Genomic DNA, 243,793 nt, shown 5'->3' with positions numbered 1-243,793 from the left:
ACTGTTAGCTTATGATGTTGATTTTAGTGAGATGTTGGTTTTTAGTTTATTTTTCTTAGTTTATATTAATTGAATCTATATTGTTTTCTGTTGTTACAGCCCTGGACCTCTTAGGGAGTGAGACCACCTTTCTCTTCAAGCAAATCCAAGAGTGCCAGGACTCACCGATGATTGGCTAGCTGGAGACCCGTGCCAGCCCTCCTATATGCAGATTGCAGTGTGTCAACCCTCATAGACAATTGGCTACCTGGATCCTGTAGTGCTCTAGGAAGCAATGAGTGGTTGATTGTACTTGCCTTTGGCTACAAAAGGCTCGAGATCCTTCACTCAGTTGCTGATGCTGAACATGTAGTTTGCCCTTCGTGCAATTGAAAAATGTAAGGCCTTCCCAGAAAGGGACATTTTCTACATGTCTACAGGCTATTCTGCTCTAAAACCTGTATGTACTTTTCAACATTAATGGTGCTTTTTCAGATATTCAGCCTGTGACTCCAAAGGTATATATGGCTTCTCCTTTGTATGAGAGAGCTTTAATCTACATCTGTGGAAGTTTTTTCTGAAAATGTTCCTGAGCCCATGCAGTGATTTCTTTAACAGAATCATCCCAGTTTTCAATACAGCATTGCCTGAGGGCCTAAAGATCATAAGCCTCCAACTGTGATCTTTGGTCCCTTGTGCACAGAGCTTTGTCAGATTACTAGAATCTTTACTAGAACTTCTACCCATCCCTACTTCTGAGAAGCTTTGCAGCTTCTCTGAGGAGGAAACCACTAAAAAATGCAGCTAGTCAGTCCTTCTTCCTTTCTTGTCACACATGCGAACGCAGCTAAGATCTTATAGCATCATCAATCAGCATGATGGAGGGAACGTATCTGCTGTGGCTGCTCTGTGAGTTGTCTTTATTTTTATATCCAGACTCAGATTTGAATAAAGCCTTTTAAATTACACTAGATTTAAACTACATTACTACATTAGGAAATAAAGCTGTAGTTGGTTAGTTATTGGGCATATTTAGTGCTTCAGTAGGGGATCACAGAACGACTCTAAATGGTCATGTGACAATAAGAAACATAAGAAAGAAGATGCAAATAACACACTCTTAGAATATTTTTTAATGCTGGTAATATAATTTCTTTAGGTTTCACACAAGCCTTTTGATTTGATAAGTTACAACTCAAACACATGTTTTGATGATGGTGATTTTTTGAGGAGTGGCAAGCCATAAGATGTGGAAAGAAGAAGAATTCTAAGAGGTTTACACAGTTCCTAAGACACTTTCCATTATTCTTTTATTCAAAATATATATACAATATTGAGAGATTTTGATTTGTGCTCAAAACCACAGTGTTTTGTTTTGGGGTTTTTTATGTTAGATTATGTGCAAGGCCAGGAAAACACTAACAGAAATTCATTGCACACTTCAAGATGAAATGGAACAACAAAAATATCCAGTCTACTGTCTCGTGTTCTCAGTTTGGCCAGTAAAAGAAAAACAGGTTGATATAAACTGTTTAAATGTGAAGAAGCCTTTCTGCCTACTTGTTTTTTTGTAATTGCAAACATCCGGCCTGCTCTACAGAGGATGTTTCCTGCTTCTTGTCAATCGCCTTAACCTCAACTAACGAAACGCACGCATGTTATTCACACCTGTTTGTTGATCTTTCTTTCTGTGAAAATTCACCTGACTATCTTTCTTCTATCTTTCTTTGCAGTTCTGAACTCAGTGCTGACTTGTTCAACAAAGCACGGTGAATAAACTTCTTCAATCACAGTTTCAAGTTTTCCTTTAAATATTTTTATCCTTGGACTCTAATCGAGTAGCTTTGCGAAATTCATATCCCAAAATAGTTCTTATTTATCTTATACTGGGCTCAGGACTAGAAAGAAAGTTCAACATATCCAGGATGTTTTTATATGGTTTTACTTAGCCTAATTATCAATGTTAAGGATAAGTAGTTACATGATGATGAGAAACTTTATAAGTTAGCTCAGAATTTGTCATTGTGTTAGAGCTACAGTCCTCCAGGCAGGTTTGCTCTGTGCGTGTGTGTATGTGTGTTTGGTGCTGCAGTAGTTTCCAAAATAGAGATTCAGGAGATGGCTGAAACTGCAGAAAACATGGCTGGTGTTCTGAGAGGCTATTTAAAACTCAGAGAAGAGCTCACTTCTTGAGCTCTTCTCTGAGGCCTTGATACTTCTCCAGCTTCTCGCATTCCTTCTTCCTCATGTTGCTCTCATTTGGGATCGTTACATCTATCACTACGGCCGTCTTCTTCTGCTTATTGTATTGTATTGTATTGTATCTTTATTTATTTCAGACATATACAGAAAAAAAAACAATATATACACAAGTACACATACTTGCATTTACAAATATGAATATATATGTAAATACACACAGGTATGTGCTCAGATAAAACAAAAAAAAGAAAATAAATAAAATAAAATAAAACAGAGTCTAAATTACATGAAATGACAATTATTAGGTCTGAAATGGAGTAGGAAGAAGTATAACATACTTATTAATCCCTACCCCATGCTCAACATTCTATTGAATCCCACTATTCACCTAATTCCCATCATCACTTACCCCACACATTAAACAAGGAGAACATGTATAAACATAGCTACAGTGATAGATATAATTTAGATACAATTTAGCATAGTTATATATACAATGGGTGATCTACCACCATTAAAACTGTTGCTGGGCAGGGAGGGCTCCCACTATCTTTGGTCCAGGAAGCACCTGGCACAGGCCTCCCTGGGAATCCTCACAGTCACTATCTCCCTCTTCTCTGTCTGAGTCTAAAATTTGCAAAATATGCAAAATATTAGTAATGACACAATGGAAAAACTTCCAAGAATTTCAGATTACACATGGGAATATGTAGCATGTAAAAATATAATATAAGCTCTGGCGGACTTGGTTCTATGGTACGTCTTAAAGGGTTAAGAGATTATGCATAGTTCAAAGGTTACGTGTCTCAAAGGGTAGAGTAGCTGTCGCTTGGAACATGTGGGAACGATGGGCTTTACGTCTACCAACAACTGCTCACACTGTCAAACCAATACACCGGACAATTATATCCATGCTCTTTGGTGTCCACCAGCACCAAAGTTTTGGCGCAAGATATGTGAAGACTTATCAAAGTGTCTGAAATGTAACATTACAACTTCCCCTTTAGTGTGTTTGTTGGGCAGCTTAGATAATGTCACTACAGATAAAAATATAGCCCATATGGTTTTCACTGCCCTATGCATAGCCAAGAAAACAGTCCTCATGAACTGGAAAAATAAAAATAATCTTAATTCTAACCAATATAGAAATTATCTATTAGATTACATTAGTCTCGATACAGCCTCTGCCACCGCATCAGATCAATTGCTCTGGGCTCCTTTGATTAGCTCCATCACCTAGTGGGGGTGGGGGGTCATAGTTTGGTCCCACCTTCGCTGTTGTGATTGGTGTGGGGGTAGGGAAGGGCTTAGGGTGTCGGGGGGTTCCCCAGGAGCATCTTCCTTGGGGGGCTCAACCCGGGGTAGCGGTCATGGCCTATTAGGGGCTCTGTTGGCTCTTAGGTGACAGTTTCCTCGTGGCTGCGTGCAGCGGGGCTAGGGGAGGGTCTGTGCTGACGGACGTGGGTTACTGACCTGGTAGCCTGGCTGCCCCTGGGTGGGTCCGGGACAGGTGTGAGGTTCTGGGGGCGCTCCGTCTCTGGGCTGGGGTCCTGGCTGGGCCTCGGGGGCTTGGGTCCTGGTTGGTATGTTGCTGGGGTTGTGGGCGGGTGGGTGTATGGGGGCCCGGCCCTGGCGCAGGGTGCCGCCAGTGCATCGAGCCACCTGGGGGGCTCTTCAACTGGTGGGGGTGGTTGTTACACCTTGCAGGAGCTCTCCTCTCTTCAGGAACTCACTCTGCAGGAGGGGGAGATACAGTAGAGGTGGAGGAAGATCTCAGCCTGGGCGTCTATTGTCTTGTGTAGTCTGGAAGATGAGTGGATGATGGGGTGGGTGCAGTTTTCTCTGTGGTGGGGTCAGGTGGGCTGTCCTGGGCTCTGTGGGGCCGGGCGGCGCTGCTGTTCTGGGCCCCAGTCCGGATGGGCCTGGGCCCCCTTTCCCTGGCGGGTTGCGGAGTATGGGGGTGCCTACTGGGGTCAGCGGGGGAGCTGGCCCCAGGGAGGGGTCATTTGCCCCTCCCTTCCTTCCCTCCCCATCCCCAGCTGCCTCCCTCTTCCCGCTCCACCACAATTACCCACACATGCAGGGCCTTGGGGTAAAGGTGTGTCACCAGGGTGCAGGGGAGGCATCCCCCCCTCTGTCCTCTTCTGGCTTCTTGTGCCTCAATTTTATCTCACAAGTTAGACATTCACATTACTCACACTCTCATAACACATACATATAGGGTCTTGGGGCTGGGCACACTACACGGACTCCAAAAGACCATCAGGGTGTACACCTCACCCCTGGCATCGTTGCCCACCTCTCAATTTTAAATACACGTAGACACTGAGGGCTAGCAGGAGGGGCTATACGCTTACCTGCTGCTCTCTGGCAGGTAGCTCCATGCCCTCCTGGGTTTTAAAGGCACCTTAGAGCACACATACATCAACACTACATATGAGCGGGCAGAGGGAGGTTTTGGAGTCTTCTCACACCCCCGTTCTCTGCAACCTGCTGGAGCGGGGGGGCCAGGAGGAGGAGTTGGCCGTCCGACTGGGGTCTGGAATGTGGGGCCTCCCTGCTGCTGCAGAGTCGGGGCAGTCTGCTTCTCCCCACCGCAGGGAAAAAAGGGTAACACCACCTGGGTCTGGGTGCAGTTTCCCCCTCCAGGGGCAAGGGTACATAGACCCGGTTCGTAGAGTACGCTTGGGGAGTGTGATTGTGTGTACAGCGTCTCTTTATGTCTGTCTCCACGTTGGTTAAGTGTTGAGTAATTGCATATGAGAGCATGAGGGTGGGAATGGATGTTTGTATCTGTGTGTGCCTGTATGTCTGTGTCTGTATGTCAGGTTGGGTATCAGAAGCCACCTCTCTGAGGACATCTCAGGCCCTCTAAGGTATGGAGGCCTATCTCCCCCCATCACTTCCCCTGCCGGTGGCAGACGCCCTCAGACATCAGTGTGTTGGTGGTTCTTTGTGTCCGGGGATGGGCGCCCAGGCACACACCGGCTCACTCCTTGGTGGCTGCTTATCGGGGCCTGGAGCCTGGGGCTCGCTCGGGCCACTTCGGTGGTGGGGTGCCCTAGGCCTCTTGGCCTGGGGCTCGGTCACTCTGGCGCAGCTGGCTGCCGGCGGAGCTCACGGGCACGTCACTGCAACCCCCCCTGGCTTCTGCTCCGCGGCTGCTGGGTGACCCCTCATCTGGGACTCTCCTCAGCTCCTTCTGGGACAGTGGCGCGGCTGCCCCTCTGTTGGTCTTCCTTGGTCTCTTGTGTTCTGAGGGCATCTGGATGTCTGGAGTCTTGATCTCCTCCATACCTGCTTGATGCCCTGGAGGACGGGGCTGTGGCCCCCCACACCCTCTAGCAGATCATTACATGAAGGAACCTTTTAAAAACAAACGCGTCCATGCTCACAGGTGTACACACGGGTGCTCACACACACAAACGACACCCTTTTTGGCTCCTACCTCAAAGCACACTGTGCGCTGTCAATCTTATGTGCTGCACAATAATGTTTAATGTTTAGTATTTACTGTTGTATTCCCATATATCATTGTGATGTTGTTTATTGTATTGCTCTCATTTTTTTCTGCTTGTTTTCTTTTTTCTTTCTCAACAGGTGATCCAGGTGATTGATATATGTATTTTTTTTGTCTGCTTATTTAGTTGGTTTTTGCTTTTTAGGCCTGGGATGGTCAGTTTGGTAAAGTAAATCCGTTGGGCATCTTTCCTCGCCTTTAGACAATAATTCTGATGGCAAAAGAGCCAAATGGGACAGGCAAAAAAAATAAAAAATAAAAAAAAATAACATGTGGGAGCGAGGAAAAAGTTTTGAAGGAAAAGAGTGATGTGATTGAGTTTTTCAATAGGCAGGGAGGCCTGGAAACGCTTGGTGTCAAGAGTTATGCCAAGGAACTCCAGGGATGTTAAAGGGCCCTCAGTTTTCTCTTCTGACAATGGAACACCAAGTTCGGAGAAGGCTAACCATCAAGGTGGATAACCCATGAGCTGGCGGTGACATGGGAGGGGATATGACTAGGAAATTGTCGAGAAGATGAACTAAGAATGGCAGCTTATGGTTGTTGGAGAGGATCCAACATAGAGTTTCGGAGAGTGAGTCAAACAACTTGGGGCTGCTTTTGAAACCAAAGGTCAGCCTGACTGCGAAATATTGTGCTGGAGAGAGAAGAAGAGGCAGCAAATATGTGACAGTAGAGTTCCTGATTGAGATTGCCCCAAAAAGTGTCTTGATTAAACTGTTGTAGGCGAGCAGCTGCCTGAGAAGAGAAGTGGATGTGGTACTAGTAAAATCTGGTGACGACGAATCTTAGGGCGAGATCAAGTATTATAGTCAAGAAGGAATCGAGGAATCGGAAAGATGATGTAGAGAACATATCTGTATGATTAAAATGTGAAAGCAAACAAGAGCAAAGTGAGCTCTTTTGCCCGAGTTGGGGCCGTACTACGTATGATGATGGAACTGTTGATCACACTGGGTGGAGCTTGAGTTTGAGTGGAGTTTGAGTGGAGGAAGAATGAGCTCTGCTAGATCTTTATATTTACCAGCAATGATTTCTTGGGGAAGTTGGTACTGTAAGCTATTTATAAAAAAGATGTATCTTCTTTTAAATCTCTAAGTCTGCCTGCAGTTTTGCTTCATTTCCAGCCTCTTTGGGACTGTTCTTAACATACAAGGGTCAGATATAATTATTTGTCTTTCTCTGCATTTGACCCATTCACTCAGTGAAACAGTGGGCAGCCACTAAGCAGGCGCCCAGGGAGCAGTGTGTAGGGACGGTACCTTGCTTAGGGTTACCTCAGGATAGCCGTTCAGTGGATTTGAACCCCCCCACCTTGCAATCATGGGGCAACCACTCTACCTACTGAGCTATCCCTGCCCCAAGTAATAGAGACAGATGATGGTCATGGCAAAGTACCAAACATGCTCGCAGGTTGATGGCATTAAAAACACAGAAACAAAAGAAATACAAATGAAATCATAATAGAACAGCATAGAACAACATAAAAGCAGTTAGCCAAGGATATGAGTCTTTGGCAGTTATTGAGGTCTCTGGTATTGGCAGCTTGTTTTAGTTCCTAGGCACCCCTTTCTTCATCACAGCTTTCTGTAGTTCTGATAGTTGGCTAACTTCCCTCCGTGCTGCCTTGACCTTAGGCTGTAGTCATCTTGTAGCTCAGTTCATCTTGTAGCCAAACATCTCAAAGATCACTGTTGCAGTGGTATAGATGAGTTGGTTGGTTTCAGTGATGGTCACAGTAGAGACTGATAATGCTGCATTTGCATGTTCTAGTAGACATGTTGTTGTTGTTGTTATTATTATTATTATTATTATTATTATTATTATTATTATTATTATTAGTAGTAGTAGTAGTAGTAGTATTAGTATTATTATTATTATTATTATTATTATTGATCCAGCACAGTCCTACAGCTTATAGTGTGTACTCTAAATAGGTAAAAGTAATCCTATGGAACAGCCCAAAACTGGTAATTCGAAACATTCACAAAATGATGCATTTGGGAATATTAGGGATAGTCAGAAATGTAATTGCTAGTGCTAATGTATTGGACTGAATTAAATATGAAATGCTTACTTTAAAAAAGTGGCTGTAGAGTGTGTTTTGTGTGAACCATTTTTTTTCTTAATAATTTGCATAATCCGCTCTCCCTCACAGCTCGTTTGACTGTGAGTCCTAGCAGCTCTCAGCTGTTTAAAGATGAGTTTGTGTCTCTGAGCTGTGAGGAGGACGACAGCTCTGCTGGATGGACTCTGAGGAGAAACACAAGCAGACAGCAGAACAAGCATTGTGGAGATGGGTGGGGGAAACTAGCTGGTTCTAAGTGTAACATCAGTTACATTGACCCACTTGAAAGTGGAGTTTACTGGTGTGAGTCCAGAGAGGGTCCCATCAGTAACATGGTTAACCTCACAGTCACTGGTAAGCTGAGTGTGTGGAGTTAGTGTTGATGAAGCTGTGTGTAAATGGATGAAATGCTGTAGTTTGTCTCTGTGTTGAGGTGGATCAGTGATCCTGCAGAGTCCTGTCCTCCCTGTGATGGAGGGAGATGACGTCACTCTGCTCTGTAAAACAAAGACCACTCCCTCCAACTTCCCAGCTGCTTTCTTTAAAAATGGCATCTTCATTGGAAACAAGCCTACAGGTCACATGACCATCCAGCATGTTTCCAGGTCTGATGAAGGCCTCTACAAGTGTGACATCAGCGGTCATGGAGAGTCTCCATCCAGCTGGATCACTGTCACAGGTGAGGAGCTTCACTCTGATTTCACCTCTTATTTCATCCACATATTAACCTGAACAGGTGGGATTCTCTCCACAGAAAAACCTCAAATTATATCTGGAGCTCCGACCCCCGCAATATCTCTCCTGCATTTTGAGTTTACTCTGATGGGCTACCTGGTGTTTGTTGTTCTGTCCATAGTACATCTCCACTCTCCTCAAGGTGAATCTCTAACATCACACAGCCATGGGCAACACACAGACCTGTCAATCAGTTATCAACAACCCGATGATTATGAGCTGTCTCTAACTGAAACCATGATAAAGTTAAATCCTTTCTATTCCAACTTTAGGTAACTGAGCTGCCTGCCCCCAGATGATAACCAGATCCACCAATGGTGAGCAGGATTTGGGCAAGGAGGTTGATGATGTCACCTTATGGCTTGTGCTAATCTATTTCTGTGTTTTTATCAACAGTTTCCACTTTGCTTTTGTTCTCTGATCCAGTTCATAAACTTTTGACTGCAACTCTGTTCCATATTTATTTACGTTTGGCTCTTCTGATTAGATTGTATATGGGTGTTAATGCACCCATTGTTGCTGTTCATTGTTAGGTGAAAGGATTTTGAAAAAGTCTTTGTAAATCATGAATTGTAAATGTTTAACCAAATTCTGGGTACTTTGCAATAGGGGTGGGGTTTCAATTATCAATTTTCCCATTAAAATTGAGTCTAGCTTGAATAACTTGTTATCGATTCATTAAAATCCTGAATCGATTTTTAAATATAAATGTATTTTGCCAGAATCTCAGGTTAAAGCTGTCATTCCAAAAACACCAAACAGCAAAAACAGTAAATCAGATAAATGGATTTCACACAAAGACGTAAACACAAAGCTGTTTTTTTTCCTTCTCCTTCATGTTTTTCTGTGTTTTATCCTCAGTTACTTTGACACAAAGACATCTGCTGTGATGCTTACACCTCTGATAAAGTGTCAGCTTTGATTTTATAGATATAAAAATATGGATATGTACTTACTCATAGGTGATCAGAAATATAATATTTCTGACTGTGTGAGGCAAAAATTTCCCAGATTCAAATAGAATCAAATTGAGTTGAAATCAGGGATTAAAATCAATTTGGGACCTTGTGAATCGGAATCGAATCAATTATTATGATACTTTTGTATAGTAGCTTTTTTTTTTTTATTTTGACTTCCAGTCGTTGCAATCCACTAGTACCACCTGTGGCAACATTTCACAGTCTACGACGGGATTAACTCGTGACACACCGGCACCTGGCTCTATGCTCATATTTTAACACTTCCTTCATGCACAATAATGTTCTTCTGTTCTTGCTTCTTGCAAATAAACTGTTACCTAAATAAAATGTCCCTGTGTATTTATTTTCAGCTTGATGAAATGTCCAATTATGAAAATTAAACTTTAAAAATCACCACTACTTTTGTTCAGGATGATTTTCAAATTAAATAGATTCAATAACAAGAAATTATGTATTCATGAAAAGTTTATACACTAATGTTTGGCATTCAGCACAATGTCTGTTTTTGCTTATTAAATAAATTTGAAAATCACCTGAAATGATTGAGTAGTGCCTTTTAATATTTCATTGGTGTAATTTCAGTCATGTGAGACAATCATAAAGTGTGTGTCAGGAACACTTGGGGCAAATACACATAATTAATCAGCACACTTGGAGTGGATTGGTAGTTACATACTGGCTCAGGTAATGTAAACATTTTGGATTTAGTGAGGAGACAGCAGTCAAGCAGTGATTACAGAGCAATTAGAGACATCGTGAATGACTATTGATTGTGTGTGTGACATGAGTGACGGAGGTGTGCTGAATGGTTAGTACTGTGTTTTTATTTTTGAGTCTGTTGTGCAGTGGAGTATAAGCTATTTTAGATAATCGATAATGAATGGATGCCAAATTTTTGAAAGAGCTTCTGAAATTTAAACTCCAGAAGTTAAAAGGTCACCCAGAAGGGAGAGATTTACAGATTTACATGAGCCCTGAGGAGCTCCTGTGCTCACCCTGATGGTGCTGGAGATGTTGTCGCCGATTCTGATGGACTGAGGACACCTTGACAGAAAATCTAGTATCTAGTTGCATAGAGAGGTGCTCAGTTCCAACTTGCTGAGTTTGTAAAACTGTTTTTGGGGGATAATGGTGTTGAATGCTAAAGTCTATGAACAGCATTCTGACATAACTGTTTTTTTAACTGTTTTTCTTGTCCAGGTGGGAGAGAGAGAAGTGAAGTGCAGTGGATCAGTAGCAGTAGCAGTAGCATCCTCGGTCGACCTGTTCGGCCGGTATGCAAACTGCAGCGGATCCAGTGAGCGGGGGAGGTTGCTTTTCACGTGTGCCATGACAAGTCTCTCGAAGCACTTCATGATGATGTCAGGGCTATGAGATGGTAGTCATTCAGGCAGGATGATGGTGATGGACTTGAACACGCTGGGACGATCATTCGGCTCAGCAATGAGTTGAAAATGTCTGACATCAGACTAGAGGTGAAAAGATCAAAAGAAATTACAATTTACAATTTTCAGTTTAATGATTTAAGGTGACCTTCAAGTGATTTAAAGTGACCAGTGTAGCAGCTTGTAAGCATGAACGGAATTCTTGAGAGTAAGATTTGTTTGTAGAGCAGCAGCTGCATTACAAAGGCAGGGGTGTGTAAAGTGCAATTGTGTGTGTGTGTGTGTGTGTGTGTGTGTGTGTGTGTGTGTGTGTGTGTGTGTGTGTGTGTGTGAAAAACAGAAGCAGTTGCATGTCAAAAATTAATTCAATAATTACCGATTACAAAAAATGATCCTGCCGCCTCACAATGATGAATCACACTAAATCCAGCATGTATGTTTAGTCGTGTTCACGTGGTGAGTTGTGGGCATTTCAAACCAGGCTTCGGAGCAGTGTTTTGGAGGCTCGACACACCGTCAAAACATCATAAACATATCAAACTTCCCATTCTCGTAAGAAGAAATGAGAAGAAGAAGGAAGTAGAGAGTTGAGTCGATCGTGTTTCTCGTGAGCCTGGATGACCAGCGCCCGATGAAATTTCTGCTTCTTTCTTTCAGGTAACCGCATTAGTGAAGCCCGCTTGTCACCTGCCATATTGATTTGTCAGCGACGTGTAACATCAGTAATGCTCACTACAAACATTACTGATGAGTCAAGATCTGCACAAATTGACAGAAACACTGAAGCAGCTACACATTTTATTCTTATTGTCATGTTTGTCCTATTTGTCAGGTGACAGAAGAACCAACCCAAAGCTCAGAGAGTAATGGTGACACAAGATCACAGGTGAAGTTGGATGATGACTTGTTGGTTCATGACTGTATTTGAAGCACATGTGTGACTGCATGTATTTGAATGTCTCACTGTTATTTATCAGGTGGCAGAGGCAGCTCTGCCATGTTGTAGCTCAGAGGTGAAGTCACAGGTGACTGACTGATGATTTGGTGCTATAGATTAACGAGAGGAGCAGGCATGCGTTTGGCTCCTTCACATAGTGGACATTGAGTTGTTGTGTGGGACACCAGTAGTGCATGTGTGTTGCTGTAACAGTAGTTCATGTTTAGAATAAAACATCCCAGCTCACTGATCTGATCGGGGCAATAGTGCCTAAAATGCTGCATAATTTTGCTGAGAGATCTTTTACTTTGTGGTAATCTTAGACGAGTAGTTTTATGGACAGAAACCACCAGGTCATTCAGTGTTCCCTTAGTGCTAATGTGTAAGAGATGTTGGTGTAACTGAAGTAATGTTGTTAAGTTTTTAAAGTCATATTCTTTTATTGTCATGACTGTATTTGAAGCTATTTTTATTTTTGTATGATACCTGATTTATATGGAATATGGCTGAAGTAAACTAAAGCCTAAAATATTTAGTCAGTCATTTGTTTAATAGTAATTTAACATTATATAATTCACATATAAAACTATGAATTGTAGTTTTAAATGGTTTAAAAGCATGTAGAATAGCATATGTAGGCAAGTATATTTCTCCTCTTTTTCAATCAAGAAGCAAAGACAAAAAGGAAAAAAAAAAAAACGGGGCAGGGTTCGGTGGTTGAATCATCATCCGTCCCCACCAATGCAAAAACCACGCCCTTGATTTCAGGTAGCCGCGTTAGGGAAGCCCGCTTATCACCTGGCGTATTGATTTGTCAGCGACGTGTAGCATCGGTAATGCTCAGTTGTAAATATCAAAACAAACACGTTGACTTTCGGTAACATTTGTTATAGAGTCCCTTTCGACTGTAATGACGGCGTTACCACCATGGACTGTCCTGACGGGAGTATTTATCTTCTATCTGCTGGGACATCTTGACTGTGAAGGTAACCAGCGTTTAACCATCTGCTATTCTTGTAATGTGCGGAGTTTGGAGGTTTATATAATTACTGTAACAGTTCGTGATCGATGTTAGCCTGTAATGGTGAAAGTTACAACTTCTGAGTCAAAGTCTAATTCAAGTCCCAAGCCGCAGTTTCGCTTTCACTTCACGTAATGGCGCAGCTGCTGAATAAAAAAGTTAACTTTTAACTTTTAAACTTAACAGTAGATTAGTTACTGAGCTGAGTGACGACATTATGAAGACAATTACCGTGAAACATAGTTTTTGGCTATAGAAATATGAGACATGATCAATATAAAATCAAAGGCCAATGCTCCATCCAAGAGGAAAGTCCCCACATGGTTTATGTAAAATTCAACCGTTTCCCGTAAGCCGTCAGCGGACAGTTATAATATGTGGGTATAGGCAGACAGAGTAATAAATGCATTTGCCCACAATAGTTTTTATTTTATACCACAGTGAAGTGTGTCTAGTTAAACCTTTTTATTTAGTCTGTTTTTCTCAGGAAAGTCTTGACACCTGTCCTGCTCCTGTAGGTGAAACAAGTAGCAAACTGGCATGTAATGTCACTAGTGATGTGCGATACCACTGATTTCCTTTCCGATCCAATACCAAGTAATATTCAGGGTGGTGATACTGATCCGATACCAATACTTTGTACAAAAACTTATTTTATTTATTGTATCTCAAATTATAACATCATAATGATTACAGGACATCAGAGTACTTGTTTCCAACAATGACGGCAGCTACTTAGTTTTAATATTAGGCTACTCTTATTTCTCTTTCTGGGTCGCAAAAAGACTTTTAACATATTTTCAGGTGAGAATGTAGCTGTGTAAACTTCAAATATCTGAGCCGACCGACACATCGTCTTCAAACCCCCGAGGTCTTTCACTACTCGGGTTAAACATGATATATAAGTCACTTAGATAACTTAAAAATGTCATTGTTTGGCTTTTTTATTATTATTATTATTATTATTTATTTGTTCGTGAGTAAATCAGTTTGGCTGAGATTAAAGTTATTAGATTAGATTAAATTAAATGTAACTTTATTAATCCCTCGGGAGGGTTCCTCCGGGGTTTTCACACAGCTGAATAAACGTCAAACAGAAAACTGATTAAACAGAAGTGTGAGACGGTCGAGAGTTTACGACAGCGCCCGGTTATATTTTAGATATCAAGGAGCAGACGGCAGAGTTTCACTCCACCGAGGGAGCTCGTGACGTACTACCCGGCTTTCTCGACCACGAAGGCCGGGTCCTCAGGTGGAAGCAGCCTCTGAATTTGGACACCCCCGCTGTTTCCGGACATTTAACGTATTTCATCCGATAAATAAACACTATAAAATGTATTTATCCCCCCCAACAGCCTTTTTGAATGTCTCCCTAGTGTGGCCACAGCACATGACTCCAATTACGCTCAGCCATTGCTGTGAGTGCGCACGCCACTCACAGTGGCGTGCGCACTCACAGCCAATTACTAAAATATCGATATTTTAATGTGTGAATCGATTCTAGAACATAAATGATTAGTATCAGAGGAATCGATATTTCAGGATCGATCCGCACATCACTACATGTCACATGTTCCACCAGCTACATATTTATGGAACGCCAGGACTGCCATAATGAATTAATTAAATACACCATTAAATAATTAATTAAATGTGGCAATAATTAATTAAAATTGGAATTAATTAATTAATTAAATAAATAGTTATGACACATGTAATAAATTAATTATTGACACATTTAATTAATTATTTATGTATTTCACATTTTAATTAATTATTGACACATTTAATTAATTATTTAATGATATATTTATTTATTTCATTTTGGCAGTCCTGGCGCCTGGCTCTCACCATGAAATAATTTTATCTGTCAACCTCACCCATCAAACGCAGGGGGCGGGGTTAACGCTGCCCATGCAGCTTCTCTAACATTTGATTGGTTGCCGTGCAAAGTAAGTCAAAACAGGTCGATCCTAGATAATCGATTGCTTGTGTAGTCTTGGGTCAGCCAGGTATCCCAGAATGCATTTCAAATCACAGGCAGTAATGGTGGTGGTGTAGTTTTAAAATAGCCCGTTTTTCTGTCACCAACTACACTTTTAACAGTGTTTTAGCTGCGAATGTCGCGCTGTAATCTTCTCATGTCGGGTCAGGTTGTCAACATAGAACATGTTTGCAAAAGTGCTCAGATGTTTTCAGAGATGTCACTTGCTCTGCTAACAGTCAGCATGCAGAGTGCACCGAGGGCGTTACGTTAACCGGTTTGTTTACATATTCCACTCTCCGTGTTCCACATGTTGCATTCGCAGATTCTCATTTTCACCAAACGATCGTCTCTTTCCACCTGGTCTTGTGTCTCTGTGCTTCTGTAACATAAAGAACGAGCTGACATTTTTCTCACGAAACCAGCGATCATCTCAACTCAACAGACCCTCAGTTTACCTGCATGCATCCTCCTCCTCACCTGTCAGCTGTTTAACACCTGCTGCTAATTCAAGAAACACGCCCACGTTACCTGGTGATAGTCACAGTTTAACTGGGCAGCCGGTGCTCGATATTACGCAATGTCAGCACATTTTTCTGCACAAGATAAGTAAATATAGTTTTTCCCAAGCGCAGAGCTGCTGGAGCTCGTTTTCCAACAGAGCACTTTATAGGCGAACCCACTTTATCAGCGGCTGATGTCCAATCACCGGCACAGCTTTGAAACCTCACCTGAGTTTTAGCTCTCAGTGGTTAAACGCTGGACTTAATTCACTCAGGTTTTGTCTGTTGGTCACGTTTACTCGCTGTTTTATTTACAACTGAGCAAATCGGTTTGGCTGAGGTTAAAGTTACGTTTCAGAACTGCACAGTTTTACAGACGTTTAATGGTTCACTGGCACATGTGTTAGACTGAACTATTTATCTGGTGTGTTTTGGATTTAACAGTGAAGTTTGAGATTAAACTGACTTTTAAAGTGTTTTTATACAAAGAGGAAAGAGAAGGCGCATTTCCACCGAGAGGAGCAGAGTTTCCAACACATTTTCATAATGCAGACTGCAACCTGGACAGAAATATTATATCATCTGTTTTTTAATAGTTATTCAACTGTATTCTAAGCACCAGCGATCTGTTAGAATTTTTAGAGTTTACTTAACTAAAAATAAATGAAGTTAACATATAATTTATATGATTTCTTTTCTCTCTCTCTCTCTATTTATTTTTTTGCTTTTTCGGTCATGTTATGTTTAACTGTCAAAGGTTTGTTACAAACTATGAAACACATGGTGCAGACTTCTGGATGTTAGAAGAAAACTAATACTGCTCATGAATGAGACGAAAGGCAGGAAGGTGTCCTTTAAAACTAAACATGTTAATAGGACCTCCCTATTTATATCATAGTTTATGAAATAGCACGTGTATTTCATTAATAGCCTACTGATTTCCGTGTAGTGGTGAACAGTCACACAGCTCACGTGGGTGTTATCTGTGATACTCCTTAACTATAATTTATCCAAGTTAACTTCAGTTAACTCTGAGCGGCTGGATCGACGGAGGTCAGACAACAATTTTACATGTATGATCTTAAAACAGGACACAGCCATTATCCGTCCTGGCCTCATATCAAATGTGAACGCAGACTGAGCTTTATATCTAATCTTCCTCTCAAACATTTAAACAGTCTGCAGCTGAGGGAACACAAACTCAAATTGTCGGAACCGGTTTGCTCGTTTCTTGCGTTCATTTGGTAATTTATTAAATGTATAACTGTTATAACTGCAGAGTCTCTTACGCTGATGAAAATGCAGAAAACACAGATCACACCTGTTCAACCAATCGCTTTCATTCCACTTTGATCTGCGACAAACTGACGGTTCATCTCTGTTACAGTGTTGCGTTAGACTGCTATATTTTTTTGTTCTTTATGCTGTAGATTTTCACGTCTCTGGAATAGTTGGCAGTATTAAGGATGCTTTTCTGTAAAATCATATTGATATGACCCGTGAATTATTCGTAGATGACCGTTAGATTAGTCAGCTGGGAAACTCTGTGTTACCTCAGAGAGCTGAAGATATCGTGGATATGCTGACCTCGCTCCGTGGTGTACAGGTCCGTTTACCCTCATGATTAATATTCACAATAAAAATATTAGCCGAACATCATAAAGTCTGTATGTGTGTCATAGTGTCGAACAACCTTTGTACAGTTAAAGCCAGCAGTTACTACATGAGGAAACACCAACGTTATCTCTTTTATGTGTTTATACACAGGTCACGCTGATTACTGAACAAAAACCCAAAGATCAGCTGTTAATCGAATTTATTTGCTCTCTCTCCTCCTTAAACATGTTTTTAATGTTAGTTATAATTCAGAATTGGCGACTGAAACACGTTGACACATAAGAACATCAGGAAATAAATCCCCGATAAATATAACCTCAGTAAAAGAAGTCAGTGTCAGCGGGGATTATTACAGCTGTGTACCGGGGCTTGCGCTTTGTCGGCGGTAATAACAGCTCGATTGCTTGCGAGGCGAGCGGGTCTATCCACGCTTTGCCGTGAGACTGGGCAGACATCTCCGAAATCATTGAAGCACTTTTGCAAAGAGGCTCTATCTTGACAAACCGACCAGACACATGAGGATTAAACCACTACATTCTCGGCTAAAAAAATATTAAAACTGTATTTGGTGACACACACAAACAGGGTTTTTCAAAGTTCAGTTCTGTTAGTTTCCACATGCTGGTTGTTGCGTGCTAAAAACAATGGCCACCAGGCCAAAGCAATGGTTTTGAGTCGATCAGCGTTAACCCCGCCCCCTTAGTTTGATGGGTGAGGTTGACAGATAAAATTATTTCATGGTGAGAGCCAGGCGCCAGGACTGCCAAAATGAAATAAATAAATATATCATTAAATAATTAATTAAATGTGTCAATAATTAATTAAAATGTGAAATACATAAATAATTAATTAAATGTGTCAATAATTAATTAATTAAATGTGTCAATAATTAATTAAAATGTGAAATACATAAATAATTAATTAAATGTGTCAATAATTAATTAATTAAATGTGTCAATAATTAATTAAAATGTGAAATACATAAATAATTAATTAAATGTGTCAATAATTAATTAATTAAATGTGTCATAACTATTTATTTAATTAATTATTTCCCATTTTAATTAATTATTGACACATTTAATTAATTATTTAATGGTGTATTTAATTAATTCATTATGGCAGTCCTGGCGTTCCATACATATTGAGACATCTCTTATCTTGTATTATTAGAGCGGGAACATGTGAACATGCGAACTTCCCAATATCTTTTCCCAAATATCCCTGCTATCCATTTCTCTTAAAGAAGAGTTGACCAGTGTACACCACAGTGAAACCCAGAAACAAAACAACCAAATAAGAGTTAAGGAAGTAAGGAGAAATAAACAGAAGTGTCCTGGTCCTGCAGCTGAAACAAGTTGCAAACTGACTACCATACAGTTAGACCCACAATTATTTGGACAACTTGTTTCTAATTTTGGTTCTGTACATTCCAACAATGAATTTTAAATGACATGACTCAGGTGCAGTTGAAGTGAAGACCAGGCACGTGCGGGGGGGGGGCTAGAGGGGCTTGAGCACCCGCCCCTTTCCTGATGGGTGCCCAAAGTGCCCTTTTGTTGAGGCAACTTTTAAAAAAAAATATATATATATATATATTTTTTAATGTGTGTGTGCGTGCGGAGTCCTGTCTGTGCCCCTCAACAATAATATTTAACTATTAATCACAGTTTTGCTAAATAAAAGGATCTGGCTTGCATCAGTCACATGATCACATTCAACCAATGATCGCCCTTGACAGCAGAACGCGCTGGTTACGAGCCGGGAACGAGCTCACAAAGAGCACGCGCATTTTTAGCGGTCTGGAGCTGTAGGAGAAACACAAATTAACTCAGAGACACAGACTGATCAGAGGCGGAGCCAGACATTTGAAACACCCGGGGCTTAGCCCTAAAGGGTAGTATGCATGTGGGTTTTTTTTTTTTTCTTTTTTTTTTTGGGGGGGGGGGGCAGAAATGACTGAAAGATTAATAGGCTCTGTTTTGAGTTTTGTTCAAAAAAGAATGACTTCATATAGGAAAAAAATATATCACATCACAGGACACCTTAAACTAGTTTTTTAATTAAGCAGCGAGGCAGAACAAAATCAGGGCTGTATCAAGACACAGGGACTAAACCCCAATTCAACCAGACCCAGAACTGATCTGGAATTAAAACAGGACTACAAGAGTTCAAAATCAGGACTACTGAGGACTTAACCAAGACAGAACCAGAATCAGAACTAGATGACAGTAGCACTAAAAATCATCATAGACCTGCACTACACTTATTTTTTTATTCTACCAAAGTCCACTATTTAGATTGAGAAAAGTTTCTATAATTATTTAGCCTTGTTGTGCAAACAAGCCTGCATAACTTAATAAATATAGAATTTGAAAAATAACAAACCTAAAAAGAAACACTAGGTACGACACATATGGAAAAGATATATATAAATCTTATAAAGTTTGTATCTGTTTTGTATGAAACTTGTATGAAAAGCATACAAGAGTGAAAACAGATATAAGATCCCTTGAAGAATTATATAATGAAACTTGTATGTTTTGGATTCTTACTAAAACAATATATGAAAGTAATGAGAAAGTGGCCACTTTCATGAGTAAATCATATAAGTTTTTACTATTTCTTTTCCATATGGGGAGATACATGAGTACCTATGATACGGTGATACTTTTGGTAAACAACCATTTGACTAACATGTGTTTCTCACCTGCTCTTGTTCCATCTGTTCTGTCCTCATTCTCCTCTCTGTTCCTCTCTCTCCCTCTCTGTTCCTCTCTCTCCCTCTTTGTGCTGACAATCATCAAATATACAGTTGAAACAAGATATTTACAAACTCTTCAGATCAAAACACTTTAATTGTAATATCAAATCAGACTAAATGTTTATTTTTTTAGATTTATAAATATAAAAAACATATTTGTTAACTTTAAGAGTAAAGAGAAAAATTGTCTGTATTTCTTAATTGCAAATGGCACCAAATTGTATTCAAATTGAGCCACACTTATGGAGCTCCACAATTCTTTTCCTGGTGTTTTGGTTGACATCTCTTGATTTTCCCATTTTAAAGAAACAGGCTCTGTGTTTTGTCTTATATGCATCCACAGGTGTGCCACCAATTTACTCACATGGACTCTACTAACCAATCAGAAGCTTCTTCAGCTCAGAATGGAATCGTCTGGAGTTTTCTTATTAATTAACAATAAACTTAGTGTACATGTACTCCTAAATTTGATGAAAGTGATAAAATATAGACAGCTCTGTCTCTCTTTATTCTGACATGTAACTCATTCAAAATATATTTCAATATTTATTTAACCAAAACAAAACAAGTTTACTCTAAATTGATGTTGTACAGTAAAAAAAATGTTCTTGTATTTTCCATAAAGTGTATATAAATATCTGGTTTCAACTGTGAATATACTGCTGTGTATTGAAGTTCCTCTTGTTTTGCACAGAAATATACTGAACAACATACAAAGCATAATATATAAAATACTTCCAGAGTTTTTCTTTGAAAGAAGCTCCTCATGTCCATTCTTGTATATCAGTGCATTACTGAAACCGATTTATTTAGCCGTGGAGGGAAACAACTGAAAATATGAAATAAACACACGTAAGCTAAGACTCTCTAAAGAAACAGCATTGTTGTTGTTCGGCTTTTCATTTCGCCATTTGCTGATTCACTCGAAGAGCAAGTAACGTAATATGGGTCAAGTGATCAGTTTGATATCAATCTTTCGTGATTCACCGTCATATTTACATTATTTGTACAGTACGAATGATTTGCTTTGGTACCTGGTCGAACTTCAGTTCTCCTCTGTTTGCCTCGCTGCGTTTCTCCAACAGGCAGCAGCTGTCCCCGCCCCGCTTAGTGCCTGAGCTCGGATCATACCAATATTAGGGGGGGGGGGGGGGGGGTTTATGCACAGTCGTAAATTCCCACAGTGTGCACTATGTGCTTCGAGTACTGTGTGTAGTTTTTGTTTTATACAGTTGTCAGCAAGGCATCTAACTATGAAAAAATTACACTCCAAAAGACCCCGGGCTTCTGAAAAAACAACCCGGGCTTAAGCCCAGTAAGCCACCCCCCCGCTCCGCCACTGAGACTGATGCGACAAAACCAGTAAGTAGGTGTACAGCGTACACTGTAGTGTAGAGCACATAGGAGTATTAGCTTATTACGTACACGTTGGTAAGCTGTCTTGTGGCAACTGACGAACTGAAACAAACGAGCGTGCTGTGTTTGCAACAGCGCGACAAACATTACCTGTCCTTTTATTAACTGCACAAGTAGTGCTGGTCATAGCTGCTAGCTACCTGTTTAAGGCTGTCATGGGTCTGTAGCTCTGTCACCGTTTTAGGGAACATATTTAGTTTTAAAGTATTTAGAACATATTTAGTTTTAAAGTAAGTTTCCGGGCTTTTCCTGCCTTTCTGGAGGGATTATATTTCACTAAAAAATGATCTAATATGCATGTCCACATAATTATGCATTATTATAATATATTAAAAAACACACGCTGTGTTTTAAAGAACATACATTAAGAAGCAGATTATATTCGATTTATATTTTAAATAAGACAAAATTTGGATTTCACAGCAGTAAAATTATTGTATCTCTACAGTTTAAAATGTAATAAGCTTTGCCCTGCACAGAGTGGATAGTGAAACAAATGGAATCATCATAAATACATTATTTCACATTTATTACTTCCCCCTCCTCATTGCTTTATTATTGTAGCTCTAGTAATAAATAATAATGTAAGGATTCTGGATCAGCACAGTGATGCCCATAGTATATACAGTATTCTGAAGAAGGTCTAAAATGTCACTGTGTGTGCATGTGTGTGTTTTATGTATATGGATTATTTTAAAAATATTACTCATGATATAACATTGTCCAGACATGCCTGGTAAGGACATGAGGAGGAAACAGTAGGAGCTGTGTGAGGCTACTAAAGGCAGTGCTATAACATTTTTCTGTCATCATTTTATTATAGATTAAGTGTTAGGTGTGGATAATTAGATTATAGTTTATTGCAACAGCAAGTTGTGCCTTGTTTTCACATAGACAGCAAGTGGAGAGTGAAATATGAAATGATGGGATGGAAGGAAGAAGAGAAACAAAGAGTGATTCACAGGCAGAGCCTAAATTATTTCTCACAGTTTTTTGTTGCCTTATGGTTCCAAGTGCTGTCACCAATCTTTGCATTTTGTTATTATCTCATGACACTTGTTTAATCAGCTACCATCTCTCCTATGGACTTTTTAATGTCTACAGTCTCAGATCAACACAGCCCTGCCCTTTTCATATTAGATTCTTAATGAATGTGTGTTGTTGTTATTCAGCCTGGTTCAATGTGCCCTTTTTAACTTTGAGCACCCGCCCCTTTAAACCTCTCTGCACGGCCCTGGTGAAGACTTTGAGCTTTAATTCAGGTGGTTGAACAGAAAGGTACATAAGAGATGCATAAACATATGAGGAACTAAAGCATATTTCAACATGTTCCTTTTTTCAGGGGCTCAAAGGTAATTGGAAAAATTAAATAACTGAAAATAAAATGGCGATTTTAAATACTTGGTTGAAAACACTTTGCTGGCAATGGCAGCCTGAAGTCTTAAATCCATGGACATCACCACATACTGGGTTTCCTCTTTTGAATTGCTCCTCCAGGCCTATGCTGCAGCTGCTTTCAGTTGGTCTTTCCAAGTATTCAATTCCCAATATTGTTCCTATCTATTTCTCTTCTAAGAGATAAGACTACACCACAATGAATTCTAGAAACAACCTTCAAGCAAGGATTTAGAAACATGCAGAAATAACAGACAGTGTGGTGATTTATGCTGTGGGGACACCCTCTTACCCATCAATGTCACCCGGATTAAAAGTGTCAAAACAGAATGGTGACGAGAACCCACATGAGACCAGAAATCCAAACTGACTGTAGGTGTTGTGGGCTGCGATGTTGGTCACATCGTGGGTGTGACTCCAGACAATAATGTTCATTGCTGTTTCTGCTCAGCACGCTGGTGTCTACTGCAGTGAATATAATGGGACCTTAAGAGAGACGACTTCTTGGCTGTTTGGTCTTTACTGCCCATGTCCACAAAGGACAGATTAAAGCTTATACTTGTGCTATGATATTGCAGATGCGTCTGTCTTGTAGGAAAGGCATTTGCTAACAGAGAGGGGTGTTTCAGAGGGATTTTCAACCTTTTAGTCAGTAGGACAAAGGCTCTCGAGCACTTTACCGCTCCAGCTCCATTTAGCTGACTTTGTGGAATCTTTTAAAAAAGAGCTAAAAACATTTATGTTTAATCAGGCCTTCTGCTGACATTTTGTTATTTATGTTTTAATTTTACTCCATTGTTCTCTATTGATGTTGTGTTTTTGTTGTTGTATAGTGCTTTGTGACTTGTGCTTGTGAACATAAATACATTTTATAAACTTCCTTTCATTATTGAGCTGTTCGATATTCATCCTGTCAGGAATCTGTACAGACATTATTTATTAGTTCTTCCTGGATTTTCAATTATCAGTAAAAAGGGGGAAAAAAACCAAGATAAAACCAAACGGGTGCATCATAGTAGCTACATCTACATTTATTAAATGCTGTCTATAAATAGAAGAGGTTACATCGACCACCACATGGACTCAGTCAAACATATAGACTTTGTACGTGAGGGCAGCTTCTGTTTAAAACTGTGTCCAAACTGAGAGTAGATGGTACTGTTGAATTTACACTGAATCAGTCTTTTAACTAAACATTGAGAATCGCTGCTGTAATGATTTGTCATTTGTGAGACATGAGATGATTTATTTACATAGAGAAAATATTCGTTCATATTTGTTTGATTTTTGTCAAACTGAAACAAATGTTCATTATAGTTCATAAATCACACGGTTCAGTTTAGGCGAGCACTGTTTAACAAACTGAAATTTAACTCGATCTCATGGCTCCATCCTGTATCTGTGAAAACACCTGAAACCACTTTGTAGGACTGTGTTAAAAGGTACATTTTAAGTGTAGACCATTTTTAATATGCATTTTATATTTATTTCAATCAGCAACAACATGTTGAAAGTCAATTTTCAGAAATAGTTTCAATTATTGACTTGAATTAGCACACTGGCTTTACTGATGGTGTTTTTCTGTAGATTTAAAGCAAATTATCAGTTTTCAAAGCTTAGACATTTTTGCCATCGTCTACAGACAGAAACATATATCATCACTGCTTTAAAAACATAAAACCATATATAAACACACATATAAGCATGGATGTGAATATGTCACCAGTAAAGCTTCTTTATTCACTCTCATACACATTTTTCTTTCTGCTTCATCTTATCATCTGTTTTGTGGTACGTTCAGTTTAAAGTGAGAAGACTGTTTGAATTATTGCATTGGAATTAAATAGTTTGTTAGAACTGTGTTACTGATTTTTCTCCCTTTTTTTTCTCATCTTTTTCTTCTGTAGGCCAAAAAGAGGTCAAAGTAACACGAGGAGAAGATGCCACTCTGGAGTGTTACGGCCCCAGTGGTGCTACTGACATACTGTTGAGGTGGACCAAACCTGATCAGCAGATACAGGGTTATGTCTTTTACTTAAAGGACGGTCATTTTCAGAAAGACCTCCAGGATCCCTCTTTTAAAGGTCGGGTGAAGCTGAAGGACTCAAAAGGGATGAACAATGGAAATTTCTCAGTGATTCTCCAGAATGTCACCATGAACGATTCTGGAACATATGAATGTTATGCAGCATACAACAATCAGCAAGTTCAAATATTGAACAACATCACCATGACAGTTGATCCTCCAGGTGAGTGAGTAGAGTTGAGTGTGTGTGTGATCAGAGGTGAAGCTGCTTCCTGGTTGTTGATGTTTGTTTCTAAAGATGTTGTTGATGAGACTTTGTAGAAAGCAGCTGGTCTGAGTGATGTGATCAGAGTGCAGTAGATAATGTCTGACAGCAGTTTGAAGAGGAAATGGATTCTGTTCTGTTCTTCACTCATCACCTACCTGACAGCTGACACCTCACACCTGTTTCTCACCTGCAGGTCAGTCAGGAGGACAGAGTGGAGATGGAGGGAAGAAGGGTGGAGGAGAGAAGAGTGGATCTGTTGGACTGATCGTTGGTCTGATAGTTCTTCTTGTGCTTCTTGTTGCTGCTGGTGTTGGTTTTGTGATCTACAGAAAACGTAGGAATTCAAATTATCAGTCTCCTTCTGAACAGGGACAGCAGATGGAAATGTCTTGATAGCTGACCTGTGAGTCCTGCTACTGTTCAAGGTTTTTAGCAACACCCAGAGTGACTGATGTTCTGAGGACAGGTACAGGTAACCATGCAAAAGTAAACTGTGTATAATGGAGTTAGAGTGGAGGATGAGGGAGAGAATAGTGGATCTGTTGGACTCATAGTTAGTCTTTCAGTTTTTGCTGTTGCTCTTAGTGGTGATGTTGTTTTATAAATCAACAAAACATTCAGTCTGTGTCTATACCAGCGTGCACTGCCTTATTATTTCTCTGTAATTCAATTTAATTGTACATTCAGAAGACAAGGAGACTTTGTTGTGGAATGACTTTGCAAACACTCTGATCTGTAGTGAGAGGGAGTTACGCACTGGTGAGAAGAGGAATGAAAGTCAGTAGAAACAAGACAGAATACATGTGAGTGAATGAGGGAAAGATACAAGGAGAAGTAATGACTGTTTGCCTGAAATCAAAAGTGCTGGTAATAGTCAAAATCATTTCTTAATTTTTGTTTGTTTGTTTGGAAACATGTTTTTATAAATAAAGTTTTAAGATGTATCAGTATTGTTTGTGTATTTCTTTTTCAGTCCTTACCAGAAAGACAATAAGACTAACTTTATTGATCACAGACTGAAAAGAGCAGTCAGGAGAGGAAAGAAAACTCTGACCTCTCAAATCAGTCACTGCAGCTTCACTCTGATCTGGAATCAATCCAAAGAAAATAAAATGCCAGTGTGTGAGAAGTCAATGTGTGAATGAACCCTCTGCATTTACAAACAGATGTAACATGAATACCAGAAAACCCATGTAAACCTATGTTCCTGTGTGCTGGAATTTTATTTCAAGCCTGGCAGCTTCAGCAGTGCTGGGAACAGTGGGTGTGTTAGTGGGAGGTGTGTGTTAGTGAAAAGGCCATCAAATTATTCTAATTTGAAGTTGGATTTGATAAAGGCTGTACTTGAGGGTTTTTTGTATGTTTGATCAATGATGATCAATGAAGTTAAATTACTGTGGTGGGGTGTGATTTGTGGCTCAGCTGCAGGAGAGGGTGACCAACACAGGTGATGTAATCATCCCTGCTATATTTGAGTAGGACACTGAGGCTGTGTCCCAATTCAGGGTCTGCACGCTTGAAGTACGCGCACTACGCGTACTACGTACGGTGCGTACTATAAGTACGAGAAGTGCGGAAGTGAGAGGCTTGTGAAATGGGACGGTCTAGCCTTCGTCGCGCTGTTCAGGTTGCCTAGCAACCATGATACTAACCGCGAGAAACGTTACATACAGCTTTGTGTGACAGAAATGAAGGAGAAAAATGTTTTGTTGGTCATTCATTTTTGTCATGACATCACTTTGATTAGTTGAGTATCTGAGGCTGAGACCACGGGACTGTAAAACATGATTGTTGGGCTTCATTTCTGTACTGAACAGTCATTTAAGATTAGTTAGTAAATAACAATTAGCTAATGTTGGTCATGAGACTAAAATCATCTCACTGTGGTAATGTAAATATAATATGGCCAATATTATAGTATTGTCCACATTGACCACATCAGCTAATATGGACATTTCAGGCAGAGAAACTCCATCCACCTGCTGTTCAAACCTTCTGTTTTTGAGGAGCAGCCTTTAGTGAAAGTTGCCTTAAATGTGAAGGAGCTAAAAAAAAAAAAAAAAAACTTGTTTCAAAAGGGGTAAACTAAGGGGCTGCTCCAAGGCAGATAATGAAGGGTTATTTTGAACTGTGATTCATGCAAAGCTACTCAAGTAGCCTCCAAGAATAAAAATGAACACTTTGAACTATGACCGAAGAAATTTGCTGACCTTGGTTTGTTGTGCAACTCAACAGTGAGATCAGAACTACAAAGAAAGGCATATGTGTTAGTTTGATGTTTCACAGCTGAGGGAAAAAAGAGACACCAGATGTGCAGTGATGTTTTGGTGATTTGGTGCAGGCTGAGCAGATGAAGCAGCAAGCTAATCTGTGTTACAGCAGACTGGATGTATGGAATGGAAAGAGACAAAACCTCATTTTTTACGTCTTAACACTTTACATCTACCAGTTTTTCTTTTACAAACATCTGAATTACAAACACATTTTTTACCAGTCTTTTATGCTCTTGACATTTTGCTCTTCCACCTTTGCATGAATAATTATAATGAACAACTGAGTTGTGCTGAAACTAAAACAGAGAAGAAAGAAACAGTGTGTTTTTAAGCACAGATAAAACAATAACACGTTTTTGTTATGTATTCATAGTTTTAAGCAACCTTAATGTTTTCCCTTTCCGCTCTCTCTTGTGGCTTGTCAGGCCTTTTGAGCTCCAAAGAAAAAAAGCTTGGCAAAACAAGCAATAAAAAAGAGTATTTGACAGCTGAGGTGTTGTATCAACATGTATGAAAAATATTAATAATATTTGTAACAAATATTTTCTTAAACACAAAGCGTGGAGTTACAGATCACCCACAGTAGAGACATCCTATCCATTTTACTGCTTTGAACAGTTTTCTTTGATCACTTCACTTTTTGTATGAAAAAAGTGAAGTGATCAAAGAAAAAACCCTCCCAGCAAGTGCAGTGCGGGGTTTTTTTTGTTTTGTTTAGTTTTTTTTCGTTTTTTTTTTGCAGCATGCAGCTTTCATCTGATCTGTAACAGATGCAGAAAAAATAAAACTAGCTAAGAGAAAAATGACCTTTTAACAGGAAGAAACCTCCAGCAGAACCAGGGAGGGGCGGCCATCTGCTGCGACCGGTTGGGTTGAGAGAAGGAAGACAGGATAAAGACATGCTGTGGAAGAGAGACAGAGGTTAATAACAAGTGTGATTCAATGCAGAGAGGTCTATTAACACATAGTGAGTGAGAAAGGTGACTGAAGAAGAAATAATGCATCATGGGAATCCCCCGGCAGCCTATTGCAGCATCACTAAGGGAGAATTCAGGGTCACCTGGTCCAGCCCTAACTATATGCTTTAGCAAAAAGGAAAGTTTGAAGCCTAATCTTAAAAGTAGAGATAGTGTCTGTCTCCTGAATCCAAACTGGAAGCTGGTTCCACAGAAGAGGGGCCTGAAAACTGAAGGCTCTGCTTACGATTGAGTCGCTATATAATTTGGAGCTCCCTTTCATTTGGGCTGGTCATTTTTTTAAGTTATGATATTTTTTTAAAGAATTTTTTTAAATAGAATTCTGTTTATTTCACCTCTTTTATGGGCCCACTGAATTCTTAGTGGGAGTCAAAGAGGAGGTACTGACCCGTGTGTGTGGGCATACGGTAAACTTCAGTGTTGAGGTTTCCATTCTCTTCAGTGTGCACGGCACAGTCCAGGAAAGGCAAACAGTTATCCTTTGTGTCTTCCCTGGTGAATTTTAGGTTTTTATCCACAGCGTTAATAATAATAATGTGTATGCGTTTGTCCCCGTAGGGAAATTACTCCTCTGCATTAAACCCATTCACCCAGTGAAGCAGTGGGCAGCCACCAATGCAGAGCCCGGGGAGCAGTGTGTAGGGACGGTACCTTGCTCAGGGGTACCTCAGAGTAGCCATTCAGAGTCAAACCCCCGACCTTCCGATAATGGGGCAACCATTTTACCTACTGAGCTATCCCTGCCCCAATTTGAGCAGTGAAGGATTCCACTACTTGGGTTTTGATTTTGACCCAGGTTTCCTCCTCATATCTGTACTAGTGGCTGGGTACTCTACCTTTAAATGAGCCAAGAGCCTTTCTTTCCACTTCCTCCATGTAAAGGTTGGTTACAATAGGTGACACTGGGGAGCCCATGGCAAATCCACATCACATACACAGAAGTGGCTTAAATTTGTATTTCCATCTAAATGTATGGTTCAACTTTTTTTGTAAAGTTACTTTTGAAGACAAACTCATATAAGAAGACAGTGGATCCGTGGAAATAACATTTTCTTCTACTATTTGTTTTTGTGTATCTGCAGTGTTGTAAAGACCCACCTTTTAGCACATCCCAGCACACCCACTCACTTCACCAGATGCACCTTGTTTAGTTCTCTCACCTTTGATTGGGTGTGGTGCTGGTCCTTAATTGCACTCACCTGTCACACATTATATAAGGACTGCATTTACTTTTGGCTCACTCTTTCTTCACTCCCACACGGGGCGGCAGCAGAGGTGAGGTTCTGTTTAGGTTTTGTATTTTATGTATTGTTTAAGGTAATTAGTAACTTAAATCTCTGTTTTCTTTCAGCATTGGCAGTCCATGTGTGTCTTTCCTTCCTTCCTTCTTTTGCTTTATTGATTCGAGAATTATTGATTTGAGAATAAAATGAGAACCCCGTGATTAGATGACTGCTTATTCTTATTCTCATCGGATGAGCCCATGATGCTAACTACTCAACCCTGAGCCTTCCCTTCCTCCATAACATGGTCCTCCGAGCCGGAGTAGTGTTAGCGTCATGGATTCAAAGCAGCCATTGACTGAAGGTTTGAGAAGATCCAGTCGTGATAGTCGACCTCCCGCCCACCTGCAGCAGTATGATGTTCAGTATCCTGGAAGTAGAAGAGCTACATGTGATACAGAGAGTCAAACCGAATGCCAGCACAGTGACAAAGACACACATGGGCTGCAGGATCCTGTCAGAGAGTCAGAAAGTCAACCAGAGACATCCCCTGCTCCTTTACCCACCAACCAAGATGAGGTCATGAGGGAACTCCTGACAACGATGAAGGAGATTAAGCAATTTATGATTCAATCATCTCCTTCCCATTCTCGTAGCTCCAGATCTTCGATTCGCACTGTCTCATCTGATAGAATCAAATCTTCTGTATGCAGTTTACGAGCCAGTCCTCAAACACATCAACAACATGAGCAGCTCCCAGTGATTGATACAGCAACCTGTCAATCACCCTTCCAGCCCCCACAGATTAGCTGTCAGTCTGTCTTAGTTCCGGCTGCCAGCCCTCCTTTACCTAATTCAACCATATTAGATGCTGCAGTCCCTTCAACTGGTTTGCCTAGACCAGTCCTTGCTACAGAAGATGAGACTCCCTTTGATTTCCTGGCCTTATCACGGCAGGATCCCCACCAGATCTCATGTGTTCAACCTGCTGTTCCTTTAGCTGAAGACCCTGTTCAACCTCTCATTTGCATATCTGACCACAAGCATTGCCCTCCTCTAACGCAGCAACCAGCTACATCCAATGCCTCACATGAACAGAAACCTTTGATACCTGTTACTGCTAGCTCGGGTCACTCCTCTAGCACGAGAACACATGTATATAAGCTTGAAGGTCCTTCGTTTCCAGACCTTAGTAGAGAAGACGAAATGCAATACAGGATGTTACGGATGGCCCTTACAAACCTTCTTGATCCTCATGAGACAGAGCACTTCAAATATCATGTCCTTCTTGATCACCTCAAAGTAGACCAAGCTAAACGATTAGCTCTTGCCTTTTCCTACGCTCCTGACCCATACACTCAAGCCATCAAAGCCCTTGATGAGCGTTATGGGCAACCAAGACAGCTGGCATTGAGAGAGCTAAAGAATATACTGGAACTGCCTCCTATCAGAGCAGGTGATGGTCAGAGTCTTGATAATTTTGCTCTTCGTGTACAGGCTTTAGTTGGGTTGCTTAGTACTATGGGAGAACAAGGACGTGCAGAACTAGACTGTGGCTCCCATGTTGATCGCTTGTTAGCGAAGTTGCCTGCAGAGCATTTCAGTCACTTCAAACGGCACGTTTACAGGGAACAGGGAGAAATGACATATACCTTGGCTTTATTCTCATCCTGGTTGCAAATGGAATGCAAGTGTCAACCCAGAAAGGCCAGTCCTGTTTCATCCTTCAACCAGCCACGACCTGCCCGTAAGTACACCTCTCCACTTACAACAATATTACATGGGGCAAATACATCTGATGATCTTGTACAGGCAGCACAACCGATCATAACAACTAAGGCAACATGTGCATATTGCCGCTCACCTGAACACCACATTAGTAAGTGTCCCGATTTCATTCAGAAGACAAAGGATGAGAAAATAAACTGGATAAAAGCAAACAAACGGTGTTGGCGTTGTGCTAGGACTCATCAGGCCGCAAAGTGTGACCTGAGGAAAGCATGTGCCACCTGCATGGGACGACATCTACAGATCCTATGTGATGTAAATAAGAGATCGACAACTGAAACTAATCCTGTAGTGAGGATACTGTACTTTGATAGACCTAGTGATTGTCCTAGTGTCCTTTTAAAGGTTGTGAAAGTGCTCCTGCGAAATGGAAAAAGAACTCTTGAAACATATGCAGTACTTGACGATGGCTCCCAGCGTACCATTCTTCTAACATCAGCTGCGCAGCATCTCAACCTGACTGGGGAAGCAGAGGGATTATCACTTAGAACTGTCCGTCAAGAAGTTGAAACTATTCAAGGTTCTTCCGTAAGTTTCAAAATCTCACCCATCGCACACCCAGAGAAAACCTACACAATTAATAATGCCTTCACTGCAAGTCACCTAGCACTTTCAGAACACACCTACCCTGTATCATCTCTCCAACGGAGATACAAGCATCTTCAAGGTATCCCATTACCCATTATTAATAAAGCAGCGCCACTCCTGCTCATAGGCTCAGATCATACTCACCTCATCACGCCTACTGCTCCATTGAGACAGGGACCATATGGGTCTCCTGCAGGAGTTAAAACCCAATTAGGATGGACACTTCAAGGTCCGATCACAGATTTCCAGCCCCAGAGCAGAACAGAGCATGTGCAGTGTTTGTTCACATCTCTCAGTTCATCTGCAGACGTACTGCGTTATCATGTTGAGAAGCTATGGCAACTAGACACTTTACCTGAATACAGTGAGAAATCTGTGATCCGATCAAAGCAAGATCAACTGGCACTGGAACTCCTTGAACAGGCCACAAAAAGGGTTGAGATCAATGGTGTTAATCGCTACGCCACTCCTCTTCTTCGGATGGCAAACTTTCCTCCTTTGAATGTCCCTCCGACTGTAGTCATGTCTAGACTCCGCAACACTGAGGCTCGGTTAGCTAAAGATCCTGACAAAGCCATGTCTTACAAGGATCAGATTTTGAAATTGGAGCAAGCAGGCTATGTAGTTAAACTTAGCCCAGAGGAGATGCACAATAGCAAAGAAGCCTGGTATATTCCTCATCATATGACAAGTCACAACAATAAAGATCGCATAGTCTTTGACTGCTCTTTCACATTTCAAGGTCAGTGTCTCAATAAGTACCTATTGCCAGGACCAATCCTTGGGCCAACACTTCTCGGTGTTTTGTTGCGTTTTAGGCAACATTCAGTGGCAATAAGTGGCGACATCAAAGGCATGTTTCACCAAGTCCATCTTCTGCCTCCTGATAAACCACTCCTCCGATTCTTGTGGCGTGACATGAACAAAGCAGCTCCCCCTTCAGTGTATGAGTGGCAGGTACTCCCCTTCGGTACGACCTGCAGCCCTTGTTGTGCAATCTATGCACTGCAGAAACATGTGAAGGAATATCAATCTGACAAAGATGTGCAGTCTTCAGTAATGCAGTGTTTCTATGTTGATAACTGTTTGCAGAGTTTTCCATCAGCAGAGTTGGCTCGAACACTCCTAGACAAATTAAGAAACCATCTATCAGAAGGAGGCTTCGACCTTCGCCAGTGGGCCAGCAATAATCCTGTTGTGATTAGCCATCTACCATCTGAGGTAAGAACGGCAAGTAATGAACTTTGCCTGACTGAAGACAAGCCATCTGGCCCACGTGAACGCACACTAGGATTATTGTGGAATTGTGAGACTGACTTGTTTGCCTATAAATACAGAACTCTAGCCTCACACCCCACCACAATGCGTCGTATCTATGCAGTACTTGCTCGTCTGTATGACCCATTAGGCTACTTACTCCCATTCACAACACGCGCCAAAACCTTGGTGCAAGAGCTATGGAGAAAAGAGAGAGATTGGGACGACCCTTCCCTTCCACCCAACCTCTTAGAGGCATGGAAGTCCTGGGAAGAAGAACTTTGTTATCTTCCTCAAATTGCCATCCCACGTTGCTATACTTCTAAGGAAATGGATGTTTCTACCACAGTTCGAGACATTCATATCTTCTGTGACGCTTCGGAGCGAGCATATGGTGCTGTCGCATATTTGAGATCAGATGATCTTGAAGGTCATGTGGAACTGAGTTTCTTGTTAGCTCGCTCACGTGTTGCTCCTAAACGGAATTTAACAATTCCCAGACTGGAGCTATGCGCAGCCCTACTAGGCGCACGCCTCTGTGAGCTCATACAAACAGAACTCACCTTACCAGTCAGGACTACCACCCTTTGGACTGACTCGACAACTGTACTTCACTGGCTTCAGTCAGATTCCTGCCGTTTCAAGGTATTCGTAGGAGCCAGAGTCTCAGAAATTCAAAACCTCACAAACAGTCAAGATTGGAGATACATCAATTCAGCCACGAATCCTGCTGATGATGTTACGAGAGGTAAATCTCTGAAAGAGTTCCTTAGCCCAAACAGGTGGACCGAGGGTCCCTCGTTTCTGCATGAACCTCCGAATAACTGGCCCACAGTTACAGATCTCCATCCTGATGATGATCAGACTGAGTTGAAGAAATCCTACTTTTTTGGTATTGTCAGTACCCCCTCCCATACATACACACCCAGCTTCAGAACCTATCAAGAGCTATTGGATTTCACGGCTCGTTCACTCTCCAACCACAAGGGTAACATTCCTTCTGCAGCTGATTATCTAACAGCAGAACAAGAAATCCTTCGTCAGGCACAACTGGACAGTTTCGGTGAAGATTTAGCCCGCTTACAGTCAGACAAACCCCTCTCATCTGACAGCCGTCTATTGTGTTTGTCGCCAGTGTTGTGCAGGAATTCTGGACTTATCCATGTAGGAGGCCAACTACGACAAAGCCCAGACTTGGAATTGAATGTCATTCACCCAATAGTACTTGATCCTGCTCATCCAGTGACCAAACTGATCATACAAAATTATGATGACAAACTGCATCATGCTGGTTCAGAAAGACTTTTTGCTGAAATACGTCGGAAATTTTGGATTCTCAGAGGAAGGGAAGCAGTACGCAGGCATCAGCATAGCTGCGCTGCATGTCAGAAATGGAGAGCACAGCCCATCATTCCAAAAATGTCAGACTTGCCTGCTGCTCGTCTTAGGTTATTCAAACCACCCTTCTACTCCACAGGAATAGACTGCTTTGGACCATACATGGTCAAGATCGGCCGCAGATCGGAGAAAAGGTGGGGAATAATATTCAAATGTGTCACGACTCGGTGTGTACATCTTGACCTCCTAAACAGCATGGATACCGACTCCTTCCTCATGGCCCTCCAACGATTAATTTCTCGACGAGGAACACCCCTGGAAATTATATGTGATCAAGGAACTAACTTCAAAGGAGGAGAGAAGGAACTACGGGCAGCTTTTAACAACCTTGCTCCGACTCTACAGCCGATCCTGATGACTAAAAGAATCCATTTCAAATTCAATCCCCCGCATGCACCCCATTTCGGTGGAGCCTGGGAGAGAGAGATACGTTCTGTGAAGAATGCTCTGAAGAGAACCATTGGTGCACAAATGGTCACTGAAGAGGTCTTAAGAACAGTCCTAATTGAGATTGAAGGCATTCTTAACTCAAAACCCCTAGGCTATGTATCCTCAGACATTGCAGATATTGATCCCATAACCCCAAACCTTCTCATCATGGGCCGACATGATTCGTCACTTCCCTTGGTGTCCTATTCTGATTCTGACCTCCTAGGTCGACGACGATGGCGACATGCACAAATATTGGCAGATCACTTCTGGCGGCACTTCATAAAAGACTATCTACCATCCCTCCAAAGAAGACACAAATGGCAGAAGGAAAACCCAGATCTCACATTGAACTCTGTCGTAATGATCATGGATTCACACCTTCCACGTGCCCTTTGGCCCGTAGGAAGAGTGACACGCCTCCTGAAAAGCCCAGATGACCACATCAGAACCGTGGAAGTCTTAGCACAGGATAAAACCTATATCCGCCCTGTTTCCTGTCTGATCCCACTGCCCCCGCTTCCAGACAAAGACTGATTCTGATCATATCAACATATTTCTCACTAGAAATATAGGGGCGGCTGTTGTAAAGACCCACCTTTTAGCACATCCCAGCACACCCACTCACTTCACCAGATGCACCTTGTTTAGTTCTCTCACCTTTGATTGGGTGTGGTGCTGGTCCTTAATTGCACTCACCTGTCACACATTATATAAGGACTGCATTTACTTTTGGCTCACTCTTTCTTCACTCCCACACGGGGCGGCAGCAGAAGTGAGGTTCTGTTTAGGTTTTGTATTTTATGTATTGTTTAAGGTAATTAGTAACTTAAATCTCTGTTTTCTTTCAGCATTGGCAGTCCATGTGTGTCTTTCCTTCCTTCCTTCTTTTGCTTTATTGATTCGAGAATTATTGATTTGAGAATAAAATGAGAACCCCGTGATTAGATGACTGCTTATTCTTATTCTCATCGGATGAGCCCATGATGCTAACTACTCAACCCTGAGCCTTCCCTTCCTCCATAACATGCAGCATTGCAGACGTTTACATGTCATGCATTTTGCCTTGGTACTGTAAGCTGATTTCTTTTAAATCAATAAGTCTGTAAATTAACAACATTCTGTTCACGTGAGTAGTTCTTGAATATGGCCTGCTTGCATTACAAAGGTATAGTCTGCTGTCCTATGTAAAATTGTATTGAACTTATGACTGATGTAGGTTTGCATGAAACAGACCTGATCATGCTGACATTTTCAGTTGCAGGAGAAGGGAGAATTAAAATATATGGAACAGATAATTAATAATTAAGCCAATAATTATAATAATTCATATTTTATATTCAAATTATATTGAAATTCAATTAATTATAAGATAAGATAAGATAAGATAAGATAAGATAAGAATCTCTAACATCACAGAGCCACAGGTAACACACAGACCTGTTAATCACTTATTAAGATCTTGAAGATTAACAGCTTTATCTAACTAAAACCACGATACAGTTAAGTCCTTTCTTTTCCAACTTCAGGTAACTGATCTGCCTGTCCCCAGATGATAACCAGATCCACCAATGGTGAGCAGGGATTGGTCAAGGAGGTTAATGTTGCCACCCTATGGCTTATGAATTTAATCAGTGCCATATGTTTATCCACTGTTTCCACTTTACTTATGTTTTCTTATACTGTTCATAAACTTTTGACTGCAAGACTGATCATGTTCCATATTTATTTACATGTTTGGCTCTTCTGATTAGGTTGTATATGGGTGTTTATGCACTATCTTTGCTGTTTGTTGTTGGATGATATGATTTTGAAAAGTCTTTGTGAATCATGAATTGTAAATACTTAACCAAATTCTGGGTACTTTGCAGCAGTTCATTAGGAGTAGCTTTTCTTCTTCTTTTTTTTGTTTTTTTAGCTTTTTTTATTTTAATTTCCAATCCACTAGCACCACCTGTGGCAAAGTTTTACAGTCTATGACCAGATTAACCCGTGACACACCTGCACCTGGCTCTATCACATTGTAAGACCCATGTCATGCACAATACTGTTCTTCTGTTCTTGCTTTTTACAAATAAACTGTTAACTAAATAAAATGGCACTTTGTATTTATTTTCAATTTACACCAGTAGGAAGAAATGTCCAATTACGCACATGAATCTTTAAAAATCACCACTACTTTTTTTCAGGATGATTTTCAAATTAAATTGCTTCAATAACAAATAATTACATATTCATAAAATGTTTTTACAGTAATGCCTAGCATTCTGTCAGCACAGTCTGTTTTTTTCTTAGGAAATAAATTTGAAACTCATCTGAAATGATGGGCTAGTGCATTTTAATATTTCACTGGTGTAACTTCAGTCACCTGAGACAATCATCAAGTGATTGTCAGGAACACTTGGGGCAAATACACAAAATTAATCAGCACACTTGGAGTGGATTGGTAGTTACATACTGGCTCAGGTAATGTAAACATTTGTGGTTTTAGTGAGGAGAGAGCAGTCAAACAGTGATTGCAGAACAATTAGAGACATTATGAATGAGTAGTGATTGTGTGTGTGAGACATGAGTGACGGAGGTGTTCCAATTGGTTTGTACTGTGTTTTTATTTGTGAGTCTGTTGTGCAGTGGAGTATAAGCTATTTTAGATAATCGATAATGAATGGATGCCAAATTTTTGAAAGAGCTTCTGAAATTTAAACTTCAGAAGTTGAGAAGTCAACCAGAAGAGAGAGATTTACAGATTTACATCAGGATCAATTCAGGATACAAGGTTAGTACAGCCTAATAAATAATACATATAGTTCATATAGACTGTTTCAGTGAAATGTTGTCTTTTATGGTGAAGAGGCCAGTTAAATTTTTCAGGAGTTTTGTGGTGGCCACTCTGGTGAACACTGTAGATGGGAGAAGACCACACAGGGAATTTTGTGGTGCTAATTAATGTAACACAAACTATCTGCAGCTATGAAACATTGTCCTTATCATTCTCAAAATCTTAAAACATTTTTCTTGCAAATTATTTAATGTAGAAGTGGTAGAAGGCCAACAGCAGCTTCAGGAAGAATAACCTGGAACAGAAGCTGCTGCTAGCTTTCTACCTTCTCAAAGGAGAGCGTGATCTCCTCCTGTCTGGGTGTTTTGTACGCAGGGGCCACAACAGATAACAGGAAGCTGTTTTGTGCTGTGTTTTACAGGCCCACAGAGGAGGACATCTCCGAGGCGGACGAGGGACGGGTCCCAGGACAGTCCATCGGCGGTGGAGTTGGCCATCCTGGAGTCCCTGAAGAGGCCATGCCAGTCTCCAACGGAGCATTCCCTCCTCAGCCTTGTTCCTGCTCTGGCGAGCACGCCGCCTCAGATGAGAGAATTTCGAAATTTCAAATTTATCAATTGGTTTTTGAAAATAGCACAGCTGTGTTAAATTTGGAAACATTGGACTCGAGCAATCAGTAGTTTTCTGATGAGGCAGCAGCTCTCCAGGGCAGAAACAATGCTCTTATTTTTCTCCTCCTTCTCCCTGAGGCTCTTCCACTTTAAGCTGGGTCCCTTTTATTCCTGTCTCTCTGTAAATAGTTAAATTTTATATATTTATGTTTAATGTTTTTGTTAGTGAATTTATATATTTTTTCCAATAAGCATTTGTAATGACTAATGTCTCAGTTCTACTACACAGCAAATATTGGCACCCGACTTGACACATGTAGAATTTATTTCATTTTATACAAATGAAATATATACTATAGGAACATAGTGAAGAGCAATTATTTTACGAGAATAAAGAGAGGTTAGTTTATTTTGGAGGCAAGCTCTATTTATTAAGAACATTTTAAAATGGCAGGAACACTCTTTAGAGGTTTGTGGGTGGCTCAGAGCCGTTGTGGGGAAGTCACTGGGACTTCAAATGGGCTATTCTTTTGGCTGCCAAGACGCTGCTCCCTCCGCCGAGAAGTAGGCCATGAACTTCTCCCTCAACAGGACAGCCTCTCTGGAGGAGTTGTTGGCTGCTACACGACCCAGGCCTTGAAACGGCCAGAATTAAACCAGGTCTAAATAAAACAAAATAAGGACTTTATAAAATAGACCTTCTGAGTATCACTACCGTATTAAACACTTTTACTAACCACAGGCAGATAGACAGGTGGGACTGAGCGCCTGTATTTGGTGTCTAGGTGGGCGATGCTTGAACCGACGCGGGACAGCAGCTCCTCAAACTGGGCGAGGGAAAGACGGTGGTACTGCTGAAAGCGGCCGTCATCCAGACGCAGCTCCTGGAGCAAATGGTGAAACTCACAAAACTGCTCAAGCTTCTGGAGGACCTGATGGACCCAGGTACTCTCTCTTCAAAATGCTAGATTGACAGCTGCCATCTTTCAAACATACCGTCTGGCACTACTTGCTCCCACATTTCGGCTTCATGTGCGTGAAATTTTTTTATTTTGAAGCACGACCAATTCGCGTTGGATGCGCGTCGAGGTGCGAATGTGCACGTGACCAGCTAGGGCGTGTGGCGATTTTTGGTGGTGTTCTGTGTGAACACACCGTTATATCAAATATATTTAAGCCCAACAATAGTACTGCTCACTATTGCCAACATTAACAAAACTAAAAAGGGTAGGCCAAATTAAAAAAAAGGCAACTCACCAAGTCTTGAACAAAAAAAAAAAAACCAGAAAAAATTTAGTAAAAAAAATTAAATAAAATAAAGAATAAAATAACATATTCATTCAGATCTTTACAACCAACTACATAAAATCGATCTTAATTGAATGGTCTAATTCTCCAATAATTATTAAAAATAAAATAAGAATAAAATAAGCCTGCCTACTGAGAAACCTGACACCGGGTCATTTACATACTAACAGTGATTGGATTCTTAGGTGGGGCAAGGGTGAGTGCTGTGTGACTTCTTTTCTAAAAAGCGACCAGCGACAAATCTGCCGACTTTTTCTGGTGTTATTAGAAACTTATTTATGACGACTTTTTGACGTGAAAGCGTGTATCGCTCCTACTCTCAACAAGCACCGGCGCTGCCGTGGGCACCTCGCCTGTGCCAAAGCGTTCACGGGCGGAGGATAGTCCTCCCCCAGCTGCTATCAGGACAGGAGACGTTCACACCTACGAGTCCAAACTGCAAATGAATCGTGCATGAGCGAAGCCGCTGCTCCCGCACTGACTGTAACGCAGTCAGTTCTTCTTTTACTGTTATGCTGTTTTGTGGATCACAAGGTTTAAAACTACTTATAAACACACACACAGCTAAAAGCAGACTGACAATTGTCATGATAATAAATACTAGTTAATCTATAGCACCGAATCATCAGTCAGTCACCTGTGACCTCGCCTCTTCACCTCTGTCCGAGCTACAACATGGCAGAGCTGCCTCTGTCACCTGATGAATAACAGTGAGACATTCCACATACATGCAGTCACACATGTGCTTCAAATACAGTCATGAACCAACAAGTCATCATCCAATTTCACCTGTGATCTTGTGTCACCATTACTCTGTCACCTGACAAATAGGACAAACATGACAATAAGAATAAAATGTGGAGCTGCTTTAGTGTTTCTGTCACTTTGTGCAGATCTTGACTCATCAGTAATGTTTGTAGGGTGAGTGCATTTTTAAAACAATTTGTGCCAACTGCACTACAAGGTGGAATATTTGCAAAATCGTGACTACCTCATGATATTTTGTCTCAAAAATGAACCCTATGAATATGTCAGTGCCATTAGGAGGAAATTATTGTCACCAACATTTAACGTTAGACATATAATTTTAACAGCCTCTGTAAACTAATATCCTGGCTTGCTCGAGGCTGCCGTTTTCTCTGACAGTTTCAATCAAAATTAGAAATGCTACTCTGAGACTGAGAGAACTAATAGTGCTGCATGTTGTGCAGTTAGTTTCGAAAACTCCCTGAAAAGCACAGCCAATCACATTGGCCATATTTGTCACATGACGTAGGACTCCAGTAGAGAACCAATTTAACTCTTTCTGCACTGCTGGCTGAATGAGACATTGACAGATCGTTTTTTTTTTCTTCTTATCGGGTTTGTTTTTCTTTACTCGAAGAGATCAAATTACTGGTGGGGACAATTCAATAATCGCTGGATATTGGTGGGGACATGTCCCCTCCGTCCATGCCAAATCTACGCCCTTGTACATTCACATGACCTATTATGCAAATTATGCGATGACGTCATTTAGCGGCTTCTAGCGACTTTTAGGACAGCCAATAGCGATTTTCCTTACTGAGGAATTCAGTTGGCAACACTGTGTGAGTCTGCGCGCAGAGCACGAGGGAAAGAGCGAACACGTGGAACTTTTCCAGCAGATTTTTCAGCTATTGTAGTAAATCTCGTCCATATTCAGTCTGTGGATAATCTATTATTTTCTTTCTCAACTTCTAAAAGCTTGATTTAAGGGGGCAGGACGTTTGTTTAAGGGGGGCATTGCCCCCTTTTGCCCCAGCGGATAGCCGGCCCCGCTTCCGACTGTAATGGCTTGGCGACCATGGACTGTCCTGACGGAAGTATTTATCTTCTATCTGCTGGGACATGTCTGTAAAGGTAACCAGCGCTTAACCAGTCTGATGGGTAGTAAAAGGTCACAGGAAAAGGGAGAGGGATGGCTCTATGTAACCACTGTACGCGAGTCCGTACTACCGTAGACTTGAGAAAGGGCCATCGTTTACGTTTAGTTTCATTTTCACTTCACGTAATGGCGGACCTGTTGAGTAAAATTAAAGTGAACTTTAAAAAAACTTCTGGATTTAACAGTAGATTGTTTTTAGAGCTGAGTGACGACATTATGAAGACATTTACAGCGAAACAACTTTTTCGCTATTGAAATATTAGACATGGTCATTATAAGATCAGAAGGCCCCTGCTCCATTCCAGAGCGGTTTATAGCAAAGTCCCTTTTGCGCCATTATCATGTGGTTTATGTACACGCCAGCTATTTCCCGTAAGATGTCAGCGGGCAGTTACAGCATGTGGATAGAGGGAGACAGAGCTCCGTTTATTATTAATAACAATAATAATAAAATAAAACTAAAATGCATTTATCCACAATAGTTTTTATACCAAACTGAAGTGTATGTAGATAAAATTACCTATATTTACAAGTCACAAATTCAAACATCAGCAGCCTTACCTTTTTTTGCTGACATATTTAAGTTTGTATTATCACAGATGGAGATGCTGCTGCCTTAAAAAAAAAGTACATTCTAACCAGCGTTCACAGCTTAATACTTATTATTTTATTTTGATACAATATAGCTAATATTAATATACTACTATAAATCTATCAAATTATTTTCTACCTGACAGTTTTTCTTCACTATGCTTTGAGTAATGCCATAATAACACAAACTGTAAATGATCTTTATAACTAAAACATTTTAAGTCACAGACTGAGTGCATGTCTCCAGGTCCTGCTGTTAAAATATGGATCATCTGTCAGATCAAAACAGTCCTGTTGCTGGAGGAGAGCATCATCAGGCCACGTTTTAATGACCCGGGTGCTTGGAGGGGTTTGTTTCCTGACAGGGATGTAGGCAGGAATGAGGAGCAGAGAATAAAATAGAGTAAACCTTTATTATCCCACGAATGAGAAATGTGGGTCTTACACAGCTCTTATAGCAAGAGGAGTATAAAAAAAGACACAAAGTAGTTTATATATAAACAACAGAAATTTGAATGGGGAAAAAACATATACAGTGATATGTATAAATTGTACAGGGATATGTACGCAAGTGTGATAAGATAAGATAACCTTTATTAGTCCCACGCGTGGGAAATTTGTTTTGTCACAGCAGGAAGTGGACAGTGCAAAAGTTATTTAGCAAAAATTTGAATACAATAAGAATAAATACAGTACACAACTGTACATAATAGAATAAAATAAATACTATATACAGTAGAATAAAATAGAATAAGATATACAATAAGATAAAAATCGAATACAAATGCTTTATACAACTGAGTAAAAATATAACGATGCCAGAAAAGATTATTGCACATTAGTGTTATTGCACATTTGTGGATGTGTGTGTTTGATTAGATAAAGTCTTTGTTGTGGAGTCTGACAGCAGTGGGGAGGAAAGACCTGCAAAATCTCTCCGTCCCACATCGTGGGTGCCGCAGTCTCCCACTGAAGGAGCTGCTCAGTGCTGTCAGAGTCTCCTGCATGGGGTGGGAGATGTTGTCCAACAGTGATGACAGTGGCGAGTGTGAATGATCCTTATGAAATACACAGTGTACAAACAAATCACTAGCAGTATTTGATGAGTAAGATAACCAAGAGTCTGACAGCTGCTGGTCAGAATGACCTGTGGGTGTAAAAGTCTACTGCTGATCGAGCTGCTCAGTGCTTGTACAGTCTCATGCAGTGAGTGGGAGGTGTTGCCCATGATGGATGTTAGCTTAGACAACATCCTCTCCTCCCCAACCTGCTCGATGGACTTCAGCAAACAGTCCAGCACAGAGCTGGCCCTCCAGACCAGTTTGAGTTTCTCCCTGTCCCTCTCTGCCATTCCACCACTCTTTCTCTCTTCAAAAAGTGTTGATGAGAGTACACCACAGTGAAACCCAGAAACCAAACAGGAATTAAGGAAGTAAGCAGAAATAAACAGGAGTGTTCTGTTCTTGTAGCTGAAACTGTTTGAAAACTGACTGCAATACAGTTAGATCCATGATTATTTGGACAGAGACAACTTGTTTCTAATTTTGGTTCTGTACATTCTCACAATGAATTTTGAATGACATGACTCAGGTGCCGTTGAAGTGCAGACTTTCAGCTTTAATTCACTGTGCTGAACAAAAAGTATTGCATTAAAGTGTGAGGAACTAAAGTATTTTTAACACAATCCCTTCATTTCAGGGGCTTAAAAGTAATTGGACAAATTAAATAACTGGAAATAAAATGTTCATTTCTAATACTTGGTTGAAACCCCTTTGCTAGCAATGACAGCCTGAAGTCTTGAACCCATGGACATCACCACATGCTGGGTTTGCTCCTTTTTTAATGCCCTGCCAGACCTTTACTGCAGCTGCTTTCAGTTAGTCTTTCCAAGTATTCGACACCCTCTTACCCATCAATGTCACCCGGATTAAAAGAATCAAAACAGAATGGTGACGAGAACCCACATGAGACCAGAAATCCAAACTGACTGTAGGTGTTGAGGGCTGAGATGTTGGTCACATCGTGGGTGTGACTCCAGACAATAATGTTCATTGATGTTTTTGCTCAGCACACTGGTGTCTACTGCAGTGAATATAATAGGACCTTAAGAGAAATGACTACTTGGCTGTTGGTTCTCCACTGTACACAAAGGTGTAACTAAAGCTTATGCTTGTTCTATGGTATTGCAGATGTCTCTGTTTCCATAGGATGTGGTTGGTTAAAAACATTTTATAAATTTCCTTTTATTATTGAGCTGTTTGATATTCATCCTGTCAGGGATCTGTGCAGACATTAGCTGGAATTTCAGGAAAGAGGAAATGTGTTTTTAATACAATTATCAGTAAAAACAAACAAACAAAAAAACAAGTTAAAGACAAATGGGTGCATCACGGTGGCTACATGTACATGACATTTATTCACGTAGAGCAAAAAGTCAAACTCAAAAAAATGTTTAGCTGATTATGGTTCATAAATCACACAGTTTAGGCGAGCACTGTTTAACAAACCGAACTTTAAAGCCTCCAGGCTCCATCCTGTGTCTGTGAGAACACCTGAAAGCACTTTGTAGGACTCACTTAAAAGGTACATTTTAAGTGTAGACCATTTTGATATATATTTTATCTTTATCTAAGTCAACAACAACATGTTTAAAGTTAATTTTAAAAAATACTTTCAATTATTGACTTTAATATGCACACCAGCTTTATTATTGGGGTTTTTCACTAGATTAAAAGCTAAGCACACAGGTTGGACATTTGTTTGATTTTTTTAATGCATTTTTATGCAAGAAATGTACTCAGGATAGAAATCTTCTACACCTTCTACAAAAACAAACAAAAACTAAAAAAAAGAAAATTAAATTAAATTAAAATTAATGAATAAAACAGTAGTAATTGGTATGACTTTACATTTACTTTTGTATAGGCTCTGGTGTTTTCCAAAAGTAAAATCAACATATTTTAATCAGTTCCTCTACAGACAAAAACCTATCATCAACATAAAAAGATCTATAAACACATGTGAATATGTCACCAGTAAAGCTTTGTTATTCACTTATCAACTCTCATACATATTTTTCTATTTCCATCATCTTATCATCCTTTTTGTGGCACGTTCAGTTTAAAGTGAGAAGACTGTTTGAATTATTGCATTGAAATTAAATAGTTTGTTAGAACTGTGTTACTGATTTTTCTCCCTTTTTATTCTCATCTTTTTCTTCTGTAGGCCAAAAAGAGGTCAAAGTCACACTAAGAGAAGATGCCACTCTGGAGTGTTACGGCCCCAGTGGTGCTACTGACATACTGTTGAGGTGGACCAAACCTGACCAGCAGATACAGGGTTATGTCTTATACTTAAAGGACGGTCATTTTCAGGGACACCTCCTGGATCCCTCTTTTAAAGGTCGGGTGAAGCTGAAGGATTCAAAATGGATGAACAATGGAAATTTCTCAGTGATTCTCCAGAATGTCACCATGAACGATTCTGGAACATATGAATGTGAAGCAGCATACAACAATCAGCCAGTTCAAATATTGAACAGCACCAGCCTGACAGTTGTTCCTCCAGGTGAGTGAGTAGAGTTGAGTGTGTGTGTGATCAGAGGTGAAGCTGCTTCCTGGTTGTTGATGTTTGTTTCTAAAGATGTTGTTGATGAGACTTTGTAGAAAGCAGCTGGTCTGAGTGATGTGATCAGAATGCAGTAGATAATGTCTGACAGCAGTTTGAAGAGGAAATGGATTCTGTTCTGTTCTTCACTCATCACCTACCTGACAGCTGACACCTCACACCTGTTTCTCACCTGCAGGTCAGTCAGGAGGACAAACAGAGGATGGAGGGAAGAAGGGTGAAGGAGAGAAGAGTGGATCTGTTGGACTGATCGTTGGTCTGTCAGTTTCTGCTGTGCTTCTTGTTGCTGCTGTTGTTGGTTTTATGATCCACAGAAAATGTAGGAATTCAAAGTACAAGTCTCCTTCTGAACAAGGAAATCGAAATGTCTTCATAGCTGACCCGTGAGTCCTGCTGCTGTTCCAGGTTTTTATCATTACATTTAACACTCAGAGTGACTGATGTTCTGAGGATAGGTACAGGTAACAATGCAAAAGTAAACTGTGTATAAAAGAGTTAAAGTGGAGGATGGGGGAGAGAACAGTATTAGGGTTGGGTGATATGTAAAAATTTTCCAACCGGCAATCGTAAGTCCAGTAATTGACTATGAATGATACATTCGCGCATGCGCAGACTTTTTGATGGGCGTGGCCCACCATATCCCAGAATTCATAGCACGGCCCAGTTTCCAACAATGGCGGCAGCTACTTAGTTTTAATATTGCTCTTATTACTCTTTCTGGGTCACAAACTAAACTTTTAAGATATTTTCAGGCAAGAATGTAGCTGTGTAAATATCTGCTTGGTTTATCAAGACATCACACATTAAATGTCTGTTACCCAACAGCCTGATAGCTCGCCGGGGTTAAAGGGTCACTAGAGCTGGCGAGAACAGCAAACTCCCGACGCATCGTTTTCAAACCCAGCCTATTAATTTGGATACGGCTGTAGTCATGCACAGTCTGATTTGCGCATTTACAACACAGAAAAAGTCCAAACACGAACTAATTGCCAAAAAAAGTAGCCAGTTTGGGATTTGGGCTTTAAACCAGATGATAGCGGTAAACCAAAGGATGTAACTAAAGTGGTTTGCCGCTTGTGCAGACGTATAGTGCGAGCAAAGGACTCAAACATGACTAACTTGTACATGTCCACCATCCAACTGTTTTTTTTCTGAGGCTACTGCCTTTCTGTTATGAGTTTGAGTAAATGACTCGCTGCATTTGGGCGCACTCTGAGCATTTGCTTGCAGATGAAAGAGGGTCCTGTTAAAACAGCGCTTTGATTCTATTTTTCTGTTGACTGCTTCTGTTAGCTCCATCATTATTAGCAAACGTACTCATGGGCAAATAAATAAATAAATCGCCCTTGTAAAAACTATCGACGATGGGATAGTCGATATATTCGTCCAATCGCCCAACCCTAAACGGTAGATCTCTTGGACTCATAGTTGGTCTTTCAGTTTTTGCTGTTAGTGGTGTTGTTGGTTTTTGGATCAACAAAACATTCTGTCGGTGTCTTTACCAGCGTGCACTGCCTTATTATTAAATTAAATTAAATTAAATTCAGAAGACTGCTGTGAAATGACTTTGCAAACACTGTGATCTGTAATGAGAGCAGGGAGCAAGTGGAGTTATGCACTGGTGAGAAGACGAATGAAAGTCAGTATAAACAACACAGAATACATGTGAGTGAATGACAGAGAGACATACAAGGAGTAGAAGTAGTGACTGTTTGCCCCAAATCAAAAGTGTTGGTGACTGTCAAAAACATTTCTTTTTGTTTGTTTAGAAACATGTTTTTATAAATAAAGTTTTAAGATGTATCAGTGTTTTGTATTTCTTTTTCAGTCCTTAGCAGAAAGACAATAAGAACAACTTTATTGATCGCAGAGTGAAATGAGTCTTGAGAGGAAAAGAAAACTCTGACCTCTCAAATCAGTGTGTGCAGCTTTAGTCTGATCTGGAATCAATCCAAAGAAAATTGCAATGTTTAGGAAGTAGATGTGTGAATGAACCCTCTGCATCTACAAACAGTTATTACATGAATAACAGAAAACCCATGTAAACCTATGTTCCTGTGTGCTGAAGTTTTGTTTCAAGCCTGGTGGCTTCAGCAGTGCTGGGAACAGTGGGTGTGTTAGTGGGAGGTGCTTAAATGAAAAGGCCATCAAATTTTTGTAATTTGAAGTAAGATTTGATAAAAGTAGTATTTGAGATTTTTGTTTTGGTATGTTTTATCAATTAAGTTAATTTACTGTGGTGGTTTGTGGCTCAGCTGCAGGGTGACCCACACAGGTGACCTCCATCATGTAATCATGCCGCCCTATTTGAGCAGGACGCTGAGCTGTGCTGCACTGGAGGCTGCTGGAAAGCTGTACCTGCAGTATTATGTTCCTCAGGTCCTTTCTGTCACAAATGCAGATTAGAGTAAACTAATAAAGAGTACAATAAAAACACAATGGCTAACACACAGATAATTTTATTATGAAAATCCCAAATGAATTTATGTGTGTAGGTGTGAAACAGATTAAACAGCTGATTGCCAAAATGTTAAAACTGACCTCACAGCTGGATACCAAAACAGGAACATTGAATTGTGTGACTGTTAAGCAGAGGCGTTATGGAGCCGTATTCCTGGTCTACAGAGGTTAGTTGTTAGTTACCTGATTGCTGACCTGCCTGAGTAGGTATGATTTTATTCCTTGTGTTGGAGTGCCATCTTGTGGAGTTTTTTAGAATTTGTTTGGTACAGCACAATTTGTAGTGCTGTACCAACAATTGTAGTTTGAGGCCTGTTTCAATGATCTTTATTCCTTATTTATTTTGTAATGAACCTTTTGCGAGATCTCGGAATAGTTCGCCTTCATTTTTTTTTTCTCCAATGTTCCTTGTGATTCTCTGTAAAAGTCAGGCTTTGGAACTCAAAAATATGTTTGGAGCCATGTTTCCCTCCCTTTAATGTGGCAATGAGAAGCATTCGATAATTTATTAACTTTTACTTTCAAAAAGATCCAGACTCAGTGTGTTTGTTACTTCAGTTTAAACTTGATTACAAGAGCTGTTTCCCCACCTGGAAGCTAAATTATGTGAGGACCTTCATTGTGATCACACAAATTGAGAAAAGACAAAAATCAAAGTTGGCATACGTCAGTCATTCATGTTCTTCTATCCAGTCACAGTCTTTACTTAATCATCTATATTTGCCAGTGTTCCAGGTGACTATAGTTACACAAAAACAAAAAAAATTCAGTACCCCATCATTTTAGAGGCATTTAAAATTAAATTGATTTCTCAAGCAAAAACAGAAGCAGTCTATGCCAACAGAACATGATAACATAAGCAAAATATTACTCTCTAAAATGTCATGTGTGTGACTTGATGTGTTCTTTCCTATAGCTTTAAGCTAAAGATGAATAAACAGCCTTGCTTGGCCCACTGCTACTCCTAAACAATGAAAAAGGGGGGAAATTTTTTTTAATTAAAACAAATTAAAAAAATATATATAGCTATCTTCTGACTCCTACTTGAACTTATGCAAAACACTCAGAATGTACAATGGTTAAGTGTTTTATTTACAAAAACTATTGACTTAATTTAAGAACAAACAGCAAAGAGCGGTGCACACACAACCAGACACACTAATGGGAGGAGCTAAAGATTTAAACAAATTTGGGACATGATCATGGAACATGACAAAGTCTTCCTGAGAACAGATGATACATGTAAGTCAAAAGTTTATGAACTGGTTCAGAAAACATGTAAACAAAAGCAAAGTGGAAACAGCTGATAAACACACAGCGCTGGGTTCAGTTCATAACTGCTCTGTGATGCTCTGGGGTGACATCATCAACCTCCTTGTCCAATCCCTGCTCACCACTGGTGGATGTGTTTATCACTGGAGGCAGATATTGATTACTGATTAATAGGTCAGTATAGACAGAACAACACCAGTTAGCCCATTGTTGTAAAGTCAAAATGCAGGAGAGATACTGGGGCGGAGCTCAGTGAATAATTGGAGTTTTACCTGCAGAGAGAATCGCTCCTGTTCAGGTGAATATGTGGATGAAATAAGAGGTGAAATCAGAGTGAAGCTCCTCACCTGTGACAGTGATCCAGCTGGATGGAGACTCTCCATGACCGCTGATGTCACACTTGTAGAGGCCTTCATCAGACCTGGAAACATGCTGGATGGTCATGTGACCTGTAGACTGCTTCCTGATGAGGGAGCCATCTTTATAGAAAGCAGCTGGGAGGTTGGAGGGAGTGGTCTTTGTTTTACAGAGCAGAGTGACGTCATCTCCCTCCATCACAGGGAGGACAGGACTCTGCAGGATCACTGATCCACCTCAACACAGAGACAAACTACAGCATTTCATCCATTTACACACAGCTTCATCAACACTAACTCCACACACTCAGCTTACCAGTGACTGTCAGGTTAACCATGTTACTGATGGGACCCTCTCTGGACTCACACCAGTAAACTCCACTGTCCAGTGGGTCAATGTAGCTGATGTTACAGGAAGAACCAGATGGTTTTCCAAATCCAGATCCACACTTTGCTCTGGAGTCGGTGCTTGTGTTTCTCTGCAGAGTCTATCCAGCAGAGCTGTCGTCCTCCTCACAGCTCAGAGACACAAATGTATCTTTAAACAGCTGAGAACTGCTGGGACTCACAGTCAGACGAGCTGTGAAGGAGAGGGTATGATGTGAATCAACTTTCACTAAAACTAAATCAAAATGAACTCTGCAGCCTTGTTTTGGGGTAAAAATCTCACATCCATTCCAACACAGCAACTCTGCCAGTTACACTTAAAAGTATTTGTAATATTTTGACCTCCCTTTGAAAATACATGATATTGCATATGTTTTCAGTGACCAGCTTTGAGTGCTTCTCAGTTTTCATATGTTTGCTGTCTGTCTATTCTATCATAATCAACAATTTTACTTTTATCTATTTAGTAAATACTGTCAGTTGTAGGTTTGTCTTGTATGGGTCTTTCTTTTTGAATTTTTCTTTTTCCATAATGTTGGCTCTAAGAAAATGGTCACTGTAGCTTATTTCCAATATTTTCCAACACTGACTATTTTATAAATATGCCATTTTTTTTTACAATTATTGCATTTTTTAAATTTTTTTAAAAAATTTTTCAGAGGCAAGCATATTTGCCCCTTAAGGTTTTACATTTAGTTTCAGTAATCTCCAGGAATTGAACTGAACTGAAAAAGAACTGAACATGCCAATCACAATATCGGACTTTGTCAGTAGGACTTTTCTAAAGTCTACAGCCACAACATGCTGTTTAAACCTTCTGTTTTTGTCAGGAGCAGCCATTTAGTGACAGTTGGCTTAAATGGGAAGGAGTCAAAAAAAAAAAAAAGCTTGTTTCAGAGAGAGAATAAACTAAAGGGCTGCTCCAAGGCAAATAAAGAAGGATTAATTTTGAACTGTGATTAATGCAAAGTTACTCTAGTAGAGTTCAAGAAGAAAAATAAATACTTTGAACAATAAGACGAGAAATTTGCTGACCTTGGTTTGTTGTGCAGCTCAACAGTGAGATCAGAACTACAAAGAAAGGCAGAGGCGTTAGTTTGATGTTTCACAGCTGAGACCAAAAAAAGACTCCAGATGTGCAGTGATGTTTTCATGATTAGCTTTTAGCAGGCTGAGCAGATGAAGCAGCAAACTAATGTGTGTGCTACAGCAGACTAGATGTGTACAATGGAAAGAGAACAGACAGAAAACCTTCCTTTTCACACCTTAACACTTTTCTTTTACAAACATCTGAATTACAAACATTTTTTTCCCAATCTTTAATATTCTTGTCATTTTTCTCTTCCACCTTTAGATGAACATATAATGAACAACTGAGTTGCGCTGAAACTAAAACAAAAAGAAACAGGCACAGATAAAACTGTTTTAACAAGTTTTTTTAGTTATGTATTCATAGCTTTAAGTAACCTGAATAACTAAATAAATAAATAAAAGTGTTGTAGGAATTGTGAAAAACACCCTTAATGTTTTCTCTTTTTGCACTGTCTTGTTGCTTGTCATGCCTTTTGAGCTCCAAAAGCTTGGCAAAACAAACACTAAAATGAGTATTTGAGAACTAAACATGTTATATCAGCATGTATAAAATATATACAAATATTTTCTAATCCTATAAACAAAGTGTGGACTTACAGATCAGCGACAGTAGACACGTGCTATCCATTGTACTGCTTTGAACAGTTTTCTTTGATCACTTAAATTTGTATGACCCCTCCCAACAGATGCAGTGGGGGTTTTGCAACACGTTAGCTTTTATTTATTTATTTATTTTTGCAGCATGCAGCTTTAATCTGATCTGAAACAGATGCAGAAAAAATAAAACACTAATGTGTGGCACATAAATGTGTGTGTGATCCCGCCGCATGTATAAACACATTCCACACTGTCACTGAGGCAGTGAAGTGAAAACCTGTCTTAGCCTGTTCGTGTGTGATGGCTGCATGTAACCACACAATTCAAATAGAGTCATTGATGTGATCTAGCACAAAGGTTTAATTTGGTTAATTTGTTTTTATAGTTGACAGCAGTATGCCACATTTTAAATGATAGCATAAAATTTGGTTCGTAGTGTTTGTCATGGTACTATGGGTATATGTTGTTATAATTACTTTATTCTGTCTGAGTTACCTGGGTGCTGCTCCGGTCCTTCCTGGTTGGGGCAAAAGAAGAGGCTAGAATGGAGCTGGTTTAAGTGGACTGAACCATCTATTGTGACCAATGGGGGGGGGGGGGGGGGGGGGGGGGGGGTTCTTGTATTATGTTTAGCTATTGTCTTTGTGGTTTTCACCACTGATGTATGAAATTGATCATTCAATTCAATTCAATTTTATTTATACATCACCAAATCGCAACATCAGTCGCCTCAAGGCACTTTACATTCAAAGGTAGACCTTAAAATAATAAAGAAAAAACAATCATATGACCCCATATGAATTAGACAGTGGGAAGGGAAAGCTCCCTTTTACAGTTTTTCTCCATTGGTTTGGCTCATTTCTTGAAACAGAAATTACATTCTCAAAACTCTAAGATCATTTGGCAAAACACTCTTACAGTTTAGCACAACACTATAGCTCACCTGCAAAAGCTCATATCTCTTCCAAAACTGTTCACTCAGGCTTCAATCTAAATCCCTTTCTCATTTACAGTTTTTCTCCATTGGTTTGGCTCATTTCTTTAAACAGAAATTACATTCTCAAAACTCTAAGATCATTTGGCAAAACACTCTTACAGTTTACCACAACACTATAGCTCACCTGCAAAAGCTCATCTCTTCCAAAACTGTTCACTCAGGCTTCAATCTAAATCCCTTTCTCATTTAAACAGTCAGTGTCTCCAAAATGCCAAAGATCCTTCTCAATAGCTTTGGCTCATTTCTCGACACAGATCGGACATTCTCATCATTCTTGGTGCTTTTGTCAAAATAAACCTGGATGGTTGATCACAACAACATGGTCCACCTGCAAAAGCTCATATCTCCCCTAAAACAGTTCACTCATGTGTCAAAACTACATTTCTTTCTAATCTGAACAGTCAGTGCCCCCAAAACGCATCGTCCCTTTGGCATTGTGTGAGTACTGCCATACAAAATGTTTAGATGTTTTGTCACTATGGCAGAGGACCAACAATATACCACAGAAAAGAGTAGCCTCCAAGGTTTGACATCACAGATTGCACTCACACTACCAAGGAAATGATAACCATTTTTTATTCACACGCAAAGAAAGTTTCATACATATGTAAAAAGAAAATGTACATTACAGTAGTAAATTGTATGAACACAAAATCAAAAAACAAGGACTTATTCAGTGGTTGCTGTACTCATTCTCCCGCTGCACAGTGACTGGAATACTTCTCTAAACTGTATGAATTATGTAATTCCATAGTTTACAGTAATTTGTTCAATATACTTCTTGTCATATTTAGTATCAAAACATTCCACTAGTCCTCTCCACCTGCTAGTATAGACCTACTACTGTAGGCAGGTGCACACACAATCTCTACAGTAAGTTATACATTTTTTGCCTCACGCACAGTGCCCTGTCCTATACAACATATAATTCCATCATAGATTACATGGAGTACATACCTGTTTTCCCTGCGAAAGGTTTGGATAATGGAGGAGACTGTAGAGCGAGGCACATTAGGCTGCACTCGACGACCTGCCTCTGCCATTGTGAGGCCATGGTTTATGACATGGTCTATAATTGTGGCCCGAATTTCATTCGGGACAGCACAGTGTCTTCGTGCTCCTCGGCCTCCTCTTCCCCCTATTCCTCCACCACGCATTCTCAGTCCTCCTCTTCTTCTTCTTCTTCTTCTTCTTCTTCCTCCTCTTCCTTGAGGAAGAACTTCCCCTTGTCCGTTTGCTTGGCCTTGTCTATCCATGTTCAGAGATCGGACTGGCTCTGGTCAAGCTCTATATATCTGTGTTTGGCAGCACACAATCATGGAAAACACCTGTGTGTGACGCTCCCCCTTTGTTAGTCTAGTTTCACCTGACTGTCAATGACTGTCATCAGTTTATCAAATATTCAAAGAAATTCATATTTGGTATTCATGGTATGTTCTTGACCAATTTTGACGATTGAACAGACGGTTGTGCATGTGAGTATTTATACAATGAAATCATGCTGACATGTTTTGGAGAGAATGATCATTAGACTGAGAATCAACTAATCAGTTTAGATCTACAAGATCTATTCATTTGGAAAATGTGCTAAATGTGGGCTAACTGTATAACTGTAGGCTACTTGTACTTAATCATTTGCAAAGATGCACTGAGACAATTGAGACATGTACTAAGGCATTTGCCATTTGATAAAATGAATGAGAAATGCCATTCTGTTGTGAACATTTGCCAAGAGGTTTGGAGGTTTGTCCATGTTATTTTGAGAATGTAATTTCTGTTTCAAGAAATGAGCCAAACCAATGGAGAAAAACTGTAATAGGAAGAAACCTTCAGCAGAACAAGACTCAGGGAGGTGCGGCCATCTGCTGGGTGCTTTAGGAAAAAGGAAAGTTTTAAACCTAATCTTAAAAGTAGAGATAGTGTCTGTCTCCCGAATCCAAACTGGAAGCTGGTTCCACAGAAGAGGGGCCTGAAAACTGAAGGCTCTGTTTTGAAAATAGCTTTTTGGGGTATAATAAAACTCTTTTTTTTTACGATTACACCTGTGCCTGCATTTTCTTGGCTGCTTGGTCCTTGATTATATAAAAAGACTGAGATGTTGATGAGATGTTTTGTTTCCATTGGAACTAGAATGCGGTTTGAAGAGGGAACAAATCTGACTCGTAACCAAATGTTTGGGGTGGAAACTTCAGCTTGCTTAGTGTATTTTTGAAGACCTACAACCTTTACCAGAACTGGAATTAGTGGCTGCGTTAGTGGGAGTTGCTCAAATACAAAGAGCCCAAGTTTCAGGTGTAACAGGGCTCTCTGTCACTCAGGCTGATTCAAAACAACCTCTAACGATAAATGTACTACTGGTAAGACAAGTTGGCTGATCTGCTGGAAATTGATGATTTCTCCAGAGCTATGTCATGTGATTTAGTAAAAACTAAAATAGTTTGACGGTTTTATTTGGGTTTGGTTAGTAAATGTGAAAAGGGTCAAAGTCCACCAAGCATTTGAACTACACATGAAATATTATTAACAAGAACACTCAGAGCACAACTCCCTCTGAAGGGCAATAGTTAAACTAAAACATGCTGTTTTACGATGTTATTACATTTTGTTGATGTCTGACCCTTGACCTATGGCCTATGTCCACTGCATACTAAAATGGCCTATTTTATTATCTTTACCCTTATGATTGAAGCAGAATTGGCTGAAATTATCGGAATCTACATCACACAAAATCCAAACATGACATCTTTAACTGTGGATGCTAGGGTGCTAACTGATTATCCATCTACCTTCAAGGGGAGAATAAAAGACACAAATGTAACATTTACACAAGTATTCATGGCCTTGGCCATGAGACTCACCTGCTTACAGCCTGACGCTGCTTTTAACCTGTTTGGTGCTAAGGTACATCAGAGGTTAAGGTACAACGTAATAATAATAAAGAATGTAATTATATTCATAGGCCAGCCTAGTGGAGCAGTGGTAAGCACTATTTGGCCGGGGCCTTTCTGTGTGGAGTTTGCAGTTTCCCTGAGGTTCATTTTTAGTGAGTAAAATTCTGGGATTTCATTTCTTTAGTGATTAAAAACCAGAGATGGGCAGTAAACTAAGGGATTACTATTGCAAAAACGGTAATTAGATTACCGTTACTTTCCCGTAGGAACGCTGCGTTACTGCGTTACTAAAACCGTGATTTTTTTTGCGAGAATGTCTCATGACAGTGACGTAAGCGAGTGCGACGTCACGACAGCTTTGTGCAGATCAACAGTGGATAATATATCGAGTGCGGGAGAGAGTATGAGCGTGCAGCGTTTAAAGCGTGGAAGTACTGACCTTACTTTGAGTTTGATTCCATAAAAAGTGACAAAAACATTAGTGTCCATTGTGCGTGGGAAGAAAACTCCGCCTACCCTACTCCTGCTTTACAGGTGAAAATAGAGCAAAAGGACTGCTAGTCCTTGACTTGATTGATTGATTTATTTTCTGCTGTGCTTTACTTGCATCTATTTGAAAGAGTGAGTGTAAACACAATATATATATATATATATATATATATATATATATATATTATGTGCTGGAATGTGCAGAAAATAGGTTTAAATATTAAACAAATTTCTTCCAGTCAGAGAATGGTGCATATAATAAAGTTAAAAGATTAAAACTAATAAAACAAGTTTTAAAAGGAGACTTTTCCATTTGATTACATTTTGTATGATGGATTATGCAGAAAAAGTAGAATTGGGCTGAAAGATCTATCACCTATTCAGGTTGTAAATCGTGTTTTTAAAAAGTAACTAAGTAACTAAGTATTTAATTACTTTTCAGAATAAGTAATCAGTAAAGTAACAGGATTACTTTTTTGGGAAATAATCAGTAATTAATTACTTTAGTTACTTTAGTTACTTTTTTCAAGTAACTTGACCAACACTGTTAAAAACACACAGCAGCCACCGAGGCCTACTCATATAAACTCCCAGCAAAAAAATCATTAAGAAAAAGTTCAGAATAAACGGGACAAGAATTTAGTATCACCAAATCTTTATACAATTTTATTATTAAAAGGATTTGCAGTAAAATGTATACAATAGGCCTGTGAAATAACTAATAATGTTCTATTTTTTTAGACTTCCTTATGGGTATTTATTTTGTGACCTGTCCAGGGTTTACTCTGCCCCTGGGAGTAGACTCCAGCCCCTCAGTGACTGTGATTGGATAAGTGGAAGAACAGGGATTCTAGAAAGGATCAGCTAATCACTGCATTTTATACTGACAGCAGTAGTGATGTTAAAGAGGTTAAACTGTTGACATTTATAAAGCAGCTGCTGTGCTACCAATTTTACCAGTAGATGGCAGCAAAATGTAAATGTGGCTCATATTCAGCTCTGGCTTTACATTGGCTGTGTCCCAATTCAGGGTCTGCACGCTTGAAGTACGCATTTTAAGTGCGATTACGTCACCGCCATGCGACGACGGCTGTCCCAAATCGAAGTGTACTTCAAATGCGTACTCCAAATGCGCTGTCGATTTCCCAAAATATCAAGCGTGGTCCGGTGCACGCTTCGTGGTCCCATATATCCCACAATTCATAGCGCGGCGGTGGGTGTGGATAATTTTGCCGCAAAATACGGCAGAAGGGAGCGGCCGAAGAGTGAACTGTCAGAAGTAAGTACTGAATATTATGTCACTTATTTATGTGCGAATGTTTAATAACAAAGAACATTAAAACATTACTGTTGGCCACATGTCAGCAAAGTTGTGTGACAGTAGTAATGTTTGTACTTTCAGCGTTAACTTAGTTTTAAAGCCTCTACTGATATATATATATATATAATATTGGCCATATTATATTTACATTACCACAGTGAGATGACTTTAGTCTCATGAACAACATAATTGTTATTTACTAACTAATCTTGAAATAACTGTTCGGTACAGAAATGAATCCCAACAATCATGTTTTACAGTCCTGTGGTCTCAGCCTCAGATACTCAACTAATCAAAGTAATGTCATGACAAAAATGAATGACCAACAAAACATTTTTTTCTCCTTCATTTCTGTCAAACAAAGCTGTATGTGATGTTTCTCGCGGTTAGTATCCTGGTTGCTAGGCAACCTGAGCAGCATGGCGAAGGCTAGACCGTCCCATTTCACAAGCCTCTCACTTCCGCACTTCTCATACTTATAGTACGCACCGTACGTAGTGCGCGTAGTGCGCGTACTTCAAGCGTGCAGACCCTGAATTGGGACACAGCCATAGAGCTTTAACAGGAGGGACTCTGTGCTGGTTCAGGAGATGCAAGTCAGAAAAATGCTCAGTCTCAATCACACATATTTATGAGTTTTCAGTTTATGATTGAACGCTTGTGTTAATAGAGCTCTCTGCACTGAATCATACCTGTTATTAATCTCTGTCTCTCTTCCACAACATCTCATTTATCCTGTCTTCCTTCTCTCACCCCAACCGGTCACGACAGATGGCTTACCTGAGCCTGTTTCTGCTGGAGGTTTCTTCCTGTTAAAAGGGAATTTTTCCTTGGACTATTTGAGCAAACACTTCCAATCCAAACTCCAAAATAACTTGTTAAAGTTGACCTTTTACTCTCAAGAGTTTTTCATCATACAAAATCATGAAAATCGAGAAAAAATTACTTTAACCATTTAACAAAAATCAAAGTCATTTCTTTGGTTGGTTTACTTGGATTACTTTGTACATAAAGATGAGATCTTTTCAGTCTCAAACACACACATCATGCACTGAGGCTTTCTGCACAGTTTGCAGACACTCAAGAGTGGTCATGCTGTTCTTAGTCTGTGGTTGTGGTTTAACGTTTATTCTTTATTTTCTGCACTAAAGAGAGAGAAATGTATCAGTTAGCCACAACCAACAACCACACGAGAAAAAATAGTGAATTTTCTTTTTTTACTAAACATGATCTCTACATTACGAGCCCTGCAAGGGACATGGGAGAAAAAAAAATTATGATGAACTTTTGCAAGATCTCGCAAAACTAACTCTCGCAAAAGTTGAATTCCAACCATGGCGGCAGCTACTTAGTTGTTGTACTCTTTCTGCGTCACAAAATAAACTTTTAAGATATTTTGAGGTGTGAATGTAGTTGTGTAAATGTCAAATATCTGCTCGATTTCCAAGACATCACATATTTGCAAAAGTGCTCCGACGTTTTCGGAGATCTGACACCCACCATCTCGAAGCTAACGGGAGGTTGAGACCTACTACAGCCGGGAGGAACACCGCTTTCCCGGCACATCGTGCCTCGACCTCGCGGTCGGTTTCAAGCTGGCGGCCTCCGAAGAATGCGGCTAAAACGTTTGCGAGATCTCGCAAAAGTTTTGCGAGATCCCGAGTTTGTTTTGCGAGATCTCGCAAAAGTCCGTCTTAATATTTTTTTTCTTCCATGTCCGTTGCGGGGCTCCGTACTACATCAACAAAACACAAATAACAGTGATCACTGTGGACATAAAACAACTTCAAGTTTGTATAGGTCTTTTAAATAAGTGTGTGTGTGTTGTGTGTGTGTGTGTGTGAGTTTGTTTTCCTATCCTCCTGGGGTCCATGACCTGAGATTGCAGTCACGCCATGGGGACCAATTTTTGGAGCACAACCATTGTACTCAATAGAAAACAGGCTGCTGATATGCCTGATATGCAGTGTGTGAATTTGCATCGGTGGGGACATTTTCCTGACAATGTGTATAACTGTGTATCCTAGTGGTCTAAGATGGTATTGCAGTGTGTAAACAAAGTGTGAAAGCATTTATAAGATATCACTTTGTTCCTTTATTAATAGTATTAGAGCCTGTCCACTTTAATCTGACCAGACTTCTATTTCATCTAATTACTTGTACCACAGTTACTAAGGGAGCTCATTTATTTATTATACTTTTTTTACACAACTGATATAATTTAAGGAGACAAAATATCAAATCATTAAAGTTTATAATACTTATTATTTTTAAATGAATAAATGGTCAGGTGAGCTACTCGCCCTGGTCCTCCTGAGGGCGCTTACCACGTCCTCCATCCTGAAGGTGAGTGCAGTGCTGCCAGGTTTTAGTGAGGATCTGGACTCCTCAAGCTGGGTAACATTGTACGTCTCAAACCTAGTGTAGAAAGCGTTGAGGTCATTAGGGAGGGAGGAGGGGTTGCTGCCCTCCACCTGGATGGTGCTGGGGGTGGTGACCACAATATTCTCAGAGGCCATGGTTTTGAGGCCCTGCCAGGCTGAGCGGAGGTCCCCTGTGGTGAATTTCTTTTTCAACTGTGTTTTTATACTCCAGTTTAGTAGTTTTTATGGCCCTCTTGACCTCCCTGTTGACCTCCTTTTTGTCCAGTGCAGAGCCGGTGAAGAAAATCCTCTATTTTTATCAAGGATTTCCTTGAGCTCCTTGGTGATCCAGGGTTTGTTGTTGGGGTAGATGAAGACTGTTTTTGAGGGGATAATGTTGTCAACAGAAAAGGAGATGTATGATGTCACTGTGTTGACTTGTTTGTGAATGTCATCAGAGGGACAAAGAAGGCTGTCCCAGTCAGTGGCTTCAAAACATCCTTGTAGGGTGAGGATACTTTCCGCTGTCCACTGCTTGATGTTTTTGGTGACCTTTTTAATCCTCTTGATCAGCAGTCCCCAACCCCCGGGCCTCGGACCGGTACCGGTCCGTGAGTCATTTGGTACCAGGCCGCGAGAGTTGAGGCTCAGGTGTGAAATGTATGGTTTTAAGGGATTTTATCGGTTTTCAGCGTTATTTTGTTATCGTTTTTAGCGTTAACTCGGTTTTCCTGGGTCTTTTCACATGTGTTATGAATAAATTTTCTTTTTTCGGTACCGGTACTAGTTTTGTTTTGTTGTATTTATCCGCGACACCTTAAAGGCCGGTCCGTGAAAATATTGTCGGGCATAAACCGGTCCGTGGCGCAAAAAAGGTTGGGGACCGCTGCTCTACCAGAAACCTGGGAGCTTGAGGGTCCTGTGAAGTATCTTAGCTCTTCCTAGGACTGCACTCTTCTGGACAGGGATCTCTGATGTTGTTCTTGGAATCTGCTGGCGCCACTCGCCTTCCTTGGGTATTTGGGCTCCAACTACCACTGTTACCTTCACCCTCCACATCTTCTTCTCTGAGCCCTTGGTACTTCTCCAACTTCTTGTGTTCCTTCTTCCTGATGTTGCTGTCTATGATACAGTGATAGACGGTATCAGTACGTCTATCACTGCAGCTGTCTTCCTCTGCTTGTCCACCACTACTATGTCCGGCTGGTTATACAGCTCCATTTTTTTCCTTCTGTACCTTGTAGTTTCGCAGGATCTTGAGACACTTTCCTCAATTTCTGTGACTGTGATGGTTACTGAAGGCTATTCTGGGAGGTTGCTGTGGTCTGCTCTGAGATCCATGGAGTGTCCATGTTTCCAGCTTAGGCATGTTCCTTTCTCTCAGGTCAGCTGCTCTCAAATTCAATGCCTTCAATGCAGCAGTTGCTCCCTGTGTTGGAGCACTGAGCTGCTAGTTGTTTCACTGTCAGCATTGATGTTGGGTATCAAAGATTCCACGGGTCCCACATCCGCTTCATGTAATCCCTTCCTACTGGGATTACTTGCGTAGTAGAATTCCAATAGCGCCCTGTTCTCATCCCATGCTTACTTGTGCCTTATTGTTCCAGTAGCCCACTTCTCATCAGTGTCTTCTGGTTCCTCAACACCTGAAGTTGATCTTGTTAATTCGGGTAAAGTCTGAGCTGGTATGGCTTCATCTCCTTATTTCTCTCACATACTCTTGGTTAGCATGGGGCACCTAGCCTGGAGACCCTTACTGGATGCACACCCTGGTCGAGATTCGAAGGGTATTCGAGAAATGTATATATAAATATATAACAAACTGTGGAACCTCCAGTAAATGTAAATAGATTTGTTCATCAACTACAGCTCACTGACACCAGAGTACATTTGATTTTTCAAATGTCTCTTTGGTGAACAGACTGATAACTGTGGGCATTATAGATTCAGCGTATTTAAGACTAAAGACCATTGGAGTGTTTTTATACCTATATTTTTAAAATTGTTTCATCATTTTATACTAAGACAAAAAGGTAGTCTCCCGCTGCTACTTTTGAACCAATAGAAAGCTGGTGTTCAGAGGAAGAGGGCGGGCTTTACTTGGTGTCAGTGACAGAAATGAATTACAGCTCAAATGAGTGAGAAGGACGATGAAGGAAACATCTGTGCTGTGTCTGCTCTGTAAGTAGAATCTCTGTGTTTGTTTGAATTCTTGTACTTTGACTGTCTGCTCTCCTGATAACTGATGACATGAAAAACAAATCGGGCTGAATTCAAGTTGAAAACACTATGAGGACCAACTGCAGGTCTGAACTGACTCTTTATCTTTGCTCAGGAGTTGAGGAAACACAGCAGGCAGAGAAAAGCTCAAATCATTCACTCATTATATGAACACAGCTGCACAGTGGATGCATGACTTTCCTCATAGTGTAGTCAGTGCACATGTTGATCATTTCAACTGCTTTTAAACCATGGACAGTTTAAATTGTGTGAATATATGGAGTCGTTCACCAGGTATATGCTTTCCAGTCATTTGATGAGGAAACATAAAATAGGCTGAGATAAATAGAATAAGATCGATATGAAATACGTATAAGGGACGGATTTGTTTGTGGATTTCTCAGCTGTTTGTGTGGGTTGAGTTGTTCTTCATGTTCACCTCAAAGTCTTATTTCTCTTTAGTTCTGATCTCACTGCTGAGCTGCACAACAAACCAAGGTCAGTAACCTCCTTCTGTCACAGTTTAAATCCCTCAAACGCTCCCTGATATGACCTGATTGGGTTGATGTTTGCAGATTGGATTTTTAAAAAAAAAAGATAGTTCCAATGCAGCAACTATCATTTTAACAATGGTAATGTCATTTTAACCCCCACAGCTCGTCTGACTGTGAGTCCCAGCAGCTCTCAGTTCTTTAAAGATGACTTTGTGTCTCTGAGCTGTGAGGAGGACGACAGCTCTGCTGGATGGACTCTGAGGAGAAACACAAGCAAAGAAACCAAGACCCAGTGTGGAACAGATGGGTGGGGAAAACCAGCTGGTTCTTCCTGTAACATCAGCTATATCTTAATGCAGGATAGTGGAGTTTACTGGTGTGAGTCCAGAGAGGGTCCCATCAGTAACATGGTTAACCTGACAGTCACTGGTAAGCTGAGTGTGTGGAGTTAGTGTTGATGAAGCTGTGTGTAAATGGATGAAATGCTGTAGTTTGTCTCTGTGTTGAGGTGGATCAGTGATCCTGCAGAGTCCTGTCCTCCCTGTGATGGAGGGAGATGACGTCACTCTGCTCTGTAAAACAAATAACTCCTCCAACATCACAGCTGCTTTCTATAAAGATGGCTCCCTCATCAGAGAGGAACCTACAGGTCACATGACCATCCAGCATGTTTCCAGGTCTGATGAAGGCCTCTACAAGTGTGACATCAGCGGTCATGGAGAGTCTCCATCCAGCTGGATCACTGTCACAGGTGACACACTCACCTGTCTGTGTTTCTGCAGGTTTCTACATTCACAATGTAACGACAACTTCATGACTGTGTTTGCTTTATTTTAGGGGAACACACCACCACACCTCCACCTACATCCACACCTCCACCTGATAATAACCACATGTTTTTCATCCTCCCTGTGTTGACTGCTGCATCAGTCTGTGTTTTGGTTCTTCTGGTGATACTGGTTCTGCTGATGAGATGGCTTTTTCATAGGAAACCTGAAGGTGAGACTCAGACTTGTAGACTATACATGTCAAGGTTTGTTTTGTAGACTTAAGTGAAGTATACACTCCTTATAATTACATTATTATTTATTGTCTAGAGGGAAACAACTTTCTTAAACATTATTGGTTCATTTTAGCAGATTCAAAAGAAAATGGAGAAGACATCACAGATGACATCGTGTACAGCGACATCAAAATATCAACTCGCCAACTACAGCCAGCCAGACAAAGAGGTAATATTGTCCTTTACTGGGTTACTGGGCTGGGGCGGTGTGTGTGTGTTGGGGGACCCAAGATTGCACTGATGCATCACATAGACACCTGTTAATTAGTACTAAAAACAGTTAAGTAGCCCGATAAGGCAACAACTTTGCACTATCTGCACCGGTGTCCTCTGCGTGTTTTTTATATTGTGCAGAGTGATACAGCTGCAATCTATTCAGCAGTGAGAACACTATTATTTACTAATGAAGAATAGATAAAATGAAGTAAAAATAAAAACAGAAAATAAAATGCAACAATTTAAAAGGATGTCACAGTTTATTCAAATGCTAAGATGAATACATTTGTTTATTTAGAATTAAGATTGAAACTTAAAATGGTAAAAATGTCCACATGTGCATTATAATCATAATTTTATCAAGGAGGGCTTATTCTCTGATCTACAAAGTTACAAATGATTAAGATGTGGTTTTCACATAGAGTGAAGAACAATAAAAATTTGAATTTGGACAAACAAACTAAAAAAAGGACAACCATTTCTGTGTTGAGATTATTATAAGTGTGAAAAAAAGTGTTGTTTTTGATAAAATATGTATTTTATTGATGTAATGCTAGACATATAACCTTAAATTACAGTAGATATTTTTACACTTTAAACCAATATTGGTACACAGTTTTCATTTCCCATTGTTTGTATTGAAGCTATTTTTTTTTTCAAATGTACTCATCTTTAAAATCTCACGCTGTGCTTACTGAGTGTTCTTTCTGGACTGGAATTACTCTTTGTGGTTAACACAAACCAACAGCTCTGCAGAAAAAAAGGTTTGTAGGCATCGTCTTTTTGTTTTTATTTTGTTTTTGTTTTTTCTAAAAAGGAATATCTATAACTCATTCATAAACTGTGCACACTGTCATGAATCCAAAATTGTTAATAAAATTTATCAAATATTCTGATCTAATAAAATTACTAATTAAAAAAAGAACTTTCAGTACTATGTGCCATTTTTCCTTTACTTTCATAGTTATTTAAGACCAACATGTGGATTATCAGTGTCTATTCATAAATTCTGAAGTTTATAATGATAGTTAGTCGTTTATTAGAAATGTATCTGAAATGTTTCTGGTGGTTTGGCCCATTGCTCTTTTTTTTTCCCAGAGCAGGGTTTCAGAATTGGGGCTGTTGAGTCTCCAAACAAAAACTGCATGCGAGAAATAATTTCTACAACCTTGCAAAATATTTATAATTAACTTACACCATTAAGCAGTAGCTTCTACAATGCCAAAACAACAAACAGAAAAGGAAACAGTGAACAATAAAGTGAAACCAAAAAGAATCCCAAAAAGTTCATTCTGTTATTCTGGATGTAGCTTTTCTCCCACTAAAAATGTGATGTCCATATGAACAGAATCAACCTTTTGGAACAGGAGAAAAGGTTTGAGTAAGAAAAAAGGTTGAGTCCCCGTGCCAAGCTGCCAAGTACTTTGAGCAAACCGCAAAACAAACTGGGTCACTTAAATTTGCCACCTTTATCTTTCAATGATAATTGAAGCAAAACAGCACTAACAAAGCAGGCACACACTTTCCAGCAATGGGTAGCACTGGATCAGGTCAGCGCAACCTTTGTTGTAAAACAAATTCATATGACCAAGGTCATTAGCCTATTTTATTTTCTAGAGCCCAATAAGTGGATGATAATTCACAGCAATCCTAAAGTTTTAAGATGAAAATAAACACAATTTATAGGTTCCAGTATGATCTGTGTAATATTGAATAATTCTTTAATGGAATGTTTTTGTTGCATTGAAGCAGCAGATAAGCCCATTCTATGCTGCTGATGCCAATAAACATGAAGTGGCCATAAGTGAGGGAAATAGTTTTAACAGAGTGAAGTTATTTAAACTATGTATCTGTAAATATAAATACAGCAATAAAATAACATGCAAAGAATAGATGTGAAAATTTTTCAATTGTATCAAGATTGTGTCTGCATGATGGTAGGTAGCATAATTTATTTTAGTCTATCATAACCTATATCGTGCATCACAAAAAAAGTGGGCCATGAACCTGAAAAAGGGGCCTCATCCTGCCCCTGTATTTATCTGTAAAGAAGCAGTCATGTTAATTTATTTCAAACTAATATAACACTATGAATAATAATTGACAAGATTCAAAAATATTTCTGCAGGAGCAGTATCAATATCAATATCAGAAACTCTGTATGATCTGCACTGATGTCCTCTATGTGTTTTATTGTGCAGAGGGTGACCCAGCCACAGTCTACTCAGCAGTGAGAACTGAAGATGTCACTTATGGAGAAATCATCATAAGTGACAAGAAAAATAAATCGAAGATGAGAGGTAGATCTGGTTTTCTTTGTCTCCTGGTTCACTTCTGCACCCAAGAACTGATGCTTTGTTTTAATCTAAATGCTAACATTAAAATTTCTAACAATACATTAATTTTTTTTTATTTTTATAATGATCTCCATCTTAGTAATTAGTAACATCTGGTAAGTACCACCAGGCTACCTGGCCTATTCAAAATTTTGCAGGCGTTGTTACTTTAGGAAATTCATCAGAATCCTCGACATTATGGTGAAAAAGCTAATGATCTTGTTTTGAGGTATCCTGTTGTTATTTTAGGTCAGTCATGAGTCACATGGGAATGATAGTAGTGGATCTAGACTGTTGATCTGTTATTAGTAATGATTAATAAATAGAATAATGTCTTTATGACTTTCTGTCAACTTTTGGGTGACAAATCATTCAGCAGTTTCGCAATTGAGCAACAATTGCCAAAAGCAGCTCAGAAGAGGCCCGCATGTCTGTGCTTTTTGGGTTTTATTCACATACAAGCTGTTAGCATGGAGACAGATTAAACAGAACAAAGATGACTAACTGCATGCTTTCAGCCTACAGCCAACGTGCGGTTTTTAACCACAGCCGCAGCATCCTGTTTTTGTGTTCTGAAGCTAATGAGAATTCTCACCCCAGTCCATTTTGGTTTGGTTAATAATAGCATTCAAGTTGCAAAGCAACAGTTTGCTTTGTGCTCTGTGGTGAAGTGTGTCAGTCTATATTAATAGACTCTGGCAGTTTTGTAGTTTTCTACCTTCACTATTCTATACAGCTGCAATGCATTAAGTAGACTAATTAATATAATAACACCGGGAGGGGAAAAATAGATTATGCCCAAGGTATGTCATAAAACATCCAAGAAAACTGTACCAGAAGTGCTCATGTATTTTCTTTTTAATATAACTATAAATAATAATATATAAAATATAATAAAAATAATTTTAATATGTCGTGTTTGTTGTACCTGCAGTAATTTAAATTAATTCTATTGTGTAGGGAGTGATCCAGCTGCAGTCTACTCTGCAGTGAGAACAGAAGACATCAGTTATGGACAGATGGTCATTAAAGCAAAGAGGACCAGAGGTACATCTGCTCTTTAGTTATATGTTCAAACCTTCTGTTGGCTATGGGACACCAATCAAAAGTAGGATGTTTGAACTAACCATCAGCACGGAGAGCCAGGGTAAGATAAAGAAGGATCATTTTGAAATGCATAAAGCTGATTTTAAAGCTAAAAATATGGAGCAGGGAATGAACAGAATGGGGGGACTTTTGTCCCCCCATTCTGTTCATGTGAATACACATGTATCTTTTCTTCAGATTTAACATAAATATTCAGATCAGGAAGCACATTATTAAACATTATTTTAACAATTACTAAACATGAAACAAATTTAAGAATCAGCCAAATAAAAAGCCAAAAGTAGTCTTTCAATTTGGATACATTCATATTACTATTCTCTGTGGGAGCAGTTTAGTGTTGTCTCACATCAAACACAGGAAGCTGTATACATACTGGACTTGGCAGCTGTATTATTTAACTTTGTCAAAACTGCAAAATTTTCTGAAAGTTTGTCACATATATGTAACTAAAATATTAAAAATTAACTGCCTGAAATAAAAGTAATCAGGAGGATGCTGTCCATGAATATTTGGATCAGCCTTTTCTTGATGAAAAATGTGCTTAAGATCTGTGAAAAACTTTCTAAATCTTGTGACAAAAGCTTAATTTCCACTAGCACCTACTCAGCTCGGCTTAACTTGACTCTACTCGTTTTTTTGTGTTTTCGATAAGGTGATAGAACTTGGTACCAAGGTACTTTAGTAGGGTTCAAAACGAGGTACTGTAGGTCAACTTGATAATGCAATGTCAATGGAATGCGAGTCACTGACTGCCCAGGAAGTGACATCACTAGAATGACATCATGAGATCAACTCCTTCCCAAGAATCAAACTCACCATCTATTCAATTTTTCAATTCAATTCTATTTATGCATCTCCAAATCATGACAACAGTCTCCTCAAGGCACTTTATATTGTAAGGTAGACCATATTATAATACATAGAGAGAAAAACCCAACAATCAAATGACAACTATAAGCAAGCACTTTGGCGACAGTGAGAAGGAAAAACTCCCTTTTAACAGGAAGAAACCTCTGGCAGAACCAGCCATCTGCTGCGACTCGTTGGGGTGATAGAAGGAAGAGAGGATGAAAGACATGCTGTGGAAGAGAGACAGAGATTAATAACAAGTGTGATTCAATGCAGAGGTCTATTAACACATAGTGAGTGAGAAAGGTGACTGAAAAGGAAAAACTCAACGCATCATAGGAGTCCCCCAGCAGCGTACACTAGTACAGCATAACTAAGGGAGGATTCAGTGTCACCTGGTCCAGCCCTCACTATATGCTTCAGAAAAAAGGAAAGTTTTAAGCCTAATCTTCAAACTGGAAGCTGGTTCCACAGAAGAGGGGCCTGAAAACTGAATGGTCTCTCTCCCATTCTACTTTTAAATACTCTAGGAACAACAAGTAAGCCCGCAGTGCGAGAGTGTGCTCTAATAGGGTGATATGGTACTACAAGGTCATTACGATAGAATAGAATAGAATAGAATAGAATAGAATAGAATAGAATTCAACTTTATTGTCATTGCACATGCACAGGTACAGGGCAACAAAATGCAGTTTGCATCCATCCAGAAGTGCTTTAGTGATATAGATATATTACAATATATATTAGCAATAATATAGATATGTAAGTATATTACAGAAATGGGTCTATTATGGTATGTTATAATGTACACGGTATGAAGTATGTTATGAATATTCTATAACTTTAAGTATGTACAGGCTGTAGTGAGTACAAGCTATGTACAGGCTATGAACAGGATATAAATATGAAATAAAATAAAAAAAACTATACAGAATCTGAGATATACAGTTATACAGAAATGTGAACTATGCAAGTTATAAACAGTTGTAGGATTAAAAATGATCGTATGTGCAGAATGATTATTTACACAGAGCTATACAGTAGTGCAGTTAAGATAAGTGAGATATGTGGATAATTTCTACAGAGGCTATATAAAGTGCTAGTGGTTGTGAGTGGTGGTTCAGTCCATGTTATTATTGTGTGTTTGAGGGTACGGTTGTCCATTGTGTGTGTGTGTAGGTGGTTGTGGGTGTGTGTATGTCCAGTCCATGAGTTTAATGTGGGTCAGATGTCAGGAGGCAGAGTTCAGAAGTCTGACAGCTGTGGGGAAGAAGCTGTTCCGGTACCTGGTGGTCTTAGTCCGGAGGCTCCTGTAGCTCCTCCCAAAGGGCAGGAGGGTGAAGAGTCTATGTGATAGGTGACTGGGGTCTTTGATGATTTTAGATGTTTTAGACTTTAGACTTAGATGTCTTTTATGGCAGGAAGTGGTGCTCCGGTGATGCGCTGGGCAGTTTTCACAACCCTCTGCAACGCCTTCCGGTCCGAGGCAGAGCAGTTCCCGTACCAGACTGTTATACAGTTGGTCAGGATGCTCTCGATGGTGCAGCGAAAGAAGTTCACCAGGATGTCTGAGGACAGGTTGTTCTTCTTCAGAGTCCTCAAGAAGAAGAGGCGCTGGTGAGCCTTCTTGACCAGCTTGGAGCAGTTGGTCGTCCAGATGAGAGCCTCGGAGATATGGACTCCCAGGAACTTGAAGCTGCTCACACGCTCCACAGCCGTCCCCTTGATGTGGATGGGTGGATGTGGGTCAGCATTCCTCCTGTAGTCCACGATGAGCTCCTTGGTCTTCTCTGTGTTAAGCAGCAGGTTGTTTCTGTCGCACCACTCAGCCAGACGATCCACCTCCTCCCTGTAGGCGGCCTCATCGTTGTCACTGATGAGGCCAATCACCGTGGTGTCATCTGCAAACTTAATGATGGTGTTGGAACCATCAGCAGGTCTGCAGTCGTGGGTGAAGAGGGAGTAGAGGAAGGGGCTCATCACACAGCCTTGTGGTACACCGGTGTTCATTGTAATTGTAGATGAGCAGCGGTTATCCAGCCGGACATGTTGGGGGCGGTTGGTAAGATGGATAAGATGGGGCCTGATTATTTAAGACCTTGTATGTGAGGAGCAGGATTTTGAATTGAATTCTGGATTTAACAGGAAGCCAATGAAGGGAAGCCAATAAAGGAAAAATATGCTCTCTCTTTCTGGTCCCTGTCAGGACTCTTGTTGCAGCAATTTGGATTAATTGAAAGCTTTTCAGGGAGTTTTTGGGACATCCTGATAATAATGAATTACAGTAGTCCAGCCTAGAAGTAATAAATGCATGAACTAGTTTTTCAGCATCACTCTGAGACAGGATATTTCTAATTTTAGAGATATTGCACAAATGGAAGAAAGAAGCCCTACATATTTGTTTCATATATGCACTGAAGGACATGTCTTGGTCAAAAATTACACCAAGGTTCCTCACAATGTTACTGGAGGCCAAGGTAATGCCATCCAGAGTACGAATCTGGTTAGATACCATATGTCTAAGATTTTCAGGGCGAAGTACAGGGTGGGCCATATATATGGATACACCGTAATAACATGGGAATGGTTGGGGATATTAAAGTCCTGTCTGTGGCACATTAGTATTTGTGAGGGTGCAAACTCCTCAAGATGGGTGGTGACCATGGTGGCCATTTAGAAGTCGGCCATCTTGGATACAACCTTTGTTTTTTCAATAGGAAGAGGGCCAGGTGACACATCAAACTTATTGGTAATGTCACAAGAAAAACAATGGTGTGCTTGGTACGATCACCTCTGGTTTTCAATCTAGACTTAGGTTGCATTAAGAGCATCTGGTTAGAAGATCTTAGTGCTTTTATAGGATTATACAAATTGTAGTGGCAATTCCTTTTGTTTGACAAACCAAACATCCCACAATTAAAAGTCCACAAGCCACTGCGGCACTGAGATACTACTAAACTTTAACTAATTTCAAAATAATAAAAAATAAGAACAAATAGCTCCAACACAGATGAAGAAGTTCTGTTAAATAACTAGGGGCAGTGTTATTTAAGATTTTATAAGTGAGTAAAAGGATTTTAAAATCAATGCAAAATTTCACAGGAAGCCAGTGTAAGTTAGCTAAAACTGGAGTAATATGATCATGCATTCTGACACCCGATAAAAGGCGTGCAGCAGCATTCTGAAGTAATTGCAACCGGTAAAGAGAGGAGTGAGGGAGGCCTAAATAGAGGGAGTTATAATAGTCCAGTCTAGAGGTAACGAATGCATGAATAAGCTTTTCAAGGTCCTTGGGGGAGAGGAAAGGCTTAGCTTTAGAAATTTGATGTGGCTGATAGAAGCTAGATTTAACCACAGTAGAAACTTGTTTCTCTAATTTGAAGGAGCTATCCAAGAGTACCCCAAGGTCTCTTACAATGTGGGAGAGGTAGCTAGCAAGGGGGCCAAGGCTATCGGTTAGTTGGTTCAATGGAATATGGCTGTCAAAGACAATAACTTCAGTTTTACTGTCATTCAAGGTTAGAGAGTTTTGAGATAGCTAGGTTCTCACATCATGAAGACAACTGGGTCTTATATAGCGTTTTTCTACTCTGAGCACTCAAAGCACTTTATACAACTAATTCATTCACCCAATCACTTTTTCTAATCTGTTAGTGCCTAGCTAACATTCACACTGCAATGGATAGCAACGTGGGTTTAATATCTTGCCCAAGGATGTTTGGCATGCAGAGTAGGGGGAAGCCAAGAATCAAACCATCAACCTTCCTATCAGGGGATGACCTGCTCTACCACCTGAGCTACAGCCACCCCAGCAACTGATGAGCTACACACTAGGGGTGGGTTTTAATAATCGATTCATCGATTAAAATTGATTCTGGCTTGGATAACGTGATATCAATTCATTAAAATCCTGAATCGATTTTTTTATATCAATGTATTTTGCCCCAAATTCCAGAATCTCAGGTGAAACATCACAAAATTCAACAACCACCAAACATTTAAAGCAGGTACGGCTTCTGCACAAAGGCGTAAACACAAAGCGCGGACCCGCGGATCAGAATCAGTGAGATGTCGCCTTTCTCACCTGACGGCACGGACACGGTCGGGACTGAAAGCCGACAGCTCGCTGATTCTGATGTTTCGGCGGGTCCACGCTTTGTGTTTACGCCCTTTTTGTGCTTATTCTAAAGCTGTTAGTTTTATCTCTCTCCAAACAATATTGACCGAACCAGCAGCAAAAGAAGATCCAAACTAAGCTTCACATAAACATCGTCATGAACTCCCTCTGACTTTTCCTGTTTTGCTTCCACCACAATAAAATCACACTTCATGTTCTCTCTCTCTTTCTCAGTGTACTTCAAGAACAGTTTCCCGTCTATCCCTGAAATCTGTTTTCTGCATTATTCGCTTGCTTGTTATGCACAAGTCTACCGTTGTTTACAGCGCTGTCAGCTGAAGTTTTTTTTTCCTTTTTACTTACTTCCGAAAAGAAAACCTAATTTCTGCCGTTCAATTCTGAACAAATTTAAACTTTTTTAAAATTATGCAAAACGCTCAGCTGTGCCTCTAATAAAGCCGCTTTAACTTCAGAGGTAATGTTCATATGTTGATTAATGGTTTTTCTTTCGTTTTTGATGTACTGCAGAATATTTTTATAAAATCCCAGACCAGGAAAATCACCTTCATGTTTTTCTGTGTTTTATCTTCAGCTACTTTGACACAAAGGCATCTGCTGTGATGCTCACACATTTGATAAAGTCTGGAAAGTGTCAGCTTCCTTTTTATAGATACAAAAATATGTAAATACTGATCTGAATTATAATATTTCTGACTGTCTGAGACAAAATTTCCCAGATTCAAATCGAATCAAATCGAATTGAATCAAATCGAATCGTGGGTCGAATCGATTCAGGACCTTGTGAATTGGAATCGAATCGATTCTAGAAATCAGTGACGATACCCAGCCCTACTACACACTTCAGGTCTTGGTCCTGGTGTCTCCACTCTGAGTTGTATCTGAGCTGGTTCCCAGTAAGTCGAAACCAGGACTGTGTGTGATGCAGATATGTAGAGATTGGAGGCCTTGATTGAACTACAAAGCTTGTTTTTTATTGTGTGTGTTTGTGTTCAGACTTTAAACCAGAGCCAGACGTAATCTACTCTTCACTGAAGTAGCCCACCAGTCCAACCACTGATGTCCAGCTGCTGATCTCTAACTGGTCCCACCCACCAGTACCTCAGAACAGAGTGCACTGACAGAAAGAGTACACTGATGTTTTAAGGTTTTAGATGACTTTCTATTTTTTTATGCTGTTGGTTTATGTCCTTAGTAGTGTCCTGCTTTCGTTCGCACAGCACTGATCTAGTTTATTAAACTTTTGTTCTCACTGGTTTTTGTTGTTTCTTTCTGTGGGTTTGGTCAAGAAATCGGATGGAAAATATGACTTGTTTGGTTGTGGCTATTATGACAACACATTTTTCTTCCATGCAGAAAAAATAGTTTAAATATCAAAAAACAATTGCTGACTATAAACTGAACAGAAAAGCTTCAGCAAAGATGTGTGTTTTTTAAACTAAAGAGTTTTATCTTTAGGTCCTTAGTCACCCAGAAACCAACCAGTCACAGTTAACATAGCAAAAGTTTCAGTTTTAGTTTAATTTTTATAATTTTTTTTTTTAATAATTTCAAACTCAAAGAAATTCATTGAATCATTGAATTATCACTTGTTTTTTGTCAATAATTGAAATTTTAAGTTGGTCTAAATAAATGAATTATTCATAGATTAGAGTGAACCTGGTTCCCTCAGTAGGCAATCATTCTTTTACATAAAATTTTTAATATATTGTTTTTCCTGCTCCTTACCCCTGGGAAACATTTATACTCTCACACGCAATAGTTATAATATAATATAATATAAAAACAAAAAGCTGAAGTGTTAGCAATAAACCACAAGCTTATAAAAATGTGACAAAGACTCTACTTCTGTCTGGATTATATCTCCTGAAAAAGCAGATTCCCTCCTGTTGAACTTCTCAGTGAAGCTTGAAATGAGTCTTGTCCCATCTACTGGTAAAACTGAGTCTCACAGCTACGGTGGCTGGAAAGTGCAAATCACATTTACAACATCAACAACAAAATAACATTTCAAAAACAAAAACAAACAAAAAAAACAAATAAAAAAATTAAGAAGTAGGGTTAGGTTTAGGTTACTGAAGGTAGGTTTTTTTATGTAAAAGTGTTTTCGGAAATGTTATTTTGTTGTTGATGTTGTAAATGTGATTTGCTCTTCCCAGCAACCGTACACAGCAGAGCAGCTTCTTTATACATGTCCAATTCAACATTTCCCAAATGTTGACTTAGAGGTAGGGTTAGGCTGCATTTTAGCCACATGCTGAACATTGGTTTTCAAGGTCAAGTCAAGGTCAAGTTTATTTATGTAACACATTTCCAAACAGACCATGCTGCACAAAGTGCTTAACAATGTAAAATCCCACTAAAATAAATAAAATGCAAAACAATAATGCAGTAAAATATAGAATAAAAAAAGTTAGACGATTTTATCCTTCAACTCAATCTGTTTCAATTTGTTTCCATTTGACTAAAGATTCTGTATGAATTCAATTTCAATTTCAATTCAATTTCAATTTCAATTCAATTCAATTCAATTCAATTCAATTCAATTCAATTCAATTTTATTTATATAGCACCAAATCACAACAAAAGTCGCCTCAAGGCGCTTCATAGGTACAGAGAAAAACCCAACAATCATATGACCCCCTATGAGCAAGCACTTTGGCAACAAAGGGAAGGAAAAACTCCCTTTTAACAGGAAGAAACCTCCGGCAGAACCAGGCTCAGGGAGGGGCCATCTGCTGCAACCGGTTGGGGGGAGGGAAGGAAGACAGGATAAAGACATGCTGTGGAAGAGAGACAGAGGTTAATAACAGATGTGATTCAATGCAGAGAGGTCTATTAACACATAGTGAGTGAGAAAGGTGACTGGAAAGGGAAAACTCAATGCATCATGGGAATCCCCCGGCAGCCTCCGTCTATTGCAGCATAACTAAGGGAGGATTCAGGGTCACCTGGTCCAGCCCTAACTACATGCTTTAGCAAAAAGGAAAGTTTTAAGCCTAATCTTGAATGTAGAGATAGTGTCTGTCTCCCAAATCCAAACAGGAAGCTGGTTCCACAGAAGAGGGCCCTGAAAACTGAAGGCTCTGCCTCCCATTCTACTTTTAAATACTCTAGGAACAACAAGTAGGCCTGCAGAGCGAGAGCGAAGTGCTCTAATAGGGTGATATGGTACTACAAGGTCATTAAGATAAGATGGGGCCTGATTATTTAAGACCTTGTATGTGAGCAGCAGGATTTTGAATTCAATTCTGGATTTAACAGGAAGCCAATGAAGGGAAGCCAAAACAGGAGAAATATGCTCTCTCTTTTTAGTCCCTGTCAGGACTCTTGCTGCAGCATTTTGGATTAACTGAAGGCTTTTCAGGGAGTTTTTAAAGCCTGGAAGTAATGAATGCATGAACTAGTTTTTAGGCGTCACTCTGAGACAGGATATTTCTAACTTGTTGTGTGATGTTGCGCAAATGGAAGAAAGCAGTCTTACATATTTGTTTAATATGTGCATTGAAGGACATATCCTGGTCAAAAATGACTCCAAGGTTCCTCGCAGTGTTACTGGAGGCCAAGGTAATGCCATCCAGAGTAAGAATCTGCTTAGATACCATATTTCTAAGCTTTTCAGGGCCGAGTACAATAACCTCAGTTTTATCTGAATTAAGAAGCAGAAAGTTAGAGGCCATCCAGGTCTTTATGTCTTTAAGACATTCCTGCAGTTTAACTAATTGGTGTGTGTTATCTGGCTTCATGGACAGATAGAGCTGGGTGTCATCTGCATAGCAGTGAAAATGTATGCTATGTCTTCTAATGATGCTGCCTAGGGGAAGCACGTATAATGTAAAAAGAATTGGTCCTAGCACTGAACCCTGTGGAACTCCATAATTAACCTCAGTGTGTGAAGAGGACTCTCCATTTACATGCACAAATTGGAGTCTATTAGATAGATATGATACAAACCACTGCAGTGCAGTACCTGTAATACCTACAGCATGTTCTAATTGCTCTAATAGGATATTATGGTCAACAGTATCGAATGCTGCACTAAGGTCTAGCAGGACAAGCACAGAGATGAGTCCACTGTCAGAGGCCATAAGAAGAGCATTTGTAACCTTCACTAAAGCTGTTTCTGTGCTGTGATGAACTCTGAAACCTGACTGAAACTCTTCAAATAAACCATTCCTCTGCAGATGATCTGTTAGCTGTTTGACAACTACTCTTTCAAGGATTTTTGATATGAAAGGAAGGTTGGAGATTGGCCTATAATTAGCTAAGACTGCTGGGTCTAGAGATGGCTTTTTGAGTAAAGGTTTAACTACAGCCAGCTTGAAGGCCTGTGGTACATAGCCAATTATTAGAGATAGGTTGATCATATTTAAGATCGAAGAATGAATTAATGGCAGGACTTCTTTGAGCAGTTTTGTAGGAATGGGGTCTAAAAGACACATTGATGGTTTGGAGGAAGTAATTATTGAAGTTAACTCAGAAAGATCAATTGGAGAAAAAGAGTCTAACTTAACATCAATGGTACTAAGAGTAGCTGTAGATAATATTACATCTGTGGGACGATCATTGGTAATTTTTTTGGTAATTTTATTTGTGAAGAAGTTCATGTAGTCATTACTAGTTAACGTTAAAGGGATGGTTGGCTCAAAAGAGCTCTGACTTTTTGTCAGCCTGGCTACAGTGCTGAAGAGAAACCTGGGCTTGTGTCAGGGTTGGTGTAGAAAAGAGGACTGTATGCAGGACTCCTTTGGGAGAAGACAGTGGATTTATTTACAGTGCAACAGTTCAATAATATATATATATATATATATATATATATATATATATATATATATATAGTGATGGCTGCCCAGGTGTGGTCTCCTCCTTTTCCTCCTAGCAGTGCTCGTGGCCGTGAAGTGAAAACACACGTAGTGACTCCCTCCAAACAGTTATCCCAAGTGGCGGTCCAGCTCCCGTGATCTCTCTCCGTTTCCCTCCTGGTGGCAAACACACAAACATACACGGAGTAACTAAACAATCCTCAGATCAACATAACTGCCACAAAAACCATCCGCGTTGCTCTACCGTGCTTCACACAATGATCCAGCGCAGACCGAAGCTCGATCGCCCTGTTAAGAAGGCAGCCCGGGAGATGGCGGATAATTGGCTACAGCTGGTCGGCTCCGATTGACAACAGGTGCGGCCAGTCTCTGCGCGGGAACACTCTCGAGAATGCTCGGACGTAAACAATCCCGTTCCGAGAGAGAGAGGGAGAGGGGAAGGGAGTGACATGCACACAATAACACATGGGCAGGCAGCCAGGCGAGGGCTGTTGGACCATGACAGGTTGTTCTTATTTTCTTCAATCAGTGACGAATAGTAAGATGTTCTGGCTTTGCGGAGGGCTTTCTTATAAAGCAGCAAACTATTTCTCCAGGCTAGATGATGACCCTCTAAATTTGTGACACGCCATTTCCTCTCCAGCTTACTAGTCATCTGCTTTAGGCTACGTGTTTGAGAATCATACCACGGAGTCAGGTACTTCTGATTAGAGAACTTAGTTTTCACTGGAGCTACAGTATCCAGAGTTGTACGTAGTGAGGAGGTGAAATTATTAACAAGATAATCGACCTCTGTTGGGGTAGCGTTCAGATAGCTGCTCTGCTCTGTGTTGGTACAGGGCATTGAAGATGATAACAGTGGGTGGATTATATTCTTAAACTTAGTTACAGTGCTTTTAGAAAGACATCTACTTTGATAAAGTCAACTCTCCACTGCTATGTAATCAATTATTGTAAATGTAAATGTTATCAGGAAATGATCAGACAGGAGAGGGTTTTCAGGAAACACTGTTAAATGTTCAGTTTCTATGCCATATGTTAAAACAAGATCTAGAGTGTGATTAAAGTGGTGGGTGGGTTCTTTTCCATTTTGAGAGAAGCCAATTGAGTCTAATAACAGATTAAATGCCATGTTGAGGCTGTCATTTTTAGCATCTACATGGATGTTAAAATTACCCACAATAATTATTTTATCTGAGCTGAGCACTAAATCAGATAAAAAATCTGAGAAATCAGACAGAAACTCTGTGTAAGGCCCAGGTGGACGATAGATGATAACAAGTAAGACTGGTTTCTGAGTTTTACAGCTGGGGTGGACAAAGCTAAGCATCAGGCTTTCAAATGAATTAAAAGTCTGTCTTGGTCTTTCGTTAATTAATAGGCTGGTGTGAAAAATTGCTGCCACACCGCCCCCTCGGCCTGTGCTTCGAGAATTCTGGTAGTTAGAATGACTCGGGGGTGTTGATTCATTTAAACTAACATAATCATCCTGCTGCAACCAGGTTTCTGTAAGGCAGAGTAAATCAATTTGTTGATCAATTATTAAATCATGTACTAACAGAGACTTGGAGGAGAGAGACCTAATATTTAATAATTCACATTTCACTGTTTTACTCTTTGGTTCAGATGTGGATACTGTATTGTTCTTTCTTTGTGATTGTTTATGTTTAAGTTGTTTGTTGCTGGTTTTTAGTTTGTTTTTTGTCTTTTTGGGAGCTGACACAGTCTTTATGGAGATGGGTTTTTAGGGGGGTAGCAGTTTTACATCCAAGATTGCGCGGCCATGCCCAGACGCCTTCCTGACCGCTCTGCTCCGACTATCCACTTTTCTTGTTTTTTACTTATTTTTTGCTCTGGTTTACATCCCAGAATCCTCTAGTCTTATAGTATATGACGGCAGATCACTTGTAAATATCAGCAAGGTTGCACATCTATTCTTGGACACTTGTAAACCTGACCCATCCTGGCCGCCAGAGATTCTACGCGGCGCGGAGAACAACAAAGGACGGGCCGCTCATCCGAGGCGTAGAACAAAGAAGCACCGGGGGAAACGCGCTGGCATTAGGAACAGACTGAGACAGCAGGCGTATCGCGCACCACTGCCCAGTATCCTACTGGCCAATGTACAATCCATGGAGAACAAGCTCGATGACCTAAGAGCAAGAGTCACCTTCCAACGTGACATGAGGGACAGCAACATTCTGTGCTTCACGGAGACATGGCTGACCCCCACCGTGCTGGACCAGGCTGTAATGCCGTCGGATTCATTCTTTGTGCTCCGCGCGGACAGAACAGCAGAGTCGAACAAAACCAAAGGTGGAGGAGTGTGTTTCATGGTAAACAGAAAGTGGTGTGATGCCGGGAACATTTCTACTCTTTCCAGCGGCTGCTCGCCACATCTGGAGTTCCTGAGCATTAAGTGCCGCCCTTTCTATCTGCCCCGTGAGTTCACCTCGGTCATCGCCACGGTGGTCTACATCCCACCCCAAGCGGACACAGGTATGGCTTTGGGGGGGATCGAATTTTGGATCACTGCTACACGCCATACAAGCAGGGCTACAAAGCTGTCTCACACCCGGCTTTTGGGAAGTCTGACCACAACGCCATCTTCCTCATTCCCCAGTATAAACAAAACATACGGAGGGAAGAAGTAACCACGAGGGAGGTAAAACGGTGGTCTGCCCAATCAGAAGCTACGCTACAGGACGCACTCAACGATGTCGACTGGGACATGTTCAGACCATGCGCAGTCGACATCAACAAGTTTACGGAAGTAGCAGTATGCTTCGTCAATATGCTAGCGGAGAAGATTATCCCCACTGCGAGAGTCACCACATTCTCAAACCAGAAACCGTGGGTGGACAGATCGATCCGCACTGCAGTAAACGCCAGGACCGCCTCCTACAACGCGCGCCACGATATGAGCGCCAGTGGCGCGCGGTGAGAGATGCCAAACGCCGGTACCGGGAACGTGTGGAGTCCCGCTTCCACCAGGGTGACACACGGAGTATGTGGCACGGACTACGCACCATTACAGACTACAAAGCTAGGGACACTGCGCCGATCAACGCCGACTCTGCATTCACCAACGAGCTGAATCAGTTCTACGCCCGTTTCGAGGTTAGCCAGGCGGCTAATGCTATCTACCGCCTGACTACCGAGGACAGTGACGTCATCAGCGAGAGACCGGTGACCAGCATCGCGGAGCATGACGTCCGAGCGGCATTGAGAAGAGTGAACACAAAGAAAGTGGTGGGGCCAGACGGCATCACCGGCCATCTGCTGTGCTGCTGTGCTGACCAGCTAGCAGGTGTGTTCACTTACATCTTCAACGAGTCCCTGGCGAAGTCTGTGGTCCCCACATGCTTCAAAAGATCCACCATCATCCCTGTGCCCAAGAACAGCAAACCCTCATCCCTGAACGATTACCGGCCAGTTGCACTGACCTCGGTAGTAATGAAGATGTTTGAGAGGCTGCTGAAGAACATCATCTCCTCCTCCATCCCAGACACCACAGATCCGCTGCAATTCGCCTACCGATCCAACAGATCCACAGAGGACGCCATCGCCCACGTCCTGCACACCACCCTCAGCCACGTGGACAAGAAACAGGGTAACTATGTGAGAATGCTGTTTGTTGATTACAGTTCAGCGTTTAACACAATAGTGCCCTGCAGACTGTTCACAAAGCTGAGGGATCTGGGACTTAACAGCCGTCTGTGTGCATGGGTGTTGGACTTCCTCACTGGCAGAACTCAGGTGGTGAGGGTGGGAAGATGCGTCTCTAACAGCATCACCATCAACACAGGAGCACCTCAGGGATGTGTCCTCTCACCACTGCTCTACTCCCTCTACACTTCAGACTGTGTGGCCACCCACGGCTCCAACACCATTGTGAAGTTTGTTGACGACACAGTGGTGTTGGGTGCCATCTCCAACAACAATGAGGCGGCTTACATGGACGAAGTGAAGAATCTGGCATCATGGTACCGGGACAACCATCTCCAGCTGAACGTCAGCAAGACCAAGGAGCTGGTGGTGGACTTCAGAAGGAGTCAGCACAGAGACTACAAGCCCATTATCATCAATGGAGCTCCAGTGGAGAGGGTGCAGTCCTTGTATCTTGGTGTCCACATCTCCTCAGACCTGACATGGTCTGCCCACATTCAGGTCCAGACCAAAAAGGCTAGGCAGCGCCTGTATCACCTACAACAACTGAGGAAGTTCAGGGTCTCTCCAAAGATCCTCAGGATTTTCTATACAGGCGCTGTGGAGAGCATCCTCACACAGAACATGACATTGTGGTTTGGGAACAGCTGTGTGAAGGACCAAAAAGCTCTCCAGAGAGTGATCCATACAGCAGAACGCTGCTGCAGGATTGCTCTCCCCCTGCTTCAGGACACCTACACCAGGAGATGCCGGACTAGAGCAGCGCAGATACTGAAGGACCCGTCCCATCCTGGCAACAAACTGTTCCAACTTCTGCAATCCGGCAGAAGGTTCCGCATCATCCGGGCAAGGACAGAGAGACTCAAGAGGAGCTTCTATCCCCAAGCCATCCGGGCCCTAAACACACACACCTGCCCTCTCACATCATCTATAATTGACTGAGACAGGACTCTCTTCCAGACACTCTAAACCCAGGCACAATGTACATTCCAAATTCCTTTAATTTTAAATATGATTACATCGTCTATTCTGTAAAATAGTCAGATGTCTATTCATATTAATGTACAGAATTCACCTGCTTGCTGCTACTACTGCACATTCACCCAATGTATATACTCTCTCTCTCTATATATATATATATATAATGTTCTTCCTCTACCACCCCCACCCCCCATTTTTGCACATGTTGAGGAGCGTGTCAGGCTACATTTCACTGTGTGTTATACTTGTATAACTATGCATGTTACAAATAAAGAACCTTGAACCTTGAGAAGCTGCAGAGAGGCGTGTAAGACTCTGCTTCCTGGTCCCAACTCTGGATAGTCATATTTTGGGGGGTTTAATAAATTTGTCCATATTTCTAGAAATGAGAGCTGCTCCATGCAAAGTGGGATGGATGCCGTCTCTCCTAACAAGACCAGGTTTCCTCCAGAAGGTTTGCCAATTATCTATGAAGCCCACATCGTTTCTGGGACACCACTCAGACAGCCAGCAATTTAAGGAGAACATGCAGCTAAACATGTCACTCCTGGTCTGATTGGGGAGGGGACCAGAGAAAACTACAGAGTCCGACATTGTTTTGGCAAATTTACACACCAATTCAATATTGATTTTAGTGACCTCCGATTGGCGTAACCGGATGTCATTACTGCCGACGTGAATTATGATTTTACTGAATTTACATTTACCCTTAGCCGGCAGTTTTAAATTTCCTTCAATGTCGCCTGCTCTGGCCCCTGGAAGACAATTGACTATGGTTGCTGGTGTCTCTAGCTTCACATGTCTGAGAACAGAATCACCAATTACCAGAGTTTGACCCCCGGCGGATGTGTCGCCGAGTGGGGAAAAACGGTTAGACACATGAACGAGTTGGTGGTGTACCTGGGGCTTCTGTTTAGCCTCACCGTCACCCAGCTGCCCTCTTTCCCCAGCGGCTTGGGGTCTGCCGGGGAACAGCTAGCGGGGCCTACGCTTTCTTCGGCTGCACCAGCTACAGGGGCCTGGCTAGCTGGGGGTGAATGAAGGGTGCAGAGCCGAGTCTCCAATTCAGTAATCCTGGCCTCCAGAGCTGCAAATATGCTACATTTGTTACAGATATCATTACTGCTAAAGGAGGCCGAGGAGTAACTAAACATCTGACATAATGAGCACGAAAGTGCAGGAGGGACTGGTGAAGTAGCCATGGTGCTAACGAGTCAGCTACGAGCTAAGCTAAGCTAGCGAAACAGTACAGAGACAGTGAGTGAATACTTTGGCTATAAATTAGGTAGTGAGTACACAGAAAGTTGCTTCGGATGAAGCACGTGAAGATTATACTATGAAAAAAAATGTATTTAAAAGTTTTTAATTAAATTGCTAAGCAGATAAGCTACTCAGAAACACCACTGTGTTTGAGCAGGAACAGGAAGTGATACGAGCGAACACCAAGTACACTTAAAGCTGTAAGCTAATGATAGTTATATAAGAGCAGATGCAATGTATGCATGATCTGATTAGTCGACTAATCGCAAAAATAATTGGTGACTAGTCGACTATCAAAATAATCGTTTGTGGCAGCCCTAGTCCAGATGAACAGAATCAACTTTTGGAGATATTCCTGTTAGAATTTCTAGCAGATGGATTTGTTACACTGCGTGCTGGGAGGTTGGATTGGGCCACCTTGGATCTATAAGAAAAAGCCATACTCAGTATTCAGGCATACCTCTATTCAGTCTTTAAATCTACTTCACCATAGGTCTCTGTTGTTGGTTATCCAAGTACTGTGTCCATAAGTCCTGGATGGAAAAAGTTGAAGGTCTGTTTCTCCTGGTGAAGGAAATCACTGCTTAAATCCAAATTCAGGGTCAAAATCCACATTCAAACTTCCTTTGTTACTCATTCTCTTCTAAAGTCTTTCCTTTAATAAAGGGAAGGTAAAAGAAGCACCAGCCTGCAGTTGTAGTTTTCCAAATTGTTTGGTGACAATTAAAATGGCTTCCCTACAAGGTAAGGCCTCACTGACATACTAAAATTCAAATTTTATTAATCAGTTAGAAAAGTTTGTCTTTGAAAAATAATAACCAGAACTATTGAGAGTTTCATTTATAGACATAATTCTGTTTTATTGTTGATGTTAATGAATTTACAGTCAGGTTCTTTTATGAAAAATCTACAACAATGCCCCCTCCCCAACTCTCCATCCCACTCTGAGTGTGTGTAATGACTGCTGACTGGGCTTCCACGACGGTGGACCGAGAAGCAGTGGGTAGTGTCATAGTGTTCAGGCTGTGGTTGAGGTTAGGCAAGGTTAGGGTTAGAAAGCCGCAAAGTGCATAGATAGCCGGCTTTCTATTGGCTTCAATTAAGAATCCAGAGCGTCTCATAGGGACTCGGAAGGGTACCTTTCGCGTTACTATATTTCCAGTTTTTCTGTTTTTTAATATATATCTATTTTATTTGCTGTATGGTGTCCTTGGGTGTTCTGAAAGGTGCTATTTTCAAATAAAATGTATTATTATTATTATTATTATTATTATTATTATTATTATTATTATTATTATTATTATTATTATTATTGCATGCCTGGGGGAATGACAAATGTTGGTATGTTACGTGTTGGGAATAAGAATGCTCTGCTCATCATTTGCCCAAATAAAGTGGCCTGGAAGGACTTATTGGCTCAGTAAACTGACATTATTCAGGTGTAATCTGACACACAAAGATTTTTTAAAAAGTTGAATGATTTCATAAATGTGGTAGAGATTTCATATAGCAAACACTAATTGAAAGTATGTTAAAAAAGTATGTTGTACTGTCAACCTTTAATTTCATTAAATCTACATTGATTCTTGATCATTTTTGCACCCTCAGTTATTCAAGTTGGATGTCACTACTAAAGATCAATAGGACATAAGCGATATTTCAACTGATGTTAAACAAAACAAATTACTTACAATACTTCAGGTAAAGTAATTTGCTTATCTAATGTTATGATAAATGGTCTAATGTTGATTAAAACATTTACACTTGACATATAAACACCAACAGACAACCTCAGATCAGTTAAATGTTTAATTTATTAAATCAGGATTAGTTTACAATATTTTTTGGTGAATTCAGTCCTACAGTGAATGATGTCCTGCCTTCACCTGGTCTGTCACACACTGTCACTGCCGCAGCTTGGTGGTTTACACCATCTAACAAAACAAAACAAAACAAAAAACTGAATAAAGCATTGTGTGTCTGCCCATGTTATCAGTTTCGTTAGCATGCTAACGTCAGTTAGTGACATTTATGAAGTGTCCAATAATGACCAAGGTGAAAATTACACATCTATAATATGAGTATAGTATCACCATACTGAGTGTGGAATGTCATTGGTCAAAAATATATTTGGCACAATTCACAATTCAAATATTAGAAACTAAGGGAATATTTACCTGATGTATACAAAGAGGAGATCTCTTTGCAGTAGTAATGTCAACTAACCCAGCTTTGTCTCCCGGTCTAACATAAATTTATTATTTTAAATATCACCATGATCAACTATAAATAAAAGACTTCTCAATACTGGACAGATGGGATGTACTACTTTGAGAGTGGAACAATAGCTTTAATTTCCTAGTGGACCATAAATCCATGACTTTTTAACCTCATTGTTGCCACCTGGTGAGCATAAATAGATCATCATCAATAACAGGACAGCTTTGAATCAGTGTTATTCCAATGACATTACTAAAAAATGTTTAGGTTTGATCAGTATTTTAACATGGATTCAACATTTATTTTGGTTGTCTATGCTTTCGATCGGGAAATAAGGAGAAAAGGCGCTGCCGTAAATGCCGGTGTAGAAGCGCAAGAAAATTAATGCGACGGAAAAGAGGCGCCTGGCTTGACTGCGGCTCACAAATGGCGGCTCACAGATGACGGCTCACTTGACCGCGGTGCAGAACCGCGAGAAATGGAGTTAAAATCACTGACATCGCTGTTTCTCTTCCTCTGTTTGCTGGGACGTCTGGACTGTACAGGTAAGCCCTGTGTACCTGTGTGAATAAATCTGTTACCGAAGGACAGGTAACAGGGAGAGATTGCTGGAGTTTTAGAAGTTACTGTACTGGATCACTGTGTATGAGTCTTTGTTTCCTCGTGAGAGCAAAAAAGTTTCCGCTCTGGTTCATTTTACGGTCGTTACTTTCAGAGTCAGTGTGGAGGAAATGTAGGCACACGGGTAATGGTGACAAGGGAGTGGAAATGGATTTAAATATTAGACTACACTTCAAAAACTCTCGGCCCTTTTCAGTTTAAACGTTGACGTTACTTTCATGTAATGGCGGTGACGCTATACAAACTTCGGCTCACCTGTGTGAGGAGCAGGTAAGGAGCTGCTGCAACAGTAAACTTTAACAAACTTCTAAACAATAACAGATTTGATTACATTAATAGTAAAGATATTTTCCTTTTTCCTGGTAAAACACGATGTGAAACTAAAAGAGCGTAAGTCAGTAAACACACTTAGGGTAGGATATATTTTCTTGTGCGTAATGGTGGAGTCGCTGTGCACGACACAAAGATGAAGGGTTTGATTAGATTAGTTGATTAGTTTGATTAGACCTGACTGTAAACCGGGTCTTATCGATATTGAGACTTTTACTAATAATGTGATCGTCTGAAAGAGAAATATATTCTAAGCTAAATATTCGATTAATTCAAGAACCTCGTTTCCTCTTCGGTTTAGTTTCATTTTAACTCTGACGTCACATTCATGTAAAGGCGGTGACGCTCGAGAGAAACCTTAGCATACCTGTGTGAGGGGCGTGCGCAGAGCAGGTGAGGAACTTCTGTTCCTGATAGAAGTAAACGTCACATTTAACAAACCTCTGTGCTTAGCTGTAGAACAGATTTTATTTTTCTTTCCGTCAGTTCACAGTGTTTGACAAAAAGAGCAGTCACTACGTACACTGCGGGTGGGTGGGGGGATGTACTGAAACAAGACGGAGGATTAATTTGTGATAGCAGGACATAACTGTAAACATCAACAATAAAACAGATTCAAGTTTATACATGAAACTCTCAGTAGTTCTGCGTATTATTTTTCAAGTTTTACATTTTACAGTTATTTCAAAAGATTTACTGAAATTGTGATTTTTAAAAACTTGATAATATAGTTGGGAAATATGGAAACATCTAAATATTTGAATATTTCAATAAATGGGCTTATTGGAGTTTAGACAGTTGAAACATACATAGTGTATGTTGAGAAAAATAATTTAGTAAGATTTAAAATCCCATACTTGTATCTTCATTTAGCATTTTGCACCTTTTTATACACAAAGAAAAAATTAATCAGCTGGAAACTTTTCCTGGAATTTCAAGCAAGGAGAAGTGTTTTTGTTATCATAATTGGATCAGTTGGAAAGAAATATCCAAATTGGTAGAAAAATTGGGAAAGCAAAAACACCATAACTTTGAATCTTTGCATCTTGCTCTGGGTACTTTTTGTATTGTAACCTGTAACACTGAACCACATCAGAAGGTGACACATTGTCTGTGCTCACTCATCACAGACCAGAACTGCATTAGCAAATGTTGTTGTAATGATTTTATACTTGAGAAGACCCAAATTCTTCACAGCCATGAACATAATACATTTCTTAACATTTGTTTTATTTTTGAAACTGGCAGAGTTCAGTTTAGATGAGCACTGTTTAAAACACAATTTAACTCAGACCTCACAGCACTACTGTCGGGGTTCTAGTTGTCCTCTGAAACACTTTGTAGGACTTCCTTATTAAAATGCACAATTTTAGTGCAGACTATGTTGATGTATATTCTAATACATCTAAACATGAGACAAATGTGTGCATTCATGATAGTTTTATACAAGAATAATAATTATATTTTTGTAAGGCTGAGGATCATGTCCTTTTCTGTACGTTAGAAATTACATTAGTCTGTTAAACAAACACCAGTCAACAAATCTCCATATTAAACATCCTGGACATGACTGTAAAGCACAAACAAATTTTTATAACTTTTCTTTTCATAGAGTGAATGAAAATATTTGAACCAGTTCAATCTGCCAACAAGCAAAGACAAAAAGTTCTTTAAACTCAGGTTTCAGGTCTTTAAAGCAGAATTGAGTTCACAATTTTACATAAAGGATGTGAATAAACCAGCAGTAAAATATTTTTATTCTCTTATTAACTCACACACAGTTTTTCTCTCTCAGCATCTTCTTTTGTTTGATACAATCATTGTAAAGTTCAATTTAATTCAGTTTTATTAATGTAGCATAAAATGGCAAAAACAGTAACCTCAAGGTGCTTAAAGTGAACATGTTATTTACATTATTTGATTAAAGATGACATTTTCAAGAATTAAGTTAAATATTAGAGCAGCAGGGCGGAGCAGTGATCAGCACTGTTGCCTCACAGCAAGTTCAGGCTGGGGTTTTTCCCTGTTTGTATGTTCTTGTGTTTCTGTGGGTTCTCTCCAGCTTCCTGCCACAGTCCAAAGACACTGTGGCAGGAAGTTAGTGGGGTTAGGTTAGTTGATGATTCTAAATTGCCCGTAGGTGTGAATTATTGTCTGTCTCTCTGTGTTAGCTCTGTGACAACCTGTCCAGGTCGCCTCTGTCACCTTAAGGCTGGTATAACCTCCCCCAGCCTGTGACCCAGAATTGGATAAATGAAAGAGAAACACATGGATGGAAAGTAATTATTAGACAATGTATTGTTTTCTATTAACTGTATTTCTACTAATGAGTCTTTACTTCCTGTTTGTCTATTTTCTATTCACTTTTTAAAAATATTTCATACCAAAAAGAGTTAAAAGTCAAAGGAGGAGCAGATGCCACTCTGGAGTGTTCTGGTCCCACAGATGCTACTTTAGTAATGATGAGGTGGGAAAAGTCTGACCTGCAGTCAGAGGATTATGTCATCATCTTCAGAGACGGTCGGTTTCAGGAAAATCTGCAGCATGAACTATTTAAAGGTAGAGTGGAGATGAAAGATCCAAAATGGAAGGAGACTGGAGACTTTTCTGTGATTTTCAAATATGTCACCACGAACGACGCTGGAACATATGAATGTGAAGCTGGATATGAGGGACAGAAACCACGGTCTCTAAACAAAGTCACTTTGAAGGTTGAAAACTCAGGTGAGTTTAATTTCAGCTTCTTCCTGGTTATGGATGTGACAGCATAACACAGGTATTATATTATACTGTATTGTATAATAGTCTGTACACTGTGTTTGCTAAACCGATTAAATTAAAATGAATTCAAAACCTGTTGAATGAATCAACAGTTCATAGAATCACAAATTGAAATAAATCCTTCCAGTTGCACAAGTATGTGTTTAAAGTATTTAAATTAAGTTATTTTTCTTTTAATTTCTTGAATAATTATAAATCATTTACATTTATTTACATTTAAATTTAAATGTACAAAAAATTGTACCTGTGTGAGTAAATTTGTGAACTAGCAGGGGGACAGAGAGGGTCACAGGGAGAGACTGTTGAAGTTTTAGAAGTTACTGTACTGGATCACTGTGTATGAGTCTCTGTTTCATCATCAGAGCAAAACGAGTTTTAGAGTCAGTGTAGAGGAAATATTGGCGCACAGGTAAAGGTGACAAGAGAGGGAAATGGATTCAAAGTTACATATTAGATCATTTGAAAAACTTTTTTCTCTTTCCAGTTTCATTTCATTTCACTTTAACTTTGAAGTCACTTTCATGTGGCGGTGACGCTCGAGACAAACCTCAGCTCACCTGTGTGAGGAGCTGCTGTACCTGATGAAAGTAAACGTTACATTTAGCAAAAGTCTGTGTTTAGCAGTAGAATAGATTTTATTTTCTGTGTTAATATAATGTTAGACAAAAAGAGTGTAAGTCAGTACGCACACTGGGAGGGATGAAACAAATATGAAGATTAATGTTTGACAACAGGACCTGACTGTAAATTGAGTCTCATTAACATCAACAAAAAAACACAATCAAGTTTACACATGAATCTCATTGGTTATGGGTATTCGTTTTTAAAGTTTTACATGATACAGTTATTTCAAATGTTTTTACTGAAATCATGATTTTAAAAAATAGATAATATAGTTGAGAAATATGGAAAGACCTTAATTAAGAATATTTGGAATTAATATTGGAATTGCTTGAAGTTTAGACAGTTGAATCATATACTAGGAATATCCTTTACATAATGTATGTTGAAAAAGATATTTTAGTAAGATTTAAAAATCTCTACTTTCACCAGGATTTGTTGTAGTAAATGTTACTTTGCAGTATCCTGGTGATGAAAGTATTGCCCTGTTATATTGTACATTTTTATACATAAAGAAAAAATAAATCAGCTGGAAACTTTTCCTGGAATTTCAAGCAAGAAGAAGTGTTTTTGTTAATCATAATTGTATCATCTGGAAAGAAATATCCAAATTTGTAGAAATATTAAGAAACCAAAAACTTAAATCACCAAAACTTTTAATCTTTGCATCTCACTCTGGGTGCTGTTTGTATTCTATCATGTGCCACATTGCTAACATTAGATGGTCACACATTGTCTCTCCTCACTCACTGCATTAGCAAATGTTGTTGTAATGATTTTATACTTGAGAAGACCCAAATTCTTCACAGCCATGAACCATAATACATTTCTTAACATTTGTTTTATTTTTGAAACTGGCAGAGTTCAGTTTAGATGAGCACTGTTTAAAACACAATTTAAATGAGACCTCACAGCACTACTGTCGGGGTTCTAGTTGTCCTCTGTAACACTTTGTAGGACTTCCTTATAAAAATGTTTTAGTGCAGACTATGTTGATGTATATTCTAATACATCTAAACATGAGACAAATGTTTGCATTCATGATAGTTTTATACAAGAATAATAATTATATTTTTGTAAGGCTGAGGATCATGTTCTTGTCTGTACGTTAGAAATTACATTAGTCTGTTAAACAAACACCAGTCAACAAATCTCCATATTAAACATCCTGGACATGACGGTAAAGCACAAACAAATTTTTATAACTTTTCTTTTCATAGAGTGAATGAAAATATTTGAACCAGTTCAATCTGCCGACAAGCAAAGACAAAAAGTTTTTTAAACTCAGGTTTCAGGTCTTTAAAGCAGAATTGAGTTCACAATTTTACATAAAGGATGTGAATAAACCAGCAGTAAAATATTTTTATTCTCTTATTAACTCACACACAGTTTTTCTCTCTCAGCATCTTCTTTTGTTTGATACAATCATTGTAAAGTTCAATTTAATTCAGTTTTATTTATATAGCATCAAGTCACAACAACAGTAACCTCAAGGTGCTTAAAGTGAACATGTTATTTACATTATTTGATTAAAGTTGAAATTTTCAAGAATTAAGTTAAATATTAGAGCAGCAGGGCGGAGCAGTGATCAGCACTGTTGCCTCACAGCAAGTTCAGGCTGGGGTTTTTCCCTTTCTTGTGTTTCCATGGGTTCTCTCCAGCTTCCTGCCATAGTCCAAAGACATGCAGTTAGTGGGGTTAGGTTAGTTGATGATTCTAAATTGCCCATAGGTGTGAATTATTGTCTGTCTCTCTGTGTTAGCTCTGTGACAGACTGGCAACCTGTCCAGGTCGCCTCTGTCACCTTAAGGCTGGTACAATCTCCCCCAGCCTGTGACCCAGAATTGGATAAATGAAAGAGAAACACATGGATGGAAAGTAAATATTAGACAATGTATTGTTTTCTATTAACTGTATTTCTACTAATGAGTCTTTACTTCCTGTTTGTCTATTTTCTATTCACTTTTTAAAAATATTTCATACCAAAAAGAGTTAAAAGTCAAAGGAGGAGCAGATGCCACTCTGGAGTGTTCTGGTCCCACAGATGCTACTTTAATAATAATGAGGTGGGAAAAGTCTGACCTGCAGTCAGAGGGTTATGTCATCATCTTCAGAGATGGTCAGTTTCAAGAAAACCTCCAGCATGAACTATTTAAAGGTAGAGTGGAGATGAAAGATCCAAAATGGAAGGAGACTGGAGACTTTTCTGTGATTCTCAAACATGTCATCACGAACGACGCTGGAACATATGAATGTGAAGCTGGATATGAGGGACAGAAACCACGGTCTCTAAACAAAGTCACTTTGAAGGTTGAAAACTCAGGTGAGTTTAATTTCAGCTTCTTCTTGGTTATGGATGTGACAGCATAACACAGGTATTATATTATACTGTATTGTATAACAGTCTGTACACTGTGTTTGCTAAACCGATTAAATTAAAATGAATTCGAAACTTGTTAAATTAATCAACAACCCAAATTCTTGACCCAAAGGCATAATTTTAGTGACTTTTAGACACTTGAATGTAGATTTATATGTTATATCTGTCAATCAAGCTGAAGTAGTCATAAATAACATGCTGTAGAGAGTTAGAGGCTAGAGGTAAAGCTGATTGTTGATCCTCCAGGTGAGTGAGTAGAGTTGAGTGTGTGTGTGATCAGAGGTGAAGCTGCTTCCTGGTTGTTGATGTTTGTTTCTAAAGATGTTGTTGATGAGACTTTGTAGAAAGCAGCTGGTCTGAGTGATGTGATCAGAGTGCAGTAGATAATGTCTGACAGCAGTTTGAAGAGGAAATGGATTCTGTTCTGTTCTTCACTCATCACCTACCTGACAGCTGACACCTCACACCTGTTTCTCACCTGCAGGTCAACAAGGAGGACAAAGTGGAGATGGAGGGAACGAGGATGGAGTAAAGGAGAGTGGTTCTGTTGGACTGATAGTTGGTCTTTCACTTCCTGCTGTGCTTGTTGTTATTGTTGGTGCTGTTTTTATCTACAGAAGATATAGACGTAGACAAAATCAAGATTACCAGCCCCCTGAGGATAAGTGGCTTTGATCATCCATCAGTGGCTTCCAAACTGAACTGTGAGTCCTGCTGCTTGTTTCAGATTCATGAAAAGCCAGTTCAACATTCAGAGTGACTGATGTTGGTCCAACAGTGGACTCACAGACACCTCACACCTGTTTCTCACCTGCAGGTCACGCAGGAGGACAAAGTGGAGGGAAGGAGGCTGAGAAGAATGACGGTGGTCAGAATTGTGGACTTACAGTTTGTCTGTCAGTTTCTGCCATGCTTCTTGTTGTTTTTGTTGCTGGTTTTGTGTTGTACAGAAATCATAGAGGGCGACCTCTTCCAAATAATCCAATGATTTGAAATGTGTTCAGTGGGTTCATAACTGAGCTTTGAGTCCTGCTGCTGTTCCAGGTTATTATCAGTAAGTTCAGCATTCAGACTGACAGAGGAGAGACACAGGAAACAATACAAAATTAAACTTTGCATTGTTTTGCATAATTATCTGATCTCTGATGTTCCTGCTCACCATACCAACAAATTGCCTAATTTAAAAAATAATTGTCAGCTTAAATCATTATCTGTTGTTTATAAAATATTTTATTAGATTTTATAAAAATAATAATAATAAGAAGAATGTATTTGAATGTTACAGATTATCTAGTGATTTTTTTAAAAGTTTGAAACACATAAACATATATCACTCAGCTACTGTACTGGTGTGAATGTTATATTCTCTTATTACACACACACACACACACACACGTGATAGATAGGTTAGGCTACACTCTATGGTAGGAGAGCCAAATATAACCATCGGATGGGTTTGAAAAATGGGGGGAGCTTAATTTTTTTTTCAAGTTTTTACCATGGCTTTTTTTTTCTAATATAGGCTTAACATGTTTTAATATTTGATTTTTTAAAAAGTATTTCTTGGCGCAACCTCTGACTGGTTGAGACAGTCAATGCAGATTTAATCTGATGTTGAATCAGTCCAAAGAAAATAAAACACTGATGTGTGGGCGTGTGAATGAACCCACTGCATGTACAAACAGATGTAACACAGAAACCTGAAAACACTGTAACTGAGTTAAAGTGAAACCTGTCTGAGCCTGTCCCTGTGAAACAGAGTTTGGAGCCTGCAGCCTTGTTTCAGTCAGAATAAAGTCTCAATAACCAAATGTTGTGATGACTTCCTTCTACATAGAGGACGGGACTGTTTTAGGGCCCGGCTGCTTCAGCAGTACTGAGAACAGTGGCTGTTTTTGTGGGAGGTGCTTAAATGAAAAGAGCCCAGGAAGCAGGTTTAACAGGTCTTTGCACTCAAACATGAAGTCTGATTCAACAGAACCTCAACATACACAAACAGTATACCTTTACTAAGCTACATTTTCATTTCACTCCTCTGTGAATGTTTTAAAAGAAAACTAAAAACAGTAATTTATTTCAGACAAAAGTTGCTGATAAGGTGGGACAGGAATTTTCCAGACTGCTGTGTCATAATATTTGAAGTTCTGTTTGATTTTTCTTCTCTAGAAATATATTTCATCAGGAGGCACAAACCTGCAGCTTTGTGATTTCATTAATATAAGACAAACATTTAATATTTCTCACGTATATTTGAGTCTAACTGGTCCTTGTGCTTCAAATTTCACTTTCATTTAGATTTAAAACATCTACAAAAGTCTCAGGGTGTGAATTAAAGATAAAACATGTTTGTAAAAACAGAGAGTAGAAAACATGACGTGACCAACAGCTGAGACAGTGGAAAAACTCACTTCCTTCTAGCTGTCCTTCCTCTTACCTGCTCACCTGTGACTTCTGTAAACAGGCTGTCCACTTTAATGTCTGTGCCGCCTGGTGGCCAGTACAGGTACTACATCAACCCCTACCTCTCACCAGACCTCAACCTAAGAGCAATACACACTTCAAAACTGGGTAAAACATGACTCATCTTCTGATTATTATCCACTAAGGCTTTAATTATTTGTCATCTAATAGTAAATTTTATTTTTAATTAGTGAGTGTTTTATGATATTGATCTGTTGTGTTTTCTTAAATGCTTCTTGGGGACACATGACATAAAAGAATTAATGAATAAAAAAATTTCAACCTCAAAAGCTGCCTAGAAATCTTTAAGTTATCGCTCAGAAGAGGTCGAAGCTTCAGCAACATTTGTAGTAGAAAACAACTTTATTATTTTTCCAATGCTTTTTTTCACAGACTAACCAAATTTTTAGAGGCACACAATCACAAACTTAGCCTATTATCATCTTCATTTACACTTTTGTCTTCTCTTTTATCTTTAAAAACAAACACTTGACTTTAGAAAATAAAAATAAAACCCACTGAAACCATTATTTGACCTTACAAATCATAAAAATATTTTCACTTTCAGTTTGGCCAGATTTGTCAACCAAACATGGATGAGATCTGCCCTCAAAATGTGTGTGGTTGTATCTTTTTTCTAAACTTTTGAATCCAATATATACGCAAAATATTAGAATAACTAAGAAAACTTGAGCTAAAAGTGAAGCTAAACTGCAATGAAAATAAAAGAACATTTTCCACAGGATGGCCAGGATGGAGCTGCGATCATTTTGGGGTGGCATACATGTCTCACAAACAATGCATTGCTATTTAAGCAGCTTAAACTACACACCTGTACAATATTTGAATGTAGGTAGTGTAGCAAAGAAGCACTATACAAATGTAGCAGTATTAATAGAAAATAGTACTGTGTATTACTACTGTGCTGAGAAGAGATGTTAAGTTTAGCTAAGTAAGTTTATTACTTGAGTCAAAGTGAAAAAGTACAGACTCTGTAATGTACTCAAAGTAAAAAGTAAAAATGGCTCCTTCAAGGAAGATTCTACTAACTATATTAATATAATAATATTACTGTCAGAATACAAATACTATTACAATTTGAACTATAATTTTATAAAATGAGGCTAGTTTGTTATGCAGGAGACATGTAGTAAAAGAAAATAACTATTTACTGTTGTTTACAGAGGGCAGAGGGTGACTTCACCTCCACACCTAAACAGTAAAATTAGAACAGTCAAGGTTTAAATTGGGATTAAGCAGATGGGGAACCCTAAAATCTCTTTAGTGGTTCAGCACAGGGAAACAAATCACAACTCATAATAATTTCTAATGAGAGCTTCACTATGTTTTTTTTAATGTACATGATGTGATCACATGACCTGCTGCTTTTTGTGGATTTACACCATTAAATTCAGCAGATGTTTCACAGCCATCCTGGTTGATCTCCATCCTCTACACTGACGATACACTGTTTATACTTTCTCTATACATTTGGTTTGGTATGAAGTTGGAATTCGAGACAATAGCCTCACTCAGATTTGTTGCATAAAAAGTCCAGATTATGTTATTGGGACTTCATTACCCAGCAGCCCTTGCTCTTTCATGGGATTTTATCCTAACAGACTGGCTCCAAAGCAGAGCACTGTTGTGAACTAAGTGAATCTCTATTTTGACACTTTAGTTAACTTGCTAATTAGTAATTACCACTAAAATTGGCTCATAATTTGATATTTGTTAATCTTGTTCAGGGTTTGTTTGTTTCCTTAAATGTTTGATGTGTTTTCGAACATTATATTGTGTGACTGTGTAAAATGGAGGAGTTGTGAAACCATGTTTCTGGTGCGCAGAAGTTAATTAGATGTGTAGTACATGTGACTGCTGACCTGCCTGAGCAGGAATGATTTCATTCCTTGTGTTGGAGCGCCATCTTGTGGTGGTTTAGAGAATTGTTGAGAATTTATATTCTGTCCCCTTAAAGTACAAATATGATGATGTAACTCCTTAAAGTTATTACATTTTTTGGTTTTTCTTGGTTTCTTTCTTGGTTTAAAAATGTATGTTATGTTTTTAATGAATTTCATTAGGACATCTTAGCATTGTGAGATGTGCAGAAACACAGAGTGGAGGAAAACACTGCTCAAGTTCTGAAGATGTCTATACTTTAGCATTTTCATTCTGATTGTTATGAAGCTAATGTTTGAGTTCAATAACAGAGATCTGGAATCACTCATCTGCCTGTTTGTTTGGGTTGCCTTTCCATTTTCTACATCACTACCACGTGGTAGCCGTCAATCTCAATACTGTCACCATTACTCTAGTCCAATCATCTTCTTTCCTGCTTTCTTTGGGCTAATCAGCCTCCACTTTTCGTAGTTTAAATTTCTGCTCTCCACCATTCATACTGTAAGATTCTGATTTGTGCAACCCACCACCTCCCCTTCTCCGCCTCACTGAGATATCAGCCAGACCTCCATCCAAGCCTCAGTCTTCATCTTCAACACCACCGGCACCACCTCCTTAGACTCATGGGGCTCTTGACCTAAATCCTATCACCACTGGGATCCCTTTCTGCTATGATGAGTCATCAGAGTTAATCTTCAAATACATTAGTTTCTCTATCTGAAAAAATAGTGTAAAATTCCTTCAAGTTTTCTCATCATTAAACCAGTTGTCTTGATTAATGATGGATGATACATGTATTTCATTCTTTTTTTTTTTTTTTTTTTTTTTTTTTTTTTTTTTTTTTTTTTTTGCCTGTCCCGTTTGGTTCTTTTGCCATCAGAATTATTGTCTAAAGGCGAAGAAAGATGCCCAACGGATTTTCTTTACCAAATTGACCATCCCAGCTTTGCCGTAATGGTCCATTTGATTCACCTTTTATTCTTTATTTTATTTTCACTTGCTGAATACGGGACAGACTTGACTGGGGGAAAGAAAAGGGAGAAAGAAAGAGGGGAAGAAAAACAGTTGAGAAGAGGGACGGGGGAGAAGGGCAAAAAACAAAAACCAACAGAATAAGCAGAAGAAAAAAAAAAAAAAAAAAAAAAAAAAAAAAAAAAAAAAAAAAAATACATATATCGATCACCTGGATCACCTGTTGAGAAAGAAAAAAGAAAACAAGCAGAAGAAAACGAGAGTAATACAATAAACCACATCACAATGATATATGGGAATATGACAGTAAATACTAAATATTAAACATTATTGTGCAGCACGTAAGATCGACAGCACAGTGTGCATTGAGGTAGGAGCCAAAAAGGGTGTAGTTTGTGTGTGTGATCACCCGTGTGTACACCTGTGAGCATGGACGCGCTTGTTTTCTTAAAAGGTTCCCTCATGTAATGATCTGCTAGAGGGTGTGGGGGGCCACTGCCCCGTCCTCCAGGGCATGAAGCAGGTATGGAGGAGATCAAAACCCCAGACATCCAGAGGCCCCCAGAACACAAGAGACCAAGGAAGACCAACAGAGGGGCAGCCGCGCCACTGTCCCAGAAAGAGCTGAGGAGAGTCCCAGATGAGGGGTCACCCAGCAGCCACGGAGCAGAAGCCAGGGGGGGCTGCAGTGACGTGCCCGTGAGCTCCGCCGGCAGCCAGCTGTGCCTGAGTGACCGAGCCCCAGGCCGAGAGGCCGGGGGCACCCCACCTCCGAAGTGGCCCAAGCGAGCCCCAGGCTCCAGGCCCCGATAAGCAGCCGCCAAGGAGTGAGCCGGTGTGTACCCGGACGCCCACCCCCGGACACAAAGAACCACCAACGCACCGACGTCTGAGGGAGTCCGCCCCCGGCAGGGGAAGTGGTGGGGGGAGATAGGCCTCCAAACCTTGGAGGGCCTGAGCTGTCCTCAGAGAGGTGGCATGTATGACATGTATTTCATTCTGTTACGATGAATGACCTTTAAAAAAATAGATATTTGGGCCATTATCCAAACAGAGATGTATTTCATGTTTGATCAGGGAACAACATTATTTTTTTCCAGGGATTTACAGCATCCATTTAGTGTAAGAGTAGCGGTAAAGTATAAACTAGACTAAAATTTGATTGGATAGTAAATTCTGGTGCCATTGTACATTGTTTCGAATTATCATTAAACCTCAGGTTTAGAGTAAAACAGTATTAATGCATCTTTTAATACTTCGTAGCTTCAACACTGTTCTACAAATTCTCTCTACCAACCTGTAACCACCAATAAAGAACATTTTCTTTAAGTGGTTCTTTAATGAAATCAGTTTTATATTGTACATGTTATCTTTCATGTGCATGGCACAGCATTCAAGTTTAAAAAGGAGTCTTTATGTGGCCCTGCTAACAGTCTCCCTTTAAAATCTTTTAATCTGAAGCTCATTATTCAGACATGAGTGAGACACTGAGACAGCAAACAAAGAATGTCTTCCTAAAATGAGAAATAAATAAATCTGCAGTCAAAGGGTACGATACTGGCTCAGAAAATGTGTTATCTTTTCCAATATGATCTGAAAACAACTGCAGGTTTGGTTTAGAAGTAAACTAACTGCCTTTTATATTACTTATTGCACAGAGATACAGTGATGCATAAACAGCACATGGTGTATATCCTCCTCACAGCAGGAATAAGGTTTTATCAATATGGAGCTGATGAGCTCTGCTTCAGAAGTGATGCTCTCTCTCTCTCTCTCTCTATATATATATATATATATATATATATATATCTATAGTGACATCATCATTGTCATTGTCCAATCCCTGCTCAGCTTGGTTGGGTCGGATCTTTACCACAGACATGCATGTAGTTTCCTATAAATGTTAGAAAATTATAACAGCTGCTAACACAGGAAAAGTTCAGATAAAAAGACGATCAGCATATTGATTGATTAGAGAATGATTCAGAGTATTACCTTTGGCTCTGCGTCGATATAAAGACGCCATCAGGTGAGTGGAGATGAAGTATGGACAGAACACCACCAGGTGGAGTACCACTGAATACAAACTGGAGGGAGGAGGAGTCAGGGAACAGTACTGAGGAAGAGGGGGGAGCTGAGGTGGTTGGTGGGGGTGTGGTTGTAGGTTTTTCTGCAGAGAGAATCTCACCTGATCAGGTGAATATGTGGATGAAATAAGAGGTGAAATCAGAGTGAAGCTCCTCACCTGTGACAGTGATCCAGCTGGATGGAGACTCTCCATGACCGCTGATGTCACACTTGTAGAGGCCTTCATCAGACCTGGAAACATGCTGGATGGTCATGTGACCTGTAGGCTGCTTCCTGATGAGGGAGCCATCTTTATAGAAAGCAGCTGGGAGGTTGGAGGGAGTGGTCTTTGTTTTACAGAGCAGAGTGACGTCATCTCCCTCCATCACAGGGAGGACAGGACTCTGCAGGATCACTGATCCACCTCAACACAGAGACAAACTACAGCATTTCATCCATTTACACACAGCTTCATCAACACTAACTCCACACACTCAGCTTACCAGTGACTGTCAGGTTAACCATGTTACTGATGGGACCCTCTCTGGACTCACACCAGTAAACTCCACTGTCCAAGGTCAAAAAAATAATGATACATGAAGAATTAGATGGTTTTCCCCACACATCTCCACACTGAGTCCTCTGTCGTTTGCTTGTGTTTCTCCTCAGAGTCCATCCAGCAGAGCTGTCGTCCTCCTCACAGCTCAGAGACACAAAGTCTCCTTCAAAGATCTGAGAGCTGCTGGGACTCACAGTCAGACGAGCTGTGAGGAAGAAGAAGAAAAGAGGATATACAGCACATTATGTACATTTTTGTAGCAATCAGACACCTTTCACAACAACTGAATTTATGACAGTTTGTGACTCCTGTTGACCTGCAGTGTTATGAATCATTCACTAGGACAGACATACACACAAAAGTGAAGTGATGGCTTTTTTCAATAACTGCTGCATTTATAAAACACCTGGTGCCATTCCCCTGTTGATTTTCAGAGGTTAACTTTTAACCCCATATTTCCTGTTTCCATTCATTACCAGCTGTCACTGCATGACATTAAAACAGATATTATAATGAAAGTAATTAAAAAAAAACACAACAACCTTGTGTTTACATATAGTTACATTTAATAAGATATATTAAAAATCAAATAAAAAGAAATGTTCTAATGAAGTATGGAAGCTACTAATCCCTGTTTATTTACTCTTTCTATATTTATTTGTATGTTGAGCTTTTAATGTCTCTTTCTATATTTTCTTAAATGAGAATCTTCATTAAGAAGCAGAAGTCTTGAAGTCAGACATGTATATGAGTTTCATTTAATTAACAGAGTCAGCAGGAGTAAAATAACACTATTATGACAGAAGAGTTTGTCTTTATTTCTCTGTATCATGTTCTTAATAAATGTGTCCCACAGTCTCCTGAGAGAGTGAGTCAGGTTTACAGTGTGACAGAAGAAGGTTACTGACCTTGGTTTGTGGTGCAGCTCAGCAGTGAGATCAGAACTACAGAGAAATTAAACATAACACAGTTAAACTCAGTTTTTACATTGAAGAAGACAGCAGAGGTATTAAAAACACAGAGTGAACTTACAGAGCAGACACAGCAGAGACGTTTCCTCCATCCTACTGCTCAGTGATATCAAACCAACACTCAGTTCACAGAGTAGAGTAAATCGCTGCTCTTTCTCTTCTCCTTTCACTTTGACTGGCTGTCAGTGTTGTGGTTCTCTTTCCATTGAACATCATGAGAAATTTTCTGTTTTTGGCATCAATAAATTCTAAAACCTACAGAACCTGAAGGCAACACAAGCACATGTGTGATGCTTTCATTTACTCTCCTATTGCCTCTCAGGGTAGTTTGTGTGTGTGTGTGGCTCTTTTGTTCAAAAAATAAATAAAATTATGATGATATTAATAGAAGTACTGATTTGATTAATCCTGTGTGAGATTTACAGAAACAGGTTGTGTCTCTCTGTAGTTAATAGCAGGACATGATCAGGAGGTGTTCCTGTTTCAACCTTCTCTTTGTTTCAACCACTGACTACTCATGAGAAAGTGTTTAGATGAACAGCATCAAACCGCATCCCAACCTCTGGCTAAAGTGTGTGTGTTCAGCCTGCATGTTGTGAAATCCTGCTGGACACGTCCCAGAGAACCCACAGCACACCGTTAGTGTAACTTCAGGGTAAAACACAACCAGAGTCAGACATTATCTCCCCACAATGACCAGGAAACAATGTGTGAGGTGTGTTTCTTATATCTGCAATAGAAATGGTCACAGTCACTGACCGTCTGAATGGGTTTCAGGTTCCTGGTGGGCGGGGCATGTTTCCAGGTCTGGGATCCGGCATTCGCACGCTGTATAATCTGCTGCTGTCACTTCATTCGGCTTGGTGCTCTCCTGCCTGCCATTGTGTAATAATGACTCTTAGCTTCTTTGTTTGTTGATGTTTTCTGTTCCATAAATCTGATACAACACCCTATGTGACCGATCTCCTTTCCTCACTCGATTAGTTTCTATTTTGGTGTGATTAAAAAGCAGTATGTCCAAAACCAAGAACAGGCCACCAGGAAACAGATTTAAAGGCTGCTCTGAGAGTCCTGACAGGGACTAGAAAGAGAGAGCATATTTCTCCTGTTTTGGCTTCCCTTCATTGGCTTCCTGTTAAATCCAGAAGTGAATTCAAATCCTGCTCCTCAAATACAAGGTCTTAAATAATCAGGCCCCATCTTATCTTAATGACCTTGTAGTACCATATCACCCTATTAGAGCACTTCGCTCTCGCTCTGCAGGCCTACTTGTTGTTCCTAGAGTATTTAAAAGTAGAATGGGAGGGAGAGCCTTCAGTTTTCAGGCCCCTCTTCTGTGGAACCAGCTTCCAGTTTGGATTCGGGAGACAGACACTATCTCTACTTTCAAGATTAGGCTTAAAACTTTCCTTTTTGCTAAAGCATATAGTTAGGGCTGGACCAGGTGACCCTGAATCCTCCCTTAGTTATGCTGCAATAGACATAGGCTGCCGGGGGATTCCCATGATGCATTGAGTATTTTTTCTTCAGTCACCTTTTTCACTCACTATTTGTTAATTGTCCTCTCTGCATTAAATCATACTTGCTATTAATCTCTGTCTCTTTTCCACAGCATGTATTTTATCCTGTCTTTCTCCCCTCACCCTCAACTGGTCACAGCCCTCCCTGAGCCTGGTTTTGCTGGAGGTCTCTTACTGTTAAAAGGGAGATTTTCCTTCCCTTTGTTGCCAAGTGCTTGATTATAGGGGGTCTTCTGATTGTTGTGTTTTTTTTCTGTATTATGAAGCATCCCAAAGGAAACCGTTGTTGCGATTTGGTGCTTTTGTATTGACATTATATTGGATTTGTGTTCTAAACCAGCAGAATATGTCTTATACTGTAACAAGACACATAATTTCTATGAGGTCTTTCATGTAAAGCTCTTTTTTTTAAAGATGAACAGCTCTGAAACAGGATCCTGTGTTTTTTAGAACTCCACCCTTGTTTTTCTTCATTCTGAAACAGATTAACTCCACCTTCCTTGAAAGGCAAACACAGCCAGCTGCTGAAAATAAACACACCAGTCATCACGCTCACTTCAGTTCAATAACTTTGGGGTAATGTAGGCAGATTTAAAGCCTCTTACTCTCGGAAAATGGCACCATCCTTTGGATATCTACAGCATCTTTAAGTGTCGGATCAGCAGAGATAGATGAGGAGGAAATGTCTGCTTCTGCTTCATCGTCTACCTGGCTGCCTTTACTCTCCTTCTGCCTCCTTATGTTTGCCTCAGCAGGTGAAATCTAGCTAGAAATCTACCACACACACACACAAACACACACAAACACACACACACACGCTCATTTTCATATCTTAGTGAGGATATCTCATTGACATAATGCTTTCCCTAGCTGCTAACCCTAACCTTCAAAAATGAATGCCTAAACCTAACTTTAACCTAATTGTAACCCTGACACTAAAGCAACATTTTGTGCCTCAGGAATCCCTTCAATCTCATGGGGATCCATATTCTGTGCCCATAAGTGACTGTTGATCCCCACAAGTAGAGTTGTAGAGTAGAGTAGCATGCCACTTTTCTGTTCTCACAAATAGGTCTAAACATGAGTACACACAATACAGTTCAGTCTAGGAACATTTCTGGAATGCACTGTTGTGTTGTTATCTTAGTATACTACTGAGCCAGTTTACTTATACTGACAAATCCAAGCCAAGATATATGGGAGTAAGGGCAATCAGTCTTTGGCAGATCCAACATCCTGACTCTAAATTTGAAAACAACACCACACACTGATGTGACCTGTGCTCATTGATTCATTCCCGTGGCTTGACACTGCACCACAAATAGCGAGTTAAAGCAGCCTAAAACTGATCTCAAATTCAAATTCAAATTTTATTTGTCACACACACACAACCATACACAGTATGACATGGGGGTGAAATGCTTGTAGCTGTACAATGCCCGACCATTAAATGACAGAAAAAGTTTTACAGTATTTACAATTTACAGGTTACTACAAAATTTACAAATTAACTTAGAAATTTACAGTAAAAAATGTGCAAATAGCAGAAAGAGATTATAAAGATTATAAATTATAGGAAATGTGTGGTGATGTGATGTGTGTGAGAGTCCAGTCCTACACCTGGTTCAGGGCCCGAATAGCCTGGGGGAAGAAGCTCCTCCTCATTCTCTCTGTTTTGGCCTTAAGGGAGTGGAAGCGCTTCCCAGACCTCAACAGTGAGAAGAGTCCATGCAGATGGGAGAGGTCCATCATAATCTTCCTAGCTTTGGTCTTGCACCGCTTGGTGTAGATGGACAGCAGGTCAGGGAGCTCTGATTGAATGATGCGTTCGGCCGAGCGCGCCACTCTTTGCAGATCTCGTCTGTCCTGCTTGGTACTGTTCCTAAACCAGGTGCAGATGTTTGCCGTCAGGACGCTCTCGATGGTGCAGGAGTAAAAGTTCTTGAGCACCTTCAGTGGCAGATGGAAGTCTCTAAGTCTTCTGAGGAAGAAGAGACGCTGACGGGCTTTCTTAACCAGGGTGTTGATGTGACAGGACCATGACAGGTCCTGAGTGATGTGGACACCCAGGTATCGGAAACTGTCCACTCTCTCCACTGGCGTGCCACTGATGATGAGGGGCTTGTAATTCCTCGCCTGCTTTGTAGTGAAGTCCACGATCAGCTCCTTAGTCTTGCTGATGTTTAGGAGGAGGTTATTCTCCTGGCACCAGGTCTCCAGGTTCCTAATCACTGTAATAATCGCTGTTTAAATAAAGTCTGTTTGCTTATCACTCATTTGTTATTTTGGGATCTGTCACACTGAAGGAACAGATCACACCATACCTGTGCTCTCTGTTTGCTCCTCCCTGTGAGCTGAGCAGTTTGTCCCCTTACCTCTCTGCTCTGTGTTGTTTCCTCTTTCAGACCAGAAGATCTTCACAGCTGAGTCTGGACAGAACGTCACTCTGACATGTCGAGCTCCAAATATCAGTGTTCCCATCAGAGCTGTGGAGTGGTTCAGACTTGACCTGCTGGAAGGACATGTTCTCATGTACCGGGGGGAGCAGTTTGTTTCATTCAACCAGCTTCCATCATTTGTGAACCGGGTGGATCTGCAGGACAGACGGATGCAGGACGGAGACGTGGCTTTGGTTCTGAAGGATGTGACAAGAAATGACAGTGGAACATATCAGTGTTACGTCATTCAGAGAGGAAAGAACCACAGGAAGAGCGTTGTGGAACATATCAGCATCATCTACCTGAGAGTTGTTGATCCTCCAGGTGAGTGAGTAGAGTTGAGTGTGTGTGTGATCAGAGGTGAAGCTGCTTCCTGGTTGTTGATGTTTGTTTCTAAAGATGTTGTTGATGAGACTTTGTAGAAAGCAGCTGGTCTGAGTGATGTGATCAGAGTGCAGTAGATAATGTCTGACAGCAGTTTGAAGAGGAAATGGATTCTGTTCTGTTCTTCACTCATCACCTACCTGACAGCTGACACCTCACACCTGTTTCTCACCTGCAGGTCAGACAGAGGATGGAGGGAAGGAGGATGGACCTGTTGGACTGAATGTTTGTCACTTTTTGCTTCTTGCTGCTGTTGTTGCTTTTTCTGTGATCTTTAAAAAATCAAAAGCACAGCAGAAGCAGAATTACTACAAACCTCCAGCTGAACAGATCGTTGGAAGGTTTCAGATCTTGTAACAGCTGAATTGTGACTCCTGCTGTTCTTAGTATTGCAACAGGACAGGATAAAGGTTGGTAATGCTGAATAAATGTCGGGTCAGATTCTTATATGCAGCACCCAAAATTACAGCCATTCAACTTCCTTATCAGTGTGTTTAGGAAAAGATAACATAAGATAAGATAATCCTTTATTAGGGAAAACAACATAAGATTAGGAACAATAGTACAAATAGCTATAAATAGTAGCGGCCATCTGATCATCCCTGAGTCGCCTCCTTGTTGTCATCTCCATCCAGCCTTTCGGTCACCTGATGCAGAGGGCCTGATGTGGAGGTGACTGAGGTGCCTCGGTGGTGGGATCCTTTGTGTATAACACACCTGCGTTTTTAGCTGTTGTGTGATAGTTTGCTGCACTCATGTATTGGTGAGTTTTCCTTTTTTGAGTTGTTTCTGTATCATCATTGAACCACGGCCCTCTATTGAGTATAACAGACCTGAGTGTCTTCCTGGTAATTAGCATTACTTCGATCCAGTGTTCTCCGGGTGAAATTCCAGGGTGGCGTTGTCGGTTGTCTGTTAAGTTGTGAAGAGTATTCATTCAATCCCAGCCTTGTGCTGCCACGTTTAGTTTAAGATCTACATTCTGATATTCTGATGAGAGAGAGGTTGAGTCTCCATGAACAGCTTTACTTCTGCTGTTTGACATCTTCAATCCAGCTTAGATTATTCCCACTGATGATGAAATGCACTAGCTTAAAAAAAGTCAGAATGTGGATTATAAAATGTCATATTTAAATCCATTAACTTGAAAATAATGCTGAAAAAATGATTTATTGTAAATCTGCGCTTCTTTCTTGGACCAACAGGGGGGCCGTGATCCACACTTTGGGAATCACTGTTATAGTGACTCAGTGATCTATTTTTTTTCTGGGGTAGCATGTAGATTACTTTATATTTCTGTAAGAGTATATTTGTTTTATTTGTTTATTATAAACAAATTTTCAACATGTATTATTACTGAGTGACGGCTTTGCTAAATCCAGCTGTGAGCTTTTTGACTGTTTCTGGGGACACTGAGCAGCAGCACAGATCTGTGACAGTATAATGGATGGTATGTGTGTTTATTTATTTAATCACTTAGTCTCAGCTCAGCCTTTTTTTGCATATAAATATCTTCCATTCATACAATATGCCAGCATGATAGTAAGTTTAGATTTATTGAAGCAGGAACTGAGTAAAACTTTGACCTGAGTGTGAGGTATGTCTGAAAGAGACTAATCCACAATAAATAAATAATCAAATAACTAAAAATTATTTTTACTCAGGCCATGGTGTAATAATGATCACTAAACCTTTGAAAATAGTCCCTTTAATAATAATAATGGATTGGATTTATATAGCACTTTTCAAGGCACCCAAAGCGCTTTACAATGCCACTATTCATTCACTCTCACCGTAACCCCTTTAACCTTCCTAACATTAAAAATAATATTTTAATAATACCGCAAAATATTTACTTTTACAAATAGAGACACTATGAACCAGAAAAACGTGTGTGGGCCTGTCACTGTGAAACATTTGAAGCCTCCAGTTTTTGTTTTTTTTGTTTTTGTCTGAACCAGGAAGTGTTGACTCTGTAACCAAAGGGTAAGGTTGAGGGTAAAAACCGGTTTCAGTGTAGCGTACAGGTGTTCAGCAGTACTGGGAACAGTGGGTGTGTTAGTGGAGGCGCTTAATGAAATGATCCCAGGAAGCAGGTTGTGAGATTATTATACTATCTTTTGCCACCTTATACTTCTAATCAAAGAATTGTTGAATCATTATACAGCTACGGGCCACATTATGTCTTGGATTAAAGATGTGAAATCATTACTGTTTTATGATGCACTATACTGCTGATTTGTGAAGAATCATGGCCTTCCTTTTCTGAGTACAAAGAGAACAGAACATACCGGAGAGCTTTTCTGCCCTATCTCATCAGAAAGAGATAAAACAGGAAGCCAAGGTCGTCACGTAGGCGCCGTAAGAGAGAAAGAATGTGAATGCTTAGTGTGGAGGGGGGCTGAAGCTATAAGACTGTGAGAAACGGTCAGACACTTTGACATTTTGCATGAAATCCCGCCTTGCTCGTCTCCCGTCAGGACGTTTAAGCTCAAAGTGTGTAAGGAATTATGAGAAGTGTATGGAATAAAGAGATTGTTGATTGTTTATACACCCACACGCCATCAGGCTGTTTAACTCCTCTCTGGAGGGGAGAGGGAGGGGAAACAGGAGGACATGTCTCTGTATTTATATATGTGTATATATGGTATTCTACATTCTGTAACTTCTGTTGGTGCTGCGCTATCCCACCCGAGGGATTAATAAAGTTCTATCTTATCTTATCTCGCTTGTTGTTCTTCCTTCAGCCCAAACATCAAAGAATTGGGATATTTAACAAGGTGTAGCAGGCCCCCTATTTTAAAGCTAAAAACACGTGTTTTATAAGATTGGCCTGTAAAAGAACAGAAATTATCCATATTTTCATTACAGATAACTCGGTTCAAACTTTAAATGTTGTTTGAAAACATCTCACAGCTGTATTTCAACATGTTTTTTGACAGCATTTCCTTTATAACCTTTTAACCTTTATAACAGGATTAAATATGCTGGGATCAGTGCAGACAGTGCCACAGATCACATACAGACTGATCTCAATCTCCACACGCAGAGTTAGAAAAAGTTCACAGTGTGACATTGATGAGTGTTTCTAACTCAAACTGTGAACTTCTGCCGATTAAAACACTTTAATGTTGTATTTAGTGACTGTAATAATAAAAACAGGTGCAGCAGGAAGAAAACGCGATGTAAAACAAAGCGGTGACTTGAGAATCCAAACATGGCTCTCAGTGCTGCGTTACTATTTGTGAATCCAGCTGAATTTAAAGCAAGTTCAGTCTCACCTGTAGAGGCAAACAGGAGGCAGAGAGTGAAATCCAGCAAACAGACACATGTCCCAGCAGGCATTTCATCCACTTCTGCTCACCAAAACTGAATAAAACTATTCTGAATTTCCAAATGATGAAAAGAATAATCTCTGTGTTAAAGTTCTTCATTATGAAATCTGGGACTAATCAAAAAACACGCCAAGGGTTGATGGTGCACCAAAACATAAATACAGATAAGTGTGGGAGCAGACTAACTTGTTTTTTTAATAATTATTTGTGGTGTCTGTTTCCACATGTGCCCCGACTGCAGTGAGAAGTATTTGTTACTTCCGCCGCGGGGGTTGTGTTTTTAGTAGCGTTTGACACATGTGCATTTAAACATGCTACTCCCTTGAAATTAAAGATAACACACAGATAAGGAAGACAGGAAAAACTGTTTGTTACTCTACCTTTATTTCCAAACTTTATGGTTAACACACACAGACCCTGTTCGTTTCTGCTGTTTCCTAAGCACAGAATGTTTTTCATACCTCTTCTGCAAGAGTGTGTGGAGATACAGAAATTCTTTTATTGCTGCCATATGACCTGCATCATTATAATTGCATTAATAACATTATTTACAGCATTATGCCATTTAATAATATTTCTCACAGTATTGATATTGCATTAAAGTTGTTTATTGAAGATGTTCATTTAAGGATCCTTTTATTATGTTAACTTTTATTACAGGTACGGCCAGGAGTATTTCGTACACATTGCATATTTGTGCTTATTTCGAGTAGATGTTTGATGTTAAAGATTTTAAGCTTCACTGGTGTGACTGTCCAGGTGATCCATGGTGTGGGAAACTAGAACATGGAAGGATGATTGCATGCATGCTTACAATACACATATAATCTAGGAATGTGTCAGGCCTGAGGCCTTAACTCATTTAGTGTCCAACTGCATTTTGTTCTACTTGGTAACAGATGACCGGAGTCGACAACCAGCCCTCAGAGACCTTGAAGGCTTGAAGTTATTACCTTGTTTGGAAGGTGTTATAGAAAAGAGAAGTTCTATGTCTGTTTATAGCCATCTAAGATGTACCATTTACTGTAACTGACGTCTTTAACCTATTTTTACGCCATGGGGGGGCGTGCACCTCACTGCTTTATAAGTGTTCTCAACATTTACTTTTTGTCAGAAGACGTATGCTGATGTTTTCTCCTGGCTGTTAATAAACTCACCGTTTGATTGCTTTTTTCTGGGGCCTCCGTGGTTTGTGACACTGCTCTACATTGATTGATTTCGCGACAAGTGGTTTTTTATGAGTATGTGGGTTGTGTTAGTAATGAGGGTGTTTACAGAGTTAGACTGACTCTAATGAGAAGGATCTTAAATAAATTAGGATGGGATTTTCTATAAGTCCCAAATGTTGACATTTTGCAGTGTTTTAATGAGAAACAGGGAACATGAGAGCTCGTTGTAGCTGTTGCAGGCCTTCAGATGGGCCTGTTTTATACAGAAAAACACGAGCAGGAGACATAAGTTGTGTTCAGTCTGCAAGCTCTTCCTCATCTATTTATTAAACAGAATTTCACCATCTTTTTCTGTCCATGTACACATTGTCATGTTGTCGTCATATAAAACACAACATTAACTCAAATTTACACAATAATGACCTTTTATTGGTCCCTTTTACATACAGTGTAACTTACAACTAAATCCTCCTGCTCTGCAGCTTCAATAATATATCTGAGCAGATTCACTAACACTGATTAACCTGCTTATTATTCACTTTGTAAACTCTCTTTATCTCTGAACACATACAACAATACACAACGTCTGACAGTGACAAACAAACGTATTCCACCGTCTCCCAAAATAAATACATACCAGGCTGTATGTACAGCATAGAAACAAAACGAGTGAGAACTAGATCATGTAGAAATCCTGTTTCAACATGATGTATGTGATCATACATTTATAGGTGTTACACACTGCTTCCCAAAAAATTTAATCATCAAATTAATAAATGAAAATATAATGATAGAAATAATTCTGGAAATAAAAAATAACTTTTGGTGAAAGTGGACTGTAGCAGTCATTTGGGACTAGCTGCTCTATGAAGACTTGATTACATCCAGCTTTGATTTACATGATTGCTTATTAACCCTTTAAAACCGGTTGGAGCGGCAAGCTCTGTTTTGCGTAACTATTTTTAAATCCCGGTAGCTCTGCAACCACGTAAGCTAGCGCAATAATTTTTTTTGCATATAAAACCGGAGGAGTTGTACTTACATCTTATGCCATCAGCTTGTCCTCGGTCACAGTTTCCTTCCACATATAGCTTTGCAAAAACTGCATAAAAAGCACTTGCAGCAACAAAAACATAATATTCCAGACACACGCTTTGCCGATCCGATCAGCTGGTTGTAACACTTCCTAGTCCATCAGCTCGAACTATCGCATGTCCGCCATTACCTGCCCAAAACTGGAAGTGACGTCATTTTCGCGGAAATGTAGTTTTTTACCATCAGGGCCTCATGAGCCTATACTTGTGTTTTTAAAAGTTATGTTTGACTTTATGACTTTCTGTGTCGTTTCTGGGATGCTTAGAACTCATATTGCACTGCTGGAAATAGTTTATTTTGATGCACATGCTGCTTTTTTGCAAATTTGCACTATAATATTTATTTTTGTTTTTCCTGCAGTATATAAAAATTGGTGTATTTCAAAAATCAAACTATGAAGACACTCAAAATAAATTTCCTGTGGTGGGAAACTATTTTGTGCAACTTTTTTGTATTTACAGTTTTGAGGGATAAGCCTCTTAAATTTCTCTAACTAGAAATATATGTTAAAAAAACAAAAACGATTTTCAATTTTTTTGTAGTTTACTGCACTTTTTTGCAATTTATGTAATTGCTATTGCTATGCACCGACAGGAGCTGTCTCCTGTCGGTGGCGCTGTCACTTGGTGTTCGCTCGCTCGCTCTGTGGTATAGTATCGCTTCCTGTTCCTGCTCAAACACAGTGGTGTTTCTGAGTAGCTTATTTGCTTAGCAGTTTAATTAACAACTTTTAAATACATTCTTTTTTCACAGTATAATCTTCACGTGCTTCATCCGAAGCACACTTTCTGTGTACTCACTACCTAATTTATAGTATTCACTCACTGTCTCTGTACTGTTTCGCTAGCTTAGCTCGTAGCCGACCCGTTAGCACCATGGCTACTTCACCTGTCCCTTCTGCACTTTCTTGCTCATTGTGTCAGATGTTTAGTTACTCCTCGGCCTCCTTTAGCAGTAATGATATCTGTAACAAATGTAGCATATTTGCAGCTCTGGAGGCCAGGATTACTGAATTGGAGACTCGGCTTTGCACCCTGCTCTCACCCTTAGCTAGCCAGGCCCCTGTAGCTGGTGCAGCCGAAGATAGCGTAGGCCCCGCTAGCTGTTCCCCGGCAGACCCCAAGCAGCTGGGGAAAGGCTGGGTAACGGTGAGAAGGAAGCGTAGTCCTAAACAGAAGCCCCAGGTACACCACCAACCCGTTCATGTGTCTAACCGTTTTTCCCCACTCGGTGACACACCCGCCGGGGGTCAAACTCTGGTAATTGGTGACTCTGTTCTCAGACATGTGAAGCTAGAGACACCGGCAACCATAGTCAATTGTCTTCCAGGGGCCAGAGCAGGCGACATTGAAGGAAATTTAAAACTGCTGGCTAAGGGTAAACGTAAATTCAATAAAATCATAATTCACGTCGGCAGTAATGACACCCGGTTACGCCAATCGGAGGTCACTAAAATCAATATTGAATCGGTGTGTAACTTTGCCAAAACAATGTCGGACTCTGTAGTTTTCTCTGGTCCCCTCCCCAATCAGACCAGGAGTGACATGTTTAGCCGCATGTTCTCCTTAAATTGCTGGCTGTCTGAGTGGTGTCCCAGAAACGATGTGGGCTTCATAGATAATTGGCAAACCTTCTGGAGGAAACCTGGTCTTGTTAGGAGAGATGGCATCCATCCCACTTTGGATGGAGCAGCTCTCATTTCTAGAAATATCGACAAATTTATTAAACCCCTCAAAACATGACTATCCAGAGTTGGGACCAGGAAGCAGAGTTGCAGTCTTACACGCCTCTCTGCAGCTTCTCTCCTCCTGCTACCCCCCCAAAAACCCATCTCCATAGAGACTGTGTCTGCTTCCAAAAAGACAAAAAACAAACAACTTAAACAATCACAAAGAAAGAATAATACAGTATCCACATCTGAACCAAAGAGTAAAACAGTGAAATGTGGATTATTAAATATTAGGTCTCTCTCCTCCAAGTCTCTGTTAGTACATGACTTAATAATTGATCAACAAATTGATTTACTCTGCCTTACAGAAACCTGGTTGCAGCAGGATGATTATGTTAGTTTAAATGAATCAACACCCCCGAGTCATTCTAACTACCAGAAATCTCGAAGCACAGGTCGAGGGGGCGGTGTGGCAGCAATTTTTCACACCAGTCTATTAATTAATGATAGACCAAGACAGACTTTTAATTCATTTGAAAGCCTGATGCTTAACATTGTCCACCCCAGCTGTGAAACTCAGAAACCAGTCTTACTTGTTATCATCTATCGTCCACCTGGGCCTTACACAGAGTTTCTGTCTGATTTCTCAGACTTTATATCTAATTTAGTTCTGAGCTCAGATAAAATAATTATTGTGGGTGATTTTAACATCCATGTAGATGCTAAAAATGACAGCCTCAACATGGCATTTAATCTGTTGTTAGACTCAATTGGTTTCTCTCAAAATGTAAAAGAACCCACCCACCACTTTAATCACACTCTAGATCTTGTTTTAACATATGGCATAGAAACTGAACATTTAACAGTGTTTCCTGAAAACCCTCTCCTGTCTGATCATTTCTTGATAACATTTACATTTACAATAATTGATTACGCAGCAGTGGAGAGTGGACTTTATCAAAGTAGATGTCTTTCTGAAAGCGCTGTAACTAAGTTTAAGAATATAATCCAGCCACTGTTATCATCGTCAATGCCCTGTACCAACACAGAGCAGAGCAGCTATCTGAACGCTACCCCAACAGAGGTCGATTATCTTGTTAATAATTTCACCTCCTCACTACGTACGACTCTGGATACTGTAGCTCCAGTGAAAACTAAGGTCTCTAATCAGAAGTACCTGACCCCGTGGTATAATTCTCAAACACGTACCCTAAAGCAGATGACTCGTAATCTGGAGAGGAAATGGCGTGTCACAAATTTAGAGGATCATCATTTAGCCTGGAGAAATAGTTTGTTGCTTTATAAGAAAGCCCTCCGCGAAGCCAGAACAGCTTACTACTCATCACTGATTGAAGAAAATAAGAACAACCCCAGGTTTCTCTTCAGCACTGTAGCCAGGCTGACAAAAAGTCAGAGCTCTGTTGAGCCAACCATCCCTTTAACGTTAACTAGTGATGACTTCATGAACTTCTTCACAAATAAAATTTTTATCATTAGAGAAAAAATTACCAATAATCATCCCACAGATGTAATATTATCTACAGCTACTCTTAGTTCCATTGATGTTAAGTTAGACTCTTTTTTTCCAATCGATCTTTCTGAGTTAACTTCAATAATTACTTCCTCCAAACCATCAACGTGTCTTTTAGACCCCATTCCTACAAAACTGCTCAAAGAAGTCCTGCCATTGATTAATTCTTCGATCTTATATATGATCAACCTATCTCTAATAATCGGCTATGTACCACAGGCCTTCAAGGTGGCTGCAGTTAAACCTTTACTCAAAAAGCCATCTCTAGACCCAGCAGTCTTAGCTAATTATAGGCCAATCTCCAACCTTCCTTTCATATCAAAAATCCTTGAAAGAGTAGTTGTCAAACAGCTAACAGATCATCTGCAGAGGAATGGTTTATTTGAAGAGTTTCAGTCAGGTTTCAGAGTTCATCACAGCACAGAAACAGCTTTATTGAAGGTTACAAATGATCTTCTTATGGCCTCTGACAGTAGACTCATCTCTGTGCTTGTCCTTCTTGACCTTAGTGCAGCATTCGATACTGTTGACCATAATATTCTATTAGAGCGATTAGAACATGCTGTAGGTATTACAGGTATTGCACTGCAGTGGTTTGTATCATATCTATCTAATAGACTCCAATTTGTGCATGTAAATGGAGAGTCCTCTTCACACACTGAGGTTAATTATGGAGTTCCACAGGGTTCGGTGCTAGGACCAATTCTGTTTACATTATACATGCTTCCCCTAGGCAGCATCATTAGAAGACATAGCATACATTTTCACTGCTATGCAGATGACACCCAGCTCTATCTGTCCATGAAGCCAGATAACACACACCAATTAGTTAAACTGCAGGAATGTCTTAAAGACATAAAGACTTGGATGGCCACTAACTTTCTGCTTCTTAACTCAGATAAAACTGAGGTCATTGTACTCGGCGCTGAAAAGCTTAGAAATATGGTATCTAACCAGATTCTTACTCTGGATGGCATTACCTTGGCCTCCAGTAACACTGTGAGGAACCTTGGAGTCATTTTTGACCAGGATATGTCCTTCAACGCACATATTAAACAAATATGTAAGACTGCGTTCTTCCATTTGCGCAACATCTCTAAAATTAGAAATATCCTGTCTCAGAGTGACGCTGAAAAACTAGTTCATGCATTTATTACTTCCAGGCTGGACTACTGCAATTCATTATTATCAGGATGTCCAAAAAACTCACTGAAAAGCCTTCAGTTAATCCAAAATGCTGCAGCAAGAGTACTGACAGGGACTAGAAGGAGAGAGCATATTTCTCCTGTTTTGGCTTCCCTTCATTGGCTTCCTGTTAAATCCAGAATTGAATTCAAAATCCTGCTCCTCACATACAAGGTCTTAAATAATCAGGCCCCATCTTATCTTAATGACCTTGTAGTACCATATCACCCTATTAGAGCACTTCGCTCCCGCTCTGCAGGCCTACTTGTTGTTCCTAGAGTATTTAAAAGTAGAATGGGAGGGAGAGCCTTCAGTTTTCAGGCCCCTCTTCTGTGGAACCAGCTTCCAGTTTGGATTCAGGAGACAGACACTATCTCTACTTTTAAGATTAGGCTTAAAACCTTCCTTTTTGCTAAAGCATATAGTTAGGGCTGGACCAGGTGACCCTGAATCCTCCCTTAGTTATGCTGCAATAGATGTAGGCTGCCGGGGGATTCCCATGATGCATTGAGTTTTTCCTTTCCAGTCACCTTTCTCACTCACTATGTATTAACAGACCTCTCTGTATTGAATCGTATCTGTTATTAATCTCTGTCTCTCTTCCACAGCATGTCTTTATCCTGTCTTCCTTCTCTCACCCCAACCGGTCGCAGCAGATGGCCGCCCCTCCCTGAGCCTGGTTCTGCCGGAGGTTTCTTCCTGTTAAAAGGGAGTTTTTCCTTCCCACTGTCGCCAAAGTGCTTGCTCATAGGGGGTCATATGATTGTTGGGCTTTTCTCTGTATCTATGAAGCGCCTTGAGGCGACATTTGTTGTGATTTGGCGCTATATAAATAAAATTGAATTGAATTGAAATTGAATTGAATTAATGTATACATATTATTAAAATCTGGGCTATAATGGTTGTATTGATGTATAGCAACTTGAAATGCTCCCAAAAATGGCTCTACAGCATGTAAAAATATAATATAAGCTCTGGCGGACTTGGTTCTATGGTAGGTCTTAAAGGGTTAACAGCTAAACAATCTTGGAAAAGAAAACACTTTATTTCATTTATTTATTTAATCTTTTTAATAATGTTTCTAAAGAAACACTAAAGACATTATTAAATAAATTCAGGATGTGTTAGACATCTACAACCCACTGAGCAAATTGACCTCGGAGTGACTTTTATCTGCCATTTCTGTAACACCAGATGAGGTCTTTCAAGTTGTGGACCTAGTTTGGATATATAGATGTTCAGAATTGGTCATGGACTGATGGACCCAGTATAGACATGATCTGCACGTCTATCCCATGTCCACTGTTTAGTGGGTAGGTGACTTAAGGTTCACCTGTCGAGTCATCTGATGGCTGGATCAAATCTTCTTCTCCTGTGTTTTGGGTATTGTGAAGGTCATAAAAAAAGCAAGAGCTAGTGTAGCAAGTATAACACTAACTGTTAAAAAAAAGTCCAGTTCAGAGGATACATCCTCGTTCCCTTTGCCTTTCCTGTGTCCTCCTGTCTGACCTGCAGGTGAGAAACAGGTGTGAGGTGTCAGCTGTCAGGTAGGTGATGAGTGAAGAACAGAAACTCACCTGGAGGAACAACTCTCAGGTAGACGGTGCTGATATATTCAAAAATGCTTTTCCTGCCATTTGTTCCTCTCTGGATGACGTAACACTGAAATGTTCCAGTGTCATCACTCGTCACATCCTTCAGAGTCAAAGACACGTCTCCGTCCTTCATCTGTCTGTCCTGCAGATCCACCCGGTTCACAAATGATGGAAGCTGGTTGAATGAAATAAACTGCTCACCCCGGTACATAAGGACATGTCCTTCCTGCAGGTCAAGTCTGAACCACTCCACAGCTCTGATGGGCACGCTGATGTTTGGAGTTTGACATGGCAAAGACACGTTCTGTCCAGGCTCAGCTTTGATGATTTTCCCATCTGAAACAGGGGAAAACCTTATTAGTTCACAGACAGAGAGCCCGCAGAGCTCAGCTGAACTAAAAAGTCTTTTTAATCTGAGATATGGTGTGAGATAGAAGTATCTGACACACCGTGAGTTCCTGCAGTATGTAAATACATTTAATTAAAGCAGAGAGAACATTTATAATAAATATAGTATTCTTACAATTACCCACAAAAATGTTTACTTAAGTTTTCATCTCAGATAAGTGTGTTAGCTTTGGCAAGCATGGATGCATCATTGGCAAATCTACACATAAACTAATCAAAGTGTTGAAATATATACCTTATTTTAAATAAAACAGTTTTAAAGCCTTATTTCAGACTCACTGTTGCAGTAAGATCAGAAGGACCTGTTTTATTATTATTATGAACAAACAGGATGTCTTGACAAACCAGACTTACAACAGCAACACAGATAGGAAACAGTCATTACACATTCAACAGCTGCACACAGACTTCCCCAGTTGTACGGATTCCCTTCATTTATTTGAGAGACTGTCGGTCCAGAACATGGCTGTCACCAAAACACAGCCCCCAGAGCATAAGGAGAAAGCCTATTTAGTAACTGGCTATCAGCGTGGTAGATAACACAGTTGGGGTCACTATACTGAATACCTGGTATGAAATGAATTTTCTTACTCTACAGTGTTTGAGAGCAGTGCTTTTTAGTTAATATTTATTAATATTCTGTTTTATTTTTTTTATTTTTCAGTGTTGCAATTTGTAGTCAGTCCCTTAAAACTTCGGCTCATGTATGTCTGAGATCAACTCCTTTGAATGAAAATGAGGTTGTAGATTTTTTTAATAACATGAAACGATGGTGTTATTGGAGCTCTGATGAAATTTCTGATAGAAGTTCAAAAATGGTGAATTTCAAGTTAACCTTAAAAAGGGAAGCGATGCAACTCTAATTGAGAAAAACAAGAACATTATTTCAACATGTGTTTTGATAGCATTTTCCAGACATCTCATTCATAAACCTTTCACATAAACGCCATAACCATATTAATGCAGCAAATCTCCGTTAGCGAGTTAACGTGAATCGCCCCGTGCATGGTCCTGCACGGTGCTAACGAGTTAAGGAGCTAACCACGCTAACGCGTACAACATTTACTAAAATATTTGATACTTTGTATATTTAAAACACAATCTTAAATGTTAAATCTAAATATTACAGGAAACTAAATATTTAGCTTACATGCAAATTTATATTACCGGTCAATGGAAATACCAAAATAAAAGCTTTACGAAAACCTCCAGTGCTAAAGTGTGTGGTAGTGGTCCAGTTCTTCTTACCGCCATAAGCTGCTTCACTTCTTGCCAGCACAAACACGATTTAGCTGAAAACATCAAAAGAGCCATCCAAAGGTTCAGCAGTAGTGCACCCTCAGCAGCTGCAGTCTCCACCTCACAATCACCACAGCACATGTCCAGCTAAATCTCTGGAGTTTAAATGAACCCATTTTCTCAACCATATCTAAGGGTTAACAAAATCAGAACTTTCACTGACTCTACTTTCTGGAGCAGGGGCTCAGATCTTTAGAAACTCCTCAGTAGCATCTGATCGTGTCATGTACTCATAGACAGCAAGAATCCAAACATGGCTTTTAGTTGTGTGTTTCTATTTGTGAATCCTCTTCAGAACAAGGTGAAAGTTCTGCATAATCAGCTCATCCTGTTCCACAATGCCATCGCTGCATACTATGCTGGAAATCAACAGCAGCTGGAACAGACACTCAAGCAGTTCCACATCAAGTTGAAAATGCCAGGCGAGGACAGTCCATCTTGGCTGGAAGAGCACTAATCATTCCTTTTCGAAGCCTTTTTGGCTCCATTTGACAGGACATGTCAAATTTACAGAGAAACTACAGGAGCTTTCTTCCCTCTTTAACGCTATTGTCGCTGCTTTTCGAACTTTGAGAACTGTAAATGAAAATAATGCAAAAACGGAAAAAAAACCTCCCACATTCCATTTTTCTTTGTTAAATCGTTTTTTCTTCTTGGTGATTTCAGATCATTGAAACACGCACTTTTGCACTGTTTGACAGATGTGTCAAACAGATGTTGCTGCAGTAAACGCGTTTGGAAACTCTACATGGCCTTTTGTATTCCAGCGTATGATTGTTTCACCTGTAGAGGACAACAGGAGGCAGACAGACAGTAAAATCTGGCAGAGAGACGAGCTTTTCACAGCCGGCATTTCATCCACTTCTGCTCATTCAAAGCTAAATAAAACTATTCTAAATTTCTAAATGATTAAGCTTTTTTCCCCCAGGAAGAACAGAATAACTGTGTTTTAAACCTGACTAGGTTAAACACTGGTCAGTGTCATATCAGCTCTGCATGCTTATTTTCAGCCTCTCTCTCTCTGACTGTCTCATGAGGAAAGAGGAGTTGATGTTGATTATGAAATCCAGGACTATTTACAAAACAATGCCAAAGATAATGACGTTCGTGCATAAAGATAACAGGGAGTGCCTGTGGGAGAGCAGACTGACTTGTTTTCTTTTTTTATTAGTTATTTGAGGTGTTTGTTTTAACAGATGCCCTGATGAATGCATTGTCTCCACCCACTAAGCATTACATGGGTGTCATCCTTTCTGTCAGTAAACACTATTACTCAAGTACTTGATTTAATTCTAAAATTTTTAGGGCTGTAGAGTGGGTTCATATTAACTGTCAAAACATTTTTTTTTACATCGACCAAGTCTTCCCGGTCAACTTGATGATTTAATGTCCTAAAACTGAAAAGAAAAACTGTAAAACTGCTATTAGACTTGCAAGTGCGTTAAGGAGATTCCTTGTCCCCACTGCTGGGGAGTGATCATTACCAAGAGAGGCTACAGATACTGTCAGCAACCATGTCTATATGGATGACATCAAGCTATATGCAGGAGTGAATGAGCTCCTTGGAGGGAGTGCCCATTTCCCACAGCAAACACAGAGATGAGTTAATATAGGCAATACTGGTCCACCATGTTACTGACTTTCCCTAATCATGAACATTGTAATAAAGTATTTTTATTTTATTTTATTCTGAATAACATAATATGTTTATTTATATTGTAAGTAAGTACTCACTAAGTAAGTAAGTAATTACAGTACTTACTTATTTATATAGCACCAACTTACAACAACATTTACCTCAAGATACTTTTTATTGTAAGGTAACTACGTTACAATAACAAAAGGTGAACGATAAATGATAAAAGTCGTTATTTAAAACTCGTGCACATACGCACACATCGGAGGTTCTGTTCATGCTCCTGCAAAGTATAACAAAAACATCTCATTGATGACGCATCAAACCATGATGAAAATCCATCCATCTTCATCCGCTTTATCCGGGCCGGGTCGCGGGGGCAGCAGCCTAAGCAGAGAGGCCCAGACCTCCCTCTCCCCAGCCACCTCCTCCAGCTTATCCAGGGGAACACCAAGGCGTTCCCAGGCCAGCCGAGAGATATAATCTCTCCAGCGTGTCCTGGGTCTGCCCCAGGGCCTCCTCCCGGTGGGACATGCCCGGAACACCTCACCTAGGAGGCGCCCAGGAGGCATCCTTGTCAGATGCCCAAACCACCTCAGCTGGCTCCTTTCGATGTGGAGCAGCAGCAGCTCTACTCTGAGCCCCTCCCAGATGGCCAAACTTCTCACCCTATCTCTAAGGGAGAAGCCACGCCAGCCACCCTTCGGAGGAAGCTCATTTCTGCCGCTTGTATCCGCGATCTCGTTCTTTCGGTCACTACCCACAGCTCGTGGCCATAGGTGAGGGTAGGGACGTAGATCGACCGGTAAATTGAGAGCTTCGCTTTTACACTCAGCTCCCTCTTCACCACGACGGACCGGTGCAGCGTCTGCATTACTGCAGCTGCAGCCCCAATCTGTCTGTCGATCTCCGGCTCCCTTCTCCCATCACTCGCGAACAAGACCCCGAGATACTTGAACTCCTCCACTTGGGGCAGGAACTCATCCCCAACCCGGAGTGGGCACTCCACCCTTTTCCGGCTGAGAACCATGGCCTCAGATTTGGAGGTGCTGATCCTCATTCCTGATCCACACTCAGCTGCGAACCGTTCCAGTGCGAGCTGGAGGGCCTCACCCGATGAAGCCAACAGAACCACATCATCCGCAAAAATCAGAGATGAGATTCTGAGGCCACCAAAGCGAAAGCCCTCCGCCACTTGGCTGCACCTAGAAATCCTGTCCATAAAAATTATGAACAGAATCGGTGACAAAGGGCAGCCCTGGCGGAGCCCATCACCCACCGGGAACGAGTCCGACTTATTGCCGGCAATGCGAACCAAGCTCTTGCAACGGTTGTATAGGGATCGAATGGCCCGTAGCAATGGGCCAGACACCCCCATACTCCCGCAACACCTCCCACAGGACACCCCGAGGGACACGGTTGAATGCCTTCTCCAAGTCTACAAAACACATTCAATTCAATTCAATTCAATTCAATTTTATTTATATAGCGCCAAATCACAACAAATGTCGCCTCAAGGCGCTTCATAGATACAGAGAAAAGCCCAACAATCATATGACCCCCTATGAGCAAGCACTTTGGCGACAGTGGGAAGGAAAAACTCCCTTTTAACAGGAAGAAACCTCTGGCAGAACCAGGCTCAGGGAGGGGCGGGGCCATCTGCTGTGACCGGTTGGGGTGAGAGAAGGAAGACAGGATAAAGACATGCTGTGGAAGAGAGACAGAGATTAATAACAGATACGATTCAATACAGAGAGGTCTGTTAATACATAGTGAGTGAGAAAGGTGACTGGAAAGGAAAAACTCAATGCATCATGGGAATCCCCCGGCAGCCTACATCTATTGCAGCATAACTAAGGGAGGATTCAGGGTCACCTGGTCCAGCCCTAACTATATGCTTTAGCAAAAAGGAAAGTTTTAAGCCTAATCTTAAAAGTAGAGATAGTGTCTGTCTCCCGAATCCAAACTGGAAGCTGGTTCCACAGAAGAGGGGCCTGAAAACTAAAGGCTCTCCCTCCCATTCTACTTTTAAATACTCTAGGAACAACAAGTAGGCCTGCAGAGCGAGAGCGAAGTGCTCTAATAGGGTGATATGGTACTACAAGGTCATTAAGATAAGATGGGGCCTGATTATTTAAGACCTTGTATGTGAGGAGCAGGATTTTGAATTCAATTCTGGATTTAACAGGAAGCCAATGAAGGGAAGCCAAAACAGGAGAAATATGCTCTCTCTTTCTAGTCCCTGTCAGTACTCTTGCTGCAGCAAGTGTAGACTGGTTGGGCAAACTCCCATGCACCCTCAAGTATCCCTGAGAGGATAAAGAGCTGGTCCAGTGTTCCGCGACCAGGACGAAAACCGCATTGTTCCTCCTGCATCCGAGGTTCGACTAGCGGACGAACTCTCCTTTCCAGCACCCTGGCATAGACTTTCTGTCATGATCCTGAGTCCGTGACTCAGTGATTTTGTGTTTGGTGTATTTATTGTTATTATTTTCATTATTATGTGTGAGCTGTTTTGGGATGGTTTGTGTTTTGGGATTTTAGATACTGGGTTTCTGGGTTTGTGCTCCCTCTGTTGGTCCCTGGTGTTAGTATTCCCCTGTCTCGTCAGGTTAATCAGGTCCACTTGTGTCTCCCACCTGTGTGTGATTTCCCAGTGTACCTCTGTGTATTTATAGTGTGTGTTTGCCTCTGTTCCTCGTCGTGTTGTCTGTGTTCATCCTCTGTGTTACCCTGCGTACTCTGCATTTCTCCGTGAATCCCCTGCGTGTTCTCCCTGCTGTCCTCCCTCCATGTTCAGGTTTGCTACTCTTTGGTTTAGTTTCTCCCAGTTTATTTCATCCGTAGTTTTTGCTTCAGCCACTGCCCGAGCCGCATTGCGCTTGGCCTGCCGATACCTGTCGGCTGGCTCCGGAGTGATGAAAATCTTATACGTATAATCGTTGGACTGATTCCAGATCAGATTAAAGCTGCACCAACTGGTTTAACAGAACAGAAAATTCTTGTCCTCATTCACTCCATGACAAAGCAAAATCTCAATCAGATACATACACAACACAACAGCTGCAGCACCTAGTGCCAAGTACCGTATCATTTTTACATTTGTTTGAAAATATTAATGTCCTTGCAGTGGATTTCTTAGTAAGCAAGGACAAGCAAGTAGCTGTGGGACCTTCCTGGTAGTGGGTCCTTTTGTCCTTTCCCCTTTGTTGTACAGCACACAGGGTTTAAAGGTGGTTTGTTTGTACATGTGGTCTTTCTCTTTCTGTTACAGGCTTCAAGCACAGGTAGGTATTTAAAAAGTTACAAATCAGTGTTATGACAAAGTGTTGATGATGTCACTTCACTGAACCCCTGAACTCAACTTCACCTGGTAAATCAATTATTAAATTACAAAAAGAGTATATTTGTAATTATATATGTTTAAAGTACATGTTTAACTATTTAAACATATACTTTATGTATCTGCACAAAACAGATGACAACGATTACAGAATTTTAATGTTTGATTCTATTTTATTTTTCATTTGGGGTGCTGAAATTGTGTTCAAAATTTTTTAAAAATATTTAATTACTGTAATTAATTTACTGGTGATAAAAATGTGTCACTAGTCAGATTGACGGTCTGTAACCTGCCTGCTCTGTAGTATAAAGTGACATTTGACCTAGCCTCCTGCTGCTCTGCTCAGGCAGTGTCGTCTCCTAAACGGAGTAATTCCAGCAGTGATGAAGCATGAAGCATGAAGCATGATTATTTCCTGATGTGTGCCAAATGTGGGAATTAAGTTCAAGTCATTCTGTCATGGTGGATTTGAACAGGTGATTTAATGTAGCAGTGAGCTTTTTCCATGCGCTGATCTAACTTTTGAGTATGAAAGTGTGAGAACAACTTAGAAATTAAAATCCCATGTGTTATTTGTCTGAGGATGCTACATCACATTGCAGCATCTTTGAAATCTTTTATGCTGGAGGGCATCAATTGACCATAAACAACAGTGTAGCCCTCTTATAAATACAAATAACCTCAAATCCAGTTTAAAGCATTCCTATACTGTCAGTGGAACCTAAACACATGCATGGTTGTGTGTGTGTGTACATAGTGTATATATATGAATATAGATAGATAGATGCATAGATAAATAGATACATAGATAGATTGCCGGTTCAGATAGAGGGGGAGGAGGTGGAGGTGGAGGTGGTCAACAGGTACAAGTGCCTCGGGCTGTGGGTGGACAACAAACTGGACTGGTCATGCAACACAGAGCACCTGTACAAAAAAGCCCAAAGCCGACTGTACTTCCTCAGGAGGCTGAGGTCTTTAACATCTGCAGGAAGCTCCTGAGGATGTTTTACCAGTCGGTGGTTGCTGGAGTACTTTTCTATGCTGTGGTGTGCTGGGGGAGCAGCACAGCAAAGAAGGACTCAACCAGGCTGGAAAAACTGATCAGGAAGGCTAGCTCTGTGGTCGGCATGAAGCTGGACACTCTGGTGTCAGTGGCAGAGAAAAGGACACTAAAGAAACTGCTGGACATTATGGACAATGCTGGGCATCCTCTGCACACGGCCATAAACAACCAGACGAGTCTGTTCAGTGACAGGTTGCTTCTCCCAAAGACAAGAACCAACAGACTTAAAAACTCCTTTGTCCCAAACGCCATCAGACTGTTTAACTCCTCTCTGGAGGGGAGAGGGAGGGGAAACAGGAGGACAAAGGAGGGGGGACAACTAAGCTGTAGTGCCTCTTCACTTCACTGTGCAATTACTTTTTGTTAATAGTCAACGGTGCAATAGACTTCCATACTTGAAATGTGCAATTCACTTGTATTTTTATTCCTATTTATTCTATTTATCCCCTTTGTATATTTTATCTATGTATGTCTTTGTATTTATATATGTGTGTGTGTATGTGTGTATATATATATATATATATATATATATATATATATATATATATATATATATAATATTCTGTAACTCTGTAACTTCTGTCGGTGCTGTGCTTTTTTGGAAACCGAATTTCCCAGAGGAACCCACCCGAGGGATTAATAAAGTTTTATCTTATCTTAGATAGTAATGCTGATGTTAACGCCATAACTGCGAGGGGAGGGAATTCCCCTTCCTTTCCAGGAAGGGGAATTCCCTCCCCTTGAAAATCTTAAAATCATCATGAAAACTTCTTTGGACTGAGCCTGATCAGAACACAACGCAGATGGAGAAGGACTATCAAAATAAGGCAGAAAACATGACAAACACAGAAACAGAGACCCAGGGTGCGTTCTAAAAGTACCTATTCCTAACCTAATACACTTTAGTGCAGCCAGTTCACTTCAGTAAGAGCAGCAGTGGGAATTACTGGCGCAAAAACGTTAACCAAGTGTTTCTCTTTATAAACAACCAGCCATTGTACAAATAAAATGTTCATGTTGTCTTCCAAACAGTTTCACTAACACTGGATGGACAGGAAGCATTTGCGATGTCTTCTCCGGCGCTGATAATTGCCGTCTGTCTTGTGTCGGTGACGTAAAAGACAGATTTAATGCGACATGACCGTTCAAACAGCAGTCGCTTTCTAAAACATCAGATATGTATCGGATTCAGTACCACATACGAAAGTGACCCAGATCGGATTTGAAAATATCGGATTTGTGCCGTTCACACTGTCATACCATGATAGGTCGCATTGGGCCAGAAGAGTCGGATTTGATGCGCTTTCACCTGCAGTGTGAATGTAACCTTACAGTACTAATCAGGTGGAACCAGACACAGCATACATGATCATTTTTCACGACACACCTATGTGCTGCGGCACAGTGGTTGGGAAACATTGGTATACATGACGTTGAATTGACACATTTACATAATGCAGGTTATCTTCCTGTGCATACATCTCAATACTAAATGATATATCTGATAAATGATATAATCAAAATACTTAAAATGAATAAACATTGCAGTTCCACTAACATACAGCACACAGCAATGCACAAAAAACATATGCATAATAAATCCAAAATAATAAAACTGTACTTTACATTTTACTGCTGCACTTGAAATGTTTTATAAATGTGTATATGTGACATGCAGCATGCATACATTTACATAATGATCAGCTTTTTTTTAATGACTCGTAAAATGGAGACAATGGTGCATTACAATGAAGCTCATGCATGAGTTCAGTAAGATAGATCTGTATTAACTCATCTGCCTGCATCACTTCCAAATTCATAAACCAATTTCATCAGTCTGATTCTATGATTTTCTTGCTTTCTGAGAGTCGTTAGGCCTCATCTCAGTGCTCCTCTGTCTTTCTGCCTTTCAAAGTCTCATTCATGTGACCCACCTTCTCTCTATTTCCACCCACCCCATAAGGCTCCAGGGATTTATTAGAAGAGTGCATAACAATAACTAATGTAATCAGAAAATAACACCAGAAAACATTTAAATAGAAAACCAGGTCAACAGAACGTTTTCTTAAAAATAACTAAGTAACTGTAACAGGACTAACACCGTTAGTCAGTGAGGTTGTTTTTTTTTTCTCTAGAAAAGTTGTACAAATGTAAAACACATGTTTGTTTGTGTGGTTGTTAAACTTGTTCTTCTAAAAAGTTATGTAATATAGGATTTGAAATAGTGATTGTTTTAAGCTTCAGCAAAATTAATTTTTGATACCAGCCATGAGTATGTTATACTGTTATTATTCATGTATCTGGAATATGCACTTCTTATATTGGCCATGTTACACAGTACCCTGCTGAAATGTAGGTAATTTTAGACATGATTCTCCTATTGCTGTGTCAATAAAAGCGCAAAAACTAAGAGTGCTTTTGCTGTCTTAATTTAAGATGAATTCCCTTATTTTCAGTAGCTTTTTGAAGAAATGGTGTCTTATTCTCAGGAATTTTTGCTGATTATTGTTCTCAGAGTCAAGACATAATTCTTATACTTAGCTCAATCAAGAAAGAAACAATTCAGTTTTAAGAAGATTTGTCCTATAGTAATTTTTTTTTACGTGAAAAATCTCAATTAAGGTGTAGAATCTTAAAGTAAGCAAATAATTCTTGAAAATAGCTTGTTCAAGAAAGCATAATACTCATTTTAGGTACAGATTTTCTAAATATCAAAGTGTCTTTCCTTATAATAAGTCAGATTTTCTTCAATTAAGCATACATTTTAGTCAATTTGGTCTAGTTAAAAGACATATGGCAGTTCGATTAACTTGCTAGTTTTAAGAATTCTAGTCAAGCAACTTTTGCTTACCCCATTGGCAGATTTTTTTCCTCAAAACAAGAAAATTTTGTCAGATTTAAGAATATTTGGCTTGTTTCAAGTATAGCAGTTTTTGCAGTGTACTGCCCATGATTTTATCTCATAGTCCCCCTGTTTACTTGGGATGTTCTGTTGGAATGGACAGAGTCCTCTGAAGGGAACTTGGTGCTCATACACAGTCACATCAGTACCAGGATCTTACATCAACAGCAGGAGAAACACCCACTTGTTCCATACACCTCAAATGGGAGCACGTTTGTGTCATGAACGATGATCATCTATTGTGTCTTTATCAAGAAATTATATCCTTTTTGCGCTTCTATGATTAATCTTGTGTCACCTTTAAAACTTCTCTACCAGTCTCAGGATGTCATAAACTGTCCGTAGCGACTTTACTGGATGCACGGCAGTAAGAATCAACATACCCTCATGTGCCTACAGCTGCATTCAATCCATTTTTCTTCCTCTCTTGTTGATCCTCCTTGTTCGTCATTGAGTTGGCTGTAGAGCAGGTCATCTGCTAATTGGATGGTTGTTGGTTCAATCTCTGTGTGCTCTAGTCTGGAGTTCTTACCAAGGTGTCCTTGGGCAAGTTACTGAACCCCAACTTGGTCTCTGATGCATCTATTGGCATGTGAACGTTAAAAAGCATAAAATAAGCAGAATACATGGTGTATAATGCTTTCAGTACTCGAGTAGAAAAACAACTGAAGGAGTATGGGACCTGGCACATGTGCTTGGACTGTGGTAGATCTCTGTGGCACATGAGAGAGTCATGCATCGTCTGTCACTGGGAAGGATAGAAGACCAGATCAATGTTTCCTCATATTACTGCAAATATTCCTCTGTCTCAGCTGACTCCTCTTTCTTGCTTGATTCTTTGTCTTCATCATAATTGAAATGGAAGATGTGTAGTCCTCTGACACATCTTCTATTTCAGTTTCACATTCTGAAAATTCAAGAAACTTCAAAAAGCCCAGTCACTTTCTTTCCAAGCTCCTCAGACTACCATGTCCTGGATGCCTGAGAACCTACTTGAACATAGTTCAGATTCTTCATCACTTTTCTTCACTTCATAGCCTTCTTCCACTTCTGCAGGTGGGTGATGTGCTTTTTCAGAGAAAGGGTAGCATGTGCTCTAAATATTGACAATATTTTCTTTATCTTCTAACCCTGGATCTTCCTGAACATTGATTCTCCCTCCTCATTATACTAGAGGACAATATATGCTTTGTCCTGCTGGTCATTGCTTTGCACAACATGGTAAAAAAAAAAAGTATGCTCATCAAAGTATGCAAATCTCTAGTGCAATGGAGGCTTGTGAGCATAGTTTCTGTGTATGTATTATTGTAGGGTCTACCTTACAATACGAAGCACCTTGATGTGACTGTTGTTGTGATTTGATGCTGTATAAATAAAATTTAATTGAATATAGAGCACCTTTCTCCTCATCGTTGTTTCTCCTCCCTGTTGCTGTTGTTGTTGTGGTTGTTATGACCAGTGCTTGACCCCACACAGCAGTGATCCAAGATCAAAGATGTTTGAAAGCAGTATGTTGTAGTGATGGGCAGATGAAGCTTCATGAAGCACTGAAGCTTTTCATCCAATTGATTCACCCGAGCGCAAAGCTTCTTGAAGCTTCATTTGCTCTAGTAGGACATCTACTGGACAGCCTGTAAATGTCAACAAAAAAAGGAGTGTGTAAAACATGTATATTGTAGTGATGGCAGTATACTGTGTATATTTATACTGGCAGTATGGAAAATGATTATTTGGAAATGCTTAAAATGGAAATGATCATTTACTGTGAGGTGAGGTGTGGTTGGGGTGTGGACAGTGGTTGTGCTTTTGTAACGTTGAGGTATGGACAGCTACACACTGAGGCCTCAGTCCTGCCTGTTCACATTTTATTCTGTAAAATCTGCATTTTCAATGCTTTTATGACCTTTTTAGTGGGGAGAACATAGCTAGGATTTAATGATTTAACAAATCTTTTGAATCCTTTGTCCTCCACAATGCTAAATGGCTGGGAGTCCTCAATCACCATGCTAACCAGGTTTTATCTATTTGAGATTGTTTTTGTTGTCTTTCCTCAGGAGAACAAAGCACAAATATAAATATCACACACGTAACTTATTACAGTTGTATAATATTGTTATATCATTTAGTAACATTACTGCATGCTATATCATCATGGCATTTGATGGCTCACCTGGTCTTGCTCCACAATCGGTGTTCCCCTTATTCTCATGCAAAGCTCTGTAGTGCCTAAGCATGGATGAGGTGTTGTTGTTATAGCCCAGCTCCCTGGCACATAGCAAACACTTCACCTTGTACAAAAGTAAAGCCGCTTAACATAAATTGTATTGCACCATCAGTATTATGAAAATACATCTTCTGTAGAAATTTACATACCTTGTTGGGAGGAATAAAATCACGATGTTCCCACACAGGGGAGGACATCCTCCTCTTCTTAGCTGGCTCCATTCTCTCCTGACTTTCTCTCCTCACTCTCATAAACCTCCAAACTGTCTCCAAACTCTCACTAACCGCAACTCTCCATCAAACACCCACATTTTGAATGAAGTCTGAGGGGTTTATATCGCTGTCATATCTCGCGGCAAAGTTTGAACCACTTCCTGAACCAGTCACGTGGTACAGCCGGGCAGCGAGGCTTCGGACGTCATCATTTTCAGCTCCTCCCATGAATGAAGCAAGCCTCGATACGCGCATCGCGGAAACGCCTCCTCCATTACTCGACACAAGCTTCGAAGCCTCGATACAGAACGTTGCATCACTAGTATGTTGTGAAAATACGGCCCTTTGCAACCCTTTGTACTTTGGGGTCATTTTTGTCCATGAGGACCACAGGTGTTATAAAATCCAATAAAAACCCCATAAATAAATCAAATTACTTAAAACTTATTCCAATCATGCATAGCATAGTAATGAATAACTTCTGTTATTTTCAGACCATTTGATGAATAAAAAAAAAAACACATTTTCGATAGCAAAAGATTTCTTTAGAGGACAAAAATGACTCAAAGACAACACAAATATCCTATAAAAATCCTATAAAAAGCAAAAATACTGTACTATGATTTGGTAGAAAAACTATAATTAATCAGAAATAATATATTTGGTAGAAATACTATATTTAGCACAATTGTAATAACTTAAACAGAAAAATTGGAAAAGCAAAATGGACAGCTGAAAAAATGCTAAACATGCTATGTGTCCCTCAAATATACTTGTTAAATGAAAAAAATCGGAAAAAAAATATAACAGCCACACAATTACCCGTAGAGGGGGTGAAAAAACAACTCTATAGAGGCTGTTTCCAAAGAGTAATATGGGACATCTTAATAGGATAAAGTTAATCGTATATGATTGGATTTTATAGTGAGCATTGAGGGGAGTCAGAAGTGGGGTCAAAAGGGGATGGTCGGAACAGAAGGAACGATAGCTCACAGCCCAGCGTAAACGCGAGGTGCTGTATAAGGGCTTGATTTATTTGTTTGATTTATTTGTTGTGGATACAAATAATTATGCTATAGTAATAAGGGAACATTGAAAATGTACAACTCGTTGAGGGGATGGAGGACCTAAAGGGTTGGGCAATTGAAAGGTTTCATTTTGATAGGATTTCTTTTGTTATATTCTAGCTATTATTCTCACATGAAAGTAGACTTAATGGGATAGATTAGGAATTATGTCGTGTTTCTTGGGAAACACGAAAAGGGGAAGAACTGTCATGAAATAAATATATTGTTAATCCTTATTTAGTGTTTATTGTTACTTGCTTTTAATATAGTTTAAAAGGGCTGTCTCTTAGTACAGTCTGTTCCAAAAGTACTGACAGGAAATTACAGGCTTTTGCAGAGCATACTTTTGCAGGCAGAAGGTGAAACTAAGCAGAGTGTTTGATGGAAACTTAAAGTGTGGTAAGATAAGATGACCTTTTAGTCCCACAGGTGGGAAATTTGTTTTGTTACAGCAAAAGTGCAAAGTTATGTAGCAGAAATTAGAAAACACTGGAATGCAATAAAATATAGAATAAAATAAAATACTATATACAATAGAATAAAATAGAAAAACAAATGCTATATACAACTGAGTAGGAAAAATGCAAAAATACAACTTCGTCAGAAGAAGAATTGCACAAGAATTGCACATATAGCAGTCTTATTGCACATGTGTGGGTTTGTGTGTTTGATCAGCTGCAAAAGTCTTTATTGTGTAGTCTGACAGCTGTGGGGAGGAAAGACCTGCGAAATCTCTCCGTCCCACACCGTGGGTGCCACAGTCTCCCACTGTTAAGTGTTCTGTCTGTGAGGTGCCCACACTTGAAAAAGACCAGGGCCCGTATCCTTAAAGAATCTTTGTGCAAAAAGTGGCTCCTAGTGGCCAAATTCTAAGAAAATTCTCAGAGTCATGACGTTTTCTTAGAATTTCCCCTAAAAGTGACACGACGATCCCAGTTAATATAAAAGCTATTCCTCAAGATTCCTAGCACTTAAAAGGGCTCCTAAGGCAAGATCTGCTAAGAGCAAGGAAGAGGACTTTTAGTGGCTTAGGAGTTCCCCTAAGCAGCTGCACAAAATGGCCAACAGAAGAGGCAGGAGAGATGTCCTGCAAACACTGGATGACAGGGAATTATTGAGACGCTACAGATTGGATCGTGCAGGAATCATGTTTGTGGTGGATCTCCTTAGAGATGCAATTACTTCACCAACTCGACGCCACAACGTTTTACACCGGAGACGAAAGTAATCACAACCCTGAGGTATTTGGCAACCGGGAAAATGCAACAATGCAGCAGTGATGACTTGGGTCTGTCCCAATCCTCCGTCAGCAGAGTCATCACCCAAAGACTGACAGCTTTGTCACAACCTAATATTGTGACACAATTTGTTTCATTCCCGCTGGATGCCTGCACTTTACATACACATAAAAGGGCATTTATGGACATTGCAGGATTCCCTGGCATTGTGGGTGTAATTGATGGAACACATGTGAGAATAATTGCGCCATCAGAGGACGAGGCTGTCTTTGTTAACAGGAGGAATTTCCACAGCATCAATGTGCAAATAGTGTTCAATGCGGCCTGTAAGATTTTGGACATTGTGGCTAAATGGCCAGGCTCCACACATGATGCGAGAATGCTCTGAGAGTGGCATCAGACAGCTTTTTGAGAGCTAGCTAAGTGCCACTTGTTAGGGGACAGTGGCTACCCATGCAAACCATGGCTCCAAACACCTTACCTGCAGCCATGCCAAGGGCCCCAACTAAACTATAACAGTGTAGGGCCCACAAGACAACAAGAGCGGTGGTGGAGCGTGGCATAGGCCAGCTTAAGAGGCGCTTTCATGTTCTCCACGGAGAGGTGCGGCTGAGGTCTGAAAAAGTCAGCAAAGTCATCATAGCCTGTGCAATATTACACAATATTTGCAAGGTTAGACAGATTGCAGAACCTCTGGAGGATGGCGATGAGGACGAAGACAACGATGAGGATGGTGGTGAAGAAGATATTTACATTCCACAGGGGAACCTAGCCCAGAGTGGACTGCCTTACAAGGCAAACTTCACAAATTTACATTTCAGGCAAGCTGTAGCCCCATGTCTTTTGAGAACTTGTGATGGTATTAAGAACTACCACAGTTTTACTGCACATCACCTGCAATTGTTAAATGCAAGACACAGAACACAATCTGTAAATGGTTTATTTTTTAGGTGTTCAATTTTAAGGCGGTAGTACTCCTCCTGAAGGGAAAGGACTTTGTTGTTCAAACACATCAATTGTGAGTTGCAATCTGCTCTCCTGCAGGGATGCTGACGGAGCAGGTGCTGCGGATGGGAATGGTGTTTGATCCGCCGGGCTATCCTGAGCAGCAGCTGCAGATGGTTCAGGCGGCAATCTCATCGGCAAACTTGATGGGCCCGGTTCTTGTGATGGCTCCATGCTACAGAAATACATAGGCCTAGTTTAATTATTGTTTTGATTAAATTAATTTAATGCAATGAGCATGGATAACACATGAAATGGCTTCTGCAATGAATAAACACTGTAGATATGAATAACCCTGTGTCCTACCTTTGCTGCACTTCAAGGGCCTGCATCATTGATGTGTCAATGCCTGTTGGCAGCCCGGTGACACTGACCTCAGAGTGTCCCAGGACTTGAAAGACAGTGTCGGCCACCTGGGACAGCCGCTTTGCAGGTGGTCCACCCCCTAGAAAGAAACAGTCAATGAACACAGTACTTAGGCATGTAAATTAAGAATGAAAAGAAGCAGAAAATCACTTTGGACAATAACCAAAGAAGTATTGTGTTATTTAAAGGGCCATTTCATGAAAAATCATTGAAAACCACCAACCTGATCCCCCAGAATCAGTTTATGTATTTTTTATTTTTTTTATTTTTTCATGCAACACCTTTATTATTTTCATTGAAGGCATCTAGAATTTACCTTTGTAACCTTTGCGATGTTGTGCTTTCCTTTCCAGCATTTTTATTCCCATATAAGTTATTTATTGATAGGAGATATTATATCCTAGCTGGTATTTCAACAAAAAATTATATGTGTAGTATTTAACCCTTTTTAACCTCCCCGGCACCATTTTATTCCCTTCTATTGAGAAACCGGAGAAATTCTTGAATTTACTGAAATTGCCCAGAGGGTTGGGTTGGACACTTTGATGGGATGGCTGTAGCCCCACAACTCTCCCTTCTTCAAGAGAAAAAGGCAATGAGCTGATGTGAACGGACACACTGGTTCTCACACGCTGACACTTTGAGGTTAAAGAACAAACCTGAATCTAGTCAAGTTTTAATACCATCATCCGTTGGACATTTCTAATAATCTGTGTGTGGGCTAGATAAGCAGAAATGTGTGCTGTGACATCTGCGTCTCTCTGCTGGACTTTGCTCTTTGTCTGCATCCTGTTCGTCTCTGCAGGTGGGACTGAATTTGCTTTAAATGCGCAATTAATTTCTTGTGGAATTCTCTTTATATTCACAGCGGAACTGTGAATATAAAGTAGCTAATGTGATCTCTCTGATCTCAGGGCGATGAAGTTAAAGTTGAATTAGAACTGATCAGGAATCTTTAACATTTGTGTGACTGGTTGAACATGCAGTCATATAGATTTTTAATGTTTTTATTGCTTGTATTCTCCCCTTATGTAAAAGTACATTTAATATTTGCCTATAAAAACTGTAAATACAGCAGCATGATTTCTTCATGTGTCCCTTCACAATTTTAGTCTACAGCGAGATTGATAATAATTAATACCAGTCACGGTGTGCCACCCTTACATTGTACTTTACTTCTGCATTTCCAGATCAGCAGATCTCAGCGGGCTGCAAAGCTTTCTCCTCACTGCGAAGTCTTTAATTGTATGTTGGACTCTTTAATCTCTCTGCTCTGCTCTGTTTGCTCTTTTAGACTCGATAAGCATCACAGCTGAATCTGGTCAAACTGTCACTCTACTGTGTTGAGCTCAAAGCAACAAACCCATTGACAGTGTTGGGGAGTAACGGAATACATGTACCGCCGTTACGTATTTAAAATACAAAATATGAGTAACTGTATTCCGTTACAGTTACCGTTTAAAAAGGTGGTATTTAGAATACAGTTACTTTGTTGAAATAAATGGATTACACGGTGGTACTTCCCTGTTTCATATTGTGGCGGGTCAGGACTGTTTGGGTTTTGTTTGACAGCTACGTTCTGTTGTTCCAGGCGGCAGCGTTACGGTTGCCATGGTTACAGGGTGACGCTCTCTCTCTGTGCGTTTCCTGGGTTTTTGTTGTTGTTGTTGTGCTAAGCTAATAGGCAGAATGCTACCGGTATAGCTCTAAAGAATGTAGCATCATGGGCAGTGTAGTCCGTGCTGCAGGGAGAATGGACTGCCATACACGTTATGTGTCTGTGAACGAGGGAGGGAGAAAAAGGAAAAGTAGGAGCTGTCATCGAGCAAAAACGGGAGCTGGAAGCATGTAAATATAATAATAACCACTGCAGCCAAGAAGAGAGCCTGACGAGCCCAGTTGTAAGTAAGCTATTAAGACTCGACTGTACACCGTGTTCGTGTTTTCCTCCAAAAACAATAAGTTCCGTTGGAGCAGCCTTTCAACGCCTCTCTCTGTCTCAAAGTTGACCCAGACAACAAAGTCTAAAGCTAGTTTTCAGCCATGAGCCCAACACGAACCCGATGTATTAGTCAGAGGTCCCTTTACTGCGGTTCGGAGCCGCGGACCTTCAGTAACAGTAATAAATCACATTCATGTAGTTGTAAACAGCATGATAATATATTAAGTAATCCAAAGTATTCAGAATACGTTACTCTCATTGAGTAACGTAACGGAATACGTTACAAAATACATTTTGGGGCATGTATTCTGTAATCTGTAATGGAATACATTTTAAAAGTAACCTTCCCAACACTGCCCATCGACACTGTAACATGGAGCAGATCTGACATAACAGACAAAAATGTCCTGAAGTACCACGGTCAGCAACTTCTTCTATCAAACCAGCATCCATCTTTTAAGAACCGGGTGGATCTGCAGGACAGACAGATAAAGGATGGAGACGTGTCTCTGATTCTGAAGGATGCGACGATTAATGACGCTGGAGCGTACGAGTGCCGTGTCATTCAAAAAGGAATAAACCAAGAGAAGCTCATCAGCATCATCACACTGAGTGTTGTTGATCCTCCAGGTGAGTGAGTAGAGTTGAGTGTGTGTGTGATCAGAGGTGGATCAGATCAGAGGTGATCATAATTTTCAGATTAACATCTTGCTGTTAATCTGAAAATTAAAACAAATCATTCAATAACTGAACTGTGAGCTTTCTGTGCTTCTTGTCTGAGCAGTTATACGTAGCGATGGATATACAATCATCACACCATGCTCACTCTCATCAGACATAAGGTGCTGTTTCCACATTATCAATAAGGACAAATTTATTAATCAGACAAAATCATATCTGAAAAGTCATAAATTTATCAAAATCAAGGTGTTATTCTCAGTGTTTCTCTCTATCGTCTCTCTTTTGTCTGTAATATGCCTTCATTTCATCATGTTTTTGCTGAGAGGAAGTAAAATTGTGTTTCAACCATGAATTAATGTTCTGTATGTGACAGTATTAAGCACAAAGCGGCGTGCAGGTGAGAGAGATCTGCTGGTAGGCGATTAACTTGTTCCATTTTGTTTTACAGTGTTCAGTTCACTTTGTTTCAACTGTTTATCCATCCAAGCACGGCAATTCTTTGGAAGGAGAAATGAAAACATTATTCTTTTCTTTTTATGCATGGTTTTGGAGTAATGGTTATTAGTAATTGGGTTAATAGTTTATTTTTACTTTTTTTTTTACTTTTTTTTTTGCTATTCGTGCATGAATTAGGTAACATTTTAATAAAACACAGACTAAGTTTTCTTGGCTATGCAGAGATAATTGTATATTTATGTATGAAGAAAGGCCTATTTAACTGCGGGCGTGCCTTAAACCTATAAATGCCTGAATGTGCTTAAATTTTTTAAATTTCCAAATTCAGACAAAATTGAGGTTGCAGTATTTGTCCCTAAAAATCCCAGAAATATGATGTCCAACCAGATATTTACAGAGCTGAATGGGGTATACCATCCATCTTTTTCTCCCAGCAGTGTCCCCGAGATGTCCTGGGAGGCTCACAGGCCAGATGAGATAATGACATCCCTTCAATTTGTAACATTTTAACAGTTTTAATTTCTGAAACAAAGGCTTAGCATATGGTAAAAATGCCAAAACAATGCACTGTTAATCTGGTGGAAACACTTGTAAGCACCAAGTATTAGCAGTAGATGGCAGCAGTCTTTAGGCAAGGCAAGGCAAGTTTATTTGTATAGCACAATTCAACAACAAGGTGATTCAAAGTGCTTTACAGAGACATTAGAAACAAAAACCATCACAAAAATCATGATTTAAAATTAATTAAAACAAGCAAACAAACAAACAAACTAATTAACAAACAAACAAACAAACAAACAAACAAACAAAACAGTATATAAAATCAAAACAGATAAAATCAGAACAGTAGATAAAATCAGTAGTTAAAATGTAAGTTTTGAAATTTAAGCTTAAGTGCGGATTTGGTGCTTTATTTATGTTTACAGTAGTCAAGCCTACTAAAGATGAATGCATGGACTAGTTATTCCAGGTCCTGTTGAGACATCAGATCTTTTATCTTTGAAATATTCTTGAGGTGATAGTAAGCTGATTTTGTTATTGTCTTAATGTGTTTTTCTAAGTTTAGGTCTGCATCCATTACTACACCCAAATTTCTCGCCTGGTTTGTGGTTTTTAGGTGTATAGATTGAAGTTCTCTGGTGACCTGTAATCGTTTTTCTTTGGCTCCAAAGACTATTACCTAAGTTTTGTTTTTGTTTAGCTGGAGAAAATTGTGGCACAACCAGTCATTAATTTCCTCAATGCATTTACCAAGAGCCTGTACAGGGCCTCGGTCTCCTGGTGACATTGTGATATATACTTGTGTGTCATCTGCATAGCTGTGATAGTTTATTTTGTTGTTCTTTATAATCTGTGCCAGTGGGAACATGTAAATGTTAAACAGAAGGGGTCTCAGGATGGAACCTTGGGGAACTCCACATGTGATACTTGTCTGCTCAGATGTGAAGTTACCTATTGATACAAAGTATTTCCTGTTTTCTAAGTATGTTTTGAACCAGTTTAGTACAGTTCCTGAAAGACCTGTCCAGTTCTCCAGTCGTTTGAGTAATATGTTGTGGTCAACTGTATCAAATTTAAATATGATTTCTGTCCATTTAAACAAATGAAATATGCTTTGTAACACTGCCACATTCTTATTGAACAGCAAACTGCACAGACAAGTTCAGCATGAACATTTACATTATTTGATTACTTCTGTCTTCCAATTATAAAGTATTTCAGTCCAAACATTCACTTCTCTAATTCAGCTGTTTAACATTTCTTTACATTCGAAGCAGTTGTTTCAAGGTCAGAAAAAATCAAATACAACAACTTTCAAATTCAGAGTGCACACATTAAATTCCACAAAGACCACATTAAAGACCACTGACTTGCTGATAAATGAAACTGTTATAACACTCTTCAGTGCCTGAGTTGATTCCCTTGGAGATCTTTGATCTCTGCCAGAAATCAAAGGGTCTTAAACTCAAGTATAATTGACACAACTTTGTGTACACTCAGACTCAGGCTGTAATATACTGTGTTTATCTCGTCACTTGGTTTGGCACATGTAATTATACTGCAACATGAGGATCAGTTTGTGTGGTTTAAACAAGTTTGATCTTACAAAGAGTTGCTGAACCAGAAGATAAAACAAACACATTCTCTGTTTGTGATACTGTAATGTACAGGATACGTAATCACAATACTCAGAATCTGTTAATGACTTCATCAGTATACACAAGTATCTGTCATCTTCACTGTGATGTTTCCACATTTGTTTTGTCCTTCAAGAAAGAAAAAAATAATTCTAAATAATATTTTATAATAATGCCATTCAGATAATCTTGCAGTGCTGAATGACAAAACTGAGAAGTGAAAACAGCAGGAGACTCACATTTCAAACATTCTGCAGTTCTACTGGAAGCTGGTATGAACCATCATTGTGTTGTTTACATTTTCTGTAGATCAAAAAACCACCACCACCAACAACAACAACAAGAAGCACAGCACAAACAGACAGACCAGATATCAGTCCAACAGACCCATCCTTCTTCCCTCCATCCTTCTTCCCTCCATCCTTCTTCCCTCCATCCTCTGTGTCTCCTCCTGTCTGACCTGCATGCGAGAAACAGGTGTGAGGTGTTAGGTGTCAGGTCAACCCAGCATCCTTCCACGGCGTGTAACAGACACACTGATCCACCATGTCCATCTCATGGATTTGCCTCTCCAAACTGTGAAATGTACATGGATGCAGAACCAGCAGAGGGAGATATATTATTTCAAGCCAACATGAAAACAGAAACAGACATTATTAAAACATTTACCTGCATGTACAAATTAGTTGCCTACCTTAATCATTTGTGGCAAAGAAGGAGCCTGGAATGTACTTCATATCTTCCTCTGTCACTAGTGACTTATTGGCTTTAAATATATTATCTCCCCCTTCCAGTACTACAGCTAGTGCATCCGTGTCAGTTTTATGCAAAGTGTGAAATGGATCCAGTGGAGCGACATGTCTATTAAATGCTTTACTGTGATATTGGGTTTGTCAGGTAGGTGATGAGTGAAGAACAGAACAGAATCCATTTCCTCTTCAAACTGCTGTCAGACATTATCTACTGCACTCTGATCACATCACTCAGACCAGCTGCTTTCTACAAAGTCTCATCAACAACATCTTTAGAAACAAACATCAACAACCAGGAAGCAGCTTCACCTCTGATCACACACACACTACAATCTACTCACTCACCTGGATCAACAACACTCAGGGAGATGATGTTGATCTCCCACGAGTGTATTTCTCCCATTAAGACACGACACTCGTATGTTCCATTATCAGCATTTGTCACATTCTTCATAATCAAAGACACGTCTCCGTCCTTCATCTGTCCGTCCTGCAGATCTATCCGGTTCTTAAAAGATGGATGCTGGTTGTCTGGAGCAAACTGCCCATCCCGGTACACAACAACATGCTGTGTCCCCAGATCAGCTCTGCTCCACTCAAGAATTATGAAGTTGTTGCTTGAAGCTCGACATGGCAGAGTGACGTTCTGTCCAGACTCGGCTGTGATGATTTTTGGGTCTGAAAGAGAAGCTAAACGAACAGCGAGGTTAAAGGAATCAAATACACAATGCAGCTTTGCATTAGTAATGGTGTAACATAGCAGCCTATGCTGTTTTCTTTCTGCTAAGTGTTATTCTTACTTATAATGGTAAAGAATTCAATAATGGTAAAGAATTTGTCTGAACATTTCTTTCCTGCCCTGTTTTTTTTTCTACTCTTTACTATCCTGGCTATTGTTTGATCCATTCAAATGTTAGTATTCCACTTTCTCCCATGTCTCTCTGGTTTGGCTTTCCATTTTAAAGCATTGGCGATCATTTTAGCTGAGCAGCCTTCATTTTCTGCACTTCTTTACATGTTTTCCCCTCTCCAATTAACGTTTTGATTAAAGCATGCTGTTCTTCTAAACAATGTCTGGCACAACCTGTCTTTCTCAGGTTTTCAGAGAGAATTGCATGTACAACATGTGCTTCATCCTAAAATACCACCTTAAATACCCCCACATGGCCACCTGTTTCTTCACATAATGAATGACCTCACTGATTAGACTCTACACTGCTATATTTTGAACATGCCCCTTTCACTTAATTCTTCAATTACACACACTATTCATATCATGAATGTTGGGTCTGTTGGTTTCTCTGAATCTACTACACCAGCAGTCCCCAACCATTTTTGCACCAAGGACCGTTTTATGTCTGACAATATTTTCATGGATCGACCTTTAAGGTGTTGTGGATAAATACAACAAAATAAAAACAGTAGCAGTACCAAAAAAAAGAAGATGTATTCATAACACTCAGGAAAAGACCCAGGGAAACTGAGTTAACGATAAAAATGATGAAAACCAATAAAACTCCTTAAAACCATAAATTTCACACCCAAGCCTCAACTCTCATGGTACCAAACGACTCCAGTCCATGGCCTGGTGGTTGGGGACCTCTGTACTACACCTACTGGTGAATTATTTGCCATGTAATAATGTGATTTTTACCAAAAACACTGATTCATCAGGTTAGTCATGTTGGACTGCTATTATTTTGAACACAACTCTAACTTTAAAACTCTGCACAAAGCAAAGAAAACAGAAACAAACAAACCCAAAAAAAAAAGGCCTAAAAACATACAAATTACATTTGTAAATAACTATGAGCACATACTCAGTTTATTTCTTTGTCAGTAAATTGTGTAGTTACTTTTTGAGTCTTTCAAACTAGGGGGCTGTGTATAAAAACCCCCTAAAATTCCTGTTAATTGAAGATGAAGGTCTACCCTTTAGCATCTTGATTGTTTGATTTAAATCCAGTGTACTGGTGTGCACTGTCAAATAAAGTAAATAAATGCAAATATTAATTCACTAATTGCTGCTTTTACACAAAATTTGACTAATTTTGGTGACTTTGCATCGATGTGTGTTAAACAATTATTATAATTATAATTATTTTTTTTAAAAGACTGTATATGAACAATGCACATAACCATGCTTGCAGCATTAATCGGTTTGTCCTTTCTTCAAAGGATCAAACCTTTTGCTGAGCATGTTGGTGTCTGGAAACTGAGTGTGACTGAGAATATGAGGCACATTGAATCTTAATTGGTTATTTGTGATTGACAAGTGTTAGCTACTTTTACGTTTGTCTTTTTTCACTCTAATTAGAGCATAGAAAAATAAGCAAATAATTAAAAATAATTTGAAAGACCATAGGTTTCTTTTGTATTTCTTAAAACTTGAAAATATTCCCTAAAACTATAAACACATCACAAATAGCTGAACATGAACTAGTATGTTTGTGATGCATCAACACAACTAGCCAAGCTAGCTTGCCTTAGCCGACAGCTTCGAATTCAACAGTTTTGCAACCACAAACTACCAGCTTCAGTTTGTCGTACGATTTTGTCAGAATGGATATGAAGATTTCTGATATGCAATGTCTATATATCGACCCAACACAGTACAGAAAAGAAAGCATCCCTGCCATTATATCTCAAGTCTCTGCATGCTGCTTTTTCTGTAGCTACAGTACAGCGCTTAAGAAAGACCTTTGTAGCTGTATACATACGACTGTATATGTATATGACTCCTAAAACTACATGTTCAGTGTAAGTATTTGCCTCCTCCCTGATTTCTTACTTTTGGCATGTTTGTCAAACCTATCCAACCCTTCTCGGCCTTTTTATAGTTATATAAGTTCCCCCCTTGTTAAATCCCAATTTAATCCTTAATGCATGCTCAATCATCCAGGAAATCCCAAAAGTTGATTTTGTTTAACTGGAAGTAACATTTTCAGTGATAGAAACTTGATCAGAATGAACTTTTGGAACTGTGATTAACCACCAGGCCTGATCGCTGCCAGACCTGTTGAATCAAAAAAACCATTAAATAGATCCTGTCTGACAAAGTGAAGTTGGCTAAGGTTTTTGGACTCCGTTGAACCACGGGCCATTTTCCACAAATATATATATATATAAATAAAAAAAATCAGGAAGGGGGCAAATACTTTTTCATTGCACTGTAACACTGGTACAACACGTTGACTTGTTGTTTCTGTGCATTCTGGATCACAGTGACAAATGTTAAGTCCACCCAGCCTCGTGTCGCTTTCACATACACGGACATGTCGAGCCAATTCATAATTAACTCCTAAGGGAAATATAGTTAAAATATAAGCCATCTTCTGTAAACATCACGGAAACATCATTTGGTTTTTATCAGCTAAAATCTCACCTGCAGAGACGAACACAAAGAGGGCAACACTGAACAAAATGGACCATGATGATGCTCTCACGGCAGCCATTTTCGATTTTGAGTTCTGATACTGTTGTAACACCTTGAACAGGTCACTTTTATGCAAGTCGCATCAGAGTGACGTTTGGTAGGCTGGACTGTTGGATGAACCGGAATAAGTGCGTTGTAGGAAAAGAGTCACAATGGTAACAGTGAGGGATATTGTGACGAGCTTTGCACGTTCTGGTGGCTTTTATTTTATTTTTTTTACCTTTATGTAACTCGAGCTGGTTTTCAGCTGGTCTGCACACACTGACACACCGCCCTCCTCTGGTCCCGGCACCATCCTTAAAGGGGAGGCTGATGGAGATCAGGTGCATGTCAGCCTCCCCTGACACCACACCCTGAAACCACTGCTCTACTATATATATATCCCTTGTTGCAGTATGTACATGTGTGTATATATGTGTCTGTCAATGACTTAGGCAGAAATAAAAAGCGGGACTTTCTTTGTCTTTCGTTGCAAACAACATCACTCTACAACTCTGATTATCCTACCAGCTAACAACATCCCAGCAGCCAGCTCAACAGCTATTTTATTTCATCCATCAGCCTCCAATTTTTAAGAACTATGTTACGCTTCGAATGACTTCTGCATGTTTTGTATCTCAGTTTGTTCTATTTAAAGATAGAAAACAGTGGAAAACACTTACTGCTGTTCCCTTAAAAACCTAAATCTCAAAAGCTAGAAATCCCATTTATTCCATTTATTCCATTTTCCAAGTGTTGTTTCTGTTTTCCAGTCAAAAAAGGATGTTGTGGAAGCAGTCAGCATGAGTCCCACATACAGACTGCTGTTGAAGTTTACTATGTAGGTCTGACAACATCCTTCTAACATCCTGGTGAAAGATTTTGAATGTTTGAATACTGACATTTGCTGGAAGCTTTGTGTTCCGCCCATACTTTGTTAGTCAAAGTACAGTATGATCGTGTACCTGTCCCTCACTTGTTTTTCTTTTGATGCTGTTTTGACTTTGTACAACTCAGATACTGTAGGCCATTCTGAACTACCTTCATATGGCTGTGGGTTTTGATCAGACGTTTTCTAACTGGAATTATTGGAATTACTTTAAAACAAACAAACCACTGAGCAGGAATGCAGTGCCAGAAACCTGCAGGTAGAAAGGATTTAATGAAAAAAACCTGCTTGACTTTCTCTCAAACCAACACTGTGACAAGAGATATTTTAATTGTCGTTTGATACAAACTTGAATGTGTGCAGAACTTTTATGCTACAAACACAAACACATTTAAAATGACTCAATGTAGGCAGCTATTAGAGTGTGGCATGATCATCTACAACATTGCACATGTCTTTAAAAAGAGAAAATGAAAAAAGATAAATAAATGAATAAATGATATAGGATGAAAAGAACTTGTCATTATACCTGTGGAGAAAAGGTTCTACAGTTTTGCTTGATTTTCAAGACGAGATAAAGTGTTTAAACTATGAGGCCTCCTACATCCTACTGCTTGTGACCCAGAAATAAATGTCAGTGGTCCATAATGCAGCAGGGCCTACAATGGAGGATGTACAGGTATATCCTGTACAAGAGTTTTTACCTCCACTGTGTAAAAAGAAATGTGTTGGACACAGCTGGAACTATGGAGGGAGGAAGACTACATGTATAAAATCTTACACCTAGCATTATAAAATCATAGACTAATACAGGGCTACACCAACAATTTATGATGCAGTTTCTTTTAGACGTTATATATGAAATCACTTTAAAATTAGACTCCTTGCCGAGAACACTTCATTTAGTTAAACCCTTGTTGCCTCGCCTCCTATCTCCTCATAAATCTTCCTCACCTGACATGCTAACCCATCTTGTGTGAGGGACTAAGACACGGGAAATGAAAACAGGATGTACAGACCGAGGAAAGAGAAAAAGATAAAAGGCTTTAAGCTGTGAGTCCTCCTCCTGCATTGTTCCAGTGTGAACCAGAAAGTCATTTAAACAATTCTTCCTCTTTAACTAGATGGAAATTGTTTTTAGCTGCGAGTTTTGTGTATGTATGTGTACTTGTACACATCACTGTGTTTGAACCAATAGAAAAGCTCCTCCTTAGAGGAAGAGGGCGGGCTTTACTTGGTGTCAATGACAAAAATGAAAAAAAGCTCAAATGAGTGAGAAGAACGATGAAGGAAACATCTGTGCTGTGTCTGCTCTGTAAGTAGAATCTCTGTGTTTGTTTCATCAGATGTTTTTTAAAGTAATTATTCAATTAATAATTTTCATATTTATTATTTTCTCATCAAAACTTTATTGAAACATGTTGCTGACAACAAATTGAGGTGAAAAAAACAAACCCAAAACAAGTTAAGTCTGTTTACTGATCTGAAACATGTAAGTGTGACAAAAACTTAAGAAATTAGGAAGGGACCCACGAGTTCAGAAATCTGAAGTTGTCCCAAATGAAGACTAAACAGATTACAAAATAGATTCCTCATATTTTAAAAACAGATAGTTAGACACAAGTGTTTGGACTTCAGTCCCAATTGCATAAGAAACATTTTGGGCTTTTTAAGTTAAGCTTTCCTGCACATCAAGGCAAAGTCAGATCGTCCATATTTTCAACCAAAGTCCAGTGTAGCTTCTGTCTGTTGAGAAAACAGCAGTATGTGAAACATGAGTGGGTCAATGATTGGACAGGTCTTTTCTTCAGTAACTGTATCCAAGACATTTTCTCTCTGCGGATCCCTGTCTGAGCAACGTGCCCCCTTGTTTCTTATCATTAATAGAGAGCTTGACAAAGACATAATGAAACACAATCAGAGATGGTGCTTAATCACACATAGCAAAACTGGCCCACTCAATGTGCTTACACATGGCCCACATACCACAAAGAATGACGGCCCTTTGGTGGCCCAGATCTGGGCCAGCACCAGGCCAGTTGCAGACACACTTATTTTGATCAGTAGCTGACTTGCTGTACCCCCTGAGCTACAGCCACGCAGCGGTAAACATGAGTAAACCGTCACTAGGATTTGGATAATGTGTACATTTGAAAACGTTGGCTACCACAGCAGTATAGTATTGCAACATGGCATTTAGGTTTTCTAACTACAATAGGAAAACAGGAACATAAATAGTGTCATCATTGCCAGACCTGGCAACAATCTGGTTGATATACACCGAGCCATGACACCAGTCAGTCAGACGTGCCAGCTTGATGCCGGATCCAGGCCAGACCAGTTTTCTATGAGCCTGGGCCACATAAACCAAACCATAATCAGTCCAGATGTGGCATGCCATCACATAACAGTGCCATTTACGTCAGGTCTGGCCCATATCTGGATGACAGACCACTGACCACGCCAGAAGTCAGCCAGCAGTGCTGGCTTGACACCAGATCCGGGCCAGACCTGTCTGCTATGTGGGATAAAGACTCCCACTGTCTCAGAGTCATCTTTACAACCTTATGAATTAGTCACAACACATTGGCTCCCCACTCAACTCAACATGAAAATAGATGGACACAACAAGATTTTCACTGTCATTGAAGAAGAGTGTTCACAGCTGGCTTTAACATAGACCTTAATTTTCCATTTTTCATATTTTCATTAAGTCTGCAATCATTTCATTTCAGATTATCCATGAAAAATATGACAAAAAAAGTAAAATCTGCAGCAATATTCTCAGTTTATAATAAAAAGTACATTTTATTTTTATCCTATACTGTTTGCTAAAAAATTATGGCATGTTATTGCATCATCTAAGGCTTCTAAACTGGAAATGTGACAGATGATAAAATAAAGCATCCACTCCTACAGTGAGCACATTATTTGGTTCTGTTATGCATCGATGGGCTTTTCAAAAAAAAAATGTTCACCTCAAAGTGTCATTTCTTTAGTTCTGATGTCACTGCTGAGCTACAGAACAAACCAAGGTCAGTAACCTTCTTCTGTCACAGTTTAAATCCCTCAAACGCTCCCTGATATGACCTGATTGGGTTGATGTTTGCAGATTGGATTAAAAAAAAAAAAAGATAGTTCCAATGCAGCAACTATCATTTTAACAATGGTAATGTCATTTTAACCCCCACAGCTCATCTGACTGTGAGTCCCAGCAGCTCTCAGTTCTTTAAAGATGACTTTGTGTCTCTGAGCTGTGAGGAGGACGACAGCTCTGCTGGATGGACTCTGAGGAGAAACACAAGCAAAGAAACCAAGACCCAGTGTAGAACAGATGGGTGGGGAAAACCAGCTGGTTCTTCCTGTAACATCAGCTATATCTTAATGCAGGATAGTGGAGTTTACTGGTGTGAGTCCAGAGAGGGTCCCATCAGTAACATGGTTAACCTGACAGTCACTGGTAAGCTGAGTGTGTGGAGTTAGTGTTGATGAAGCTGTGTGTAAATGGATGAAATGCTGTAGTTTGTCTCTGTGTTGAGGTGGATCAGTGATCCTGCAGAGTCCTGTCCTCCCTGTGATGGAGGGAGATGACATCACTCTGCTCTGTAAAACAAAGACCACTCCCTCCAACCTCCCAGCTGCTTTCTATAAAGATGGCTCCCTCATCAGGAAGCAGTCTACAGGTCACATGACCATCCAGCATGTTTCCAGGTCTGATGAAGGCCTCTACAAGTGTGACATCAGCGGTCATGGAGAGTCTCCATCCAGCTGGATCACTGTCACAGGTGACACACTCACCTGTCTGTGTTTCTGCAGGTTCAACATTCACAATGTGACGACAACTTAATGACTGTGTTTGCTTTATTTTAGACAAACACACCACCACACCTCCAGATATATCCACCCCTTCATCACTCTCCCTTCCTGTTCTCTCTGTGTTGTCATCTGTTGGATCAGTCATTGCGTTTGCTCTCCTGGTAGTGAGATGCATTTGTAGGAAAGGTAAAGTTGATATTGGGACATCTGAGCTTTTTTAGAGTTTGTACTCAATATAAATATATGTGTGTGTACGTACCTACTGATTGTGTTGACTGTGAATTAACCTGTTAATGAAGCAACAATGATACAAAACTGTGTGCCTGCTTAGTGAGGTCTGTTAGGAAAGACGGGATTTTAAATCTTCTGTTGGTTTGTAAGCTGGAAATTGGCAACATGGTTTACAAGACTACACTGTCTAACCTCCAATGATTTAGACTTGGTTTTAAGTTGATAGATATTACTGTGTTTTCATAATAGTTTATACAATATAATAGATGATTTACCTCTTAAGCCCCAACGCTCCCTGATACGGGGGCAAAAAGCAGGAGATCAGGTAGGCTTGGGGCTTAAGAGGCTAAAGAGATTATGCATTATAAATAGCTAGATAAACACAAAATGGTGAATGATTAGGAACAAACTGAACATTCTTTATTTCAGAATTAGGGCTCAAGTTTAACCCTGAAATCAAAATTGTTATTATTATTTTTAAGTGTGTGTGTGTATATCACATGGTGCTTACAGAGTGTTGTTCTTTGTGTGCTGAACTGTTTGTCTGTGGTCTGTGGTTAACAGACGTTAACGGGTCTGCAGTCGTCCAGTTGTCATCATAAAAATAGCAATATATATGTGTTATACATAAGTGCTTTATATTTAGATGATACCAACATTTTAGAAGCATCTAGATATAAATTCTAAATTTATTATTAAACTAAATAATTTAAATGAAACGATCTAATTCCTGTTCACATAATGATTTCTGCAGTAGCCACTAGTCTACAAAGAGCTCTACTATCAGCTGCACAACCTACAGTGATGCCCTCTGTATGTGTTTTATTGTGCAGGCATTGATACAGATGCAGTCTACTCAACAGCAAGAACAAAAGACATCAACAACAAGGACAACAAATCAAAGATGAGAGGTACAGCTCCTCTTTACAGCCAAAAACTGAGGCCAAGCTTTGATCTAACATATTTAAACCTTTGAAATAGGATGGTATAATTCACCATCTTTACCATCTTATTAGCTTGTTAATATTTAGTAATTGGCCCTGTGGGCATTGGTGGGAACATTGCAGGTTTTGTGTGTGTGTGTCAACAGCAATACACTGTCTGTGAGGCTTCAAGCAAAGAATTTTGATTAATAATCTACATTTGACTACAGTTATATTTTCAACATTGATATAGGAACAGAGCGGGCGGTTTAATGATGACCAGCGTTGTTTTAGAAGGAACAGAATATCTTTTTGTTCAACTTGCAGCTCATTTTCTTAGGGACACATGTAACCTTAAAGGCTGCATTGATTCACCCTCCTAGTATGTGCTAAATGAAAGGTGTGTTGTGATTTTTGATTCATATCTGTGCTAGTTAATATTTTATAACCTGTGTTAATGCGACATAATTGCCAAAATCAGCTCACACAGTTCTTTAATACAATAACTTTTTAATTGTCTGCAGTTAAAACCACAACTGCAGCTTCCTTCCTCCTGGTGTGAGAACATGCTTTCTTTGTGCTCTGTGGTGAAGAGTGTCAGTCTGCATTAAAAAAAAGTTGCCAGTTTTGCGGCCGTCCACCTGCCTTTTCACAGAAATCTCCCCCACTTCTACGTGGTCATTGCGTGTTTCACAGCAGAGGTGTTAGGATTAGGAAAAAAAAAAGCTCATCAGATGCTGTGGTTTGTGAAAAACATCACTAAATCTTTTCATGCTGCTGCATAAAAGAAATTAGTAGCAGAGGTTTTGTTTTAGTTCATTAATGTAACAGCAGTCATTCTGTTGTAGTAACTGAAATCTTTTTATTCTTCAGACACAGAATCAGTCGCTGTATACTCAGCAATGAGAACTGAAGGCATCAGTCATGGGCTAAAAACCATCAGAACAAGAAGGCCCAGGTACAGCTGCTCTGTATGTCTTAATGCATGTTCAATTACCCAGGTAAGAAAGTCCCAGAAAGTTGATTCTGTTCATCTGGACATTGTATTTTCAGAGGGGAAAAATTAACATTCTGCACAATAAAAGCAGAACCCAACAGAAGCCAACTTATTTATTCAGATAATGCTCATTTTCTTTTTTTAACTGGATTTCTTTTTATTTGATTTCCTGTCATTTATATCCTGTTGTACATATTCATATCAAATATGACCAGCATTTGTAAAAATTACATTAGTGTATGCACAAGTAATCCCTGTGAACCAGTTATTGTTCTACTCTTTCATTTATATGAGATCAAAGAGGGGGGACTTAAAACGTTCACCTCAGGGACAGAAGCTCCACCCAAATCCTCTCTTGGTGAATTTTCTTAATCAGAAGAGGGGGGGGGGGGTTAAAACAAGTGAGGGGCTACACCAAGAGCCAGAGTAAACTGTGAATCATGCATCATACTCTGGAGTCCAGCAATACAAATTAATATTTTGAAAGAAGCAAACAAGCTCCTTTAAATTTGGTTACATAACATCTTTTTGTGGTGTCTGATTTAACAAAGAGAAATCCTGTACAATGGAAATAGATTTTGATAACGACCAGTTTCCTATTATCTGTAACATGCAGCCATCTACTGGCTGAACATTGGTTGGTTCTTTTTCTCTGTCTAAGTAGCATACATCTTTAACCATTCAAAAAAAATAAGTCACTAACAATTCAAAAATAAATTCCAACTTTTGCACTTCCAATTATTGTTTTTAAAGTCATTAATAATATATGCTGTAAAGCCAATACATGCGGGAAAAATAACAGTTGAAAGAAATCAATAAAAGCCCCAAAGTATCATGACATCCAAGCCCATAAGCGCATAAGAAATTCTGACAACAACTGATGTTTGAGTGTTTGGGAACTCTGTGTTTTCATTCTTTCCAATGTTTAGCCAAAAAAAAAATGGAGATGAAGAGTATTCAGAACATGAGGCTTTTTGCCTTCACTGGACAACACAGGGAGTAGACCTGAGGGAGGAGAGATAGTGCTGGGGAATAGTTTACAGCAGGCCTCTGCAGTGAGGAGTCTATCCTACATGGCTTACTTCCTCAATCAGATCAACTTTAATTGACATAGTCTTATAATCAGACACTGTCAGTGATTTTGAAGACAAGGAGGAGACTGATCTCCAAAACAAGCCCACCAGCAGTTAACAAATTTCACATCAAATCTAATTTAAAAATTTACATATAAGATGTTTGTTAGATGAGGTTGAGATATACAGGCAAGCCCATAATTATTCATACCCTTGGCAAATTACTTTTATTCAACTAGCAAGTTTTGCTTTGACTGGAAAGTGTCCAGAATTATTCATACCGTTCACAATAATCACTAGAAAATACTTTATTGGCTATTACAGCAATCAAACGGTTCCTATAATTTCAGACCAGCTTATTGCATGTCTCCACAGGCATTTTTGTCCATTCATCTTTAGCAATGAGCTCCAAATCTTTCAAGTTGGAGGGTCTTCTTGCCATCACCCTGATCTTTAGCTCCCTCCACAGATTCTCAATTGGATTCAAGTCAGGACTATGGCTGGGCCACTGCAAAACGTCAATGTTTTTGTCTGCTAACCATTTCTTCACCACTTTTGCTGTGTACTTTGGGTCATTGTTGTGCTGAAATGTCCACTGGTGCCCAAGGCCACATTTCTCTGCAGACTGCCTGATGTTGTCATTGAGAATCTCCATGTATCGCTCTTTTTTCATGGTGCCATTTACTGTGATAAGGTCTCCTGGTCCATTGGCTTAAAGACACCCCGAAAGCATTTTGTTCCCACCACCATGTTTGACAGTGGGGATGGTGTTCTTTGGGTTGAAGGCTTCTCCTTTTTCATGCCAAATGAAGGAAACATTGTGACCAAACAATTAAATTTTTGTTTCATCTGACCATAACACAGAAGACCAGAAGTCTTCCTCTTTGTCTAGATGAGCATTTGCAAAGGCCAAGTGAGCTTTTATGTGCCTCATCTGGAGAAGTGCCGTCCTCCTTGGTCTGCATCTGTGGAACCCAACAGTGTGCAGTGTACGTTGGACTGTCGGCCTTGAGACATCACCAGCAGAGCCCAGATTCACCAGGATGCCCTTGGTGTTGATCCTTGGATTCTTTTTCACCTCTCTCACTATCCTCCTGGCGAGCACTGGTGTCACTTTTGGCTTCCGACCACGTCCTCTGAGATTTTCCACAGTGCGGAACATCTTGTATTTTTTAATAATACTTTGCACTGTAGCCACTGGAACTTGAAAACATTTAGAAATGGCCTTGTAGCTCTTTCCTGACTGCGCAGCCACAACGTGCAGCCACAGGTCCTTTTATTTTTTAGGAGACACCATTTCCAGTCAAAAAATAACTTGCTGGTTGAATAAAACTAACTTTGAGTCAAAAATTGTCAAAGGTATGAATAATTATGGGCTTGGTTTTGTATGTTTGATATATATGAATCTGGTAATTTTGTAAATTCTAAATTCAGACAAATCCCAAGTATTAAGTCTTGCATGTGGTCTGTATTGCTTGGAATTGCCTGAAATATCTTTACATGCGCCTTTATGGTTGTATTGATATAATAAAATTATAATCTGGCAGGTCCACCAGACCAGTGAGCATTGGCAGATTATTTGAACACAGCACAAGGGTGACCAAATGTTATTGCTCACTCTCAAGTGTTGCAGACATGCTGCAGCTATGGTGATGGTCCCCGTTTCAAAATCTCACTTCTCAGCTTGTCAGAGAAATATTCTGTCAAGGTGGAGAGTTTGACTTCTTAATGTCATTTAATGCAGGTGATGAGCTAATTGTTTCAAGCTTGTAATCATGTTTCCTGTTTTTTGAACTGTGTGTGTTTGTGTTCAGATGTTAAACCAGAGCCAGACATCGTCTACTCTTCACTGAAGTAGTCCACCAGTCCAACCACTGAGGTCCAGCTGCTGGTCTGTAATCCCCCTGCAACCCAGATCAGAAGACAGCTGGTTTTTTAGGTTAAAAACTTTTCTTATTATGTTGTTATTATGTTTTATGTCCTCAGAAGCTTCTCTGTTATTTAGATTTTAGTCATGCTTGTTGGAGCTCTCTCTTGTTTCTGTGGCAGAAATATGGTTTCTCTGCAGGTTTAATAAAATTTTTATCTCATTTGTTTTTCTCGTGTGGTTTTGTGGGTTTAAAAAAGGTTTTAGATGGAAAATTTGACTTGTTCAGGTTTTGTTGTGGTTATTATTTAGAATAAACCCCTACTCCAAAATAACAACAGCACGGAAAAGATTGGTACAGCCTCTGTTTTGCTTGACGTTTTCCATGAAAGTTTCCACTTTTATCGATTAATTAATTTAAACTGAAATTTCAGAGACCACATGTGGTTTTCTGTCACATCCAGACATGTAATGACATCTGGTGCACAGACATTATTAAGTCGTTGCTCCTTTTCCGAGTGTGTGTAGCCACAGCGGTTGATCACATGATCAAATGTTAATGGGATTTTTTTTTTATCAGTCGTCTGTCTCTTAGTCTCATCTTCCTCACATCTTATTGTAGCTTTAAATAAAATACTCTTTTCTCATCCATCCATCCATTCACTTCCACTTATCCTTTTCGCTGGAGCCTATCCCAGCTGTCACAGGGACAGACAACCATTCACACTCACATTCACATCTATGGGCAATTTGGATTATCCAATTAACCTATCCCCACAAGCTGCATGTCTTTGGACGGTGGGAGGAAGCCGGAGTACCCAGAGGGAACCCACGCAAACACAGGGAGAACATGCAAACTCCACACAGAAAGACCCCGGCCTGATGGTGGAATTGAACTCAGGACCTTCTTGCTGTGCAGCAACAGTGCTAACCACCGTGCTGCCCTCTCTTTTCTCATTTCTATGAAAATGTTTCAAAATAACTGGACAGAAAGTTGAGTGTCTGTCTGCTGAAACACTGCAAGACTGTCAGAGAAGGGAAAAGGAGAAGGAATCAGAGAGTGTTGTTTATGGTCAGTAGTTGAGGTGAAGTAAGGTTATAATAATAATACTTCTCACAATAATATACCAATTTTAATAAGGTACAGGGAAATGATTGCTAGAGGGTGCTGTTACTCTCCAGGGCACTCGAGGGTTTTGCATTACTATTTTTAAAGCCTGGTAGAATTGCAACCACATTTTCTTTTCTTTCTTTTTTTTTGCATATGAGGAATTGTACTTACATGTAATGCATTCAGCTTGCCCTAGGTCACGGTTTCCTTCCACATGTGGCTTTGCAAAAACTGCATAAAAAGCACTTGCAGCAACAAAAACACAATATTCCAGAAACACGCTTTGCTGATCTCATCGGCTGTTGAACTCAAGTTACACTGCTGGAAATAGTTTATTTTGAGACATATGCTGTCTTTTTGCAAATCTGCATTATATTTATTTTCGTTTTTCCTGGAGTATATAAAAATTGGTGTATCTCAAAAATAAAATTATGAAGACACTCAAAATAAACTTCCTGTGGTTGGAAACTACTTTGTGCAACCTTTTTGCATTTACAGTTTTGAGGGATTAAAGTTTGAAATTTCTCTAACTATAAATATATGTAAAAAACACGAAAACTATTTTCATGTTTTTTGTAGTTTATTGCACTTTTTATGAATTGATGAAGTTACTGTAGACTTAATGCATACATATTATTAAAATTTGGGATGTAATGGTTGTATTGATATATAGCCACTTGAAATACTCCCACAAATGGCACTACAGCATCTAAAAATATAAAGATAAGCTCTGGCACACTTGATTCTATGCTAGGTCTTAAAGGGTTAAAAACAAACAAAAAATATTTTTGCCAGAAAAACAGCCAGATGGAGAATAAAGTGCTCCACTCTCCCCTATTCTTGAATGAACGTTCTGATTCAGTCCTTCAAATTAAAAGCATCCAATTCTTCAAGTTTAATTCCAGGACTGAGGTCTGTATCTGCAGCTCAGATGGAGATTTTGTTTTAAATTTATTCATATAATATATTTTAAATTTGTATTAAAGCCCAACCCTTTCATTATTAGGGGTGTGGCCTTTTTGATTGACATCATGGTAACACAGGCATCTGTTGCTGCTAACTATGTGCTAGGCAGCTAATCGTTGTTCCTGCTGGACCTTTGATTGTGATTGTGCTGCTGTATCCTTTTTAATGCAATTATCTGACCAGTAATATGGCTGCTGTGTGGCTAACTGAACTAAAAGACCGTTCAAGAAGTGCTCCAATTTTGGTGAGTGAAATCCTAGGATTTTATTTGAATGTTACTGAGCACTAATTAGCAGGTAGCTGTCTGCACCATCCACCCAGGCAAATTATTGATGATTGGACACTTAGAATTTCTTTTGTCTCTATCCAACGTTGTAGAAATTCATCTCATGTTAACAATAATGTGGTGCACAGTGTGACGTCAAAAAAAGGCACACACCTTTGACGTTGTGTGACTAAATCTCAGTGTTCCTCGTCCACATGTAAACGCAAAAATGAGTTTTCGAAAATCTCCACCCTGGTGGGAGTTTCTAAAAATTTTAGTTTTCACTGATCCAAAAGGCTGTATACATGTGGACGAAAGGCTGAAACGCACAGAAGAAGCTGCGTTTTCAAAAATACGCAGCTCACGCAGTACATTTCAAAAACTTACATGTGGCCGTAGCCTTAATCTTGTGTGAAAATACCAAATAATATTACAAAAAATAGTTCTTATACGCTTTTAAAGAAGTAGCTGTCATGGTCTAGGTGGGTGGCTGGAATTTCCATAAGGCTCCTGAACTTACCTGGGATCCGTCCCTGGGCAGGGCCAACTCATCCAGCTCCTGCACACCTGGAGCCTATTGCAGGCAATCAAGCCAGAGGGATTTAAGCCACACGTTGATGTTCATTCACTGCCAGTTTGTCATCAACTCATGTTGGTAACAGGCCTTATGCTTCAAGTAGTGATGGTGAGATGAAGCTTTCCACCCAATTGGTCGACTCATGGGTCGAAGCATTGTGATGATTCATTTGCTCTACTGCGCCATCAAGTGGACAATTCAAGTGAAGCGGGCTCTGTGATTATAATGATGTGTAAACCTCTAAACTGAATAAATAAATTGTTTTTGTGGTTATTTATCCCGAATATTGTCTCAGTATGTGTGATACAAAAGAGAAAGTGGAAACTATCAGGACAGAGTTTTGGTATGATTGTGTAACTGTTAGCCTCAGACAGTCAGTCAATAGTATAATTCAGATCATAGATCAGTACATTTGCATATTTTTATAACTATAAAAAGAAAGCTGACACTTTCGAGACTTTATCTAGGGTGTAAGCATCACAGCAGATGCCTTTGTGTCAACATAGCTGAGGCTAAAACAGAAAAACGATTTTATAAAAATATTCAGCAGTAGATCAAAACCGAAAGAAAACCATTAATCAACATATGAACATTACCTGATGCTGCTGAATTGAAGCAGAGCAAATTACAGAGGTTTTATTAGAGACACACCTTAGCGTTTTGCAATTTTGCATAATGTTAAAAAGTTTACATTATTTTAGTAGCCTATTGAACGGCAGAAATTAGGTTTTCTTTTCGGAAGTATTTAAAAGGGAAAAAATAGCGTCTGACAGCGCTGTAAACAACGGAGGTCTTATGCCTAACAAACAAGCGAATAATGCAGAAAACTGATTTTTAGACGGGAAACTGTTCTTGAAGTATACTGTGTGTGTGTGTGTGTGTTTGTGAGAGAGAAAGCTGTGCATGAAGTGTGATTTTATCCTGGTGAAAGCAAAACAGCAAAAGTAAGAGGAAATTCATGACGATGCTTATGTGAAGCATAGTTTGGATCTCCTTTTGCTGCTGGTTCAGTCAATATTGTTTGAAGAGAAATAAAACCTGCAGCTTCAGAATCAGCGCAAAAAAGGCGTAAACACGAAGCACGGACCCGCCGATGGATCAGAATCAGTGAGCTGTCGGCTTTCAGCCCCGACCGTGTCCGTGCCGTCGGTGAGAAAGGCGACATCTCACTGATTCTGATGCGTCAGCGGGTCCGTGCTTTGTGCTTATGTCTTTGTGCAGAATCGGTGTACCTGCTCTCATTTACTGTTTTAGCTGTTTGGTGGTGGTTGAAATGTAGTAATATTTATATTAAAAATCGATTCAGGATTTTAATGAATCGATATCGCGTTATCCAAGCTAGAATCGATTTTAATCAATAATCAAAACCTGCTCCCAGTAACTATGTAATCATGCTTATTTACATCTGGATAATGACACAAACTAGTGTTTGGTGCTTCACTTTTTAATAAACTAAAAGACAGAAATCAGATTATAGGATCTGTAGTGTTGTTTATTTATATTATGGTGCTTATCATTTGTGATATTTATTACTGTGTGCATACTTTATTAGGAGAGATAAAATAAAATAAAAAATCTCTTCCTTGCTGGTTCCATCGAAGAAGAAATGCTCAAGTAACTATGTAACATGTACGTAATCCACAGTGTGATGTGTTTTTCTGCCCATTTTATTTCAAATCAGGCGCGAACTGGCGAGCCAGTTCCTGAATCAGTCACGTGGTACGGACTGCCCGCGAGGCCTCGAACGTCACTGCATACGTAATTGTTAAGGTGAATTGTTAAATGTTTGTCATTTTTATGTTTACCATTTGTACATTGTTTTAACTCTGATGAAAGAAATTCCACTGTCCTTCCCCCCAGATTCTTGAGGTTCTAGGTGGGGGGCTGTAGTCTTTTATTACAGACACATCCTTGTGCTTTTGATGTAAGCTTCCTGCGTTTACGACCCTTTGGTCAGCAGGAGGTAACACACACACACACACACACACACATTCTCACATAACACACACACAGTGCCTTGTCTTTGTAACCAAGAGGGTTACGTGGAGAAGGTACCATTGTTTATTGTGTTTACGTTGTCAATAAAAGGGAGCGAGAGGGGGCCGTCGGAGAAGTCATTTGTGATGAGCTGAGATACCGACAAGGCCTCCCTTGCAAGTGAAAAGATCGATCGCTGTTGCCTTGTTTTTCTTTCACGGGAATAAGTTCTGGGATCAGCGAGGTCTGACTTTAGATCCAACAGTAATCAAAGCAAGCCTCGATACGCGCTCCACAAAAACGCCCCCGAGATTACCCGACACACGATTCGACGCTTCGACACACAGGACACATCACTAGCTTCAAGTTCTTGCTGTGATTTCTCTTACTAACAAGACTTTCTTGTGCTGCAGTTGCTGGATTCACTTTGGCTCACTCTCTACCTCCAGACTCAGGATACCAAGCAACTATTTTGAAAATCTCTCTGTGCCTCACCTGCCTGCCCTCCTGCCATCACACTCCATCTGAAGAACCCGGATCTCAGGTCAGCCTTGTCACGCCACTCAGCTCCCCTGGATTCTCATCACCCCCCTCTCAACACTCTATGCTCCCAACTGCAAGTAAGATTTGCTACTCTTACAACTTACCACTTCAGAGCTGCCTCCACTGCCTCCCTAACTCCACAGTCTTCTCTCTTCAGTGTGACTGTTCCCTGCTCAGCTCCACTCTGCATCTCAGGCCCCGTTCCCTCGCCCTAGCCACGTTTCCCAGGCCACGCCTCGTCAAACTCCATGTCTTATTGTTTTGTTTTGTTTTGTCTTTGCTACGTTTCTTGCACTTAAGCCTAATAAATTATTGTTACATCATCTGCTGTCTCTGCTCTGGGTTTCTGAATCTGAGTCCTGTTCAGTACAGGCCACTCGGCCCTGTGACAGTAGCATTAAAGTATCTTCAATAAAACCAGTGAAGTCTCAGAAACAATAAAGACTAAATTAATAAAAATATTATGCAAAACAGACTCACATAATGGAGAACTTTTGATGATGAAGCATTTTATTATATTAAAGGAAATGAATCAACAATATGTGAAAAGCTCTTGAAAGTTAAATTAAAATGATATGAGCTCCCTCTGGAGTTAAGTCGAACATACTTCTCTCATTGGGTTCATAATACAGAACACTCCATCTACACTGATGTCATCACATACAGTGTTTTTGTCTTCACTTGTTTCAGTACGTGTGTGCAATTATACTGTAACAGCTGATCTCTACACGAGGATCAGTTTGTGCTGTTCGAACGCCACAGAACAAGTTTGATTTTACAAATAGCTGAGCCTGACTTGCTCATACAGTAACATACAGGACATTAAATACATACATGTAGTGGACTTCCCAACTTACCAGCAAATCCCATGAAATCACTGATGATGACTGAACAGAGTAGTTCATAGAGTCACTGTCAAACCTCGCAAAGGGACACAATAATGAATAAAATAAATAAAACAGGTTGACATCAGTTTGTTCTTATTACACTGCTGCTACTTTTGAAATGTTTAAAAATACGCTGTCCTGGTAAACCTTTATATATGAAAGAGAACTACTGCATTATTGTGAAATTTGATTCTCAAATTGGTCATTTTAATTTGAAATGTAGCAGACACAAACTGCACCTTTTGCATTCTGAAAAGGAGGTAAATCAATTTGGATGTTTGCTTTTCAGCAGCTTATTAAGTTTGATCATGAAATATTTACAGTGATACAAAACTTCTCTCAGCGTGTAACACGTTAACAATAATGCAAACATTTCTTTGCACTCTCAGGAATTTGTTTTTTTTTTCTTCACTTTCACTTTTCCCTCAAGTACAGTGTTTATGAAATTTGTTTGACCGCCTTTCAGAAAAATTAGAAAACACAAGTGCATTAGAAGTATTACAACAAGTTTTTTAAAAGTCAAAATTATATTTTTACTTTTTAGGCAAATATCAAACTGAAGTTACATTTGCTACCCAAATTTGAGCCGGCACACTGGACTTCTCTGAAAAGTCGGAGATTAATCAAGTTTATCATTATCTTAGTTTGAAAAGAGACCTTTATACGCATTGTAGTGTAGTTAGCTTAAAGCTGATTTGCATTTTCAGTCACTTGGCAGGTTACATGCAAAAGATCAAAAAAATGTCACATAAATAGTCATGTTCATTAAAGAGCTTGGACTTAGTGGTGGATTAAGCTTATGCTTCTTCCTGCTCCTTTTTGAACATGAAAATTATTTGTAGTTGTGGTTGCTCGTTTTCCTTTTGTTTTGCTTTGTTCATTTGTCTCTGTTAATTCTATGTTGTTGTACTTTTTCAACATGTTCAAAATAAAGATTCAATCAATCAATCAATTAACCATCACAGAACCATAAAACTGTATTTCAGTAATTACCAACACTTAATTTAGGGCAGCTGTGCCTTAAAGCGTACATTAGATAAGTGATCAGTGGTGTCGTGAATTTGTTAAGCGCTGTAAATAAACAGGTAATTTTATTAGCATTTCCCTCTTTCACTTTAACAGGTCAAATTAAATGTGAATCAGTCTATGAAGCAGTAAATCTTAACGCCCACCATCAAGCTTAAAGATAATGGAAATAAACAAAATACACACCTACATAAAACTTCAATATCCATTTGTTCCTTCTGTTTGTCGTTTTTTCTTCTTGTTTAACGTAGCTCGCTATTTACAAAACAAAAAAATCCTATAAAATATAGTAAATGTTGACCAACATCCTTTGAGCCTCATGCTCTCGTTGGTTGGTACCAAATATACCCTCACACTAGTCTTAAGCTACGTCCTCAAGTACACAGGTATTTTTTAAAATGGAGATTTTCCATTTTCGTCTTTAAAAACAAAACCTGTCCACACATTAACGCCAAAAACAAAGGAAAACGCTGCTAAGAACATGCCGAAGCTACAGGTGGCAATATATTCCTAACCGTGTAGAAATGTTGGCCAATCAGAAGTGTAGAAACCTGGGTGGGAAAGCATAAACAAAGATGGCACATAGAAGCAGAACTGAGTCCTATGTGTGGAGGGACAGTAACTGTGTGTGTATATGTAAGCATTTAAACACTGCAGAGAGTACAATTAACAGTAACAGTATTTTGTCCAAGTCAACCATTGTAGAAATTCATTTCACCGAAACAATAACATGACGCACAGTGTGATGCCAAAAAAGGCGCACACCTTTGACGCTGCATTTTCTCAGTTTTTCTCGTCCACATGTAAATGCAAAACTGGAGTTTTCGAAAATCTCCACCCTGGTAGGAGTTTTTAAAAATCTCCGTTCTCAGTGACCGAAAACGCAGTTTACGTGTGGACGAAAGGTGCAAACGCATAGAAAAATCTGCGTTTTCAAAAATACCTGTGTACGTGTGGACGTAGCCTTAGTTAGCGGGTTATGGAATCCCAGTTTGCACTAAAAAAACTGAAATAAAGCTTACGAAGCATTCCCAAAATGAAACGTTTACAAAACAGAAGCAGAGCAGCTCATTCCACACACTCCAAAGTTCACAAGCCATAATACTCATTTCATAAGTGAAAAGGGGGTAAAGATGCTCAGTGACTTTGCTGAGTGCAGGGCCCAGAAGTTGAGGTTTTGACTTGTTAGCATCTTGTTAGCATGGTTGATGAGGTTTTCTCTTCTGTCCCATGCTTACAAATATTATGGTTGTTGTCATGTAACTGTACTAATGCTGAATCTGTTTTAGGCGTGTCGTAGCTTGATGAAAAAACATGGTGTGAATTAATAAAGTGTCAGTTTCTCAGCTCTCTGACTGCAGTTATTTTATGTTGCTGATAAAAAGATGAAATGATCTCCGAGTGATGATCTGAGATGCTGTGTTAACTAATGACTGAAATCCATCTGTCACAAATTGAGTGACCAGACTGTTTAAACAAGCTGGTTTAGTCCAATGTATTGATCTTTGAACAACACATCGTTAATCTCTCTTTTCTTTTTTGTAGTTTTTGTAGATTAGATCATTTTAAACATATTTTCCATCACTAATGTTTCCAGTTATTTTTAATGGATGACATTTTTCCTTGAAATCACCAAACATTTCTACTGAACTGAATATTTAGTGTAATTTCTTGTGATTATGTATACTGCTATGAATTTTGACCTGATTTTTCACAAGTTTCGTTGTTCATGTTCTCTTAGAACATGAACTACTGGTTTTATGTTTTTCTATTGATCATAAAACCAGTAACACTCCCAACAACAACAAACCCAGCACCAAAAAGGACCGACTTGCTACCAGACCACTGACTCCATCCTTCTCTTGTCCTCCTGTGTGACCTGCAGGTGAGAAACAGGTGTGAGGTGTCAGCTGTCAGGTTGGTGATGAGTGAAGAACAGAACAGAATCCATTTCCTCTTCAAACTGCTGTCAGACATTATCTACTGCACTCTGATCACATCACTCAGACCAGCTGCTTTCTACAAAGTCTCATCAACAACATCTTTAGAAACAAACATCAACAACCAGGAAGCAGCTTCACCTCTGATCACACACACACTCAACTCTACTCACTCACCTGGAGGATCAACAATCAGGGTGATGATGCTGATGGGCTCGACACTGCGATTTGCTTTCTTCCTGCGGTTTGTTCCACTTGTGAAAGCACGACACTCGTATGTTCCAGTGTCATTTATTGTCAGATTCATCACAATCAGAGACATGTCTCCATCCTTCATCTGTCTGTCCTGCAGATCCACCCGGTCCTTAAAAGATGGATGCTGCTCATCTGAAACCAAGTTCCCACCCCGGTACACAAGGACATGTTTTGGCTCCAGGTCAGCTCTGCTCCACTCTACAATGTCATTGTTATTGTTTGGAGCTCGACATGTCAGAGTGACGTTCTGTCCTGACTCAGCTGTGATGTTTTTCTTGTCTAAAAGAGAGAACAACACAGAGTAGAGAGGTTGAAGGTTAAAGTACAGCTGTTCACTTCTACAGCAGCCAGACAAAGATCTGTTTTTAGATGATAGCCTTTTATTCTGTATGTGTTCTTTAAGCTGCTCCCTTCAGAGGTCACCAAAGCAAATCTTCTGCCTCTTTATCTCTATCTTGTTCTTCATCTTGTGACAAAAGGACAGCAACTCAAATCAAAATATATCCTAAAGCTGGGCATACAGTGTGTGATTTTTCAGTCCCATTATTCAGCTCCTACTAAAAACTGTACGACTGAATCGCAGGGTTAGAAGTTCATAGGTCAAAATGCAGGGTCTCACACTATCCGGCCCGATGCGACCTGAGTGCTCACACTGTGAGCACGTTAAATTTGATGTGAGCACTCATCACACACACATAATTTTGTGAGGCCCCATTGAAAAGGCTGGGGTCCAAGACGTTGCTGGTGACCAACACTATTACCAGCAAAATACAGATCTTCATCAACAAGTGCTTGCGACACATCCTCAACATCAGATGTCCTGAGAAGGTCTTGAACACAGACCTGTTTTAGAGAACCAGACAGAACCCGGGTGGTCAAGACATCAAGAATAGAAAATGGGGCTGGATAGGCCACACATTTCGAAAACCATTCGACAACGACACAAGGCAAGCACTGGACTGGAACCCACAAGGAAAAAGGAAAGTGGGGAGACCCAAACAGATATGGAGAAGAGCAAACTATTCCCTATGCTCCACCAGGAGTCTACAGGCTTGATGATGACATTGAAAAGGCTCGGATGAACTTGCCAAAGTTCTACAAATTGGGCCTCCATCGCTTGTTTCCAGATCACATGCTGCTCCGTCTTTTTCACTTCCATTTCTGTGTTTGCGCATGTGCAGTGTGAGAGGTTGTGTTAAATCGGCTCATGGCACTGCTTCAAAAGTGCGATATCTCCACGAGGGGTGACCAGGATTTCAAACAGGTTTGATTTTCTTGCAATCATACCATTGATGATCGGGAACCGGTCGTGAGGTGTTAATCGCTTCTCATTACCCCATCTATACTACACGATGCATGACACACGATTAAGTGGAAACTCAGGTGGATCCCCAAAATGGTTACACGGGTGAAAAGCCATCTCAAAATGGGCCAAAAATCACACGGTGTATGCCCAGTTTTAGTTTTAGAATTGGTTTGTTTGTTTTATTGATGGTTGTTGTGCAAGTTTTCCGTTTAAATAAAGCCTGCAGACGAGCTGTAGCTAACATTCTTTAATCAAAACACACAAAGAACAGACAGACAGAACTGAAAGAAGAAAATCATCTGAAAACTAAATTAAACTAAACACAAAAAGTCAAAACAGAATAAAAACTAAGTAGGAAAAAAAACACAATAACTCTGTTCCAAAAACAAAAACACGTCCTGATAATATGAACATAATGTGTGAGATCTCACAGAGACACTTCTTTGTCTCTGGGAGATCTGATCACACCGACATGTTAGGTCCACACAGACTCCACCCAGCCTCGTGTCTCCTTCACAAAAACGGAAAAACTGAATTAATATGAAAATAAATCTTCAGGAAATGTTGTTAACATGTAAAGCAGACTGATGCTTTTCCTCTCTGTCCCACAGAGTGAATCTCACCTGCAGAGACAAACACGAAGAGGCCGACAAACAGCAAAGTCGAGCAGAGCGACGCAGTCTCAGCAGACATTTCCGTGTTCTTGAACTCCGACGCTTCGATCCTTCTAAATGTCTCAGGATGGTTTTATTGAAATAACTAAACCTGAGTTTAAATCCTGACTACATGAGATTAAATTTAAGGTTTAAATGATCCTGAAAGTCTCTGACTGAGAACAGATCTGACTTTTTAGACACTTGTTAAAATCCAAAAGTCAACGTGTCATATGTATGTCGCGTTTGAGTGACGTTCAGTAGGTTAGACTGGAGGACGATCTTAAATAAGTGCGTCATAACTAAAGCAGTGAAATCTGAAGCAAGTCTGACTGTTTAACAGGTTCAGTTCTTGAATGATCTCCACAGAACAACACAAACATCTCATCATCAACCATCAGCTACATACTAAAGACCATCATCAGCCAAAGGACTTCAAAATGACGTCATTGTATAAACATGTATATTGTACTATGGAGGAGGCAGCATTTAGCTGTAGCCTGTAGATTACATTAAATCATTAAAGCCAGTCGCTGGCTCTTTCCTATTTTGTGGCATTTACTTAAAAAAAAGAAGAAGAAGAGGATGACGTGAAATGATAAACCACATGATAATGAAAAAAAAAAAACAATGGGTGGTCCATGTTTCGTTAACATAAACACCCCAGTTATAGGGCTATCAAGCATAAAGCAAAAGAGGGTGGACTAAATTTTTCCTTTGTTTTATCTCCTCTAATCTTACCCAGCCAGCAGCTATCCTATCCTACCAGCCAACAGGCCAACAGCCAGCAAAACACCTGTTTGCCATTCATTATCCACCAGGTTATCCTCAAACCCTCAAAAACCCCCGATGGGTCAGGAGGTGGCTGTTCAGAGGTCAAATAAAAACAACGGGCAACAACACCACCCTTAAAGGACCAACAGCTGTTTACAGCAGGTTTGGCTTCTGTAAATGTGAATAATAATTTAATATTTACATAATAAATGTAAATAATTCAGCCAATAATAGCCAATAAAAAGATTAAACAGGACACAGCAAAATAAAAATAAATATTAATTCAATAAAATATCAGTTATTACTCACTCACACATCCAATCAGAAATATCCACCCGAAGATGAGAAAAGTTTGAATCTATTTCCGAAGCTGCTTCTCTGTTTCCCAATCAAAAGGAATGGCAGCCTTTATAAGAATGACCTTTCTAGGCGGTGTAGCCCTGTGATTGGTTACAGCAAATGTGATAACATCAGAATGCTACCATCTGTCTACCATCTGTTGCTGTTTATAAAAAAAAATGAATGGAAAATAGCTTGTTGACTTGTTCTCATGTTAACTCTTTAAGCTTTAACTGCTGTGGTACATTTATGATGCAATAATACACCCAACAATTATGTGTGTAAAGATTTTACCTTATTACCTTTATGTTTAGCTTATTTTAATTGCACAGAAATGCCTGTACATAGCGTGTCAGCAAATTCTTTAGCTGGAACAAAGTGATCACATGAGGAAGTTGCTCAAGTTTAGACAACACCCACATGTACTGTTTCAACCCATTACAAGATTGTTAATCAACTTGTCCATCTTTGTCTTGCAAGCTTGCATCCTGTGCAGCCTCGTATGCAAACACCAGATAAGAAGTTGTTTTTTCCTAACTTGTACTCCACCCATGAGTGTTACTTGAGTATATAATAAAGTCTGACCAGATGCCTGGGCGCTTTCCTGCACAGGATTGGCCCATGTACATGAATTAACTCTGGGCCCGTGATTCTTTGCTTTCCTGAGGTTTTTCTCCTTACATTATGAATGCATAAATCAATCTTTAGGTAAACAAAGATGTTGCAAGTGGTAAAATGTAGAGGAGCACAGACGTTTCACATGGCTGAGGAGTGTCTGGAGATAAACGAGTTTAAACTCTGACTCTTCCTCCGTCCTCCTGCCTGCGACGCAGAAATCTCCCTCAGTGTTCCACACCGAAGGATGTCTCGCTTCCCAAATAACGTGGGTAGGACAGAGGATGGAGGTGACTGTGGGAAGAGGACTATAATGAAGGATTCACTTGTGGATCTTGTAGAAACATTTTTACCTTTAACATATATAAGAGGCACAGCTGGAATATAAAAGACAATGCATACAGTCCTTTAAGATAATCAAATTTTCTGCGCTACACGTTTTCTACATGTCATGAAAAAAAATGGTCACATTACTTCATGTTGGTAATTTTTTTAGAAATAGCTAAATCTAAATATATACAATATCATAAATATGATCAAACATAGTTGTGTCCGTCACTTTAAAATGAGGCTCTAAAGTGAAGATTTCTCATTTCAGCCTTCATCTTTGCCTCTTCCTCACCTCCTCTGCTCTCTTCTCTGGGTGGATGTACAGGATGTACACGAGCTATGAAAAAAGAGGGAAAGATGTTAAAAAACATTTAAACTTTGACTCCCATTCTTAACTGAAAGTTGCTACTGTAGAAGCAACATCCCAAATTACCTTATATCACCTAACTGTTTTTTCCTGATCTTGATGGAAGGCCATGAGGTCAAATAATGATTATAATGTTTAAAGTGCTATGAGCAGAAGATGAACCTCAGCATCATACGTCACCATAGTGTTTTCTTACCCTGTGGTTTCTGTTTATGCAGGTCACGGTGACTTTTTTGTGCTGGATTTACTTAAGAGACACAGTATAAGTTTTATGACTCAACGTTGTAGACAGGGGTATTTTTGTGGCTGGCTATACAACATCTGTGTTTGTACAAGTTTATTTTTCAAAAGGCAGACATTTAAAATAAACATACAAATGGCATTTACAAAGGTTTGCTGCATGTGTTTTATTCCAAATTGCCAGAAAAGTCAAAGAGCGTGTGCTGTGCCTAATGTGAATATGATAATTGCTTCTAGGAGAGTTTATCCTTTCCCTCTCATTTATCGGTTAGATATTATCATAGTGAGTGCGTAACAGGACGTTTGGGTGGTTGTCTCAAACCTGAGACTCATAAACAAACTGAGACGGGTCCGGAGCCAGGAAGAACCAATCTCTCCATCACCTTCATCACGTCAAACAATGTTAGTGTGCTGAATTCATGTCTGAATATTTTTTAAACCTGCGCATGTGGCACAGTAACAGTACTAATTAACACACATGTATTTGCAAATAATATTTGCAGAGATTTCAGGTTCCTACAGTAGAACAGTTTGCAATATTTCAGCTCTCCTCTGGGTAAATCCTGGGCTCCACCTGAAACTCAGTCACCAAGATCACAGGCACAGACTCATCAGTTTCTATATGAAAAGTTGTCTGTTAACATATCGATTCTTCTTCAGCCTCCTCTCACTGATCTGAATTGCTTCACAGGGAGAACTACATGCACATAATCTATGGTTGCCCTGCTTAGCAAATGTGCTCTGCAGCCTGTAATATTTAATATATTTTATTTTATGCTATATTCCTTATATCATGTTGGATACTAAGAAATCCTTTCCTCCTATAATATATGAATCTGTTTATCATGCAAAAGAACAACTGGACAAGAATTCATGATGAGAATTAAGTGGACAGAATATGTCTGGAAAATGTGGTTAGCTGTCCATTTGAAGAGATTTTCCCTTACACAAGTTGCGCAAAGTCATCATCTCTCAACTTGTGCACATAGTCACTTAATTTTGCCACTTAGATTGATGTAATAGCAGAGGGTTGATTCATATGTTGTCATATGTTCTTTTACAAACTCTAAGTCCTTACACCAAGGTTATTATCGTTAACAAACACTAACGAAATAACGAAAACTAGAAGTGAAAAAACATTTTCGTTAACAGAAATAAAAATAAAAACAAAAAAAGGAAAACTAACTAAAACTGTAATGAGTGTTCACAAAACTAACTAAAATTAACTGAATTTATAGCAAAAATGTGTTTAGTTTTCATTGATGTGTGCGTGTCATACAATAGTCAAGGGTGAAAATGAAGTTTAGTTTACAGATTTTTTTCTTGCTGTGTCTCATTATGCCAGCAGGTGGCAGTACGTTAGTCGAGTCGTCTGTGTTGCTGCTCCGTCCACGCGCAGAATCATGTCAGGAAAAGTCGGGAGAAAGCGCCAGAGTCCAATTTGGGATTACTTTGAATATGACTGTGTTTTGGATAAAGCAAGTGTCTTGTAGTGGAAAGAGACAAATTATGAGGGACATTTCTAAAGGGAAAAAAATCCCACAAACCTTAAAGTGCACTTGAAAAGCTCACACAAGAAGGCTAACCTAGCTTACCTTGAGAAGGTAAGGGAGCACACTCAACCCTCATCCCCAGAAAACAGAAGCTAACCCCAGGCAAGGCAGCGTGATGCATCCCGAGACAACAGGACGGGGATATCTACACAACTGTGTGAGTCAATTACCTTCAAAAAGTTTATCAATTCACTTGAACCAAAATTATGAACACCCGGTGCTGCGAGAGTTAATAGTCTCATTGGGGCCAAGATATACATTTTATAGTTGCCTGGTATCAATGGTTGTTCATCTGCCTGCCTTTATTTATTTATTTAAAGAACCCATAGGTGGGAATGTGAGTTGTCTGTCTCTGCGTGTTAGCCCTGCGACAGACAGGCGACCTGTCCAGGGTGCAGTATGGTAGCTGGAATAGCAACATACCCAAGGATGAGCAGAATGACTGATATGATGAAACTGGGATTTTGTTACACTTAATTATTGCAAACACAACTAAAACTATAACTGAAACTAATCAAAACTAAACTGAAACTAAGGATTTTCAAAAAATTAAAACTAAACTAAACTAGCAAACAATTGGTAAAAACTAATTAAAACTGATATAAAATTGAAAATTTGAAATCAAAACTAAATAAAAATAAAAACGAATGAAAATTGCAAAACTATTAAAACCCTGCCTTACACGCTCCCCTTAAATACACATTAAGGGTTTTTGAATTAGTACCAGTGAATATAGAGATCCTCCAGTATCCACTAGGGTGTGCTCCAGCATGTACAACACAACTGCTATCCCTGACTTTGTGACATTTTAGTGTAAACATGTAAAAATTCACTTTTGGATGGGGCTTGTGGCAGACATCATTTATTTTTAATAACAGCTAATTTCAATGAACTACTGTATTTTAGAGCACAATGAGTTCAGTGGGTTTAGACAGAAAAAAAACACAATTTTGACCTTTATATTTAAATATTTTGTTATTTGAATCAATACTTTTTCTTTCTTTATACATGCTTCCTAGTCAATATTATAGTAAATGACTGCAAACAGTTTAACTTTTATGCTGATGATGCTCAGTTATATGTATCCATGAAGCCTTCTTAGTGTGAGTGCAAACCACCGGGCCACCATGCTGCTCTCTCCACTAGATGTCCCCATTTAAACTAAATTAATATTTTTACTTAACATAATATAATAGAAATTCTAAAAGAACAAATGTGAGGATATAGGATGAATGCAAGATCTTCTAGTGGTGTTGCTGGTGTTTTTAGTCTGTGGTTCAATGCTTACTGTGTGTTTTCTCCACCAAAATCAGGCATGTATCGGCTATAACCAGACAATTTCCCATCACACACAATCATTAAAACGGACACAACAACACGAAAAATACAAACGAGAGCAAAGTTTTATTTACCAGATAGCTGCTGTGGGAACAAGAACAGGATCCAATAGAAATAAATAACATATGAATAAAATATACAGTAAGTAACAGTAAATTTACTGAATACATATAAACAACAATAGAGGAGCTTGAATAAAAGGTTTGTGGACTTTAAGTTTAAGGTTTTTTTTAAGATGTTTCAGCTTTAAAAAAAATTGAGCATCCCAGGTTCTTATTACCCTATTGGAGTGGGAGGGTGGGGCTTTTCCCTTAGGAGGTGGTCATTGACCCACTATTAAACTTGTGTGTCATCACATGATTAATATAAATTTTAATTCTGGATGACTGCGGACCTACAGTGACAGATTGCCTTCCTGGGATTCCTGAAACTCTCAACCTTGTAGTTTTAGAACTGAAGAATCCTCGTGAATGAGAGGTGAAACATCATAAAAAACAAAACTAAAACATTAAAGCAGTTGTGGTCTGTTTTCAAGCTCCTTAGACTACCATGATGTGCATAACCAGAATCAGAATCAGAATACTTTATTAATCCCGAAGGAAATTAGGGTTACAGCAGGCAGCACGCTAATGGCGCATGCGCACTTACAAAGGAACCTTCTGACCAACTTTGCACAAACATCACATTGGGGAGACATGTCAGAAAGGTAGGCTGATAGGAAAAAAAACAACAAAAATACATAACATGAGGTAAGAGAAGGAGAAAAAAAACTCCACTCAGACTGAGCTCCTAGTGGGAGAACAGTTTGATAACAGAAAAAACACCTCAGCACAAAAAGCACATGACTATCAATACACCATAGAAACACAAGACAAGCAACAGGGGCGGGTAAAGGGTAAGAGAGAGCCGGTGTAGACAGCGCATCCGGTCCTGCAGCATGTCTGCGCTGGTCCAGTCGACTGCCATCTTCCCCGGTAGGGCACAAGCATCGAAGGTGTTTGGAAAGGGAGGGGGATCAGTGTGTGCATATCAGTGTATGTGTGTGTGTGTGTCCCGAGTTCAGCTGAGACAGTGTCCTTCGCCCTGCTAGGCTAAGTAAACAGTCTTCCAGCCAATCCAGGTGGCCTTGCATGGAATGGGGGAAACAGTCTAAACACAGTCGTTATCAGGGAGTTTTGTTCAGCTCCATCCTTGCGACCGCAGCTGGCGCCGAAGGGGTCTCCGCATGAAGTGATGGTGCTTTTTACTTTAGTGCGAACAGCTCATATGAATTTCAAAGCTGTTCTAACAGTCCAACACTGGTCTCTCAATGTCCCGTTGGAGAGCCGCGAGCTTTCTATGATGTTATCCAAACTTACATTCTGTGATGTTGTCATTCTTTTTGCTCAAAGAGCAGGTTCTGAGAACTCACGACCGCAGTGCACTTCCCCAAGATGTGATCGAATTTGCGCTCAAAGGTGTTATTCAAGCTAGCCCCTCCAGATGTAATCCAGTTTTTCACCCAGAGGTCTTGTTCTGAGTATTCACGGCAGCCGTGCGTTCTCCAAGATCTTCTCCGTGCTGCACTCAATGAGCCCATTTTGAGAAACTCACGCCTCGTCCCATCATTTCAATCCCAGCGGGCAGCCTTGTGAGGGTTTGAACAGCCAGTTCCGCTTTCTTAATTCTTCGATAAGTCAGGGCCAAGCCAGCTCCGATCAGCAAGAACCCTGTTATCATGGTTCCGAATAGGTAGATATCTTCAGCAGTCAGGCTCACCCGAGCCCAGACTTCTCGTTGAGAAAGGGGTGTCAATTGCATTTAGGGACCAGTTGATCCAATCCATAATTCCTCTTTTAGGTTTTAGAGAACAGACTGTGAGAGAGTGTTCCAAGGAAAAGTAAGTAAGTAACTTAACTGAGAATTTACAGATTTTTAAAAATTCCATTAAAAAAGAAGATTGTTTTTTGAGGTGATGGGGAGACCAGTAGGGAATGTCAGTGGTTGGACTGGTGGACTACTTCAGTGAAGCTTCGACAACGTCTGGCTCTGGTTTAAAGTCTGAACACAAACACGCACAGTTCAAACAACAGGAAACATGATTGCAAGCTTTGTAGTTCAATCCTCCAATCTCCATTGATATGTCTGTGATACACACAGTGCCAATTCACACTTTATGGGAACCAGCTCAGCTACAAATCGATGAAGCTATCATACTTTTCACTGTTTAACTATTTCTTGAGACATCCACTAAATTCACAAATTTTAAACCTGGAACTACATTAAATTACATCAAAACATTTGTTCCTTTCTGCTTTTCTTTCTCTCTCTTCTCTCCACCCTGACATACAGGCAGGCCAAGCAGCATCATTTGAGGTTTGAATGGAGCTTTGTTAACCTCTTAACATCTGTCTAGGGTTAAAACTCAGTTTTATTTCATGCACCTGCTTTCTTTCAAATAGTCCCTTATTTTATAAGGAGGGATTTGTCACTACACACAGTTCTCTGGACCAGCACTAGGGGTACACTAGCTAGCAGTAAGAGTGATTTTCCAATTCTAAATTTGTAGAGTCTTAGATTAAGACTACATTTGAAGATTATTATTTTAACTGTCATATATGCCAAAGACGATAGTTTGGAGTGAGGTGAATGTGGACCAAAATACAGACACACAGAGATGAGGTGGGTATTAACAAAAGGTGAAAATAAGGCAATAGGGCACTGAGATAAACAAAGAAAACCCTAATCTGGAAAAGCTAAACAAGAAACCTGAAACTACATCGGGAGTAATGGCTGGGGAAACACAGACAACCCAATAAGAAACACAAGGGAAACACACAATATATATACACACAGAGGGTAATGAGGAAAATGGAAACAGGAGGGGAACACAGGTGAGACAAATTGTACATAACGAGATGGAAAGGAGAGCAAAACTGAAGGCACGGGAATGTCAAAGTAAAACAGGAAATACATGAACATAGAAACCTGGAACGCTAGACGTAACATGGAATGCAAGGAAGGCACAGTGACAAAACCAAAGGACTAGAAAATAACTAAAGTACTAAGGAATAACTAAGGAAACTAGCAATACAAACACTAAATCACAGAACCTAAAATAATCAAAAGAGTCCAAGTAGTAGTAGTCTAACTTAATTTGTGCTGAACAAAAACATTTTGTCTTTAAATTCTGTCTAATAGTGACTTGGTTGCATTTTTAACAAAGATTAAATTTGTGTTTTTTGAGCTCTGAAATGTTAATCTGTTTATTTTCTGTATGTATCAATGTATTAGAAATTGGTACTGATTGGAAAATATTACATTTATAAATCACCGATGTACTTTAAGGGCGTCTAACTATTATGAAAGTAATAGTTTTTTGCTGAATGAGTAGTGGAGTATGGAGTATGAGTATCTCCATAACATCAGCAAGAATGAAATTAAAACGACTCCTAAAATTATATTATATACGACATAAACTACACAGTTTCTATGAAATAAGAAAAAATATCATACAGAGTTGTGCCCTTAAGTATCATCTCAAAACTGGGGCTTGTTGTCTGGTATCTATCGCTTTGAGTCAATCATTAACTACATTCTGCTGCCCATGTAGCTCTAGATAAACTGATGTCTTTCTAAAAGACAGCAGAGAAGTTTGATAAGGACTCGGGACATAGTTAGCTCACCTTAGCATCATAAAACAGGCTGTGCGGCTAGCTTGGAAGTTTAAAGTAAAGGGCAACTTTACCTCTTTTCTTTACCTCTTGTCCTGTAGTCTGATGATATCCACAGGTGATGTCTTCTATGCTCACTGCTGAGTAGACTGAAGCTGGATCACTCTCTGCTTAATAAAACACATAGAGATTACAGGGGTCTGTGCACAACATGTAGTTAATCTGACACTGTGTTGAACTCCATTTTCTTCTCAAAACAGTCCTGACCTGTCGAGTGATGGACTCCACTAGGCCCCTGAAAGTGTGCTGGGTTATCTGGCACCAAGATGTTAACAACAGATTTTTTAAACCCCGTAACTTGCAAGGTGGGACTCAGCTTTTTGTGAATTACTTTTCAGCTTGTTGACCAACACCTGGGTTTTGTTGTTTTCTTTCTTTAAAATATGATAGCAGCTTGACCGTCTCTTTTAGTTTATTTAGTAACAGGAACGTTGACCCTTTAATTTAACCATTGTGCCTCCCTGTCTCCTTTTTTCAACCTGGAGACCTTTTGTTGCTTTCCTTCATCCCCTGGACCTTTTAGGGCAGAGGTCCCCAACCCCCGGGCCTCGGACCAGTACCGGTCCGTGAGTCGTTTGGTACCGGGCCGCGAGAGTTGAGGCTCAGGTGTGAAATGTATAGTTTTCAGGGTTTTTATCGGTTTTCAGGGTTATTTTGTTATCGTTTTTATCATTTACTCGGTTTTCCTTGGTCTTTTCACGTGTGTTATGAATAAATTTTCTTTTTTTCGTGACCGGTACTAGTTTTATTTTGTCGTATTTATCCGCGACACCTTAAAGGCCGGTCCATGAAAATATTGTCGGGCATAAACCGGTCCGTGGCGCAAAAAAGGTTGGGGACCGCTGTTTTAGGGGAACGTAGCACCAGCCCTTCTTCTTCCACTGGCACGTCTGAGGCTCATATGCCCATTGCACTGCCGGGTACAAAACAAACTGTGATGCTCTCTATATTTTGACACCTTTACACCAAAGCCAGCATTAAATTGTTTGGCACTTTGAGGTAGAGTAGCTTGTGTTTTGGATTGGACACCAGAAGCCACAGTTTGCATGCTTCAGTGAGCCTTGACCACCCACGACCCTGTCACTGGTTCACTATTTTCCTTCCTTGGACCAGATGTGATAGATACAGACCACTGCAGACCTTGAGCACCTGACAATAACTTTGCTTGCTCCTTAATATATCCCATCTAATAACTGTTCCCATGATGTGTCATGGTGAGTTATTTCACTCAACAGCTGTCATAATATTATCCCAGTGTATGGTAATACATATAAGGGTTTGACTGATTAGCGGGCTTGATTTATTAGCATTTAATCTTCAAACAAATGAATGACTACTTTAAAATACCTAGAGAAGGCAGATGAGGTTTGCATTTGGCTTATAAATAAAAATACCCAGACCTAAGTGCATGTACCTCTCTGTGGTATACAAACTATTTACATAAATCTATTATTTGATCACTAAATACCAAAAAAGCCATTTTTGTTACCTTGTATTTACATATTCTAGCTGTCTGCTATAAAACTTTTGAAGTATTTCAACTCTACATGAACCACCCAGTAACCAAAAATTCTGAAGCCCCTCTGACTTCCAAAAGGTCTCTGCACAGAGCACAAAGCAAACATGTTTCAAAACTAGGCCATACTGTGGTAAAAACTCTTATCGGTTTCAGAGTAGAGTAAACTGGAGTCAACAACAGGAAATAGCTGCTGTGGTTACATGCATACATGTTTGAAAATTAGTCTGTATTAAAGAACAGGTTTGAGGGGCTGAGAACGCACAGAAAAGAATGTTTGGTCTGTTCAGATTTTCTCTGTTCATCCAGCTAAAAACATGTGTTTGGACTAGAGATGGCACGATACCACTTTTTTATGTCCGATACCGATATCATAAATTTGGATATCTGCCGATATGAATCCGATACAATGTTTTTTAATCAATAAAACAGTTTTTTTAATATCTTGCTGCATTTTGTATAAGTTCATACTCAAGTTTAAATAAACAACAACACTAAAGCTATTCTGTTATACCTGTATGTAAAAAATACACTGCACCCAAAATATTTCATAGTTCAGCAATACTGATCAATCTAATAAACTTCACCGTCCTCCCTATTCTGGTATTTTAAAGAGTACTTAGCAGAAATATGAAGCAACCTAACTAATATACACAGCAAATTCAAAAGTGTTAAATGTTTTGGTGTTAGTAGTCTTAGAGTTAATTTTACTCTAAGTAGAGTCACATTCTTTTAATGTAACTCTGAGGTGTAAAATGATAGTAGTTAAAATCGAGTGTTAAAAATGAGTGTTTCTATTTCAAATCTGGAGGTGTTACAATGGAAACATTAACTCTTGACCTCTTAACTCTGAACTCCTACAGGGGCTATGACACCAATAGAGTAAATTCACAGACTCCGCCCCCAGCACGGCTCCAATCGAAGCTGAAGTGAAGCCGTTTCAGAACATTTTGCTCTACATATTTGAGTTGTTTGCCATGCTTGGTAAGTCATGTTTTCAAAGATTGTTTCAATTATTGTTATTAGCTTTTACTTCTGTGGCTCTTTGGAGTTGAGACAAAGCTGTGTGAAAGGCATTAGCCATGTTGCTCGCTGATAGCATAATATTCTGTTTTAGCTAGCTGAAAGGTATTGTTTGCGGGCAAATACCACAGCCTTGAAAAAAAGCTTGCATGTAAATTTTCAGTCAAATTTCTTGGTCAAATACACTTAAAACAATGTCTAGAATGTGAAATGTTGATATAATGGTGCTACTTGAAGCCTGAAAACGATCTCCCATAAAAAAACGAGCAAACAGCAGTAGCAGATGTCCTGACTGGGTTCTACGTTAGCATTTAGATTCCTCCAGAGTTTTGTGCACACGGTTTAGGTAAAAATGAAAAAGGTTGAGGTTTTACATTTAGTTCAGTATTACTTGTTGCCTGTGTCCTTGTCTTTTGGGAAAATACTTTACACAAGTAATGGCTCAAAAAGGATTCCTTTTTTTTTTTTTACTGTGCTGCAATTGATTTGTGCCATTAATTAGTGTCAACTAATTTTTATTCAATCTCCACATAGGATATGCTTGTGAAGATGGAATATGGGGGAGAGCAGAAGTGCGTTGAAGTTCCACAAAGTGATGAATGAAGGACATGTATATTGTATTGAAGAAATAAGTGATGAGAATGCTGTTATTTGCATTTACCAGCTCACCTATGTCAGACCTTTTGATAAACGAAATTCTAATGAAAGTGAGAACATGTACACTGTTACATCTTTCAGAAAATGTTTTGAAATTGTGGTGCACAGTTCAGAATAAATGTTTTTCAAAAACCATTGCATCTTTTTAGTAAATGTTTATTTCCAAAATAAATTTCTAGAAGTTCAGAACAGTAAAATTCCCGCTTTTTAGAATTAATTAGAAGATAACTCTTACGTAGTTAAACTAAAATACTCTTTGAGAGTTAATATATAAACTCTTAACACCAAGTGTTAAATTATCAACTCCAGAGAGATTTGGTGTTTAACACTAAATCAGAGTTAACGTACCAACTCTCCAAAAAGAGTTAAATTAACACTCTCTGGTGTGGACCCATATAGACACTTTAAAAGTGTTGAAATCAAATCTGACAGTGTTAATTTGGACATGCTGGATTTGCTGTGTAGTAATGGACTTCTATATATTTTACATAAGATTAAAACTTTGGGTGTAACATTCAGATAATTATTTATTAAAAGCCAGACATTTTAAATGAGAATAAGAAAGAAAAGTATGTCTTTGTGCCCCCTTTTCCCTGTTCATGCCCTATTGGCCCCCTGGCTACACTTTGCTAGATCCACCCCTGCACAGTTACCAGCCGTCAGCTGCATAGAAAAGGATCCTGGTGTAGAAAGTAATATTAAATAAATTCTAACAACAGCTTATCAAGGTTAAACGTGCTGCTGTTGTTCAGCCGCTGGTTTCCTCTTTCTGGTGCAAAGTGGGCCAAAAACAAAGAAGAAAGACGGGAGACGCGACAGAAAAGCCGATCAGCTGATCATTGATCAGTTTCATGATTGAAGTAGCAGCAGTAGGAGAGAGAGGCAGTTGCTCTATATATCGGTTGTTAAGCTTAACGTGGGAATGCTTTACAAACATTCAGAGATGAACTTACATACTTGCTTTACTTCTCTCTGGGATAACTTCTTCGGAGATGAAATGCCGGTTTGGTAGCGAGGCTACAAACACTCAACCAGACCGCCAACAGGTCTCGCACGCCACAGCCGCTCTATCACTGACCACACTGCTACGGTTATGAGCCGAGTTACGCCATGTCGCAAGTTTTGTGAGGCGCTTTTTATTTAATGGATCGGATTACATTTTTAATTTCTCTCCGATATCCGATCCAGTAATTTAGGTCAGTATCGGACCGATACCGATACGTAATATCGGATCGGTCCATCTTTAGTTTGTACCAAAATCAGACAGCAGACACATATGGGGCTAATTTTGATTCGCTTATCTGCAATTACACATATGTGAACTTGCATCACATTCTTAATCCATAGGATTTAATATGATGTTTGGCCACCCTTTAAAGTTATAACAGCTTTACATCCTCTAGGAAGGTTTCCAGCAGGGCTTAGGAGTGCTTTCATGGGAATTTTTACCATTCTTCCAGAAGTGCATTTCTGACATCAGGCACTGATGTTGGAAGCGAAGGCCTGGCTCACAGTCTCCGCTGTTATTCCCAAAGGTATAACATTGTGTTGAGGTCAGGACTTAGCACAGGCCAGTCAAGTTCTTCCACACCAATCTCACTCATCCATATCTTTATTGACCATATCTATGGAGTCATGTTGGAACAGGAAGGGGCCATACCCAAACTGCTCCCACAATGTTGGGAGCATGCAATTGTCCAAAATGTCTCAGGATGCTGAAGCATTGGGAGTTTCTTTCACTAAAGGGGCAAGCCCAACTCCTACAAAACAACCCCCCTCATAATCCCCCCTCTATCAAACTTTACACTTGGCACATTGCAGTCAGGGAAGTACCGTTCTCATAGCAACTGTCAAACCCACACTTGTGTGTGAAGTCAACAGACAGATGAGTGTGAGGCTCGGTTTGGCTCACTAGGCTTTCCAGATCATCACATGGTGCATGGCTGAGAGCAGCTGGCTTTGGTTCGAGCCTGACCCATGGCCCAAGTGATTTGGATGGGTGACTGAATCCTTTTGGCAATATAGTGCATGCATTGCAATGCACTACATTTTGTGGGAATTAGTTTCTATCATGGTTTCCCAAAATAATTCACTTGATAATCATAATTTTGAGGATTCACTTTCTTTAACCATCAAGCACAAAACCTCTTGTTGGAGACTAAAGCTGCAGTACCACTTAGGTTATTTTTCCTTGCCATTGATGATGATATAACAATTGATGTCTACTATCCTCATCTCTGAGTAGACTAATATTTTTATTGTGCAGAAAGTGATCCAGCTCAACTGTATAACAGTAATTTATATTTTAACACTAATGGTTATTAAATATTGTTTTATGCAGCATAATGATAATGTTGTTTAATGGCTTTTATGAACAGTTTCAGATTTCTTTTATTCGTTTTTACCTCTGAGGTGACACTCCATCTCCCCCACCCCCGAAACCAAAAAGAGTCGAGGGTATATCCGTGAAAAAGATAACTGAACGACCACAAAGATGGCATCATATTTCCATGCAGGCTGACACACTTCTGCACAGAGTGCAAAGCAAAAACGTTCTAAAACGAGGACAGGCCATGGTGAGAGTTTTTATCAGTTTAAAAGTACAGTAAGCTGGAGTCAAAAACAGGAAGTAGCTGCTGTGGTTTTACATGCAGAACTTTGAAAATGAGTCATTGTATTAAAGGGCTTTTCCTCCTTACACACATCTCAAGACATCAACAAATTCATCAAGCTAAAAGCTTGTGTTGCGCAATCACACAAGTCAACGTCAAGTCTGGAATATACCAAAGTGATGCACTCTCCCTACTGCTGTTCTGAATGAACCTCAACTCTCTGGACCAGCTCATCAATAAGAGCAGATGAAGATGTAGACTTGGGATTGGATCTCCTGTTCAGTACATAGATGACATCAAGCTTTATGTGGTGGTTGACAAGGAGCAGAAGACTGCAGTTGTGATAGATGTGGCAACCCCAGCAGACAGCAACAGGAAGAAGGAGCACAAGAAAATAGAGAAATGAAAAACGGCAAATACATCTGTAGGAAAGACTTGGTCAAAATTGGTGTCAGTGATTAGACGATGTAATCCTCAAAATAGAAGTGTGGCTCAAACAGATTCAAAGTACAACACCAGAGAAGTCTCTCCAAACTCCCAACTGGTTGCAGCAGATGGCTGCTCCTCCCGGAGCCTGGTTCTGCTGGAGAGTTCTTGCTATTGAAAGGGTTTTTCCCTTCACACTGCCACCAAGAGCTCGCTCAAAGAAGTTTGTTAAATTGTTGAGGTTTTCTCTGTATTATTGTGCAATGTTTACATTACAGTTTAAAGGGACTTGAGATGGCTGTTGTTGTGGTTTGGTGCTATAGAACTAAAACTGAACCAACTGAACTCCCAACAACCCTGAAGTGGAAAAGTGGAAGCAATATAGAAGAGTGTAGTCCTAGGAACAGAAGACTGAGTAGAATTACAATTAACAAAATTTTACTAAGCAGTTAGTTAAATTAGGTGAGCAACAGTTCCTGCATTAATTAACTGCAAGACAAAGGTTCACAGCTCTGGCTCTAGAACTGAACCATGACAAAAAGGAAAGAAGACCAGGTGTACCTCTTATCTGCAAGTTTTTGCTCTTATCTTTGATGATGATTTGTCCATAACTGACATCTTCAGATCTCGTTCCCGAGTAGATTGCAGCTGGGTCATTCTCTGCATATCAAAAGGCATACAGAGGACATCAGTGCAGGTAATATATCTGACCAAAGCTCCAATAGATTTCTATCCAGAATTCTTATTCTCTCATAATATGTCCAGCTCAACTCATTTTTAAGTACTTGCTTTCCAAACAGCTACAGATTATACTGTATAGTTCTAAAATTCCTCACAATATTTCCCTAAATTGTCCCAAAATACCTAACCCACTAAGTGTGAGGGAGAACCTGCAACTCCACACAGAAAGACCTCAGCCTAATGGTGGAATTAAACTTAAGACCTTCTTGAGGTGAGGCAACAGTGCTAACCACCGTGCTTGGGTAATTGAAAAATCTATTTGCCCAAAGGTGTGAATCCGTGAGTGAATGTGAGTGTTAGCCCTGTGACAGACTGGCGGCCTGTCCAGGGTGTACCCCGCCTCCCACACTAAGACAGCTGGGATAGACTCCAGTGCACCCCGCGACCCTGAAAGGGATAAGCGGAAGTGAATGGATGGATGGATGGATGTCCCAAAATATTCCCATTTTATAAAAAAAATACATGACGGTGGTTGACAGTTCGACACTTTATATAAGCTTTAATCGGTTTGAAACTAAATCTCTGTAACTATTATCTGTAAAAATAACACAAACATAGAAATGACAACATCTGCACAAAATGTAAATACAAAAGTATATAATGACTGGTAGAAATGTTTAGATTATTCTGCAAAATAAAGGCATACATGCAAAATCCAGATGTCTGAGTCTCACCTTCAGGTTTCCAACGAACACATCGTATCACCAGCAGAACCAGAAACACCAGCAAAACCACAAAACAGACTAATCCAGCAAGTATCACTACAGCAAGAACAGGAGAGGAGCCATAAGCAGATGAGGATGTTGGGAACGATCCTGACGTAGGTGGAGGTGTTGATGTAGGTGGAGGTGTGGTGGTGTGTTTGTCTAAAATAAAGCAAACACAGTCATTAAGTTGTCGTCACATTGTGAATGTTGAAACCTGCAGAAACACAGACAGGTGAGTGTGTCACCTGTGACAGTGATCCAGCTGGATGGAGACTCTCCATGACCGCTGATGTCACACTTGTAGAGGCCTTCATCAGACCTGGAAACATGCTGGATGGTCATGTGACCTGTAGGCTGCTTCCTGATGAGGGAGCCATCTTTATAGAAAGCAGCTGGGAGGTTGGAGGGAGTGGTCTTTGTTTTACAGAGCAGAGTGACGTCATCTCCCTCCATCACAGGGAGGACAGGACTCTGCAGGATCACTGATCCACCTCAACACAGAGACAAACTACAGCATTTCATCCATTTACACACAGCTTCATCAACACTAACTCCACACACTCAGCTTACCAGTGACTGTCAGGTTAACCATGTTACTGATGGGACCCTCTCTGGACTCACACCAGTAAACTCCACTGTCCCATGAGATGATGAAGCTGATGTTACAGGAAGAGCCCTCTGATTTTCCATCTCCACACTGAGTCCTCTGTTGTTTGCTTGTGTTTCTCTTCAGAGTCCATCCAGCAGAGCTGTCGTCCTCCTCACAGCTCAGAGTCACAAAGGCTCCTTCAAAGACCTGAGAGCTGCTGGGACTCACAGTCAGACGAGCTGTGAGGGTTAAAATGAAAAAAATCAAATAAAAATCTTTTAATTGCTCAAACTGTTACAACTGTGACAGAAGAAGCTTACTAACCTTGGCTTGTTGTGCAGCTCAGCAGTGAGATCAGAACTAAAGAGAAAAATGACACTCTGGTGGATTTGAGGTGAACACGAAGAACAACTCCACACAAACAGCTGAAAAACGCACAAACTCGCATTGATGCAACATGCTTCAATAAAGTTTGGCTCTATTGTGAGTATATACAAACTCATAAATACATACATAGATACTTTTAATTAACACAGTAAAGTCACATGTCCACCGTCCAGCTGTGTTCATGTAATGAGCTGAATGATTTGTCATTTTCACTGCCTGCTGTTTTTACCTTGAATTCAGCCTGATTTGTTTTTCATGTCATGTTTTCATGTCATTTGTTTTTCAAGCAGTCAACGTACAAGAATGCAAACAAACACAGAGATTCTACTTACAGAGCAGACACAGCACAGATGTTTCCTTCATCGTCCTTCTCACTCATTTGAGCTTTTCTTTTTGTCAGAGATATACAGCAAAGCCCGCCCTCTTCATCTGATTGAGGGTTTGCCCCTTCTTTACAAATACACTGGTAGGTAACTACCATTTTTAACTATGTAGGGATGTAATTTATAAAATAGTTTCAGAAAATATGCATAAAAACACACAGCGTCATACTTTCTTTTCGTAGCAGTTTGTATAGCAGCTTTCAGTTACACTGTAACCCAAGCAGTCCAGTATTAGAAAATTCCTTTCTGACTAAAGGGCTTAAAACTATGGGTTCATCAAAACTTCACAAAATTGGAATATGCAACATTCCAATGGAAGGATCGGAATATGGTGTAAACAACACCAAAGTACGAATCCATTCTTCTTAAGGCTGGTGGTGGTGTAATGGTGTGGGGACATTTTTACTGGCGCACTTTGAGCCACTTAGTACCACCTGAGGATCATTTAAACACTACAGCATATCTGAGTATTGTTAATGACCATGTCTATCGCTTCAGGACTACAGTGTCCATCAGTGTAGTCAGCCATCTTCTGTGAGCCATTTCCTGCAAGATGATACACCATGACTTAAAGCTCAAATCATCTGAAATTAGATGACTGGACCAGATATCAGTCCAACAGACCAGTGTGTGGTGGAGCAGGAGAGCCCCCTTATGGACAAATCTACAGAGACTATGTGACGTGTATACCTAATAAAGTGGCCGGTAAGTGGATAGAGGCATCAGTCACTGCATGATAACAGCCAGCAGGTGGTAGCAGTGGAGCATTAGTTTTTCCAGTGCCTGACAGTTTTAATGTGACCTTTGACCTTAAATGCTACAGGAGAGCAACCAGATTGTACATTTCCACCTGAGACCTAAGCTTTTGTTTACGATGTATTTTTACATATCTGGAAGTATAAAAAGTAATAATCGTTTTGAAATAAAGGCTTAAAAAATGTGTCACATTGGGACAGTGGATGGGACATTTTATGCCTCCTCATCTCCTCCATCGTCCTGTCTGTGACACAGAATTCAGTCTCACTGTTCCATGCTGATCTCCCAGTTCCTAAAATGTATCTGGAGGATGGATGAAAGGGGAGGCTGTGGGAAGAGCTGATGGAGGATGCACAGGTTAAAGCAGGTGTGGCCACAGCTGGAACATAGAAACCATGGAGGTAGGAGGACTCCTTTAACAGCTTGTCCTCTTTTTTAAATTATTTCAGTTCTCTAAGATGATCACAGTTTCTGCCCCTCACTTTTTCTGTGTGATTGATGAAAAAACAGAGATGTGATATCTAGTGATGGGCAGATGAAGCTTCATGAAGCACTGAAGCTTTTCATCCAATTGGTTCACTCCAGCGCAAAGCTTCTTGAAGCTTCATTTGCTCTAGTAGGACACCTACTGGACGTAAAAATATTAGTTGGCATGAATTTGAAGAGTGTGGCCTTTTGCACACAGCCTGTAAATGTCAACAACAAAAGGAGTGTGTAAAACATGTATATTGTAGTGATGCAGTATACTGTGTATATTTATACTGGCAGTATGGAAAATGATCATTTGGAAATGCTTAAAATGGAAATGATCATTTACTGTGAGGTGAGGTGTGGTTGGGGTGTGGACAGTGGTTGTGCTTTTGTAACGTTGAGGTATGGACAGCTACACACTGCCTACATTTTATTCTGTAAAAGCTAAATTTTCACTGCTTTTATGACGTTTTTAGTGGGGAGAACATAGCTAGGATTTAATAATTTAACAAATCTTTTAAATCCTTTGTCCTCCACAATGCTAAATGGCTGGGAGTCCTCAATCACCATGCCAACCAGGTCTTCATCTATTTGAGATTGTTCTCCTGAGGAAAGACAACAAAAACAAAGCACAAATATAAATATCCCACACGTAACTTATTACAGCTGTATAATATTGTTATATCATTTAGTAACATTACTGCATGCTATATTATCATGGCATTTGATGGCTCACCTGGTCTTGCTCCACAATCGGTGTCCCCCTTATTCTCATGCAAAGCTCTGTAGTGCCTAAGCATGGATGAGGTGTTGTTGTTATATCCCAGCTCCCTGGCACATAGCAAACACTTCACCTTGTACAAAAGTAAAGACAGCTTAACATAAGTTTTATTGCACCATCAGTATTATGAAAATACATCTTCTGTAGAAATTTGCATACCTTGTTGGGAGGAATAAAATCACAATGTTCCCACACAGGGGAGGACATCCTCCTCTTCTTAGCTGGCTCCATTCTCTCCTGACTTTCTCTCCTCACTCTCCTAAACCTCCAAACTCTCACTAACCGCAACTCTCCATCAAACACCCACATTTTGAATGGAGTCTGAGGGGTTTATATCGCTGTCATGGCTCGCGGCAAAGTTCGAACCACTTCATGAACCAGTCACGTGGTACAGCCGGGCAGCGAGGCTTCGGACGTGATCATTTTCAGCTCCTCCCATAAATGAAGCAAGCCTCGATACGCGCATCGCGGAAACGTCCCCTCCATTACTCGACACAAGCTTCGAAGCCTCGATACAGAACGTCACATCACTAGTGATATCTGTCACACAACTCCAAGTTGCGAATTTAATCAAAAGAGTCTCTAAATAAAAACATGTTTTATTTGATAATAATATGATATATATATATATATATATATATATATATTAAACATGGACACCACAACCCCCAGACTAAAGAAGAAAGGGAGCATCCCACTTTATCAGCACTTGCTTCAGAAGCTTGCATCTCTGATGATATGGGGCTTCAATAACTTGCAGATCTGGAAAGGCCTCAACAGTGCAAAGCATTGTGTACATGTTTTTGAATATGTGCTCCAATTCAAAGAATGTCTTTTTTAGTGAAGGCCTATCATATTTCACACGATGCTAAACTGTGTATGACATCTACTGCAACAGCACGGCTTCAAAAGAACAGGAAATGCTCCACAGGGGTAAGCATTTGTCTTTATCTTACATATAAAGGGCCTTGTTGTTGAGGTTTGGAACTATATAAACAGCACTAAATTGAACGGGATTGAGCAATTCCATCCCAGAATTCATAGCAATGCACCATTGCTATGTCTGGCATGTCTGGACAATGTTATATCATGAGTAATAATTAAAAAAATCCATATACATAAAACACACACATGCATATTTTAGACCTTCTTCAGAATACTGTATATACTATGGGCACAAGTCTCCATAATGGTGTTGATCCATAATCCTTCCCTTATTATTTATTATTAGAGGTACAATAATAAAGCAATGAGGGGAAAAAAGTAATAAATATGAAACAATGTATTTATGATGACTCCATTTGTTTCACCATACACTCTGTGCAGGGGAAAGCTTATTACATTTTTTAACTGTAGAGATACAATAATTTTACTGCTGTAAAATCAGCATTTTGTCTTATTTAAAATATAAATCTAATATAATCTGTTTCTTAATGTATGAAAAGTGTGTGTTTTTTAAATATTATAATTATAATAATCCATAATTATGTGGACATGAATATTAGATAGTTTTTAGTAAAATATAATCCCCCCCGAAAGGCAGGAAAAGCTCTGTAACTTACTTTAAAACTAAATATGTTCCCTAAAACGGTGGACAGAGCTACAGACCCACGACAGCCTTACCCAGTTAGTTAGCAGCTACTAGTGCAGTTAATGTTTGTCGCGCTGTTGCGCACACAGCAGGCTCGTTTGTTTCAACTCGCCAGTTGCCACAAGACAACTTACCAACGTGTCCATAATAAGCTAATACTCCTGTGTGCTATAGACTACAGTGTACGCTGTACACCTACTTACTGGTTTTGTGGCATCAGTCTGTCTCTGAGTTCATTTGTGTTTCTCCTACAGCCCCGGACCGCAAAAAATGCGCGTGCTCTTTGCGAGCTCGTTCCCGGCTCGTAACCAGCGCGTGTGACTGATGCAAGCCAGATCCTTTTATTTAGTAAAAATGTGATTAATTGTTAAATAGTATTGTTGAGTGGCACAGACAGGACTCGCACACATACATTTAAAAAAAAAAAAAAAAAAAAAAAAAGTTGCTTCAACAGAAGGGCACTTTGGGCACCCAAACATCAGGAAAGGGTCGGGTGCTCAAGCCCCCCCCCCCCCCCTCCCTCGCACGTGCCTGCAGAGAAGATATAACTCAAGCAAAAGTTGCTCAGTCTCTGCGCACTACTGAGATATGACATTTCAGCTCTATTGTCGAAGGTATAAGAATAACAATAATAATATTAACAATACAATATGACTGACCCACCATGATTCCTTTTCTTAAAACAAAAATGTTTTACCGCCTGTTCTGGCTTATATGACGCGCTAATACCCCCCTCCCCACCCCCTCCAAAAAATGTGTTTAATAACTTTGTTATGACTGGTCAGTGGTATGTTGTTTGGGTGCATCTCTTTCTCGGAGATGAAAGCGTGCGTCAGAGTGCGTCAGGGATCGCAGCAATTAAGCTGTAAGGTTAAAAATAGGCATCTGTGACTTTTAGTTCAGTCCAAACAAACAATTATAAAAGCTTAGAATTTAGATGATCGTGTAAAGTTTCACAGATCAAACTCTTTGGAAATGCACTGTCGGACATTAAGAGCAGTAGTTGTGGAACAGCCCAAATACTCGGTGCGGTGAATGTCTGCTGGAGGATCAGCGCCACTTTGGCGCAATTTACTGTTTGTCTTCTTCCTACTGGTCTCTTCAGGTGAGGTTTATCTGATTAATTAAAACAAGCAGTTTTTCGCTCAGTGATGTAGAGGAGGAGAGTATAACCTCTCGACTAGGTTTGAATGTTTATGTTGACATTTAACTAACGTGGTTAAAATTCGGCTGAACGTCGTAGTCTTACACATTGGTGCTCTTGGAGCTCGTGAAGCAAGTTTAAGCCTTTTCTTCACACACGCGCACACATCCGCTGTTTTTTTAAGAGTTTTATTCGTAAAATCACCCGCTGTGCTCCAGTTTCTGATGGTCAGATTATCATATCGATAAACTCTTTGTTACCGTATTGATTTGATGAACCACGTCCACCAAGGACGGCCACAGCAAGAAAAACAGTAAAAGCACATTTTTGTTGTTGTTATTATTATTATTATTCATTTTGAGGAAAAAATAGTCACCGTGTTAAAGTATATGGACATTGAAGAAAAAGTGCAGAAAGTTGCATCTGGTCAGAAGAAAGAAAAACACAAACGTGAAGGAGTTGGTAGGATTTGTCTTCAGATTTATTCTTCGTTTTTTTTCTGCTCTTTTTCATGTGTTTGTATAATTTAAACTGTGTTGCCACAGCTTCTCTCCTACAAACTCTGCAGTATTGTCAGTATTTTCATTCACAGTTATCACGGACATCTCGTAGTTCTCTCTGTCACCACCTTAGTGGGTGGAGTCCACACTGTCTGCGCAGTCACGTCACAAAACACAAAACACAGCAGAGCAAGGTAGCAAAGTGGTCACACGGGTTGTGAGCGGAGTGCTGTTTGCACAGACGTGTCTATTTTGTGATGTAACAAGAAACATGAACCTTGATAATCAGTCCTGTCACACTGGTACTGATCATATACCAGTATCAGTGTTGGTATCTTACCAACATTCTTACAGCAAAGCTTTTGTTCCTCATTTACTTCTTTCTCATGATAACAGAAAGGGCAGCAAAATATGTTTGCTCACAAAAATGGTGAAATAAAAACACACAGTTAACTTTTTGCACATCATTTGTTAGAAAAGTCATTCTTACATATCCACCGAATTTAAATTCCTCATGTTGCAGTTCAGCAGAGCTTATTAGTCTCTGAACCTCTCACTGATGGGATGCTGTATAGGTGAACAGTTGTAGGGGAGACCGGGGATAGTTGTAACGTGGGTCAGTTGTAACACTTCCAATTTCTCCAGTCAGGGCTAAGTTTCAAATGATGTGACTCATCCTGTGCATGCCCAATTCAGTTCTGCTATCACATGTGAAAAATCAGCACATTTTGTCAAACACAGACAATTTAACACGAAAAAAAGTAATTTGTATGCCAAAAAGTAAGTTTTTCTACTTTATTTCAATTTCTAATAGCATTATCTGCTTTGCAGTTAAACTCATCAAACCTAAATTATGTTATTTGTATGTCTATGGGGATATATTCTGTGTAGGTCTTTAGTGCTAATGTTTTAGCCGTTGGCTGTAATGTTAGCTAGTTCATGGCTATAGGAGTCTGGGTCAGTTGTAACAATAATGCAGATGTTACAACTTACCACACTATTACTTTAACTTATATTAAACAAGTTGAGGCAACGACATCAGCAGAGAGAGGTTCACTGGTCGCTTTTGTATATGCGGTTAATGCCATTGGCAACACAATTCCTCCACTGTTTGTGTTCCCACACATACATTATGCAGACCACTGTGTCAGAGATGGACCAGTAGGAAGTACTGGTAGTGGAAATAAATCAGGATGGGTGAAAGAAACAGATTTCCTCATCTTTCTGAAGCACTTTGCAAACCACACCAAGGTAAGCCATGATAAAAAGTAATGGAATTGCGATGCTGGTGAACAACTACATTTTTTCAGCTTCATTGTTATGTTCATTGGTGCAAGAGTTGTAGGTTATAATGCCCACTGAGCCAATGAGGCCAAACTCAAGGAAGACCAACCAAAATTAATGAAATATTCAGTTGCAGAAAATTCCATAACTTGTCTTTTTTGGGGGGTTGGAATATGTTCAAAAACTAGATTTCTGCATTCTGTCACACACACACACACACACACACACACACACACACACACACACACACACACACACACAGTTACATAAATGACTCTAAGTGCATTCATGTGTTGAATAAACAAAGATTACATGTTAATGTTTTGTTAGTACCCTTTTTTCATTGTGTTACATTTCACCCCAGGATATGTTACAACTAACCCAGACTATGGGGTTAATTGTAACATTTCACTCTTTGTGTTTGAGACTATACCATGCAATGGGTGATTGTGCTGCAGAGAAAAAAGCTGCACTATTTAATAGCCGAGACATGTAAATACTTTGCATTACATTTTGAATCCACTACCTTAAAAGAGCTCCAATTTACAGACAGAAATGTCAAAAATGTTACAACTATCCCCGGTCTCCCCTACTTTCCTCCCTTTAACCTCTCTGCTCTGTGTTGTTTCCAGTTTCAGACCAAAAACACATCACAGCTGAGTGTGGACACAGCGTGACACTGCCATGTCGAGCTCCAAATGACGACATAACCATCACAGCTGTAGAGTGGACTAGAACTGATCTGAAGAACGAATATGTTTTTTTTTACCGCAACAAAGGTTTTGATCCTGCCAACCAGCATCCATCTTTTAAGAATCGGGTGGATCTGCAGGACAGACAGATGAAGGATGGAGACGCGTCCTTGATTCTGAAGGATGTGACGACTGCTGATAATGGCACATACGAGTGTCGAGTTGCCCAGAGAAAAACAAACGAAGAAATAGCAACTTTGAACCTCATCAGCATCATCTACCTTCATGTTGATCCTCCAGGTGAGTGAGTAGAGTTGAGTGTGTGTGTGATCAGAGGTGAAGCTGCTTCCTGGTTGTTGATGTTTGTTTCTAAAGATGTTGTTGATGAGACTTTGTAGAAAGCAGCTGGTCTGAGTGATGTGATCAGAGTGCAGTAGATAATGTCTGACAGCAGTTTGAAGAGGAAATGGATTCTGTTCTGTTCTTCACTCATCACCTACCTGACAGCTGACACCTCACACCTGTTTCTCACCTGCAGGTCAAGAAGGAGACACAGAGGATGGATCAGTTGGACTAAAAGTTGGTCTGTCAGTTTTGGGGGTGATTTTAGCTTCTGCAGCTCTTATATCTGTTTATGTTTATTCTAACAAAAGAAACAAATGAATTTGGTGTCCAGCATTTTTGTGAAAAATCTCTTTAATTAATTGGTGAAAAAGGGAACATATACATAAAAAATGTTTTCATGTTTGCACATTAAGGGGATATGTTATTTTTCATTAAACACATGTAAGCTATAACAGTACAGTTACAGCTGTTGTTTTTGTCTTTGTGTTTGTAGAAGGTTTAGATTCATGTCTGTAGCAAATAAAATTAGTTGGTTTCAGGAACACATTTTATTTCAGTACTGTGGAAATTATATTACTGTAAACATATTGTTATATCTTATATATATCTGAGGTACTTGGGTATATGGACAGATGACACGTTTCTTTTTCTCTAACAAAATCTTTTTGGGAATCTTAAATCTTGCTTTACGTGGAGATATCATCTGAATTTCAGGAGCGGGACCTCATTCACGCCCCTTCCAGCCGTCATTCACTTCTTGCTAGTACATGATCTGCCTGACCCGGGAGTCGCTTCCAGTCCCCTTCGAGGCCTTCCCCAAACCGCAGCACCAGTTCATAGTTTCATATGGTCCCAGCTAGTGAATTTTTACTATATGATAATGGATTGATTGTGTGACTATTTGTATGTTGCGGCTTGATTCAGCGTTGCATGCTATGTTTAAAAAGACACCATTGAATTCTTTATGATTTGGTGGGTTGGCCGTCACTGACCACTCACAGAAAGCAGATTTGGGATATTTTTCTCAATAAAGTGACACCAGGTAAACTCCCAGTTCACCTTTGTACCCTTCTGTGCACTGCTGCCAATAGTTAAAGTTAATCAGCCACTCTGAATGAGGGACCTACAGTAAATCTGTCAAAAACAGCATTTTCTTACTATGTACGTTGGATATGGAATCATTTACAGACTCTGATCTATGGAGGCTTTACGTGCATCACAAGTAAAGTGACAGTAAAGAAGATCTGTGGGTGGTGTACTTGGGGTCACATGTTTTTGTATATTAAACCTGTTATATTTTATTATTATATTTTATTGCTGTTATATTTTTTGTTGTATTTGTTGCATTTCTTTTCTTTATGATTTTTTATTAACTTTTTGTGGGTTCTGCTTTGATCAGGTAATCTTGATCTCAGTGGTACTTTCTGGTCAATGGTAATGACAATAATGATGTGAGTACTCATCTATGAGGATGCTGTTGTGTCCATGTCTTCTGTACCAGTGTGTACTTCTTGTATGACAAGATATCTGCACTTGATCAGTAGCGTGTGTGTTCTACAGCTGCATGTATCGGCAGCAGGGAAAGTTTTGAAATTCAGAAAATTTCCACTCCTCCCTGATGTGTTTAAAACACAATGTCCATCTAATGATTTAAAACAGTTTTGAATGCATTTTTTAGTGATGGGGAGAAATAAGCAGGGTTCAATAGCTCCATAATGTTTGTGTAAGACATGACGGATCACTAGTTTAATATTGGGATGAGACACAAGTCCCTGGAAGGGTTGCATCAAGAAGGGAATCGGGTATAAGATTTGTGCCGAATCAAATGCTGTGACTTCTTGTAAATAAGCAAGCAGCTAAAAATAAAGTCACAATAAGCCGGGGGTTTCTGTTTGCACGTGTAAAAGCTATTTTTATCACAAACATTCTGATCTGGTAAACAAGTTGATTCAGGTATGTAGTGTGAACCACCCTCTTTCATAACCTCAGCAGTTCAAACAGCTTTCCGAACATGTCGAGACAAGTTTCTGAAGGAGGAATGTTCGCTGTGTGTAGATCAACAAGAAGGTGGTTATAGATCATGTGACAGTAAGTCACACGAAAAGTTACGCTTTCCCATATGAGTCATCACTTCTAAGTAACCTAACAATGAGCAAATTTCCAAATATTTGACTTTTATTTAATTTTTTTGTCATTGGTTGTTATTTATTTACATTTTCGTGCATGTTTTAAAACACTGCTTAAAAATAAAAAAAATGTTTTAATGATTATACATGTTTCTGATAATATTATGTCGTCATTTATATAGTGTTTAGATGAATCTCGAGGCTGTATTAACCCTGAAGGCTGAGTGTTTCTGGGGCTGAGATCACCTGTAACCATAACTGTAAAGAAGCTTTACTAAAAGATCAGTTATTAGGATAAATATGTGTTAACAGCATGATCCTAAAATTCACTCAGAATACTCATATCACTCTCACACGCACAAAAATGTATAAAGCCAAGCATGCTAAATAATTAGTCAAATAGAGAGTGAGGATAGAGCGAGCTCAAACTTTCTAATTTCTTTGACACCAAAGGATTGAGCAAACGTACTAGTAAATAAATAACAATAAAAAAGCTGTTAATTTTTCAGCTTGTAGCAAATATCTTTTTATTTTCTCCCACTCTCTCACCTCTACCTTGGATAACTTCACCTATTGAAAAGGAGTGCACAAGTGTTGTCACCAGTGTTGGTCAAGTTACTTAAAAAAAGTAATCAGTAACTAATTACTGATTACTTTTTAAAAACACGATTTGCAACCTGAATAGGTGATAAAGCGATAGATCTTTCCGCCCAATTCTACTTTTTCTGTATAATCCATCATACAAAATGTAATCAAATGGAAAAGTATCTTTTTAAAACTTGTTTTATTAGTTTTAATCTTTTAACTTTATGCATCAAGCAAAAATTTAATTATATGCAACATTCTCTGACTGGAAGAAATTTGTTTAACATTTAAACCTATTTTCTGCACATTCCAGCACATAAAATAATTTTTTTGTGTGTGTTTACACTCACTCTTTCAAATAGATGCAAGTAAAACACAGCAGAAAATAAATAAAATTAAGACTAGTGGTCCTTTTGCTCTATTTTCACCTGTAAAGCAGGAGTGGCGTAGGCGGAGGTGTGCTCTGGTGCAGGTGTGCCGCAGCGGTCAGTTGAAGAATCCGCGAGTTTCTCTGTGAATTTCCCATTACGTCGTAGCGCACTCGGCGCTTGCTTGGAAGTTTAGGGGTTTTTTTCGCTGTCAAAAGAAGTTTTCTTCCCACGCACAACGGACACTAATGTTTTTGTCACTTTTTATGGAATTAAACTCAAAGTAAGGTCAGTACTTCCACGCTTTAAACGCTGCACGCTCATACTCTCTATATTATCCACTGTTGATCTGCACACAGCTGTTGTCACGAACGTCGCACTTGTTTACGTAACTGTCATGAGACATTCTCGCAAAAAAATCACGGTTTTAGTAACGCAGTAACGCAGCGTTCCTACGGGAAAGTAACGGTAATCTAATTACCGTTTTTGCAATAGTAATCCCTTACTTTACTCGTTACTTGAAAAAAGTAATCAGATTACAGTAACGCATTACAAGTAACGCGTTACTGCCCATCTCTGGTCGTCACATACACTGAACAATGCGTGTCAATGGCAGACATACCTGCATGCCATGGAGGCTGCAGGGAGCAGTCCATGGCCAAGAGAGTCACATCTGATTAATGGAATCTAAAATGTCTGTAAGCTCAGATGAAGTTCACCTTTCACAGCGAGCCACAGTGACCCTCACTAGATCCCAGTGCTCCCAATGCTCAGTCCACCCTGACTGTATTTGTGGCATAACGTTTAAACACCCGAGTAAACACTTGTTGAAAATTTGACCAGTCAGAACACCAATACTGTCGCATAATAACCTCACAAGGTGTGAATCACAGACTGTTTGTCTCACTGATGGTTGTTATTACATCAGCCAGGTCTCATTTATGGAGAATGTTACTCTTACTGGAAAGTGTGACACTAAATGAGTGGTATACACACAGACACCCTGTAAAAACTGCTATTTGGTTCTAATATGCACAAACTCAGCTGAATATGTTTGTGTTCTGACATTAATTTGTTGCTTGTTTTAGCTTATTTTATTTAAATTTGTTACTTGAACACTGACAGTATGCATTAAAAATACCAACCATGTGATCTATTTTTCTACATCACATGATTAACAAAAGAAAAACACCTTAAGTCATGACTCTAGCTTCCTTAAATGTGCACGTTTACTTGCTTCTTCCTGGTTGATGTCACCAGGTTTTATCTTTTCTTTCTCTCTGCTTCAGTTTCTGTCTCTCCTCTCTTCTATCTGTGATCACTTGATGTTGTTTGTTCTCTTGGATTCCCGCCCATGGCTTTATGCACCTAAGGAAATCCCCGACTGGTCATTGATGATCTCATCAGCATTGAAGAAATTCAGTCAGAGGCTGATTGGGACCCACACCCAGTTTCACACCTTGGCTCAGGCGATTAGAGGATCATCAGGGGGTCCTTTTGTCCCTCTGTGGGGGGATACTTCCACTAGGTTTAAATCTGGGACTCTCCACCATTTGACCTTAGAACTGAAGAAGCTTCTCGGATGAGAGGTGAAACGTCTTCAAGCAACTTAAAGATGTCCAGACGCTTTTCTTTGCAAGCTCCTTTGACTACGATGACCTGGATGACTGAGAACCTTCACAGAAACATTGTTAAAGATTAAGCAGCATCTTCAAACAAAACACATGAACACACACTGAAGTTCACAGAGCCACTGACAAACAGAACAAAACAGGAGGTTTGACAGAGATGAAACAGATTTTACACGTTTGAAGTCTGCAGCTCATTCTCTACTGCGTGTCCAGACTGGTATGGCCCTGTTTGTCTTTTGTAGATCAAAAACCCAACAACAACAACAACAGCAGCAACAAGGAGCACAACTGAAACTGGCAGACCAACTATCAGTCCAACAGATCCATCCTCTGTGGCTCCTCCTGTCTGACCTGCAGGTGAGAAACAGGTGTGAGGTGTCAGCTGTCAGGTAGGTGATGAGTGAAGAACAGAACAGAATCCATTTCCTCTTCAAACTGCTGTCAGACATTATCTACTGCACTCTGATCACATCACTCAGACCAGCTGCTTTCTACAAAGTCTCATCAACAACATCTTTAGAAACAAACATCAACAACCAGGAAGCAGCTTCACCTCTGATATCACACACACTCAACTCTACTCACTCACCTGGAGGAACAACAACACTCAAGTTTACTGTGCTCAAGAGCTTCACATCAATGTTGTATCCAGCATGACATTCATATGTTCCCCTGTCATTCATGGTGACGTTTTGGAGAATCACTGAAAGATTTCCTGTCTTCTTCCACTCCGGATCTTTCAGTGTCACTCGACCTTTAAGAAATCCATGCTGGTAGTCATCATGAATGTGGTCATGTCTAAGGTAAAAGACATGGTGCAACTGCAGGCTTTTTCCACTTTAACATTATGATGGCTGCATCTTTGGGACCATAGCACTCCAGAGTGGCATCTTCTCCGAGGGTGACTGATACTTTTCTTTGATCTGAAAAAAAAGAAAAGAAACCACTACAGTTTTCAATAATCAAACAGCTAAATCAATAAAGTTGATATATCACAGACCACAGACACGGACAGAAAACAAAAGGTCTGTGTGAATTCAAAAAGTTTAACTATTTAAATCCAGGCAATTTCAAACATCCAGGCTATCAAATCATTAACTTCAAAGTGCTTTAAATGAAGTCAGATGAATCCTGACTTTATAGACTTTTTTTAAAGTCTGTAACCAAGGATGATGCATTTTGTAGGTGGAGTAAAACGGGTTAAAAAACCTTCATATAGCTTGTGTGACAAAGACAAACATACCTCTGTGTGTACTTCACAGGACTTTTATATATTTCCTGTATGAGTGTTGATTGATTTTTTTATATAGCAGTCTGATGTACTCACTACCTGTTGCTTGAGGTTATAACCTGCAGCAGTCAAAGACATGGTCTGTGACAAACATGTCAAAATATAAACTGACTCTCTGCAGGGAATTGTGATAGCAATATGTATGCCAGCTCCTGATTCATTCATTTCTACGCCTCCACTAGATCCCCAATGATCCACTAGATGGCGTAAATGTGAACCTAACTGGTCACACACGACCACAGGGCTGTACTACAAAGCAGGATTTTGTCTCATGCAGGGTGAATCCTTGGTTTTCTTAACTATGAAGACAGGGTGACTGGCGTAAATCACCATGGTAACTTATTTACTTGATTAACTCAATTGTATTTTTTAAATAGCATCTGGTGTCCTTGTGTGATGAGCTTCAGTAAGCTAGATTCTTAGACACAATTTCCTGTTTGTTTGTTTGTTTTTTTAAATTTCATGGTATTGCTCTATAAGTATTAATCGTAGTGGGGTGTGGTTAGTTACTCTGCTGCAGGGGACGGGTGGAGCACAAACATGCCTGAGTAGCCACCGAAAGCATAGAGGAGGGAGAAGCAGGAGCAGCAATAGGAAGCCACTGCTAAGAGATGAGGAGCTGAAAAGCTGCTCCTGAAAGCACAAACTTGTTGAAAAAGCGCACTGAAAGTAAAGAGTTTGCAATCACACTGCAGCGTGTGGGTCATTTATATATAAAACTAAGATAGTTTTATGGTATTTTAATATTAAACAAATAAAATACTATTATACTTTATTATAACTCAGACTCTCCTATGTCTTAATGACAAAGTTTTGATATTGATAAGTCGATAAATTGATAAAGTCAACATCGGTAAATGTTAACTCACACAATCGCCAATTTTGCCGGCTTTTCTCCCTGCATTCAAAAAGCCTAAACTTTATTAATAATGCAGCTCTTTTCCAAGATTACTGACTAAAACATTTGAATCCCACATGTTCATACATCACTTTTAACACTGCTACACTGCTTTTCCTCTCACACCGCAGGTTTATCTACAGCAGTTGTGTTACTTGTATTTTGAGTGTAACCCCTTCATGTCATGGTCCTGGGTTGGTGACCCAGCGCTTTAAGTTGATTATTGTCATTTTTCTAGTTTATTCTGATTTCGTATTTGTTCTTAGGGGTTGAGTTGTGTGTTTCTATCATCCCTACCTGTATCTCTCCTAAGCGTTCTGTTCCTGTCCCCAGTTGGTTGTGTAAAACAGTCTGTGTGTTTCCTGTTTTACTTTGTAGGTTTGTGTCTCGTTATGTCCATTAGTTCCAGCTGTGTCCCTCCTGTGTGTGATTACCTGATTACCTTGTGTGTGTATATTTAGTGGGTGTCGGTCTGTGTTTGTTGTCGGCTTGTCTGTGTTTCATGGTGTCCTGTTCCTCGTCTGCGTCTCTCTGCCTCCCACCCCATTCGTATGATCTCAGGTTTGTTATTTAGCTATCCCAGTTTAGGTTTGTTCTGTAAATTCTCTTCCCTCACTGCCTGTTTTTGCCACTCCACCACCTGTAAATAAACCTCACTCGAATCATCAGTCACTGCCTGCATTTTGGGTCCTCCTTTCCTCCAACACCACACGGCTCACCCCGCCAGCCGTGACAGTACGAGCCGACCAAACATGGACCCAGCAGCATCCGCACCTTCCCAGGAGTTTCGGGAGGGATTGATTGACTCCGTTTCGAGGTTGGTTAACCTCTGGCTTGAACACGAGGGAGAGGAATTTCACCGCGCTGTAGAAGCCAGGCTACAGCAGCTGATTTCTGCTCACCCCTGGCTACTGGACTCTCTTCACCCGCTCGCACAGAATTTCTGCAGCTGGACTTTCGCGAACTTCACCTTCACCCTCCAGCCGCTACCGCTTCCCGACCCAGCCCGGTGGTGAATGTTTTGCACTGCCCGCTGGGGAATCTGCGGCCCGGCCCACCTGATGTGGAATTACCCGGCCGGTCGGAGCTATCTCCAAGAAGGAAGCGATGTTCACGCCGCCGACGCCCATCGCCACAGCCGGGCCCCGAGAGTTCTGAATTGCCGACTGTGGTGAGTGGAAAAGACACTCTGTTTCGCCAACTCCTCCGGTACAGCAAGCCATAACAGTTCAACCCATAAAGGACAGTTCAACAACTTCTTATTCTAAGCAGAGAGACAAACCCAACAGCAATTAAAACGTTCCTCAAGAGCTGGCCAGTTCTGAGACTGAGATGCACTCCAGGGCCTCCCCAGAGGCTGGGTTTCAGCCCCCAGCAGACTCTGGACCCCTGGAGGTAAAGAAGCCAGCTGAGGACTGCACCCAGCTGTCGCTGCCTGAGCTGAGTCAATGCTCGGTGCAGCTGCAGTCTGCTTTGTGTTTGCCAGAGGCCACCGTGCCTGCTGGTTCTGATTTGTTCCTGCCAGAGGCCCGTGCGCCTGCTGGTTCTGTTCCGTGCCTGCCAGGGGCCCCTGTGCCCACTGGTCCTGAGACTGTTTTCGCTGGGGGGCCCAAGGAGCCCGTCCAGCCTTCTGCCTCGTCAGCTGGGGGGCCCGAGGAGCCCGTCCAGCTTCCTGTCTCATCCGCTGGAGGGCCCAAGGGGCCCGTCTAGCCACCTGCCTCTTCAGCTGGGGGTCCGGGAGGACCCAGCCAGCACATCCTCATGTCTGCTGACGGTTCTGGTGAGACAGTTCAGCCACCACCATCTCCAACACCTGAAACCTCCACACCATTGCCTGCAGCAGCAGCTTCGCCGCCGCCTGCAGCGCCACCGTCTCCGGCTTCCAAGCCGCCAGCTGCGGCCTCATCATCCTCACCAGCTGCAGCCTCGGAGTCTCCACCCACGCCAGCTGCAGCCTCGGAGTCTCCACCCACGCCAGCTGCAGCCTCGGAGTCTCCACCCACGCCAGCTGCAGCCTCGGAGTCTCCACCCACGCCAGCTGCAGCCTCTGTGTCTCCACCCACGCCAGCTGCAGCCTCCGTGTCTCCACCCACGCCGTCGCCTGGTCCAGCCTCTGCATCGGCTTCACCCTCGCCTGGTCCAGCCTCAGCTCCCGTCTCGCCTGGTCCAGCCTCAGCTCCCGTCTCGCCTGGTCCAGCCTCAGCTCCCGTCTCGCCTGGTCCAGCCTCAGCTCCCGTCTCGCCTGGTCCAGCCTCAGCTCCCGTCTCGCCTGGTCCAGCCTCAGCTTCCGTCTCGCCTTGTGCTGCGAAGGCCACGCAGCCTTCAGGTCCCCGGCTGCCGCCTCAACGTCGTCGGTCATCTGCCAGGCCGCATGTTGGGCATCTTCGCCACCGTGGCCGGCCTCTGGACTTGCTTTGTCGCCGTCGCTGTCGTGCGCACGGTCGGCCCCCAGAACTGCTTTCACGCCGCTGTTGCCGTCCGCACGGTCGGCCCCCAGAACTGCTTTCACGCCGCTGTTGCCGTCCGCACGGTCGGCCCCCAGAACTGCTTTCACGCCGCTGTTGCCGTCCGCACGGTCGGCCCCCAGAACTGCTTTCACGCCGCTGTTGCCGTCCGCACGGTCGGCCCCCAGAACTGTTTTTACGCCGCTGTTGCCGTCCGCACGGTCGGCCCCCAGAACTGTTTTTACGCCACTGCCTACTGCGTGGCGGGCCTCCGGACCTGCCCCACTGCCGCTGCCTTTCACGCGGTCGGCCCCCGGAACTGAACTGTTTTGGCCTCCGGCGCTGTCGGCCTCCGGGTCGGCCCCCTGAACTTGTCCGTCTGGGCCTTTTTGGACTCTGCAGCATATGTTTCTCTAAAAGCTTTATAAACCTTTCAGCATTCATAGTTCCTTCTAAAACATGCAAGCTGCCCATACTGTATGCATGTACGCACCTTTATACCATAAGAGATGCTGGCTTTTAAACTAAGCGCTGATAACACACTGGAAAGTCTTCCTCCGTTTTAGCACCAGGAAAGCATGATTACCAAAAATAATGTATATTTGGACCGTTATGAGCAAAGAACACTTGCCCACTATGAAACAGTCCATTTCAAATGAGTCTTTACCCACAAGACATGATGGCACTTCTGGACTATGTTTAAATATGGCTTCCTTTTTGCATCATAGAGCTTTAGTTGGCATCTGCAGGTGGCACAGTGGATTGTGTTAACCTACAGAGATTTCTGGAAGTATTCCTGGGCCATTTAGTAATGTCAGAGATACAATCAGGCAGATGAGTGATGCAGTTTGCTCTCAGGGCCCGAAGACCATGGAAATCTAATAAAGGTCTTCAGCCTAGTCGCTTACACACAACCTTATTGTGGATACCAAGATTTATCAGAAGAATTATCAGAAGAGTTGTCCAAGAACCAAGGACCACTGATGGAGAGCTACAGAAAGACCTGGAATCAGCAGATATGATTGTTTCAAAGGAAACAGTAAGAAATGCATTCAATCGCCATGGCCTGTATGCTCACCACACGAGACTCGATGGCTAAAGAAAAAGCATGTTGAAGCACATTTAAAGTTTACTGAACAACATTTAGACAAACTTGTGAATTACGGGGAGAATACAGTCTGGTCAGATGAGACCAACATTTAACTATTTGGATGCCATAATAGACAAGGTCTGGAGGTCAAAAGGCACCGAATGGCTACTGAATGGCTCATTATGTCGGTTTGTATATGTGGTAAGAGGGAAACATGAGGATGAAACCAGGAGATGTCCTTACTGAATCATCACAGCTGAGCAGGTGATGGAGAAACAGGTTTACCTTTTAGGTGACATGAATGAGTTGAAGTTATGAACTGTTTCTGAGAGACAAATAACACCAGGATCCTTTTTTTATGTAGCTGACAGCTGGTAACTGTGCAGGGTCGGGTCTAGCAAAGTTTTGCCAGGGGGCCAGGTAGGGCATTAACAGGGACAAAAGTTTTTATCTGATGTAAAATGTATAGAAATCATACATATACCAACAAGACAGTGTACATCACTGTCACAACAGCGTGTGTTTTCATTCAAATGCTTTATGGCTTTTCCTGTAATACCTGGTGGGCCGGTCTCTAGTCGAAATGCCTGGGCCGATTTCTTTGTCCCAGTCCAGCCCTGTCTGTACCTTACAGTAAAAAGTGCCTTGAGGTGACTGTTGTAGTGATTTGCAGCTTGAATACATTAGTTAATAATAATAATAATAATAATAATAATAATAATAATAATAATAATAATAGATTTATATGTCTGTGAAGGTTCTCAGTCATCCAGGTCATCGTAGTCAAAGGAGTTTGCAAAGAAAAGCGTCTGGACTTCTTTAAGTTGCTTGAAGACATTTCACCTCTCATCCGAGAAGCTTCTTCAGTTCTAAGGTCAAATGATGGGGAGTCCCAGATTTAAACCTAGTGGGAGTTTCCCCCCACAGAGGGACAAAAGGACCTCCTGATGCTCCTCTAATCGCCTGAGCCAAGGTGTGAAACGGTGTGGGTCCCAATCAGCCAGAGTTTCAGGTGAGTTCATTGTGAAACCTGGCCCCACCTTATCATGCGAATTCCTGAGGTCAGATGGCCCAGGATGTGAGTGGGCGTTAAGGCGTCTGGGGAGGGAACTCAAAACTGGATTATAGATGGCAGACAGTTGGTGTCGTAAACCACTGTCTGCCATCTATAATCCAGTTTGCTTTACAATTCGACTATTCATTCACTCTCACATTCACACACTGGTGGAGGCAAGCTACAGTTGTAGCCACAGCTGCCCTGGGGCAGACTGACAGAAGCGATGCTGCCATATCGCACCATCGGCCCCTCTGGCCAACACCAGTATGTGGTAGGGTAAAGTGTCTTGCCCAAGGATATTACTATAATAAAGGATTCGGATTCTTTCAAAGCATTAGCATCAACTATTTCAAAAGGTCAGAATGATTCAGATAACACAAGAAATACTAATAACACCATTACGTGCGAACTGTCATGAGAGTTGGTGTGTGGACAGCGTAAGGACCCTGAAAGCACAACGTGGCAAACAGAACTAAATTTAAAAAAAAAAAAAACAGCTTTATTGATTAAATGATGGGAAAAAAAGATCAATACAGATCAAATCATCTAACAGGAAAACTGACAGACAGAAACTGCAAATACAGTGAGGGGGATGTAGACAGTATATACACACAACACCCACACTCATACTAATTTGTGAGCTTAAATACATGAATATCAATGTCAACACAATGTATATGCTAGAAAAGAAATAGGATGAAGTTCACACTGTTTTGGTTGCTGTATGTTTTGTAACACTGGCATGATGTTTATGGTGAGGTTGGAGTTTAGGCTACAGTGAAACTGCATCACTCCTGTTGTTTCTGAGGTATTAACAAATGGAGCATCAGTGAGAATAAAAAAGGAAAAGAAAAAAAAACATCTGTCATAAAAAATGTTAAGAAATACATCCCCTGTAATTGATAAATATGTTCGTTTAGCATTTTTTAAATTTATAAATATATTATTTATGTGTGTAGAACATCAGAAAGTTGAAAAAAACTAGAGCTGCTCTCTCGCTCTGCCGATGGGAGGGGATGAAGCCCACCCACCAGTCTCTGTCTCTAGCTTTCTCTCATCTATGTGCCAGTAAACATTAAAGTAAAATGTTTATATATTATTTCTAGCTATTTAAATAATGTTTGTTTAATTACACTTTGAATTCCAGTGTTTCAGTGAGTGGATAGTCTATTTTGGTCTTTACAGTCCACAGCAAAAGTAATAATGAAAGAGTGCAAAATTTTGTTTCATACATTCACAGTTGTATCATAAGCATTAATTCAATAATTACAAGTCCTAAAGACTCTGGTTAATAGAAAAATGTGAATCGTTGCGACTGGCTATGCTTCGAAGCAGCAGGTAAGACACTTGCCGAAACTGCGGTAGCAACACTTCATTTAGTTGCAGTCACGTGCCCTGTGTGCTTTGAACCAGGCTTTGGAGCAGTGTTTCAAAACATCTGTGCTTCAGAAGCTTAACACAGTGTTGAAATGTCTGTTTTGTAGGCATGACAAACTAGGGAGACACAGAGGAAAAGACAGAGAGATTAACCTGGGAACAGGAAGGGAGAAAATACAGGGATAAGGTACAACAAAGGTATTCACATAGACGGAGTATAAAGGCCAGACACAGACGGGGCCAGGAATCAGAGGTAGACAAATGGACACTGACTGGTAAATGGACTGGTTCTTCAAGTCTGAGCATTTAAAATGATTTTGCACAATTTACTTCATCCATACACTTGTTAAAAATGCTTTTCCTAAGTAAGTGTATTCTATCTTACATGCACATGCTTTCATATTCATATAAAAGCAACTTGGGGTTACTATCTTGCCCCTGGATATTTGGCATGCAGGACTGCAGCAGTTGAGGATTAAACCAAAAAACGGATTAGTCCGTGACCTGGTCAACCTCCTGAGCCACAGCCACCCAAAAGACAGACTGAAGAGAAATAAACATAAACCAGAAATCAAGTACTTCTAAACGTCTTGATGCATTCTCAATCATCCAGGAAAGTAAATCTCCAAAGGTTGATTCTGTTCATCTGGACGTAGCGTTTTGTGGGAGAAATGTTTCGTCACTCATCCAAGTGACTTCTTCAGTCTCAGCTGACTGCAGGTTTCCCCAAATCTTATAAACAGTAAATTTGCATAATGACTGAAACCAGCCCAGTGAAGGAACAATGGGCTGGGAGGTCAGTTCCTTAATCTTAATTATGCAAATTCTCAAGATCATTGATCAACAACCACTGACCAGTACTTTTAAAGTTAGGACCTAAAAGGTTAAGGTCAGGAATTTCATTTTCTTTCTTGAACATGGCTAAGATTTCTTTAGAAATTGTAAGTTCTGTCTCAGCGCTGTCACTGTCATCGCTTTTTTGATATACAAATGTGACATTTTCTCCTTGGGAATTGTCATGGTGACCACCCTCCTGGATCTGCATGTCATGCAGGGTTTCTTCTTCTTCCAATTTGACCTCAGGAAGGTCAATTTTTCCATCAAAGTCCTTGTTGTAGCAAAAAGCAGCCGCAGCTTTGCAGTCACTTTGAAAAGTGTTCTCCTGCAGAAAAAAAGTGTTGACAGTATTAATACCATTAAATGTAAAATACAGAACAATGCTCGTACATCACAGACTTTGCCTTCCTCTTTTTTTAACTTGCAAGTTGAAACTCACACACAAGGACACTCGAGTGTAGATTTTTACACAAAGTGTTTTGCTGTGTAATTTTTAGTGTGTCTGTGTGTTTTCTCTTACATCTTCTATTTGTCCAGAATCACCAGCTGTTGTCTCTCTTGTACTGATTAAGAAAAAACAAAAATACAAACATGAGTAATTATCCTTTGCCACACTCAGTCATCAGATTAAACTGTGAGTAAACCTACAATGTAAACAATGGAACTTACATTCCCATCCCTTTGTAAGATGTGCCCTCCAGAAGTATAGATTCAGCTTGGTATCTGCACATTTTCCCGCTGCTTTGCAACCATCGAATCAAAACCTTAACAACAATAAAGTTAAAGTTACCACCTTTAAGCTGCATTTCTTGTATAGATGTTCACTTGAAGTTCTGCAGTTTTCATTCTCCGTTCAAAAAATGAATTATAGTAAAAACCACATGTCCTAAATTACGCTTGTCTGTTTCTGACACATATAATTCATTCAGAATATCTACAACATTTTTTTGATCTTTGATACTTTTTGTTCTCAGCTCACCTCTGGCAAAATGACCTCTCTAAGGTATAGCTGCTCCTCCACTGGCGTTGACAGAATTTTTGACAGTCTTTGGATCATTTCTTCTGTCTGGAATACCAAAAAGGACAGAAGACATGGGATAAAAGCGTAGGACACAGGTTGCATGTCTGTGGTGCACTGTCATTGTCAGCTCGAATATGCTCCCACTCCCACAGAGCTAAATGTGTTATTGGTCATGTTCAGTGTTGGGGAGTAACGGAATACATGTACCGCCGTTACGTATTTAAAATACAAAATATGAGTAACTGTATTCTGTTACAGTTACCGTTTAAAAAGGTGGTATTTAGAATACAGTTACTTTGTTGAAATAAATGGATTACACTGCGGTACTTCCCTGTTTCATATTATGGCGGGTCAGGACTGTTTGGGTTTTGTTTGACAGCTACGTTCTGTTGTTCCAGGTGGCAGCGTTACGGTTGCCATGTTTACAGGGTGACACTCTCTCTCTGCGTGTTTCCTGGGTGAGAGAGGCCTTTTTGTTGTTGTTGTGCTAAGCTAATAGGCAGAATGCTACAGGTATAGCTCTAAAGAATGTAGCATCATGGGCAGTGTAGTCCGTGCTGCAGGGAGAATGGACTGCCATACCCGTTATGTGTCTGTGAGCGAGGGAGGGAGAAAAAGGAAAAGTACGAGCTGTCATCGAGCAAAAACGGGAGCTGGAAGCATGTAAATATAATAATAACCACTGCAGCCAAGAAGAGTGCCTGACGAGCCCAGTTGTAAGTAAGCTATTAAGACTCGACTGTACACCGTGTTCGTGTTTTCCTCCAAAAACAATAAGTTCTGTTGGAGCAGCCTTTCAATGCCTCTCTCTGTCTCTGCTAGCAAAGTTGACCCAGACAACAAAGTAAAGCTAGTTTTTAGCTACGAGCCGACACAGAACCCACCGTATTAGCCAGAGGTCCCTTTACTACGGTTCGGAGCTGCGGACCTTCAGTAACAGTAATAAATCACAGCAATAGTACATTCATGTAGTTGTAAACAGCATGATAATATATTAAGCAATCCAAAGTATTCAGAATACGTTACTCTCATTGAGTAACGTAACGGAATACGTTACAGAATACATTTTGGGGCATGTATTCTGTAATGGAATACATTTTAAAAGTAACCTTCCCAACACTGGTCATGTTTCTTGCCTGCCTGATTAATGTTGTCAAGTTTGTGTCATGCCTGCGTCTTGTCATGTTTTCTTGTTTATTGTGAAAGTCCAGTTTTCATGTCTTTGTGTTTTGGTTTACATTTCCTAGTCAGCTGTTTCCTCATGTGTCTCCACTCCCCCTGATCACCTTATGTGTATGTTTAAGTCCTTTGTCTCTTACTGTTTTTTGTCAGGTTGTCTGTTATCCTCGCCACAGATTTCATAGTTCTCCCTCATTGTTTCACTGTGTTTCATAGCATTCCTACTTACTCTGTGTTCATAGTTTTTCATAGTTTTTTTCACAGAGTGTCATAGTCTTTTAGTTTACACAGTGTTCTTAGTCCCCTTAGTTTTCCCAGTTTCAGTGTGTCTCTAGTGTTGTTCTCATGCCATCAGCCACAATAAAGGCTCACTTTATTTTTGGAAACTTAGTTCTGTCTCCACCGTGTCTGCTTTTGGGTCTACCTCATCTACACACCCCGCCGTGACACAATTTACTGGTTAAGAAAATGTCCAGCAAAGTTTTTCTTGCCACCATCACCAAGTAAAAGTAAAATTTGCTTGTATAGCACAATGTATAGAACTAATGAAAGAAATGCAAAAAACAAACACAAAGTGTTTTAAAGTCATTTAAAATAAATGGTAGTAAAATGAATATAAAACTATATATTTTTGTAGTATTACCATCCCATTACTAAGCCTTAGAATGGCTTATTTCCATGTGTTATTATGCAGATGTTGCCACCCAGTTAGAGTTTTGGCTTATTAGTTATTAGTTATTTAACTACATATTCTGTTTTCTGTCGCAGCAGGGCTAGAGGCCCCAGCTGAGGGGGGCCAAATGCTGGGTAGATTTGTTGCAGATTAATAGTTGAAGGGCATGATATAAAATCTGATTTTTTAAATTTGTTTCTGTTCAGTGCACTACAATTCAGTTTTTATGCACAAAGAAACAAATCATAACAACAGTTGCTTCAAGACACTTTATATTTTTTAATGTAAAGATCCTGAAATGTTTAGGTTATGTAAACATACTTGAGTGAAAAACTACAGATTACTATGGATGCTAAACTTAAGTTGTAAGTGTGAATAAGATCATAAACACTGAATATACATACCTTTATGTCACTGAATAAAGTAAAATGTTCACTGTAATGTTTGCGAAGTTCAGGATCTAATTCTCTGTGACTCCACAGATACATCCGATTGGAGAGAACAAGTCCACTCTGCAGTTTTCTTTCCAAATCCTGTAATATTAGAATATAAAATGTGATTTAAATGTATGGTAGCTGATAACATGACATACAGGTTAGTGAAGAAAAGTTAGAATGCATTAAATTACCTTAATTTCTTCATCTGAAAGGATTTCTGTAACTGTAACAGCCTCCAGCATGTCACCTCTGTTTGAGACAAAAGCATTGCCCATGAGCCTTAAATTAACCTCAATCTGTAACATTGTATTTAAATCTTTATACGGGTCAGATGTTTACCTACACTTATGGTTGTCATGGTAATTTGTGGATTCTAATGATTTTTTTTAACTGTTCTGTTTCCAGGGTAAAATAATCATACAAAATAATCTTAATGATAATACTTTATTGATCCTTAAGGAAATTATGTGGGTTACAGTTGTTTCAACAAATACAAAAATTGGGTGCACTAATTAGAATTTATTTTGGTATTTTCTTTTAGAATCAAAATCCTGACTTTATATTTGAGTACTGGAAAAATTAGTAGAGTTCTTAAGCCTAGTGACTTTGCTTGGAGCTCTTTACCCAGCTCTTTAGCATAGTCCAAAAAATTTAAGATGGCTAAGTTTGAGGATTTAGGGAGGCCATTCCAAAAGCTTAATATTAGACTGTTTTATGTATTCCAAAATGAGTTGTGATGTGTTTTTGGTATAAATGTCCTGCTGGAATACCCAATTGTGTCTAAGTTTCAACCTTCTAGCTAATTTGACGGAAAGTGGAAGAATTTAGAGGTTGTCCCTCTTCTTCATTAGTCAACCTACTTGTACCAATATACCAGGTAACAATATACCAGGGCACCTTACAGCCCCAGAGTATGATGCTATCACCACAATGCTTGACCTTTGGCATAATGTTCTTGGTTTTTGGCTTTTTAGTCCTCCAAACACATATTTTCCTAAATAGCTCAGTGTTACGGCCCTAGCAGGGACTCCGTTTTTCTCTCATCTGACCATGAAACCTTTCTCCAAGGCGTTTGTGGGTAACTGCAAATTTCAGTCAAACAGGTGTCGATTTTGGAGCAGGGGCTTCTTTCTTGGTCAGTACCCTCTCAGTTCATGGCAATATAAAACTCACTTCACTGTGGACAGTGCCACTGGTGTTCCAGCAGTTTGCGGTTCACGCAAGGCTTCAGTCTTGATTTTTCCTGGGCTGCACCCAGTTTGGGTCTTCTGGTGAATAACGTTTGCTGATGGCTGAATTAATGATCTTGGAATCTGCAGTTGTTTAGAAATGGCTTCAAAAGACCTTCGCAAGTTGTGTAAATTTACAATTCTCCTTCTTATATCTTCACTTAGACTTTCTCATTATTCAGAGTATTGGTCAGTCCAATAAGTGCTGTCAAACAAATTACTTTTGGGTCTAGAAATGAGAAGGTAATAGGCCTTAGCCACCACAAGGTAAATAGCACCATAGAACCTTGACAACCACTTGTTTAAACACTTTAGTATATGTCTATATTTGAGCCCTTATGTACAATTTTGACCCTATGCGGACCAGAGAAAATCTAAAATAAAAATTGTGCACTACATTTTTTTTTAAGTCATTCAAGATATTTGTGATGCAATCATTCCACCCTGGAAAAAGAATAGTTTAAAGAAATCATTACCGAATCACAAAATTACACAAAATTAAATGTTAATGCTTATGATGACCATATGTAAACTTACAACAACAGTATGACAGTAACTGACATTCAAATCAAGAGTTTCTTACACATTAGTTGTAAGGTTGCATCCGCAAACAAAACCCTTTGATTCCCAGTCTTTCGAGTCTCCCTCCACACCAGCACACTCAAAATGCAGACATTTTTTGCAGACAGTGCACAGTAGCCACATACATTGATTTCTGTGGTCATGAAAAACACTGTAGAAAATCAAAGTGAATTTTAAATTTCTACCATGTTTTAAAAAAAAGTAACTTTCATTCTCAAATGTTTGATACATAAAGAATGTTTAGTTGTCAGTGTTGTTATGCACACCTGGTTTTCCCAGTCACTCTCTGGAACAAGCATGCCTTTATTTGCATGGCCATGCAATGAATCCCTGAGTCTGTCTGTTCAACTCCAGCTTCTTGTACTTCCATTTCTTTCTGTCGAATCTTCAACATGTCTTCCATAGTCGGTGGGAAATCCTAAATAACAAAACCCTTAACATTATCACACAATATTTCATATACTACCAGTAAAGATTTTGTTATACTCAGATATCTATTTCTCTAACCTCAGCTTTTACAATTTTCAGCATTTGTGTAGCGTGGTGCAGACGAAGAATCCTGCACTCACTAAGGGTCAGAGCATCATCAGTGACCTTGTGATGTAGGACTTCATTTTCTGCAGCCTAGTTTGAAATAAAATTAACAATGATGACCCAACACGTAAGCAACCAATAAATCATGCAAAAGTAGCAGCTCCCAGGACAGCAAACCCACCGAACACACAAAAACACCACAATTAACGGAGTCCTCCTGCTTCCACTGTGGAGGATATTTGACTGTCCAACCTTGAAGCCCACCAGAAAACCTAAAGACGTTTCTAAAAAAGAGAGTGGCAGAAGTTCAGCACCATCAGTATCGCATTCATTTACCTGCGAACAAAAACTGTAGCACAAAATCTCCTTTTACCTGAGCAGGTCCATGTCATCATCACTGATGCTGCTGGAAGTCATCAGTGAGTCGTATATTCTAATCTGTTTGGCTTTGAAGTCAAACACCTACAAACATATATAATCTTAAATGCTCAGAAAAATATAAAAAGAGTAAATGTTATAGGCTGAAATCTCTTTCCTAAAATGTTTTGGCTCACCCAAAGGATGAAATGGTTGCCTGTCTCTGGCGAAGAATGACCCACAATTCTGGGAAGGAATATCTTTTCTGAGTCCTGTAGCACAAACGCAACAGTTGTAGGTGCACACAGGTCATGTAGCATGTAAAAAACAATATTGTTTTTGTAAATTTATGTTTGGGATTTTTTTTTTTAATTTATTGTTTTTATGTTTTTAATTATGCGAAAAGGACCTACTGGAATGCATTTGGCAACTTCATCACTGACTGCTCCAGATTTGGTCCATTCCCGGTGCCACAAAGTGAAATCAAAGGTGCCTAAAGCACCACACTGTCAAATAGAACATCTCATTAAGCATTTCATAAATACTCATTGACCGATCAAAATATCATAAAGGCAACAAATGAAAATGAGTCACCTTGTTTTCTTGAGCGAGCTGCGCCACCCGATAGTTAACAGCCTGGAATGTTTAAGAAAACAAGATTTGTGGCTGGCAGATGATTTCTTAACAAACAAAGCTCTTAATTGTGGTAAAAGCACTTACATCATCTGTCAACCACGGCGATGACAATGATGACTGAAGCAACAAGTCTAGTGGGCAAACGCTGCTAATGTCTTTTATTGAGACTGGAAATCTTCGTGAAACATAAGCCAGGGCTTGAGTTTCATCACGGGATCCAGAGAGTAGCTGATTGAGTTTCTCCTTTATGTGCACAGAAAGATAGCATACTAACTCTTAAGAACTTTAATAATGTTCCGTATGTCAACATCAAAGTGCAATACGCGTTTTTTTTACCTTCTCATCATCACTTGTGGCATATAATTGTGATATGGATGAGGATTTCACCACATTGTGTTCCTCCCCTTCTAAAAAACAAAACAAAACTGAGCAATGATCTATCATCTAAACAACGTATTTCATGTTTTTCAAACACTCAAACTGTTTGCTTACTACAAGGCTCGATCTCAAAAATTCATACAATTGTTTCCCCCAAACATACTAACAAAAAAAACCAACAACATTGACTAAGGGAGCCAGGGAATAACCCAATAGCCTTCTCACTAGTAGATGACATCCTTTACCTTCCCAGCCAAAGACACCTGTGCTTACAAAACTGTGATAATTTTATGAGTTATTATTATATCATATATCAGTCAAACCTACCAGCAGTATGAAATCCCAACATCCCATGCAGTCCAACAGACAATTGTGTGTTGCCCAAAGCCTCCATCTCAGCCTTAAATGTCCTGTTAATTTTTGCATTGTGTAGCTCAATCAACACTCTCACAGTCTGTTTGAAGTGGGATTCATTCATTTGGCACAAAGATTGCCAAATGGATTCAAGCTCTTGATTGAACTGTTTTGCTACTTCAGAGTTGACCTCTCGTCGAAGTGTTGGGCAGATGACGAGGCTTCTTAAATTATCTTCTGGATGTCTTGGATTTATTTGGTGGAATTGATCATACAGTGAATACCTGTCAGATGTCCTTGTGATTGGATGTACTGCTGGTATTCCATTTATATTTTGCTGTAACTTCACTGGTAATGGAAATCTGAGGTTCTTCACCCATTGCATTTCAACCTTTAGTTCATTTTTGGTTGCTAGTTTTAGATTATCTGTGGTTGGTGCACAAAGTCTTCCATCATGTGGCTTAAAAAACATCTGATTAGTTCGGTCATTAGTGTGGCTGGCAACCTCACCAGCCATATCAGAAATGAAACAGGTTGGAACGTGCTTAAAACTTAGCAAGCCATCTGCATGGTCCCTTGCTGACTCCATGCAGAAAAGAAAATTGATATAATAAACAACACCATGGACACAGGAGAAATGAAGTACACCACCTAAAAAATATATAAATTACAAAAAATTATATGTCAAAAGTACTTTTTTTTTTTTTAATTTGAGGATGTTCAAAGAGGAAAAAAACTCATCACCTGTCTTTTGAAGTTTCTTGGAAAGTTTTGGGTGTAGTTCCTTGAATCCATTAATCATACCCAGTGCATTCTGGGATTCTTTTTTCTGGTTCTATAAAAAGAAAGATCCACAGTAACAGTGACAAAAGTAAATGTTAAAAAAAAAAACAATAAATAGAAATTTGATTAGTACAATACCTTCTCTGAGTCAGTGGTTTGAAGCATTATGTCTTCAATTATTTGTTCTGGTGAATGTTTGTTCTGATCAATTTTTTCTTTCAGTGCCTTTTTAATCTCAGTTTTTGGAAGGATATCCCTCAATCTAGTGTGCTTTCCCATCCATGGTGCCATAGTAGACTGGTGAACAGATTTGCAGTATGGGTTTGCAACAGATGTTCCTATTTGGAAGACACAGTCTTTTGATTTGTACAAATATTCATAATAGAGACAGTGTTGTGCTTTATAATTCTAGACTGTCCTAAAACTATTGTTGTGTAAAGTTCTCACACTATACCAAACCTGCTATAAGGCCTTCTGCTATGAGTGATTTGTCCAGATCTGTCCATGCCTTGATGATATCAACTTCAAGATCCTTGTCAGATATGGTATCTGGATCTGGCCTTTCAAATGATCCAACTTCGAATGAAATTAAACACAGTTAACAAAGCAGTTTTATCTAATTCTTCACAGAAATTTAGTAGTTTACACATTTCCAAGAGAAAAGACATTGTCCTTACGAGGTACATCAAAGCCTAGTTTCCAGTTGCCATCTGCCACAACCACAGCTGGGTGGTGTCCACACTGGTAGCAAAAGAAGTTGAAGTCAAAGTCTGATAATGACAAAAAGTGGTGGAATGCCTTCTTCACCATTTGGTGGTGGTAGCGATTGTCATTAAGGACTGACAGAGTGTCCAGCATACGTCCACTGGTTGTCTTGTTCTGCAATTAAACAACATATAGAATTGGCTTACAATGTCCATACATGTTGAGATTTTTTTTTAATTTTCTCAAAATATGGATATGTTTTGTTATTGTTGTTATTTGTAATAAACTTCCTTAATGCACTTTCCAAATAGTGGTTCCACAATTCATTGTTAGTTGGCTTACCTCCAAACCTGACAGCAGGAGTTCACATAGAGGTAGTGTTAATAAGATGTGGTTGTTAAAATTGTGGAAACCAGAGGAATACTCCTGAAATCTCACAGTGTTAGCACACCGTGGGCACTCTTTCATAGCAACGGAGACACCTGATAATTAAAGAAAAGTACTTTGTAATAGGTTAAAGATAGTTGTATGCCAAAGGCATGCACATAACACTGTTTGCATGTTTTGTTGTTGTTGTGACTTACCTTTGTGGAAATTGCTAAGACCATATATCACAGCTTGGTTGGTGATAACTTCTGGGGCGTTAAGCTGAGGAGGGGTGGGCCCTGGACAGTAGGGACAGGTGTTTTCCCAAGGAACAAAAGATGGCGGTGGCTTTTTCTCTTGAGTGCCTAACTTCAGGTCCTTCGGACGTGGAATACGCTTTTTGGTGTAAATATATTCTGTCATTCTACATATTTTTGCTGTGGATATATTTTTTGATGTCTCACTAATAATGCTGTTCTCTGATGTCTCCTGGAAAATCCACCACATTCCCATCATTGTGTGGATACATTGCTGAGATCTTCCTGTTCCCTGACACTGGCAATTCCATTTTCTAGTTACTGAATCAAATGTCACCCTTGTCCTCTGGAACTGACACCAGTGGTCAGTTTCATTTGTAAAAACTGAGAAAAAATACCACTGTTGTGAGGGCCCCTGATCTTCATAACATACAGGAAATACGCTATCAACACCACATTGTTTGGCAGCACTGTCGAGCGCCTCACATTTTGCGCCCCACTCAGATGACATTAGCCCTCTGCTCAACATGTCCTGAAGGGATTTTGATGTAAGGACTGCTGGCTTAACATATGGTTTGGCATTTTTTGTTCTTTCTAAATGAACACATTCTTTTCCCGGATTTCCCGAAAATCGAGCCATCTGCATGAACCTGCGACATTTCTCAACCTCACAGTCTATTTGTGGTGGATTAGCAGACTTCATGACGTGAATTGGAAAAGCTGGACTGTGTTGTGTTTCTGTGTGCTCTGGTGTGACATAAATGCCATTTATAACATCAATACATATCATCGGTGCAGAGTCCAGGTGATGTACTTCTCTGATGGGTCTTTTTATGTGTGGCTGTTTACTTATCATAGCTGTGCAGGGGGTGCATAAAAATTGTTCGGGCTTTGAATCTGAGTCCTCTGGGGAATCATTGCTAATGTTTTCAGCCTTTCTTTTTAAAGAGCTTGGGGTTTCTATGCAAAAAACAAAACAAAAAAACAGCTGTTAATCACATCATTCTAAAATCTAATAAAGATGCTTTTGTTTCATTCTGAAAATAAATTTTTGCCATGAACTGATGCTGCTTTTCTCAAAGTATAGGCACAAGAGTGGGTTCAAAGATGGGAAACAACTATGACAGTGAGGTAATTCAATCACTGTTATCTATCTATCTGTATATCAAAGTATAACAGTATAATCATAAAATACTTCAGCCTAATGTTAAATTACCTTGTTTTTTGCTTGATTTGATACCTGCAGAATAAAGAAATTGAAAAAATAAGGCACAAAGTATGTTATATATTGGTATAATAATATGGATGTCTTCGTTTAAATTTAACTTTAAAGACCTCTATAAAAAAGAACATGTTTTAATGATGTCATCCATCTTCACTAAAAGACTACAGCTATTCCCCCCCTTCTTGGTAGTTATATGCTGAGAAGATCTGTGGATATTTGCGGATGCCATAGCAGAACTCTTACCATGTCTGTCTTTTAAATGTTTCGAGAAGATAGAAGATCGTGTTAAAATTGCAAAGTTACACAACGGACAATGATAATGGCTTCTCTTTGCTCCTTTGACATCCTTGCAATAGCAGGCCACCACAAATTTCTCTGAAAAACAAGCGAGTAAATGCATTTCAGTGCATGAAATGGTTAATAAAAACCATTTTTGGACTGATATGGACTAGGCAATATGTTAGGAATGAAAGGCTGGCACAACATTTTAATGGCAATGTAAATAATCAACCAAGGGCTCTACTCTGATACTTATTATTATGAGCAACGCACATAAACTAATACACATATTTTACCACACACAGCATGACAAACATCCAAATTGGCCAAAACATTTTTTTTCTGGAGACACACACACACACACACTAGACTAGACTTCTAAAAGGGAACTGCAAATAATACGAGCAGAATGAGACTACTTGGGTTTATCCACGTGGGGCAGACCTACAAATATTAAACTAGACTAAACACACATCATTGCACACTGTAACTTTTTATACACCACAATTCATATTTACACAGCTGTGCACCTATAATTCCTGGCATATGATTTAGAAACAGCACTGTTAATACTCGTGTCCCTTTTTTCTTAAGAGAAGACTAAAAAGGAACACAAGCAGATTACTAACAGCAAACAAATTCAGCCAAATAAACAAATATGCCTTGAGAAAATCAGGGGAATTATAAACTGATTTAAATAATGACAAACTAATAACCAAGACAAACATTTAAACACTAAATTGAAGAATAGTGTAGTGTGTAGTAATCCCCAAGTCCACTTTGTTTACACATACATCTAGTCCTTACCTTGTTTTTTTTCCAAAAAATAAATTCCATCTTTGAGATGCTTTTTGTGAAGGTGATCCTTATTTGCACGCTCTTTCTTTTGACAAAACACACATTTATCACCAGCAAGGGCCATCAGTGATGCAACATCACTGAATACCTGATGTGCACCTGTGAAGAACAGAAACGACAAAATTAATACAGAAAGTAAACGCTCTGAAACATTTTAGGTTTTCAAATACCTGAATTTTTGAAAAATCTGGTATAGAATTTTTTTTTTTTCATGTTTGATGCAAATGACTCAATATTGCACTTTAAAAATGTGAATTTGTGTTCTGTGTGAATTATTATGTGTTGAGCTTCTCACCTTCCTTTTTGGCCATGTTTTTAGAAGATGCAAACACACCCACGAATCAAGAGAAGAGCCTGGAGACACATTAAACTAATTTAGAGAACAATGTTAGACAATTGGACTTAAAAATAAAAAGCTTGGTGTAGATGTAGATCAGCAGAAAATGCACCACTTATTCTATGTATACTCAGTGTTTGTGTATTTGGTTACATTCAAATTTCAGTAAAATTCTGAACTGGCTAAAGCAATTGTAATTGTCACTTTAGAAAAAAAAGGTAAGTATGACTAAGGTGCATGTTTTAGGACATCTTCAAAATTAACCTTTAAAGTTTTCTAATGTTTTTCTAACTGGGTCAGTATTTAAGGCACTTACCGATGTTTTGAAGAGATCGCATAAAACACAAGCACTCTTCTAAGCATCAGGATGAAAAAAAATTGTCCACTAAAGTTTAAATTACTGCAGCTGTTTCCCTTTTTTTAAATAAATAAATAAAAGATGGCAGTCTCTTTGAGAACCACTCAGCTGGGACAGGTACACTCAGCTGTTTTGCTATAGAATACCTGTCCAAACCTGCCAACAGTTTAAGCACCGTTCAAGCAACCACTGGGTGTGTCTATAAGGAGTGGCAACCTCTTTCATAACAATACACACACATTGATTTTGAACCAGGAAGATGTTTATTAAACAAAGAACAAAATTCTTCCTCTCTGACTGTGGGTTGTAGATGAAGCTTCTCTTTCACTTTATTTCTGTGCCTGTATTTTTTATGTATTTATTTATTGTCCACGGACCAGCAGATGGAGCAGAAGCGAGTAGGTACTAAAGGAAAAGGACTCAACGCTCTGTTTGTGATCTATTGTACTGCTATGTCAACACATTGTGGCTTTGTGTTTTGTATGTATGGCATATGTGACATTGAGACCGGGGTGTCACATTACCCTTTACATTACCTGTCAGATTTTCAATGTGGTTTCATAACATGTGTTTTAAAAACTAACTTAAGATATGCTAATTATTTAAATATTTATATATTATTTAATTATTTCTTTGCACATTTATAAAACTAAAGAAGATCTTATTTCTTGGAAGTTGTGTTTATAATTTGCTCTCCTTCCACTAAATGGGAATGTAACATTTGCCTCTCAATAATACTCCATAAAGCTCCGTAGCGTTTTTGTTTTTTTCTGTGTTTTAACCTTTTCCAGGCAGACGTTGCAGATTTGCAACAGTTAAAAACTAACAACCTGATTACCCCACATACATATTTTATGAGTTTCTTTTACTCACAAGTACCACTGCGTAGGACCAAATTAAGTTTTTTTTAGCAACAAAAAACTTAATTTGGGCCTGAGAGGGTTAACTTCAAAATGTATGGTCGTGAAATTTATCAAGCACCAAAACTAAAACTTGTCAAAATGTCCTACAGTTCCTACCATTCAGTTCTCTTAAGTCGTAGTTTCTTAATATCATGGAGCAAGGTGAATTCTAAAATTGAGTGCCCCTGGGTGCTTACTTTTGCTAAAATTCCCTGTTAGTGTTGGCATAAAAGAGCAGATATTTAAATAACAACTGTAACAACTGTAATAATTGTTGGAATTCTGTAGTTTGGTTTATTGATACATATTGTCACATCATCATTACGAAACAAAACTGGAAAGACATTAAGACATTATTCTTGTCCAACTGAATTTAATATATCATTTCGTGTCATAGCTAGTGTTCCTCTTTTCATTCGTTTATTTACTTTCAGAATATTAAACAGGAAAGATAAAAGGAATACGCTGTGAATAACTTACACTAAAACAAGGTGATGCGATATATCTGTGAAGGTTCTGAGTCATCCAGGTCATCGTAGTCTAAGAAGCTTGGAAAGAAAAGTGTCTGGACTTCTTTAAGTTGCTTGAAGATGTTTCGCCTCTCATCCGAGAAGCTTCTTCAGTTCTAAGGTCAAATGGTGGAGAGTCCCAGATTAGCTTTGAGATCCCTTCGCAGACGCCTCAACGCCCACTCACATCCTGGGCCATCTAACCTCAGGAAATAACATGATAGGGTGGGACTAGGTTCCATAATGAGCTCACCCAAAACCTTGGCTGATTGTGACCCACACCCGCTTTCACACCTTGGCTCATGTGATTAATTAGAGGATCATTTAGGGGATCATTGTCCCTCTCGGTGGGTTACTCCCACAGGGCCTAAATCTGGGACTCTCCACCATTTGACCCTAGAACTGAAGAAGCTTCTCGGATTAGAGGTGAAACGTCTTCAAGCAACTTAAAGAAGTCCAGACGCTTTTCTTTCCAAGCTACTTGGACAAGGTGATGCGATCAATTCCTAAAGGTTATGTTATATGACACACAAGCACTGATGCACACTGAGAAGCACCGAGAAATCTTTCAATTCATGCTGTGAACATGAACTCAAGACCCCTGACCTCTGAATTGTCATTCATTGGCCTGACAACAATTAGACATAACACAGAAGAGGAAGCACGTTCTGCACTCACTCGAAAGAGCACCATTAGCATCAGCAGTATTAGTTTGTTTTCTAACAACAAAATCTCAACTCAAGAGGAAAAACGTCAAGGCCAATGTCAAAACAAGCCTTGTTTTGACATTGAAAGTAAATTTGTGTGTGTTAGAAGAAGCTTGGTTGGAATTTCTTTGATGTGTTGGTCACAATCCTAAATAACAGTACTTTGATGTCACTTGTTTCAAGTATGTCTGTTTTACACTATAATTTACGCCGATAAACAGATGGTTGGGGGGGCTTCTGAGTGTATGTCGGGAAACGTGGAGAATCCCAGAGATGGTGGAGTCTGTTGTTTGTCTTTGAAGATGGGGAAGAGGCAAAAGGCTTACTCCGTAATTAGAACAACACATTTATTTCTCCTATGAATTAGAGGAATGCCTTTATTTCTCTTATGTCATGGCACTGAGAGCGGTCTCTTTACTTCACTAACTTCTCAAAGTATGTTTAAAAACTACAAAGAAAACTAAATGAACATATAAAAAGTAAAAAATAGCACCCTAAAATTAAAAACTGCCCACATAGAGAGCTGCCTTGACAGATGTTTGTGCTCTTGGAGTGCTTCTTTCTTTCTTTCTTTCTTCTTTGATAACATTATTATCATTTTGACCATTACATTGATCAGCTTATTGATTTTGAATGAGAGGTCCGAGGTCAAATGTAGCATGATATTTTAAATCTTTATAAAGTACTTTCTATATGTTGACAATATGCATGACACTTTTGAGAATCATACTTTCCAAGCTATAATACTTTTCAACCAATTAAGTTGACCTTGAACACCTTTGTGAGTAGGGCAGATTTTAATGAACTGCTAACGCGACCCTGCTCTGAAACTCTACAGTTTTATCAAAATTCATTGAAAACTTTTGTAGCTATTGTATTTACACACAATGCAAACTCTATCAAAAACATAACCTTCTTGGTGAAGGTAATAAAGCTGAAAGCCACTGAGAAATAAAGCAGGTCTAAGTCACTTCTGAGGCTGTTTTGAACCACTTACTGTTGTTCTGAAGAGATCTCTTAAAACGTCCAAGACTCTTCAGAAAAAGAAATGTCCACTGAAAAGGTTTGAATCCATTCCCGGAGCTGTCATCCCTCTTTGCATTAAATATGTCCGTCTGTTTGCGGCGGGCTCAGCAGGATGCCGGTATACTATCTGCTGTGCAGGTTCAACCATTCGGATCAGACTTTGTAAATGACTGCTTCCTGAAATGTTGTGTATCCTTCTCATTGGGTGTGGAAGATATGAAAGCATCCCTACGATAGTGTCATACTCTCCATACCTGTCTACCACCAGGCATGTCTTTATCTTTATGTTTCTTGCTTTCATTTTGTCCACGTTAGATACTGTCAACCGTTCTGCACCATATCTCTGATGTTTTGTCTAACCGGTTGAGCCAGTTGATGCAGGTTTTATCCGAGCTGGAATCAGTCCAAACAAACAGCTGAATATGTGATTCCACTGGCACGTACAACAAATCTAATCACTTGAACATAACAAGCAAAAGAATAAAACCTGAGAAATTAGCATTGCTGGCTTTCTCAAATTGTCACTTTCTAGCAAGAGACAAGAGATGATTTAATTATCATTATTTCAGAACAAGTATGACTGCAGGACCTAAACATGTTTAAATTGTGACTCTAGAACCATTTGTGTGAACCAGGACGATGTTTTAACAAAGAACAGAGTTCAGAGTTCTTCCTCTTTAACTGGAGGATCAGATATATAACAGGTGACTGCTTTTTGCTTTAACTGTGTTTGTTTCTTTTATATGTAAACCAACAAACAAAAACATTTTTAACTCAGTTTATTATGTTTATGTCTCCTAAATGTCCTTGTGGTTATGCCAGATAGGTGAGAATTCCAAGGAATCTGCTATATATATATATGTGCCCTTATGTTAAACAGGTCACTTGCAGCCCAGTGGATGTTAAAAACCCAAGTTCCTGATAGCCTCTGCTGTTGTTTTAAAAAGTGCTTAATAAAGGGCAAGGCATGGTATTCGTTTCAAAATTCAAGAAGATAAAAAAGAACAAAAACATAGGCAGGGATTCCTTATAAATAATCACCCAGTAGGAAAAAAAATATGTAAGTATATAACATAAGTTAATTAGTAAAACAAAAATTAACAATAGAGTATAACGTGTGATTGTAACAGTAGCAGAGTGCAAACAAAGTGTTGTAGTTTTAAGAGTCCACCATTTTGGCAGAGGCTGCTTTTCAGCTTTTTTGGTGTGTCAGTGGAAAGTCCTGAGGGGAGCAGCTCACGCAGGTACTGAGTGGAGTCATCAGTAATAATACCGGCGCTACAACCTACACCACTGTTGTCTTCAACAGGATGCATTTATGGGTCAGTGATGACTGTTTTCTGCAGTCCTTTCGACATCTGTTTGCCTCGTGTTGCTGTTTACTTCAGCTGTCATACCATACCAAAGCTGTGATGCAAGTGAGAACACGGTCTGCAGTATATCGGTAAAGCTGAGGATGTGTTGTAACAGTCCGATTCTCCCCAGGGTAAATAAAAGTAGAGGTGTTGTGCTTTGCAGATGTCAGCAGAGGTGTGATTAGACCAGGGGAGGGCCTCTGTGATGTTGGAGCTCTCACCAGAGTTATGAAGCTGAGGGTTCTTTCCACAGTTTTGCTGCCCGTGGTCACTAGACTCAGGTCGCCTCTTCTTTCTGAAATACGCCACAATCTCCTTCATTTTCTGGTTGTTGAGGATAAGATAATTCAGAGCTGCCAGATTTAGCAGTCATCCCAGTATGGCATCTCATTATTATGGATGATCAAACCACTGACTCTTGTGTCATCTGCAAATTTGGTAATGGTATTTTCTGAAATCCTACAGGGAAAAGGCTCAATGCATACTCCCAAGGTAGGCCAGTTTAACCTGAAATTCAGTGGACTCTTGGTCAGGAAGTTATGAATGGAAGATGCTATATTATGTAAAAATGTCAGTGTTTGTTATCCTTGAAGACTTCAGGTCACAGAGTGTTTGTCTCATTATAAGAGACAAAGGAAAATGTATACATTTCTGTTCTTCTGTTAAAACATTGATAAAAAATGAAAATGTAACTTTAAGACAGTGAAATTAAAACAATGCGCAAACATAAAGCACTAAAAAAGTAGTAGTTTAAAGATCTTGCTTTTATGAAATATAAACATGTTAAGTGTCAGTGAATGTCTCTTTTCCTGTTTCATTCCTATCAAGAGTTCACAATTAACTGAAACTAGAGATACTTGTTTCTGACATGTTGAAGTAAACATGATAAACATGATAAATTGTATATTAGGTGTCTATTAGTATTAGTATTTGGTGCCGCCACGTCTGCAGCCTGCCCCCTCCTTGGACACAAGCATTTCACTGTATGTTGTACTTATATGACTGTGTATGTGACGAATAAAATATGAACCTGAAAATTTGAACTTGAAGTAGACTGGATGAATGTTTACTGATGAATGAATGAATGAATGAAAGGGTTTATTGGCCACATGCAGGTTGCCCCGCAGTGGAATAGAACCACCCCCCCCTTACACACACAACATACACACCACATGGGAATACAGGTCGGAGATCGGCAGTGTTACAGAAAAACACTGAAAAAGTACACAACAATGGGAAAGTACAAGAGGAAAAAGAAACCTCTACTCATGCTGGGCACCTATGGGAGGACAGCATGAAACAAAAAAACTCCTCTGCACAGAGAGCACATAAATGTCCACATTACAACATTGGAGCACGTGACAAGCCACAAGGTTGGGTAGGGGGTGAGGAGTAATCCGAAGGAAACACAGCAGTCATCCTGCACAGCGCTACCATTCCAGCACACAGACCCGCCGTCTTCCCCCACAGGAAACAAGCATCGAAGGCGTTTGGAAAGGGAGGGGGATGAGTGCCTGCTTATCAGTGTAAGTGTATGTGTGTGCGTGTCCAGAGTTCAGCTGAAACAGTGTCCTCTGCCCTATCAGGCTAAGTAAACCAACCCAGGTGGCTGGCAGATGGATGAATATTTACTGATGAGACAGATAACAAAGGTCATAGGTGTGTACTTCTTCCCACTTCTTTTGGTAAATGGACTTGTTCTTATATAGCGCTTTTCTACTCTGTCTGAGCACTCAAAGCGCTTTATACAACTAATTCATTCACCCAATCACACCCATTCACACAAGCACTTTTTTCTGACCTAAGTGCTAAGTAATCTACTATTCATACACATTCACACTCCGATGGATGCATCGGAGAGCAACGCGGGGTTAGTATCTTGCCCAAGGATATTTGGCATGCAGACTGGAGCAGCCTGGGATCGAACCACCGACCTTCTGGTTAGTGGCTGACCTGCTCTGCCACCTGAGCTACAGCCACCCTTTTCAAAACTTAAACAAAAGCAATAGGTGAAGCGTTACTGGAGTGTCTTAAACACTGTTGTTCTGAAGAGATCTTCCAAAACTGGAACAGATTTTCTGAGTTTCATTCCTGTTTTTCAGTTAAGCCTGTTTAAGCACCACCGAGCATCAGTTTGGTTTCTGGTCAGACAACTTAAGCAGTGACGGTTTATAGATAAATGCGCCTAATTTGTTAGTCAAACATCATTATGGTGCATATGCCATACTTCCTGTTCCTGTATCTCGGAGCCAGCTGGGATGTGACATAGATGCAAAGTGTTACCTAAGGCTTGCCCAGCTTAGTCGCCTTTATCGAATTCACAGTATAATCACTTTAGACCTACGTACAAGAATTGCCTCTGAGTTCATGCTATTTAATATACGATACGATAAGCCTTTATTTATCTTTAATAATCTTTATTGTCATTGCACAGTTATACATAGTACAATAGTACAATGAAATTGGAAAACTGTCCCACGTCGGCACTGCGTACAACACAACACAGTAACCTAATTTCAGTTATGAAAAGAAGAAGAGGGTATTTATTGCACCTTGTTATTAATATTATTACTGTTACTAGGAAGAAGTCTCGACGTTATAATTTCCATTATAGCTTTAGGAAACAGACTGTTCTCTTCTATTAAAGTGCAAGACTTCACAGCTTTAAATGTTCATTTGAGATATGACCTATTGCAAGTTCCTGTTTTATAGCTTAGTGAGATGCTCGCTTCTGCTCTTTCAGCATACCTCATACACCTGTTAAGTTCATGTTGTTTGGTCCTGGAAAGGTTGGTAAGGAAGTATGTCTATGTATGGTATGGCTGAAAACACACACACACTGAATACAGATAACGATGTTGCTCAGATATGCCTGCTTAACACTGTCATGTGTATTTGTAATTGCATATTCATGTATGACCGCTTGTTGACAATAACAGGGAGTCAGTCGAAGTTGGCTAAGGACAGGTGAAGAAAGGAAGGTGAACTTGGCCTTGACTGACTTCCCTCGCGGCCCACGAGACAAAGAGCTCTGACTTGTGTCTTGTTTTTGCCGTGCAGTTGGTGGTCTTGTGTTCCAGTGGGGTTTTGTACTTTAATAAACCCAACAATGTGATTTCCTGAGGTCAGATGGCCCAGGAGGTTAGTGGGCATTAAGACGTCTGGGAAGGGATCTCAGAACTGGATTATAGATAGCAGAGAGTTGGTTCTGTCTCTTTGATATACTCTCCAATGGACCAAGGTGTAATGTCACATCATTTTAACAACTGTGGACCATGTGTTGGGACAAAACTTGGCCCGCAGATCTGTGTGTACACTGTCACACACACTTTCTATGTTTTCTAATGTCTATGTACCTTGCACTGGCCTTCACACTTGCATCCTCTTACTGAGCCCTCTTGTGACAATTTTACATCTAATTTACATTCAAGTTTGCAAGTTTAAATCAAAGCCTTCTTCCTGTAAATGCAACAAAATTTTGCAGCCAATCAGGAAACAGCAACTTAGCTTGTAGCTAAAACAGGGAATACCAACTAAAAACAAAATTCACGACAAAGAATTTGTAAAAGGTTGTAAACCCTGACAGTTTCTGTTTATAAGACTGTGACTGGCTCACTGATGGCTAATAATTTCTTTTTTTAAAATAAATTGCTTGTTTTCCAGTGTGATGTTTTCCATATACATATATCTATTTTTAAGTGAACACAATATTTTAACATATAGATATTTAGAAGTAATCTTTGAAAATTGCATGAAGTTCTCACTAACAGAGAATACTGTTAGTGAGTATTTTAACATGCTGCCAATAAAAGACTCAATGAAAATCTGTCCCATCCAGGCAGTTTTAAACCAAAACTCTAGACCTGGTCAGGAATATTAAGTGTTCAGCGTAACTTACAGTGATGATTTATCCAGGTAAACAGAGATATACGTTGTACCTTGCTAAGCCATTTATCTGAGTTCGTTGTACACCCCTCCGCTCTAATTACACTCCCTGCAATTAAAAATCGAAACACTCAAAATAACAAAAAATCTTCTTGATAGTTTGTGTTTTTATTTATTACATGTCAGCACGACTCCAGTCCAGCTCGAGCTTGTACTAACAGAATATACATAGTTAAGATCAATTAAAAGGTGACAAAGTGATGCTTAAAAATGCCATTATGAAAAGAACATTAAACATGACAAGTACACTCGAAACTTTACATGTTGCTGAAAAATAAAGTGATTACATATATACATATATATATATATATATTACACTGTGATTAATGATGTGTCCGTGCTAATGATTTTGAATACATACAAAAATACAAAATATTTGCATAGAAAAATAACACAGATTAAGTCATGTTTGACTTTATGCTTTTCTGAACAGTTTCTGGGATGCTTAGAACTCGAATTGCACTGCTGGAAATAGTTTATTTTGATGCACATGCTGTTTTCTTTGAATTTGCATCATAGGATTGTTTTTCGTTTTTCCTGCAGTATATAAAAATTGCCTTATCTCAAAAATAAAACTATGAAGACACTCAAAATAAATTTCCTGTTGTTGTAAACTATTTTTTGCAACTTTTTTGTATTTAAAGTTTTGAGGGATAAGCCTCTTAAATTTCTCCAAGTAGAAATATATGTAAAAAAAAACAAAAACGATTTTTGCAATTTATGTAATTTCTATGGACTTAATGCAGACATATTATTAAAATATGGGCTATAACAGTTGCATTGATGTATAGTAACTTGAAATGCCCCCAAAAATGGCTCCACAGCATGTAAAAATATAAAGTAAGCTTTGGCGGACTTGGTTCTATGGTAGGTCTTAAAGGGTTAAGGCTTCACAGGTTTAAACATACAGCGCTGGTCCTTTTTACTCTTGATATCAGCAATATGTCCTCTGATAATGAACCTGTGCAGACCTTTATTTCACTAAAATAAACTTATTTTTGGTAGTGATTAAAAAAATGTGGTATGTGGGTTTAAACACTTTAGAAGAAGTAAACCACTGCCCCGTGCAGACAAGCTTCAACAGTGACCTCTGTAATAAACTGACAGGTAGCAGCTTTGACAGCAGACTCTGAAGCTTTAGCCTTTTTTGCAGAACTGGACTGATGTCAGGGAAGGGGGCAGGCTGACTGGCTGTAGAGGTAATAAAAGTGAAGATCTTCAAATACTTAATAATGTGCGTAACAACCTGTATAATTTACAGGTCACGACCCATAGCGACAGTTTGCCCACACTACTTCCTTCCCTAACTTGACAAGAGAATCTGATTCCTGAGAGTAACCTGAGCAGACATTTATTATTGTGGTTAAACGGAGCATTTTAAACCATCATAAATGGACAAAAACAAGATTATTGCAGCATGGATCTCAAGTAGTCTTACAAAGATGTTTTCATTTCTGTGCAACAGCAGGACCCACAGTCATTCAGGAGGAAAGAGGTAAGGATTCAGATCTGCTATTTAGTACTTTTCATACATTTTTTTAGTCTTTTGTAGATAATTACACCAGCAGGTATAGCAAAAATAAAAAAAGTGATCGGCACACCAGTTATCAGTGAAAGATACCAATTACTCTTTCCTCCATCCTTCTCTACTCTGACCTTCTCTTCTCGAACCTTTTCTCCTCCATTCTCGGTGTCTTCGTCCGTGAAACCTGCAGAGCAGAAAGAGTGTGCAGACAAAGTTAGCAGACACTCTAAAATATATCTTCAGGTCATTCAGAGGCTCTGGCAGCACATGGGTTAGCCTCCCTTTATTCATAATAACTGAGTACAGCCAAACTCACTCCTTCTGAAAAAGCTATGATATATTTTGGCCATTGCTGGATAATGTGCTTTGGTAGTTTTGCAATAGTTTTTGAAACATCATGCTTTCATTAAAAGATTAATTACTTTGGGATTCTCCTTCTTCCAAAAAGCTTTCTTAGTCATCAAGCTGAAGTAAACCAGAACCATCCTAGAAGGAAAAGATTTTGGTAGATCCAAAATTAACTTGATCTTTTAATTTGTTTTCATTTTTGTTGGAAGCCTAACATGTAGGATGAGCTGAAAAAAATCAGATTATTAGCATGGACGTGGTTTGGTTATGCAACATCTGACAGAAAACTGTACTATGAAATCTGTACTAAATTTTATTGCAAAACGTCCCCACCACAGACTCAACGACAACAAACCTCTTCTATCACCAGAATCACGTGAAAGAGTATGGAGAGAGTTTACGGATGAGAAGCAAAAAAGAGGCGTCAGGTGCTCAAAATAAACCTTAGACTCAAACGTTAGAACAGCAGCACGCCGTGTAATAAATACAAAGAAAATGGCGGCCGTTACAACTTATGTCTAAAAATGTATAGTTTCATGCATCGGTCAAAACACTTGACTCCAGGTACACGACGCCCAACTGTGTTCAATGAATTTTCAGAAAAAGCACTATTTTGTGATATATATCGTTATTGGGATGAGAATTGTTTGTATTGAGATGAGATTTTGGTCATATCTCACAGCCCGAGGTCAGTACATTCATTCTTTGTAACAATGCACCAGATTTTCATTTATGTCACTCCTAAAGTTTATGCTCTCTCTCTCCGATTGGTTTATGTGAACGTTTAAGCCCAGTTATTGGCTCCCTCACATCTTTGTAGCATCTTTCGGGCTTCCTATTTAAGGTCAAAGTGAAAAACTATAAAATACACATCGAACACTTTGAATCAAGTTTAGGAATCATGTATAAATAACAGCACTTTCTGAACATTTAAAGCTGAAGTTAACTGCAATGTGTTGGGTACAGATAAAAAAACTTTAGATCCCCATCATGCAAAAACAAACAATGGAAGTGGGAAATAACTTAATAGCACCAACCACAACAATAACATCACATCTGCAAAATGTAAAACTTCCTATGGAAGAAACTGTAGCACTTCCACGAACTCACCTGAGGATTTTACTGTGAGCTTGATGGAGTGCTGGAACTCACTTTGGACGCCCTTATTTCTTCTGGTGTTCCTGGTTGTAATGCGACACTCATATGTTCCTGCATCCCCGATGCTGACATTCTTTAGAATCACTGAACAGTCTCCATCTTTCATTGATGGATCTCTCAGCTCCACTCGGCCTTTAAAGAACGAGTCCTGGTATTTTTCATATAGGCGCTGGTTTCTGTAGAAGAATACATAGACATCGGACTTAAGCTCAGGTTTGCTCCACTCGAACAGGGTGATCTCCACATCTCTGGGACCCTGACACTGAAGAATGGCATCTTCTCCAGGACTCGCAGTTACCTCTGAGTGATATAAACACAAAATTCACTGTTTACTATGAGTAACAAACGGAGAATACAAATGAAAAAAAATAACCATACAAGTAAAATTAGTATTGTAATTGTTATTATTTATTTTCTGGCTCCTTCTTTTTAAAATAACCTTCAAGGAACTTTTGTGTATCCTTTATTTATCCATCCAGGTAAAAAGTCTCCCTGTGATTACATATGCATTTCAAGAGAGATGTGTTTGAGAGGGCAGCAGAAACTGCAACAAAAACATTTCTATCAAGATATTTGAAGTGTCAAATAAGACTGTATCTACTCTCTGAGTCATAAAGGTTCTTACAAAACACGTAATTTCTATATTTTATGTATAACAAGACTGCTGGCTGTTCTGAGCAGCAGGGGAGCTGCAGCTAAACTGAACTGAATCCAGAGTGAAATCCGACAGTCTTCAGGCCTGAGGAGCGGAGCTGAGCAGTGCGGACACTGGATGAGAGGCTGAGGGCTTGGTGATCAGAAGCAGAAGTGGACGTGATGATAAACTTTGATTACTCGGATTTTTACAGTAAACGATGTATTTATAATGTGTTTCTTATATTTTTGTAGCCAGTGTAACAGGGTGATAAATCACATATTGTTATTACTAGAGGTGGGAATCACCATACATGCCACGATACGATATTATCACAATACTTAACGCACGATACGATATTATTGCAATTTTTAAAAATATTTTGCGATATTCCGATTCTGTACATAAAGGTAAACTTTATCAATATTCATTTTATCTAATAACAAAGTCTCACACTCAGTCTTTGTCTCATTTCAGTTTTATTGTTGACAAACTGAACGGTTTGTATTACAGTCTAGTCCAACTTAACTGAATGCAACCATCTGGTACAATTATAGCTATTCTGAACTATGCAGTTTATGAAAACTATGCAGCCCCTTCAGCAACTGAAGAATTTGAAAGTAACTTAAAACAAAATATAATTTTACATTAAATAAAAAAGTTTTAAACTTAATTAAAATAAAACATGTCTTAAATTAAAATAAGTAAACTGTCATGTTTATTGCTGCCATAAAAAAAGTTAAACACATTTGGACAGTGAAGGAATGTCAGGATTCTTGCTCAGAAAAAGGAGGTGAAGTCAGAGCATGTTCCAGTCCACAAAAACCTTTTTTGTAACAAAATATCGATTTCTGCTGTCCCTGTATCGATACATTATTAAACCCCAAACTGTTCCTGGTATAGCTGACTTTTAGGACCTGCAAGCCTGTAGTTATCTTCATCCTTTTCTTCTTCTTTGGTGCAATCCTATAAATTTGGGGTACCCCTATGGCCTCTCCCCTTTTCTATAATTCCCCTGTAGGAGAGGTCTATGTCATTCCTTTTCCGAGATTAATTATATCTTTATCCACTCTGATGTTTCTGATTGTGCGTTTTTAATTATTGTAGTAATTGTGTGTGTGTTAATGCTAGCATGAGCAGATAATTCCTGGTAGCTTTGAAGGTGTAGCGGGTTGAGCTAGCTCTCATCCCAAGTGTTTGTACTGTAGCTGGAGCGGGTGTTGTGCCAAAAAGTGATTTCCAATGTTTCCGTGTGTTTTTTTATGTGTAATATCGCTACGTATGTTGCTAAATAGACTTCGGTGAACAGGTATTGCAAAGGGGTTATATACAAAATTTTAAAAAATTACTTGTTTCTCAATTATCTTTGTAGCTGTGTTATTGTACTTAATTATAATCAATCAGCTTCCTTTTGTCCACTTAAAATATGTTTACAGAACTATTTTTGCATTTGTTGCAATTTCAGATGTCTTCTTGGCCTGATTACTCTTAAAACAGACATTTTTAAAGTAAACAATAATTTTTTTTAACTGCATAAATAAAGGATACATAAAAGTCACTGCCAAAAAGTGATTGCGGCTTCTACCTTGTTACAGGAATGTTGTTTGTTGGTTAAGATGACTTGATATAATTCACGAGGGATATATTTGACATATGTTTCACATATTGTAGATCAACAAGTTGTTTATAGCAGTTTAAATACAAGCAATCAGTTTTTGGCAAATGCCGGAAATCACTTTTTGGCACAACACGGGCAAGTTGTTTACTTGGAAGTCTTTCTTTTTACCTTTCATTGTCAGGCACAATGCAGGAACACACGGTTACATTAGCTGAGCGGTCTGTTTTAAAATGTAAGCAATAAGCTGTTTAATCTGTGAAAATTAAACAGATGTTTCACAGTAAGCCGTATTTAACGAGTCTTAAACACATAAATGAAATAGTGGAAGCGCACGTTAAAAGTTTAACAGTGTTAATAACGTCTTCGCTCGCTGCTAACGCGGGCTTCGTGGGGCTTCTTCGACTTTCCAAGTTTGAGAGTTCATTAAAGATGATAAATCCGACTTGTGATTTTATCTGGAGTTTGCCCAACACTGTCGGAGAAACCCTGCAGTCATATATGTTAAATGTAGACTGGGCTGAGATTTCGGCTGGGTTTAAAGGCACCGTTATGGCGTAGAGAGAAAGTTAGATACGTGAAATATGAGACCTGTGAGGATCCTTCAAAACACAAAACAACCCACCCCCTGCTGTAACTCACCTTGATCCAGAGGAGCCGCAAAGGGCACAAAATAAAAGAAGAAAATTGCAATGTTAGCAACAACAATCCTCATAGCAAAGAAGCGGAAGCGAAGCTCGATGACGTAGGCGTGGCTGGGAGGTTGGAAGGACCCCAAAAAGACTCATAAGAAAATAAACTACAGTCCACATTTAAAATGGCATTAATCAATTTACATAACTAAATAAAATCAAAAACTTAAGAAAAAAATGGCAACACTTTAGCGGGAGGCAATTCACACTGCATACGACCAATCCCACGCAAAAAAGTTGATAAATTGTTCGGAAAATCACACAGCTTAACAGGCGGTCCGAACCTAGACCCGGAAGCTGTCCCATAAGGACCCAGCTACAAAAACAAAATATATAAGCCCCAAGCAATCAAATTGCATAGATTTTTAGAAGAGCTTGATTTTTCTTAGCCCCTTATTTAAGTTATGTGTCTTGTTTATGGAACCTCACTTTTAGAGATTTTATGATCCCCCTTGTCTCCTTTGTTTCTGTTCCTTGCTTTTCATTCTTCTTTATTGTTATTTATTTATTTTTGTATTGGTTACTCATCTTTTTATATTATTATTATTATGTAGATGTGTGTGTATAAATGTGTACGTATGCATGTGTATATGCATGCATATATATATATATATATATATATATACATATATATGTATGTATATATATGTGTATGTCTGTGTGTGTATATGTGTATGTATGTATGTATGTTTACTTTCAGATATTGTCGATTTCATTGTGGTATACCAGTTGCACTGTGGCAGTGATGTGTATTCCTCTGATTGGGAGAAAAGAAAAATGAGGTGTGATTCTGTTCTGAATGATTTAATATGTCGCTTGTCTCTTTGAGATTTTCATTGTCATTGTTATTGTTCTAAATAAAGTTCATTTTAAAAAAAAGCTACAAAAACAAACAAACAATAAAACAAAAACAGAAGTATGATTTAAACATTGCGTTTCTTTCATTTAAACAAGCTATCTTCTTTACGGTAGTTGTTTAATTGCAGATGCCAACTGGATGTTCAGGAGTTAAGCTATCCCACGTGATACCTAGCGCTACTGTCATTTTTCTGGCACTGATCCAATACTAAATAAATACAGGGCCGTTATTTCCAGTAACAATAGTGACACATACAGTTTGAACCTTTACATGCAGCTTATGTAGGGGTCAACAAAGCAATAACTAATGTTATTAAATAAAATAGACTGGGCAGTGAACGTCTGACTCATTTTCAGATAAAATAATTAAACATGTTTCAGTGGGTTGAATAAATTATTTGAATGTCTAAACTGATGGTAGTCATATCAGTAATATATTAACATGATGCTGAAAATCCAACATGACTGAAACATTACTTTCACTAGTGACCACATGCACTACCTGATTATTCTTTCCTTCTCTGAAAAGGATTGTGACAGTGACCACTGTGCTCAGGATCTTGGGGATTTCTTTCCTCCTCTCTTTGTTTCTTTTGCTAATTGTTTTGGGACAACAGGTTTTTTTTTTTCATCGACTTTTATGTCTTCAAATAAGCTAGTAATGTCACAGAACAGAATTTTACAGTAGTGCATCTGAATTACAGGGGCAGCATTCATAGCAGCATGATATCAATATTTGGATTGGCCAGAGGATCCCTAGTAAACACTGCAACTCCAGAGTGCAGACAGATGAGAGTTGGAGGCAAGTTGCAGTACACATGCAAAGATACAAACAACTGCATCAGAGAAAGCTGAGAAAAGACAGAGGTGAAAAATAATGAAGAAAGGGTGTTCTGCAAAAAGGAAAGTGAAAAACAAAAATAGAGGATTTCATGGGTAAATGATGGGACACCGCAGATGCAACTGGTGTCCAAGCAGATACAACTATTTCAAAGCAGTTTTTAATACCCGACACGGTTTCCCCAGGTCTGACCTCCATATGCAACAGTGAAACAGTTTTCTCCATAATGGACATACTAAAAATTAAATATTGTTTCAAGCTCAACAATAACCACCTTCACATGTGTATGAGAATGGTCCTGACTCCATGCAAGAACAGGTTTTAAATGCTGGCAGAACAAGCTGGTGTTTAATTCTCTGTCTGAGGAATAAAAAATAGAGGGAGTTGAATAAAAGAGGGGAAGAAAGTGAGCCTGTAAAACTCTAAAACAAATTGTCAAGATGTGTTGAGATGTATTATCTGCAAGGTTATTATCGTTAACAAAAACTAGAAGTGAAAAAACATTTTTGTTAACGGAAATAAAAATAAAAACAAAAAAAGGAAAACTAACTAAAACTATAATGAGTGTTCACAAAACTAACTAAAATTAACTGAATTTATAGCAAAAATGTGTTTAGTTTTCATTGATGTGTGCGTGTCATACAAGAGTCAAGGGTGAAAATGAAGTTTAGTTTACAGATTTTTTTCTTGCTGTGTCTCATTATGCCAGCAGGTGGCAGTACGTTAGTCGAGTCGTCTGTGTCGCTGCTCCGTCCACGCGCAGAATCATGTCAGGAAAAGTCGGGAGCCAGAGTCCAATTTGGGATTACTTTGAATATGACTGTGTTTTGGATAAAGCAAGTGTCTTGTAGTGGAAACAGACAAATTATGAGGGACATTTCTAAAGGGAAAAAAATCCCACAAACCTTAAAGTGCACTTGAAAAGCTCACACAAGAAGGCTAACCTAGCTTACCTTGAGAAGGTAAGGGAGCACACTCAACCCTCATCCCCAGAAAACAGAAGCTAACCCCAGGCAAGGCAGCGTGATGCATCCCGAGACAACAGGACGGGGATATCTACACAACTGTGTGAGTCAATTACCTTCAAAACGTTTATCAATTCACTTGAACCAAAATTACGAACACCCGGTGCTGCGAGAGTTAATAGTCTCATTGGGGCCAAGATATACATTTTATAGTTGCCTGGTATCAATGGTTGTTCATCTGCCTTTATTTATTTATTTATTTATTTAAAGAACCCATAGGTGGGAATGAGAGTTGTCTGTCTCTGCGTGTTAGCCCTGCGACAGACAGGCGACCTGTCCAGGGTGCAGTATGGTAGCTGGAATAGCAACATACCCAAGGATGAGCAGAATGACTGATATGATGAAACTGGGATTTTGTTACACTTAATTATTGCAAACACAACTAAAACTATAACTGAAACTAATCAAAACTAACTGAAACTAAGGATTTTCAAAAAAATAAAAACTAAACTAAACTAGCAAACAATTGGTAAAAACTAATTAAAACTGATATAAAATTGAAAATTGAAGTCAAAACTAAATAAAAATAAAAACTAATGAAAATTGCAAAACTATTAAAACCCTGATTATCTGTAAAATTGTTCAGTCAAGATGTGAAACAGAAAAGGGGGAAATGGGAGCTTCTCCTCATTTAATTTTTTCTTGACTTGTGCTTCAAGAAATTTCCTCTAAGTGGACCTGTTTAAACTTTACCCTTGATGTATTTTGGCTATTGCCTTTATGTATAAACCAAAAGGCAACTTTAACAAATCTTATTAAAATATTGTAATAAGTTTTTAGAATAAGGATATCGACCGATGTGGAAAAATATCACATTTATTAAACAAGATTTATAAAGTCTTGTTGAACATTTTTTTAAGGAGAATTTGAACAGTAAAGCAACCACAATTAGAAATAAAAAAGCAGTTAGAATGAAATACATTGTTGATTAATATCATGTGTACATGATTGTCTTTTCTCAGTTAGTTTGTATATTGTGTTTTGTATATCAGTCTTAGGTAAATGTGAGAGAGGAGGGTCTAGTCTGGGACGCGTTGATGAGTATTCCTGACCCTGACCATGGCATAATCTCCTCACACAGTCCAACACCCTGAGCCTCTATGATCAAGAGGGAGGGTGAGAATTAGTAAGTGTCAGGGGAGTGGGGTGTGTGTGTGTGTGTGTGTGTGTGTGTGGGGGGGGGGGGGGGGGGGGGGGGTCTGTGAAGGTTCTCAGTCATCCAGGTCATCGTAGAAGAAGTCCAGACGTTTTTCTTTCCAAGCTCCTTAGACAATTGGCATTTAATTCTGCAGTGGAAGAAAAAATAGTACATGGAGTTCAGTTGTTGTTTTTTTTACATATAAGAATCTGAAAAATGTTTCTGCATTTGTATTCAGACCACCTGAGTCAATAATTTGTAGGCAGCATTTTGCAAGGTCATTGTCAACATGTTTGCTGTCCCCACTATGTGGCTTGTCAAAAACTGCAAATAGGAAATATGGATTTCATATTACATTTTGATTTGTGTGTTCAGAGTGTGTAGAATATTCAAATTTGCACTCATATAAGCAACGTGTGTGGTGTGCGCACTTGTGTACATGCATGTGCGTCTTAAATGTCCTGCAGTGAGACATCAGCCGTGTTGGTTAAAGCCTTTTTACCAGAAAACAGGAAACTGGGCTACAGACCTGTTAGTTTCTTTTACTGTCAGGCTGAAAAAAAAAACAGTAAAGCCTAAAAAGAACACCCACTGCTAACTGTCATTTAAAAAAGCCAAATACAGGAACAAAAGTGTATAGACGTTTGACTAAATGAATTAAAGCACTTTTTAAGTGTCTCAGTTACAGTTATTATGCTTAGACAAATGAAGAATGATACTTAAAAAAACAGGTACATCTTTCAATGACCGACAACAGTCATAAACTTAATCAATTTCTCTGCTAGTGGTAAAAATCACTGTAGATGCTGACAACAAGTTTCTTTGTGTCATCACATAAAGGGGCTTTGGCTCTGCACTTTACTATGTTTGCATTAGTAAACAGTGTATTGTAGATTTCTTTCATTGGTTAATCACGGTGATGTGACCACCTTCTGATTAAATGAACAGGAACTCTTACTGTGCAACTCAGAAGTGATGCTCAGTGGTCACCTCCACAATGTTATCAAAGTCCTCAGTGTGTCTCTGCTCAGCTTGGGTCGGCAGGGATGCTAGCATAGAGAGGAGGTAAGATGAGACTTTTCTAATAGAAACAAAAGAAACTGATGAAAAAATTGTTACCTTTGGCTCTGCGTCGATATAAAGACACCATGAGCAGAGTGGAGATGAAGTATGGACAAATTACCACCAGGTGAGAGACAACGCTGAACACAAGGTTGAGGGAGGTGGGGTCAGGAGGTGGTGCTGAGGATGGGTGTAGGATTGTGTTTGCAGGCCTATCTGCAGAGAGAATCCCACCTGTTCAGGTGAATTTCTAGGTGAAATGGTCAAATGTGAGTGAAGCTCCTCACCTGTGACAGTGATCCAGCTGGATGGAGACTCTCCATGACCGCTGATGTCACACTTGTAGAGGCCTTCATCAGACCTGGAAACATGCTGGATGGTCATGTGACCTGTCGTCTCATTGCCGATAAGGGAGCCATCTTTATAAAAAGCAGCTGGGAGGTTGAAGTAATTCTTTTCTTCGCAGAGCAGAGTGACATCATCTCCCTCCATCACAGGGAGGACAGGACTCTGCAGGATCACTGATCCACCTCAACACAGAGACAAACTACAGCATTTCATCCATTTACACACAGCTTCATCAACACTAACTCCACACACTCAGCTTACCAGTGACTGTCAGGTTAACCGTGTTACTGATGGGACCCTCTCTGGACTCACACCAGTAAACTCCACTGTCCAACAGGACGACACTGCTAATGTTACAGGAAGAATCAGCTGGTATTCCCCACTCCTCACACTCAGCTCTGATTTCTCTGCTTGTGTTTCTCCCCAGAGTCCATCCAGCAGAGCTGTCGTCCTCGTCACAGCTCAGAGACACAAACTCTCCCCCAAACATCTGAGAGCTGCTGGGACTCACAGTCAGAAGAGCTGTGATGAAAATCTATATTAGTATATTTATATTATATTTTTCATAAACACTTAGGGCTGAAATAACATTCCTGGTGATCATCATTAACTATGTCAAACAACAGCACCTTCATCGTGATCAAACTTTAACAGAACTTTTGGGTTGAAAATATTCATTCATATTCACGAGAGTCAATAAATTTTAATCTTTAAAATGTGTCGTTTATTTCAGGTTTAAAATAGGACAAGAGAAGGTTACCGACCTTGGTTTGTGGTGTAGCTCAGCAGTGAGATCAGAACTAAAGAGAAATGAAACAGAGGTTGGTTTAGAGGTTTTACACAGTTTGATCGAGCTACAGACTCATGCAGAATAAGCAGAAAAAGCAGGAAGTGATTCTCTCTTTGTTGTCTTCTACACAAACTCGATATTTATGTGGAGAAACAAAAGAAGTGGCATCTTTAGGCCTTTTCAAAGATGAAACCCATTACAGTATACTTACAAAGCAGAAGAAAAGATTTCTCCATTCTGTCTTTTGTTGATACTGAATTAATTCTTCTTGCATCAGTTCACTCACATAAACCTAGAACCTTCTCCTTCCTCTGTTACAGGGTGTTAGTTTATGTGGTTTTCCCCCCTCATCATTATTATGAGAAAGGATTCTTTGGTTGCAATACATGAGGAAATACACTTTTAATACGAGGCAGTGATCAAAAAGATGAAAAAAGGAGAGAAAAATACACAGAAATGTTCAACAAAGCAAACCTTTGTGGAGAGAAAGACCTCTACTCCAAATTTTATAACCAACGACACTTTAGAAAGCACTGCAGCACTCAAGATGCAGGCTTGTGGGTGACAGAAACGAGGAAGGAACAGGCAGCAGAAGCAGATTTAAGATGAAAAATGAATTTAGTGCTGACGTTCGGGGAGCTGCATTTGCCATCATCAGTTAATATTACATATTTAAATAAAATATATAAAAACTATAGCAGTAATAACAGTTTGGAATTCTTCAGCCAGGGACGAGTGCAGAAAGGTGAAAGTCCAGATGCACCAAGATGTAAGAAGCTGCCAGCATGCCCAAAATAACAAAGCACAAAGTGTTGCTCTGTGTTGTCTGTTTTGTTTCATGTTGTAACCTGTTGTGGAGGTATTTTACAGCTATAAATGAAAAAACTACAAATAGTGATGTGCGTCATTGGATCCTCCAAGGAAATCCTGAATAAGATTGCAAGCAGGTTAATATTTTTCACCCTGTCACAGTCCAGGTCAGCTGCTGGAAAGTTCCACTGGAAAAGTTCTCCTCTGCCTGTCCCAGGGAGGAACTGTCTTCACCTTATCTGGAGCTGTTACGTTCCCCCCGAAGGGGTCTAGGCATGCGAGTGAGGGGACCAGTAACAAATGAGTCCGGAAACAGAATGAAAAGGAAAACAGAGTTGTTCTGTATTAATATAGTTTTATTACAAATGATATAGGTTTATTACAAACGACATTAACTTAAAGAGCCGGCAACACCGTTTTACCAATAATGCCAAAGAAACAAAGGAAACACTCGCAGCAACAAAAGACAAGAAGACTACTAAACAAAAAAAGGGAGGCACTTCCCACACTTCCTACCCTACTCCTCACCACGGGGAGACACTCTCAGGGCCCACAAGCCCGTCTACTCACTAGTCAGAAGGAGGCTGTCTGTCCAAAACCTAGCACAAAACCGTGTAGCGCCACAGAGGGAAAAACCACCCTGCTCATAGCTCATCCCCAGTTTAAATAGCCTCAGAGGTGATGACTGGAGTCAGGTGGCAAACGAGGCTAATCAAAAGCAGCTGTGTCCTGGGGAGAGAGGAGAGTGAGAGAGGAGAGTGAGAGAGACAGAGGGGGTAGGAGTGGCAAGAGAGGAGGAGGCGGGGAGAGCGGGCAAACACCCCATCACTCCCACAGCCTCATAGGATGTAACAGGAGCTAATCTGGAACAATCTGCTACAGATATTTAAGACCAGTGTTGCTGTCTCGTCACTGCCAGTTCATCAACTAACCCATGTTGGTAACAGGCACTCGTGCCTCAGTCTCAAGTCTATGTACTTACCTTGTTCTCTTGTGCTTCAGTTCTCTCGTCACAGCTCCACTCTTTGGCTCTGCTTGCTACTCCGACACCTTCTCTCCTCAAATCACCACTGACTCCACCTGGAACGCCTTACCCCTCAGTTAAATGTACAGCTGTAGGAGTTCTATAATACACAAACTCCCTTTGTTCTTTCTCCTCAGTGCCACCACACTTGTTACCAAACATGCCCTGTCCCTGCCTTAGAACTCCACACTAGTTTTCCTAGACACAAATTTTGTGCCAAGCATGATTTTATTCTGTGTTCACACTAAACCTTTTGCCACATTCCCATTCCATGTTGTTGCAAAAATAAAAGCATTGTGTAAAACTAACTCAACCATCTCTTCACTTGGTCCAGCACTTGAGCCCAGTTTTACTATAGGCCTCTGGTCCTTTGTGACACTCACAGGGTAAGGACTAGGAAGCACTGACTGAAAGGATAAAACAATCTGGCAAAGACTGGCCTTTTCCTTATGAAGTGGTCCCATCAAACAAGAAAAACCCAACAATCATATGAGTCCCTATGAGCAAGCACTTTGGCCACAGTGGGAAGGAAAAACTCCCTGTAAACATCCACGGCAGACCCAGTGGCATTTTGGTAACTTTTTAATAATCACTTCACGGTTGCTGCACGTTCGCACTCAGAGCTGCAGCTCTCCTGCTGCCAGCTCAACATAACAACAACAACAACAACAACCACCACAGGACCCAGTACAATATTTAAGTCGGCGGGGCGTGATTGCGGATGCCGTACAGGTGCGCCCGCCTTCTCTGCACGGCACCGCAGGCCACGCCCCGCCACACACCCCCATCGCCCGACTGAGGCCGGGGAACCATCCGGCCGAACCTACTCCCCCCACCGCGAGCGGGAGAGGGGATCAGCCCGGACCGTCGGCGCCCCCGGGCCCTGGCCAAGCGACGGGGAGTTGTGAGCTCAGGTGGCCGGCCGCGAACCCAGCAGCGTCGGCGAAGCTGGTCCGGAGGTCGGCCGCGTGGCAGGTGGACGCAGCGCGGTCGGCACGGACGTGCGCCCCGGCTCGCAGGCGGCTGGGCAGTTGTCCGGCAGGTACCGGCCTCTAGTGGAGGTGAGGCCGCTCTGCTCACCCCGCCGACCTCGGGCTTCGGTGGCGCGGACTCCCCTAGCACAGGACCCTCCGACTTATCCCGCGGCTTCTCCGTCTCTCCCGGCTGGAGCGGCTCCTCGGGCGCCGCCTCCGGTGCCGTCTCTCCCGGCTGGAGCGGCTCCTCGGGCGCCGCCTCCGCCGCTGCCGGCTCCTCGCGCGCTCTCCCCGCGCTGACCTCTGGCTCGGGCTGGGCAGGTGGGTGAGCTGGTGGTGGGCCCAGCTGTTGCTCCACGTCCCTCCTCCGGGGAGCAGGAATGGGCGCAGGCCCCTGCTGGGCACAAGCCACTCCCACCCGCGGAGTGGGGACAGGTGCTGTGGCAGGCTGGTCCCTGGCTGGTCGCAACCTGGGGGCCGGCACGGGCGCCTGCACAGCCCGGATCTCCTCCACCCCATCGCAGTTGGGTAGCGCCCCTGGGGGTGGCGGCGGTGTCGGGCAGGACCGGATCAGCGCCGCCAGGTACTCCATCCTCTGACGCTCAGTCTGGTCCTGCAGCTCTTCCCGCTGGCGGCGCCACACCGCCGCCTGCTCCTGCTGCGTGGCCGCCAGCTCGGCCACCATTTGCACCAGCTCCTCCCTCTGCTGGCCCAGCTCTGGATCCGCCGTGCCTCCCGTCCTGGTTTTCGGCACCACTGTAAACATCCATGGCAGACCCAGTGGCATTTTGGTAACTTTTTAATAATCACTTCACGGTTGCTGCACGTTCGCACTCAGAGCTGCAGCTCTCCTGCTGCCAGCTCAACATAACAACAACAACCACCACAGGACCCAGTACAATATTTAAGTCGGCGGGGCGTGATTGCGGATGCCGTACAGGTGCGCCCGCCTTCTCTGCACGGCACCGCAGGCCACGCCCCGCCACACTCCCTTTTAACAGGAAGAAACCTCCGGCAGAACCAGGCTCAGGGAGGGGCGGCCATCTGCTGCAACCGGTTGGGGTGAGAGAAGGAAAAACAGGATAAAGACATGCTGTGGAAGAGAGACAGAGATTAATAACAGATATGATTCAATACAGAGAGGTCTGTTAACACATAGTGAGTGAGAAAGGTGACTGGAAAGGAAAAACTCATGAAGAAATGCATCATGGGAATCCCCCGGCAGCCTACGTCTATTGCAGCATAACTAAGGGAGGATTCAGGGTCACCTGGTCCAGCCCTAACTATATGCTTTAGCAAAAAGGAAAGTTTTAAGCCTAATCTTAAAAGTAGAGATAGTGTCTGTCTCCCGAATCCAAACTGGAAGCTGGTTCCACAGAAGAGGGGCCTGAAAACTGAAGGCTCTCCCTGGTTATCTGGTTAGATACCATATTTCTAAGATTTTCAGGGCCGAGTACAATAACCTCAGTTTTATCTGAATTAAAGCAAAGAGGAAAGTTTTAAGTAGAGATAGTGTCTGTCTCCCGAATCCAAACTGGAAGCTGGTTCCACAGAAGAGGGGCCTGAAAACTGAAGGCTCTCCCTCCCATTCTACTTTTAAATACTCTAGGAACAACAAGTAGGCCTGCAGTGCGAGAGCGAAGTGCTCTAATAGGGTGATATGGTACTACAAGGTCATTAAGATAAGATGGGGCCTGATTATTTAAGACCTTGTATGTGAGGAGCAGGATTTTGAATTCAATTCTGGATTTAACAGGAAGCCAATGAAGGGAAGCCAAAACAGGAGAAATATGCTCTCTCTTTCTAGTCCCTGTCAGTACTCTGACATAAACTAGTTTTTCAGCGTCAATCTGAGACAGGATATTTGTAATGACATAAGCTAGTGACTAAGAAACCTCCAGCAGAACCAGGCTCAGGGAGGGGCGGGGCCATCTGCTGCGACCGGTTGGGGTGAGAGAAGGAAAACAGGATAAAGACATGCTGTGGAAGAGACAGAGATTATTATGCACCCATGCATGTGTACACACACCCTCACACACACACACACACACACACACACACCTTGGGTTCCCTGGCAACTGTTACGGGAACTTAAGAACTTAACCCCACCTGAGAATTAAGTTAGGCTTTCAGCTTAAAATGTCATCCTGGATGACCACGGGATCTTCAAACTGTGCTGTAGTACTGTGATGACATCAAATCCTACTTTCAAAAGTCCATCAAAACCATAGTGTTAAACTTGACCAATTTCGAGGGGACACAGACTTACGGTGTGTTCACACCGAACGCGATGGACGCGAATAGAGCGTCAGGTTTACATGTAAAGTCAATGGAAAAGCGCGATGAAGCGCGATTGCGGGTCCCGCGAAAATTCGGAAGCAGATTTGCGTCGCGAAAACGCCAAAACGCATGAAACGCGCGTCAGTGTAGCGCGTCTGGCGCGTTTGACTCGCGAATAAAACCACGTGCGTGAGTTTTTGTGTTGCATTTTGTGCATACGCGCGTTTCGCGTCTACCGCTCGAGTTGGAAAAATCTGAACTCCAGCGTCAAATCGCGCCGCGACAACCAATCAGGAGCCTGGTGACGTGGCTCTGACCTAGGTCAAAGGGGCAGATCCAGCCAAAGCCCTTCATTCTTCATTCAGTATGGAGGAAAAGCTAATCAGTGCCGTGGCTAATCACCCGGAGCTATACGATGCTAGCTACTACTTTTACCGAGACAGGAATAAAAAGGACCTAGCTTGGAGACACATAAGTGAGGAGATCGGGCAACCTGGTAAGTTCATTCCTTCTTTTTAATTTTCAGACTGACCCGATGAACCCGCGCAAAAGCTAGCAAGCCCGCCTACTGTCCCGCTATTTTCCCACTGATGTACAAATACCTTTCCGCTAACAAGATAATGCGTTTATTCAGAGGACATCTGCAGGAGAAAGTGGAAGAGCCTCAGGGACACTTATAATAAGGAGAAGAAGGCAGAGAAGGAGAAGAGGAGTGGGTCTGCAGCAGGATCGGGGAGAAGATGGAAGTTCTTCGCGGTCATGGGGTTTCTGGACCCCTTCCTCACCCCGCGGGAGACTAGCGGTAATATGGTGCGGACCGTGGAGAACTTCTCCCCCGAGGACCAGGGACAGCCCGAAGAGGCAGCAGGGGAGTGTCAGTCAGAAGGTATGTTTACATTGAGTTAATGTAGGCAGTTAATTTATGCGTGTTGTCATACAGGAACATATTTTGTTTATTAATAAACAGTATACAGTAGTCCCGCTGTTCATCCGTCACTGCCTCGCCTTTTCGCTGATTTTTTTTATTGCACCGTACAGCTTTCAACAATGCGCATTGCATTCTGCAGCCCAAATGACAAATCTCCTCCGTGTCGTGTCTCCTGCGCTTGCCAAACTTATCATGTTTGGTTTTGATAACCATCACGTCCAATAGAAAAAAACAGCACAAAAACACTCATAACTATGAGCCTCATTCGGAAATACACACCTGCACCGGGAGCAAAAAAGGCGCACAAAAGTGGCGCGGCAGACGGAGAAAAAGCGTGGCATAATACTTTTACGTTTTAAAATCGACAAAGGTTTTCACTTTGAGAATCAACTTGTGAGAACTGTGACTACTGTTCATGTGCTGCAATAAATGAGAGACCACTGTATATAATAATAATAATAAGTATATAATAATATAATATTCTCTATGACTATTGTCTTCAACCTGTTAACATCTAATATTGTCTTGATAGAGTCAAGTAATCATGCAGCAGAGTCCTCAGCTGTCTCTTCTCCTGGCTCCCCAGTCCCTGGTCCCTCAGCTCCTGCTGCTGCACCCACAGGTATGAACATCAAGCACTGACAGCTTTTTACTTGCTTGAATTCCCTTGTGATCACCTTTACTAAATATCTACAACCAATCTGTTTATATCATGTTTTTTTTTTCAATTTTGAAAATGAAAATCTAGTAGCAGCCTTCTCATTACTTTGTGTTGTTTTGTGCTGTGTTTTACAGGCCCACAGAGGAGGACAGCTCGAAGGCGGGCGAGGGACGGGTCCCAGGACGGTCCATCGGCGGTGGAGCTGGCCATCCTGGAGTCCCTAAAGAGGCCACGCCCGTCTCCAACTGAACATTTCCTCCTCGGCCTTGTTCCTGTTCTGGAGAGCATGCCGCCTCAGACACGAGAATTCGTGAAATTTCAAATT

General features: G+C 40.0%; 16 protein-coding genes and 1 pseudogene across 41 annotated transcripts in view; 8 read left to right on the top strand and 9 right to left on the bottom strand.

The window, feature by feature from the left end:
- The first annotated feature begins 703 nt into the window (after window positions 1-703).
- LOC146521570 (low affinity immunoglobulin gamma Fc region receptor III-like) lies at window positions 704-9,811 on the top strand. Its single transcript, XM_085155221.1, has 6 exons — window positions 704-888; window positions 1,713-1,748; window positions 7,860-8,123; window positions 8,203-8,448; window positions 8,524-8,646; window positions 8,777-9,811. The coding sequence occupies exons 1-6, from the start codon at window positions 855-857 to the stop codon at window positions 8,782-8,784; spliced, it is 711 nt and encodes a 236-aa protein (XP_085011347.1). The 5' UTR covers window positions 704-854; the 3' UTR covers window positions 8,785-9,811.
- Window positions 9,812-11,303: 1,492 nt separating this feature from the next.
- LOC146521569 (V-set domain-containing T-cell activation inhibitor 1-like) lies at window positions 11,304-47,358 on the top strand. 4 transcript variants are annotated; one of them, XM_085155279.1, is made up of 4 exons: window positions 11,304-11,526; window positions 12,700-12,792; window positions 24,414-24,755; window positions 45,734-47,358. In XM_085155279.1, exons 2-4 carry the CDS (start codon window positions 12,717-12,719, stop codon window positions 45,940-45,942), a joined length of 627 nt encoding a protein of 208 aa, XP_085011405.1. In that variant the 5' UTR covers window positions 11,304-11,526; window positions 12,700-12,716; the 3' UTR covers window positions 45,943-47,358. The 4 variants fall into 4 exon arrangements, 3 of the variants coding, with proteins under 3 accessions (XP_085011405.1, XP_085011404.1, XP_085011406.1); XR_014873354.1 differs by lacking the exon at window positions 11,304-11,526 and adding an exon at window positions 24,994-25,538 and having other exon boundaries at window positions 12,533-12,792; window positions 47,151-47,358; XM_085155278.1 differs by lacking the exons at window positions 11,304-11,526; window positions 24,414-24,755 and adding an exon at window positions 45,154-45,495 and having other exon boundaries at window positions 12,549-12,792.
- A 961-nt stretch (window positions 47,359-48,319) lies between these two features.
- On the bottom strand, window positions 48,320-51,878 carry LOC146521568 (low affinity immunoglobulin gamma Fc region receptor III-like; annotated as a pseudogene). The gene is made up of 5 exons (XR_014873350.1): window positions 51,720-51,878; window positions 51,066-51,101; window positions 49,960-50,223; window positions 49,635-49,880; window positions 48,320-49,430 (listed from the first exon to the last, which is right to left on the bottom strand). The product of XR_014873350.1 is annotated as a low affinity immunoglobulin gamma Fc region receptor III-like (transcript).
- Window positions 51,879-61,853: 9,975 nt separating this feature from the next.
- On the top strand, window positions 61,854-117,900 carry LOC146521565 (uncharacterized). Of its 4 annotated transcripts, none has more exons than XM_085155082.1 (9): window positions 61,855-61,961; window positions 62,463-62,498; window positions 62,657-62,923; window positions 63,003-63,245; window positions 63,332-63,493; window positions 63,634-63,726; window positions 65,975-66,073; window positions 67,070-67,156; window positions 116,659-117,900. In XM_085155082.1, the coding sequence occupies exons 1-9, from the start codon at window positions 61,931-61,933 to the stop codon at window positions 116,673-116,675; spliced, it is 1,035 nt and encodes a 344-aa protein (XP_085011208.1). In that variant the 5' UTR covers window positions 61,855-61,930; the 3' UTR covers window positions 116,676-117,900. The 4 variants fall into 4 exon arrangements, with proteins under 4 accessions (XP_085011204.1, XP_085011206.1, XP_085011208.1 ...); XM_085155081.1 differs by having other exon boundaries at window positions 63,631-63,726; XM_085155078.1 differs by lacking the exons at window positions 67,070-67,156; window positions 116,659-117,900 and having other exon boundaries at window positions 61,854-61,961; window positions 63,631-63,726; window positions 65,975-66,256.
- On the top strand, window positions 85,422-93,697 carry LOC146521567 (polymeric immunoglobulin receptor-like). Of its 4 annotated transcripts, none has more exons than XM_085155149.1 (5): window positions 85,423-85,698; window positions 88,496-88,828; window positions 91,497-91,829; window positions 92,371-92,590; window positions 92,704-93,697. In XM_085155149.1, the coding sequence occupies exons 1-4, from the start codon at window positions 85,632-85,634 to the stop codon at window positions 92,559-92,561; spliced, it is 924 nt and encodes a 307-aa protein (XP_085011275.1). In that variant the 5' UTR covers window positions 85,423-85,631; the 3' UTR covers window positions 92,562-92,590; window positions 92,704-93,697. The 4 variants fall into 4 exon arrangements, with proteins under 4 accessions (XP_085011276.1, XP_085011275.1, XP_085011273.1 ...); XM_085155147.1 differs by having other exon boundaries at window positions 91,488-91,829; XM_085155151.1 differs by having other exon boundaries at window positions 85,578-85,707; window positions 91,488-91,829.
- LOC146521561 (Fc receptor-like protein 5) lies at window positions 99,155-183,701 on the bottom strand. 4 transcript variants are annotated; one of them, XM_085155092.1, is made up of 8 exons: window positions 182,447-183,701; window positions 182,052-182,087; window positions 181,709-181,966; window positions 181,384-181,629; window positions 181,106-181,297; window positions 180,252-180,350; window positions 173,471-173,563; window positions 169,397-171,783 (listed from the first exon to the last, which is right to left on the bottom strand). In XM_085155092.1, exons 1-8 carry the CDS (start codon window positions 182,475-182,477, stop codon window positions 171,740-171,742), a joined length of 999 nt encoding a protein of 332 aa, XP_085011218.1. In that variant the 5' UTR covers window positions 182,478-183,701; the 3' UTR covers window positions 169,397-171,739. The 4 variants fall into 4 exon arrangements, with proteins under 4 accessions (XP_085011219.1, XP_085011218.1, XP_085011216.1 ...); XM_085155090.1 differs by lacking the exon at window positions 182,447-183,701 and having other exon boundaries at window positions 182,052-182,400; XM_085155091.1 differs by lacking the exon at window positions 182,447-183,701 and having other exon boundaries at window positions 173,484-173,563; window positions 182,052-182,400.
- On the top strand, window positions 102,867-107,882 carry LOC146521566 (butyrophilin subfamily 2 member A1-like). The gene is made up of 3 exons (XM_085155297.1): window positions 102,867-103,092; window positions 104,743-105,099; window positions 105,338-107,882. Exons 1-3 carry the CDS (start codon window positions 103,020-103,022, stop codon window positions 105,514-105,516), a joined length of 609 nt encoding a protein of 202 aa, XP_085011423.1. The 5' UTR covers window positions 102,867-103,019; the 3' UTR covers window positions 105,517-107,882.
- Window positions 116,009-120,073, bottom strand: LOC146521564 (butyrophilin subfamily 2 member A2-like). Its single transcript, XM_085155329.1, has 3 exons — window positions 119,229-120,073; window positions 116,721-117,074; window positions 116,009-116,652 (listed from the first exon to the last, which is right to left on the bottom strand). The coding sequence occupies exons 1-3, from the start codon at window positions 119,296-119,298 to the stop codon at window positions 116,501-116,503; spliced, it is 576 nt and encodes a 191-aa protein (XP_085011455.1). The 5' UTR covers window positions 119,299-120,073; the 3' UTR covers window positions 116,009-116,500.
- On the bottom strand, window positions 137,500-167,279 carry LOC146521562 (butyrophilin subfamily 2 member A1-like). 5 transcript variants are annotated; one of them, XM_085155261.1, is made up of 3 exons: window positions 164,158-165,264; window positions 139,816-140,148; window positions 137,500-139,178 (listed from the first exon to the last, which is right to left on the bottom strand). In XM_085155261.1, exons 1-3 carry the CDS (start codon window positions 164,225-164,227, stop codon window positions 138,961-138,963), a joined length of 621 nt encoding a protein of 206 aa, XP_085011387.1. In that variant the 5' UTR covers window positions 164,228-165,264; the 3' UTR covers window positions 137,500-138,960. The 5 variants fall into 5 exon arrangements, 4 of the variants coding, with proteins under 4 accessions (XP_085011387.1, XP_085011388.1, XP_085011385.1 ...); XM_085155262.1 differs by lacking the exons at window positions 139,816-140,148; window positions 164,158-165,264 and adding exons at window positions 162,151-162,507; window positions 165,275-165,462 and having other exon boundaries at window positions 137,510-139,178; XM_085155259.1 differs by lacking the exon at window positions 139,816-140,148 and adding an exon at window positions 162,151-162,507 and having other exon boundaries at window positions 137,510-139,178; window positions 164,158-165,256.
- Window positions 146,745-154,291, top strand: LOC146521563 (high affinity immunoglobulin gamma Fc receptor I-like). Its single transcript, XM_085147334.1, has 6 exons — window positions 146,745-146,809; window positions 146,924-147,234; window positions 147,314-147,559; window positions 147,645-148,732; window positions 149,618-149,702; window positions 152,629-154,291. Exons 1-4 carry the CDS (start codon window positions 146,745-146,747, stop codon window positions 147,809-147,811), a joined length of 789 nt encoding a protein of 262 aa, XP_085003460.1. The 3' UTR covers window positions 147,812-148,732; window positions 149,618-149,702; window positions 152,629-154,291.
- Window positions 183,702-183,772: 71 nt separating the features above from the next.
- LOC146521560 (uncharacterized) lies at window positions 183,773-185,045 on the bottom strand. Its single transcript, XM_085155380.1, has 3 exons — window positions 184,665-185,045; window positions 184,461-184,578; window positions 183,773-184,329 (listed from the first exon to the last, which is right to left on the bottom strand). Exons 1-3 carry the CDS (start codon window positions 184,812-184,814, stop codon window positions 184,169-184,171), a joined length of 429 nt encoding a protein of 142 aa, XP_085011506.1. The 5' UTR covers window positions 184,815-185,045; the 3' UTR covers window positions 183,773-184,168.
- Window positions 185,046-186,883: 1,838 nt separating this feature from the next.
- On the top strand, window positions 186,884-192,838 carry LOC146521559 (myelin-oligodendrocyte glycoprotein-like). Of its 2 annotated transcripts, none has more exons than XM_085155334.1 (3): window positions 186,884-187,201; window positions 189,657-190,016; window positions 190,255-192,837. In XM_085155334.1, the coding sequence occupies exons 1-3, from the start codon at window positions 187,132-187,134 to the stop codon at window positions 190,377-190,379; spliced, it is 555 nt and encodes a 184-aa protein (XP_085011460.1). In that variant the 5' UTR covers window positions 186,884-187,131; the 3' UTR covers window positions 190,380-192,837. The 2 variants fall into 2 exon arrangements, 1 of the variants encoding a protein (XP_085011460.1); XR_014873359.1 differs by having other exon boundaries at window positions 186,887-187,201; window positions 190,264-192,838.
- Window positions 192,839-201,232: 8,394 nt separating this feature from the next.
- Window positions 201,233-219,543, bottom strand: LOC146521558 (uncharacterized). Of its 4 annotated transcripts, none has more exons than XM_085154911.1 (28): window positions 219,429-219,543; window positions 215,914-215,972; window positions 215,568-215,717; window positions 214,725-214,856; window positions 214,473-214,496; window positions 213,218-214,216; window positions 212,976-213,115; window positions 212,606-212,807; window positions 212,388-212,504; window positions 212,067-212,266; window positions 211,890-211,980; window positions 211,119-211,796; window positions 210,750-210,820; window positions 210,498-210,656; window positions 210,372-210,413; window positions 210,191-210,283; window positions 209,975-210,049; window positions 209,794-209,882; window positions 209,602-209,704; window positions 209,394-209,510; window positions 209,153-209,304; window positions 208,888-209,037; window positions 207,267-207,324; window positions 207,043-207,171; window positions 204,745-204,831; window positions 204,435-204,529; window positions 204,286-204,328; window positions 201,233-204,090 (listed from the first exon to the last, which is right to left on the bottom strand). In XM_085154911.1, the coding sequence occupies exons 2-28, from the start codon at window positions 215,927-215,929 to the stop codon at window positions 203,740-203,742; spliced, it is 4,563 nt and encodes a 1,520-aa protein (XP_085011037.1). In that variant the 5' UTR covers window positions 215,930-215,972; window positions 219,429-219,543; the 3' UTR covers window positions 201,233-203,739. The 4 variants fall into 4 exon arrangements, with proteins under 4 accessions (XP_085011037.1, XP_085011039.1, XP_085011040.1 ...); XM_085154913.1 differs by having other exon boundaries at window positions 204,286-204,322; XM_085154914.1 differs by having other exon boundaries at window positions 208,888-209,019.
- Window positions 219,029-230,968, bottom strand: LOC146521557 (coxsackievirus and adenovirus receptor homolog). Its single transcript, XM_085155295.1, has 3 exons — window positions 230,680-230,968; window positions 227,741-228,088; window positions 219,029-226,466 (listed from the first exon to the last, which is right to left on the bottom strand). The coding sequence occupies exons 1-3, from the start codon at window positions 230,750-230,752 to the stop codon at window positions 226,270-226,272; spliced, it is 618 nt and encodes a 205-aa protein (XP_085011421.1). The 5' UTR covers window positions 230,753-230,968; the 3' UTR covers window positions 219,029-226,269.
- Window positions 230,969-234,631: 3,663 nt separating this feature from the next.
- LOC146521556 (cell adhesion molecule CEACAM20-like) lies at window positions 234,632-238,650 on the bottom strand. Of its 5 annotated transcripts, none has more exons than XM_085155186.1 (7): window positions 237,003-237,109; window positions 236,766-236,801; window positions 236,263-236,523; window positions 235,941-236,183; window positions 235,711-235,869; window positions 235,550-235,640; window positions 234,632-234,915 (listed from the first exon to the last, which is right to left on the bottom strand). In XM_085155186.1, exons 1-6 carry the CDS (start codon window positions 237,025-237,027, stop codon window positions 235,558-235,560), a joined length of 807 nt encoding a protein of 268 aa, XP_085011312.1. In that variant the 5' UTR covers window positions 237,028-237,109; the 3' UTR covers window positions 234,632-234,915; window positions 235,550-235,557. The 5 variants fall into 5 exon arrangements, with proteins under 5 accessions (XP_085011312.1, XP_085011311.1, XP_085011314.1 ...); XM_085155185.1 differs by having other exon boundaries at window positions 234,632-234,739; XM_085155188.1 differs by lacking the exon at window positions 237,003-237,109 and adding an exon at window positions 238,584-238,650 and having other exon boundaries at window positions 234,632-235,640.
- LOC146521553 (butyrophilin subfamily 2 member A1-like) overlaps window positions 238,584-243,793 on the bottom strand; it is an 11,423-nt gene continuing 6,213 nt past the window's right edge. The window contains exon 4 of the mRNA XM_085149059.1: window positions 238,584-238,681. Within this exon, the coding sequence (XP_085005185.1) occupies window positions 238,666-238,681 (16 nt within the window). The 3' untranslated portion in view covers window positions 238,584-238,665. The remainder of the gene's footprint in view (window positions 238,682-243,793) is intronic.
- The window catches only part of LOC146521555 (uncharacterized), a 1,866-nt gene continuing 119 nt past the window's right edge, over window positions 242,047-243,793 (top strand). The window contains exons 1-4 of the mRNA XM_085155207.1: window positions 242,047-242,375; window positions 242,514-242,765; window positions 243,340-243,429; window positions 243,603-243,793. The exon at window positions 243,603-243,793 is cut by the window's right edge and continues 119 nt beyond it. Of these exons, the coding sequence (XP_085011333.1) occupies window positions 242,246-242,375; window positions 242,514-242,765; window positions 243,340-243,429; window positions 243,603-243,793 (663 nt within the window). The 5' untranslated portion in view covers window positions 242,047-242,245. The remainder of the gene's footprint in view (window positions 242,376-242,513; window positions 242,766-243,339; window positions 243,430-243,602) is intronic.

Source organism: Neolamprologus multifasciatus, chromosome 3, assembly GCF_963576455.1.
Source record: "Neolamprologus multifasciatus chromosome 3, fNeoMul1.2, whole genome shotgun sequence".
Classification (NCBI taxonomy): Eukaryota; Metazoa; Chordata; class Actinopteri; order Cichliformes; family Cichlidae; genus Neolamprologus; species Neolamprologus multifasciatus.
The sequence above is the reverse complement of the archived record's forward strand: the minus strand, read 5'-3'. Positions and strand labels throughout refer to the sequence as shown.

What these genes read in the sequence shown, in the direction of transcription:
- LOC146521561 (XM_085155090.1), bottom strand. Translation starts at nt 182,175, where the DNA reads ATGCGAGTTTGTGCGTTTTTCAGCTGTTTGTGTGGAGTTGTTCTTCGT. An exon ending in GAGCTGCACAACAAGCCAAG is followed by an intron (nt 181,967 to 182,051) that starts GTTAGTAAGCTT and finishes TAACCCTCACAG; the next exon opens with CTCGTCTGACTGTGAGTCCC. An exon ending in CAGCTGGATCACTGTCACAG is followed by an intron (nt 181,298 to 181,383) that starts GTGACACACTCA and finishes GCTTTATTTTAG; the next exon opens with ACAAACACACCACCACACCT.
- LOC146521567 (XM_085155147.1), top strand. Translation starts at nt 85,632, where the DNA reads ATGGAGTTAAAATCACTGACATCGCTGTTTCTCTTCCTCTGTTTGCTG. An exon ending in GGGACGTCTGGACTGTACAG is followed by an intron (nt 85,699 to 88,495) that starts GTAAGCCCTGTG and finishes CATACCAAAAAG; the next exon opens with AGTTAAAAGTCAAAGGAGGA. An exon ending in TTTGAAGGTTGAAAACTCAG is followed by an intron (nt 88,829 to 91,487) that starts GTGAGTTTAATT and finishes AAAATATTTCAT; the next exon opens with ACCAAAAAGAGTTAAAAGTC.
- LOC146521559 (XM_085155334.1), top strand. Translation starts at nt 187,132, where the DNA reads ATGTCTGCTGGAGGATCAGCGCCACTTTGGCGCAATTTACTGTTTGTC. An exon ending in CTTCCTACTGGTCTCTTCAG is followed by an intron (nt 187,202 to 189,656) that starts GTGAGGTTTATC and finishes TGTTGTTTCCAG; the next exon opens with TTTCAGACCAAAAACACATC. An exon ending in CCTTCATGTTGATCCTCCAG is followed by an intron (nt 190,017 to 190,254) that starts GTGAGTGAGTAG and finishes TCTCACCTGCAG; the next exon opens with GTCAAGAAGGAGACACAGAG.
- LOC146521562 (XM_085155259.1), bottom strand. Translation starts at nt 164,227, where the DNA reads ATGTCTGCTGAGACTGCGTCGCTCTGCTCGACTTTGCTGTTTGTCGGC. An exon ending in CTTCGTGTTTGTCTCTGCAG is followed by an intron (nt 162,508 to 164,157) that starts GTGAGATTCACT and finishes TCTCTCTTTTAG; the next exon opens with ACAAGAAAAACATCACAGCT. An exon ending in CCTGATTGTTGATCCTCCAG is followed by an intron (nt 139,179 to 162,150) that starts GTGAGTGAGTAG and finishes TCTCGCATGCAG; the next exon opens with GTCAGACAGGAGGAGACACA.
- LOC146521563 (XM_085147334.1), top strand. Translation starts at nt 146,745, where the DNA reads ATGTTCACCTCAAAGTGTCATTTCTTTAGTTCTGATGTCACTGCTGAG. An exon ending in GAGCTACAGAACAAACCAAG is followed by an intron (nt 146,810 to 146,923) that starts GTCAGTAACCTT and finishes GTTCCAATGCAG; the next exon opens with CAACTATCATTTTAACAATG. An exon ending in CAGCTGGATCACTGTCACAG is followed by an intron (nt 147,560 to 147,644) that starts GTGACACACTCA and finishes GCTTTATTTTAG; the next exon opens with ACAAACACACCACCACACCT.
- LOC146521565 (XM_085155078.1), top strand. Translation starts at nt 61,931, where the DNA reads ATGAAGGAAACATCTGTGCTGTGTCTGCTCT. An exon ending in GGTTAACCTGACAGTCACTG is followed by an intron (nt 62,924 to 63,002) that starts GTAAGCTGAGTG and finishes CTCTGTGTTGAG; the next exon opens with GTGGATCAGTGATCCTGCAG. An exon ending in ACAGCCAGCCAGACAAAGAG is followed by an intron (nt 63,727 to 65,974) that starts GTAATATTGTCC and finishes TTTATTGTGCAG; the next exon opens with AGGGTGACCCAGCCACAGTC.
- LOC146521569 (XM_085155279.1), top strand. Translation starts at nt 12,717, where the DNA reads ATGACGGCGTTACCACCATGGACTGTCCTGACGGGAGTATTTATCTTC. An exon ending in GGGACATCTTGACTGTGAAG is followed by an intron (nt 12,793 to 24,413) that starts GTAACCAGCGTT and finishes TTTCTTCTGTAG; the next exon opens with GCCAAAAAGAGGTCAAAGTA. An exon ending in CATGACAGTTGATCCTCCAG is followed by an intron (nt 24,756 to 45,733) that starts GTGAGTGAGTAG and finishes TCTCACCTGCAG; the next exon opens with GTCAGTCAGGAGGACAAACA.
- LOC146521570 (XM_085155221.1), top strand. Translation starts at nt 855, where the DNA reads ATGATGGAGGGAACGTATCTGCTGTGGCTGCTCT. An exon ending in GGTTAACCTCACAGTCACTG is followed by an intron (nt 8,124 to 8,202) that starts GTAAGCTGAGTG and finishes CTCTGTGTTGAG; the next exon opens with GTGGATCAGTGATCCTGCAG. An exon ending in CAGCTGGATCACTGTCACAG is followed by an intron (nt 8,449 to 8,523) that starts GTGAGGAGCTTC and finishes TTCTCTCCACAG; the next exon opens with AAAAACCTCAAATTATATCT.
- LOC146521566 (XM_085155297.1), top strand. Translation starts at nt 103,020, where the DNA reads ATGTCTGCTTCTGCTTCATCGTCTACCTGGCTGCCTTTACTCTCCTTC. An exon ending in CCTTATGTTTGCCTCAGCAG is followed by an intron (nt 103,093 to 104,742) that starts GTGAAATCTAGC and finishes TTCCTCTTTCAG; the next exon opens with ACCAGAAGATCTTCACAGCT. An exon ending in GAGAGTTGTTGATCCTCCAG is followed by an intron (nt 105,100 to 105,337) that starts GTGAGTGAGTAG and finishes TCTCACCTGCAG; the next exon opens with GTCAGACAGAGGATGGAGGG.
- LOC146521558 (XM_085154911.1), bottom strand. An exon ending in AAACCACTGACTCAGAGAAG is followed by an intron (nt 211,981 to 212,066) that starts GTATTGTACTAA and finishes TTCTTTTTATAG; the next exon opens with AACCAGAAAAAAGAATCCCA. An exon ending in GTGGTGTTTTTGTGTGTTCG is followed by an intron (nt 209,511 to 209,601) that starts GTGGGTTTGCTG and finishes ATTTCAAACTAG; the next exon opens with GCTGCAGAAAATGAAGTCCT.
- LOC146521560 (XM_085155380.1), bottom strand. Translation starts at nt 184,814, where the DNA reads ATGTGGGTGTTTGATGGAGAGTTGCGGTTAGTGAGAGTTTGGAGGTTT. An exon ending in ATTTTATTCCTCCCAACAAG is followed by an intron (nt 184,579 to 184,664) that starts GTATGCAAATTT and finishes CTTTTGTACAAG; the next exon opens with GTGAAGTGTTTGCTATGTGC. An exon ending in CGATTGTGGAGCAAGACCAG is followed by an intron (nt 184,330 to 184,460) that starts GTGAGCCATCAA and finishes GTCTTTCCTCAG; the next exon opens with GAGAACAATCTCAAATAGAT.
- LOC146521556 (XM_085155184.1), bottom strand. Translation starts at nt 237,027, where the DNA reads ATGGAGAAATCTTTTCTTCTGCTTT. An exon ending in GAAATCTTTTCTTCTGCTTT is followed by an intron (nt 236,802 to 237,002) that starts GTAAGTATACTG and finishes ATTTCTCTTTAG; the next exon opens with TTCTGATCTCACTGCTGAGC. An exon ending in CAGCTGGATCACTGTCACAG is followed by an intron (nt 235,870 to 235,940) that starts GTGAGGAGCTTC and finishes TTCTCTCTGCAG; the next exon opens with ATAGGCCTGCAAACACAATC.
- LOC146521564 (XM_085155329.1), bottom strand. Translation starts at nt 119,298, where the DNA reads ATGCCGGCTGTGAAAAGCTCGTCTCTCTGCCAGATTTTACTGTCTGTC. An exon ending in CCTCCTGTTGTCCTCTACAG is followed by an intron (nt 117,075 to 119,228) that starts GTGAAACAATCA and finishes CCCCTGTTTCAG; the next exon opens with ATGGGAAAATCATCAAAGCT. An exon ending in CCTGAGAGTTGTTCCTCCAG is followed by an intron (nt 116,653 to 116,720) that starts GTGAGTTTCTGT and finishes TCTCACCTGCAG; the next exon opens with GTCAGACAGGAGGACACAGG.
- LOC146521557 (XM_085155295.1), bottom strand. Translation starts at nt 230,752, where the DNA reads ATGAGGATTGTTGTTGCTAACATTGCAATTTTCTTCTTTTATTTTGTG. An exon ending in TGCGGCTCCTCTGGATCAAG is followed by an intron (nt 228,089 to 230,679) that starts GTGAGTTACAGC and finishes TATATCACTCAG; the next exon opens with AGGTAACTGCGAGTCCTGGA. An exon ending in GCTCACAGTAAAATCCTCAG is followed by an intron (nt 226,467 to 227,740) that starts GTGAGTTCGTGG and finishes TCTGCTCTGCAG; the next exon opens with GTTTCACGGACGAAGACACC.